Raw genomic sequence first — 243,793 nt, forward strand, 5'->3', positions numbered from 1 at the left:
ATTTTTACTTGTTGTTCTGTCGTTCTCCATCATTTATTGCACCTGTTAATATAATTATTCAGTTTCCAGATAAATAGGGCAGAGCCAGCTGCCTTGTTAGGGTCATGCTTTAGATGCAGCAACATGCTCCATTGCTTTTGCTGTGGCAGCTGAAGACCAATCCACAGGATAAGGTCAGTAAAAGCCCCACAGAAGGCTGGGAGTAAAATGGAAAGAATCTCTACATAGCTAGTTTCGAGACTAATGGTGCATTCAGACTTTCATAAATATAGAATTTGCCATTGCAGCATGATAGCGTTGTCATTGCAAAAGATTTCATTGCATGGTGAGTCATTCCTTTTCTCTCAGATGGAAAGGAAATGGGAAGAAAGCTTCGCAAGGTGAGATGGTTGCCTCACTGAACAAGTCTGTCCTACAGATGTATTTGAACATACGTAGTTTGAGAGGCAGGGCTCCTGGGAGTGCACATTCATTACATGTTCAAGACATGCAAACTCTTCTGCAGGCACAAGCACATGGAAAACCATTCTCTGTGTTTGCAGCAGAAGTTGGCTGTGCACAGCACTGATTGGCTGGAAGGGATGATGGCATGAGTTTTCCTCCTCACAGCTTTTCATCTGTTTTAAAATGGGTCCTGCTTTTAAAAAAGAAAAAGGAGACACAACTAGAGAGGAGCCAAGCAGTTGTGATCTCCACTCTGAGGGTCTGCCCATTTGCTTGTTCACACTGAGGCATATTTGCATTTAGGATTATGTGTGAACCAGGCCAGTGCTGTCCATTACTAGTAAAGTGGTTGCACCGAAGCATCTTATTTATCCTGTCTCATATTATAGACACTCTAAGCAGCAGACTTAAACATAACCATGTATGCCAAAACAAAACCTGCCAGTCCTTTATTCACTGAAAGCAGCTATAAATGGTGTGTACTACATACTGGAGTGCAGAAATAAATGTGGGCCTAATTCTGCCTTTCTCTTAAAGCTGCGATAGAAAGTTGTCTGAAATAGGAGTAACTTCACTGAAATAAATTAATAAACGTGGCCATGTATTTAGCAAGAATAAGTCAGAGTAACCAAAATTCAACTGAGCTGCGCATATAATTACATCTAGAAAAACATAGTCTCAGTCCATCTTTTCTTATGGTAGACGCTGGGCATGGTTTTAGTATTGTACCATATTTTAACAAGATGGAGACGTATAATTTCTTTCCAATGGGCATGAATGTATTCTTCACCTTATTGGATGTTTCTTGATAGCTTTCTAGTACAAAAGCTCTATTACTGATTTAAAATGCTAGGAATTCTCAATTTAATGGGATCTTGAAGGGTAGCATTTTGTCTCTAGCGCTTGAGCTAAAGAGATTCGGCACTTGCTAGAGGCCCGATACATACAGAATATGTATCCAATGTATACCATCTCTTTATTCAGTTTCCAGGCACTCTCCCCCATAAAGTGTTGTGGTCCTTTTCTCTCCATAGAGAAAGGGCTTTTTCAAGGGTAGCTTGAAGACAATAACATGAGTGCAACCTCTCTTCATTCCATGACATTGTGTTTTGTGCATCCTGTTTCAGTCTGTTTCTGTCTCTTCTGCCCTTGCTTTTCTGAAGCAACCATCCTGTGCACAATTACCTAAGAGTAAGTCCCCCCCTGAATTCTGTGGGACTTACTTTTGAGTTACATGGTTAGGGATTGTGGAGCAAAATACTTAACTGTCAATGTCTGCTTTATATCATGTTACCAGGCTCAGCATCCTCCTGTCTTTTACTGCCTTTGTTCCATTTTTATAGCATGTTGTGGTAAATCTCTCACTCCATTTAACATGTGTCTTTGGCTCTTATTCAGTAACTTATTCCATAACTCTTACTATGTGGTATATAACTTCCAGCTTTGTATACTGCTAGGGTACATTTTGATTTGGATTTTTGTATAGCTTACATATCACTCTCTCACCTGTTTAGTGATTTACACCCTCATTGTGGACCTTTTTCTTCTATGTGTTGATAATCTTAGCACTTTTTGCTTTTCGATTCTTAAAGGTACACAGTGGAAACCTGATTATGTGCTTTGGCAAGTTTACACCTCTGTACAAATTGTACGCAAAATTCTCCATTCTGTAGGAAAGACTGTAATTACTAGCTGCCATCATCAGTCCTAAAATATAAATAAGCTATCAGTGTGAAACATCACAGTTAAAGGCTGTGTACTCCAAATGCAATCAGGCCTTGCATTAAGTTTACTTTTCTGGTCTTTAACTTTTCTCCTTCAGTAGTCCTGGGTTGCAGATTGATTTGGGCTGTGGCCAAGGCTGACAAGGCCTTGAAGCATCCTGAAGTAGTACCCCATGTGACTGATTTCTAAAAGTGGCACTCTTTCCTTCTACTTGGATTGATCGATCTCTTTGTGCAATTACAAAAGGGGGAGGGGTGCTCCAATTAAGAAGTGTGGAGCCAGAGGTTGGGGGATGATTTTCATTTTTTTACTTCAAGTAAATAGATATCAGTGACCGGTGTTAGCTGGAGCTGCTTGTCTGTTATACTACTTTCAGTTCGCTTATAAAGGTCAGTTTAGGTCAGTTTTAAGTCAGTAATATTGTTTAGCAATTGCCCACCATTGCTCTTTGGTCCAAATTATTTTTAAATCCAAGTACACTGAGAGGAAATAGCACTTTCTATTCTGAGTGTTCTTCAGTTGATGATTATATCATAATTTTATAGAGAATATTACTGGAACAAACCTGACCAATTGTCCTCTCACTAGCAAATGCAACATCCAGCATCATTGAAAAACGTATTAAAGATATTTGGGGGCACTTCACATGATGGAACTGCCTCACATCAAGTATTTTAGTTATGCCTACAGCCAGTGTTTATAATTATGAACATATTTAAACAGTATACTTCTCCTGAATGTGAACATTTTGAGCCAGACTGCATTTGACAGCAAGAGAATTTTGTGCAGAATCAAGTCCAAATTTCTCTAGCTCATTGGGAAGGTGCAATTGAATAGCAGCATGAGTAGACAAGATGAGGTGTTAGAAATCTCCCCTATTCAACCATTCTTCTTCCTGGGTGCACTTTGTTGTTGTTAAGTAACCTTTGAGGTGACTCCAAGATCAGAAGTAAACCTCACTGGGATAAAACTGGTATTAAAAATGGGGTGGGTTGGAAATTCGCCTCCCTCCTCGCCCTCCAGCCTTGTATTATAGGAGACTGGCAGGACTCTGTTTGGGCCTCCTCTAGTTGCCACCTCAGTTATTTTCTTCCAAAATCCTAGTAAGTGAATGTTGGTCAGAGACATCAGTTCACTTAAACTGCTTGCCTCATCCTTTCATATTTTGCCTCATTGGTTACAGGCAAAAGTCAAGAATTTAAGAGCTGTCTACAAAAATGTGTTTTTTGCTGCTTTGGTTTCCTTGCCAAATTACATATGCTTAGATTTTGGATTTAGCTTTCTTTCATTGTGTGATATATAAATTGGTAATTTTGTTCCTCTCCATTTTTTCACAAAAAAGGAACTACCTTGTTCCGCACTTGCTCCATCCTTAGAATCCTGCTTCTCCCGACCAGAGAGACCAGCGAATCGACGCCCACCTTCCCGATGGGCCTCACATTCCCCTACTGCCTCACTATCTCAGTTAACTGGGGAGGAATATGGAAGCATGGAACTGCCGTTGGAGAACCCAAACCAGTGATGCAAGCCTGCATGAATTATCACAGAATAATTCACTGTCTTTTGCATAGTAGCACCATTACCATGGCCAGTCTCTGTCACTGAGGAGAGCTCAATTTGCAGAGGTTAAAGAATGTTCTAGAATGCAGCTGCTTTGTGCACCTGAGAAACAGATGTTTCTAGAATGAAACAGTTAATGTGCCTGTAATAACTTATTTTTTTCATAGCTCAGAAAACTATTTTTGCCTCCATCTTTTCTACACACAGTATATTAGGATCTAAAAGATATGCAGATAAAGATAAGGTTTTAAATAAAACATGAATTATGTTTCAAGGGAAACTGAATGTGTTCTCTCTTTCCCACTCTCTGACTACTGACTGCCTTCTGTTATATTTGCACCGTTAAGGTTTGGGTTTTGTTTTTTTGTTTTTTAAATTAGAATTTTAAGTTAATTATGTTGGTTATCATTTTGAAAAAGAAAATTCATAGAGGTGCTTTAGCATGTCTGAAGCAGTAACTTTTAAGTAGTGAAAAAGCCATTGAACTAGTTGACTAGAGTTGTCTTAAATAAACTAGAGGGGAATGCAGGGAATATGGAATGAAATGTTTAGAAAAGGGTGGGGGGGAGCCTCAGACAGTCTTAATGAAGTGAGCTGTACGATACATACACACACAAAAGATTTGCATGTCATTAGCTTCCTAGCACTTTAGTGCATGTACACACTGCTACTGTACTCTCACTCTCACATCCGTGTCTCAATTTCTTTCCCTGTTATATTGTTGTGAATTTATCTGTACTGTACTTTTAATGTTGGTATTCTTGCATTGATTGTACAAAAAAGATTTTTAAATAATTGTTCAAACAGTTCAACTGACTATGTACAGTGTTTATTGAAAACTTCCCTTGTTTGAGGGAAAGCACTGAGAACTCTGGGCATACTAAATTGTAACTGGCCTTGTTTTAAGAGTCTGTTTGAGACCATGTGGTGTGGAAATAAATTCCTCAGTATTTACAAAATGCTGGAGTTTGTTTGAAGCTTGATATTCCTAAACCTGTTTCCCATCTATTACATGAATGCTAGCAAACATCTTTAACAAGATAGAAGAATTTGAATATGAACAAATGGACATGTACAACCTCCCCCCCCAAAAAAAGCTGAACTTGTAGAGTATGAAGAACTATATTGGGAGCTGACTTAGTTGGTCTTTAAGAACTGACTTAGTTGGTCTTTAAGGTGCTACTGGAAGGAATTTGTTTTGTTTTGACTATGGCAGACCAACACGGCTACCTATCTATATTGGGAGTGTTCTTTGCTGTTTGCAAAAGAAAGAAAAAATCTAGTTCACTAGGGTGGCAGTTTCTTTTTTCATGTTTCCTTTGATATTTAGTGTTTGATCATGAGCATATGCTGATACCATCTATCAAAACAGATAAAATTTAAAAGCCAGACTTAAAAGCCAGATTTAACACATTCTTGTATCATACCAGGTAAGAATTGGCAGACGTTTGCTTTTCTTACAAGTATCTTTGCTCTGAAAGCATTTATGGGCAGTTAGGACAACGCAAGGATGACTAGTGCTGTGTGATCTTGAGCCATTTTTCAACTGTGCCTCCTATTGCATTCCCAGAGGCCACATCAGAACTTCTGAGCACTTAAAAGGGGCCTCCTGAGCATTTGCCCTTCAGTTCCTCTTGGCACCCTAGTCAAGTATTTCACATTTTTTAATTGTTAGGAACAACATAAAGAGGAAGACGATAGGGGCTGAAAGAGAAAGGAAAAATGTGTATAGAGGCTATGTTGCAAGGAAACACAATAAGACTGTAGATCATCTTTAGTGCTAAGTTGGTACAGAAGCTAAGAAAGGTGCCCTAACTTACAGTTTCTGTGTCTTTTTTTGTGTGAATAGGCACACATATAATTCTTTAATTGTGATACCAACATTTCTTTTAATTTTTTGAGCTCAAGGAATAATGCTGTACATTATCTTCCCAATCAGCAATACAGTAGTATCTCAATGTGTACTGGAAAACTTTGTTTATCTTACAGCCAGAGATGTCTCACATGGTTTGATAAGTGAGAAAGGATCAATTCTATTAGATATTTCCAGTCTTTTCAAACTCAAATCTCAAAAGAAATGGGTTGATTCAGCTGATGAATTTCAGTAGTAATTTGATAATTCTGCCTCAGATGAGAATTATGAAATAAGCACCTTGGATAGTGCAGTCCTTTTGATAGATACAGTATTGTTATCTGCTGGAGGTTTTGATACAATTGAGGTGTATACGTTTTGTTAAATAAATAGTCGATCGGATTAAAGAGAAAGAACTAGTTGCAGTGGTGTAATCACTCCTCTCCAATTAACTCTAATGCATTGGGCCAGGAGATGTAATTTCATTTCTTTATTTCCTCAGGTTAAAAAAAGATGAAGCTGATACCCCAGAAACATAAGCTTTCTTTTTCCTATATAGAAAGATACAAATGGGAAAACAGATTATAAGGAGTGCAGCCTAGGGCTTCTTTGAATATTCATAATCAGTCTTCCTAAAGAGAGAGAAAGAGAGAAAACGAGAGAAAGAGTCACACATAACTAGGCACACATAACTAGTTAATGACTCCCAGAAGCGATGTTTGCTCTCTGAAATCAGTGCACACAGCCAAGCCATCGGATTAGTCCTTAGCCATCCTGAAATAGTAAGGTGTGTCAGGATAAGCAGCTTGCCATGGTTTGTCAAGTAAACTGCTTACATAACTGCAGGAATAACTGATACAAGAGGCCGGCTGAACCCAAGGAGCCAGAAAAGAAAAGAAGAGAGGGAGCCAAATGCATAAGGAAAGCCCTTCAAAAGATCTGAAACCCACATTAATGTAACGTTATGTTCCCTGCGGTCAAATCCTTGAGCACAACAATATCAAATATGTCGCCCAAGATCTTTAAAAGCATGTGGGCTTTCACGTTTTAATTATGACAGCGTTATTTTTCTGTTTTAACAAATATATTTTCTTTGTTAATATGACTGATATGTTCTGCAACATGGATATGTTCTGCAAAAGATTTAAGGTAACTTCTGTCTCAGCTTTATAAAAGCTTTATGTCCACTGGGTGCAATTGTGCTGGCGAATTACAAACTGAAGGACTGAGCAGAAGCTTAGATAGAAATAAATAAACAGGCTGGTGTAGGTTTTCAGTATGATGCTTCCCTTTGCTTTTTTGTTATATCATTTCTCACCTCCAAAAAGATTTATTTTTATTTTTATTTTCTCTTTACAGACCTGATGTAGATAATAGTTAGATGTTGTTGGGTTGTTGTGGCTGTGTGTGATGTGTATGAAGATTGAGCATTTTCACATACAACTGAAGTTTTGCAGATGATGAAGAAGAAGAGTTTGGATTTGATATCCCGCTTTATCACTACCCTAAGGAGTCTCAAAGCGGCTAACATTCTCCTTTCCCTTCCTCCCCCACAACAAACACTCTGTGAGGTGAGTGGGGCTGAGAGACTTCAAGGAAGTGTGACTAGCCCAAGGTCACCCAGCAGCTGCATGTGGAGGAGCGGAGACGCGAACCCGGTTCCCCAGATTATGAGTCTACCGCTCTTAACCACTACACCACACTGGCTCCCAGTGTGATAATCATTTTGGGCTGCTGCTCCAACTGGAAATATCTTGTACAGGCTATGATCTCCCAACAAACCCTAAATAACTCTCCTTTTGATACTTCATTCAGAAGTCATTAATACTGATTTATGCCTGGTTACTACACTGCTAACAACAGTGAGACAAGTGTATTGCACAAAAATGGAGAAATAAAGATCCTACCATAACTGGCTGGTTAAGGAAAACTTGCCAAACTATCTTAATGAGAAAGTTTACCTATGAAAGCAATGCAATACATAATAAGAAAACAAATTCATTGAGAGGTGGGCCTTGTTTTTACAGTTCTGTAACGAGTGTGTAAATAACGTTATTTTTCATTTTAATTTATTCATGGTACTATAGAGTTTCTGTTACGTTCTCACTCCACCCTCTTCATATGTCAGTTTCTTGTCTTTTTTTGTTTTTGTTTCATTTGTTTACTTTTTCTGCATGAGAAGCAAGGTTGCCTGGATATAATGGCTTTTGTTTCATGTTGTTATAATATTATACTATTATTATTATTATTATTATTATTATTATTATTATTATTATTAAAAAAGTGGTATGATACTGTTTTAAATGTATAGTGCAGTGTGATTCAAAGTGCCAAGAGCTGGCAGGCCTCTCTTTGATCACAGCTGCTGAAGAAAATGCAGTTGTGACCTCAGATATCGATGCCAACTTGCCACATGTACAGCCTGATTTTCTGAATTCTTGGTGTGAAGAACTGACCCACCAGCTGTTGCCATCTCAAAGGTCAAAGTTATTAGCTTGTAATAGAAAAAAATAATGTGACATTATTCCTGAATTATTAAGCTTAAGGCCAAGGAAACAAAAACGCACATTATTTATTCACATAGACTGCAGCTTTCCACTATGGTATGTCAGCATTAATCACCCAGGCACTTATGTAGCTTATCTTTTAAGCAGCAAATAATTAGAGCTTCTTTCATAGGCTGAACTAAATAATTTAGTAGAATCATTTCTTCTAATCAGAAAAGTCTTGAGAAAAGGGCAGCAAGGAAAATGATGAGCAGGTTCCCTAAGCAGCATCCTAAGGAATTAAAAAGACTGTTCACTATAGCAGTGTGGTATGAAGAGACGTGTAACATAGCTCTGATTTTTAACACTTTACATTTCCCACAAAAGAGAGGAGATCCTGATATAAAAGTAGGTAGTGCCAAGGAAACTCCTTTAACTCCAAACCTTATGGGAGCTATTTTAAATGTTGCCTAAATTCATTTTGACCTAGCTGTGATAGTAAATTAAGTTGCTAAACATCTGCTGTCATTACAGTGAGATCCTTTTGCAAAAGCTTACAAAATGTCAACTGCGCACACATCTGACAATGTCCTGTGACATTTTTTTAACATTGATATTCATTACCTCAGACTTCCAATGAGTTTATTACTTCATAGAAGTGACAGAGAATTCTAGCAGAGAAGGTTATTAGACTTGGTGCATATAGAAATCCTGGTGGTGTGATTTCAACCTAGAAGCAGGTATTTTAATGGAGAGTAATGCATTATGCACAGAAATTTCTTTGGCAACTGCTGAGTGAGAAGTACCCCTTAGGCAGCTATGAAGAGGCCAACCTAATCTCATATTCTTCCATTCCAATATTACAATGGATCTTTAAGAAGATTTTCCAGTATGATATAAATTCTAACTACTAAAACAGGGATGGGGAAACCTGTGGTCTTCCGAATGTTGCCAGCAAGTCCAATGGTCAGGGATGTGGCACCACAGCAAGATCTCAGGTTTCCCATCCTTGGAAGACAGCAGAAGCTGAAATATATGCAGCAAAAAGAGGGAGAGGTATGTGTGTCACTTAAAATTGGGACTTGAACTTTACTGTTCAGCCTGTCTTTACTGTTTATGATTCCCATGTGTAGTTTCTGAGGTAAACAAAACAATTGTTCTGGAATGAGAAGAAAGGCAGTAAGTAGATCAAGGTCACCTAGTGAGTTTCATGACTGAATGGGGATTTGTGCTGTGGTCTTCCAGGCCCCAGTACAACACTATAATCATATACTACACTCTGTGCTTTTCTTCTAGAAAAAAGGTGCCAGTACTGTATACCCTTGAATACCTACAACAGAAGGTATTGAAATGGGGCAAAAAAATAGCTAAAAGATTAAATAAATCTTGAGATGTAATAGATCCTTTGAACACTTTAACAGTAAAAGAGGCCATACAACCAAATAAAGCTATCACTTTACAATTACAAGAGAATCAAACTAATAAAGATTGCATAACCTAATTTTGTGAGATGGAGAAATAAGAGAAACTGGAAGACAACATCTGGAAATATACTTTCAGCATAACATTACTTCAGAAGAGGAGTGGCCAACTATACGGGATGCAGCTAAAGCATATATGAGAGGGGCCTTCATACTGAATACAATCAAACAAAGAAAATCTAAACAGAGAAATAAAGCTCTTACTGTACAGTATATTGGATATCATAAGGAAAGAACATAAACTAACCCAAATATACAAATAGCATGAAACAAAATGGTATGGATATGACAATAAATGAACCTTCTAGATTGCTACTTGCTTTTTTGAAGGATAAACAAGTGAGAACTATGAAACTGGTAAAAGGTATTTGCAATAAAAGCAAATCCCAGCTCAGGAAAGCCCAAGAGTCCTGTCTTGTGCCCTGAGTTTTCCACCCTTTCCTGCCATTTTTATATATCTGTGATGTGCATTATAATGTTCCCATAATAGGTTTTTGAGAGCTGTCTGTTTTTTGTTTGTTTGGTTTTGGCTATAACCCGTATTTGGTTGACCAATGAAATCTGATGATGATGACGATGACGACGATAACAACAACAACAATGATACTGGTAATAAAGCATAAAGATAAAATAGCCACAAGTTCAAAGGATATTATACGTTACTTTCAACAATTCTACCAGGAGCTATACTACTCATGAACAGCTTTCCCCTCCCCACTTCACCAGAGAAGCATCATAGATTTCTGTTTACTTATGCCTCTGGTTTGAAAGAGTCATTGCCAATCATAATTCATCATGATTATTATTCCATTTTTTGTGTAAAAATCAGAATTGAACGTCTTCCACACCGTCCTTTGTATGCTGACATATGGTGATCACAGTGTGAAAGAAAGTGGAGCCGGGGGTGGGGGGCTGCTATTCCTCTTTCATGTCTGGTGTTGCAACAAGGAGGTCTTCAAAGCAATTCCTGGAAATTGGTTCCTTCAGTATCTCTGATGCCTTAGGAAAATATGTTAATATAGCAGCAGAACTGTAGATAGAATCTAAGCTTTGATGCCTTTTAACAAGCTATGCTCTGTGATTGCAGTCACTCTTTATGCAGTGTTTCTTCTGCTGACAAAGAATTCTTAAACAATAATAATACAGGGATGCAGTAATATAATTTGGAAAATTAGTAATCCATTCAGGCTAGAATGGATTAGTGAGACGGAGTCTACTACTATATATTGGTAACGTTACAGAAACCAGCAGGGATTGGGTGAATAGTGGAAGATGGAGGTGTTCATGGAAACTGTGTCATGGCTTTGAATGCTTCATTTTAATTATCTATCACAATGGGGTCATGTGACTAGCGAAGTGGACTTTGTCCCACTTGTTCAATAAATGGGTTCGTCTATTTATGTTCAAAGCAGATGCTCTCCTAGTCCTCCTATACTAGTTCAGATACCCAGGACTTAGGACAGGTTTCTTTACATTGCAAAACTTACTACAGTGGTACCTCGGGTTAAGTACTTAATTCGTTCCGGAGGTCCGTACTTAACCTGAAACTATTCTTAACCTGAAGCACCACTTTAGCTAATGGAGCCTCCTGCTGCTGCCGCACTGCCGGAGCACGGTTTCTGTTCTCATCCTGAAGCAAAGTTCTTAACCTGAGGTACTATTTCTGGGTTAGCGAAGTCTGTAACCTGAAGCATATGTAACCCGGGGTACCACTGTACAAGCATTGGCTTTATATGCAGTCTTGTTCAGTTGTTGCAGAGAACTGACATTCTGACATTCAAAGTAATTGTGCCTATATGGCAGTTTCATCCAGAGACCAGCAAAAAAAGATATTGAAGACTGACAAAAAAGACATAAACTTTCCTTTTCCCCCTTGAGTAACTTGCTCCTCTGCTCCTGTTATATGTAGAGGTCTGTCAGGGACTGGGCAGAGGAAGAATGGTGGAGACCTCCTCCCCACCCTGACCCTTCCAGGGAGGAGGAAGAGGAAGACAGTATAGACTTACAACAGGGGTTTGTGGGAGGTCACAGCTCAGAGGCAGATGAGGGGGAAAGCTGGGAAATAATGGGACAGGAGGAGGCAGCGGAGTGACAGCTGACTGACATGGTGCCATTGGAATGCATCCCAGACCCTCCATCTCCCAGAACCTGGTGAGCCTTGAAAGTAGGAGAGCAAAGAGCTCAAAGACAAAGGGTACCTAGCAGCACCCGTAGAAGTGACGAATGAGGATGTGGAGAGACGGAGGGTGGAGATTCCACTCCGAACTACTCCATTATCCAAGAGACTGAGTTCTATAGCCTCTCTTTGTAAATATTGAATAAAAAGGGACGGTAAGAAACCTTTCCTTGTCTTTCTACTTTCCTGGGCAACCAGCCAGGAGCCGCTGACAGCATCCTGACCAGGTCCAACATAACACTGATTTGAGAAGAGGGAGTTTGAAGGATGTGAATGCATGACCTTACTTATATCATGTGTAACATGCAAGCCATAAGAATCAAGTCTCATTGAACTCAGTGGGGCTGAATGCTGAGTAGACTTATGTAGGAGCACATTGTGAAGTTCGCAAAAGATGCTAACAAAAAGCACTTTCCCTATTGAGCATATGAGAAATAAGATTTTTAAATGACATTTAAGACCTTATCAATTAAATATATTCTAAGAAATAAAATAATGATTGGTTGCTCTCTCATCACCACTAGCATTGTCTCAAATAAACATATTTTTGAAACTACACACACACACACAACTGTATTGATAATTAATTACACTTTATCTTTCAACCCATTGAACATTCTGCTTGACTACCTGGAAGGTGCAGTACAGCTTGAACATTACAAATTGATTTGAAACCTTTTGGTAGGTACCAGAATACTAATAACAAATAAATGTGGTGATCTTAAACCTCCTGCATTGAAGGAGTTCAATGGAACTTTAGTGGGAGTTGGTTGGCATTACCAAATTGATTGAAAATATGCATTCAAAAGATGCTACACAATTAACAGAAATGTTTCAGAAATGATAGTTGCTAGTTATTGGCTCTCCCATGAATATTAGATATAATTTAGACAATAACTATTGTAATATTTTTTTCTTTGTTGTGAATTTTGGATGTAAAGTCTATGAATACATACTTGGGAGTAAGCCTCATTGAACAAAGTAGGATATACATAGGAATGCATAGGATTGTGCTATTTTTGTATCAGATACACACACACACACACACACCCTGAAAGAGGAAGAAGAGGAATGAACCATTATCAATATGTTAAAAAAACACCTCTTGGCCAGAGTTTCTTTTAGGAACCCAATATGGAATTGACAGATTGTCCATCTTTAGAGGAGGTAGGTTAATAGGATCCTGCATCTGTTGCACTGGCCAGACTCCAAACATTCTCCTTTTCCTGCTATCATATCATAGTCAAGGTTAAAGAGATAATAAATAAGTAAGAAAAGATGGTTTTTAGGATTACTTCAAAACAGAATAACCATCACCACTTACCATTTGAGTGATATTACTGTGTGGTTGCTATAAGCCAATGCTTTTCTTTCTGGTGAACGAAGAATTGTAAGAAAGCTTAAGGCCCTTGCCTTTGTTGTATTGTAAAGGAAATAGACCCATCAGGCAGAGAAGAGACACATAAGTGCTCTGAAGCTGCCTTAGGAAGAACATTTTTAGAGGGACTGATGTGTTTCAAAGATAATGTGAAAAAGGACTACTGAATTTTTGCTCAGTGCATTTACCCTAGTCAGTAAACTGTGTGGAGACAAACCTGGCAGAATTTTTGTCACTTTCTAAACCAGGTTTTAACACAACTGGTCCTATTTCAGAAACTCTACCTACATAATGAGCAAAGCAGACATGGACCTTTTTTGCACTGGCACCTAACATCTGGAGCACCCTCCCATTCAATCCTAGAAGTGTCAACTATGATGAGTTTTAGATATCATTTATTTATGTATTTATGTATTTATTTATTTAAACATTTATAATCTGCTCTTTCATAAAATATAACAAGGTGGCTTACAACATATGAAATACAATATAATCAATCTATAAATATGTATAAAAACATAATTAAAAACATCAGTAAATATTTGGTGGTTTGAAGAAAAAAACATATTATGATGGCCTGTCAAAGCCGGCCTTTTTAAAGATTGCACTGTTCAGTATTTTGATTCTGGATTTTTATTCATAATATGTGTTTCTTTACTTTCTAAACTGCTTAGATTGTTATTTTTATATTCAGTGGTCAACTCTAAATCGCCTGATGGACCTCACTCTGTAGATCCCTACAGATGTTGACTAGCATGGGCAGAGGAATGGAATCTTGAAATATGCTATGGATCATGGAGTCAAGCAGAAGTCCTCTAATGCCATCCTTCTGAACCAGCCTTGTAGGTAGGAGCAAAATCACTGCAATATTCTACCTCCCCCCACCCACCCATTCTCAACTGACAAAACTGGTAAAATACCGTGCTGGTGGTATCAAATGCTGCTGTCTCCCAGAGGAGTGCATAAAACAATGCGACCAAGTCTGTTTTGGTACCAACCTGGAGCCTGAAATGGGCCTCAGCCATGAATGCCTGAAGCTGACCAGGCATAACTCCCTTGAGCACCTTGCCCCAAATGGGAAGTTTTGCAGCTGGCCCATAGTTATCACGTAGCAGTGGGTCCAGAGAAGGCTTTTTAAAGAGGGGCTACCAATTAATCTCTTTCAAGATGGTGACACAATGACTCATGAACTACCTTAAGGATCCAACCAGCCAATCTTCCACTGCCTTTCATCTGCAAACATTTAAACTGATTCCATGACCAACACCATCTAACAAGAAGGACGAAATGTAAAATTTTAAAATAAAGAAATAAATACATATAATATTAGAAATAGTGTCTGGTTCATCCACCTGTCCACACCATATCTCCCTCAGACTCATGGCCCCTTCCCAGTTAATACCTCTTCAAAAGTAGGAATGGTTCTGCTATCACCCAAGTCTACTATTCAGTCAAAGTAGGGAAGTACATAACTAGTGATGGGGAAGAAAAGGTCTCTATTCTGATTTTTGATCAGTCAAGAGAGATACAAAATCTTGAAGAAAGGCTGGGTCCCTGAGCAAATGCTCATGCTTCCGTAGGGAGTCTTACCTCATATGCTCAGATGTCTAGATTTGCTTTCGGCAAATAATGTAATTTAATTATCTTAGGAGACAGCACTGTGCATTCCCATAGCCAGCAAGAATGGAAGATTTACCATCACACACACAAAAAAACCACTGTTGTTCCCTGGTAGCAAATATTGTTTGATGTAATTTAAATTTAGATTTCCTTTCTCCCTCTCTCTCTTCAAACTTACATGAAGAGGTTAGCAAGTGTGTATGATGTATGTATTAATAATCCATTTTAAACTGTACTCCAAAGGCATCGCTATAAATGCATCTCTGGCACATTAGGAAGTGTTCTAGCAAATTATCTATCAGTAATAAATAATGCAGAATGCATTTTGCTGGCAGGGTAAGCACATCCATTAAGTTTGAGCTCTCATATGCACACTTCTGTGGCAGCAGAAAGCAGTGTATTGATTCTTCTCCCCCTGCTCAGGTAGTAACATGGATGCGATGAGTCACGTTGCTCACTTACTGAGAAAGAGAATTTGCTGATGTGATCATTGCTCTCTATAGAGAGTGTAAGTAATGGAAAAATCACAGGGTATGTGGCATAGTTATCAGTGAAGAAAACTAAAGGATATTCTTCTCTTATTTGCACTGCCAATTCAGGAATGAAGCCTCCTTGCTTAAAATTCCAACTTGCTCATGTATCATTTATTTATCAAAGCCATCCATTTCAGTTCCTTGTTCTCTTCCCACCTCCAGCACGGAGTCAAGCTGGGTGGTGAGTTTAAATCTTTTGGTTCACATACACAGAGACGCCAAAGTTGTGAGGGAGGAATCCATTTGTTAGAGCTTTTAAAAATATGCTATAAAAGGATTTTCTTTGCTCTGTTTTTCAATCACCCAGCAGCCCTCTATTCCATTTATTATTTATTGGCACAAGATATTCCTGCCAATATTTCTCCTGTGCTGTGCTCAAGGTTACTATGGTTTGGGCAATGTAATCTGAACTGATTTACACAGTATATCCTGAAATGACAGCTGCTTCTGCTTTAAAACTTGCACATGATCTAACTGCTATATTTTATATTTCTTTACTTCTGACAAAGAAGGGACCAGATAGAGGTACTATAATAACTGAACTAATCTTCTTCAAAGAGACAAGCATGTATATCCTTCTGTGAAAATCTGTGCTATTTCTCAGTTGAAATGTGCCCAAAACACTGGTTTACAATTTCAGACAAGCCTTCTATTTCCTTTATCATAAATTTAGATAACTCTTCTTTCCACAGTAGAATTTGGAGCCCATGTCAAAATCAGTCACATTTAGTGTATAGCCTTTGCTGAATCCATTCCATTTTTGTATGCTTATTTAATGTACATTTTCTAGACAGTCATACACCATGCTCATAACTTTTTCCTTGGGTGGGGTAATGTTTGGGACATGTATAGAAACCTATAGCACTGGAGTGCACGATAATATCTCAATAAATGGTTATCACAATAAGCACTACATTGGAATGCCAATTTCATGCCAAAATCACAACATCAACTAACCCAGGCATGAAGATAAAGAATTATCCATTTCAAATTGTCAGTCCTGTTTAATCCATTTCTCTGCATTTCTCTTATTTCTAGCAGCTCAAGTCATGGAAGAGGTGTGATGCCTGAAGCTAATGCATTGAATGAATTAGATTCTCAGTCTCCTCCATTCTGTCAACTGACAATTTGTTGCCAATGAAGGAATAAGACATGAACCTGTGCTAAATGTTTTGAATCAGCATTGAAAGCTTCTCAATCCAGTGCTTCTTTTATCAGTAGCTGTGTGATGGCTGTCACTTCCTCTAGGTGACTGCTACACAGGTTCAAAGGCTTACAGTGAAATCCAAACCCTGCTTTCCCAACCATTCAGCAGGCAGAACAGGGATTCTCATGTCAGTGGAGTAACTCTCTCAGCAGTCTACAGGCAGAGGCTGGCAGTGCTAAGCAGAGAGACACCTCCACCCAGTTTAACCCCCTGCCAGCCCAGCACAAAGGGTAGGGGGTTGGGTTGTAATGCCCCTCAGCAATATGGGAAGTGCTGGCATTTGGTGCTTCTGGCTTCATATTCCAAAACAATTTTAACACTAATACATTGAACAATTACTACACTTTAGGTCTGTGACTTGACAGAGAGTCTTCTTATCAATATCATCTTAGTTATGGAACACCCACCCAGACCCAAGGTCCACCTGGCATCAGCTGTAACCCTGCCTTTTCCTTCTTGCTTTTGAATTTTAAGAGACTAGCTTGTGCAGCAATATTAACAGACAGTGGATGTTTAGTCTAAGGTATTGAATTTAACTGTTAAAACTATTGTTGTCTTTTAATGCTTATTGTTTCATGTGCTTTATTGCAGAAACCTGCAATAGGGTTCAATGGTGAAGGGCCAGAGGGCCATTTAAATAAATAAATAAATAAATGTTGAAGATGGAGCTTGAAAAACAAATAAATGTCTCCCAGGCTTGGTTGCCTTGTATGGCTGGGCATGGATTTGCAGAACTATGTTCTTGGGTGACATCCACTGGCTCTCAGGCAGTAAGATCCTCTTACATTTTAAGAAAAAGATGGCCAGTACATCTTGGTAAGATTAAAAAAGATCTGACTGCAATCCTCTGGTATGACAGTTATGATTAGGCTAGAGTTTAAGTAGAAGCCACCCCAGAGATGTGCACCACATCACTTGGCTATCACCTCATCTTAGGTTTCAGACAGACAAAGGAAATTATACTTGGCATGAGGTTCTCACTGAAAGAAAAGGCTTATAGCACAAAGTGGTGGTAGAGAAATGATGTATAAGTGTATATCACTTTTACAAGTAGACCAGACTGGTATGTTTGCTTGTTCTGTCACAGCCAATGTGACATTCTGTACCTGGCACAGAAGACTGAACCTATTGGTAGCCATTATTATCAGTGTGCAGTGTTTAGTTTTAAGCCACAGTGATGCTTCAGTATCTTTCAATGCCTGGGCCTGCATAATGTCAGATGAATCTATTTTACTAGCCCATGTAGAAAATGTTCAGACAGTGATGCCTGCAAAGGCATGGCAAAAACCATGAGCAAAAATTTAGTCCATGTTATATTAGACCTTAATACATTTTGATTAAAATCTGGGGGAAACAAATGGGACACTGTGGAATATTTTAGGAGAGCGGCTGCTGTCAGTCACCACCCTTGGATTTATGAGCAAGATAAGAAAATGAGGCTTCCTTCCAGAGCAACTTGCATCCTGCCACTTTCCCCTCAGAAATTACCTCAGAATTGCCTCAGAATCCATGGAATTTGTGGACACTTACCATTTTCAGCATTGGGTTAGATAAGCATGAGTTATTTAATGTTATGGTTTGTTGGTAAATGTGTTTCAACATAAGCATCACTGATTGATTGATTTTGAAGGCATTTGGGGGTCTTCCCCTTGTCTTATGACTATATTTCTGTTCAGTGTTCATTCATCACAACACTGACCTCACTCATCAGCTAAAAAAACTGAAAGGTCACAGTTCACAAAGCAATTGCTTCAAATGATGCCTGTACATTCTGCTTCATAACTTAGAATCACCGAGTCATAGAACTGTGGAGTTGGAAAGTGTTAAGTTGTGGGTTGACATAGCAGACGACACAGCGATTTCTCCAAAGCAGCTCTTTATTTTGTAAGCTGGAACAGAACTAAGCTGAGGAGCTCAGTCAGCCAGCTTATATAGAGCTCCAGAACAATGTAACTGTTGCCATTTTCTAAAACTATCCAATCACTGAACGTGACTTTTCGATCCTTCATTTGCATACAAAACTATCCAATCACTGAACGTCACTTTTCGATCCTTCATTTGCATAACTATCTACAGTATCCCCCTGCTGGCCCAGGGTGAGAACTTCAGTACATAACAGAAAGCAGCATGAGGGTTGTTTTACAAGGGATAGAGGAGACTTGATCTCCCTTATGTAAAGCAAAAGCTCATAGCCTGAGCCTCCAGCTGACTCTGAGGCCCATTATAGCTGCACCCCCTGCATCTCTCCCCTTTGATGGCCCTGAGCAATTACTTTAAGCTAGCCTTCCCCAGCTTGATACACTCCAGATGTTTTGGATCACAATTCTTATCAGCCCCAGCTGACATGGCCAAGTGGACAAAGTAGAGATCATCCCCAGCCTGGACCAATTGGGATCATCATCACTATGGAAGATGAAATTCCTGGTGTGGAAGCATAGAAGCTGGTGTGTCCACAAGAGACTGTAGGTTGCATTGCTGATAAGAAAGTTGTGTACAAATAAGTGTTTGTGTAAAGCTGAGCAACTCTGTGCTGCTGTAAGGACTAGGAATATGTCAGCAGGAAGAGAAGGACACTTAAGCTGTAGGAGGATCTGTAAGGCATAGGCCTTGGCAGCTCCTTAGTTGCTAAAGATGACCTTGAACCTACCAGACCACATTTCCCCTGCTAAAGATAAAGTACATTACCATGATTACATTACTGCTGTTTCATTGCACTCCTTTTCATTGTATGAGTGCTACCAGATCTTATTTGCCATGTCTTATCCAGTTAAACCTACTTTAGGCATTCTGATTTATTCAAATCCCTTTGGTATGCAGCACTTTATCAAAATCCCATATTGAGAAATGAAAATGTGTATGTCGTGCATGAAACACCCTCATATATGAATGCGTTGTTTTAAAATGCAGAAGTAAGCATGTGTGTTCCAGAGAAAGGAGCTGCACTTGGATTTGAAACATGAAAATTCAACTCCAGCCTGATATTTCATCCCATTATTATATTAACAATGGCAAATGTTGAAAGGGTTTTTTTTAAAGGGTTTTTCTGCATGGCCAGTCATGAATTGTGCCTTGATACAATACAACTGAACTGATATCCCCTCAGCGGGATATCCCTACTTGGAAGAGAAGAGAGTAGCTATGCTTTTAAATACAAGTAATGTTTGCAATGTCTGTTGGGCAGGGCCAGCCCAAGACATTTTGGCACCTGAGGCACCACAAAATTGTGCCTCCTTCATCAGCGAAGAAGGGGTGAGTGAAAATCTACATCAGGAACAAGGGGGGAATAAAGATATACACTGATAGCAAGGGGAGAAAAGGATTGACATTGGGAACAGGGGGTGTGTGTCAAATCAAACTTTCCCATGGTTGAACTGGAAATCAAAGGCCATCATGGGGGTGGGGAAGGGGCCTGCTCGGAATCACGCCAGGTGGGTGCAGAGACCAGGAGACTCCAGAGAGCAGCCCCTGCCATTTCCTCCCTAAGGGTGGAAAGAAACCAGCAGTGTCTCCTGTTTGCTCCTATGCCCTGTAGAGGCAGCATTGGGTGATGCATTTCTTGGAGGCCAGATCTGCTACCTATGTGGATCTTGCCGCCTGAGGCAGTCGCCTTACCTTGCCTCATAGGTGGGCCAGCCCTGCTGTTGGGGGACACTTTGAGGGGAGGTATTCAGTCACTGAGTACTTCAGGAACATCCACATGACAGTTTAATGTGCATCACATATAATCCGAAAAAAGTGGGGAAATCCAATAGAAAATTGCATGTTGCTTTACTATGGATGCCCTGAAGCACATTATGCCTTTACATTTCTATGGCCAGCTCTTTATGCATGTGGTGAGCTTTGGGAGGGTTGCATTATGTCACCACACACCGTTTCCCTTTGCCCCTTGCCTGAGCACAACCTCCTCATTTTGTTCCCATCAGTCCAAAGGATGCAGCATGCCTCTTTCCACCAGTTGTCCCAGAAGGAGCATTCGTGGTGCACATATATGCTTTTAAACAGAGTTGTTTGCAACGTTTCTGTTATGTACTGAAGTTCTCACCCTGGGCCAGCAGGAGGATACTGTAGATAGTTTTCACTCAGGTCCACATATGCAAATAAGGGATTGAAAGTGACGTTCAGTGATTGGATAGTTACAGAAAATGGTTACTGTTGCGTTCTAGTGGAGCTCTATATAAGCAGGCTGGCTGAACCCTTCAGTTCAGTTCTGTTCTGGCCTGTGAATAAACAAGAGCTGTTTGAAGAATCGCTGTGTTGTCTGATATGTTCACCCACAACTTAACAGTTTCCTTTGCACAAATCTGCTATATTAAAAATAAATAATGAATTTGGCCCTTCAGGATATAAACAGGAAGTGGCAGAGGCTGGGAAGGAAAGGCAGGAGTGGAGAGAGAGATGGCATTTTCTATCTCGCCTCATGCTGTCTTGGCCAGGAACCAGACAGTTTGCTTTATTCTTATTTTTAATACAGCTGTTCTGCAAAAACTGGATCCTTCACAATAAAATTAAAAATCCCCCCCCCCTTTGCCCATTTTATGTTGTTTTCACAGAAATGGAAGTGGGTGAGCAAAGCAGCAGCGATCCTTTAATCTGTGATGAGGTCCCTGGAAAGAGGGCAGCATCAGACCGTAACTTTAATAGCTGATCCTTGTCACTTTTGCTTGGAAGTAGCTCCCAATAAGTTGCATGGGGCTGACTCTGAGGTAGATAAGGTCAGCACTGGAATACAGCCTTGCAGTCCAATTGCATGAGGTTTACTCCAGACTAGGTGCAGGCGGCATTGTTGTACAGCCACCCAGCCCAGATGTAAATCCTACTGAATTATATGAGACTCCTCCCGATAAATAGCTAACCCAATATGAATAAAGGGTGCACAATGGATCTCACATATTATTATTATTTTGGTTAATGGATAAATCCATCTTAGCTATAAGCTGGAGAATTGGAAATATTCTCCACTTTCTGCTGGCAGAAACTTTTTTTTTTAAAGAAACGTAACAGTCTCTTGCAAAATAGTTTTACTGTTCATTTATTGATCATCTCAGATAATCATAAAGAATGATGGTTGTGTCACCACCAGTAAAACAATCACATATCCTACCTGTTCTCTAGAATAGTCTTTTTAGTATGGTGAAGGGTGCTGTCACCTAGTTTGGTCAGTAGCACTCAGAAGAGCAACCTGAGGTTTTCTTATAAACCAAGCAATGAGACCAATGGCATAAAGAATGATCTAAAAATTGGCAGGCATAAGGCAATCCCAGCAAAATCTTTATGAAGCTAGCCAACTAGGACTTTCCCTCTTAATGATGATTGATCATTGTCAACTTGTTAAACTGGTCTTATGCATATCTGTAATCTATTTGAATTGTCCTTAATATTTGAATCCTTTCTCATTAGATTCCCCCCCCCACACACACAGACACATGAAATCCTGGAAAATCTACTTTGCTTCTTGTTTTTTAAACTTAGAATCCTGGACCTTTCATCAAGTAAATGTTCTTTTTGGGATCAGCTGCTGTGACCTTAGCATTCAGCTGAACATTAATCAGTCTCAGGATAATGTTATATTACATAAGTAATTGCAAATAATGCAGTTGCTAAACACGGAAAATAAAATCCACCCTGCATCTGTTCTGTAACACTTTTTTTTACAACGCTTTACTCTTTAAAAAAAGGGAGGGAATGTCTGGTTTAAACTAATCTGTAGAAAGGATCTTGAGAACATAATGTACACAATAGTTCATCCAACTTGCCTCTTGCTTATATTGCTGTTTATAATTGATTCTGTGTGTTTTCCAGCAAGCAGATCATATGCCATAAATTTCAATTCTCTTTAAAAGGTGTCTCTTTATTAGGGAGATCCTGGAAATCAGATTCTCATCCCATTAAATCTGTGCTTCTCAGAATGTCAATTGGCTTTTAGTAGAACTGGCACTGAGCATCTTTAGAAAATCTAGATACAGCAGGATGTGTCAATAATATCATAGTCATAATACAAATATACAGCTCTGTAAGTGAAATAATGCCCTTTAATAGTATTTGTATTCTCTCTCACAACTCAAAGTTGGGCTCCTTCCATTTTAATGTAATGCCAAAATCTAAAACTGTATTCAAAGCAAATAAACTGCAAGAGCTGATAAGAAAGACTGTGCAATACACATGCATTGTATTCTGTATGCCTATCCCTGAAGGGAAAATATATAGTTTTCAGGAATATATACATTCTTTTCTAAATAATTGATTACTCTTTTTCTAATTAACTTGTTTTGAGTTTTGCAAAGAGGGTATTAAAAAGCTATGCAGCTCTTCAAGATACGGGCCTTTTTGCACAATATAATTGGCAAATCTAATTCATCATCTCCCAGACACTATTTTATCCCAGCAATCTGATGCCTATTTAATGCATCTGTCCATGTTTATTCTTAAGTACCATCTGCCTGCACTGCCCTGTCCGTCCCACACATGTTTTGAGCTACTGCACCTCAAAGTGACAAATGAGCAGTCAAGCTAATTTCAAAGACATAGGAGTATAATAGCCAGATGGACATCCTCGAAAGAATCAGGATCTTTGGTATAAAAGAAGGGAGTGTTTGCAGGAAGAATCACCATAACAACAGCAAGTCCCATTCCAATTTAGTTCCATTGTGGCACAAATGATTATGGTACCTTTTGCCTTTTCCATGTGCATATCCAGGACAATGGACAGTCTAGCAGATGCCACCTTATTGTTCCTTTCTAAAAGGGCAGTAGATGATAGGATTAATAACTTGTATTATATATTAAAAGGAGCATCAACCAATGTAACAAATGGACCTATTGATGCTGTTTGCATCTTAGTTTTATCATTTATTCTGTTTGTTTGTGGCCCACTTTTGTTATATTAAGATTGTGCTAAAGAAGCCTGTTAAAGGTTTGGTGAAAACAAAATGCAGGGGTGATTTTAAATTAAACTAGGATTTATTTAGAAAACATGCTTGTCTACTTTGGGACTACTGAGGTTTTCTGTTCCACCTCTAGATATGCACTGAAGACCTAGGGGTAACTGAGAACAACTGACCACAACAAATCAGGGATTTGTTTAATGTGGAAACGAGCTCAGCAAACTCTGTTTCTACTTTGCTGCTCCATCCTTTGTCAGTTGATTCATGTTCCAGTTTCAAAAAGGCCTCACTGCTCTCTTCTGTTTGTAGAGTAAATCTTGATTAGAGCATATGTTTATATATGCTTTCGCAGGCTATTAAAATATGCCCTGCAACTTGAGCTAATTTTGTTTACATTAAAATGAAGTGCTTCTGCTGAATTATACACAATTTGGATGTATGTTGGTAATGTTTGGTCTTGTCTCCTTCAACATTTGACGGGGGCATGGTGTTTCCTCCAACATACTCATCCAGTTGGCCTTTGTTAATTAAACAGCCATCAAAAGATTAACATTACAAACCATGCTGCCTTACTATAGTGAGTAATATTTGCTGGTGTCAATGATAACACCAGTGGGTTGGCAGTAAGCCATTTAAAGCCATATGTATACTTCCAGCTTTGTTGCATGAGGTTGATAAACTAAAAGGAGTAAGTGGGATAGTTACTCTGCTTCTCCGTTTTTAACAAAACAGTAGAAAGAACAAGTGGCATCTGAAGCAATATGCTGCATTGTGATGTGCTGCTTTTCATTGTTCTAGCCAGCCATAGGAGCCAAATCCTTGGGGCCGAGGTCCCTTCGACCCCCCCAATAAATATTTGAGGGGACCGTGTCCCCCCGAAGTTGATGGGCTTTGCCATTCAAATGGTGTATGTGTGCTGTATCATGTGATCAATTATGGGAGGCAGGGCTTACCTGCCCCCCCCCCATATTTTATTCAAGTTGGCACCCCTGCAGCCAGCTTCTCCCTGGGCTTTGGCTACTTAAACAATCTATGACTTTTTAATTGGGGGATGTATTGTTTTAGTTTATTACTATATTATGCATCTTAGTGTTTTTATATTGTAAGTTGCCCTGTGATCCTCGGATGAATGGCTGCATAGAAATTTAATTAATTTTTAGGGGTCCTTCTGTAAACATTGCGGGCTCCCCAAGCATGATAATACCTCCCTCTTGTGTGCGCTGGCGGAGGAAGAGGAGTGCAGGAGGAGCGCACTGCCCCCGGCAGCGTGATCCCAGTAGGGGGCCATCGCAGCTGCCACCCACCCGCACTGGCGTGTCACGCCCCCAGGACACACACCAGCCCCTCCTCACCTGCACTCCATCCACCCCACCCCACCGCATGAAGCTCCGCCACTGCTTGCGTGTGGGGTATGTGTGCACTTTGATGACATAAGCAACAGCACCCACAGCCCGAACACTAGAAACAGAGGGAATGGTACAGTAAACAGTATTAAGCCATGCCACTGACCTCTTGGGACTAATCAGTCCCCTTGGTGGGAGAGGCCCCTATGGTGGCTCTTATCACTTCAGCTTTTTCATGGAGCTTTTCTTAATCAAGTATTAGATATCTTCCAAAAATATCTATGTTGTTGGCATAGATATTTTCTGTGTAATCCAGAAGATTCACAGGGACACCACAATAAGGAGAAATGGCATGTAGAAACTGCCGATCACAATAATACAATAATATTAACTAACCCTCAATAAACAGAATCTTATTACAGATCTATATAAAAGAAATTTACAGTATGTGTTTCTGCGTGTGCTCTTTCTCTCTCAGGACCTGGATGTTCAGTGCTTTAAAACTAATATAATCTCACTAAAGTTCATTCTGTCCTCTTTGAGAAAGTTTCCATCCTGGAGATATTGCTACCCCATGTCCCACAAAAAGCATAGCAGTTATTGCCTTGCTGAAAGTGAAAAGGTTTTTTTAAAAGTTGGAAAGTCCATCCTTTCCACCTAAACTCCATCACTTTGAAAGGGCTTTGTAACTCCCATCTCTTGAATGTAATGAACAGAGCGGCAGTTAGTGCATGAGGTTTTTGTTTATTAACAGTTAACAGATCAGCGGGTGCAGTCTGGCCTGCAATCTGCAACTTAATTTTCCTGTGTGCTCTAGTTCATGGGTAGGCAAACTAAGGCCTGAGGGCTGGATTCAGCCCAATCGCCTTATAAATCTGGCCCGCGGATGGTCCAGGAATTAGTGTTTTTTTACATGAGTAGAATGTGTCCTTTTATTTAAAATGCATCTCTGGGTTATTTGTGGGGCATAGGAATTCGTTCATTTCCCCCCCAAAAAATATAGTCCGGCCCCCCACAAGGTCCCCACAAGGTCTGAGGGACAGTGGACTGGCTGCCTGCTGAAAAGGTTTGCTGACCCCTGCTAGTTTCTCTTTCATACAGTTGAATCCATTTCAGAATTGTTTCATTCTACGTTATCTGCTTTGTACTTTAAAAGAAACAATGTACCTATCCTTGTTCAGAGCTTAGATGTCTGTGTATTTGGTGCACCATTTCCTGCTTCATTTTAGTACAATTGAAATACATGACAAAACTATATATATATATATACTTGTGATCATTCTGCTGTATTTTGTTTCAGTCTGTAATTTTTACATTGTTTGCTTACATAGAGCACAGGTTATACCAAACCATAAATATCCCTCTTCTTCCCAACGTTCATGTGTTGAATATGAAGATCCTCAGGGAGATTCTTGAAATGGGGAGAATCTTTCCCACAATATGTAACTCTGCATAGTTAAGATTCCTGATCTAAGGAGGGATTCTAACTATGTTTAGATGAACATGGTTAGAGCCTCCCTGGAGACCTTTGTGCTCAAGCAAGTACTTTAGAAGCAGTTGGATAAACATTAAACTTGCATTAGTGATCTAATTGACTATGGCTACAACCCTATGTACGCTTATTTTAGAGTAAGCTCCACTGAACACAGTGGGACTTTCTTACAAGAAAACATGCACAGAGCTGTAGGATTAAAAGATCCCACCTTAGAACCTGTTCCAGCACCGATACAACCAGTGCCAGATTTACGTATAAGCTAAACAAGCTATAGCTTAGGGTCCCACTCTCTTGGGAGCCCCAAAAAAATTAAAGGAAAAAAACCTGGATGTACATTTCCAAAATATAAGATAAAAAACAAATAAAATAAAACCTACATACAGCAACAGTGTTTTGAGTTGTGTAGGCTCCTATGATGTAAGTAATGGGCCTTCTAGCCTGCTCCCTAAAATATCACTGGTTTCCTCATTTCTATATATAGTGTGCCTACATTCTGCATGTGCAAATGGCTTTAGATACCTATTAGGTCCATAAATTACCATATAGCATATATTCAACACAAAAAACAGCAACTATTTGTTGTCGACAAAGGACAGCTGGACATATAAAGGGCCCCATTACTTTCAGTAGCTTAGGACCTCATCAAATCTAAATATGCCCCTGAATATGATCCAATGAAGTAGGACTCTGGGAATCAACAGTTTTAATTCCCTTTTTATGGTTGGTCTAAGTGTCATAAATAGAAGGAAAGATGGGAAACTCAGTATCAATAGCAGTATGGTAGAAGAAATATTCAGTTCAAAAGTTTTCTCCTGCCAGAGGCCGGCTTCTTTCAAGTAAGTAATTAGATATATGCCTGTTTATGCTGGTAAGTTAAGGTCTTGAGAAAGTAAGATACTCCCTCCCAACTGATCTATCATTTTCTCAAATAAATTTCTAGAACTATTGTTTGAGCTTACTACATGAGGCATTTTGCTTCTGAATGCATCTAGGGGACTTATGCACTGAGCCAATATATTTCACTGCCTGCTGCTTAATTTCATTCTATTTTGAGACTGAGTCAGCATCATTAATCCAGTATCCTGGGAGGGTTTTCTTTAGTTCCTGTAGCATTTTCTTCACATTAATCTCTGCATTCATGTAAACACATTTGGCAAAGTACAGCCCTGGAATATTTCCAGTGAGTCAAACCTAGTGATCCCAGGGAGATATTCAGCTGTCTGAGTCACTGGCTTCCTATTAGCCAGTTACCACTGTTTACCCATATTTTATCCTATTATAACTGGTCTGTGCCTTGCCTCATTCATCACTGATATATTTTTGCAGGTCTCTTTTGTGAAGCACAGACTGGAGATGGGGAGTTGGGAACTGTGTCATTTTCAACCTGAAAATGCTGTTTAATTTGATGTGCTTCAGTGATTTAAAAATCTTTCCTTTTTTCTCATTTCATGAAATATCCATGTTTTTTACTGAAAAGATATGTTGTGGTTGCTGTCATCCCAGATCGGCAGTGAACCATGCTGGTGAGCCAAATAATTCATATTCTAGCAACAACATTACTTACTCGCTCTTTCTAAGAAAGCAGCACTTGTTTTCTTGTGGCCATCTCTCATTCTGGCTGTGTGGTGACTATGGCAATGTAACTGCTGTGACTGGTAAGAGAGTGTGTGTGTGTGTGCGTGCGTGTGTGTGTGTGCGTGTGTGTGTGTGTGCGCGCGCGCGCACACCTGCATGTACACCTGTGTTCAGAATGGGGTGAAATGCAATCTCACTTCTTTTCAACAGATGCCATAGAAGTCTGGTTTAATCTGAAATGAATCAATCCTACTTCCTTTTTATTCCCACTTGGGGTATTGGTATATACATAAGTGCTTACTCAGAAGTAGTGATGGATAAATCTGTCAATTTTGATTTATCTTCGCTTTTCATTTTTCTAGTCTAAAGTGCACTTTGCCCACTTTCCACATTAGTCTGTGGGGGGGGGGGGACACACACTGAAAGTCCACAAGGAAAGTCATGTGCATTTTTGCACACATTTTCCCTAATAAATGCATTTTAAAACAACATTCCCAAAGATATGCATTTTTGCAAATAATATCCCTAGTATAAGGCATTTTTGCACATTATTTTCATGAATATATGCATTTTTGTGTGCATTTTCCTGTAATATACATATTTTTGTATGCATTTTTAAATTGGAGAAATTCATTGCAAAATTCAGATAAGTACATCTTTTGAATGATGGCTGTATATTAAATCATGTATTGGTTCAAGAGATGCAAATTAGGGCAAACAAAAGAAAACCAAACAGACATCCCCACAGTTCCTGTTTAGAAACATTTTTTTATAAATAAATAAATAAATGCCTGCAGTTACAGAAGGATTTACACACTCCCCTTGTACCCAAGTTGTTTTATTTTTGTAATTATTTTCTACAAGCCTATTCAATTATTCAATTAAATAATTATTATTCCTGCACAGTATCCCACTCTTTCTTTAGGAAGCTCAGGGTAGCTTCCAAGGGGCTTCCAAAGAGGGTTTTATGTTGAGGGTTGCTTAACTTGAACAGTGTAGTGGGACGGGCGCAACGGCCCTTTTTCCCCTGGCACTGTTGGGCCCGTCCTCTCACTTAAAATATAGCGCACCCAACTCACAGAACACCAATCCCACGGATTCCCACAGACTACCTCAGACTGTCTCTTTACAGCTTTTACTTCTCCTTTCTCAGCCTCCCAGTTAATTCTGGCCAAATTACTCTTACAGGACACCACACACTGCCCTTCACACTAAGCTCAGAGACTCCTTTCTCTAGCTTGTGATATTTTCCTCAGAGTGGATGCTTCTACCCAGAGACAACTCTCATTCCCTCTCTTCCTACCTATCCTCCCAACCTACTCCAAAACCTCCTCCCAAAATCACCGTCTCTCCAAATCCTCTCCTTTTAAGCTCCCCCTCCTGGAACCCCAATCAGAGGCTGCTGTACATTAACCCTTTTCTGGCATGGGGAAAAGAAAAAGAAAATACTTGGCGACCCAACCTGCCCTAGCAAAAACAAACTTTTCTGTCATAGTAGCCACAGTGCCCTCCCTTAGACTACCCTAAAAACATGGAACCAGTTCTGAGATGTGGAGTGTGTGGATGAGGCCTACATTTATGTTCTGTCAAATATCACAAGCTTACCTCCATCCTCTTCTCCAGTGCTTCTGTTCCATCATGTCCCCACACATAACAAAACACATGACCTCCCTTCCCAAACCATAAGGGGCTTTCTGGCCTAAGCCAGAATGGGGGAGAAATTCTATTTGGATTGCTTTTAAAGACAAATTTACCTAATTCCCACTTTTCTAAACAGTATGTTAAGCAAAACACACCTATCCTTTGAAATTCATACTTCCCTGAATTTTGCAGTGCAGTTTTACAGTCTAGTAATGTGCGCAAAAATGTATGTGTTGAGGTGAAGTTTGCATATAAATGCTTCAAAATGCACATATTAGTGAAAATAACATACAAAAATGCATTGGTACTACCCTGTCTTTAAAGGCTGGTGAAGGAAGAGAAGTCTGCTCTGGCAAAGGTTTTGTATTGAAGCATTTCCTTCAGGCAAGGGGCATCTCTCATCAGCCTGAATTACATATCCATGATTAATACCTCCAGTGAGTTCGAAAGATCATTCTGAGCTGTCTGCCTCTGTTTATCCAGAATTCAGTTGATTGATTCCTGTCATCATTGCCTCTATGGAGATGACACAGATACTTTCCAAGCATTTTGAAAGACGGTCTGTAAGTTTCCGGGCAAGCAGAAATGTAGAAACAAGTTTAAATAGGAAAATATATCATTTCCATGATGTGTAGTTCAGCAGACTTAGTTGCCAGATGTGTCTTCAGGTATAAGATCAGCCAATACCTCTTGCTGTTGTTCCCACATTCTTATGTGAATCCTTTTAATAGGGTTTTTGTAAAACCAAACTAACATGGTAGTTTCTCATTAGGAAGAAATAGTGCCATCTGGTGGTAGTGAAACTTGCAATATTACAGAATGCAAAAGCAAATAAACAGTGTTACCAGGGGAGATCTGGTATTACCATTCCTTGTTCACACACATTTTCAAGGGTAAACATATGGTGTTGTTATCAAATCATTGACTCACTATATTTTCCCTACATTTATTCTGTGTCTTTTGTAGACTCCAGAAAGTCTGACTTAAAAAAAAGGAAAAATCTCCACAAGTGTAGGCAACTGTAGAACCACATTTCTGACTTTTCAAAGAATTATAGTTCAGTGTGTGATTTACCAGGAAGGTGACCCAATCACCACCTTGCATTTGGTTTTAAAGAAAACATTTAATATCAAGGTCTGGCACAACACAGACATTTAGCTATATCAACCTGTTGCTTCATTTGACCGGAGTGAGCATCATTGTTAACAGCATCCCCTACAAAACAGCAACACCACAGCAGCTATGAAATACTGAAATCATGACAAAAGTATTATTATTATTATTTTAAAAGACTTTTGTTTGAACTTCAACAATTTGTGAGGTAATTTCCCACAATTATCATGTGGAGATCTTGAGAGAACAGGTCCTCTGAACCAGGTTGTTGAAATCTGGATGTGCCTTCAGCATACAGCAATTTGTGGAAATAGGTGGTTTTAGTTTAGTCTTGTGGCACTGCCAGAAATAAAATGGATAGGTTGCACTCAGATGTGGAGCAAACTGAGATAGGTTGTGATAATAGAGGTCATCCACCAAAATGTCACCTCAGAAATGACAAACCACCCACAAAAAATTAAATAAATGCACTAAAGAGGCCCCACCCTAGTGGTGACTATGGGTATATAATGTGTTGTTTTTACTTATTTAGTATTCTGCTGTAAGGGGAAATCCAGATTAAACGTAAAAGAAGAAGAAGTATGGTCTGACATTTTGATGAAAACTACTGTATGTTACGTGGATGCTACAAAAAAATTGCTTGCATGAGCAGTCCACAATTCCACAATAAACTCCCATCTGGAAGCACCCAGAAATAACAAGCTAGAAAAGGAAAACTTTGGTTAGTCAAGGCTGCACCTGTGGATTTGTACCTACCTGCTCCTGGCCCAGGCAGGAATGGCTCCACAGCAGGAGAACAAAAAGAAGAAGCATGATGACTGGGAGAAAGAGGCATAGCCAGTGGCGTAGCGTGGGTTGTCAGCACCCGGGGCAAGGCAAGTAATTTGCGCCCCCTAACCCGTGGATTTGCGCCCCCTAACCCGTGGATTTGCCCTAACCCCAGATGTTGCGCCCGGTGCGGCCGGCCCCCCCTGCACCCCCCACGCTACGCCACTGGGCATAGCAGGCAAGGAAAACAGGAGGTGGGTCTTCTGTGTTCGGTTCCCAGAGCAGCTATTTACTAGGCTACTATAGCTCAAGCCATACATTCATCAATTGTCCTTTACCATGCCACAGTCTTGAAGCTCTTTGTCATCAACATCCACATCAAAGCAATATTTAAATAGTATTTTAAAAACACACACAAAAAATCAGTTACTGATGTGTACTCCAACATCTGTTTTCTCTTACTTAATTATATCTTTAAATGTCTGTCAGGAGAAAGAGCTCCAGTCCTACCCATTGGGGGATGGGACATTAATTGGAGCATTTGGCAGAAGAAAATTTGCTCTTAATGGTGAACAGATGAGCTCTTTCTCTGTCTCTCAAACCTTCAACTTCATATTTTCTAACCCCAAACTTCTTCATTCTAAAGACGAGAGTCCTTTACACAACTGCTTGTCATTGCAGGTAAATAACATCACTAATAACTACTAGTAGATGAGGGTTTTTGTAATTCTAAATAAGACAGATATTTTGTTTTCTGGCTTTCCTTCCCTCAAGTGGAATACTGTAGAGCAGGCATTGCCAATATGGTGCTCACAGACACACATGTACCCGAAGAGACTTTACCTGGCACCTGCAACTGTTCACCACCCCCCAAAAATAGGCTTCATTGTTATTGATATATATATATCCAAATTATATGTATGACAGACATATGTGAGTGAACCAAAGTACTGTATGAAGGTGACAACAGAACCAAACTGGTATTATGTTAAAAAGTAAATGGCATCACTGAGAACATATTTGCAAGTTTATGCACTAATTTTTGCACCTGTCTTAGAGTTGTAGCTGCTTTTATCTACTGCCTGCCTTTTACCTCACTACTACAGAGACAAAACAACATTATGGTCCAGAGGCGCCTATGACAACTGTCTTCACAGACCAATCACTGAGCAAAAACAGAAAATGGTAAGTATTTTCCAATGACACTGTGACCTCGATGAAAGCTATTCACCAGACAGACACACAAAGGAACTATTTTAGCCCAATGAAGTTCAAATGGCTCTTTGCCAGCTGGCAATAAATCACCTTTGTAGGAGTTAATCCGTCTGAATTAATACAGGATGTTAATAGCTGCTTCCTTGGCAGCAGAAGGTCAACATTTGATCTCCCTGATTATAGGTTAGTGCTGTTATGAGGTCAGGAGATTCACACCTTTTCTTACCAGCAGTGGTAAAGTCTACATGGAGCAGAATGCCTGACCAACTCCTCTTCATGTGAGGAGCTGTTTGTGTGCAGTAGTCCCAATGTTTAAATCAGTGAAAAACGGGATTTTCTCTTATTTTAAATCCTTCATTTCCCCCCCACAAATAAAAATAGGATAATTTTATTTAGCAATGAATGTACAGGTGTGGCATTGTTGTTGTGGAATAGCCAAATGTTGCAGGAATTCACATTTTACTAGCTACTGTGTTAACCTCCTTCTCCCAGTTAATATGTGTGTTGTTATTGGAATGTTGTGTCGTTGGAACATGTTGGCTAGTGCCCATGTCACCCCTTATTTGTGACATTTTGTTTTTGTTTTTTCCTTTAAAAAACACATTTTTTATCTTTGGGTTTAGCGGCTGTGCACTTCATACTGTAACATTCCGGTACACAAGTGCTCACATACACTCAGATAGACATATGATAGGCAGGCAGGCAGGCAGGCAGACAGACATGCACTGCCTAGGCTTTATCATCCTTTGCAGAAATCCCCCAGCATTTTGTAAATATTTTTGTTTCTTTTTGCAATTCACTCCTCGAGAGGGTACCCTTCCCCTATCTCCCCACTTTTAGCAAGACAGCCTGCCAATTGGTTACATGGGAAGAGTGGTGGATTGGAATAGTGCCAGAAGAGGTCTAGAAATAAGCAGGAGAGATATTTCATCTGAAGCTCACCCTCTTCCACCACTGCTATATATTGGGATGAAGTGAACTTGCACTTGACTCTTGTAGATCATTGCTTGGTCCACAGTCTGAAACTGGATTGTGGAATGGTGAATTTGGTAACTTGTAAAACAGAGGGCAGGGGTGGTTGGTGTGCCTGAAAGGTATGGTGTGTACACAGTCTGTATCTTTAATAGAGCTTTTCCATCTCCTGAAGGATAAGAGGAAGGATTCTTTTATGGTAGAATTTCCATGCAACATTTTCCAAAAACATGTCACATCAGCGGAAGAGTCACCCTGCTAGTATACTCCTTTAAGTCAGGCACAGAATCAACAAGGAGGTGTTTTCTTGAAGAGAGCAGCGTATTGTGGTGTGTGCTGTTAGGCATATCAAGAACGTCAGTGACAGGCGCTACATCATGCCAAGCAGGCAAAGAAAAAAAAATCAAAATATGCATTTGTTTAAATGTGCCTCTTTTTAGCTTTACAGCTGCCACAGAACATAAGGAGAAATTATATCTCTTTCACAGGCTATCACTTTAAACTGACGAAAAAGATGTAGTTATGATTTAAAGGCTCACGGCAAAGCAAAATATCAGAGCAGTGCCCCAAATCTGACAAGCTGCGAAAAACGGGAGGACTGACTGAAAATATGTACCACTATGCTATGTTCTTGTCTTCTTGTTATGATATCCTTGTGCACCTTAGTGCCCTGGATTAGCCTTGTGCAGAGAGTGAAAAGGAATTAAAAGGATGAAGATATTTACAAGCAAGATAGAATCACATATGAGGACAGCAGTACGAACTGTGCATCTGAATACAGGAGATTAGACTTTCTGTAGGACAGAAAAATATGGGGAGAATAATAGCTCTCTTTATTCTTCAAACTCTGGTCTCTGGAAAGCAGAGGCAATGTTTGTCCTCCCCAAAGCCCAGCCTACATTAAAGAGGAAGATGAGGGGCTGGGGGGGCCTGCTCCAGCCCATGGGTTCACCTTCTCTATATGATAGGCAGATCTGAAGTTATTGTTACCATTCACCATATTTACTTCTTGGCTCCCTCCTTTTCTAAGTCAGTACTGATGACAACTCAAGCCTGCCGAGTCCTTGAGCATTAAGAGGCTTCATGTCTAATGGTCCAGAGGAAACCATCCAAGTGCTGACAATCGAATTGGAAATGTCGCTACCTGCCATAATAGCCAGCTTTGAAGGGATCTGAACTGCTGTGCCAGCAGTTTAGACAAGATAATTGGCAGTCATCCTAATCTTGGAGATAACCTTTCAGCGGAGCAGAGGAAAGACCCATAAGTACTTTTTTTAAACAGTGTCTTTTAAACTCACAGGTCTCCTTGGTATACTGTGTCAGTTTATTCATTTAAAACCTGGAAAGAAAGTGATGCTTCCTAAAGAATCTGTTGGACATGGCTATCTCCTAGCAATCTAGAGAGCCAAAGGAAGTAGACAAGTGCAAGAGAACCTGGGAAATAATTAGAAAAGCATGCATTATGTATTAATTAATTAATTATATACCGCTTCATTGCCAAAATGGCTTCTTTCAGGTTTACAAGTATAGAACCAATTACAACAAATTTAAACACAATTAAAATACACAATAAAACAGTTTCCTCAAAACATTACAATAAGCACCCACAATTGAAATATGCAATAAAATAAGCCCATTAAAACAGCACAGCAATTAAGACAGTTTTAAAAACATGATTATAACAGGAGGTCCAGGTCAGGAGATCAGAGGAATGCTTGTCTGAACAGCTGTGCTTCAAGAGCCAGTGGAATGCCAATGCTGATGGAGCCTGTCCTATTTCAGCAAGGAGAGCATTCCACAACACTGGCTCCACTAGTGGAAAAAGCTGCCTCTATACACCACATGTTGGAAATCACCAGGCCATGGCAAAACTAGCCAGATTCCATTCATGTCCTTATTGCATAGTGGAGGGAAGTCTTTCAGATCAGCTGGTTCAGAGTTTATGGTTTGGATGTAAGTAGCAGGACCTTAAAACTGATTCAGTGGTTAGGAGGCAGCCAGTACAGATCCCTTCACACTGGCATAATATGTGCCCAATGACAAGCACCACTCACCATTGGGGCTGCAGCAATCTGCACCTGTTGCAGCTTCCCCTCCAAACTAGCCATGAGGGAAGCCTCACATAGAGCACATTACAATTTTCCAGACATGAGGTTACCAGTTCATGAATCAAAGTGGCCAAGTGATCCCTGCCCAGAAAAGGGGGCAGCTGATGCCCCAGCCAAATCTGGTAATAGGTGCTCTTCACCATGGAGGCCATTTTGGACAAAGATGATTCCTTTAACACCCTTAAACTGTGTACCTGTTTTTTTCAGTGGAAGTGTAACTAGGTCTACAACAGGCAAAGTTCACAATTTTAAGATTTCAGAGCCACTCACCCATATTCTCTTTGTCTAAGCAGGATTCAGTCCACCACTCTATCCAGACACTGATTCAGCTTGTGCACAGCTTTTCCTGACTCAAATTTAATGGAGAAATAGAACTGGGTGCCCCAGCCCTCCTGATGACTGAGCCAACGTCTTCTTGTGGGTGCTAAACAGCACTGGCAACAAAATAGTGCCTTGTAACACACTTCAACTAAGTTGCCAGATTGTAGACACATAGTCCCACAATGGTGTTCTCTGAGACTGGCCATGCAGGTAAGAACGGAAGCCTCATGAAATAGTACTTCAAATTCCCAACATATGGAAATAGTCCAGGAGGATACCATGGTGAATGGCACCAAAAACATTGAGAGCTGCAACAGGAGCAAGAGTGTTGCACTCCTCTTGTCTTTCCGCTTAAGGTCACCAATCAGGGCAACCAGAGCTGATTCTGTGCCAAACCAAGCCTGACCCCAGACTGAAATAGGTCCAGATAATCTGTTTCCTCCAAAAGTACCTGTAGCTGAATCATCACCACCCTCTTGAGAACCTTGCTTAAAAAGATGTATCAGCAACAGGGCAATAGCTGTCAAATTCCTGAGGGCCCAGGGAGTCTTTTTTCCCCAGGAGCAGGTATACTGTCTCCTTCAAGTTGGTGTGGACCACTCCTTCATGCAAGGATGCATTAGTTACCCAGTCAGCCCATTCCCTGTATGACTCGCATGAACAAGCCAGGATGAGCAGGGGCTGAAAGGACAAGTTGTGGAACACACAGCCAAAAAAAGAGTTGAACTTGCAGTCCAGAAGCTTTGATTAAAGGTGCAGGTCTCTTGAAGATCCTCAACCAATCTCTGCTATTGGTCCACAGTACACTACAGTCCACCAGACACAATGTGCTTTAAACCTTTGTTAAAATGGCCACATGAAAAACATGAGATGACAGCACAGGATGGCTATTCCAGACAAAAGAGCTAATATGGGAGCAGCTACCAGCACTAGGTCTCAAAAGAGTCAAGGTCCATATCTGTAAACTGGAAACTGTAGATGTTCTATATCAGACCTTCATTCTAAGCCTTTTCCCTTGACTTTTGCTACACCATTTGGTATTTTATACTTGGAACTTGCTCATGCCACAGCTTCTGATTTTAAAACCAGTCATTAAAAAAGGAAATTTAAAAATGTGTGCAATTATATATTTGACATTTTTAGATGAGGCAGTATTTCCAGTGTTCTCAAGTAGCTAAATTCATTTTCAGGAGCTGGAATTATCCCCTCATGAATGCCTAGTAGGAACTATTGCATTTTAAGTAGTGGGCCCTATTTCTAGAAATGTATTTCATACATACATTTCAAGAGGATGAAATGGCTTCATCCAGAGATGTATCTGGGGCTGTTGAAACCAGCCCCTGCCAGGGACACAAAAATCACCCGTCAGAATATGGAGTGTATGACGTCTATGTGTGTGGCAATGCACTACTGCTGTCGCGGTGAGATCAAACATGTGAGAAACTTCCTGTCCTTCTCAAACCATGGCACAAAGGCATAAAGTGATTTTTTCCTGGGTGAGTGCCAATACAGCTCCTTGCCAAGGACACAAGGGGCCCTAGGTATGTTTCTGGCCTCATCACAGTGGAACCATTTAAATAAAATCAAGAACTTGCAGGTTTGGTTATTTCCACTAAAAAACTAACAAACACTTGGATGGAAATTGGACTATTTGGCAACTTGGGAAGAAATGTATTCATTTATTATGTATGGAAACATTTATATGCTGTCTTTTGAACCCCATAAGTTTCATAGTTATGCTTACAAGGTATATAAGGCAGGATGTTAATAGGACAGCTTTACTGTTTGTTGGTCCTTATATTTCAGGCATATTCACTTTTCACACACTTCTAGAGCAAAGGGGAATTCTTCTATTGCTGTTTCATAAAAGGAAGGGAAGAGAAAAGATTTTTCACCATCACATTTGCTTTTCTCAATATTAACTTACGTCTTATTATCGGGGGCGGGTTTCAGACTGCAGTACCATAAACTCTTCACTGCAGCATATTAAGGCAGTGCTTGATTTAATTGGCTATTCAGCAGGCAAAATGCTTTTTCACTCCTGCGTCAAACTGCAGCAGGTGTGTTTCCCATCTCCTGGGCTACATGTAGAAAATACTGTAAATATGAATGCAGATTTGCTGGCAAAATTCAAAAGATTAATACACTCCATGAAAAGAGAATGCATACACCAGATAAACAAGTATTTCATAGGTGGGTTCTTGAAAATGTTTTAGAACATTTAATGGGCAATCTTATGCATATATATTCAGATGTATGTTCAGTGAGTAGTATTCAGTTATGTTTTGCCCAGAGCAGACCCAATGAAAATAACTGGCCTCACTTAGTTATGGCCATTCATTTCTATGGATCTACTCTGAGTAAAACATAGCTGAATACCATGCAAATGAGTCTTCTGCCAGGTAAGTCTTGCAAGCCTAATCATGTCTACTCAGAAGTAAAGCCTACTGAATTCAGTGTGGCTTAGTTGCAGCTCAGTGAGGTTACCTGAGAGTAAGTCTGGTTACATTGTGCTATTTCAGCAAATAAATGAACTGCCAAGTATTTGGGTCATTCCGCAATATGAGAAATATGAGAACATTGATGAAAAATGTAGCTGCTTTGAATATTGATGTTTCTTTTTAAAGTTCATTTTAATTATTTTCATTTCCGACAATAAAGGAACAAACAAACAAATATTTTGTTGGAAGCTGGCCAGAGTGGCTGGGGAAGCCCAGCCAGATGGGCGGGGTATAAATAATAAATTATTATTATTATTATAAATTATTATAAACAGAAAGACTACACATATAAATATTTAGAGGAAAATAAAACAGGCAAGTGGCCTGACAAGCAGTGGCTCTCCAGAGAGAGGCAACAGCAGGAGAGGGCTATTGCTTGTGGGTTTCCCATAGACAGCTGGTGCTTGTAGCTGATAATACTATAGAAAATCATCCTTCTGTGAAGGATGAATCAGCTCTTTAGTAACTAATTCAATGATAATTTGTGGTATTCAGCCTAGCTTTCACAGAATGCTTAAGCAGTATCATTTTCTGATATGATTTCAAAAGATTGTATAACTTGCTATTGGAAGATTTATAGCATCGTGCAGACATCTCTATGTAAATATTTAAAAGTCTCCCTCCAATTATACACATGCTATTCTCCCACAATGCAATAGATGTAAACAGGGACAGAATCTGGCTCAAAGGCATTGGCTATTGCAACAAAATATGTCATCATCTATGAATGATGGATCTGACAAAGAGAAATAATTTGGTTGTTGTTTTTTCAACATTCCTAGTGAAACAGATTAAAGTGCAACTGTAGATTGAAACCACTCATCACATTAAATGTCTACAGGGAAGAAAGGAAAATATACTTCCTCCAAGTGATTTTTCTTTGATCTTGAAAGCAGATCTATGAAGTGAAAGAGGAGGCTTCATTTGGGTGTTTGGTCAGCATTATTTTTCATCAAGCCTTATAGACTTTCTGCATTATTGTTGCAGTTAAGTCATTTCAGAGGTGCTATACCAATAACTTGCTCCTCAACTGCCACCATGTGATGACTTTGCTTCAGATAAAAAGTATCTCCTACCTCACCTGTGCAACATCCCAAACCATGCAATTGCACCAGCATTGCAGTGGCAATACACTGATGTTGTGGGCAGATGATAGCAAATGATGCAGCTACTTGGCTGAAACTATGCAGGTGCATGTCTGGTCAGTGCTAGTCTCTGTTGTTGTTTTTTAATATGCTGATGTCATCATGTTTCTTGAAAGGATAATGTCAGGGACTGGACAGAGAAGGAATGGTGGAGACAAAGTTGGGAAAATAATGGGAGAGGAGGAGGAAGAGGAGGAGGAGGAAGCAGATCCAGAACAGCTGGCTGACACGTTATCACTAGAAAGCATTCCAGAACCCACCCCCCTTCTCCCAGAACCCAGCAAGCATTGAAAGTAGGAGAGCAAAGGGCTTAGAGACAAATGGCTCTAAACAGCCACCGTAAGGTAGATGGTGCTGTTGACAAATGAGGAGAGAAGGGGGGTGGAGATTACTCGGAGCAACACCATTACTCTAAGAGACTGCATTTCCAAGCCTCTCTTTGTGAATATTGTTCTCAGAGCTGCCTGTTGTGTATCCTTAACACTGTTGGCAGCATGTTAATAATGAATAATAGTGAGTTTAAAGTGCCTCTGTTCCACTTCAAAAGCACTCATTTAGGGGGGTTTTCAGATTCCAACATATCAGCAAGCAAGACACAGATGATGTTGGAACATTTCCAAGCTCATCTAGTGCTTATTAATAAGGAATGAATTCAGAATTCATTCAGGCTATAAACAGGGTTTCTATCAATCTTCGCATGGTCAAAACAAAGGAAATGGAAAGTAAGAATTTCCTCACTTGAGATCAATGAAGTTGGTGCCACTAATGCACCTTCTAGGCAGAAATGGCTTATTTAAAATAGATGTACTTCATGGATAGAGAATAGCATAATGGTACACAGGGGATCCTTGCAATAACATAAGAATTATCTGTTTGCCATATTATAAATATATTAGATACGTACCTATACAAGTTCTTTTTATACCAGGTGGGAAACTCAATACTGTATAGCAGTGGTGGCCAAACTCAGCCCTCCAGATGTTTTGGAACTACAATTCCCACCATCCCTGACCACTGGTTCTGTTAGCTAGGGATGATGGGAGTTGTAGTCCCAAAACATCTGGAGGGCGAGTTTGGTCACCACTGCTGTAAAGGAACCGAGTTGATTTTTGGACTGCAAAAAGGTTCTGTGAGCCATGAAAGAATAACAAGGCAGCTGGTATATTCTTCCTTTTCCTTTTCCTTTTTTTTTTTTTTTTGGCAGAATAAGCTTTCCCTTATCTTATTATGCTGGTGTACTGAATGCTGTCCTTCATTTGAGATGTTCATTTGAATGTTTGCCACCGATGAGTGCAACATCAAGTTGTCACTTGCATGTGTGAAGCACAGTCACAGATAAGCCCCTGCCAGAGCCCTCCTATCACCTGACATAATTTCAAACACAACAGTTTTCCACAGAGCACATCCCAATACAACATGAGCAATACCATGGTATTTGATTTAAATATGTTTTGCTCCTTTATTTATTTATTTATTTATTTGTTTATTTATTAAATTTCTGTTCCATCTAATAGGGCTTTGCATAGCCCCCAAAGTGGCTCACAACAAAATTTAATAATGAATACAAAATAACACCGAACTCAAATTATAATCTAAATTTCAACTTGAAATCTTCTAATTGGAGGACAACATTAACATATTTTACATGCCAGGCTGACCTGCTATCGGGCAGCCGCCTCAGGCAGCAAATGCTAACAGAATGGGCTCATAAGGATCTGTCCTGATCTCACACAGACAGAAGGAATGATAAATTCATGCACAACATATGCCTGTATTGCCTGAAACTAGTGGCTGGAGTGGATTGGACAAGCTGTTTCCCCCATGGCCCTTTCCCCTAACTTGCAGAACTGAAAGGCCTGTTTTTGCTTACAGAAAGGTGTTACCTGGTTGGTGCAAGTATACTTGAAGCCTGAGTGAACCTCTTATTCAGAAACCCTTTCAAAGGCTCACAAGCACTTTTACAGGTATGTGTGAAATTGCATTTCTGTGCAATTTTTTTGTTTTGTTTATTTAACTTGGAGGCAATTGCAGCTCACATGATACATGTTCTAAGCATACATTTTCCCTCCTTGTTGTCCTGGTGCTTGGGGAAAGTAATAGAAGCTACAACTTGGGTAACATGAGGCAGTGTGAAAACTCCAGGTTTGGAAAGCATTTTTAGTGAGAATGGAGGGAAGAGGACAAGGAGATGGGGTCCTGCCTGAGACATCCTGAAGATGAAGACCAACTCTGTATACTTAGAATGTTGTGAATCACGGGCCTTTTCCTCAGTCTAATCCTTTTGATTGTGTGTGTTCCTTCTTTAAAAAGTGATTACCTATAACCTTGCAAGATAGTATACTTTGGTCACATATTAGCTTGGGAAACAGAAGGAAAATAAATAGAACATTTACCCCTTTTAATGCTGCCATAGCAACAAGATTTGGATAGTCTGAATTTGAAAAGCCACTGCAGTAAAACAAAAACAAAACACTACTGAGGAAGAAAGCAATTGCATTGTTAACTTAAGAACCTAAACAGAGTATTTCTGAAATGTGAGTGCAGCTGAGATTTTTCTGTGAATGCTCTCTCTCTAGCTACAGCACTATTCACAGCAGTGTGATTTGAAAACTGACCTTGGTGCAACCGACTTTTTCCTTTATGTTAATACAGTTCAGATTGGTAAACATATTGTTTTTAACATGCAACCTGCCAATTTATTCCTTACAAGTAGTTTTTGATGGGTGCAAAGTTGGAGAACTATTTAATGCTTACAAACTTCGTTACATACTAGGCAAAAACATTTCTCTTGCACCAGGCATTCAGCTGATTAACTTTCTATGTATTTTTACGTGTGTTTGTAGGATAGAGGGTTATTGAGGAGTTGTTGTTGTTGTTTAGCATGTATGTTGTTGTTGTTTAGCATGTATTCTCATTTGAATTTTTCTGTTGTGAACTGCTCTGGGATCCTCAGATGAAGGGTGGTATACAAACAACAACAACAACAATTGTGTAGGTAGTACAAGACTTTAGTCTCCACGTTTGTTTTGCAGTGTGACCAAGCCCCAATCTAATCTAAGCATGTACTGTATCTTGGAATCTGCATGAATAGCGAAGTACGTCCCTCTATCACACTGTCCCTGATTTTTTAGATGTGAAGTTCATTAGCAGGAGTTCTTCCTTCGCTTCTCTTTACTACACTGGAGTCAGCAGATGAAGTTCAGGTGCAGTCTTGTCACATTTCATTTCACTTTGGTCCACCTCACATTCTTTCCCCTTCTCCTCTTACTTTCTCTTCTAGAACTGCAGCATTCTTAGGATTTGGGGATTTCTTAATTCTGAGTTGGCATGAGGCAGACACCGGCATTTGAATTTAACCTCCATCTCAAAGACTTGGCAAAAAGCGGGAGAAACATCAACACTAAAAAAAAACCTAGAGAACATTGGAAGCTGTCTTATACCATTGTATATGGGCAGCGCCTTTTGTCTCACCATGAAGTACAATTCTTGGTTGACTGGCACACTGAGGGCTGGGCTCAGTGTGGGATGGGTGCCCATTGAGTGCCTGGTGCTGCGCTAACTGCTGCTGCGAAATGTGGCCTTCCACCTGTGTGCCAACCATGAAGTCTTTGAGGAACCCAGAGTCTTCTTGATGCTGCCCACCGAGCATCTTCCGCCAGCCTCGGAGCTGACCGAGTGGCGGGAGGTGCAGCAGCAGCCCGGCAGCTTCCTGCAGCTGTGTCGCCACAGGACAAGGAGAAGGAGGAAGCGCTGCTACTGGGACTGGCAGTGCTGAGGGACACACCACCATGGACGTGGGAGAAAAGGCACACCCCACCCCCACATGCTCTCTTTAGAAGCCAAGATTTGGGGGTGAGTGCTGGTACTGTGATCCAGTGAGTACCACCAGGAAAAAAAGCACTGGATATGGGTACACTAAACAATTAGGGAACGTAGGATGCTGACTTATACCAGGTTGAATTTCTCCATCTAGACCAGTACTCTCTAATTTGACAGTGGCAGCCTCTCTCTGGGGTCACAGGCAGAAGTTTTCCACATCACCTGCTACTTGAACCATTTAACTGGAAATGCCAGGGGGTTCATCCTGTGGTGTCTGTGGCATGTGCTCTCCCCCTGAGCCAGCATCCGTACCCAACAATCTGTAAGTCACGCACATGAAACCTCAACAAAATCAAATGGGAGGAGGATTTCTTGACAATTACAAAGAATATGAACGCCTTTGAACCATTCAGGAAAAAAATAAGATGTGTATTTATGCAAATGTAACAGACAGGCTCTTCATTTGTACTGCTCAGCTTTGCATATGCTCCAGTGGCTAATGAATCTCCCTAGCCATGTGTGCAAGTGAACTTACCAATTAAATTAAAAATTATCATGTCTCAGCTGAATGGTTAACCCCTGATCTAATTAATTTTGCTAGTGGACCGGTGTTTCAGCAGAATGTGCACCTGGAATCCGTCTGCAATCCCTTGGCGTTGCTAATCATCCCTGTTTCTATTGTTTCCCTGCCTCGTGCCACATAAAAAAGCAGCGATATGAAACGCAGGCTTTCTGTAGGTCACCAATCCAGATTCGGAACATTATGAATAAAGGCTCACCATTCTACTGCTCTCCATGATAGTTTAACACCGAATTAATACCACACATTCAACCCTGAGCAGAGAATTGTTTCTTCCTTTGTTGCAAAAAGAAGGCACTGCTCTAAAGATGGAGAGACAGTAGCGCTGGTCTTTACCCAGAGCTAAAGGGTGAGGAAGGGGGCAAAAGATGGATCTTGAGGCATGGCTGCACATAGCTAGCCACTGCAGTTGCTGAGACAGTTATTTCCATGTGGTGCCTTGGAATGAGGCAAATGAATGAACCTATGAACTACCTTGAAAAAATGAAAATCGTGCAAATCCGTGTGGTGCATCTAGAGTTGCTCTGGAAGACTTGAGGAATGCACACCCTAGATGGATGCCACATATGTATGTAGCATCTGTGTAGAAAAAAGAACCGCTAACTACACTTAGCAAATGGAAGTAGGTAGTTTAGTGCATTAGGTAAAAGTAAAGGGACCCCATTAGGTCCAGTCGTGACTGACTCTGGGGTTGCAGCGCTCATCTTGCTTTATTGGCCGGGTCATGTGGCCAGCATGACTGAGCTGCTTCTGGCGAACCAGAGCAGCGCACAGAAACGCTGTTTACCTTCCTGCCGGAGCGGTACCTATTTATCTACTTGCGCTTTGATGTGCTTTCGAACTGCTAGGTTGGCAGGAGCAGGGACTGAGCAACGGGAGCTCACCCCATTGCGGGGATTCAAACCGCCGACGTTCTGATCGGCAAGTCTTAGGCTCTGTGGTTTAACCCACAGCGCCACCTGCGTGCATTACTGTCCTATAAAAGGAGATCCAGGCTGCGATCCTCATACACACTTAGGAGTAAGTTCTGACTGAACTCAGCAGGATGTGTTCCTGAGAACATGTATATAGGACTGCTCCGCCAGTCACTTAAAAAAGTTTTGAAGTAAACCAACACAAATTTACAAGCACAGACCAACTAATTTAGGGCACAGCCCACAAGCCTGCACATTCATATTTATTGATGCACTTAACAGCATTTGTGATTTCCCATCACCAAGGGATGTGTTTGCCTAGTACATGTTTCAAGAAAATATTGCTTTCATATTAGGCAACTTTCATAAACCCTCTTCTGACTGCAGGGAAGGTTGAAGGGTAAAGATTATACAGTGGTACCTCAGGTTACATATGCTTCAGGTTACATATGCTTCAGGTTACAGACTCTGCTAACCCAGAAACAGTGCTTCAGATTAAGAACTTTGCTTCAGGATGAGAACAGAAATCGTGCTCTGGTGGCGCGGCAGCAGCAGGAGACCCCATTAGCTAAAGTGGCGCTTCAGGTTAAGAACAGCTTCAGGTTAAGTACGGACCTCTGGAACGAATTAAGTACTTAACCAGAGGTACCACTGTTCTTAGGTTTATTTAGCAAGTGGCTACAACACTGCCACCTACTGGTACTGACTAGAATGCAGTGAAACATGAACAGAGTTCTGAAGAATGGTGATGTAATGTGTGAGATGCCTGCCTTTTTCACTGTGTGTATACACTGCACACAGCCATGTGTGCCCCTGGTATAGATGATTTATATCACAATCCTATGCACCCAGGTGCTGTTATATGAGCCTAATCCTTTACTGAAAAACAGTTTGTAAGCCAAGTGTTCATATAACAATCTGAACAATTATTGTGGGGAAAACTTCCGGTGTATTCCTGAATCAGAACATGCTCACCCCAACTGTTGTTGTTGTTTAAAAAAACCCTAAACATTATCTTAATGCTACTTTGCAATATATTTACCCGGAAAAAAACATTTCCCGAAGTTAAATATATATATAGAAAAGATAACAAATAATATTAAAATTATGTTGTGTTGTGTGAAAGACAGTGAGTGTGTGTGTGTGTGTATTTGTAACACAATTTCCATCTCTACTGGGAAAATTCCACTGCATTAGCTTGAAATAATAAAATGATCGACATCATTACACTACATAATAAACAAACCAACCAAAGAAGCATGAAGAACAAGTCAAGCCAGGTTGTGCAGCACAAAGAATTGATGAAGTAGTAGGAGGGGGATTTGGAAGTCAATTTTGTGGTGAAGGCAATAAGCAGTGAAGGGCAAGATAAACTCAAGTCAAAAGAAGACGGTGAATCAGCAGAGTCTGCAGGTTGAGTTTTCATTTCTTCAACATTATCCATGATGATTGCAGTCTCTTTCCCAACAGCAACTGCCTTTCTAGGAAGAACATAACCAGATGGGAAGGCAAGGGTTCCAGTTCAGAAGTGCTGGGGGAAATCATGGCTCATTGACTGTTTTGCTTTCCTCCACTTTTTTCATAGAGAAATTTACAGGGCTCTATTAGTTTATTGAGCATCATTTAGTATTTATTGAGCCTTTAGTGGCATATTCCTCAATCATAGACAATAAACCATCTTGCGGTTCAAACATTTAATTTAGAATTGTCATGTCTAGAATTTTCCTTTCCATTTTCTTACTCCCATCTTGAAAATGGTTCAGAAGCTTCAGTTTCAGGTGAAACTGGCAAGTTTCAGGTGAACAGATTAGGACACCAATTCTGTTACAACTACATTGGCTGTCTGCATGCTTCTGGACGCAATTCAAAGTGCTGGTTTTGACCTATAAAGATCTCAGGGCAGTTCACAACACAAAAATACAAAATGAGAATACAAAATACACAATAAACAAAACAAAAAAACCCACAAAACAATACCCACCCTTCACAAACACATTTAGAAAGCCATAGAATGTTAATCAATCAAAGGCCTGATTATAGAAAAACGTTTTTGCCTAGCACTTAAAGATACATAATGAAGGCACCAGGCAAACTTCCTAGGGGAGAGCATTCCACAACTGGGAAGTCACTGCAAAAAGGCCCATTCTTGCGCTACCCCCCTCCAGGGGAAGGCACACAAAGAAGGGTCTTATCATGATCACCTTGTCCTGGTTGGTTCATATTATTTTCAAGCAATATATGAAGTTAACAGAAATAAAGTGTATACCTCCTTTTTGTACTCAGAGATGCCAGTGTTATGCCTTAGTGGAAGATTCAAAAGAAATAACCTAGTATCACATGGGTTTTAAACCTGATGATAAAACCTGTTCACTTGGGATGACGCATACTGGTCATCTACTTTCAAAAATATTTAGTTGCATGGCTATTTTAACTTGGGAGAGATGTTGGAACAAAATGTTTAAAAACGGAATATGATTGCTTCTTAATAATAACAAATATAAAATAGACATACAGTAGTTGGGTGTTAATGTTCAGCTTAACAGGATTCTTCTTCCCAACTTAAGCTAAATTCTAAAATGGTTTAAAACATATTTTTTGCAACATACAACATATACCAGTAGGTAAAGGGCTTAATAATACACAGCTAGAATGAACTTTAACTGATAATGAAAGGGTGCACACATCAAAAATAAGCTTGCTAAATCCCTCCTGCTAGGCTGTCATGTCCGCCTTGTAAGCATTTAAAGGTCAATGAACATTGGGAAGATCCATACAATCATTTGAAATGTCTTCACTCTGCTTCTTATAGCTATTCCAGATGAACAATGTTGGCCTTTACAAGTGCAACCTGTGTTTTCTTCCAGTACATCTTAAAGGACTTGACACTCCTTTGTGATATACAGGCTTTGCTTGTAGCCCTGGTGATGACTTGTGCAGGGCGATGGAAAAGAAAATTGCACCCATTTGATACTATTATTAGAAATTTGAGCAGTGTTTAATACTGTTGGTCACAGGCATAGGTAAAAGCAACTGCGGGTCTATTTTGCTCATACCTGGCAAGATAGTGAAAAGATATTTCGCATGTCTTTAAGAAGTCACTCAAAATGTCCTCCACTATCTTGCCAGGTATTGGATCTTCCCTATGGATGTCAATGAGTTCATTGGCATATTAGTAGAGAAAAGAATGCTTTGCATTTAGCATGTTAAAAATAGGCGAAAGCCTCTTAAAGAGCACCTTCTCTAAGTTCTTAATAATGGCGTCTCTATAGTCTTTTTGAATGTAGAGAGGCATTCCCTGTGCCTGCCCCTAAAATATAATCCTTTTCCCCTTAGACAGTACCAAAATATTTGCACTGAGACTCTTCTATAATGGGACATCACTTAGCAGCTAGGTGTTACACTATTAGGGGACGGTTTTTATTAAAGATTTGTGCATTTTATCTCTCCCTAATTTGTGATTGCCATCTAGTTTTTAGGATACTACCCTCCATGGTCTGTGCACACAAATTTTAAACAAATATCTGAATATGTGATCAAAATCGTGCTCACTTCAGCAGCACATATACTAAAATATGTGATCAAAATCTATACAAATATATGAGTGAATATTTGAATCTCTGATGCTCAAGGGTTTATTGTCAGAACTCTATGCACAGGACTGTATGGAGAATTAATCATGTATGCTGTAAGAGAGTAAGAGAAATCTTTTATATATCCAGGAGGTGGCAGCAAGTAACAGCACTATTTTGAATGGTTTCCGGACCTAGAACAAAGCACTCCTCCTCCATCAGAAAATAGAAAACCATTTTAATCTTCTATTAGAGGATACATGCTGCTGCTGGAATTTTTCTTATCTATTCATGAAGGGACAGTGGGAAACTCAGTTTTAGTTAATTCCCACAAAAAAGCTGATGTACTTGATCAGTTACTTGGGTCACAGAGGAGCTTTGTTTGTTATTCTTGTAAGTGGATTTACAACCTGTGTTTCACACCTCTTAATGCCTTTGCCTCTGTCACTCCAATGTCACTGTCTCTTTCGGCAAAGGGGAAATCATGTGATCTATATGGTTTGGGCTGGGTGTTCATCAGTATGCGGATGATACCCAGCTCTACCTCTCTTTCAAATCAGAACCAGTGAAGGCGGTGAACGTCCTGTGTGAGTGTCTGGAGGCAGTTGGAGGATAGATGGCAGCTAACAGATTGAGGTTGAATCCTGACAAGACAGAAAGAAGTACAGTGATACCTCAGGTTACATACACTTCAGGTTACATATGCTTCAGGTTACAAACTCCGCTAACCCAGAAATAGTACCTTGGGTTAAGAACTTTGCTTCAGGATGAGAACAGAAATAGTGCTCCGGTGGCACGGCGGCCGCAGGAGGCCCCATTAGCTGAAGTGGTGCTTCAGGTTAAGAACAGTTTCAGGTTAAGAACGGACCTCTGGAACGAATTAAGTTCTTAACCCGAGGTACCACTGTACTGTTTTTGGGGGACAGGAGGCGGGCGGGTGTGGAGGACTCCCTGGTGCTGAATGGGGTAACTGTGCCCCTGAAGGACCAGGTGCGCAGCCTGGGAGTCATTTTGGACTCACAGCTGTCCATGGAGGCGCAGGTCAATTCTGTGTCCAGGGCAGCTGTTTATCAGCTCCATCTGGTATGCAGGCTGAGACCCTAACTGCCCGCGGACTGTCTCGCCAGAGTGGTGCATGCTCTAGTTATCTCTCGCTTGGACTACTGCAATGCGCTCTATGTGAGGCTACCTTTGAAGGTGATCCGGAAACTACAACTAATCCAGAATGTGGCAGCTAGACTGGTGACTGGGAGCGGCCACCGAGACCATATAACACCAGTCTTGAAAGACCTACACTGGCTCCTAGTACGTTTCCGAGCACAATTCAAAGTGTTGGTGCTGACCTTTAAAGCCCTAAACGGCCTTGGTCCAGTATACCTGAAGGAGCGTCTCCACCCCCATCGTTCTGCCCGGACACTGAGGTCCAGTGCCGAGGGCCTTCTGGCGGTTCCCTTGCTGCGAGAAGCCAAGTTACAGGGAAGCAGGCAGGGGCCTTTTCTGTAGTGGTACCTGCCCTGTGGAATGCCCTCCCACCAGATGTCAAAGAGAAAAACAACTACCAGACTTTTAGAAGACATCTGAAGGCAGCCTTGTTTAGGAAAGCTTTTAATGTTTAATAGGTTATTGTATTTTAATATTCTGTTGGAAGCTGCCCAGAGTGGCTGGGGAAACCCAGCCAGATGGGCGGGGTATAAATAATAAATTATTATTATTATTATTATTAGCTAAATTCTGGTCTTGATAGTCTACACTTTTTCTAAATTAAAAAGTAGAAGCATATATCCATGCCAGTAACTGTCAAAGTACACCCTGCTGGTGCCAGCTGAGTGACAAGGCCCCTCTAACTGCTGTAAAGTTTTTTTTTGAATTCATGTGGTTTTCAGAGGAAACAGAGAAAAAACAGGATGAATAGCAATGGATTTAAATTCCAGAAACGGGATATGTATACAAGCAGCTTTTAACAGTAACAACTGATAATGGTGGTAAGCACCACATTTTATACATGGCATATGATGAGATTATTCTTCACTGCAAGTAACAGCCACCCACAGCCAGATGCTGCATAGTAGCACCCATTAAAGAATGGTGGTGCCAGAGCATGGTGTGGAAATTATGGAATAGGGACAGGAGATAAACTGCATGTTGCATGACCAGATGAAAAGAAAGACAGAACTCCTGTTCATTACCACAGCCTAAGTATGTGACAAAACTCACAACAGCTCTAGGCGAGACCTAGAACTGAGTCAACCTTATCTTGGAGAGGGCAGAGATACAATGACTTTTTCAGCAATATAGTAGAGTACATATTCTTTTTAATGGGCACTACTTTGAAGGCAAGCCATTATTAATTTTAGGGCTGGCCCACCCATGAAGCAAGGTGAGGCGACGGTGGCAGGATCAGATCCACAGGAGCAGCAGATCTGTCCTCCAAGGAATGCATCACCTGCTTTCTGCTGCTGCTACAGTGACACCAACAGCTGTGATGCGCTCCTTGGAGGCACAGCATACAATATACTGTATACAGTAACATAAAATAAAACAGAATAAAATCTGACATGATGACATCTATCATGAAAACTAAGAACCATCGGGTTCGAAAGACCTGGACAAATAAATACATTTACACCTGTGGTCTAAATATAGCTAGTTTTGAAGTTTGGCACATTCTGGCTTAAAAAACACGTTTTTCCATTAGCATTCCATAACGCGATCGGGCTGCCTTTCGAAACCCATCGCCTCTCTATTTTCCTCCTCTTCCTCCTCCTCGTCTGGAAGCGCGTACACAATCTCCGGCAGGCGGCGGGGTCGCGCGCGCATGCGCAGTTCAGCCTGCGGCTCGCACTTCGACTGCGTGCGCGGCGCCGAGCGCGTAGCAGCAGCAGCGTCTCCTCAAGAAGGAGAAGTTTTCCATTTGTCTGCCGGCGGCGGCGGCGAGGAGCCGCGGCTGAGCGCCGCCATGTTGCTGTCCGCTCCTTTTCGTGCCGCCTTCGCGCGTTCGGTAAGGAGGGCGGTGGGGCTGAGGGAAACGCCGCTTCCTGCAGCGCGCTGGTCGGGCGTCCCCGGCAGTGTCGGTGGAGGGCAGTAGCGGCCAAGGGCATGGAGGCGGCCCTCGCCTTCCTCGGGTGGAAGGGGAAAGGGAGGAGCTTGATTCGGTTTCTGCCCCGCTCCCGACGAGCCTAGCAGCCTCTGCGGCGGAGAAGCGGAGATGGCGGGAGGGGTGGACAAGGGCTGGGCGAAGGGTTTGGTGGGGAGCGGAGTTGCTTTACGGTTACCGCTTTGGGGTCCATGCTTTCCTGGGAATTAGCCTTATAAAAGAAAAAGAAAAACCCTACGAGGAGAGGGAATGGGCTGCGGACCGCGGGGAGGCAGGTAGATGGGAAAGGACGAACGCCGCCGCCGCCGTCGTCTTCTTCACCTCCTGAATGCCACCCTCTTTTTTTGGAATGGCTGTTCTGCAAGCAGGAGCGACCGTAAGGGTTGCGTTACACGTTTGTCGCGTGTAACGTGAAGTCAGGTCTTGGGAACGTTCAAACTACTGCATGTGACAGCGTTAGACCAAACTCCTAATCCTGTCAAATCTTGATAAAGTTGTGGATAGAGAATTGGAAGCGCAGGTTGGGTGAGCATATGAGCTCTTTTTTCTGCTGGGCCTTTGCACTTGGTTTTGGAGCCTCACAAGTGGTGGGGTCCTAGGAAGCACTTTAAATCGATTCCGGCTTTAGATAGATTCCCTGGCAGGCCCCTTTTAAACATGTAGGTCTGTATCTGTCCTGCCTGTTTCCTCATCGGCACTACCCTCCTTGTTGTCTGTTTACTTGCCCATACCTTGTGCTGCGCTGCTTTATCGTTGCTGCTTTCCCCCTCTGACCACAGACAAAGGCTGCCCAACAGGCCAGCAACACAAGCCCTGGGTGAGCCCAATGATGGCAGGAGTCCTGTGTTATACCTAAGAGATAGCTAGTGAATAGGAAGCACAGTGACTGGAATTGGTATTCCATAGCAGGGGCTACTGCTGAGATGAACAGCATAAAATCTAAGATAACTTGGACTGTTGTGTCACTTTGGTTTTTAAGTACCGTAAATACATGTTTTTGACAGGTGGGTGACGAAAGAAGAGGACAATGTGTATTTCTTAGCATGGAAAAGGAGTTCCCTAATTGCAGGCAAAAAGGGATCGGAAACAGTTATAGAAATTACCACAAGACAGTTGCAAGATTGATGAATTTCTAGTGCATTTTGAATATATTTTTTATTAAAGGAACAGTCTCATTCCTTTTTAAAGAGTTACTTTAAATAGTAGAGTTTGCATACAACTTTATTGAGCTGTTTTCATGAAGCATATTAATAGTTGTATGTGCATACAAATTTCTGTATATAAATGAATATAGGTCAGTCAGTAGAGCAGGAAACTCTTAATCCCAGGGTTGTGAGTTTGAGCCCCCCATTCGGCGAAAGATTCCTGCATTGCAGGTTGGACACTAGATGATCCCTATGGCCCCTTCCAACACTACAATTCTAGGATTCTACTTTAATAAGAAAACATTCCATTTAATTGAAAATTAAAATTTGTTTTTGGCACCAGTCACATAAGAATCCTGATGTATCAGATCAAAGGCTTGTCTAGTTCAGCATCCTTTTCCCCACAATGGACAGCCAAAGGGCAATGGAAAGCAGGACACCAAGGCAATAGTCCTCGCTAACAAGTGGTATTCAGACGCATATTGTCTCTGAACTTGGCATATAGCCATCATAACTAGTAGCCATTGATAGTCTTATCTCAATCATTTGTCTAATTCCCTTTTAAAGTAATTAAATTGGAGTTAACATGTCACTACATCATGTGGTAGTGAATACCATAGTTTGAACTATGTGCTGTTTGAATAATTAATTTCTAAAAACAGTAGTTTTTAGATGAGCAACAGATTCTGGTGCCCCTGCAGAAAAAAAATTGATTGCCTAACTATTTGTTTCTAAACACTTGTGGTTTTTTACCTCCTACAACTAAAGTTTGTGGGAGGCAGGGTTGGAATACGGATGTGGCTATTTTTAGTCCATGTTTATCATCCCTTCTCTAAAGTTAGGCAGCAGTTTAGGAAAGTATTCTGATGTTCTCTCACAGTGATGCACCATGCTGTTCAAATGCATACAACTGCTGTTCCTTCTCTTTTGTAAACTTGAAAAGGTATATCAACACACACCTGTATTCTTACAGCAGTGTGCTACCAGACTATTTCTCAAGACAACCACTAGGAGAGAGTATATAGTGGCAAATAGGTATTCCAAGATAAATTCAGGTTCATTTTTGTTGCTTAGCCAGAAGCCTGTAGATAGCTTCTCGTTAAGTTCTATGTTTTGGCAATAGCTATACAGTAATGGGCATTGATAATCTGTTTGTTCATATTAGTTATTGTACGCTTGCTTCATGGTAAAATTGCCTCTTGCCCAAGACCTGCGCAAGCATATACTGTACTTCTTTTCCCGTTTCCTTCTCTATGACCTCTTAGCACATTGATTTGCAATGTTTTCCTACTACTGCACTTTATTTGGGTACTATTTATAGCAATTTCAGTGATTCAAGTAATGTGCCTTCTTTAGTGCTGCAGCACACTTTGGTAGTCTTCTATGATGCAGACCACTTAGTTGTTAGATAAGCATGCTGTTAGATCAAAATTACTGGAGGATTCCAATCAAGCATATTGGTGTGAGACAGTGGATTGATATAATGGCTGAGGGTGATAAAAGCTTTGAAAACTGATGCACAAGCAAACTTTACTGTGGTTTTGTAGTTCCTGTGGAAAAGAAGTATTTGAGGCGGTTCTCCTAGGAGGGTCACAGGCAGGCTAAAATCATACCCATCATCATCTTCTGCTCTGAGCTTGCAGTTGGTAGCGCCATCATGAATTATATAAGTTGTTTAGGAGCAGAAGGGATGGGCAGACACAAAACTTTTTTCAGGTGGGTTAAATATTGGTTTCTCTGGTATTCCCTGCTTTTTTTTTAAATGTGGTACTCTATATGTAAGATGTAACTTTAAAACATGCTTACCTTCTATAAAATGTGCTTTGTAGGTGGCACAGATTCGCTCTCTTCATGCAACAGCTGTACGCAATGGTGGTGGTGGAGCTTTGTTTGTGGTAAGCAATTTGTATGTACAACTAAAGCAGATGTAACTGAAAATTGAGAAATGTGGTTTTTATTGTCTTTTTTATCACTTGTCCTCCACAGTAATATCACAATCCATTTTTCTCAGCAGATGTAAGACTACATTGATAATATCTCTCCTTTTTATATTAATGAAGATGAGATTTTATGGAGAGAGAATGTATTTGAGTAACTCCATATGAGTTCAAAAGCTTTAATTATTTCTGTTTATTTGGGTGTTGGAATAATGCATCTGTTCTGCAGTAATGGTGGTACTGTTAACCTGGAAGTTAACCTGTTTCAGCAGGAAGTTTTCGTGGGTCATAATTGTAACTTTGATACCGTTGTTACTTTATAGATTGTACAAACGGTGCTTCTATTTGGCTTTATTTCAAAGACTTGTATCTACATTTTCACTTAACTGTACAGTAGAACTTCTACTTAAAACCGCCTCCACTCGCAGACATTCTGAGTTGCGACTGCGGGAAACCTGGAAATAACCAGTGGGTTTGCTGCCGTTTCTGCATGCGCAGGGGCTATTGCCATTCGCAGACGCGAAGGAGCGGCAATCGCCATTTGCACATGCGCAGAAGCGGGTGATCGCTGCCCGTGCCTGCGCACAACGGCACCTCTCCCAATGACCCGTTTCACCATAAGGATGGGCCTCCGGAATGGATTGTGGTCGTGAGTAGAAGTTCTACTGTAACTGGAACCTGTAAATAGACAGGCAGCAAAAGAGTTATCACAACATTAACCCTACTCGGTAGGGTATGATGAAATGTCAGTAAGGCTTGATAAATTTTGCCCATGTTGTATGACTTTACAACACTTCTGATTTTAAGTCCTGCTGTCTAGCTTAATGATGGAGCACATGCTTTGTATGCAAAAATGTCCCAGGTTCAACCCCCTTGACATTTACAGGTAGGATCAGGAAAGACTCCTTGCTGAAACCTTTGAGAGCTACTGCCACTCAGCATAGACAATACTGAGACAGTTTGACTGAATAAAAGGCATCTTCCCCTAATATAGATGACCTGCTGATATAAAGACAAAATGTGCAGTGGGGAAAACGACACAATAGGGAGCCATGGGTCTAAATGTGCCTATATATATATATATATATATATATATGCTTTCGTAGATTTTCACGGGTACAGGAATGCAGGTTTTGGTGTCCTCGGGTGTCTTCCCGTGTAAAAGTTGGGGTGTCTAGGCGACGTTTCGACGAGGTCTCACTCGTCATCTTCAGGCTGGTGCTTTCGGCTTCTTGTTACTGGAACAGAGCAGGATCTCAGTGTTTGAGTTCCTATAAATACTGTAGAGGGGGTGTGGTGTATAGCCTCCAATGTTCTGGGCAGAGAGGAAGTTCCCAGGCTAGTGTGCCTTTTCTTCTTTTGTTCCTTAATTACTTGAGAGATATCTTGAGTGATTTCTTGAGTGGTACTCAGGATATCACTCAAGAAATCACTCAAGATATCTCTCAAGTAATTAAGGAACAAAAGAAGAAAAGGCACACTAGCCTGGGAACTTCCTCTCTGCCCAGAACATTGGAGGCTATACACCACACCCCCTCTACAGTATTTATAGGAACTCAAACACTGAGATCCTGCTCTGTTCCAGTAACAAGAAGCCGAAAGCACCAGCCTGAAGATGACGAGTGAGACCTCGTCGAAACGTCGCCTAGACACCCCAACTTTTACACGGGAAGACACCCGAGGACACCAAAACCTGCATATATATATATATATATATATATATATATGCTCAGAAAAATAACATGAACCATTCTTTATGATACATGACTCCTCTATGTGTACCTATATTGCAATACATAATTATACCCTCTGTAGCTCTTTTGTATTCTCAAGCAGAAATTATTGCTTTTAATTTTTATCAGGCACTTAGCTACTTGAACGTATTTAGTGCTTTTTTTCTTTACTTGAGATGTAATTATTATTTATGCCATCAATAATGCCATCAATATGCACAACACTTTACAGAGCACAAAAGTACTGGTCCCTGTCTCTGAGGAGCTTAACTAAACTTCTGTACAGGGAAAACAAAGACGATGGGGAGGGAAAAGAAGGCAGCAGTAAACACACAGAATGGTGAAGCTGGAGGGGCAAACGTCATGGGCAGGGATATATTGGATCTAGTGGAGAGATGAGAAGGGGAAAGACATTTGAAGGTAAGAGCAAGGTGTATGTTCTGAATGTGGGAACTAAGTAAAAACCAGTGAGGGGATTTAGGGAGGAGTGTCTCACAATCAGAGCAGCAACAGAAGTGAACAACTTTGGCATGGAGAGTGCTGGAAAAGAAATAAGAAGGCAAAATTGAGAAGACCAGCAAGGAGAAGATTGCGCTATTCTATATGAGAGATGATTAGGGTATAAACCAGAGTCTTTGCCAAGGGGGCAAAGAAGAAGGGCTGTGGAGGGAGTTGAGTAGGAAAGAAAAAGGCAACATTACAGGAATAAACAGCATGCTCTAGGAGTTCAAAGATGGAAGGTGGTAGGTAATTGGAGAGTGGATCAAGGGATGTTTTTTCAAGAAAAGGTGCACTGTAGCAGTTTCAACCTGCCTGTACTTCATACTATGTTTCATGCTAGGAGATATTCTGGCTGTCCCGTTTAGTATTAACTTGGCTTGGGGACTATGAAATAGTAAAGTGATAGTTAAATTTTGACTAATCAGCTGACTGTTGTACAACCCCTACAGTTTGCATTGCGTTTTTATTTTTGCAATTCTTAAAGCAAATACACCAATGTTGATACTGGTGGAATTTACCTATAATACTTATACAGGGTTGAAGCTCTAATTCCCTAAAGTGCTAGTCTTTTAAAAAAGCTTTTTTCATATGATTAAACTGCAGGGAACAATATTTTATTTCAGTCTGTTTGAAATAGGCTGACCAGATGTATAGGAGAAAGCAGCTCCTGTATCTGTTGAATAGAAGAATTTTTTTTTGCAGATGCATCTTTTCATACTTGCACGAGAAGCTGTGTTTGTACAAAATACCATCTTCTACATAACTATTAAGGTAGAATAGTCTTGTTTTTGCTGCATCTGACATATGTGTTCTAAATATGTGTAATTGTTTCATTATTTTGTTTGTACAGCACAGAGATACTCCTGAAAACAACCCAAATACTCAATTTGATTTCACACCTGAAAACTATAAGGTATGTCATGATACTTGATAGGCTGTATCTTTACAGAAAACTGATTTTTTTTGCTATTGTAATGCTTATTATCTTTAACAGCGAATAGAGGCAATAGTAAGCAACTATCCAGAGGGACACAAATCTGGAGCAGTGATGTCAGTCCTGGATCTAGCCCAAAGACAGCATGGATGGCTACCTATATCAGCGATGAATAAGGTACTTCATTATTTCAGGAGGCAAACCCTCCATGGTTAAGATATTTTCAAACACATTCTTAGATATAATGATCAACAAAAAGATATGGCAGAGTTTGAGAAGCTTATATTGAAGTTCATCAATTATTGTTAAATTATGATGCAGAGGAATAGGTCAAGGAATACATTCTCAAGTGGGCTCAGAATATTGGTGAAAATGTTCTGATGAAAGTATAGGAAAAGCTTCGGCTATTGGTTTGTAAGTTTTTGTTAAATATGGGAACAAGCAAGAACCGTTTTACAGTCATACCTCAGGATAAATACGCTTCAGGTTGAGCGCCTTCGGGTTGCGCTCCACGGCAACCCGGAAGTAACAGGAGCGTGTTACTTCCAGGTTTCACTGCTCACGCATGCGCAGACGGTCAAAATGACGTCATGTGCGGAAGTGGCAAAACGCGACCTGCGCACGTGCAGACACGCTGTCACGTCTTACGTTCTGTTCGGGACGCAAACAGGGCTCTGGAACGGATCCCGTTCGCATCCTGAGGTACCACTGTATATGCATGGCCCCAGTGGTATATTACTCTTGCGAAACGACATAAAATAGTAATTACCCAGACACCTTCTGCAAATACCCAAAAGAGGGTGGTTTTATCATCTTAGGTGGAAATGCGACTGGGCAAAAAAATGTTTGAGAATGATTAAAGACCAAAAGAATAGGTTTCTGGTATACAGAGTTCTGCTACACGTTGTTGTTGTTGTTGTTGTTGTTGTTGTTGAATTACTTGGATGTGTCAGTAAAACATGACATTTGGAAATGGGTGCTTATTAGCTGCATCCAGAATCCTATACGAAGGGAACTGGAGCTCCATCAACATCCAGTCCATCACAGAGTGGTATAACAGATGTTGGGGAATATATCCTGGTAGCTAAGCTATCGTATTTACAGTGAGGGGGGAAGTATTTGATCCCCTGCTAAATTTGCCCGTTTGCCCTCTGACGAAGAAAGGACCAGTCCATAATTTTAGTGGTAGGTTTAGTGTAGCTGTGAAAGACGGAATAACAACAGGAAAACCCCAGAAACCCAGAAGACAAAAGTCAGAGATTGATGTGTAGATTAAGAGAACAGAATATCAGACAGGCCAACTTTTGGCTTATATAGCTTGCCTATATTCAATATTTCACTAAGGCAGGTTTTAAGGGTTTAAAAATGTTTTGAGTGTGAGACCTGAGTTTGAGTTTACAGTTGTTTGAGCATGAGAATTGATCTGTTTAATCATTTGCTTATGTGATTATTGGTCTTGAGTTAAGGAATATTGTACATGATTTCTTAAGGCCCTTTGGAATGTCCCTGTTGTTTATTTGATCAGTTGTATGTATGTATGTATGTATGTGTGTATGTATGTATGTATGTATATTTGTTTGTATGTAATCATTATTGTGTATTTTTGCATATGAATCATGTTTATAATAGTTGGTTAGTCTTGTACAAAATGTAAAGCACATTATGTGAAAGAAGCTATACCAGTGTAAGTAGTAGTAGTTATTAAAAGCTTTACTGTCTATACTATGGATTTTTAATAAAGTTGTGTCATGAAGAAATCTTCTAAAAGACTTCTGTATCTGAATAAAAGTGCACTGACTGTTCCTATCCGACTACGTTGCTGATGTGCTATATGCAGGTCAAGGGTAGTGCACTCATAGGTATACTAAAAGACAGAATAGGACAACAGGGATGTGGTTTTTTTGGTGCTGCTTTGAATTATGTGGTAGAACATTTTCTAGTCTGTAAATAGTTTTGATAGTCTGTAAAATGGTTTTGAATAGTCTCAAATCTAGCACTTTAAAATATTTATTGATAATTTCTACCAGTGAGTTCATGGGATTAAATCATGGCCTGTGGATCTACTATTGTTGTTGGATTCAAATTCCATCATTCGTACCCCAAAGGCTCTCCTAGCTGGGGCTGATGGTAACAGTAGTCATGGACTATATTAACAATAACACCTTGTTAATAATTATTAACAATAAACCTTGTTAATAATCAATCTTGGAAGAACAAACACTTGAAAAAAATGCACATTTACTATCACATTTTGTGAAAAAAAATTTGTTGGTTAAGAAATACAAGGATTCATATCATCGCTGGCATTATAATTGCTTTTCAAAATGTTGGTGTTAGTTGAAACTGCTCATTTTATGTCCTGAAAAAATAAAACAGTCTTTTATTGTTACAGGTTGCTGAGATTCTAGACATACCTCCCATGAGAGTTTATGAAGTAGCAACCTTTTATACAATGTATAATCGTAAACCCGTTGGGAAATACCATATTCAGATCTGCACCACTACGCCTTGCATGCTGTGTGACTCGGATAGCATATTAGAGGCCATTCAGAAGAAGCTTGGTAGGATATGTAGCTTACTTCTCTTATGTGGGGTTCTTCATTTACATTGTACTACCTTTTACAGAGGATTTGGTAAGGCTCCAGAACATTTTTAATGTATAGTCATTTTCTCTGCTACTACACCTTTTTCTTCCTGGAAATGAAAGAAAGTGTTTGGAATCAAACTAAAATGTGAAAACCTCATCACTTCGAATAATAGTGTTTTAAACTGATACTGAAAACACTTTAAATGAGAGCATAGGAGCAGGCCTGCTTAACAGCAGTGATAATTATCTGCATAACCGTAAGCCCACATTACAACTAGAAATTGTATGCCCTTCTCTTCTGGGGACATCAATCTGTTCTGAATAACAGGTTATACAGTATATACGACTTGAAGTTTCAGGAAATGCTGAAAAAAGGAGGTAAATGTCAGGACCTGACAGTAAACATAAAATTTAAGGGAGCCTAATGTTTTCAACATCCCCTCTCCTAATTTGCTTAAAAATGGCTGTGGCTGTTTTAAAGATATAGTTTCTATAGCTTGGATCTTTGTCCAGGTCTGACCAGACATCACCTCTCACTCTACCACACCTTGGTCAGTAACCTTTTGAATGTTATGAGACAAGTACAACCTTTATGGATCTGTTCAACAACAGAGAGAAACATTAAGTTTTCACATCCTGACACTTTGCTAAATATATTACAGTGGTGGGGGTGTAGCTGTCATCCTGGCAGGATGCCACTGCCACACAGGCAATCATATAATGCAGCCAACTGCTTTCAGTTTTATAAGGTCTAAAACAGCTATAATTTTAAATATCAGTCCTTATTCAACAGTGCATGCACTATAAAACTAGATTCTCCAGCCTGCTCTAACAGCCAGATCTTTATAGTCCTGTAAGTTTGAATGCAACCCCTGCTGTTAGATCAGGCTGGGGATCACACACAGAGCACCTGTTTGCACACGATTCCCAACTTAACTAAACAGACACAATCTATGCATTTTGTCCTTGTTTATATTTAAGGAAATCACTATGAAAATAGTGTTTGAGATTACAGACACACATACATCATTTTATTTGTATTCCTCCTTTCCATAGTTCAAACCATGCTCAAGGCGGCTTACAACATGAAAAAATACATAATTACAAACAACAAAAGTGGTCATAAACAATAAACATACAACAAAATTAAACAATTTCCACATAAATCCTAATAAGATCTAAAACAAAGATATTTTTTAAAAAATATAAATAACAGCAACAACCTCCCGCTAAACAATACCCCAGCCCAAGAGTGTTCAGCAGCCTCAGCTTGTGTAGCTGGAGTCAGTCAGGGCCCCGGTCTCCCAGGGCAAGTGGGAAAAGGCCTGCAAGGTTCTAATGCTTTGTTTTTGCTTATGTCCCTAGGTATAAAAGTTGGAGAAACAACACCTGATAAACTCTTCACTCTGATTGAAGTGGAATGTTTGGGGGCTTGCGTAAATGCACCAATGGTACAAATAAATGATAACTATTATGTAAGTACAAGTGGGTCCCTCCATCAAAATGTTGCAGTGTATCCATGGGGTGCATTTGTTGTCTGATCCTGTGGCTTTAGGGGAGATGAATACACAAACACTAGCATCAAAAAAGTAGTCTCTTCCTTGACTTGACTCCAACCTTAATATAAAGTGCAGCTGGTCTGCATGCAAGTTAATAGAACACAAACCTTCCTCTCTGCAAGGTGGTCTGAAGTAGCAGTTCATGCAGAGTGGCCTTTTCTTCCTCCTGAGAAGTATGGAGAATTTTTGACTGGTAATATTAATCAAGGGACGCGGGTGGCACTGTGGGTAAAACCTCAGTGCTTAGGACTTGCCGATCGTATGGTCGGCGGTTCGAATCCACGCGGCGGGGTGAGCTCCCGTCGTTCGGTCCCAGCTCCTGCCCACCTAGCAGTTCGAAAGCACCCCTAAGTGCAAGTAGATAAATAGGTACCGCTTTATAGCGGGAAGGTAAACGACGTTACCGTGTGCTGCGCTGGTGCTGGCTCGCCAGAGCAGCTTCGTCACGCTGGCCACGTGACCCGGAAGTGTCTGCGGACAGCGCTGGCTCCCGGCCTCTTAAGCGAGATGAGCACGCAACCCCAGAGTCGGTCACAACTGGCCTGTACGGGCAGGGGTTCCTTTACCTTTACCTTTTTAATATGAATCAACTTCAGCCCCACCTCTGACCTGCAATATTAATAGTTGTATATGGCAGAGCTGTCATAAGCTTCTCTATCTCTCTCAGCACAGCCCCCAACCTGCAACAACCCTGCAGGGTTGTTGTAAAATCTTTTATCAGCTCAATCTGCAATGAGAGAAATGGGTATCACTGCAGATTTGCACACGCTATTTGCTTCCTCCCAATCCTCAAACCTGCACTAGGGTGTAATATCTCTGAACAACGCTGAAGTGTAATAACCACTTGAGCTTGATTTGCGGCATACAGTATGACTTTATTGCAGGGTTGTCATAAGCCCCTCTCTCTTAGCCACAACTTATTCTGTTCTGTACTACTGGGACACTTAACTAGGTTTGCTTTGGAATTTGCACCGCAAAATAGCCCCCAAAATTGTAACAAAATATTTGCATTAAAATAACTAGGGAGCTCCTGTTCTGATACCCTGGAAGAGGACAATGCTAGCAGGTTAACTCATTTCATTCCCCCTCCCTCCCCCAAACACACACTTTTGTTTCCCCACCACATACTGAGTGTGCTCAGTCCTCATTGAGCTGCTAGAAGAGGGCTTGTCCTGTACCCCTCCTTTAAAGTGTACTTCTGCAATACCTCTTGGTGCTTACCATCTGAGTTTACTATTCAGAGTAACCAAATATAACCCAATGTAATCAAACTATGTTTATCCAGTTTAACTTATCCTGTTTTTTCTTTATTTTAAGAGTACTAAATGTTGTTTCCTCACATAAATAATTAAGTGGGTTGTTATTTTTTTTTATTGGAAATGAGCTAGATTTGAACCAGTTTGTATTCCGTGTTTGCTGTGTGACAGTAGCGTATTGCTGTGAGCATTTGTTCCCATAACCATATTGACAAATTGTAGGATCTACTAGACAGCAGGAAACCTGCCCCACTTAAAAGCTATAATTATGCCTACATTCTTTCAAGGGTTAATAGAATTACCACAGAGTGATACTTTTAGTCCCCAAAAAATGCTATCATACTTTTTTAAATGTCAGGAAATGTTTACATTTTCCTTATTTCACATTTCAGGAAGATCTGACAACAAAAGACATAGAAGACATAATTGATGAACTAAAAGCTGGAAAAGTTCCAAAACCTGGACCAAGGTATTTTATTCATTTGTACCATATAATAAATACTAAGGAAAATTGGGAACAGTAACATCGTATGTAATTAGCATTACATATTCTTTCCACAGCAAGTTGCAAACATATCTATAGATATGGGAAACCAAATATAAACCTTTATTCCAATGATGCTTCAAGTTTATAAACTTTGAGGGTCTGTGTCCTAGTTGGCAAAATATTTCATTGAAATAGCTGAATTCACAGCAGTATTGAGTCTTGACCAAACTTCAGAGAGATGGGATTGCTTCTAAATTTAATTGTGTGTTTATTCAAGTGTTTATTTGACAGGCTTACATCTTCACTTCTTTACAGTCAGGAGGCTCAAGCTAGTTTTACACTGCATAGATTTCAGATCAAGTGCCTTCAGTGGCTATACAGCACTCTAAATAAATCAGATTCACTGATTTGTGGCAATCATTTTGCAAGTTATAGTCAAATTGTGATGCTCTCAGACACGAAATTATTAATTTTTATTTTTGAGAAACAGTATTTGCCGCATCACTTTCTTTTGTAATTTGATTGTATGCTTGCTACAGAGGAAGAATGTCATGCCAGTGAGGTACAGTGCTAGACTAAGACCAGAGAGAACCAGATTCAAATCTCTGCTCAGTCATGTCGCTCACAGGAAGACTGGGCTGGTTCCATATATGCTTAACCTATTTCAGTGGGTTGCTGTGAGAATAATATGGGGGTCCTCAGAAAAAGGGCAGGATAAAAATGTAATAAACACACAGTAATTTAACAACTGAGGGTTTTTTCCCTAACATTCAGCTTGTAAAATTCAACCTACGTCTTTGGTTTACAAGACACAGCCTGATCCTATACTCAGATGTAAGCCCAAGTTACTTCAGTGGAGCTATAAAGTTGAACATGCAAGAACTACAACTGTGCTTAGAAAGTAGCATGCATACATTGGCTTTTGAACTTGTTTTTAAACTTGCGACTAGGTTCATGTTTTCACAAATATCCAGAACTAAAGAGGTGTGAAGAAAATGAGTGACTTCTGTTTACCCTTGAAGATGAGTAGTGCAATGGAAGTAATGCATAAATTAATTGCTCTCTCTTTTTGCAGGAGTGGGCGCTTCTCTTGTGAGCCAGCTGGTGGTCTCACTTCTCTGACAGAACCACCCAAGGGACCTGGTTTTGGAGTTCGGCCAGACCTTTAAGACTATTGTTCTAGCTGTAAGGAACTACTTCAGAAAATAAAACCTGAACTGCATACAGATGAAAACATGAGTTCAGTTGCTTACAGTCTGGTATAATAATTTTACTTTAATATAGTTACCTGAGATTAAAATTCAAGTTTTATTATTGTTTATATTTATTAATTTTGTTATAGGCAATGGAAAATGCAAGTCATCCCCAAACCAGGGCTATTCTAACCCAAGTAACACAACACTATATCAATTTTACATAAATTTGAAATTAAAATAAGAACAAAATGAAGTCTCTTTAAAAAGCTTTTATTTAACATATATATATATATATATATATATATATGCAGGTTTTGGTGAAAATCTACGAAAGCATATATATATATATATATATATATATATATATATATATGGTACATAAATTACATAAATCTAACAAGCAGTCAAAAAAAATTGAGTAGAAAGGGGGGGGTGGGAAAAATATTATATTAACAGAGGCCAAACTGCTGTGCAAGTGGAATGTATACATAGCTAACTTGTGGCCCTCCAGGTATTGTTGAACTTCTACTCTCATCAGCCACAGCCAGCAAAAGCCAGTTTCAGGGATAATACAAGTTGTAACCCAGCAGCATCCAGAAGGCCACAATTACCCATCCCTGGCCTTAATAGTCAAAGATAGTTGCACCAGATAGAAGTTTCAGGTACCCACACAGTGTAGGTGATTTTGAAGATATGATTTGTCCACTGGGTACACTGAGGGGACAAATGTTTTCAATGCCATATAATTAATCTCAGGGCTACTAATGCAAAGACCTGTGAATTTAACACAGAATACTGTGTTTAAGGTGTGTGCTTTACAATGTCCTAAAATAATCTGAATGCAAATTGTAATGAAACAAGGGCATGATTAAACCTAGTTTCTATTTATTGCAAACTGTAATTTTGGGATATTCTCGTAACTAATGTGTTTGACAGCACTAGCATTCATATAATTCAGCATGTCCAATTTAGCAAGATACCAATGTAAATGCAGTTTATTCTATTGAATAAGCATTGAATATTGGTTTTGTGTTGCTGATCTAACAAAAAACTTAAGTTTGATAAAAGTACTTACAAATTCTTAAACTCCATAAAGACAGAACTAAGCCCTGAGCCAGAGTTTGCATATTTTCACTTTTATAGTATACAAATTGGGAATCTTTCTAATTCCTGTAGATTAGACTCCTTAGATTCCTTGCCAATCTTCACTTTAAGTTACTTGAATCAGTTCAGGGTCTATTGTTTAGGTATTCATAATATCTCTCTACTTGTGGTACACTAATTAGATGGCTTAACATGATGTGCAGACCACTCCATCTCAGCATAGAAGATAGATTTTATTGTTACATCCTGGTCTTTGATTATATTAAAAGTGTTTTGCTAAGAACTAAGGGACACGGGTGGCACTGTGGTCTAAACCAGAGCCTAGGGCTCGCCAATCGGAAGGTTGGCGGTTCGAATCCCCGCGATGGGGTGAGCTCCCGTTGTTCAGTCCCAGCTCCTGCCCACCTAGCAGTTCGAAAGGACGTCATGTGCAAGTAGATAAATAGGTACTGCTCCGGCGGGAAAGTAAACAGCGTTTCTGTGCGCTGCTCTGGTTCACGAGAAGCGGCTTAGTCATACTAACCACATGACCCGGAAGCTGTCTACAGACAAATGCCGGCTCCATCGGCCTATAGAGCGAGGTGAGCGTGCAACCCAAGTCATCCGCAACTGGACCTTACAGTCAGGGGTACCTTTACCTTTACCTTTACCTATACTTCAGAACAGTGAGCTGTGAGTTATCAGGCTGTCAACAGGGGATGTTTAATGTAAGAAACCAGAACTCAGATAGGGTAATACACTGTGTAATCTGAAGCAGATTTTAATGTATGCTCCTCAAAGTAAAATATTTTGAAATGACTACATTACCATTCCGCCGTTCCTCTCCAAACTTCATTCATGAAGTTCACTTACATGTGGCGAAAAAAACAAAAAAGTAAGTTTTAACTTTAAATGTGTATGTTATGCAGCTAAACCTACTTAAATTACTAGATACACAGTGTACTCTTGAACTAGAATTGCAATCTACAGAGAGAAGTTAGGAGATTATCTTTAGATTCATGATTGCTTCTGCACAATCCTCCCAAAATTTATTTTTAAAGCATCTAAAAGCTGGTCTTGTGAGGTTAGACAGATGTTTCTATTCCTTACAGCAACTGTATTTAATCATGTTTTAGCAGTGGCTGTCACTAACTTGATGGGGGGAAAGTCCAGGACTTAAAACTGATACGTATTTGGCATGCGTGGATGAAAAAGCTATAACCAGTTAATTGCCTTTCCAACAAAGTATCACCTTTAATAAACTTTTAATTTAGAATATGTTTTAATTTCTGATTTTCACAAATCAAATGGAAATTGTAGATTGCACCTACTATGAACTGCAGAATGTCGATCCCAGAATTTTATGCTTCTGGACATGTGCCTTATTGTTGGTGCCTTTTATGGGTTTATGCAGTATCAAAGGTCTGTGAAACCGGGCCTGTGCTTATGACAACATCTCTATGTTTGTGAACAGTAGCCTTCTAGTATCCTGACGACAATACACAGTATCCAGTTTGTTTTATAAAACTTCTTATGGGAAATCTCTTAGCCTGGTTCAAAATGAACTTGAATATATGAATGTTAAACCAAAGCATAGAGTCTCAAAAAACTAAATCCAATTCTTATAGTCAATTAACCACACCCACTCTGCTTTGTAAATATTGCAAAATTTATTTTCTAAAATAATAAGAATATAAGACTGTTGCATCAGGCTAAAGTCCCATGTAGTTCAGCTCTGTGTTCACATATTGTTGAGCAGATGTTCACGAAGCCCACAAGCATAACCTGAGTGCTACAGCTTTCTCCTCACCTGCAAGTCCCAGCAAATGCCTATTAAAAGGCATGCTGCCTTTTGACAGTGGAGGTAGTACATAGCCATTGAACCTAGTCCTTGATAGCTTCATCACCCATGAATTTATCTGTTAACTCCCATCAGGGTGCTGAGCTAAAGCTAACCAACCCCAGTGAGTCTACTACATAGAACACAAAGTCTAGTACTATGCGTGACAGCTTTTGATAGTTAATGATATAACCTTACATCATTATAACAAGCCTTGAGCTACAAACTCTTATGAAAAGCCACTTTCTAAAGAAATAAAACTCATTCGTCCAGCTGCTTGGCAGTAGTTCTGAGGAGAAGACATCTTGACGAGATCAGGCTCTTGTCACAGGAGTTTCTAGGTGTCTGTCTGCATATAGGACGTGAAGGGGACTACTCCAGAACGCTATATATCATATTTAAAGTATTTTATCAAGTTTGTGACTCAAATGGGTATAATTGTACCACTAGTTCACGTTCCCAGCTATTTTTCCTAGTCAGAACCAGTGACGTGAATAGTACTACCAGTACTACGCGCTACCCTGCTATACTAGGCTAATGCCAACTATCTACTCTCAACCGGTTTTCGTTTCGAACGCGGAGCTACCTCGTCATATCGCTTACTGAGACCACACACCACAAAAAACGGTCACAGCGGCTGCACGCTCTGCAGTGGTGGGGAGGCTAATTCAGTCCTCGCGCAACGTGAACCGGTGCTCGGTTGTCTTTGCAGAAGCCCTTGTTCCCCACGCGTTAGCCCCGTGAGACTGTAGTCCTCACAGGGGAGCAAAGCCCTGCGTACTGCTGCCCCCCCCCCGCAACCTCCGCGCTTTTATTAGGATGCGGCGGAGCCACACACACCAGCCGCGCATGCGCGTTCGGTGTTTATGAAAACTCACTGCGCCACCGCCGCCGGAAAGCCCTTCCCTGGGGAAGGGAGTGACCTGTAGGAGTGGCTCCGGGGCGAAGATGCCTCCGTTCGCATTCGGTCCAAGCGAGGAAGCCTAGCCCGCGCGTTCCTTTTCTTACCCGTAGCCTGCCTCTTCGGACCGCCGCCGCTAGTATTTCCAGAAAGTTCCAGCAGCGCCACACCGAGAAGGAAAAACTAGACGACGGGCGCGCATGCGCACCAGGCACTCGCTTTCTGTCTCCGCCCTCTAACCGTGTCAGGGCCCGTTATCCCTTTTATTTTCTCCCTTACATCTGCGTGGTACAGTAGGGAGAAAGTAGCATTTCTTATGTGGAACGCTGAGGAATTCTGACAAGAGGGTGATTATGACGTTGGCTCTTACTCTCGTGCCCTCTAAAATCCTCCCCCCCTTCCTCTTTAACGCTCACGGCGGCGGCGCGTGCCTACCCGTTTCTGTTGCCCTTCTGCAGGTCACGTGATGGGCGCTTCAGCCAATCCGCGTGGAAAGTCACAAACCGACATTCTGACGGGCTTGAAAAGCGGAGGGGGTGGGGGGAGAGCGAGCGAGAGGGGCAAGGGAAAGGGGAGCGACTGAGCTGAGGGGAGGGGGCGAGAGGAGAGAAGGGGTGTCGTCAAAACCTGACTCTTGCCGTGGCTTTCGGAGCGGGGTTGAGACTCCAGGCGCCGCTGACCGGCAGGGGGTGGCTGCGGAATTCGGATCTTCTTTAAAGGACGGCGCTTCTTGTAAAGAGCCACCTCCCTTCCGCTGAGAGAAGGTAAGGAGAGGAAACCACCAGTATCTCCACCGCAGACTCCGCGGGGGGGGGGAGGCGGGGAGGGAAGGAGCAACGGCAGTTACGCGAGTGACACCCCCTTTGTAGGACACCCCCCCTTGTAGGTCACCCCTTTACAGGTGAGGGTGGCAAGGAGACACTAAAGAAGAAAACAACTGCTCTAGAAACGGCTTGGCGCCGCTCTGAAATCCCCCCTCTTCCTTTCCTGGTGTCATATGTACGTGCGTGTCTGTCAAAACTCCCTCCTTTCTGCAAATGGGGCTCCCTTTATGCAGCCTATTCTGTGGCGGAGGTGAGTGTATAGAATAGATATGTGCCCCTTTCAGTGGGTGTGGGTGGGTGGGTGTGCGCGCGCGCGGGGCCGCGCACGAGCGCGAGGCAGCCCACCCTAGTCTCTAGCACCCCCTGAACCTCCCGTGAGGCGGGAGGGAGCCGCGGTTCGTATAGAAGTGGGCTCCTTTTTGCTGCTGCCTGTTCCTGCCCTGCTTGCTTTGGGTGTACATTTAAAAAGCAGAGAGAGAGAGAGAGAGAGAGAGAGAGAGAACACTCCCCCTTTCTTGCGCTGCCTTTCCTCGTAATGGAGGTACTGCAACCTCTTTGCCTACATGGAACACGCACGAGCCCTTTCTGAGGAGATCTCCTGACACACCTTCCTTCGGTGCGTCGTCGTGCCTTCCTCCCTCGCCGCTCCCCCCCCCCCCGACCCGCTTCTAATACTGTGCACGAGGACTGTCAGCCCGAAGAAGGGGCTCTTTCCACCCGGCAGCCCTTTGGCTCCCTCGATCCCAGCCTGTCACTGTTGTTGCTGCAGCTGGAGCCATGGCTGCCGCTGCTGTCACTGCTTCTCCCTTCTTGTGGGGCTGTTTCTCTGATACGTGGTTTCTCTCGTATTCTCCGCCCCGCGCTGAGGCTTATATTTTTGTGAGTGAGGACAGGATAATCGCGTTCAGGAATAATAATAATAATGCTGATAGGACTGAGTTCTTTTGGTCTGCAGCATTGTCAGCCCTTTCTAAAAGGAAGAGGCAGTGTTGAGCATGTGTGTGTGTGTGTGTTAGCGCGCGCCAGCGTTTGCATGTGTTTCGACAGGCTGCTAGGGGGAGAAAAAGCAACAACGAACGTGCAGTAAGTAATTTCTTTTTCAAAAAAATGGTGCTTCTGGAGCGTAAAGGAAATGCTATTGCCAGTATCATTCTGATGGCTCATGTTTAAAATTCGTAGAGCAGATGACAGATCTTTTTTTTAAAAAAGGTTATGCTAGTGCAACACGTGTGTAATTCGCTGGGATCATTGAACTTTATGCTTGAAGTCTAAGATACAGCCTCCTGTGCTGAAGATTTTTAGTGCTGTGTCTTTGTTAACTTTTGACACTGCTCTTCCTGCTTCAGTGTTTGAAAGTGAAGAGCATAAAAGCCACAGTAGTATTAGTAAGTGTATATTGTATTGAGAGCTTGAAGAGTTTGACTTGGGTGCTGTGTCGCCTTGGACAATCTCTTACCCTAATAGGTACAGTACTAGGGATGAGTGTCTGGTCCAGCTTCTTCCTGTCCACATGCTACTTTATACCACGCATACAATTATTACTGGATGCCACATGCAGAAAATAGGTGTAGGTGTGTGCAGCAAATGTTTCATAATTTAAACAGCAATTTAGTATTTTTTTTAAAAGCATAGACCTCATGCAAGTGAACCAGGACAAATGCTACAAGGGGAGAGCTACCCTCGGTAGCCTCCCATGTTTCCTAGCTTTCCAAGCTTGGACAATATTTTTTCTGTAGTCAAATGCAGCAAGCAGGTAGTTCCTGAGCATGAAGCAAAATACACTCACTTCTCTGGGGGACAGAGAAGGGGGGTTCCTTGTATGTAGATCTATGTCACTTAGAACCACCAATTATGGTAACCTCTGGTGATCATAAAGGAGGCAGAGCTGCCCAGATATAAAGTGTTGGCTCAAAGTCTATTTAAAAATATACAGACCATTACTTTCTTCACCTTCTGGTCACCATTCTGAACTCATCATTGAAAACATTATAAATGTTAGTTGTCTCTATAGTTAGAATTTACTTAAATTTCCCCGCGTGTTTTACTAGCTTTATTGAATCTAGCTACAGAAAATATTCAAATTCCTTCTCAAGACACCTTGTTTTATCTGACCCAGCTCTCTTAACCTTTCTAACATGTTTGCCTGTCCTGTCCTGTCCTGTCCTGTGATGTGCTGTGCTCTTGCTCTTATTTGAACCTGTTCAAATAAGCCTTCCCCTGAATGATTGACCAAAGTTGAATATAGTTCAAAATTATGGCTCCCTGACACCATATAATGTGGCATTAATACTCTGCAGTTCTTCCTAAAAACAAAGACCTACACGTGTAATATGTCCAGTCATTTAATGTCCTTTGTTTATGGATGCACTGTATCTGTTGCTCATCTGAAGCCTTGTTCACTTATTGACTTTTTTCTTTGAACCTTTTGAGAATTTCATATTCTGGATTATTGAAGAAACCTATAGAGGCTAGCATGTGAAAAGTAGAAATTTAAGTTCTAGAATTGGCTTCCAATTAAAATTAGACAAGTGTTTCATTTTCTTGCTTTTAGCCAGCTACTGAAAATGTCTATATTTAATAGGGCATCCCCCCCCCCCAAAGTGTGACTCAGCCATTTTATAATGTATACTGAATTTGTGCAATTTGATGTTTTTAAGATTTGTTTTTACATTGCTGTGTGTACTATATGTTCTTTTTTATACCTTTATTGTAGAGTGCTTAAGAAACATTTGTTGGGAAGTGGTTTATAAATTCTTAAAGTAAGCAAATAAAAAAATAAGTCTGAGGAGAATTATACTGCGACACAAACTTTTTTTGTATTTTTTAAAAATAACTTGGCCATTTAAAAAAATCATTATCTTGAATAGTCATAACATTTAAATATTATTTGTGTAATTTTATATTCAGTTAAAGGCGTGTGTTTGTGTGTGTGAGAGAGAAAGAGAGAGAGAAAGATGGAAATGATTCCACGCCCACTTTTTCCAGTTCCATTGTTTTGGTGCCTAATGATTTTCTGGATCAGTCAAAAGACTGGACGAGTTTTTGGAATGAACTTCTATATCTGGATCTAGAAATTCCATTATCTTGGAATTCTGTATAGCTACACCAGCTTCCTAATGATTACCTCATCCCCAGTGTGATATAAATCATCAAGAAAAAGTATTATTCAATCTTTCATTTAAATAAAATCCCCCCTTCGGAAATTTAGATATTTTCTCCATGCCTGTAACTCGTTGCTATGATAATCAGATCTCTGACATTCTAGGGGTATACGGTAATCTGGAACTTCTGATCAAGCAATTCATGTGCACTGTGTAAAGAAAATATTTAGATTCCTGTATGGTTCTCTCTTTATGCCTACAAGGATATTAAGCAAGATTGTTCACTTTTTCAGGATGGACAAAAAACTTATTGTGAAAAATGATACTGCTCAATTTATTGATTTATTTAAGTTATTTATATACTGCTTAATCATTAATATTTCTAAGTGGTGTACATAAAAACAAATTATGTATACATTTAACATATTTTGGTTGGTGTTAGATACCATCTGTAAAACATCTTTATCAAATTTTCTTTTATTGCCTCATAAATAAAAGCTTCCATACCAGGCGCAAGTCTAGCCCCACATTGAACACGTTGCAGTAGTCTAGTCTTAAGCTTGCCAATGCATGAATCACTACAGCCAGGCTATCCTTGTCCAATAAGGACATAGTTGGTGTACCAGCTGCAGCTGGTGAAAGGCACTCATAACAGCCAGTGCTGCCTGAGCCCTGAGTGACAAAGATGGATCTAGGAGAACTCCCAGACTGTGCACCCATTTTTCCAGACAGAGTTACTCCATCCAGGGCAGGCAATGACCATTCTCCCAGACAATGAAACCATCCACCCACTGTGCTTCCTATAATTTTCTTTAACCTGAATATATGACTCTTTTAAAAAATGGAGTTAATTTTATTTGTTTTATTTCACAGCCTTTTTATATTGCTAAACCTTTAAGTGGTTTACAGAAATAAACAAAACTATCAACAAATGACAGTTTTAAAACGGTTATTTAGAAACATTATTATTATTATTATTATTATTATTATTATTATTATTATTATTTGTACCCTGCCCTCCCCAGCCAAGACCGGGCTCAGGGTGGCTAACAGCCGATATAAAAACAAATTGATTGAAATACAACTTTAAAAACGAGTAAAATACAGCATTAAAACATTAAAATGCAGCCTCATTTCAATGGAAACAAAAATCAAAAACTTTTTTTGGGGGGATGAAAACGTCAAGTCTTCACCAAGGCTAACTATCCAAACTGGTCCTACGTGGGCCAGAAAAAAGCCAGGGAAGTCCCTAAATAGGAGTTCCATCACAGGAGGAGAAAGGAAAAAAGAAAGAGGGGAAGGGAATCAAATTGATTCCAAGCCAAAGGCCAGGCAGAAGAAAAATAATTGAACAAAACTATTAAAACACATATCAGCTTTCTATATGTCTGGATAGGTTTGCCTAAACTAAGCAGGCGCCAAAAAGAAGTACAAGTAAACAGGGAGTTCCAGAATGTATGGTATATTCCGCCACCCTAAAATATTGATTTCTTACAAGTGTAGAATGAGTGTTATGTAACTGTCAGTTCCACAGATCAAAGTGGTTGAGTGGCTATACAGTGGTACCTCAGGTTAAGTACTTAATTCGTTCTGGAGGTCCGTTCTTAACCTGAAACTGTTCTTAACCTGAAGCACCACTTTAGCTAATGGGGCCTCCTGCTGCTGCCACGCCGCCGGAGCACAATTTCTGTTCTCAACCTGAAGCAAAATTCTTAATCTGAAACACTATTTCTGGGTTAGCGGAGTCTGTAACCTGAAGCATATGTAATCTGAAGCATATGTAACCCGAGGTACCACTGTATATGGGGTAAGGCACTTTCACAAGTAAACTGGTCTTAAGCTGTTAACAGCTTTAATTACTAATAGTAACACTTTGAACTTGACCAGCTGACAAATCAGCAGACTTCAGACTAGAGCTGTTGTAAGTTTTCAAGTCCTCATTCCCGTCAACAACCTTGCTGCAGCATTCTGAACACTAATTGCAGTTTCCAAATCATGCACAAGGGGAACTTTATGTAGAGTGTGTTACAGTACAGTAATCCAGTCTTAAAGTCGCTAGCGCCCGAACTACCGTGGTCAAGCTCTCCCTGCTCAGAAATAGATGTTACTAGCCACAAGCAGCTGGAGTAGGAGAGGACAGTGGGTGAAGAAAGAGCTGCGAGTGGAGGAGGGCCCTTTTCCTATTTGGGAAACTCAGCAAACCTGCGGCACCTGGGTGTGGAGAGTGCAGTTGAATGGGACACAGCTGTGGGTACCTTGAGGAAGTACAATCCACCTTGGGCCTGCCCTTAAAATGCAAGTCTAGAGATGATGTCTAGAGTGATGTCCACTGTTTCCAGGATCTTGTCTCACTGTGAGACTTTTGTGGGTGAGCTGAGAGTTGTTGGACCCTGGGTGAGAACCCAGAGGCTGGGAGGGAGGTTGTGCCAGAAGGAAAATGAATATATTTGTATTAATGTAACTTTTTATATGTAACTGTATTTCTGTAATATTTTGTTAAAGTTATCTGTAGTTGCTTCATTTTTTTTGTACACTGTTTAGAGCAGTGTTTCCCAACCGGTGTTCTGCGGCACACTAGTGTGCCGCGAGACGTTGCCTGGTGTGCCGTGGGAGGGAGGCGGGCGAGTCGGGCGGCGAGAGGCGGGGCGGCGGCGGCGAGCACACGCGGGGCGGGGAGCGAGCTCCCTCCCACATCCCATCGCCCCGTGCTCCGCGCTGTTGTAGGCCAGCCCTGCGCACCCGGGGGACCTCCCCCCGAGAGCGCAAGGCTTGCGGGCTTGCTCCCCCCTTCGGAGGACGCCCCGTGCTCCGCGCTGGTGTCGGCCAGCCTTGCACACCCGGGGGATCTCCCCCCGGGAGCGCAAGGCTTGCGGGCAGCAGCCTGCAGCGCGGAGCACGGGGCGCCCTCCAGAGGACGCCCCGTGCTCCACGCAGGTGTCCGCAAGCCTTGCGCACCCGGGGGATCTCCCCCCGGGAGCGCAAGGCTTGCGGGCGTCAGCTGGCAGCGCGGAGCACGGGGCGCCCTTCGGAGGCCACCCCGTGCTCCGTGCTGGTGTTGGCAAGTCTTGCGCACCGGGGGATCTCCCCCCGGGAGCGCAAGGCTTGCGGGCAGCAGCCTGCAGCGCGGAGCACGGGGCGCCCTCCAGAGGACGCCCCGTGCTCCGCGCTGGTGTTGGCAAGTCTTGCGCACCGGGGGATCTCCCCCCGGGAGCGCAAGGCTTGCGGGCAGCAGCCTGCAGCGCGGAGCACGGGGCGCCCTCCAGAGGACGCCCCGTGCTCCGCGCTGGTGTTGGCCAGCCTTGCGCACCCGGGGGATCTCCCCCCGGGAGCGCAAGGCTTGCGGGCGGCAGCTGGCAGCGCGGAGCACGGGGCACCCTTCGGAGGACGCCCCGTGCTCCGCGCTGGTGTTGGCCAGCCTTGCGCACCCGGGGGATCTCCCCCCAGGAGCGCAAGGCTTGCGGGCGGCAGCTGGCAGCGCGGAGCACGGGGCGCCCTTCGGAGGACGCCCCGTGCTCCGCGCTCGTGTTGGCAAGCCTTGCGCACCCGGGGGGCGCATGGGGCGCCCTGAAACAGAGGGTTCCCCATGCTGCGGACTGTAGCCTGCCGCCGGACGCGCGGGGCGCCCTGAAGCAGAGCGCCCCTCGCACCAGGCAGACATGGGCCAGCCCCACAAGCTCGGGGGACAGCGGGGAGGCGCAGCACCGCCATCCCACTGTTCCCCGACCTGGTTTTTTTGGGGGGAAATAAAGGAAAAAATTTTTTCCTTTATTTCCCCCCTCAAAAAAGTAGGTGCGTCCTATGGGACGGAGCGTCCTATGGGACGAAAAATACGGTACTTACTATTTCATAATAAAGTAATTATAAAATACTTTCTTTGTGTTTATTTGATTCCTATTAAAGAGAGTTACTTTATATATAGTCAATATAGGCACAGAGTTAATTTTTTAAACATTTTCTAATGGTGGTGTGCCTCGAGATTTTTTTCATGAAACAAGTGTGCCTTTGCCCAAAAAAGGTTGGGAAACACTGGTTTAGAGATATTTTTAATATATTAAGCGGTATAGAAATCAGTCAGTCAAGTGGTAAAAGGCATTTCTTGCCACTAAGGCTACCTGATCCTTTGTTTACAAAACTGGATCCAGTAGCATCCACAGACTGTATTCCCGCTCCTTCAGGAGAAGCAGAACTCCATCTAGCAAAGGCAATTTACCAAATTCTTAGACACAGGAACAACTCATCCATGGTGCCTTCATCTTACTAGGATTCAAGTTCAGCTCATTTTTCTTCATCCCACTACTGTGTCCAGGCACTGGACCACATGGCCTCCTGATTCAGATTGTATGGAGAAAGAGAGGCAAGTGTTATCGGTGTACTAATGATACCATGCCCCCCAAATCCTAATGACTTTCATCAGGGTGACCTGATGGTAATCTGTCAGGTTGAAGGTTGCATTCACATACAGTGGTGCCCCGCAAGACGAATGCCTCGCAAGACGGAAAACTCGCTAGACAAAAGAGTTTTCCGTTTTGGAGGTGCTTCGCAAAACGAATTTCCTATGGGCTTGCTTCGCAAGACGAAAATGTCTTGCGAGTTCCTGCAGGTTTTTTTTCCTTTCCCCCCCTTTTTCTAAGCCGATAAGCCGCTAAAAGCCGCTAAACCGCTAATAGCGCTAATCCGCTAAGCCGCCGCTAGACGAAGAGACTCACGGAACGGATTCTTTTCGTCTTGCAAGGCACCACTGTATAAGTAAAGAAGCATATCTTTTTCTAAGTCAAAAATTATGTCAACTTGCCAGGGTCTGACAAGTTGACATAGGCACTAGAATTCAGCTTCTGGAGGTAGAGAATTATCCACAAGTAGCATACAGAATGACAGTCACTGTGTCAGTACAGTAGAAGTCCCATTTCTTTGTTCATAATATACTGTACTTCAGCTCTACATGTATAATAAGCAAAGGCAGTTATTAAATAAGCAAAATACCATTTCATCCTCTAAAATGAGAAAAATATTTAAAATTATATGTACTTTCTATTTTGGTTTAAATTAACATGTTGCTAAGACTTAAAAACAGAGACAATGAATGGAAAATATTTCAATTAAAAAAACCCAATAGTAAATAAAGAGCAGCATAAAGAGCAGCAATTAAAACTGTTCCAGCACAGGTTAAAATGTAAAGGCACTACAGTGTGAATGCTTTTACAGTCTGGATAATGGTGACAGATGCAGATTATGAAGGTAGTATAAAAAGTTGGTACTCTGTTCCAGAGTAAGCTTTATAATGCTGTAAAGATTGCCCTAACTTCAGTGGGGTGAGGGAAGAAGTGGCACAAAACAATTTAATGCACTGGAATGAAAAACATACTGAGAATCAGGTGTATGAAGTATTTGGCCTGATTTTGGGATTGGTGGTGGGAACTATGTAACTAGGCTTTTGCAAGTGTTTAATAAACAGCGACCAAAATCAGGTAATTTTGCACTAAACTGTTTTCCCTTGTTTAGTATTCAGAGAGACAACACTTATGTTACCACCCATATTTGCTGCATGAACAATCTGTTGTAAAACATTCTGGCATTTTCCAGTGTGGCAGTATTGATATGCATCTGCCAAAAATATTATTAAAAATAACTAAGATCCTAAATTAATAGTATATAGAAAAAGTGTTATAATAAAATCAAGCTTTTTTATTTCCAAATAATTTAAAATCATGTTTTAAAAACATTTTATAATCTAAAATGCATGAACAAATTTTAAAGCATTTGTTTTAAACCCAAGAAGCATAAGCACAAGTATATAATTTTGCGACCATGTTTAGGGTAAAATAAAAATGTCAATCAAATAATGGTTAATAATAATATAATTTATTATTTATACCCCACCCATCTGGCTGGGTTTCGCTAATCACTCTGGGTGGCTCCCAACTGAATAGTTCCCATTTAGGAAGGCAAGAATGAATATAAAGAAAATCTGAATGCTGACTTACAATTTTAAAAAAATCTGCACCTTTCCTCATCAGTGTTTCATACTAATGTGAACTCTCAGGCTATTAGCTGACCAGTTAGCTGCTGTATGTTGTACAGTTCAATCTTTAAGCATGTTAACTTTTTAAAAAGGAGCACTTTGTTCAATAGGGACAAAGGACCAAGGAAGTATGTGTAAGATTGCAACTCAAAATTCACGTTACTGTTTTCTGACTCAGTTGACCATAAGGACATCAACTGTCTCAGGCCATAAAGTTGGAAGGGGAGGATGTGTTGATACAATATAGCTGCTGGATGCTCCCTGACCGGTGTTGATCTATGAATAGGGCCTTTCGGTTAGTGGGCTCCCATTTACAGACTGTTCTTCCTGATTAGGTGTATCTTTCCCCTTATTATTAATGTTTAGGTGGAATTTGAGGCCATTACTCAGGCATTTGGTGGTTGACAGATTGTTTCTGGCAACTTTGAAATTATTATGAGGGTATTAGAGTTGTTTTTAACATTTTTGTATTGTTTTATTGGTTGTTTCCCATGCCTCCTTTTTCTCCAATGTGAAACATGACAAGTAAAGCAAGTAATGTTTGCTTTTATGCATAGGAAATGTACTGTAACAGGAGAGCTTGGGAGGAATGATTAGGGGAAGGAGCAAAGAAGCACTACTTCATCAAGTTCTGTCCACTGGTGTGGACAGCAAGCAGCAGAATAGTAATGAATATAATGACTTAAAAATGAGGGTGTGCAGGTACTTATGTGCCAATCACACACAGAGAAGAATGCAGCTTGGAAATGCTATTGTTGCTCAAATGCAGTCTGTGGTATGACTGATAACCACTTTGTTTGATTACACTATTTGTGGCCTTTAATGGACAACCAGAAGCTTGCCATGGTTGCCCATTAGTCCATGTTAGTTAATGCAGTGTGCTACGAGTGAAAAATGTTCAGAAAATAGAACTGGTACAGAATATGGAGACTGAATTATTAATCAGGACTTGTCATGTGGAACGTCATAACAATATTGATAAACCTTCACTTTCAAATTTGTTTCATGTTTCTGGATGCAATTCATTATGTTATTTTTGACCCATAAAGCCCTTACCAACATATGCAAGGGTATCTGAAGGAATAAAAGTTGCTCTCTGTTGTATAAATCTGCTCATGCATGGATATGATCATCTGATGTCCTGCTCTGGAGGTCCTTTGAAGTTAGGCTGCTTCTCTGTTCATCAGTTGCTGGCAATCCCAGGGACAGTGGAGTATGGTGAAATTTTTCATAGGGGAACAGTTGGGGCCAGAGGTGCCAGTTTGCGAGGTTGATGAAGTGCACATGACATCAAGACATCCAAACATTTCACATGTGAGCGTTGCACTTCTCTCTCTAAGCTGGGCAGAAGTCTCTTGCACTTTGGGATGGAGGCCAGGCCTCCCGACAGGATGCTGGAGCCCTCCTGCCTCCTTCCCAAAGCCCAAAATTGTGGGCGGGCTCTAGGACCCATTGGAGCATCATTCCTCCTCCCCTAAGCCAGGCATAAGCTTCCTGGGCTTTGGGAAGGAGGCGCCAGGAGAACATTTAGCCTAGACCCCCTAGTCCACTGACTGCACACCACTACCCAGAAGGGGAGGGTTCTCTTGTGCTTGGTACCTGCTTTCGGGTTTCCCACAGGCATCTGATTGACCACTGTGAGAACATGATGCCGGACTAGAGATGGACCCATGGACCTGACCCTCTTATGTTTGTTATGGAGCCCTGATTAGACATAGATTCTGGACACCAGTTGAAAATGTTTCTATTACTAAACTTTTAGCAGTATTTAATTTCAGTCTTCTGGTTTTATTGCTGTTGCTGTTGGTTTTCGATTTAATTTTCGATGTAATTTTTAAAATCTGTTAATTGTTTTATTCTGTTTGTATTTTTTATTTTGTTTGTAAGTTGCCTTAGAAACTAAGTGGAGAAAGGTGACAGATAAAATTCTTAACTTTTCACATTGTACTCTTTAGTATATTAAAATTTAAAAGTATAACTAGTATTAGAGATGGAGCTACAAACTGCTGCATCCTAACTTATTTAAATTAGAGCTTTCACCTTGTTTAAGAAATCTTAGCTAATCATCAGATGTGTTAATCAATTAATACACATAAACTTACATGCAAAAGTTCATTTTCAAGGGAATAGTATAATTTGTTTCTTTTAGATAGCGTGCCTATATATTGCTAAATGCACCAGTTTATAAGAAAAGCTTTTTGAGAGTAAAGGGACTATATCTCTGCTAAAATGGTGGCTGCCATCTGCAGATTTTATACATATTTAACATAGATCAAAATGTGTTGAATAGTTAATCAGGCATATCATTTAGTTGATTAGAAAGATATTTAACTGATTAAAAGTTTCACTGTGCATTTGGAAAACTTTCTATCAGCTGGTGTTTAAAATACTGGGACTCCACTTCATGGATGTAGCTATGGTGTATAACTTGTAGGACTGACAGGGTACAGATCTCAACTATACATGACAAATGTATCAAATTGATGAGGAACTCTGGTCTCCCATAAATTCCTGAAAGTGGTTCTACTACAGGAGTCTTGGGGGTATGCAGTGGGATTCCTCTTTAACCCTTCCCCCTGCAGCCTCCATTCTGCTCCTGAGTGTTTCCCACTCCAGTATAAAAGATAGTTGGGGAAAGAGGAGAGAAGAAGTCCCATTTTCACAAGTGGAAGCCAGTTGTGCAAATTGAACACCACAATTAAATATTACCCTTGAAGTGGATATGTAATACAAACAGACCCCTCAATGTAAAACTAACTCTTACAAAGGGATTTTCAATAGTGCTTAGTATCTTGCCATTTTATGTGGTTTTAAAGAAGAAAATTGAACTGAGTGATCATAGAATCATAGAATCATAGAGTTGGAAGAGACCACAAGGGCCATCGAGTCCAACCCCCTGCCAAGCAGGAAACACCATCAGAGCACTCCTGACATATGGTTGTCAAGCCTCTGCTTAAAGACCTCCAAAGAAGGAGACTCCACCACACTCCTTGGCAGCAAATTCCACCGTCGAACAGCTCTTACTGTCAGGAAGTTCTTCCTAATGTTTAGGTAGAATCTTCTTTCTTGTAGTTTGGAACCATTGCTCCGTGTCCGCTTCTCTGGAGCAGCAGAAAACAACCTTTCTCCCTCCTCTATGTGACATCCTTTTATATATTTGAACATGGCTATCATATCACCCCTTAACCTCCTCTTCTCCAGGCTAAACTTGCCCAGCTCCCTTAGCCGTTCTTCACAAGGCATCGTTTCCAGGCCTTTGACCATTTTGGTTGCCCTCCTCTGGACACGTTCCAGTTTGTCCGTGTCCTTCTTGAACTGTGGTGCCCAGAACTGGACACAGTACTCCAGGTGAGGTCTGACCAGAGCAGAATACAGTGGCACTATTACTTCCCTTGATCTAGATGCTGTACTCCTATTGATGCAGCCCAGAATTGCATTGGCTTTTTTAGCTGCCGCGTCACACTGTTGGCTCATGTCAAGTTTGTGGTCAACCAAGACTCCTAGATCCTTTTCACATGTACTGCTCTCAAGCCAGGTGTCACCCATCTTGTATTTGTGCCTCTCATTTTTTTTGCCCAAGTGCAATACTTTACATTTTTCCCTATTAAAATTCATCTTGTTTGTTTTGGCCCAGTTCTCTAATCTGTCAAGGTCGTTTTGAAGTGTGATCCTGTCCTCTGGGGTGTTAGCCACCCCTCCCAGTTTGGTGTCATCTGCAAATTTGATCAGAATGCCCTTGAGTCCATCACCCAAGTCGTTGATAAAGATGTTGAATAAGACCGGGCCCAAGACAGAACCCTGTGGCACCCCACTAGTCACTCTTCTCCAGGATGAAGAGGAACCATTGATGAGCACCCTTAAATCCATTATAAATCTTAAATCCATTATAAATTTGCTATCAGTTTGCTACAGCATGGTTCTCTCTCATGTTCCCCTGCTTCGAGGTTGTGATGAGGGCTAGATCAAACACATTGAGTTCATGTGCAAGGTACCTTCAGTGCTGGAACAAACCATGATTCCCCACCTAGGAAACTTAAATATGTGTATAATATAATAGATACTTTGAAAGGCAATTCTTTCCCAATTTCTGTAAACCAGACTAGATGCCATGGGTATTTATTACCAGTTTCTGGTAACCAGAGGAGAATAGTGCTTGGTTTCTGCTTGCAGACTTCCTAGAGATGTCTGGTTAGGCACTGTAAGAACAGGATATTAGACTAGAAGGGCCATTGGCCTGATCCAGCAAGCTCTTCTTATGTTCTTAATGTGCCTCTTTAGATATTTTTAAGGAATGCATTCATTGTTCAGTCCCCCTACCCTGGCCTGATAAAATGATCTTGTACTAAGATAATATTTGTGCCTATATCTGTATGAAAGCCCTTGTTGCCAAGTGATGCAAAATTTTGTATCATCATGTAGTCATCATGGGTTGTCTAGTTCTGAGCCCCAGAGCAGTGTCTGAGAAGGAGTGGCCTGCAAGGATTCAGAAGTTGGTCATCCCTGTCTTAAACAGGGCAGCAGGAAGAGTATATTGAAGCACCCGTGCTGTTGTTTTTACCCAAGCACCAGAATAGCATTGGAGCACTAAGCCCAAAGTGGCAAGAATGATTGCAATAGCATAGGCAAGGTGTATAGACAGAAACCTCACACTTTTAGGCAAATTAGTGTGTTTCGCTCTTTTTCTTCTGGTTCTTAGAACCATACTGCCACAGACGGTGAATTCTTACCATATGTGCTAAATGATTCTGAACATGGTTTTTGGAAAAGTCTGTAAATCAAAAGTTGGAGAATGGGTAGCAGACTTACAGCAATCATACTGCTTTGTGTGTAATCACAATTTTAACAATAGCACCCTTCATTTTTGTCATAATTTCCGTATGAGAAATCCTAAAAAATACTTTATTATTAATTTCATTTTTATACTGCTTTATATTTTTAATTTAAAAATATCACAGTGGTTTACAACCTATATTAAAACGTCAAATAAAAAAATCCAGAATAGAACATTACTGAAGAAAGTCAAGTATGCATTCAAAGCAACATAATTAACAATCGCATGATAGCAAATTCAGATCACCTACTTTAAATTAATTTGGAGCTCTTGTGCAGCAAACTCACTCCCTCAAAATACTGTATTGGACTTTTTTATATAAGGAAAATGATGGGATTCAATCGCTGGAATAGCCAGGCCACCCTGGTAATTGTGAATTTTTGTCAAAAGGTGACCAGGTGTGCAGCGTTGACTACATTAAAAAACAAACCACTTATCTATAGACAGGATAAAACATGCCTTTAATCCTTACTAAGTATAATAAGAACTAAGGAATTCCCAGTTACTGCCTGAACTCTTGATCTCTTCAAAATGCGGGTGTATGCTGTTCAACATTGTCCTGCTCATCAAACATGAATTGTTGTTGTTTAGTCGTTTAGTCGTGTCCGACTCTTCATGACCCCATGGACCAGAGCACGCCATTTTATTGGTGTCTAATTCAAACATGAATTAGACACCAATAAAATGATCTATGAATGCTTTAATATACTTGTTCTTAGCATCCCAATCAGTATCTCTTACCAGCACATATTAACAGCAATTATAGCAATTTCAGAAGCCTACATTTCAGGCTTTATTTTGTTTCACTTTTCTTGTCCTGCATCATCTGATCTGATGTGCTCATCTGAAAATTAATCATTAGAATAACCATCCAATTCTTCCTCAGCTATATGTTCACCATTCTCTGGACTTAATACCCAGTTTCAACACTGTTGGAGTTTGAACATGTTTGTGCATGTGAGCCAATTTGCCAAGCAAGGATGTCTGGGCAGTTCAGATGACTTGGTGCAATTGTACACTTGTAGGTAAAGCATGGCTTTGGGTGTTGGCAGACCATTCAGTATATGGTATATGGATGTATGATTTCAGGTGGCCCAAAGCTTATTTTGGGGTGCACACTCCCAGTTCCTTGTTCATTTCCATGTACATTGAATATTACTAGCCAAGTGTGGCACCCAAATGAAGCATTGGACCAGTGTTTCATACAGGATGCTCTTCCTTGAGGTAAGGGTGTATGTTTTGAGGTTGCTGGAAGCTTAGTTTGGGTACATAAACACACAATTTCTTTTTCATATGTGCGTACATTGGGTATAACCACTAAGGGGGCCCTGGGTTAGATTTATATAAGGCGTTGTTGCACACAAAACTACATGATTGCTGCAGCACTACCACCTAGATTCCATCTCTTGGGTGGCATAGCTGTTCGGGGGGACTGGCCAGGGTTTTTGTCCCAGGTGAAGCCTCCAGAGGGGCGCCATTGAGGCTCCCAGGCTGTGTGTATGTGTACGCAAATGCGTGTGCGGGGGGGGGGGGCAAACTGGGTAAAATAAAGCCTAGTTTCCCCGCTGCATCATGTATGGTAAGAATTTCAGTCCTGGTTCATGGACTATATAGAAAACTTGGCAAATAACTGCAACTGCAGTTTAATCACTGTCTCTCCTTCCTCCTGTAGATGGCAGCAAGGAATCAGTTTCTTTTGATAGCAGTAACTAAACCTTTCCAATTGTGACCCCTTCAGAATGTCAGTTTCTTTCCTCTAGTATCTCCCTCCCCCAGTCCCTGGGTCTGGATGGCCCAGCTGTCCAATCATGTAGTGACCGTTCATCTTCCTCTGTTTTGGTGGAGCCATTTTAGTTACCTATATCTCATCACTTTTCCACTTTTGATGTGCTGGGTTCCCCTATGTGGCGCTTGCATTCAGCTGTAATTCTTCTGCAATTGTAAGCAGCATAATGGGCCATTAATTAAATGAGAAATAGTATCCAAAGGTGCTTCAAATCTTCACAGTCTTGTCCAGATGAGGCAGAGCCATGGGTGATACCCACTGGGGCAAATTAAGAATCTCAGGACCCAAGAAGCTAAAATTTGTTTGGAAATACTTATTTTAAATGCATCAGCAGACCACCAGTGAATACATTTTAGCTCATGAAACTTAGCATGGAAAGTCTAGGGCTTGCTGGACCAAGGTAGCTGCTTAATTTGAGAGTTCCTTATTCTAGTAGCTCAAATTACCCAATATGAAGCATAAAAAGTGATAAAACAGCTAAAAATAGAAGGAAGCTTTGAAAGATGTCTCAAGGTTCTGACTGCTAAAGAAAAATATGGTTTAAAATGCTTCAAAGCGATACCTCTCGGTGAGGCTTCAGGATGCTCAGCAAATCTGCATGTAAGTGAAACTGACATGGCAGAAGGAAGGAAAGTGACAGCTCATGAAGGCGATAGATTTGAAGCCGAGCTACAGCAAATATTAGATAAGCATACACAGTGTATGAAGAGTGCATTGATAGAGGGTCAGAAAGCAGTGATGCAACCCTGGGGAGAAAAGGTAGAATTTATTTCAGCACAAGTGGAGTCAGTGACAGGAAAGAGACAAAGCACTGAATTTGAGCTTTAAGAAGAAAGAGAAAATAAAAGACATGAAAAAAGCAGAAAGAGACTGAGTGGGCCTTACTCCCAGGCAAGGGTGTGTGGGCCTATAGTGTTTTATCTAGGCAGCCAGGGCTCCTCCACATGACAAGATCTTTTTGCCCCAGGTCAGTGAGGACCAATTGCTTTTTAAAATTCTCCCATATATACAGAACACCCTATGTGCCTCTTGCACTGTATCTGTAGTTCCCCCTTGTGTCCAATAATTGGGGTCAAATAAGTATTGTTTACTTTTTAAAATACATAGAAGAAGGTTCTCCTTTGCAAGGTTCTCAGTGCTGCTTTCTTCTTGCCATTGACCAGCAACTGATGACTCATGGACTGGCTCCAGTCTGTGGTAGTCCAGTCTGTGGACTACCACTTTGAGTAGCAATGTTGTGCGTCCTGTCCTGGCTCTTTGTTGTGAAGTATGAGTTATGTTCGATTACAGAACATTCAGCATGTATGGACAGGTGTTGGAAAAGGTGTATTACGGCAATTGTCATTGCACTTAAGCAAATCATACCTGAGTGTTTGATGTGCTAGAATGATGCGGTTATTAATTGCTACATCGCATTAAAGAATGCTATGTGAATTATAGGTATATGCTAGAATGGTAAGTGTAAGATAATACAAGTGCTTTTAGAAAAATTGAACCTGAGAAAGTGTTCTAGTTCTCTAGCATGCCTACTTTAAAAAATTGTAGTTTTATCCCAAGCCAAATCTCCCTGTCTCAATAGAGTTCTGACTAGAACCACATCACAGACATAAAGTTTTCAGTTATTGCAAAATTGTAATTGGGTTCACAGAATCATTGCAATTATCTAATCCTGCCTGCTCTCCAGCTTTCACTGTAGGCAGCTTGAAATTATTATTGACTCTCTTCTGCTGAAGCTGCAGTGGTGTGCATCTGTAGAGAGTGAATATTAGAACTCAGGGTTATATCCAGTGATGTTGCTTTGTCCACACAAGGACTTTCATGTGTGCAGCGGACATTCCCCTCCCTCTCCCCACCCGCTAAATCTGTTTTGGGATTTTGCCAATCCAGTCCTTTCTAAATATTTAGAATACAACCTCCATAAACCCCATCTAATATAGCCAAAAGTCAGAGATGGTAGGAGTTGTCCAAACACTTGGAGGATACCAAGCTGGAGTTGACTGGATTAGTAGATGATACCTGTGGTGACTTGTTAGTCCCTGAGCTCAGTATCAAGCCATAAAATAAGACAATACACATTGTGTTATATGATGACCACTGAACATGTTATTTGCATAATTATTTCCCTAAACAAGCTGCTTTTCATAAAGCAATCATAAGTTCATTTTCAATACATGTTTCCTTTAAAGTTAAAATTGAATTATAAAGCACATTATTTTAAGCTTTTTCCTGTTTGTGTCTTGCTGCAGATAAAATAATGGGTTTGTTCTTTCATTGCCATGTGTTGAGTATGTTGGCATCCTGTGCATTAATAATTTGGGCTCATTCTCTATGTACCGTTGATGAGGCGGGTGGGTGCAAGAATGCAGTGAGAATGTTGGTATTGCTGTTATTTCTTGTTTGTACTGCTGTTACTTTGCTTTTTTCTCTTCTGTTGTGAGTTCATAGGATTCCAGCCAAGTTATGCTGATGTAATCCTACTGTAACTGGTATCAAGGACCGTAGCATAATGGAACCAGGCTGCATGATATGCATACTCAGAGATTCTGCTTGGTTTATTGGCTGGTTCACAAATGCATATTCCTCATCTAATTACTGCAGCAAGCAGTGGTGACTATATGTATGAATGAGCCATCACAAATCAAAGAGTATGAATAGAAGTTTCATATTATCTCACATCATTGCTCCACAGTTTTTTTCAATGCTGTATTTTATACATTCATATGCAAGTCATCAGGCATTGAATATGTAACATATGAAAAATGTTAATTGAAAAATAACATGGCACTAACATTATCATTGCTGCTTTCTGAGTAGAACCACACTGAGAGTGTGTGTTAAGCAATATTTTATTTTCAATTACACAGTAATATAGCTAGAAGCATTTAGGAAATAAAGTTAAGATTTATTAAAGCATTTGTTTACCATATTTGTATTTTGAGAAAATGGTTGGCTACAATTCTTAATTATCTTATTTACTTTAGTAATTGTAATAATTTCTATTTAGATCTGCTTTGGATATTTCATACTAGCTACAATAAGCTGACCTCAAGTTTGAATAGTACTGGCAGTCTGGAACTAACAACTGTGATTCCACTTTAGGTAATCTCCTTTTGTTTGTTACCTCACTTGTCACAGCTTGGTTTTTTTGTTGAAAATGGAAATCCATGACTTCTTATTGTGAACCTTTTACTTTCTGAAATTAAAAAAGGAATGTTTGTGCAGATTGAAGCAACATTTCAGGATTTGGAGGTACAATCCATCAGATCAGATACAATATTTCATTTCTAATCCCACAATTAAGTAAAAGCCTCTTAGAATTTGGTGCCATTTAAAAAACTAGTGGTAAAAGCTAAGGATGTCTACAGAAGCTTAGTCTCCAAAATTTACATTTTAATTTAAAGTTCTACAGGTGCTAATTTGGGGCTCAAAAATTGTGGGAGCAAACCTTAAAAGGAGAAATGGAAGGTCACTGCTGGAATGCAACTTGGCAGGGAACCCTTTTAGATCAATTTCAGTGTATATGACAGAATACTCTATAAAACTGTTGCTTGGATGTATGGTCCTAAACTTTGGTTAAACTGGTGTATATAATGCACAGTCTGTTACTGGAGGTTTGTAAACAAAGGGAAAACCCCAAAGTGGATTTCATTACCGTTTCATCCCCCTTTCATATTGTTGTATTTTTCTAACAAAACATTTAGTTTTTCACAATTATGTAATATTTTGTCAACAATAATAGTAATGACAAGAGTAAATATGCTATAAAAGATAGGGTTTGGGGAAGATGAGTTTACAACCATGAGGACAAGACAACTTTTCTTGGCCTATATACAGAATTGTTAACCATGCACTGTGTAGTGGCTGTAGCAAGCCCAATATTATCATTTGCTTCATCCAGTAGATTGCAGAAATGCTAGGTTTACTGCATACATAGGCCTTTCTATGTGGTTGTAGTTATCTATGCATTTGGTTCTCCAGAAGCTGTAGCAATCTGGGGATAATGGCTAAGATCCTAACTTACCTCCTTTGAACTGGGCAGAGTTCGTGGAGCAGGCCTTTCCTGCCTCCTCCTTTGTTCTGCAGCTCCCTGAAAATCTACTTCTGGGTTTTCTGGGACCATACAGAATGGATTGGGATATGGTGTGGAGGCTGTAGAATGGAGAGGTGGTAGAAATGCCCCCTCCCAATTTGAATGGAGGAGCCACTTTAGATTCAAGCCAATGTGAATAGAAATACTTATCTTGATGAAAGTATATATGAGTTTTCTAAATTTGTTGTCAGTCACTGATTTTCTTCCTATCAGTGAATACTTCTTCATGACAGTATCTAATCAAATGAACTGGAACATCACAATTCTAAGTGTGCTATGGTATCCTTCTGGAGTGGCTGTCTGAGTTAGGGTTGGGTGGCACCGCTTTGCGGTGGTTCCGGTCCTGCTTAGATGGATGTTTCCAAAGGCCGATGCTTCCAGAGTTCTTCAGCCCTGTGGAGCCCTCAGTGTGGGTTTCCTCAGGCTTTGATTTTATCCCCTATGCTGTTTAACATCTACATGAAATTGCTGACTGGGGTAATCTGGAGTTTTGGAGTACGTTGTCAGCAATATGCTGATGACACACAGCTCTACTTCTCCTTTACATCTGCAGGTGTGGCAGTGGATGTGCTGGACCCTTGTCTTGCCTCGGTAATGGACTGGATGAGAGCCAACAAACTGAAGCTCAATCCAGATAAGACTGAGGCACTGTTAGTGGGCGGTTCTCTAGACCAGATGGATGGGAGGTTGCCTGCTCTTGATGGGGTTACACTCCCTCTGAAGGAGCAGGTACGTAGCTTGGGGGTACTTCTGGATCTTTTGCTGTCGCTTGAGGCTCAGGTGTCCTCAGTGGCATGGAGTGCCTTCCATCAGCTTTGGCTGGTGGCCCAGCTGCACCTTTATCTGGATAGGGATAGCCTAACTACTTTTGTCTATGCTCTGGTAACCTCTAGGTTAGATTACTGCAACACATTATACATAGGACTGCCCCTGAAGACAGTTCAGAAACATCAGCTGGTGCAGAATTCGGCAGCCAAGTTGCTCACCAGTGCAAGATGATTTGAAAATATTACATTGATTCTGTCCTGGCTGCCAATTAGTTTCCGGGCCCAACTCAAAGTACTGGCTTTGACCTGCAAAGCCTTAACAGCTCAATACCTCAAGGACTGCCTCTCTCCATATAAACCAACCCAGACTCTGTGATCATCATGTGAGGCCTTTCTTTGTGTGCCTCCTCCACAAGAGGTCTGGAGGGTGGCAATATTTTGCATTGTCTCCCCGTTTGTGAAATGCTCTCCACAGGGAGGTTTGCCCGGCACCTTCATTATACACCTTTAGGCGCCAGGTCAACCAGGCCTTTGGCTGAGTATCATCATATATTCTTTTTAATGTGTTTGTGGGAGGGGGTGGTTGCTGGTTTGTTTGTTTTGTTCTTGTTTTTATCTTGTATTTTTATGCTGTAAATCGCCCTGAGATCTGTAGATGAACGGCGGTATACAAATTTAATAAATAAATATATTTGTGAAACCCTGAAACTGATTACTCTAGATACACTGAAATGTTACCCAATACTTGTAGATTACTTCAAGTATGCTGATATTTATTTTTTCTTTCTTTCCCCATCTTTCTTGTCTTTTCCCTGGCAGATGCATAATGAGCACTCTGATGCAAGATAAAGTCAGTGAACAACTATAAAATGCCCAGATTTGGGTCAGCAAAGGCAGTTCAGATTCAAAATTCTGACAGCGATAGCACCATGGTGGAGAAACCAACTGGAAGAAAGGTATAAAAATAAACTTGATTAAGAAGATTACATTGCAGCTAGGCAAATCCATGAAAGCAAAGAACATGTATGAGTCAGAAGAGATAGCATTATGTGCAACTAAACAAAGTTGTAGGAGGTACTTGCTAAAATAACTCTGCCTGTGGTGTAATGAGCTAAAACCCACCATAATCTCCTCTTTCACTGTGTGCCCTGAAACTTTTTCATGCATTCTTTCATAGCTGATTACATTACTTACATTTAAGGTGTTTTAAAGTTGATAAAACACAAACTTGAAGTATCCCTCTGATTTTTAAAGAAACATTCACAACATTCATTTTAAAGTATTTGTGAGGTGTTATGTTGTGAACTTTTGATATTTTCTTTTGAGTAGAATTCAGTATGTATCATATTAAGATTACTATGAAAAGACTGTTCCCTACCTAATAGTATTCCAAAATTAATTCCTTCTTTCAATAGGGCTTAAAGTAGGCCTGTTAGCTGATCTGACCATTTTATCTGACTTAATCCAACCTTTTCCAACCTGGTGACATCCAGGTATTGGAGAACTCCAGCTGTGCTCCATTTCATCTAGCGTGGTGAATGGTCAGGTATGATGAGAGTTGTAGTCAGTCACTATCTGGAGGGCACCAAGTTTGGAAAGCCTGGTTTAATCATTGCATTTAATCAATAAATTTTATTTTAAGTTTAAATAAATATGTATGTTACCAAAATACCAATATGAGAAGTGTTAAAAAAGCTGAAGGAAGTGCGGTAACTTAGAATTTTAGAATCTATGGCTCAGCTAATTATAGTTGTCATTAAGGTTGCTTCCACACTGGTGGGAAGAGGGAATTGCTGGTGTTTTCTCTCTCAATTTTTTAGAGTCCATACAACTTCATTACCAAATTAATGCATTCTATGTTGTCATCCCATGTTATTTCAAACCTGATTTCTGGTAAACATTTGATAATAATTGGACATTGTGAACATGTGCCATTTAGGTTTTTAGGGCTATTGTGCAATTACTTGAAAGCTTCCCGTTCACAAATTTAGCCTATTTTGTTGCTTCCGGCTTAGATTAGCAGTGGGGATGGGGGTGGGGAACAGATTATTGTCTCGCATCTGTTCCCTGTTCTCTCTCCAGGGAGAATGAAATTAATTGCTTCCTTCAATTATTTGTTCCTCCTCTTATTGCAAAGCACATTCACAATAACAAATAATGGGAATTCAAGCACAGCCCACCCATAGTGCAGAGCTTTGTCTTGCCAGGGGTCAATTTATTGGTCCTTAATTGGCACAGCACTGAGCCCAGGCTCTGGTCCTGGGTTTGCAAGGCCTCTCCCAATTCAAATGTTACAGAAAAACAGAGATGGGTATAATCAGTGTCCTGATGGCACCTCATCCAAGTACCCCTAATGACTGCTCCCAACAGATTCATATAGATGTTAAGTAATGGTGCACTGCAGCACCAGGCAGCACAAAATGCTGCTCTCTGAAACCAACCAAAAACAGTGCCCCCAGTTTCCATCCCACAGAGCTAGTTCAGGAGGATACAATGATCAAGGCCATATACTTAGGGATTTTTCATATCCTTAAAAATCAAAAAGATGGCAGCGCCCATTATTGAAAAATGTTTCTCTAGCAAGGGAAAAAAATGTGTTTATACTTTCTAGTAACAACTGCTGAGAAAAATATTTATGCTTTAACACACCAAAGCTGTTGGAAACATGTCAGGAGTGCTGTGAATCTGTGTAGCTGTCTTTTTGTGTCTTTGACTTGTGTTTGAATAAGCTGGTTTTGATCCCTTTTTGAGAAAACAGTGATGCCACCTTGTACATTCCACTCCTTTGATAGATATTCTTGAGAATAGGATGGAAATGACCTTGAGAGGTCATCAAATCAACTTGTAAAAATATAGAGCAGCACTATATCAACTGCATATTTGAGTTCTTTTAGCAGTGCCAACCCAGAATGATGGCAATATTAGTTACATCAAGCTTCTTGGGGGAATTTTTTATTTGACACAGGCAACTTGTTGCCTTGCTAAGCCAAAATGTGGGCAGTAACTAGCAAGGATGGTATAACGGCCCTTTAATTTCCAGTTCACAATCCTAACAGCTAGGGCACAAAATGGTTCCTCCATCATCCATGTACTTTTAAAGTTAGTTTTATATATCCAGAGCTACTACAGTCCGTATATCCTTGGGGCTCTGGTCTTTGATTGTAGCATCCTTTACAGCTATAATCTTAGCTGTCTTGTGAAATGAGATCAACAGCAGTCACATAGCATGGCCTAATGATGTTGCAACTCCTGCTGTGACCTCCAGGCCTATGTCTCCAATGAGTTGCAGAGAAATATTGATAATTAACAGTTTAAGTATCAGCTTTGTAATTTGCCTTTAACTGAATGAAATGGATAGTTTCATAATTGGTGGTATTCAAGATATTTAAAAGAAAATAAGTTATGAATTATTACAGTGGATTGTTGTATTGCTCTGAAAATATGGTGGAAATTTAAGATAGCAAGATTGTGGCAAGTAAAATATATTCCATGTATTGCTGCCTGGCTATTAGTGACGATTCATGAAAAAGCAGTATGTCTAACAGACATAATCATAGCTACATTGAGCGTAATTTAGTGTAATCTGCTTGCCTACATTTGTTCAGTATTATTAGATGAGCAAACAACTTTAGTTTGAAAAAGATAACTTAAATTCTGAATGAACAAGCCATGGGAAATGATTGGTTTGTTTGCTCTTTTGAAAATCCATTAAAAATATTAACTGCTCTGTTTAAGATGCTAAGTCGGATTGAAATTTAGAATTGTACTTACTACATATATTTTATGTGAGCATTTTAAAGGATTTTGATTTCATTAATTAATATTGTCTGCTTCATAGCAGTAATTTTCATGACATAAGAAAGCTAAGTTTTTTTAAAAAAAACTTACAGTAAATGCTGTTTCACATATGCTCTGTTTTCTACCTACTAGTTCCTCAATATTCAGCATAGTAAACATTTTAATAGATGGGGGCTGGCCAACTTTTTTCAACATGGAGAAATCGGATTATCCCCTAGAGTTGGACTCCGTGGATGGGGAAGAAATTGGATGTCATTCACATTTTAATGTTAATCTACCTAATTTGCATTTCTGGAAACAATCTGTGAACCAAAACAATAGCTATGCTTTGATATTCACATAGCTCCAAATTTTATGATACAGTTCTTCAACCAAAAAAGGAGTACAGAAATTGCTTGTTTATATTATGAGAACTGCATACTAAAATGTTGGATTTTCACTAAAAAAAAATAAAATCAAACTGATGTAGAAATGTGGCAAACGGAACATAATAATGGAAAATATGGGAAACCAATGGCAACAGATTTGACTATCCCTAGTAGATCCAGTCCATTCATAATGGATGTGCATCCCCAGGGTAATGAAGATTATATTCTATTACTAAAGGGAACACCTGCCAAATTGGAAGCACTTCTGTTTCTGATAGGTGCTGCACATGAAGTGACATGTGAAGCCTGCTAGGTGGGCAGCAACACCTGGCATGCTGTTAAACAGAACTTAACTCCAGCAAAAAGTGAGGCTTGGGTGCCCCAGAGTTCTGTGATAATGCAGAAACTTCTCAAGCTGTCTCACTTTTCACAGGAGCTCCCTCAGTTGGAAGTGATGCCACTAGCACTGTTAAGCACCATGCCAGGTGCCAACTTTTTAGGTCAGTTATTTCCACCCTAAAACAGAGTGCAGTGGGAAATACAGAAAAAGAGGCAGGGGTGGAGTCAGAAAAGCTAGTGGCAGCCAGATTACGTAACTTAAACCATCACTGAAATAGATTATTGTGTCAAGTATGTTTGTCTACTGTTTGCCCAATCCACCCTTTATTGAGAAAAGGACTGTGTCTGAGAAAAGAATAAGAGCTAAGCATTTATCCAACCTGCTGTTGTATTTTTTTCAGTGTATATTTAGAAAACTAATGTTGTCTTCTTAGGTAGATACACTTGTAATTTATATTGTTAAGAAAGCAAACTTTATACAGTCAACTGGCTGCAATTATAGTTGTAGGAACTGAATCACAAACGTCTATCAAATTGTACTTCTGAGTTCAGTGAAATATTTTTACACATGTGTTGACTGCATTAGCTGTTTTGTTCCTAGTGTTTTTCTGTGACATAACAAGGCATTTAGCTTTCAGCTTCACTAGTCTTTATTCTGTCTCAATTTTTCACAATAACAGTTTTACTCTCCTTTTTAAACTTTATTTTGTTTTTTGTTTATACTTTTTATTTATTTTTAACATGCTTTATTTTCTTTATTACTTATGACAGAAAGCATAAGATGATGCAAGATTCTTTAGCATTCCATTACTATTCTGTTCTGTATTTGCTGTAGTAAATCTGTAGTAAAGTCTAATAATCCTAGATTGTTGTAATCTGAGGAACAGATTAGAGGTGTAATTCTTCTATTGGTTATCTGGTTTTTCATAGAATGTGTTTATTTTTATTTTTTTAAAAATACGCTGTTAATAATTTTATGTAAACATTGTACTTGTAACTCTGTTTATATCAGAGCAAGGACAAGATTGCCTCCTACACCAAAACTGCCAAAGTGGATAGGAGTGATGTGGGAAAGGAGATGAAAGAAAAGTCTTCCATGAAACGTAAACTTCAGTTTAATGTTAGTCCATCCAGAAATGAAGATCGAAATTCAGACACAGGTAGTGCCAGTTTTATTTTTTCCTCTTGAAAAAATTTGCTATAATAAACCTTCACAAAAGATTAAAAAGTAATAGTAAAGTGCTTGCTTATATCCCACTTGTCAATCATTAATCTAGCTGCACAGTTTTTATTACCTTTTTTCCTAGTGCACCTATTAAATGAGCAGTCTGCCCGTTAATATATGTTGATGTTCCTGGAAAAACCAGGCCTGGCCTGATTATTCAAATCTTACTGCTTTCAGCTTCCCTTACCATAATGTGTTCTACTTGGGATGGTGCATAAGACAGTTTAGAAGCTTCAGTTCATTCAGAATAGATAAGAACATAAAATGAGTCCTGCTGAATCAGACGAAAGGCCCATCTAGTCCAGCATTTTGTTCTCACAGTGGCCAATCAGATGTCTGTGAAAATCGCACAAGCAGGGCCAGAGTGCAACAGCACTCTTCCCCATTTGTGCTTCCCAGAAACATACTCAAAGGCATACTGTGGAAATAGAATGTAGCTATCATGGCACATAGCCATTGATAGCTTCTTTCTTCTATTAATTTAACTACAGTAATCCTTTTTTTAAGTCATCCAACATTGGTGGCCATCACTGCATCTTATGGGAATGAATTCCATAATTTAATCATACATTGTGTGAAGAAGAGTGTTTTTTGTGTGTGTTGTTAATCTTTTGACATTCAGCCTCACTGGATGGCCCCAGATTCTAGTATTATGAGAGAGGATGGAAAACGGTTTCCTATCAACTTTCTCCACACCATGCATAATATTATTCATCTCAATTACGCCCCCCTTACTCCCCTTTTGGCTTGCCCTTTTGTAAACCTTTTGCACCTCTACAATATCTATTTTGATGTGAGGTGACCAGAACTGTCTCCTTAACCATCTTAACCAAACCTGAATCTAAACTAAAACTTCCCAAAGAAACTGATATCAGCTTGCTCTTGGAATGAGATCTGCAAAATGTTTGGGACTTCCCCGTTTTAGTTATAGCAATGTATTTCACTAATGATTTTAGACATTAATACAGATAACTTAATGCTCTGTTAGCTGGTATAAACTTTATCATAGAATGGTAGAGTTGGATGAGACCCCAAGGGTCATCTAGTCCAACCCCCTACAATGCAGGAATCTCAGATACAGCATCCATGACAGATGGCCATCCAACCTCTGCTTAAAAACCTCCAATGGAGAGTCCACCACATTTTGAGGGAGTCCGTTCCACTGTCGAACGGCTCTTACTGTCAGAAAGTTCTTCCTAATGTTTAAACCTGGTGTTTATTAGATTTGGTTCTTTTATACTTCCAAAAGTAGTAATTAAGTCTTAGGTTTGGTATGATTTGCTATTTGTTAAACACATGCTTTTGAAGTGCCTTATGAATTGTTGGAAGCTTTGGATTGTTTCCAGTGTAGGACCGCATGAATGCTCTGTCAATGCAAGGATTTCTGCATGTGCAACAGAACTCCCACCCTTCCCCTGTGTGCCCTCTAAACCTGTTCTAAGGGTTTTCTCAATATCTGGAGCAGATTTGGGAAGAGTGAGGGAGGAGAGAGGGGGAGGTCTCATTACAGAAATGGAAACCTTTGAACTGACAGGATAATGCCCTCTGTTTGCATTGCAATGCCAGCAGAGCTTTATACCACAGCCAATTAAAGTTTTCTACCTCATAAGATATGCCCTGGAATATTTTGGAGAAGAGTTGCTCTTCCTCAGCATGCTGCTTTCAATCTAGATTGATTTCTTTATAAAATTTTTGGAAAACCCTCTCCTTGGTTACCTTATCCACACCTTTTCCTCCCTAAACATGCCCCATATAAATGAAAAAAAGGAAGTGGTTATTGTGATATTTGTATGTGCCCACCCACAATGTGCAGATGTAGAAACACTTCCAGTTGCCAGAACTGTCTACATTTGTTTTCATCTGTTTTATTATTTATACACTAGTGGCAGGGTAATGCAGAATCAATTCACAATGAGCTTTTATTTTCTGAATGAAACCAGTTTCTCAAGAAGCACTTTTCAGGGGCCAAAAATATGCAATAGATCTAGATTCTGTATGGACTACACAGAAAAAAACAAATACTCAGACTCCATTGCTTTTAGAATAAAATGTTGTGCATACACAGCCTGAGGTCTGCCTCCTCTGAGACCTGGGATGGGCAAACTTTAATAGTTCCATCCATCTCTGGATTATATTCCACAATAACAAAAAATATTCTGTTGAAACATGCTGTAAAGCATATGCTCTGGAATTCTTAAAATGTTGTGACTCTCAGACTCCTCTTACATAGTTGTTTCATTCTGATGTTTGTCCATCATTTACTGAAGAACTTCTATGGTGAAGTACAGTATGTTCTCTACAAGTGTTCTGCAATATTTCCCTGTAAAATCACAATTTGTTACTGCTTTAGACGGTTTAGCAATGGTGTGAATTCTTAATTTTCTAGGCATTTATTTAACAGCACTGTAAAGCTAGCATAAGGATTCTGTAGGAATAACAAAAAGGTGGCATGTCCATATATCTATATTGTATGCCACACTTCCTTGCTCTCCTCCACCCCTTTTCTCCCATGTCTTCTTCACTCTGTAGATTCAGATCCAGGACATACAAATGAAAACTGGGGGGAGAGATTAATATCTACTTACAGGACATATTCAGGTAAATGCATTATCAGGTATACTTAAAATAGCTGCACTTTTCCCTATTCACATATTTACAGTAGTTTTCATTAGTTGTTTTTTGTGCCTATAAATCTCCTTGCAAATACTTTATGTGTTAATATAGGATTAGCTTGTGTTACTTTTCAGTGGAGAATATAAAATGACCATCAAACTTAAGAATGTACAGGAATATTATTTCCTGTTAATAAAATCCCTTCACATCTGTGTTGGAAGATGGCAGCTACCATGTGGTAACCACAGTAACTTCTTTAGGAAGAAAATGTTTTATGCTGAATAATTATTATATTAAAAGACAAATGGAAAAAGTAATGCACAACAAGTAAGTGTGTGTGTGTGTGTGTGTGTGTGTGAATGTGTGTGTGTGAATGTGAATGAATGATATCCAGCCAAGTCATATCCAGAGTAGACCCTTAAGTAAATTGATTTTATTATGCCTACTCTAAGTATGACTTAGTTGATTGTCACCCTAAGATAATTTTCAAAATATTTGCAATTATTGTATTAGATATATTTTTAGTTGTTATAACAGATGATATAGGTATTTAGAATCCATTGTAAACTGAGAGTTAAATCTGTGTGGCAAATGTTTTTCCTATAAAATAATCAACAAATCATGCCAAACAAGTATGAACACTTCCTTTTTCTAAAATTACAAAATCAGTGCATACAAGGCATTCAGTAATTTTAAACAAAGTAAATCCATTTTTTTCTGCACAGTGAATCTCAAATTACATATAATTTTTACATATAAAAGTAGAGGCTTATAAAGGTATGATGTGGATATTCATTTTGGTTTCTTAATAAAGAAGGATAAGTGAAGACAGTAGCTTGGGTGGTACTTGAATGGGGTTGCCCTGCTCACCTGACCTCCATCCAGCTGCTGCTATTGTTGCTGTATACTGGCAGCGGAAGATGCAAAGCAGAAGGAAGTTCAGCGTGCTGGCAGAGGCAATCCAACATTTCTGCAGGCATGTTTGCACCTCACCTTTGACTAGTCCCTTCACTCCATCCCAGTAAACAGCGATGCAGCTGGCGGAGGTCAGGTAAGCAACACAGCCCCAATGTGCCATTTGCTACTGAGTAAAAAAACAAAAAGAGAGGTTGAGAAAATTAATGCTAAGATAGTTAACAATTTTAATTAACTTGCAGTATAAACTCTTTAGAAAAAATACAATTACTTGTATAGTCTGAGACATATTCTAGCCCATTTCCTATTACATTATACAGGGTTTCAGCAATAGTTTTTATTACATGTGTGACCTATAGCTGCAGCTGTTACTGTAGACACATCAATTTGAAAAAAAAAACCACTGACCTCTGAGTGAAAATGTTTAGAAAGGAGAATGCTGTGGTCAGAGCCTAAATTTCTCAAATATATGGGCATTAAAATTTTTTAAACTTTTTATAGTGTTTCTTTAAATATAATCAAATACTTTGTCTGAAATATGTAGACATTTTGAAATGGGAGAGTATGTTAATATGCAGCATTTATACTTCTGTCATTCTAACAAATCTTACCTCAGAAGTAAAAATAAAGTAGGGGTTCCATTTTTTGATCATTGAATTCTAAATTCTATTCATATATCAAGACACCCCCACAGTAAGAGTACAGGGATGTCTGCTAGTATGAGATTTTTTTATCTGAATATCCTATGGCCCAATCCACATGTCTTTGCTAGTACCCAGAGGAAACAAACCCATGATCCCTTTCTTAAACCCCAATCGTTAATCCAGTAAGAAAACTTTGCTACAGATTATAGTTTGGAAGTGAAACAAACCATGGTCCCTGGTTCACATATGACACCAAGCCAAGGATTGTGGTTTGTTTTCCCTATGTGTTAGCAGAGAGAAGATATGGTTTACTGTGGTTGTGAATTGAGGTTACTGTAAGTATATGCTTATTCAGTATTAGGAACCTAAAGGTGAGTTTTAGACTGCATGTGTTTTCTAAAGTATTCTGTTTGATTTTAGGTTTATATCACTTCCTTTAAGGAGCTTAGGGTTAAACTATATGTAACAATGGCTGACTCGACACAAGTAATGTAAAATACTTATAAAGTGCTATTTTATTGCATGGGGAATGGAGGAGATAGCCATTTACTGCTGTCTTTTCTGAAAACAATTCTCCCCAGCTGTTTCTTTCCTGATCAAATTACTTCTAGTTTTGGAGGCTTACCTAAAGAAAAAGCTAGGGGGGAACGATTTTAAGAAAGAAGCACATACTTGAAAGCAGTTCTGCAACTTCCATGCACCATGTGCACTTTAGATTGCCTTATCCCAACTATGGTTGCCTTAAGATAAGATTGCCTTACCTGTGGACAAACGCCGCCTGAAAGCAAGATGGACGCGGCATCCCCATAGTCTCCTTTAAACTGGACTTTACCATTCAAGGGATCTTCCCCCTTTTATTTTACCTATCCCAACTTGTACGAGTTGAGTGTTGACTTAAGTCTGACATAGAGGTCATGCCAAAATCATATCTAGTTTGTTTGTTAGAGTGGCCTCACAACAGTTCTGTGAAGTATTGGCTCAGTTCTCATGTAACACTAAGCCAAACACAGTGTGTAGATACTCATAGTAAAAGTCATGGCTCCCTCCTCTCCCAGTCCTACTGCTGACATGCTATCTGAAGCTAAACAAAGGCTTGGCTTAGTATCATGTCCAAACTTAGTGTTGTGGTTTATCCTACTCTAGACAAATCACAAATTGTAGCCAAGATTTGTTCAATGTGTGCTGTTAGCTGTGATATTTTTTTTCCTACCGTGAGTACCTATACACCTACATGATCACATTTAGCCAGTTTGGTTTAGCATTAACATGCATATTGGGTCATTGACTTGTCCAGTGCCACACAGAGAACTTAATTGCTCAACCCAACTCCTCCACAAAGCCAACCTTAGCCACTACCTCACACTGACTCAACTTAGGTAACCTAAATATTTTCAAGAGAAGATTTGCTAATATATTCTTTCCATTTGCAGAGGAAAGCAATTTAGTAACTTCAGAGGGAGTGTGTAAAATGATATACTTCTCCAGTCTGTATATCTGTGCTTTCTCTTGAATGTGCTATAATTGGCAGTATTTTGTTCTTACTGAGATCTACTGATATTTCCAGAGAAAGAAGTCCCAGAGAAGAAGAAAATGAAAAAGGAAACTGGAAATAAGAAAGCAGCACCTGTTAGTATTCTGTTTGGTTACCCACTATCAGAACGCAAGCAGATGGCTCTTCTTATGCAGATGACTGCCAGAGACAACAGTCCAGGTACTACCAAGCAGTCACTTCCTCTGTGTGTATAGATACAGATGCAGGGGCCCTGTATCAGGACCATGGGGAAAGGGGGTCTAACCTTTTTCTCCTCTGCCACAGGCTCTGTGAAAACTCCACCCCCAAGTTGCCATTGGCCCCAGGGGGGAAACCAATAAGAGCTTTTCTCCCAGGACTTAATAGCAGCTTGGTGTGGGAGGAGGAGTTTATTGGCTCAGTGGCATAGGGGAAAGTAGACATACATTACATAATTCCCTGGATACAGTATACATGTATAGCCCGATTGACATGGCTTCAGGTCCTGTTACGGCTGCAAGATAATAAGGAGATGGTGGGAACGACCTTTTTGTGATGCAAGTGTTGTATCAAAGACCAAAACCTCCAGGTTTCATGAAGCTATTGCAACATATCATGGCCTGTGGGAAAATGGTTGTTTGTACATAAGAGCATGGGCGAAAGTTTATTATTGCAAGGTAATTTCATAGCAAAAGGCATTGCTTGGAGCATGATCAATGCGTGGACAGCTCATGCTGTCCTGATGATTGGTCCACGTAGCATAGCCTGATCGACTACGTGGGCCTGGTGTGATGGCATGGCATTGTCCTTATCTGCTGGCTGAGGGAAAAGTTGCTTCTTGGTATTTGTATCTTTTTGGCTACACACAATAAATGTTTGGCTGCAGCAGCTCCTGAGGCAGTCAGATTTCTTCAACCCATCTTTGTGTGAGACTGATTATTACGGATGGCGAGCAGGTTCTCGTCATTTGGTGCCCCGTGTGAGTGATTTCGGACTTCGCGACGCAACCCATCTTGGTGTGAGACTGATTATTTACGGATGGCGAGCAGGTTCTCGTCAATGGCCTAGGGAACCACCAAGTCCAGAGTTTTTGTTAACTGGGAAATTAATCAGTTTGCTAGCTGTCTTTTGGAGCTGATGCTGGGATCCAGTTAGTCCTTTCTTCAATGGATTTTCCCTCACCATTTGAATAGATTATTAACAGATGACATGACACACAGCCTGCCACCCACAAGAAAAAAAATGAGATTGTAAGAGGACTTCAGTCAAGCAAATTTTATTCACTATGGCAGAAATTTTTAAAGTATTTTTTGTCTTGAATTTTAATTTGTAGATCCCAGTCTAAATCATCCTCTGCAGACAACACCAACACAAAAGAAAACACCAAGCTCTTCATCACGACAAAAAGACAAAGTTAACAAAAGAAATGAACGAGGGGAAACCCCCTTACATACTGCAGCCATTAGAGGCGACATTAAACAAGTTAAAGAGTTAATCAGTCAAGGTGCAAATGTGAATGTAAAAGATTTTGCAGGTAAGTTTGATGAGTAATCAGTTTATATAAGACTCTCTGGTCTCTCTTACAATTAGGATATATGAAATAATGACTCTTGAATAACTTGCTGTTTGTTATTGGTCTATAGAACAAACAGCCTGTACTGAGGAGTTGAAGGTTTTGGCATTACTGTTTTATGTTCAGTGACAGGCACATGCTTCTTTACATGGTAATCGGTGTGGCATGCAAATTTTAATATTCCCTTTGAAGAGCAGCATGTATAATTTCAAAGTGTGAAATGTTTACTCTAGTGTGAGATTTGAGGATTTTTTTCTATAGCTTCTGGACACCTTCTTTACAAATTTGCTTGTGAGTTTTCCTGATTCATGATGGTAAACTATATTATTTTTTAGTGTGCCGGTACTTCAGAAGAAAGGTTTGTCAATGTCAGTTTGCCACAATAGCTAAAAATGGCACTTCCACTTTCAAAGGAAGTGGCTAAGTTAACATGTAAAAAGACAGACTTTCTGGCTTATTATGGTTTACTGTAAATGAGCAGTGTGTTAGCAGACAATTCCTGATCACTCAGCTTTGCTTTTACCCTGGTGCAAGCAGGATAACTGAACCTGGAATCCTTGGCTTCCCCTTATGTCCAAACAAGGAATTGTGGTTTGTTGCACCTTCACAAAAAAGATCAGCAAACGAATAACAAGGCACAACTGAAGATTGGCTTCTTAGAAGGTGACAAAGCCAAATCCCTGATTGGGATTTCAAGGGAAACCAAGACTTTCCTGGTTTATTCTGCTCACTTGAGGAGAAGAAAAAAGCCAGTGACTGGGCAGTGACTGGAGCTAGTACATGTCAACTCCAATATTTCACAAAACTGAAAACATTGCTGTTTGAATTTTAATTAACCTAACAAACCACATAGCAAAACACTACATTTTAAATGGTTGTACCTGCAGGAATAAAAGAATGATTTCCTATTAAAATGTTAAAAGTGTGTATCAGTCTTTGCAAAACAAATCAAACTGCATTATCTTTGAATTATACACACATACATCCTTCATATTTGGACTTCTTTTGTAATAGGTTGGACACCTCTCCATGAAGCTTGCAATGCTGGCTATTATGATGTTGCTAAGGTCTTAATAGCAGCAGGGGCAGATGTGAATACTCAAGGACTAGATGATGATACTCCACTTCATGATTCTGCAAGTAGCGGACATAGAAAAGTATGTACCATTCATGCAGTAAATAAGCAATCCCCATATAGATACAGTGGTCCAAACTAACTAAACAAAATCTACAGAGGATTTCTAGACACTAACTTGGGGGACTTCCAGCACACCAGTGGAACTGCCACTGCATCCTATACTGGTTCAGCCTAGGAGCAAAAGGAAAAAGGGAGACCTCAAAACATTCAAAAACAGCAGGGAAAACACGTAGTGCCCCAGTGACCCTAGAAAGACCCTCAAACAAGTTATGCTGGCAACAACACCAGTATGCCAGAAATGTGCTGAGGGAGCCAGTGAACTCACAATAATGTGGGCACACCCTGAGCACATATCTTTGCATCACAGCACAATGCATACAGCACCAGACAGAAATCAGACACGTCATGGTGCATTTGTCTCTTCGCTGTCCCCAAATTTAGCACCAGTTTATAGATTCCAGTAGCACCAGTGCTACAGGGGGAGTCCTAACTGGCTGAAATGGGTTATGTTCAAGGGAAGGAGAGTAGAGCATCTGTTTTGCATGCAGAATGTCCCAGGTTCAGTGTCCAGCGTCTCCAGATGGAACTGGGAATGCTCCCTGTCTGAAGCCTTTGATAGTCACTGCTAGGCTAGTGTAGATAATACTCATCCTGACCATAAGAAAGGTAGGGAACACCCAGTCCAATTGGGAAGAGTGCTGCATGGACCCAGAGCCTGGCTCCTGCATGGGTGAGCCAACCAGCTCACCACACCCCCTGCAACTCATATGATCAATCTACCCTCTTCCTTATTTAGCATCCCAGCAGCCCTCATTACCCCACTCTCCATTTCTCCAACTGAGTGCTTCATTCATCCTGGTGTCAGCAGTTACCCCTGTGCCTGACAAACAAGGGAACCTGAGTGAGCAGAGAGAAAGGGGGCCTCTGCTTGACAGCAACTGCTTGACAACATGGTAGCAGTTGAAGTGTTTCCTGTGGCATTAACTTTTTGTTAGGAGCACCTGTAGCATCACTGTCTATCATGAAGCTTGCCCAGGTGCAGACGCCTGCCTGAAACTGGTAGATTATCAACCCCTGTAGAGGAATAGCAGGGAGCATTCTTAGGTGGTGGGCCTCCTTCATGGTTTCCATAGAACAGAGTGTGGGGTGGATCCTGTACCTGTAGAGGAGCAAGCAGCAGAAAATTGGGGAGTGGGGACATAGAGGCAGTGGGTAGCTGCTGGAAAGCATAGACCCTGAACCTGGTTGCATAATAGGTGTTTGTAAGTGACAGAGAAGAGTAAATGATGCCACTTGAGTGTTCTGCCAGCGTAAATGCCTCAGCAGGAGTGGGGGAGACTGCATATACTTGCCCTATGGGGGGGTTTCACTAGAACTCTGTTTGCAATGGACGTTACACTTATGAATGTTTGGCCAGTAATGGCAATGTTTGGGGCAGAGTGCCTGGCCTTCATCAACAGAGAGCTCATCTGTAGTGTGGTGGGTAAGAGCAGTGGACTCATAATCTGGTGAACCAGGTTCGATTCCCTGCTCCTCCACATGCAGCTGCTGGGTGACCTTGGGCTAGTCACACTTCTTTGAAGTCTCTCCGCCTCACTCACCTCACAGAGTGTTTGTTGTGGGGGAGGAAGGGAAAGGAGATTGTTAGCTGCTTTGAGACTCCTTAGGGTAGTGATGAAGCAGGATATCAAATCCAAATTCTTCTTCATCATCATCATCTGCATGTGGGAGGGACGAGTGCTTTCTCTGTGTGTGGAAGACACTGCTTCCTGCTGTTGAGGAGGGAGGTGTAAGAGGTACTAAAGCAAAACAATTCAGACAAGAAATGCTATTCACATATAACAAAGTGGGAGGAAGACATGGGTGACAGTTATAACAGTTACACTTCATAGCATGGCTGCCACCTTCTCTTGCATTTCTGGATGGGCTGCTTTGTCCTGGCAGACCCAGTTGTTGGAGTAGAGGGGTGTTTTGTATCTGGAATCTGAAGCACTTGTAATGTGCAGTGTGCATAGTTTGCATAGTGGTAACACATCTCTAAAGTTCATATTGGTGTTCTGGAGACAAGCAGTTTGGTATTATGTTCTCTCTTTCTTCCAGTAGTGGTAATCTATGGCATAGTGGATTATGCTGCCCTCTTGTGCCCCAAACCAAGAAACACAGGCTGTTGACAGTTACTCTCCTCCTCCTCTTGACCAGCCAATCTCCTGTCTATGCTATGATGCTCTGCTTTCATATCTGGAGGCAGTAATACTGAATACCAGTTGCTGGGAACCACAGAAGGGGAGAGTTCTTTTGTGCTCAGATCCTGCATGAGGGTTTCCCACAGGCAGCTGGCCAGCCACTGTGAGAACAGGATGCTAGACTAGATGGGCCATTGGCCTAATCCAGCAGGATCTACTTACATTTTATATAGAGAGACTTAAAGAAGACTTATGTGTGAGCTCTGAGATACTGCCCCATATCATGCACTCTGTTTCAGTTGTAGCCACTCTCTGTGGGTGTTATATATTGGCAGTGGTGTACAGTTATTGGGTTCTGAAGTACAATGTTCTGCCATAGTGAGATTGGCAGGGGCAGTCATTGATAAAAGGGTGGCTTAAACAACACACACAACTCCTCAGTGAGACAACAATTTTTTGCACCAGGTCTAGGGCTGGTATAAAGTTCCAGTATCAACATGAACATGGCAGCAGTCTGGAGGACTACAGAGGACTATGGAGGACTATGTGTAAATATGCCCAAGTTATTTAGCCTGCCATTTTTTACCAGCCTGTGACAACAGTTGTAGTCTGCATTTCCATGCTGGTCACAAGAGATGGGAAAATTCCCATCTCTATGGCCATCATGAAAATTCAGGATACCAGCTTCTCAGCAGGCCAGTTTTTATTTTTTAAGTATCTAACAAAGAAGAGATATTGCTGAGGGATGGGTTTCCCTGCACTGAAAAGCAGAAACAAAGCAGACTGGCAGAGGAAGAATGTTGAAATCCATCCCTTCTCCACCAGCCCATTAACTTTTCTCCATAGAATTCCTGGTGACCTATGGCTACCAAGCAGATAGTTAGGTACAGGGATGGTAAGGAACATGGTGTAAATGTCCTCTACCCTTGATCCACCTCTGTCCTGTTCATGACTCCATCCTGTTCTGGCCATTCCATCAGCATCTTTGTTGGCAGAGCTGTTCATTCAGCATATTTGGGTATTCTGCCAGCAGCACTGGCATGCCAGTGTCATATCTTGATTTCTGCCAAATGCTATAGCCTCTCAGTCAACAGAACTTAAGGAAAAGATTGCTTTGTAAAATATGTTACAAGAGTTTAATCTCCTGTGTTGCTTAATTTTTTTATCTTTGGCACCAATCCACAGATTTAGAGCAGTCAAAATAAATCAGTGTACTGTTCTGGAGTGTGTTATGTGTGGATATCAGCACTGTTGTCCTACCCTGATTTACTTACTGGTATATAATGTCATCCATGTATATAGCATTTTACAGAGTGAGATGCTTTAAAAAAACAGGTGTCTGTTTACAGTCTAATCACCTCCCAAGGCCTGTTTTTAATGTTAATTAATGTCTAATAAACTTAAATACCTAATGTTTCAGATTGTGAAATTGCTGCTCCGACATGGCGGAAATCCATTTCAGGCTAATAAACAAGGAGAAAGGCCTGTTGATGTAGCAGATACAGAAGAACTAGGGCGGTTACTGAAAAGAGAAGTTCCTATTTCTGATGATGACGATGGTTGTTCAGGTCAGAAAAAACCCTTTTAATTGTACTTTTATAGTTATACATAAGTGTGTATATATAATACACAGACTTTCATATTGGTGTGCATATACAGAAAACAGGATCCTTGCAGATAAGTACAGTTATACCTCTCAGTGACCTCCCACTGAGTTTTACGGGACAAAGTAATTTGCAGAGACATGGTTCTGTGAAATTATCTCCTACAACTTTGTCCTCAGCTTAGTTTTGATGAATCATTTTGCTGATTGATCCTCACATTGGACTAAATGGGGCTTACATCTGATTAGATATGCACAGGATTACACTGTTCATCTCTTATGGGCCCCCCATAACAATAGCTGTGCGTGTTTTCGAATAAAGCATATTTATTCCTTCCCTGCACACTTCCAATTAACATTTGGATGTCCTTCACATGGGCCAGGTAGACACAAACTAAAAACTTGCCAAGCCCTTTGGGATTTAACCAGCAAGTTTTTTGTAGTTTTCCAGGTTTTAAAAATAGAGTTTCATAGAAGACTAAATATATATATATATTTAACAAGCCTAATTATATATATATTTTTAATAAGCATGTTTCAATCGCTGCTCTTTGGAAAATTTATTTTACATATCAAATAAAATGAGCTATTGTAGAGGTGATCTGTCCACTCTGTAAAAGTGTGTGATTTGCTATATATATTTCAACTGCTATCTACACAGCTTGACAAGAAACCCCAAGAGACAACAGCAACACCTAAACACCCACCCCAAAGCCTTTACTTGTAATGAACTTTTTTGCACTTCTTCACACAGTATGTAGTTAAACTGTGGGATCTAGTGCCAGAAAACATTTAAAAGATGGTTAAAAAGAGATAAAACACATGTAACATACATGTCATTTTAAAAGTAATATTCACTGTCATGAATAGTAAGTAAATGAATATATTTGTTGACTCTTTTCATTTTCGTTTCTAGATCTTGAAGAGACACCGTCTGTAAATCCTTCCAGTATAGATGGGACTATGGATTCTGAGACAGAGAAAGAATCTCTAGACAGCAAGCACATTCCCAATAAGGCATCATTTTCATCTGCTCTTGATGAATATGAGTTTAAAGATGATGATGAAGATGAAGTTAAGAAAATGATTGATGACAGACATATACCTAGGAAAGATCTGAGAAAAGAGGATGAATCTGAAATAGAACAGAGTAACCTATTTCTTAAACAGGAAAAGGTAACATTTCCAAAATCATTTAAAAATAAGAAACAGAAGCCTTCCAGAGTCTTATATTCAAGTTCTGAAAGTTCAGATGAAGACATTCTTCAGGACAAAAAGATAATCTCTTCTCCGTGTTCTGTCACAGAAACTTCAAATTCTGATGCAAAGATTAAAAAAGAATATGCTTTTAGTGAATATAAACAGAAAGGAAAAGTTAAAAGAAAACTAAAAAATCAAAGCAAAAATAAAGAGAACCAATTAAAACTTGAAAAAGAGAATTCCAGAGTGCTAAACCTGGGTGCTTCTGTATTAGAATCTTTAGACAAAAGCAGAGAAGAAGAGAATTTTCGAAAATCTTTTAACTCAAAAGAGGATTCTTCTTTGCCCTTACTCCATATTACTGCAGGCAGATCCCCCAAGCACCCATGTGGATTAATTGAAAAGCAGTCAACTCCACTTAAACAAGAAAATGTTAAAACATGTTTATCTCCAGGAGGGTCTGACGTAACATCACAATCTGAATTAGTACAGTATGATCATAATACAGACTCTGAATTTGTACTGGAAAGCTCCAGTGGCAAATCCTACAAGCACAAAGACAAAAGTAAACATCAGAAAGAATTTATTTCTGAATTTGGTGAAAAATCCAGTCCTAAACTTAAGGAGGAACAACACAATAGCTCATCCTTTGAAATTTCTGAATGTACCTTGAAAAAAGTAGATAAGGAGGGGAAAGCACTTAAGAAGCATAAACTGAAACATAAAGAAAAGGATAAGCACAAAAAGGAGCAGGATGGAGAAAAGGAAAAGATCAAGCATCGAGAGAGTTCTAAGGAGGCCCAAAGGAATATTGAATTTGATAGAGAGTTTTGGAAAGAGAACTTTTTTAAAAGTGATGAAGCAGAGGATATATCAAGTTTGGACCATGAATCTCAAACCTCTGAGAGAAAATCTAAGCTGGAAAAAGTTCTGATGAAAGAAGACAAATATGTGAAAGAGAAAAACTTTCAAAAAGATAGAAATTTTAGAGAGGAAAAGGAGAGAGAGAAAAATAAAAAAGAAAATGACAAGGAGGAAAAAGCAAAAGATACAAAGGAAGAAAAAGACATGTTCATTGATAAAGAAACAGAATTGTTTTGTTTAGGTGGTAGGGATTTAGCTACTAATGTATCTTTGGTAGAGAAAGAAACAGACTTTGAGAAACAGGAAAAACCCACAAAGGAACATAGAGAAAAGCTGGAGAAGCGGAATTCTGCTACTGAAAAAGTAGAAAGAAAACATTTAGACAGAGAGAAAAAAATAAAATGTGAACATAAGTCAGAAAAAGAAAGATCAGACCCCATTGAAAATGTAGAAAAGACAAAAGAAAAAGAAAAATCATATTTTCAGCAAACAGAAAAATCTCATAAAGAAAATGACAAATTAAAAAGCATAAATACTATTAAAAAGCTTGATGACAGAGAAAAAATCAAAGAAAAACTTGATAAAAAGCATGACAAAGAAAAAAGTGATAGATACTTGTCAGAATGCAAAGAAAAGCCTGGAATTGAGAGAAAATCCAAGGTTTCTGAAAAGGAAGCTGACTATTCAAAAATTGAAAAGGGTAAAAAAGAAAAGGAAGCTGAGAAAAAAGAAAAACCGAGAGATCGGGATAGTTCAACAGTTGCAACTATAAAGCATGTTCCAGAAGAGAAGAAATGTAGCATTGAAAAAACCTTGTCCTTGAAAGAGAAACCAAAAGATGAATTACTGAAAACTCCAGATGGAAGAGAGAAAGATAAAAAAGATAAAGATATAGATAGATATAAAGAGCGTGACAAACATAAAGATAAAATACTGCCAAACAGCGTACTTAAGCTAAAACCTGAAACTGAAAAGCTTAAGTCAAAACCAGCATCAGCACCTAAAGACAGTCGGCCTAAAGAAAAGAGATTATTGAATGATGATTTGATGCAGACAAGCTTTGAAAGAATGCTTAGTCTTAAAGATCTGGAAATTGAACAATGGCATAGAAAACACAAAGAAAAAATAAAACAGAAAGAAAAAGAAAGATTGAAGAATCGATCCTGTTCAGAACTTAACAAAATAAAAGATAAGGACAAAACAAAACATCCGCTTACTGAATCAAAAACTAAAGAGCTGATTCGTTCAAAAAGCTCTGAGTTGTCAGATATTTGTGTGAAGGATAAGCAGCCGAAAGATGCTACAAGTAGTAGATCGCAGTCTGTTGACATAAAGAATTTAGCAGCTGGTGGGAAACTGTCACTGCTACAGGACAACAGCTTAAGTAGATCTCCCAGATCAGAAAGTGAAAAGACAGGGCTAACATCCAGATCAGTGTCCATGCTTTCAGTGGCTAGTTCGGAGGATTCTTGCCATACAACAGTGACTCCTCCAAGACCAATAACTGAATATGATTCAGACTTCATGCTTGAAGGATCTGATTCTCAAATGTCTTTTTCACATTCACCATTTTTACCTAGTGCCAAATCACCTGCTCATCATGAGACTGATAGTTTATCAGAGTTGCCGGAGCGCAATAAAGCACCTTTTCCAAACAGGTTTCCACCAGCTTATGTGAGATCAGCATCTGTTGAGGATGTTAAACTTATTATAAACGAGTGCAGACCGGTTGTAGAAGTTCGAAGGTGTAGTATGCCATCTGTTGTTTGTGAAAATGCAAAGCCGCCCCGAGTGTCAGAAGAAAATAATCACAGTGCGTTGCTTTCAGTTCAGAGTCATAGTTGCCCTTCTCCTAAACATGAATCACTATGCTGTAATTTGCTGGAGAAGGATTCCCAAAATGGTATGTCAAGCATGCATTCCAGTTCTGCATCATCTCCAACTAGATCTGCTAGCAACAAGCATATTACATCAGATGCAGTTAAAAATGCTACTCTGACAAACCCATCAGGAGAAAGTCATACACCTTTGGAGCAGTGCAGCCAGAATACGACTCCATCAAGTAAACCATGGGATGTACCTTTGGATAGATTTAACTCATTGAGCAGTGAGTGCATCTGTTCAAATTTTCCTGGCTTTGAGCAAGATGCAGCAACTGTCCCAGCCATACACAATTCTGAAAATAAAATCTTGAAAGAACAGAAAAATTCTGAACCTTTTCTTCATCATGCTGAAAACATAGCAAATTTTACATCACCAGAATCGGCAGCTGTTTTCTCTCTCCAGTCTTCTTGTTCGTCACGGATTCAGCCAATCACAGATGCAGTCTATATGTCAAAGCGTTCTATACCAGATATTAGCAGCCAAGAGTCTCTGGTTGTTAAACACCAACAAAGTGCCATTCAAGCTACCAATTCAATCTTAGATGTAGATACAAACAGTAAAAAGAAGATAGAAAAAACTTTCTTTCCATCAAACAATAAAAAGTCAGATGTGCTAATCACTGTGTATCCTGAAAGCTTCACTAAAGATATTTCACAACATTTTGAAAAGGATTTTATTGCAAATGATCCTCGTTTACACCCTAATGCAAGTTCTGTAGTCAGTAAGCTCATTTATAAGACATCACAAGTGGATGAGCTAGATAGCAGCATGATTGATATTCAGATTGCAGGTGAAAAAGACCATTCTGATTACCTGTATTCATCCCATATGACAAGTAATAAAAATGAAATAGATCTACAGGATCTAAATGGCAGAGCGCTGAAAGGAATTGCTAATGAATATAACAGAAAACTTTTTAATATAGACAGCATGGAAAACAGTTCAATGGAAGAAAACTTGCAACAGTGCCTTTCACCTTGTTTGGAAAGCCATTCACAATTAACTGGACATGAAGTGCATAAGTACAGTGCGAGTGTTAAGTCAGAATTGGAAGAAGCAATAGAAGACCATAAAGGAGAACAGTATGAAGTTCCTCAAAGAATCACAAGGAACAGAGCAAATATGCTTGCTAATCAAAGTAAGCAAAATCTTACTGGTTGTCCTCAGATATCAGAAAGAGATTCCGAATCATCTTCCTCTATAAAAGGAAGGATAAGACTGACTGAGGAAGATGATGCTCAGGTGCATCATCCTCGTAAAAGAAAGCTGTCACGTGTTCCTCAGCCTGTGCAAGTGAATCCCTCATTAATGCAAGCTAAAGAAAAAATTCACCAGTCTCTGGCAGCTATTGTAGACTCTCTCAAACTAGAAGAGATCCAGCCATACAGTTCGGAGAGAGCAAATCCATACTTTGAATATTTGCACATAAGAAAGAAAATAGAAGAAAAGCGTAAATTACTGTGTAGTGTTATTCCTCAAGCGCCTCAGTATTACGATGAATATGTGACCTTCAATGGATCATACCTCTTAGATGGCAACCCTTTGAGCAAGATATGCATTCCAACTGTAAGTAACTGGGTATTTAAGTTTTAATAGAGTGAATTATATACTCTCAGCAATCTCTTAAACTGTTCAGTTCATTCCAGTGTAAGCTAATGGAAACAGATTCCTATTCTTCATAGTAGGAGCATGCTGCAACCATGTTACTTTTTGCTTGATAGTTCTGCATGCTCCTTGCCACCCCCTGTCCCCATCCCATAACAATAGTATATTTTACTTTCTGCATAAACTAAATGAGAAAGGGGATGTTTTTGCGTAAGGAGAATAGCTATGCTGCTGTTTTCTACTTCCTTATTAAATGTAAAACAAATATGTATTTTTGATGCAACCAGCTGATGCCAAAAGGGCCAAGAAAATACTCATGAGTAGCAGAGTTTGCTTTCCACATTTTTTACAAGATAACTTTACATTGCCCTTTTGGCTCCAGTGATTATGCAACTGGAAAGTTGCTAGGAGGACTTGTTAGCCAGATTTTTGGAGAAGACAGATAATGCTGTCAAAAGGTGAAGGAGTTTGGAAGCTTCCACTTCTGTTTAAACATTACATCTGAACCTTAAACTGCAGATTAACTGTTATTATGAACTACGGTTTACTCAAGTAAGCCAGCTTCTTAAACTACAATTTGAAATTGGCTTTGTTTTTGTAAACAGTTGTTAAAACTAACTGCAGTCTGTCTGGTTCAGAAGTCAATCTGAAACAGAAACAAACTTTCAAATTCCTTGCAAGCTGTGCCAGGGAAAAATAGACAAGGCTCACACGGACTTGTCCTATGCCATGGTTTAGCGTTACATATGAATGCAGTCCATTGACTTGCATCTGCTTGATGTGCTGCTTTCATATATATAAAGATTCTTCAAACAATGTTTCATGTTAACACAGTAAACTTCATATATTTAATTCCGTATTTGTGATACAAATATGTGCATTCGGTGACATTTTAAGCACCATAATTTTTTCCTCCAGTTGACTATGTTATGGCTCTTGCTTATGTATACAGTATTGTATATAAATGATATTGCATGAACAATTTTTTCACAGATCACACCACCTCCTTCACTGTCAGATCCACTTAAAGAACTGTTTAGACAACAAGAAGTTGTAAGGATGAAACTTCGTTTGCAGCACAGTATTGAGAGGGTAAGTGCCATAAAATCTTGGCTGATAGTGTTTATTTATTTATTCATTTATTTTCACCAAATAGACTGATGACTGTATAAAGATGGGCAAGTCTTTTAAAAGTTTTATCGTTTTAAAGAGAAAGGATTAGAATGAAGAAAAACTGTTACATGTTAAGATTTAAGCACAATATGTACCGTACTTTTTGCTCCATTGGACGCAGTTTTTCCCCTCCAAATGTGTGTGCGTCCTATGGAGCGAATGCAGGCTTGTGCCATAGCCGCGCGCAACCCCTCCGGCATGGAGAGGCTGCACGGGGCTATGGCTTCTTTAGCCCCGCACAGCCTCTCCCGGTAGGGAGGGATTGCGCGGGGCTAAAGAGGAAGCCAAAACAGCCAGCGCAATCCATCCTGCTCGCTGCCTTGGCTTGTGCCATAGCCGCGCACAACCCCTCCGGCAGGGAGAGGTTGTGCGCAGCCTGTACGCTGCTCTTTGGGGCTGGGGGGGGGAGATTTTTTTTATTGATTTCCCCATCTAAAAACTAGGTGCGCCCTATGGTCCGGTGCGCCCTATGGTGTGAAAAATACGGTAGGTTAAGAAGTTGTTAAAAACTTGCATCTCTAATCAGAACCTATATATATCTGGGAATTCCTTTAAAGAAAAGGAGAGTTTACACTGTGCTAAGAAATTCATATAAGAAGCCATTCTTACCAGGAAGTTTTGAAAGTTCTACTTAGATTTCTAAGCCAAGTCTCATAGTATTTTCTGTATGAAATCTCTGTAAATGTGCATGTTTATTGGTATGAATTAATAGAAAGAATTAATAGAAATATTACATTTCAAAAATCTTGAAAGTGTACTTCAGAAAAGGAAAAACAATGATCAAATAGTATTTTAATGAAATTTTGTGTTTTAAAACTCTGATTATTTTTTTGTTTAATTAGGAAAAGCTTATTGTTTCCAATGAGCAAGAAGTATTGCGTGTCCATTATCGAGCAGCAAGAACTTTAGCTAATCAGACTTTACCATTCAGTGCATGCACAGTACTGCTGGATGCTGAAGTGTATAATGTGCCTATGGACAGCCAGGTAAATTTTTAAAAAGACTGCTTTTAAGGTTTGGTTTGGAAATAAACCCATAGCTGAAGTTACTTTTTCAAACTAAGTCTAATAAAGTTAACATGAAAACAAGTTTTACCATATTGGCCCGAATATAAGCTGCACTTTCCCCCAAATTTCAGACCCTGAAAGGTTAAAGTGCGGCTTATATTCGTGACTTTTTACCATATGCTGCTGAAAGTGGCTGGGAAGCACACGCACTCCCTAGCTGCTTGATGGCAGGAGTGGGGGGAGCAGCATCCGCCTCCCAGCTGCTGGCAGTGTTCGCTCCCTAGCTGCTTGGCGGTGGGGGGAAGCAGCGCGACCGCCTCCCAGCTGCTTGGTGGGGGGGGAGTGACACACCTGCCTCCCAGCTGGTTGGTGGGGCGGGGGGGAGCATGCACAGGTCATCCAGCTAGGGAGCACATGCACCGCCAAAAAGCTGGGAGGCAAGCGCACCACCCCCCCAGCTAGGAAGTGCACGCACCACCAACCAGCTGGTAGGTGGGCACCCAGCTCCCCAAGCTGGTGCCGGCACTCGGCTCTTGAGTGCGCTGTGTGCCCGCCTCCTGGCATTACCGCCCTGAACAGGGGAGGCCAGCACCGGCTTGGGGAGCGGGGCGCCGAGTGTCAGCACCGGCTTGGTGGCCACACCTGCAAATAAGCCTTGAATTTTAAGGGTGTGGCTTATATGTGGGTGCAGCATATATTCGGGCCAATATGGTATTTAAATTTAATTCTAATTTTAAAAGTTGCTGATTCAGACAGCATACTGCTAGAGTTCTTTAAGAATTCACATGTGAAATTGTTCGTTGAATTGTCTAAACTTCTAGCAACTTGTTCCTAAAATTATCTTCCTTGCTGGACATTTGGAAGGTACCCATTGTAAAACCAATTTGTTAAAAAGGAATCTGTTGAGGAGAAATTACTCTATTTGGCTAATCTCTCTCTCTCTTTTTAATAATATTTATTACTTTTAAAACTTACAAAAAGGAAAGAGAAGAAAAAAGACAAAAAGAAAAACAACAACAAGAAAAGGAAAAAACAATACAATACAATATATAAACAATACAAAACACAACATTAACCTAAACAAAACAAAACAAACCAAAAACAATTTAAAAACATACATTATACCATTTCAGTAGTCTATCTTTCATACCCTTGTTTCATCGACCTCCTCTCACCTCCCTTTTTGTATTCCACTTCTATTAATTGTTTCAGCAATTCCTTTCCATCTTTCTCTATTTTCTGTCATATAAATATCTTAACTTATTTTTACCCTTATTTTCCATTAATACTATAATGCTTATTTATGCTTAACTCCTTATTACATTTCAACTAAAGCCATAAGATTTCATTCTAACATTTTTCTAACACTCAGTAATTTTACAATATTTCTATTTCTGAAAATAAACTTTAAAACTTTTTCCAATCTTCTTCCACCATCTCTTCTCCCCGGTCTCGGATACTGCCAGTCATTCGTCAATTCCAAATAGTCCATCAACCTGGTGATCTTCTGTCTGAGGCTCTTAACTCTTTTCCAAGTCCCTTCTGCAGGTCTTCTTCATATTTATACATGCACTTTACTTTGTCTTCTACTGATCTTGTTCTTATTTTCCTTCCTTTGATACTGAAGAGCAGATCTCGGGGAAGCTCCAACCTAGCAATGCTTTTATTCCTTCTCGACAGGTCAACCAAATCTCCATGGTTAAATCTAAAATCCATAAGGTATTTCAGGACATGTTTCAAAATTCCTCCAAATCCAAAGGCCCCCACAGCTCCAATCTCCTCACGACCCAAGTCCAAATCTGAAAAGTCAGTAAACCCCTGCATGAAGGGATCTATCCAACTTTCCTTCTCCAGTCCAGGCAGGGCTCTGATCCTCAAAATCTGACTTTTTCTAAATTCAGTCATAAAAGGCCTCAACTTATAGTTCTCAATTTGCCTCTGTAAGGCTGGGGCTCCCACTTGTATTACTTTAGGTTCAACAACAGCAACTTTCTCCTTCGCCTTCTCGACGATTTGCCCTGTCAAAGTAGATTCCTATATCAGATCCTGAATAATTTCTGTATTGATGTTCACTTTTTGTCTCAAATTAGTGGCTTTTTGTCCCAAGTTAGTCACTTTTTGTCCCAAGTTATCAATTTTAGTAGTCATGACATCTGTCTTCTTGTGGAGTTGTTCCAATGAGTGACTTATCTTGCATAATGCAATCACTAAAGCTTCTTCTGTCGATATTCTCAAATAGTCCAAGGTCAATCCCTGATTCTCACAGTCTCTTATCTTGCAGCTGGTTCCCCCAGCTCAGCTCTTATAACAGTTTCAAAGGCTCCCTCTAGAGGGAAACAGTTTCTATTTGTGTCAATCCTTTTAAGCACAGTTCAAACAGTAAATATAGTTTCAATTTTCAGTTACTTTTCCTCCTTTTTAAACGCAGAAGAGGACAATGGAAACAATATATTTCTCTTATTTAGCTAACTGTCAAGATTCGTTCTATTCACAGCCAGTGAACTTCAAAACGTCAATCTTACTGGCAGAACCCTTTCCAGGTTCAGAGCAGTGGTGATTTAATTTTCAACACTCTCTCCTGCAGGCTTGCGTGATCCAAAATTTCCCCCCTCTTCTCCTGCTTCCAAGGGGGGTTTAATAGTTTTAATCGATGGAAGTTTAATCCTTTGCGGAAGACTTTCCAAGACCTTAGCTTGCAGCGTCTTTGCTTCAATCTATTTACAAAAGGGGAAGGCGGACTTCCTGTTTAAAACCTTCCCGTTTCGGTGCCAAATAAAGACATTTATAGATCCAATTTTCCGTTCTACTCACGGGTAGTTGTTTAAAATCGAATTATCCACAGGAAAAAGTCAGCGCTCTCCGGCAACAGCAATGCGGCTTCACTCCATGAAAGAAGCAATCAATTCGAAGCACCGCACCGCTCACCCCACGTCGCTCCGGATCCCCGAAACCGGGTCTCCCCGCGAGTAGGGGAGGCGCAAAAGGTGCCAGCCGAATCCCAGGTTCACAGGCTTCTCCCACCTGTGATTTTTAGTGGGTCTCCGCCCTCGCCGTGGTGGCCAGACCCTGTTTCCACGGAGTAAATTCCTCCCGATCAGAGGAATTCCGCCATTGCCAGAGACGCTAACCCGGAAGTCCACTCTATTTGGCTAATCTCAGTCCTAGTTAAATTAGTGGGAAACATTAGGCTAGAATTCTTACATAGAAGAACTGGATGCTGAAGACAAATTTGCATGGTCTGCAGAGAAGAAATTTTTCACTTTTAACTTTTAATATTGAAAGAGTTTGTGTAAAGTCTTGTGTAAACAGATTTAATCTGGCTCATGGGAGAATCACTTTTTTCACACTCCACACTAGGTCAGAAACAGCCTGACTGGAAGAGGCCTTCTGCTAGTGCAGAAACTGCAAACCTGTGGACCTCCAGGTGTAGCTAACTCCCATCAACCTCAGCCAGTATGTCCAATGGTCAGAGATGGTGGGAGTTGTAGTTCCAACATCTGGTGGGCCACAGGTTCCCCATTCTGCACCTAATGGAGACAAGGTCACATTTGGATCCAAACTACTATTTTTCATCACTCTTAACATTTTAAAAATATGGGTCTACCATTTTTAGCATTGGAATAAATTACTATATAATTAACATTGTCTATAATTTCTAATACATTTGATTTCCAGACCGATGACAGCAAAACATCAGTTAGAGATCGATTTAATGCACGGCAGTTTATGTCATGGTTACAGGACGTGGATGATAAATTTGACAAATTAAAGGTATGTGCTTTTATTGGACCTTTTCCAAAAAAGATCTTTCAGTAGAAAGCTGCAATAAACAATCTAGCACGTGGTCTCCTTCACATTCTTTGTGTCATAGCAAATTCAGGAGAAAATAGATAATACATGTCTTAATTCATTAAGTTGCTCACATGTATGGAATAGAACAACACCTGAGTTCCTGCCTCCATGGGTTTCTCAGTTCAGGGAATTTGCAGGGATCACAAACGTGTCAATTTTATTTGTGGAACTGCCTTAATATTGCACTGAATGAGGAAGCCAGTACTCAGTGAGTAGACTTCATGTATATCAAGGTGTCAGGAGGATATTCTTAGTGTATCCCGTGTATCCATCCAAAAGGGTGGGGTGGGGAACAAAATATGGAGAAGCCCCGAAGTGCACATGGAAGCATTTCCATTCACCTTAAGAATTCTTTTGAAATCATGCCATTGGCATCTATGGAATATATGGTGTATGTCTTAAGTGCATGTAACAAGGTTGGCAGTAGCTGACTTCCCCACCCGACCTCCTCTCCACAGCAGTTCTCCCAAAATACCTAGAAATCTTTCAGGGGACTCTGCTAAATGGGATGGGCTGTGACACAGAGAGATGAGGGTAAAGGGAGGATACCTGAAAATTAGGTGGGGATACTTTTCATGAGCAGATGTCCTGTTCATGGAAGTTGCCTTTTTAATTACACATGCTTAGTACTGGATCTAATTCAGAGTGAACTGCATATGTACAGAGTTGAGAAAAGAAAATGGTGCAGAATGAATTTCTTTTTCTAAAGACCCCCTTAAAGCAGGAATAGCCAGCATTTTAAAGCTTTAGGTAAAAGGAGCTGAGGTTTAGCATCTAATTGCTCTAGGGTTGATTTATTAAAAGTGCTAGCATTGTTTTATGGAATATTTAATTGCCTCTAGAATTACAAAAAATAAAAACCCTATTCAAAACATGAATAGGCTCACAAGTATAAGATCAAATCGTCTCAGGGGTTTGATAGGCCTGTGGACTGTCAAATTGGCCGTCCCTGTCTTGGAGAATTCAGTATGCGGTTCACATTAAGGTGTACTTGGAATAATTGACTATTCATCTGTTTATTTTGAAATAGACATGTCTCTTGATGAGGCAACAACATGAAGCAGCAGCTTTAAACGCTGTTCAGAGACTGGAATGGCAGCTTAAACTACAAGAACTTGATCCTGCAACTTATAAATCCATCAGCATTTATGAAATTCAGGAATTCTATGTTCCTCTTGTGGATGTTAATGATGACTTTGAATTGACGCCTATATGACTGCTAGCATCTCTTTGCTGTCTGTTACAGCTTAACGTTGTGAAATATATATGTAATTCGTTTAAAAATATAGCACTAATGTGGAATACAGCCTTTTTCAATCTTCCATATATAACATCAAAATGCTTCACAAAATCTCATTCAATGTTGTAAATGTGCATACCATTTATTACAAATGGTATTTATTTTAGATCCTAGGTCCAAAAAGCATCTTCCCAACAGAGCTATTTATGTACAAAAAAAAAAAAAAAATCTTTCACTGAAGTTTTAACAGCGCTGGCAGCTGTTACAAAAAAATCTGCTGAAAAGCACTTGCTATTTTATGTTCACTTTAATGATTTTTATTAAACTTAAACTCCTACAAAAAACAAAACATCAAGCTGTGGGAAATATTACACGCTTGTGGGAATGTGGGGAGTGAGGGTCTATTCATCTTATATAATTTATAGGTTAACTGTACAGTTTTCTTTTTGGAAAAGATGTAATATTGTTTTCATTTTTTAAAATAACTTATTTTATACATATTGCGCAATTGTAAATAATCTTGTATTTAACGTTCAACCCTGTATAAAAATAGATATTTTAATTGTAAAACTGTTTTGTCTAATGTTTTATTGGACCAAAGTTGTTGTTTCTTATGTGTAGTGTATAGGCAATTTTATTTTAAAAGGCATGTATTTGATTTAGCTACTTGTTCCATCACCATAACTGTTCAAGATTTGAGACTGAGTGGTATTGCATGCTAGCTCAGTTCAGGTTTTTTCCTACTGTGTGGTACCTAAATGATTGCAACATACAGTGCCAATCCACCAAGCACTGCTTCTGTACAGCATCCATTCATTCAGAGGAATTTGCATGAGTGTCCCTTTCAGTGTGGTTGCAGCAGTGCTTAATGGATTACACTTTGACTTCCTAGAGCCATTTGTCTTTTGCTAGGCTGCTGTAATGCCATGCCTATGACTTACTATGAAGAGTATTATGTTTAAAATCTTAAAAGATTATAAATCTGCTCTTACATTGTGGTCTCAAAACAAGCCTTTTAGTGTCCCGCTTCTCCCTTACAAATGTCTCTCAATGAAAAATTGTACATTGTCTATTTTAATATTTACCTATTAAAGCATATGTAAATAGTTGTAAATACAATGTTTAATAAATTCTATTGGTCATGCTAACAGATGGTTGAATCCTTGTGATGGTGAAATTTTCATTCTTGAAGTTTTATACACTTTGACAAAAATAAATCTTTGAAAGTTCCATGATAAGATTGTAGTTTTATATTCTGACCAATTCTCCATTTTTTGTGAAGAACTGACTAATAATATAATGTTCTTATTGTACTATTAGAATGACTGCCATTATGATTGGGTATATGTTATGTGGAGGGAGGGATTCTGGATGTGCCTAGGGAGACGTGGATCCAAATCCTCAGTCACTATGTCTCAGCTTAAGCCTATCTGAGCTCCTGGGGGGAACTCTGTTAAGTTGTCCCAGAAGAGTATTATTATTATTTTTTGTTAAATCATTTAAATTAATTTTCCAATAAAAAAACATCCAATTATCATATCAAATTATAATCCAATTAAAATAAAAAACTAAAATAAAAAGACCAAATTATCATCCAAATTATAATTATTAATTTTTCGGGACTTCCCATAGCCTGGACCTTGAAGCATATCTCCAAATCTCAATCCTGCTTCTCCTCGTTGTTTCCATATTTTCCACATCTCGATTTTAACGCTTTTACCCAGAAGAGTATTAAAATACATTGGCCTCTGTGTCCTATCCCTGTTGGTGATGGTCAGACCACTCCACTATAAGGGAGTTTGCTCGTGCTAAATTTGTCAAAAAGTTTAGTGTTTTATTTTCCCTAGTGTGAATGAATAACAAACACAAAATTAACCTTCCTTTGTAAGGTTAACAAGAACATTGAGAAACCCTAGTGCCTTTGGGTGGGAGGAGGTGAAGAGGGGCAATTTTTGCTGCCTCTGATCTGTCTCCCAAATTGGAGGCTCTTTGCCATCTACTCAAGGGAAGCTCATGAGAACTGAGTCCATCCCTGTCTGCATAGACTCTTTCATCTACAGAAATGTGTCCCTTAGTCATGCCAAAAGTGTGACTAATGTTTCAAGAGTGTGACACAGAGAATGTTGGAAATCGTTAGATAGATGGATTAAGAACATAAAAAGAGCCTTGTTGAAGTAGATTGAGATCCATCTCACACAGCGTCCTGTTTTCAAGTATGGCCAACCAGATCCCTCTGTGAAGCCTTCCTTATTCTTTGTCTCTGGCACTGTCTATTCCAAAGATAGAATAACTCCAAACAAGGACTTCAATTTGGCTGCTATGCTGATTGCTGTTGATAGCTATGTGATGAACTACTATTTCTTGCTATTTTTGTTTTAAACTATTTAATCAAAGTACTTTCTAAGCAGTGTAGAAATTGTAGATGGAGCATAACTAAACTAATGTGGTCATTGTGCATTTTTGCTGCATGTAGAGGGGATCTGGTTGTAGCATCCAAGTGTATAAACATGTCAAAATTCATGTATGTGGAATATTCACACAGGAAGTGTGTGATGCTTGTATTAATTCAGACACAGGATGCTTGTATTAATTCAGAAGCTAACCCAGCAGAATAGGCACACAGATTCTTCATTTTCCTATTGCGATTAAAATGGGATAAGCACAGAAGCAGCAAAGTGGCACAAAGTTTCCCAGCGGGTTTTTGTGTTTTGGCACATTGTTTGCTCCCAGAGAAATGGTGTTTGGAGTATACACCCCACAGGCAGAACACTAAGCTGGAATTTCGCTAGGAACTTCTGTTTCCCATGGACAGTATTCAACTATCATGTCCTATCAGCACAAGAATTCCTGCTTCCACAACAGGACTTTCCACCTTCTCCCCACACTTTCCCTGAACCTTCCCTATATCTGCTCCATAGAGTTGGGGGAACTCCTAGAACAAATTGGGAGTGAAATGAAGGTAGGAGAGGGAGAAAACATTCTGTGGCACAAGCAGAAATCCTTGCACTTAAAGGATGTTCACATAGTACTACATTGGACACAACTCTACATGTTTATTCACCATGCGGATGTTCTTGACGTTCAGGTTTGAAAAGGATGTTGTTGCTGTTTAGAGAGTATGATGGGCCAATAATTGCACACTGCTAGCTCTCTGGTTAAGCACCACATAATATTCTATATAGTTCCTTGGGACGTCGCTCTAAAGTAAGGAATGTAAACAGTTCCCTGGGGCATCCAACATCAAATTTCAAGAGGCACCATCATGCACATTCTTGTATGTATGTGTGTGTGTGTGTATGTGTGTGTGTATATATATATATATATATATACGAAAGCAAATATATATATATATATATATATATATATATATATATATGTATTTGCTTTCGTAGATTTTCACGGGTACAGTGAAAATGTATGTATATATATATGCGCCCCTGTATGCAGGAAATGGATGCCTTTTCCCTCCCTTTCCCTCATAGCTTGGGAGGGAAGGAGTTTAGTGCAGTTGTGCCACCATGCTTAAAATGCACATGTGGAGCTTGGAATCCACAAGAAAATAATAGACACTGCCCCGCCTCTCCTCTTCAGTCACACAAGCAAGTAAAGCAGCATTTGATAAGAAGAGGTTGGGTGGACAAGGCTTTAGTAGCAGCTGGTGAAAGCTATAGTAGAAGCTGCCCAGTCTCAATAATGGAGAAAACCTAGCCAGCAGACGATAAGGATACTGCTACAAAGGACTGTGTGGCAAACTTGTTCAAAGCTAGCAAACCAGGTATTCTTTTTCTTTTTATCTCTCCCCATAGACACCTGTGTCTTTAATACCTTTACAGCAGGCAGAATTCAGCAGCTTCACTTGCTGAATTTTTGCCTCCCATGTTAAAAGAAAGGCCTAGCGCCCACTTATTTATCATTGTACAAATTAGTCACTGGTGTTAGATGCACTGAGCTCTAATAGAGACAATTATTTTACATCTAGGGAGCAAATATTGTCGGCCTGTTCCCATTTCTTTTTATTTTGTCTTTAGGATATGGTTTTATTTACACATATATGCAACCTGAGCATTGGATGGGAGGGGGTTGGTCTGTTCCCATTTACGTATATGAAACTTCTCTGTACATACGCTGCATTGTGTATGTGTAAATATTAATAGGAATGTGAATTGGATTATGACCATTTCTTGTCATGATTCAACAAATGAAGCTTTCACTTATTTTCATGTTGGAAGAAACATCTACAGAATTTTACAGCTGCTTTAAACATAGGAAATATACTGTGGTGGGGGAAAATGGTGGTAACCTCATCTTCATTTCAAGTTGTGTTCTAGGGTTCCTTTTCCTTCATACTTCTGACACTTTCTTACCTGTCCCAGATGGGATTAAATAATCTACCCACCTCCCAGGGCACATTTATTTTCATGCACCCTCAGTATGACTCATGGGATGCTCTTCCTCTCATTTGCAGAGGGAAGAATTTCCCCCCTCTTATTTTCCTTTTTCTTAAATAGAAAGCCAAAATGTTTTTTCACAGTGAATCTGTCTGACCCACTAGGACTTCAATCCTGTGAACATTTGGGAGTAAGCCCCACTGAAAATGAGGAAATACTACAAAGGTTGATTGCCTCTTAACATGCTTTAACCAGCCACAAATGAAGTAAGATAATGTGTGAGAAAGCATTGGTTTTGCTCCCTCTTTAAAAGTATGGTTATGGATAAAATGGGACTTCTTGGAGTTTAATGGTGTTGCAGGGGCTAATCACCTGGGTCTTAGTCTTGCAGCTGGCACTTCATGCTGTGCCGTATTATCTCTAAAAATCCACACACTTGATGTCGCTTAATGTTACAGGCTACTTATTGACCATGTTTTAACCACTCTCTTGTAGAAGACCCATGAGAAGGCGGCAAATTTCTGTTCCACTCATCCATTATATGCTTATGAGTGAAGTGGGAATTTTAGTCCATGCTAACACTGATGGATAATCCCCATTAATAGCTTTTATGTTAGATAAAAGTTATGGTGGTAAACAATTTCTACATGTAATTTGTAAATTTAATTTGTAATTAATTAATTAATTGTAAATATTGAGGCAGAAATTAAATGACTTTCATATAATTGGATTAACAAAGGTGAGTCCTGAATAAGGATTGCATCTCAATGGTAATTTTGAAACCACTGTCCTATACAGAAAGGATTGAAATACTTATGACTATGAATGAATCATGACCAAATCCATTAAATGGCAGGTCTCTTCAACTTCTATACCCTTTCTTTCAACCTTTATTCTCTTCATTAATTTATAAAACTGGCTGGGAGCTGTACTGTACAACAGGAGACTGGTTGAATGTTGTATGAGCTTACTAATTATAAGAAACAGGGAGGGAGGCTGTTCCTGAAATAACTAGATCCAGATTACAGTGTAGCTGAAAGGGACAGAGATCTCACCATACTGAATTACATAAGAAACCTATGTAGCTTAACATGTTCTTGCCCGTTTGCTAAGATCGGAAATGAGAGGTGTGTTATTGTGTACCTGTTGGCCAAAGAGACTACTGTCTTTTCTCTGCACAATTACTTAGGAATAAGGCACATTGACAGAACTGGAAATTACTTTTGAGCAAGCATGAATAGGACTGCACTGCACATAAACTTCTTATTGTGGACCAGCCTATTATTTACATTCATGCCCAGATGGATCCTGAGAAGTTGTTTCTCCTTGAAATGCTAGTAAATGCCCAAATGGGTTGTGAGCTATAGTCTTTCTTAGACATATTACATTTTTTTACTTACTTTGTTCATCTCTACCCTGTTTGTCCTTGTTCTTCTGTTTAAGGTGAATTCTGGAATGACCTCACATTTGGAATCTCTAGTTACTGGTGCCCATTGAAATTTGAAGGGTGGAAGGGAGACCAACAATAGGTAGAGCCAAAGCCAGTGATAGGCAGAGCAAATTCTAATTTTGTTAAAGCGAATTATACCACAGAGGAAGGGACACCGCTTGGGCGTAAATTTAACGTTAATTCGAACGCCTATGCAATGCGCATGCGTGCTCCTGGCTCAAACCATCCCTTCGCTTCCACACACACCCCTTATTAAGACTACATCTCCCAAAATGCATCAAACAAAAAAAAAGGGCAGGCGGGACTTTCTACCCGTTATATAAAAATAGGGAGAACAAGTGCGCAGGCGCAGGCTCCCTTCTCCGCTCCTCTTGGGTAGCTCGCTCCCTTGGGTAGCTACTACGACAGCCCCTCCCTGTGCGTCATGCGCGTGCGCTGCCTAATTCCGGCCTCTGCCCTCGATAGCCAAAGGGCTGCAAGAAACAGGCCGGAGAAGCGGGGGGGAGGAGGAGAGAAGGGCGTTCGCGCATGCGCCTCCAAACTGCCTCCTTCTGTTCCCTATACCCGACCTTGTAAGCAGGCGGCGAGGGGATGGGGCGCGGAGCGGGGCCCGGATGAGGCCGAAGAGGAGCCAGGCTCAGCACAGCCGTCCTGCCAGCGACGGGCTCCCCACCCACCCGCTCAGGTCAGTGCTGGGGCCATGCTCATGCGCGTGAGGACTCCCCACCCGACCCGGGTTCTCCCTCACATCAGCTCCGTTGCCTCCGAGAAGGGGGTGAGGGAGGGAAATGTGGCCGAGCCTGTGGGAGAAGGGTATTAACTGAAGCGCTTTCTGCGGCGCGCATGCGCTAGTATCCCTGTGCAGCGCCCCCTAGCGCCTGGGGGCGCCTTGTGACTGAGGCCCGGTTGGGTCTCAGGCTGCCACTCCCTTTTTCTCCTCAGGATTGCTGAATGGGGTGTTGGCATATTGGCACACCCTGCGGGTGGGATGAAAACGATGCAAGCAACGTCGACATTATCAACCGCTTTGAGGTGTTTTTTTTTGGGGGGGGGGTTGCACTCAAGCGGTGTATAAATTTTATGAAATAAATAAATACTCTGCAACCAGTGGTTCAGGTTGCAATCCTATGCACGCTTAACATGTTAAAAAGGCCCTTTGCATGTAGTGGGGTTAACCTCTGAGTAAATGTGTGTTGTCCGAGTATCTTCCACTCACCATCATTCCCCCCACCCACTTTTGCCTGCTTAATGCTCCCGGTAACTACTTATGCGGACTCTCTTAATGCATAAACATGCCCCTTTGAGACTATGGCAGGATGGTTAAAAGATAACTAATTAATGATGGTAAACTGCAACCAGCCAGCCCCCATTCACAAGCATCCTGTTTGTAGGATCAAATAAACTTATGAAATGGGAACACAGTGGTAACTATTGTGACTCAGGATGCATTTATGTAATGGTTTTTCTTTTGGGGGGAGTAACTGCTGCAGTCTTCCATGTACCCTTTCTTAGTTACTTAGATGTGCAAAAATAAACAGGGATTTAATTTTTTTTTAAAAAAAGGATTACAGAAGCTCATATACCGTATTTTTCGCCCCATAGGACGCACTTTTCCCCCTCCAAAAATGAAGGGGAAATCTGGGTGCGTCCTAGGGAGCGAATGCAGGTTTTCGCTGAAGCTTGGAGAGCGAGAGGGTCGGTGCGCACCGACCCCTCTCGCTCTCCAGGCTTTGGGAACACACCCGCAGCATAGGCAGCCCTGCGGGAGTTCCCGCAGGGCTCCCCACGCTGCGGATAACAGCCTGCCGCCCGGCGTGCAGGGCGCCCTGAAGCAGAGCGCCCCTCACGCCAGGCAGACATCCGCAGCGTGGGGAGCAGCCTGCCGCCCGGCGCGCGTCACGCCCTGAAGCAGAGCGCCCCTCGTGCCGGGCAGACATCGGCCAGCCCCACAAGCTCGGGGGACAGCAGGGAGGAGCAGCGCCGCCATCCCACTGTTCCCCAACTTGGTTTTGGGGGAGAAATAAAGGAAAACATTTTTTCCTTTATTTCCCCCCCAAAAAACTAGGTGCGTCCTATGGGACGGAGCGTCCTATGGGACGAAAAATACGGTATGTGTCAGCAGCCAAACAGAAATCAAACAGAATTGGGGATAAAAAGCACCCCGTGGCACCCCACGGTGCAACTGCCAAAGGGGAAAACCTAATCCCCCTAATGCTATTTACTAAATCCAGCCCCTTAGGTATGAGCAGAATCGCTTCAACACAGTGCCACCAACTCACAACACAGAAGTGGCCATAGTCAAAGGTATCAAAAGCTGCTGAGGGACCAAGCAAGAGCAACAAGGTCTGTCCTGCTTCTGAAGGACATCATGTATCAGGACACCCAAATATGATTTTGTTCCCAAACAAGGCTCAAACCCAGACTGAAATGGGTCAATATCATCAGCTTCCTCTAAGAGTGTCTGCCAGCCCCCTCTCAAGTACCTTACCCCCAAAAGGGGATATTTGTGATAGGGTGGTAGTTGTCAAACACCTCAAGATCCAAGGAAGGCTTCTTTAGGAGCACTACTGCCTCCTTTGTGTACGTTTATAATATACTTTAGTTTCTGTATTTAATGAAAACCATAACATACCAGGATTAGTTGAAGAAACAAATACTGTGATATATTTTAAAAGATTTCTAGATTTGTGTCTATGCTCGTAATTGTATTGGTCACACAGAATGCTTGTTATTAGCAACAGAGCAAATACTAAAGATACCAGTGCACCTTGTAAAAGAAAAAAAGTTTAAAAATACCTCTCTCTGAAATCCTGGAGAGCTACTGTCAGACAGGACTGTCCTCATTCAGGCACAATTGGTCTGGCTTGGGAAAAGGCAGCTGCTTATATCCTTCAGCACCACAAAGAACTCTCTCTAAGAAAGGTTTCTTTTTGTATGTGTCCTGTTGGGTGCATTTGTTAACACAAGGAATTGTTTTAGCCACACAGAATGATCTCTGTATAGGTGGCTACAGTTTCCCTAAAGGTTTTGGAAGTGCTTCAAACTGTAGCTGGTTATATACTTACCCGAGCTACATGGTTGCAGCTGCTCCATGGCTGGATCTTCCACAGCTCTGGTAATATTTGAGTAACAGAGGAAGATCAGTGCAGCAGCAGGAGTGTTTAAATCAAGCTGTGTATATGTAAATACAGCTTGCATAGTGCAAGTAACCCCATCCTGAAGATTGTTAAAGCACACTAAAGCAATTTCAAGTTTGCCTTCCTGCTTCACAGTGAAAGCTTTTCTTCCTCCAATTGGTGACTGATTTGGAAGTCCCATGTTCTGTTTTGTATCCCATATCTACATTGCTTGCGCTGTGCTAGTATACTGACCACTGAGATCAAAACAGATTTCATGCCCTGACTTTCAAGGAAAAGAGATGGGGAAGTATCATTTTTAAATTTTTCTTGTGATCAGAGAACCTTTGCTAAGCATCAGGCAAAAACTACCATTCTTCCCACCTCCTCTCTTTCCTTTAGGAAAGGTTGGCAGGAAGCTTCTCTGGCTGCTTCTCCATAATAGGGCTCATCTGATGAGCTTTTGTGACCATAATTTTTGGCTTTGCAGGCAAGGCCAGCCAAAAAATATGGACCTCTGCACGATGTCACAAAGTAAAATGCTTCCTCAAAGCTGTGGAAAGCAGTGTTCTCCCCATTCATATTTTTTGGTGTAACCCAGCCCATTTTAGCCACAATTCAGTTTTAGATCCCACTGACTTCAGTTGGAGATACATATGTGCTTAGTTCTCTCTCTGAATTTAATTGAATTGTTCATCCAGATAAGATTTTTTTCTTTTTTATTGAGGCAAACATTCTGCCAGATTTGAGCATGTGTGGACACATGATATTAGCTGTGGCTCAGCAAATGAGGAATCTGGAATAAGAAAATGTTTCCCAGAACATTTCAACACCAGAGAGAGTGGAACTGTTCAGTGTTTGTTATTTGTTGTACCATGACTTTGAAATGAACTTATGATAAAGGTTATACTGTGTCTGAATGTTTGGTAATAAACTGCTTAAAAAGCAAACTGTGTATGGACTTAAAGAGTTGCAGCTGTGCTGTTAACAAAATAGGAACCTGACATGGGTCAAATCAGGTTTGTTTATGATACATAGATTCTTTGTATTCCTTCCCTTTGACCCACTTACAGTTAAAGGCACCTTATGGACACTTTTCTAGCTTTTAGTCATTCAAGGTCAGTGGGGCTACTCAGGGCAAAGTGGTTTAAGTTTTGACTCATGAAGCTCAATTCAGTGCATATTTAGTGAGGGCTAAGTCTGTTCAGTTATGCTAGGATTGCAGGCTCAGCTGAGAAAACTTCAATTCTGAAATGCAAGGCTATGTTTTCAGAATGAGTTATCTTCTGATTAGGTAGCAGTAGCTGTTTGATTCAGGGCCAAAACTTCATGAGAGACATGGCATCTATGGTAGGAGCTCCCATTTTTATTTTTTATTTTGAAGTAATTTTAAGGGGATTCAATTTTTGTTGGAACAGTTGTGTGGAAGGAGAGAGAGATAAACTCCATGGCTTCATACTCCTTATCTAAATCTCCAAGGTGTTGCTTCACTGGTGGTTTGGCACTTGCTCTTGGCTGTGCAACTTAATTGGAGGACCTTCGTAAGACTTTCATAAGCAATAGTAGGCAAGAGAGTGATTCACATGGGAGTTACGAGTTGTCCTGATAATTTTTATTCTATGATTCTGGTTTTGAAATAACAACATGTTCTACCAGTGTATAGTCTACACATGATAAACTTTAGCGCTGAGAGAGAACAGAGTGTTCTTTACATAAATGCAAGTCAGTCTGACAGCAAGGATAGCTAAGGCAAGAGATTCAAACAAGGCTTATAGTTTTGCCCTAAGACAATCCCCAGGTTCTGTGATGGAAATAAACAATGTGCATGCAGGAAATTGGCACAGACATACTTTAAACTAGTGTACTCTTATACTTCTTGTTTTAGGTTTACCTCCTGTTCCAAGATATAGAATTCTTCTCTCAGAATTGACATAAAAGGGGAGAGATTATGAGCTAATAGGAGTGTAGGGCAAGAACTAGGGTCCAGGGAGAAAAGGAAGTATGAAGAGTAGGTGGGGTGGGGGATCTTCAAATTGCTAAGATTTATTGAGATTAGCAGACCTCTTTGAAAGGTACCTCTGAATATTGAAGGGTTCCCTCTTCTGCATTGAATTTTGAACTTCAGGTCCCTTTGTTTAAAGTCCTGACTTTAGAAATCCTATAATACTTCACCGCTTGCAAAAAAAAGTGCACTTGCAAGGCTGAGACGACTGATGAATTTTCTGTCTGATGTACATCATTCCAACATCACATTAACCATGCTGTGCTGGGATAACATTGTATTGCATTGTTTGTATTGCTTTCTTTAAAGTACTTGTACTCTGCCCTTCCAGGCTTGCAGAAGGCAGCACACAATTAAAAAAAATAAATACATAACAGAGCTAACAGGATAGAGTAGTCAAACTTAAAAATAGCACAGTTTGCTTCAGGTCGAAAGTGGATGTCAGATTTCTCCATCTGATCCATAGTCCCTTTGCTGTAATAGACTTCTACAGGAAAGTCCATTACTGATTGAAGTTTCTACTTGGATGACATAGAAGATATAATTTGGAATGGAAAAACCCTAGGTTGCAGACGTTTTCCAAAATAGCCATTGTCATTCTCCTCCTGTCTCATGAACCATGACATCTACATCCATAAAATTATGCCAAACTGTAAGCTTTAAAATGTTTCCACAATAGCTTCTGCTCTGTCATTTAACATATACAATGCCAGTAATAACCAAAATATGTAGAAGAGAATCAGAAACTTTGGGGGTGTACACTTCAAAATAAGCCTTGGGCCACCACAGATTATATGCCTACTCTTCTAGTAGAAAGTTCCCAGTGAGGTAGCATTGCATTGCATCTCTCTCTGTATCTGTTTGGGGACAAGTTATAACCAACATAGTGCCACATACCAATCATATCCAAAATAAACAAAATACTGGACTGAACTTGATACAGTCTCGTAGAAGACACTGTCCTGGATGTATGAGTATATGATTTGTGATGAGCCAGAATGTGGGGTGTAAAGGAAGCTACTCTTAACAAATTCTGAAAATTGAAATTGTACTTCATGGTTGCAGTTGAATTTCAGATTTTTAAACTTGAATCTGAATGTATGTGATATCATGAGTAGTCCTGTTTATATCATGTGATGAATTCTTGAGTGAAATTGAGTGTAATACATATTGAGTGTAATACATATAGAGCTGTATTGAAAGCAGTTTCTCTCACTATAATAGTATTTTGCAGCGACAAAAATACTTTGTGTTCTTTTTATTGCAGGCATAATGGATAGGTAACAGGATATTGTTCTGCTGTGGTGCCAGAGAGTAAGAATGACGGAGTGCTTCCTGCCTCCCACCAGCAGCCCCAGTGAGCACCGCAGAGTAGAGCATGGCGGGAGTCTTGCTCGGACCCCGAGCTCTGAAGAAATCAGCCCAACAAAATTCCCTGGCTTATATCGAACTGGCGAGCCATCACCGCCTCATGACAGCCTGCATGAGCCTCCAGATATTGTGTCTGATGATGAGAAAGAACATGGGAAGAAGAAAGGAAAATTTAAAAAGAAGGAGAAAAGAAGTAGGTAGTCCTTCTCCTCTTCCAATCTGTGTGCTACTAGTGTGCTTTTTAGTATTTACGGTTTGCTTTTCATGACTCAATACTTGTGTGCATGTGTTTTAATGTACAGCACGATCACATATTGTGCACAGTTAACGAGTGTGATTTCAGTCTTGCACAGTTGAAAGCAGGCCAGTTGAAATTGCGTGAATTAATTGCACACTTAAAGGCTCCTTTTGCACTGGGTTTTCCCAGTGTGGGAAGAGCTTTTAAGCTCTCCATCTTGCTTACCAGGCAAGTCCTGCTCAGTGTGCGAGTTCTGGGATGCTCTTGCAAGATCTTGTGGGAATGTGGATGCCCCCATGAGATCTCACGAAAGCATCCCAGAGACCACAAGCTGAGCATGACTTGCCCGCTAAGCAAGGCAAAGAGCTCAAAAGCTCTTCCTTCCTTGGGTATAAGGTCCACTTGGCACATTGGCTCGAGAAGGTAAGTATGGTCGCACAGTGACAGTTTCAAGGGGGTGGGCTGAGTATATGTGCCATCTCCAGAGTCTAACCCTGTGCAAGATGTGATTATACTGTAGCCCTTTATATAATTTATTAATTTAGTTATCAGTGTGTGTGGCACCACAAGTGTAAATGTATTTCATAAGTGTTACAGGTTTTTTTTTGGTATGTAAATGTGTTCTAAGGCATAAGGTGCTATAAAATCTGTGCTAATTCTAATCAAATGTTTTGGTATGTGATGCCTTCGTATCCATCAGAGTCTTAAGATTATTTGTAAATCTGCTAAGGCTTTCATGACATCTAAATGAGGACTATAAAAAGATTTCCAAATTGCAGCAGTGACATCATGGCTGTGTATCGACTATCATACCTCATAATTAACTGAGATGAACAAGCCTCATGGAGCCACCTCAGTCCTTCCCTATGATCCAGGAAGTAAACCTGGAATTCTCAGTTAACCTATAGTTTCCTTATAGGTTTGTACTGGGAAACTATGGTTAACAAATTCCAAACAAACCAGGATATTAAACCAACTTTAAACAGTGCCTTAGTATTCCATGCATGTTTGTAAGCATTAAATGTAGTTTCCTGGTTTGGAAACAATGGGAAACCCTTGTTAATAGAAACTTGTTGACTTACTTGCCTGCTCATGCAAAGGGAGGAGCAAAACAGCTCTCTGCAAGTGTACGATACTCATTCATATCTTGGCTTCTTAAGCTAAAGAAAATTACAGTCTGAAGCTAATGCCATCACTTTAAAACAGGTGGGGAACCATTTTCAGCCCAAGGGCTGAATCAGAAATTGGGCCACCCCTCCATGGGCCTCTTTTTAAGGTGGTTGGGGCAGATCAGCTTATTGGTTCTAAAAGCCCCCTTGAAGTTGTTCATTTACAGGTGCAGTTTGGTATGAAACCTCGCTTGCAAATGGACATTTTTCTTTGGCATTTGCAGGTGCAAATGATTAAACGATCAAATATTGCAAGGGGGAGATAGCAGCAATGCCTTTTCCCAGCCCTGTGCATGCTGTGGCCACTACTGCCATCCAACCTGTGTTTAATGTGTAGATAACTAAAGACTGATGAATTGATCTTCTGTTCATTTAAAATTGTTGACATTAATTTCTCCCTTTGGTTTCCGTTGTGACAGATTCATGTATTGTCTAGCTATCGGAAAATAAATTTATTGCAAAAAATGGCATTAGCAGTAAAATCTCCAAAGACAACTGTTTTCTAAGCCTTGTCAAAAAGTTCTGAAATTGCTTCTCTAATTGTATTGGGAGTTATGGCTTTTGGCATTTTTATCCACATCCACTGTTTCAGCGCTAATTCTACTACATCTGTTCTCCTTCTACAAGTACCATAGCTGTCAGAATGGCTGCTTGATAATACATTTTTTTAGGGATTGCTAGTTCTCCATTTTTTGTATTTTGCAAGACACATTGGTTAATCAAAGTTTGAATTCTTTGAAAAGTTACATTTTATCTTGGTGCCTTGATCTGTGGTGAACATTCTGTACTGTGATGCTGTTATATTTTTGTGTATACAGAAGTATCACTAGGCATTCAGAAAAACTCAAGATGCTTAGCTTCAAATTATGGATCTAATATTTCAGTAGCTGTTTATTTATTAAATATTTTAAACAAATATGAGAGCCCAGAATTTCGGACTTCAACTGTGTGTTTTTCCTTCTTTTAAAAGTGGCAGCATTGTTTGCCTGCTGGTTTTTGAAGTAATGTGAAGAATTAGAGTTTCTTAGAGCTGAAGGCTATGAATGTTTGATTGGAAATAAATCCCACCATGTTCAGTGGCGCTTACTCCAAAGTAAGTGTGCATCCCTAGGTCATTTTGGATTTGATTTTTAGTGCAGGGCTGCAGCTGTTGGGTCAAGGCTTGGTTACTCTCAGTCCTAGGGCGTAGCAGAAGGCAAGAGATAAAGAAAACTGATTTGTAGAAAGGGTTTGGGACATACAGTTGAGCTAAAGCAATGGGTTAAATAAAGATGTGATATAGTGGAATACTTGCTGGAAACCAGGGCCATTGGTCCAATCAGGGATCTTTTAATCTGGGGATGTTGGGTCAGGTCTTTACTGTACTGAGGCAGTTCCCAAATCTCATCTATAGTGAGACAATGGTAGGGTCTTCTCATAACAGAGAAGTTAAAAGTCAGAATTTGGGGTTTGTTAAATCATTTTTTTAAAAAACCAAAGGCCGGAAAAACATGATTTTCTTCTTCATTGAGCATGTTTTTAAAAGGCTGTACCATGGCAATCTATTTATGGACCATATATTCTAGTTCCAAGTTGGTCCACTTCTGTGGATACAGAGCTCTTACCCCCACTTTGGTGGCCTGACATTCATGCTGGAATATCACTTCAGCGCTCTAGCCCAGTGGGTCTGCATAACTCACCCAGGGCACCATTCACATAAAAACTACCATAAATATATCAAAATTTTCAAAAGTAGGGTCCACGGCTTGGCTTTTGAAAAACAGGGGGTCCACAGTACTTAGCTAATTGGGAACCAATGCCCTAGCAGGTTCTCCATCAAATTTAGTTCAGGGGTTTTTTTTTATCCATTTCCTCCTCTGTCTTAGCATATGTGCTGCAATAAGTGATGGGTGTGTTTTAGATATTTATTTTCTTGTTCTTCCCTACAGGGTAGGCAGGGCTAGTTGCAGAAGAGGTGTAGCTTATTGGACTCCTGTGCATTTATTTCAGAGGCAGCAAAGTAAAGCACCTGATAATTTGCAGCAAAAGCTTTGTTTGTCTTATGGCTGTGGAATTGAACTCTCTTGTGCAGTTTACATAATCCAAATGGGCACATGTAGTTAGAGATTTGTCAGGATGATTGGGACAACTTTGCCCATGGAACTGAAAAGTAAGTTATTTCTTTTTAGAGGTTGTACATTAATTTTTTACATTGTAGAATATCTGGTTTGCCTAGAATATCTGGTCTAGCCTTTTTATTCCAAGCAGTTAACTTAGTGGTTTGTGCAATGCAATCCACTTCTCATTGAAGTCAGTAGCAAAGCTCTCACTCATTTTAATGCAGCAGGATTGTATTATTTGTATTTTTTGCAGGTTGATTTTCAGATGTGCTTGTAAAGATGTTGAACTGATGCCATGACAGTGTGTTATATTCACTGCAAAAATACATATATTTTTGACATTCTAATTTTAACAATAATGATTCTTATAATTAATATTTATGATGAAAATAACAAATGTACAAGTTCAAGAAGTTCTGACTAATTTTCTATACTTTTTGCAAGTATGAACAACTGTGTTATAATGCTTCTTTAATAACAAATGAAAGTTCAAACCATTTATTAGTGGCAAATGTGTGTTGTTTGAATATTGTTTCTGATTGCAATGGTTATTAAATAATTTTATTCACTTTCATACAACTCTTCTTCCAAGGAACCCAAGGCAGGACACATGCCCCACCTACACACAGACACACACTAATCCTTATAATAACTTTGTTGAGGTAGGTTAGGCTAAGATAGGCTTACCAGCCAAATGGCATCCATTAAATTTCAAAAGCTTAGCATGGATTTGAATCTGAGTCTTACTGCTCATATTCTGCTTCTTATCCATGAGACCCTCCTGGTGGTAATAGAGACTAGCAATAGCTCTTCTACTCATCTTGTTTAACAAACTCTTTTGCCACCGTAATGAGCTTTATTTATGTACTCATTCTTAAATTATCACATATCCCTGTTTGCCTGTTGGCCATCTTAGAAAATGGTAACCAAACTGGAAAATTCATACAACAGGATGCAAGTGTCTACCCAAGTAAAATCACATAGGCCTGAATCATATACAAACTTCAAGATTCTCTGCACATTCTGTTTTTTGACAAGAGTCTACAGCAGATCCTGGAATATTGCTAAAGGTTTAAGATAAGCAGATATGTGCCATTCATATCACTTTACAGTATCAGTTCTGTATTGATTTTGTTGTTACATTTTACTTTAGGAGGAAACGATGAAAAACATTAAAGGTGCCAGTACTAAGTTTACTTACCAGGGAATAACTCCACTGAACACAATGGGATATTCAAGCCTTGGCTTAGGCTTGCATTGCAAGTTGGACTTAAACTTCAAACTGTACATTTTTGCATATTGATGTCAGCAGGTAATCAAGTGATTCTGCTTGTGTATGAAGCTTTCATACCAGAGTAATATTTTTAAAAATTCATGTACATTATTCAGGGGAAGAAAATACATCAGAATTGTCTCCAGGTCCTGCATAATTCTGCAAATCTGTGTATGTAGCACATTATTTCTGAGCATTTTTCTGCCTTTTGGCTTTTCTAGGTAGATTATGCGTTTGATATTTTCCCTCCTTCATGTCTTCCTTTTTCTCTTAACAGCGGAAGGCTATGCAGCCTTCCAGGAAGACAGCTCTGGGGATGAAGCTGAAAGCCCCTCCAAGTTAAAGCGCTCCAAAGGGATCCACGTTTTCAAGAAGCCAAGTTTCTCCAAAAAGAAGGAAAAAGATTTTAAGATAAAAGAAAAACCCAAAGATGAAAAACATAAAGAGGACAAGCACAAGGAGGAAAAACATAAAGAGAAAAAATCTAAAGACTTGACAGCAGCGGATGTTGTGAAACAATGGAAAGAGAAGAAGAAGAAGAAGAAACCAGCTCAAGAGGCAGAGATACCACAGGTGGATATTCCCAGGCCTCGCCCTGTGTTTGGTATCCCTTTGGCAGATGCAGCAGAAAGGACCATGTTGTATGATGGCATCCGCCTGCCAGCAGTTTTCCGGGAATGTATAGATTACGTAGAGAAATATGGCATGAAATGCGAAGGCATCTACAGAGTTTCAGGTATAGTGGCCCAACTGAAGGTAGTTTTCCTCTGCTTTGCCTCCTGTCTTTTGACCCAAAGGGCATGGTGGGGCTCTCCGCCTTCACATTGCCCAAAACTTCATGTGACTTTGTAAATGCCTGCAGCTTCCTAAAACCAAATATGTTTAGCTGCTGTTGAATTTAGGCTAGCTCTAAATTTAAGGCTGGAAGGATTGCTGATAAGCAGGTATAATTGAAAAATGATTTAGCCTGCTTATATATATTAAAGTTCAAGAGGTTAAAGACACAATTCTACATACATCCGCCATTTGTGTTCAGTGTTGCTTGCTGCTGGGTAAATGTTCATTTTTTTAATCTAGTTCATAAAATTTATAAATTGCTTGATTGTGGGTGTTTTTTTTTTAACAAGTTACATATAATACCACTGCAATTAAGACTGCAAATTTTATGCCCAGTTTCCTATAAGTAAGCCCTTTGAATTTGACTGGATTTCCTTTTCAATGAACACATAAGATTATGCCGTAAGTTAGCAAATCTAGTCTTTTGCGTTTGGGGGCACAGTGTCTTATCAGATCCGTTAAAGTCATGCTTCCCTAGAGTGGCACTGATTTCCAAGCGGTTTCCTCAGCCATCTGCCACAACCTGCTTGCTGAGTAGAGCAATTGAAAAACAACAACAACATGGTTCAGTCTTTCTGATAGAAAGAGAAAATTGGCACATGGCACTTCCCAACTGCATTCCTCACAACGCTTCCTCTGGAGTAGTGACTTCAGTATGTATAATGGTATAGAGTGGTGTAAGTAGTTTGAGGACTGTGAGAATATAATCTAATCAGAGATGTTAAGAACCTTACAGTTGTTTGCTATATATTTTTAATTATTTTGTATAAAAGATTCAGTGCTAGCAAGTAAAATAGTGATTTGTCAAGTGGCATATGGTGGGGAGAGAACATATTCTTCAGCTGTTTTTCCCTCCTACACTTTCATTTTGACTTTCTTCCAAATGGAATTTATACACAAAGTCCTCATTAGCTGGTATCTTGGAAAAAAAAACAGGGGAAATGTTGCAATAGCAGTTGAGGATTTAGCTTGGATTTGAAGAAAACACCCCGGTGGTAATGCCAAGATAATTAGCAGCCACAGTAGTTGTGTAACCCTTGATCCACATAAAAGTAACAATGATTGAGTCATTTATTTAATTATACAGCTGTATTTTGAATTGTGAATGCCACCTGTGAGAGGCATCATGCCCGTGATCGAAATGCAATGCACAAGCTGTTTTGACAGGAACTGAAATGCAAATTCCAAGGTGGAATTTAAAGACAAAACTGCACAGGAAGTAAATATTTTGAAGAGATGTTTAGTGCAAACATTGCACATTAGTGAAACATAAATATGAAAGCATAGCCACACTTTTATTGACACTATGTCACTATTTCTTGCAGAAATATAATTTTCTGATCTTTGAGGTTCATAGGTTTATATCCTTTACTATGCCAGGCTGTGCTGCAGTATGATCATGACAGTGTAAAGTGTCCTTCTCTGGGTAGTAGATATGGATACTGCTTGGAATTTAAGCTTGAAAGGGAATTTGTGCAAGCATTGGAAAGTGTTCGGGCAAGTCTGAACAATGCAGAGAAGTAAAGTACTCTGATTATAACTGACTTGTAAGTAAGTCCATAAAAGTTGGTATCCTGCAACCTTGCTTTATTTTATTTTTACTAACCTGCCTCCTAGCAGACTAGTGGTGTAGATGGGTGTTTAAGCCTTCTGCATTTCTGTGCCTGTCCTTCCTCTGTGGCTAGCATGGAAACTGAACACGCTGGCAGAGGACAGCAGAGCAGTTTGTCTCTCCTCCACCAGTGTGCTCATTCATCAGCATAGAATTCCATGCACTTGCCTGCATGGAATTTTAGTGGCCTTTGATGACCAGGTGTGTTCTTAGAAATAAGGATTGAAAGTGGATAGTGTACAACACATCAGACACATCAGAACATGGGTGTGGTTTATTATTATTAAACAAATTAAAGAGATGGTCGAAATTCCAAATCAAAAAGTCACCATCCAACCACTGTCTCTGCTGTTTCTCCTCTACCTGCTTTTGCTGTAAATTGGAGACCCTGGATGCACCCACAAAATACACAAAACTATGGTTTAACACCCAAGGATGAGCCTGAGTGACTTGTCAGGCTTGGATGCATCATTCTCTTCCGTCATGGTCTTGAGGTGCATTTTGGCAGAGTTTAGTTTCACAGAATCCTGGATCGTTACTACATTTGAAACATGGATTCTAATTTAAAACAAACTGGCAAGTTTCATAACAAGCTGGTGTCAGACTGTGGGTTTGTTCTGCTTGGGCTTGTTCTGGCTCATCCACGCAGTGCTAAACCATGCAGACACAGCCTACTGCACCTTCCTTCCTTCTTCCATTGTACACCACACCCTTATCTACAGTCAGCATGTTGTAGTGTTATTTCTTGAGTTAAGAGCCCAGGGTGGTATTCAACAAAGTTTTCCTGAGAGCAGACCTATTGAAATTAATGAACGCAACTAAGGTAGATCCATTCATTTCAATGGGTCTGCTCTGAATAAAACTTACTTGAGTACTTTCCCCGGTGTTTTGTGACTTTGCAAAATGAAGAGAGTGCTTTACATGTGTGATTGCTCTAGTTTTTTTTTGTTTTTGGAATTACTTTGTGAAATCATTCTTTTTTTTAAGGAATTAAATCAAAGGTGGATGAGCTAAAAGCAGCATACGACCGAGAAGAATCCCCCAACCTGGAGGAGTATGAGCCTAACACGGTAGCCAGCTTGTTGAAACAGTATCTGCGTGAACTTCCTGAGAACTTGCTTACCAAAGAGCTCATGCCTCGCTTTGAAGATGCTTGTGGGAAGAGCCTGGAGGTTGAGAAATTGCAGGAGTGCCAGCGTCTCCTGAAAGAACTACCAGAGTGTAACTATCTCCTAATTTCTTGGCTGATTGTGCACATGGACCATGTAATTGCAAAGGAACTAGAAACAAAAATGAATATACAGAACATTTCCATAGTACTCAGCCCAACTGTTCAGGTATGCATAATAGGCTCTCTCTTTCCCTACTTCTCTCTCTCTCTCTATATATATATTAGTGGTTTTCAGACTTACTTCTCTGGGCCTATTTCAGAATAACAATTTGCTCTTGCCACACTGAATTTTTAATTGATAAGAAATACATTGGGACACAAAAAGAAGCAACAACTAGCAGTGCTTCATTTTGAAAAGATCTATCCATATTCTGCAAATAAATATATATATTCTGATGCTATACTATACTACACTGGAATGTTTAGGTGTTTATTTGATTGTCCTTGAAATTTCCCGCCACACTTGCTATCCTTTCCTGCCACACCAACGCACCAACGTAGCAGGCCACACTCTTTGAGAACCACTGCGCTCTCTATATCCCTGCCTACATCCATATGTTGCTGAAGGTAAGCAGAGTTGGGATCTGCGTAGGATGCATATAGAAGCTGCTTTGACTCTTCAGAGGAAGAGGGGATGTAAATGTAATTAATTATGCACCAAGCTATCATTTATAGTTAGTTGGGACCAACAAATCAAACTTAATGACCTTCTGGTAGTACCCAGTCACCCTCTTACATAATCCAGACCAGTGTGCAACTATCAGAGAGCAGGTGTACAGTAAAATGGTACCTGCAGAGCCCATTGTTCCAGATGGTGTTCAGGCAAGGGAGCCACGTTAGACACTCCTAAACTGGGACTGTGTTAGTTCTCTTTGTGTCCTCCTCCCCAGCCTCCCAAGGTCTAGAACAGAATGGATATTTGTTTTGGCTGAGGGTTTATTTGACATACCCTCTCATTCATTACTTCTGTTCTCTCAATTAGCATTGCAGGGAAAGAAAGTTATGCAAACGAAACCCAGCTTTACCAAGCAGCAGCAACTTTTGAGATTTTGAAGCTTAAAACAGCCATCCTTTCTTTGATATATTTAGTAATGTCTTTACAATCTTGGATAATTTTGAAATCAGAAGCCACTGTCTTTGGCATCCCAAATGGTTGACATTTTTAAGCCTTTGGCCATGCAGGCATGAGAAAGGGTTGCAGAAAATATACTTTCTAGGTATTAAGTCCTATTGAACACAGTGAACTAACTTTTGAGTACACAAGGACTACACTGTTAGTCATATGATAAGTTACATATATCAGTATAAAAGCACTAGAACCTGGACTTGGCTAGGTACTGAGAGCTTAACCACCTGCTACCTTCACAGCTCCAAATTTAGATCACATACATTGATCTCCTTCCAGAATGACTAATCACAGTAATCTCATTTTAATTTTATTATTGAATAATGATGCTGTCAAACCAGTTGTTCAAGTGCTAAACAAGATATTCTGGTTGAAACTCCTTTTGTGCAATGTATCAACTAAAGTCAAGACAAAAATCAAATCATTTGATAGTGTTATACTTTTTGTTGTTTAAATTTATTCCATTATATCTTTGAATTTCAATTATTCCCAGTTGAGAATTGAAGTCAAGGTAATATTTGTTTTTTTCATATCACTGTCATTTTTATGTAATCCAATGAGAGAGTGAAGACTTTTGGGCATGTGGATTAGGCAATGTTCTTTGATGTCTTTGCTTTGCTCCATCTCCCTTCTTAGCAGCCAACGTAAAATGAATGCAACATGGTATTACCTTGTCATATCTTGTTATATATATGTAGGATTAAGTTCAATTAAAGTCATATATTTCTAGACTCCAGATTTTTTCTGGAAACTAATGTGACAGCTAGATTCCAAAACAAATCAGTTTTCAAGGCCATGAACAGTAGTATCTCTTCTCAGTGTATACTTCCTTGTGTTTTTTAAAATGACTGACAAGTGATAAAAAGTACTTTATGCTTTGAATATTCTTATTATAGGTAGGGAGTTAAAAAGGCACTTTTTAAAATGTTGCAGGCATACAAAGTACTACGTAAAGACTTCATAGAGAGGATCTCATTATATCAATGCTTTAACTCAGCTGGAGATTCTGGAATTGACAGTATAAAATTTTAGCAAATATTTTGCTTTCTAAGAGTTCTGACATTTTGGGATTGCAAGATATACAGTTAACACTTCATCTGGGATCCATTTCCCAGTGCTTAGACTAACAAAGAAGGCTAACAGCACAGAGTCTTTATTTAAAAAACCTGCTCTTGCCTAGTCAATTTTAGGAAGTTTGTAGAAACAGACTGGATGGATGTCTCTGGTTTTCTGTTATGTAAGAGAATCAAACTGGGGCATTAGGATTAGGCAGTCAGAAGTGCACGTTTGAAACGTCACCTTCATAATCCATTTATATTAAAATGTTGAATAATAGTATTGCTGTTATTTTACACTTCCAAAGCTCCTAAGATTTTCTAAGCCTATATGTGTATTAAATATAAGGCAGTCTCTGCCTGCGGACACAACATCTCATATACATCTCATAAAAGGAATGGGAAAGGGAGAAGTAAGCAAGCATTGGAGCAGCTGTTCCTTCTCTGATCCATAAATTAATCTTCTGTTTGCCATAGTGTTCTTCCTGGGAGGCAGGGGGTGCAGCCTCCCATTGGTAGAGGCCAGAAACTTCTTCCCTTTTGTTTTGTAGTACTAGAGCAACTGGTGTTACAATGCAGTTGTTATTGCCTAAATAAGAGAAGTCCAATGGTGCCGTTTTATTGTAAAGCCAAATCATGGTGAAAAGAACAAAGGAAAGATTGTCAGAAAGGTTTTTGCAGCTTCCCTTTGTGGATTCTTCTACCGTTCTAGAACTACCTGTCATTTAGTCCATCCTTGGCCTCTTCTCAGAACCCCTCCCATATCAGGCTAGTGGATATGAACTCAAATATTGATTTCGGATCATGTTGCACTGGAAGAAAATGTACTGCTATTGCAGAGCAGAACACTCCACATTACTCTTAAAGGCAGGTCAAGGAAAAAGTTTAAAGGAAAAAGTAAAACAAAATAAAACTGTAAGATCCTTTACTCAGCCTTTCCTGGATAAAAATTTCTCCTTGCCTGAAGGTGGCAAGTGGTCAGACCCCAACATTTAAACAAAAAACACATTTACCAGATTCCTTTGGAGCCTTTACAGTTTTGGAGTTAACAAACAGTAGCAGCAGCCTGGAGTTGTTATTAAAGCCAATTTGGAACTTAATTCTTATTTGCTGATGGTTACAATTGACATAAATGAGTAACTTGTTTAGGATCAAAGCGTCGACCATTACATTTCCGCCCAGATAATTATGTGATTTTTAGGGGAAACTACGCAATTTTAACATGATTACATTAGATTTTAACATGATTACATTTCAACAGCTAATTATTTTTAAACATGATCTCTGCGTCTTTAGCCTGTTCAGGAAGTTACAGGAAGGAATATCTTAGGTCTGTTAGAATTATTTAGCATCTATGCTGTGGATGTTTGCAGACCAAGTGATTAGAGAGGAAGGTCAAAAGTAGTAATTTGACTGTTACGTCTTTTCAGATCAGCAACCGTGTCTTGTATGTGTTTTTCACACATGTTCAAGAGTTCTTTGGAAATGTGATTCTGAAACGGGTGACAAAGCCTCTACGCTGGTCTAACATGGCAACCATGCCAGCATTGCCTGAAACACAGGAAAGCATCAAAGAAGAAATTAGAAGACAGGTTGGTGCACTTGTACTTTTCTTGGCTCTTTTAGTTGAATTATGATATTGAAACAGGGCAAATTTCATACTGACCAGACAAATAATCATACAGGAGAAATTATCATCATTTTATAAGAAATAAGTTTGGGTTTTAACATAGGATGTGATACATCTCAACTACAGAGTTGCTTCTCCTACTTCTTTAATAAAAGAGGTGGTGAAGAAGGCTCCAGAATTTTTTGACTGGAAAGTAAGAACTAAAAATGAAGGAGCCTCAAGCTTCCCCTCCCATTGTAGACAATTGTGTGTTGGGGGGCAGGGGAATAACAGGGCAGGTTTACACCAGCTATCAACAGCTACTACTCACAATGGCTATGTTCTGCCTCCACCATGCTTCTGAATGCTATTCTGGGACTCGCAAGTGGGTAGACTACTATTGCATTCAGATCCCGGTTTTGGGCTTCCCATAGACATCTGGTTCGCCATTGTGATATCAGGATGCTGGATGGGCTGCTGGCCTGATCCAGCAGGCTCTTCTTATGTTCTTAAAAGTTTTTTTAAGCTTAGAAATTGAATAATATTGCTGAATATGGTGTGTGTTTTACTAGGAATTCCTGTTGAATTGTTTACACCGAGACCTACAGGCGGGGATCAAAGATTTATCCAAAGAGGAGAGATTATGGGAGGTGCAAAGAATTTTGACTGCTCTCAAAAGGAAGCTAAGAGAAGCTAAAAGACAAGTGAGTTTCTTTGCATGTAATGCACTCGAATTGGACAGGAAGAGTACTCTCATAATTTCTAAGCTGCCTCATTTGGTTTTTTGCTTTGGTGATAGAAATAGTAGCTAACATTGTCTTAATCAAAATACCATGCTATCCCTGACAGGGGAGACAGAGCTGTTCTTCCTTTCTGCTATGGAGGCTTTTAACTAGTCTAGTGCGGGATTGTTCATAGTTCTGATGGATCAAAATGTATCACAGCATATTACTTCTTTTCCCCATCCTTAAATCAGAGATTCCCTTTGACCATTGCTGTCCAGCGTAGTTGTCCTTACTTAACACAGCATCAGAGGCAGGGATTCAAGTTCCTTAAACACTGGGCACTGCTGCACATCAACAGTGGTTGAATTCCAGGATCTCATTATTGGGATCCTTGGTACCCTATCCTGTAATAATAAATGGCCTGGTGTACCAGCATGGCATCTGATAATGATAAAATTGTGTGTATTCCTGATATTTCACTTCTAAAGCGTGCTGAGTTTCTGTTGCAAAGGCATGGGATAGAAATGTTGCATTAGATGACTGCTCTTCTCTTGGGACGCTTACAGTTTCTGGCTCTCAGTTTCACAGTTTGGTGTTTGAGCTTCTGACAAGGTTACCTTTCAGACTTTTGTTGTAATTGCCTTGGGCTTTATTGGCCAATGCCTTTTGTGTGGTTAATCACGATATCTTCAGGTATGTGAAAATGTCTGCTTGCCACAGTGCATAAATCAACTGATCTGTCTGCTGGGGGAACCCACAGTCTGCTTCTTCACAGAGAATCAAAAGCAGCTGCACAGATTTAACCGCCATCTGTCCTAGAAGGGAAAGCAAGTGATTAACCTGACCCACTAATGCTACCTTAGGAAGTTTGAAAAACTTCAGATATTTTCTCAGTATAATAACAGCACAAAAACCTCTGTGAGCTCCTGTTTAGATACAATTTCATTTAACCATATGGCTATGTTTGGCAGTGGCCATTAATCAAGATTTTTTCAATGCAGGAGTGTGAAACAAAGATTGCACGAGAGATTGCCAGCCTTTCAAAGGAGGATGTTTCCAAAGAGGAAATGAATGAGAATGAAGAAGTTATTAATATTCTGCTCGCTCAGGTAGTTTCTGATGTTGAATGCACTATTTTTTATTTTTCTTCCTCTTCTTCTTCTTCTTCCCTTTTCACTATTCATTAAGGTAACATTTAACTGTTGCCAAACTGACTTGGAGAGAAACGGACATTCATATTTGAAAGAATTCTTTGATACTTTAAGAATTCTTTGTTACTTTAACAAAACTTTTAATTTATACAGTAGGTGCATTCTAATTAATCTTATTGAGCATCTGAAAGGGGGGGCAGGGATGGCTAGAAAGATGTCATGCTTAGTTCCAAATGGTCATTTTGTTTCTGGTGATCTTGGTGAGCACTTGATGAGGCTGGTAGAACTGCTTGTTCATCCCAAAATGGACCCTTCTGAGCTCAGACCCCTGGCATCCTCACTATTTGGGAGTGGAGGGGGAAGACAGTGATTTCAACCACTGGCTTCTGAGTTAACAATGTTGTTACAGAAATGTTGTTAATTCAAGATAACAGGATGCCCTTTCAGTAGTTGCTGTATTGGTTAATTTAATGAATTGCTGCCTTCCAGCAGTCCCTGCAATTTCTGGCAGTACACTGGTCATCCCTACTAATGCTACTTGTTCCTCAGCTACCTGTAGGAATCCCATGCCCGTTCTTTACCATCCTTGGTTCTTTTTTAATTTCTGGTCATGCACCCCAAAACAGTCCCTTAGGTGCCCAAGTAACACCCACCTCCCCATTTATTCTTCCTATGCCCCAATCTTCCCTTCATAAAGAGAGAAAAATGTGGTCCAGGGCAAGGTTATCAAAATACAGTGGTGCCTCGCAAGACGAAATTAATTTGTTCCGCAAGTTTTTTCTTCTTGCGAGTTTTTCGTCTTGCGAAGCACGGTTTCCCATAGGAATGCATTGAAAATCAATTAATGCGTTCCTATGGAGACCGCTTGCCAGGCTGGCGGTGCGGAGAAGGGCTTTTCTCCCCACCGCAAGCCTTCAGGACAGGTACGGGAACAGAGGGGAAGGCGCGCAGCGCTTCTCCTCTGTTCCCGGGGCTTGCGGTGGGAGGAGGGTTTTTCCTCCCCATGCCAACATTCAGAACAGCATTCTGAAAGTTGGCGGTGGGAAGGAAAACCCTCCTCCCACCGCAAGTCTTCAGGACAGCCATCCGAAGGCTGGCGCGGGGAGAAGGTCTCTCCGCCCCACCGCCAGCCTTCGGAGCAGCCATCCCAAGGCTGGCGGCGGGAGGAGGGCTCTCCGCCCCACTGCCAGCCTTCGGAGCAGCCTTCCGAAGGCTGCCGGTGGGGCGGAGAGACCTCCTCCCGCCGACAGCCTTCGGAGCAGCCTTCCCAAGGCTGCCGGTGGGGCGGAGAGACCTCCTCCCGCCGCCAGCCTTCGGAGCAGCCTTCCCAAGGCTGCCGGTGGGGCGGAGAGACCTCCTCCCGCCGCCAGCCTTCGGAGCAGCCTTCCCAAGGCTGGCGGTGGGGCGGAGAGACCTCCTCCCGCCGCCAGCCTTCGGAGCAGCCTTCCCAAGGCTGCCGGTGGGGCGGAGAGACCTCCTCCCGCCGCCAGCCTTCGGAGCAGCCTTCCCAAGGCTGCCGGTGGGGCGGAGAGACCTCCTCCCGCCGCCAGCCTTCGGAGCAGCCTTCCGAAGGCTGGCGGCGGGAGGAGGTCTCTCCGCCCCACCGCCAGCCTTCGGAGCAGCCATCCCAAGGCTGGCGGCGGGAGGAGGGCTCTCCGCCCCACCGCCAGCCTTCGGAGCAGCCATCCCAAGGCTGGCGGCGGGAGGAGAGCTCTCCGCCCCACCGCCAGCCTTCGGAGCAGCCATCCCAAGGCTGGCGGCGGGAGGAGGGCTCTCCGCCCCACCGCCAGCCTTCGGAGCAGCCTTCCCAAGGCTGCCGGTGGGGCGGAGAGACCTCCTCCCGCCGCCAGCCTTCGGAGCAGCCTTCCCAAGGCTGCCGGTGGGGCGGAGAGACCTCCTCCCGCCGCCAGCCTTCGGAGCAGCCTTCCCAAGGCTGCCGGTGGGGCGGAGAGACCTCCTCCCGCCGCCAGCCTTCGGAGCAGCCTTCCCAAGGCTGCCGGTGGGGCGGAGAGACCTCCTCCCGCCTCCAGCCTTCGGAGCAGCCTTCCGAAGGCTGGCGGCGGGAGGAGGTCTCTCCGCCCCACCGCCAGCCTTCGGAGGAGGTCCGAGGACAGTGGGGAAGACGCGCTGCGCTTCCCCGCTGTCCCGGAGATTTCCCTATGGGCTTTCGTCTTGCGACGGAAGCCCATAGGGAAATTCGTTTTGCGAAGCGCCTCCAAAACGGAAGACCCTTTCATCTAGCGGGTTTTCCGTCTTGCGAGGCGTTCGTCTTGCGGGGCACCACTGTACTGTAACTGATAAGTCAAGCTTAAATCATGCAGTACAGCCCAAACTCCACCAGGCCGTCCCAAATTTGCTTATTCAGGATTTCTGTGGGATGTATTGCTTCAGTTTTCCACTGGATCTGAGAGCATTCAAGTGGTTAGGTATCAGGAGAGGAAGCAGAGCTGCCTAAATGGTGGTTTTGTACACTAAAGAACAAACAGTATATTGAACTTCCTCCCATAAAGTTGTGCAGTTGGTGAGATAAATGCCTTGGTCTGGAAAATTATATGGGGAGATGTCTTGGCACGGCGAGTTTTGTGCTTTCTTTCCTAGTCAGCATCCTAACCATCTCTTCCCTTCTCCACCCCCTGCCCAGCAGCCTTAGAAGCTATAGTTCATGTGTTTAGTCAAGAAAGGAAGGATAGCAATTGCAGTGTAATACCCCTGATCCATAAACCAAAGGCTTAAGTAATCTAATCTTTTGCAGGAGAACGAGATTTTGACAGAACAAGAAGAGCTGCTGGCAATGGAGCAGTTTTTGCGCAGACAAATTGCCACCGAAAAAGAGGAAATAGATCGCCTCCAAGCAGAAATAGCGGAAATTCAAAGGTAACAACCTCTCTGGAATCAAGCTTTCTGAATTTTAAAATAACATTTTTAAAGCAATATGCTCATACTGTGATGGAAGGATAATTACATTGCACCATTTGGCTATTTTCGACTACATCATCCTAACACTACATTTTGGCTTGAATCTTAGTAAAATCCAGTAAACTTAATAGGCTGTTGAATTTTACCCTATTAACAGAGTGGTTCTATGTTTTGGTGGTTCTGTAAGTAGCTTCTTGAAAAGTGTTCTAAGTGTAAGATTTGAAAGTATATGTTTAGTGACACTTCTCCATATACAGTATACCATACAGTAAACATGTATTTGTGCTCCAGATCATGTCCATTATGTGGCAATTGATTAATGCTGTATAGCAATCTAGGCAAATAGTGAAGTAAGCTTTAAAAAAATCAAACGTGCTCATCTGTTTTAGTCGGCAGCATGGTCGAAGCGAAACCGAAGAATATTCTTCTGAAAGTGAGAGTGAGAGTGAAGATGAGGAAGAGCTACAAATAATCTTGGAAGACTTGCAGAGGCAGAATGAAGAACTGGAGGTGAGACTGCACTACTGCAAAATATTTATTCATTAAACTTTTTGTAGAGCTGAGAGGTTTAATCAGGAGAAGGATCAGAATATTTATGGCAGGTCTGTCTGTGTATGTCATCTGAAAACACTGATACGCCTCATTCTGTCACCTAATGAATCACAACCTGTTTTTGGCAGGCATGAGGTTGTTTTCATTGAAAATGTCTTGAATATATGTAGTTCTGCTAGTGCTGGCAATTTTCAGGGGGGTGGGCAGATATAGCGGTTAACTACTTTTTACTAGTTTCCATTGCTTTAGCTTGGGAAATAGAAAAACAATATTGGAGCTACATATACAGTATGTTCTTAGGACTAGTGATACATTTCAACTGAATTGCTGCCTTACTGGTTTGACGAATATAGAATAGACATTTTCAAATACTGGGTGTGTCTTCAGATCTAAAAACATTCTTAATTGCTTTATTATATTTTACAATAACTTGACTATCTTATGTAACTTAATAAATATTAAAATTATAATTAAAAATGTGGAAGGGTGGACACTTAAAAGATTAAATTATATTGTACTATTGCCACATTTATATTGCAAATTATGACTCTTGCCCTTCCTAGTGTTGCTTTTGTAATCTTTAATACACCTTCCCTGCTGGTCTTCCCAGCACTGGCAAGGAAATTGCACAAGTTACATAATCTCCATTACTAATGGAAACGATTGTATTATATGCATTTATTTTAATTACTTTATATAGTAACAATAATACATAGATATGTGAAATCACAAAAACTACATAAAAACACGTGAGAGAGACTGTTGCCAAAGAATCACTGAATGAACTGGAAATACAAAATTCTTCTCTGAAGCTAAATCTTAGATGGGAATTTTTTCGAGTTGTTGATGAGGTCTCTGGATTATATCTTGCTTTGTTACTACCTCAAAACCAATGCAGAAATTAGGATTTTTTCAAGCTTGGGAGCTGCAAATAATCCTCTGGCTTCCTATGCATTTCTTCCAAAGCATGCTTCCTTGTGGAAAATTTGAATGCTAACAAATTAATTAAACAATTAACTTAGTTGAACAATACAAAATTACAAATATGAATCAACTACCTGATGTAAAGCATCCAAAATAACTTAACCTGCAGAATTTCCTAAATAGGGTTTTTGCTCCCTACATGTTACAATATAAAAGGTCTTAATGTTATTAACTACTGGCGTTTTAAAATAAAAACGATGTAGAGTACTCCGAGTGCTTCATACCTTGCTACATACAGTCATACCTTGGTTTTCAAATGGCTTGGCTCCTAAACAAATCGGCTCCCAAATTGTGAGTGTTCCGGTTTGTGAACGTTTTTCAGAAGCCAAACGTCTGACACAGCTTCTGCTTGGTTTTCGAACAGTTTCAGGAGTCGAATGGACTCCTGGAACGGATTAAGTTCGAGAACCAAGGTTCCACCGTATTATCTCTGTAATCCATTCAGCAACCTCTAAGGTAGGTCACTGTTGCCTCCATATTGCAGGTGGAAGAGTGAGGCTAAGAGACAGTGACTCAACTAAGTCAACCCTGCACTAACTATCCTGAGAGTAAGTCCCACTGAACCTGGGATTTCACTTCTAGTACAATCTGAACTAGGGATTTGCACCTCACATTCAAAGCAACCATGTTACCTTCATTTTTGTAATACTTGTGGGCACACAGAAGTTCAGAGTAAAGTGAAAATGCAAACTGTATAAACAAATGTAATTTCCCAGTGAATGCTAGGGAGGAAAGACCCACAATTTTAAACTTGTGATTACTGCAAGAACCTTCTCTAGTGGAGAGGGAGTTAGCAGCATCTTGTGTCGCTGTTTAATCTCCTGTGGTTATAAATACCCAGTTCCTCCTGGGCTGGATTTTCCACACGCGTCATTTCTAACCCTTCTCCCATGAACATACTTGTGCCCCTTCCAAGGAAAAGTTACATTGTGTGATGCTCTATTAACGATTCATTAGCCGCATAAGTAGCTGTTTGTAGCTGAAGTGACCCTCCCCCCTCCCTCCCTCTTGTGCTGGATAAAGATTAAGAACAACCATCTGAACCAAGCGATTCATGAAGAGCGAGAGGCCATCATTGAATTGCGAGTGCAGCTCCGGCTCTTGCAGATGCAGCGAGCAAAATCGGAGCAGCAGGTGCAGGAAGAAGAAGAGCTTGAGAAACGGGCAGGCACATCCCAGCAGCAGCAGCAGCAGCAGCAGCCCCAGCCGCCAAGAGAGACTGTCCCAGAGACAAAAGCAGCGAAAGAGCAGCCAAAGGCAATCAAGGAGCCAGTGAAGCCATCGCCAAGCAAGGAGCGAAAGGAAACACCAATTTAATTGGATTCCTAAGGTATTCAGGAGAGCACCTGGGGCAAAGCCAGGACTGTGCAACTTACTGTAAATCTGAGGCATGTATATTCTGTAAATAGGTTGTCTTTTACACCCTGGAGACATTTTGTCTCCTCCCTACCTGTGGCTTCTGCCTATCAGGCTCAGGTTATTTGGAAGGACAAAGCAATTTGAGATGGGGAAGAGGGTGCAGCACAGCTGTTACTTTGCGACGTCAGATACTGGCATCAGGTGACAATAAATGACTCGCTGGGAAGTTTTATTTTCAAACAGTTGGGTCTGAAGAAGTCTTGGAAATTCTCTCATGTGTTTTCTTCCTAAGGGCTACTTCATGCATATCATTTCACTACACTTAGTGTAGGGGGAAAGCCTACATACCCAGCCTTGTAATTGGCCACTCTTCCTGGTAGCCATAGGCAGTAGAATTTCCCGCCAGTTGTATAGGCTGGTGGGAGAGGGATGGATTGCTCTGTTCCTTTTTCACCATACCACTTGACAGAAGGCCTTTTTTTTAGTATTGACTCTAGAGGAGGGATCTTCCTTTCCTCTGCAGCCAACTTGGAAATCTAAGCAACTAGCTTCGTAGCCTGGATTTTTTTAAAAAACTAGCCTGTTAATAAGTTGTATGGGCTTATTTAAAAGGCTGCATATGTCTATGTATGTGTCATGTGCAGATCATGCTTGTTTCTATTTTGCTGTACACACACACACACACACACACACACACACACACACACACACACGTTGGGAAGCCACAGTTGGCAGCAACAAAATAGATAAATGCAACTATCATCCATAATAGTGTTCACATTTTTTCCACTGTGCTGGTGAAAGATAATGTGTGAAGTGGCTCTTGGGTCAGAATCAGTTCCAACCCATAACCATACATTTACTTGCTTTGTGAATTTCTTTGCTCTCCATTGTAATTTCTATCTTTTTACTCACTCTTGCTTGTGCTTTTGGTACAGATTATGAGCAGTGGAGCATTACAAAGTAGACTTGTCCTGAGTGGATGGAAGGTCTCCAAGGGCAAAACATTAGTGTTATTCAGCATGTTCTCATTCTCATTTGACATTTTTAAAGCTGTATGGACCTATACGTAAAGCTGAGATGCAAAGACTGATGAGCACAGCCCCATAAATGAAAGTTACCCACAAAGATCTGTTAAACCTTGGCAATGCACTTAAGTATAGGACTTATTAACTAGGAAATGTATGTTCCTTACAGGTGAGAATACAAGCACCGTATAAGTAAATAGCCAGCACCTCATAATGCAGACTCTGTTCATTTCTTTTTAAAGTTTATTCCTATATTTGTGGATAATGCTTTGATAATTTAACAGGGACCCACACATTTTCACTTAATAAGCAGCCCCCAATTTGTGGTTGCCAAGCTTGGAAAGGGGCTGGAGTTTATTTTTGATGTACTGTTCTTCTGAGATGCAGAGTACTTTCAAGTACAGTGCAACACAAAGAACTCTGACCTCCTCCTGGAGCTAGAAAGGTGGTGGGAAATCACCTGTGCCATTGTACTGTGCCCCTGAGAAGCATGCAAATGTCTCCAGGATTGTCACAGAAGTTGCACTGTGCTTCTGGTGCATGTGGAATGCCTAGGAGACAGCATGACACAGAGAAGCAACTGCCCCCTTCTAAGGATTGAGGCTAGGAAGGGAATGGTTGATCATCCTTGAGAGTCATGCAGTGATTTTGGGGCACCCTAAGCTACTCTGAAGTATAGTGTGACTACTGAGACAAATCCTTAACTCCAAGCTCAGGAGGCGGACTGTGGCTCATCGTTCTTTCCAAAGGACAATGGGACACTAGCCATGGTGAGCATATTTGTGAACTTCTGAGTAATTAAAGCTGTTGGACAATGTGGCTTAATCAGGTAATATACACCTCTCTTTGTACACAAGTTCAAGCTATTCAGATGTCCTCCAACAATTCCTGATGGAGAGCTGCTTCCTTTTGCTTGATCATTTTCTGTTGCCAGCAACAAATTGTTTTGGTAACGTTTGTATTTCAGCAGCACCCATTTTTAAAAGCGCAGTTTAATTGAATTGGTCATCTCAGTAATGTAGAACAGATTCCACAGGGTGCTTTATAGCTTATTTACCATAGTTTCTAGTCTGCATTATTTATTTTGTTTGGTGTGGTTTTCTTTGCCTATTGCACTGCTTATGAATCATTGGCCATGATTTTATTTTGTACAAATAACGCCTTGATATATGTTACAGAGAACAGCTTATTTTTTTAAACCTTGAAGAAAAGAATTTATGGGGACTGGTCAGATGACGGTTGTGTGTGCATAAAGCATTTTCCTTTGCCTGTTACATACATTTTATATTTTCTGGCAGTATTTAAACTTTTTTTTTTGTTTAAATTCTCACTAATTTCTATTAAATTGTCAAACCTTTATATAATCAATGTTCATCAAGCAAATATCTTGCTGCTGGTTAACTTCTATTTTGTCAATACCATGTTAATCAAGTAAATAAATTCTACCGCCATCTGCAAGTGGTTTTATTTAACTACAGGAAACAACAAACAACTTGGACAGGTTCAATACCTACCAGCTCCAGAAAGAGCTAGGAATATCCCATCTGAAAGCCTGGAGTGGTGTTACCAAGTAGCGCAGACAGTACTGAGCTCAACAGTTCAGTGATCTGATTCCATGCAAGGCAGCTTCTAGGTTGATATCCACTGCAAGCTGTAACTATCTCAAGCACTTGTTGCTGTCCAAATGTGACTTGTACAGGCACATGTAAGGCTTTTGGGGAAATGGGGAAGTGTTGTGTAATAGAGACTCTGCAACTGGGAACACCGACAGACAGCATTTGCAGTCTCTTGAGATGGGAGCAAATTCAATAAGGCTTGCTTTTGAATAGATGTGCATACATTTGCACCGTTAATTTGCAGTCAGAATTGTTGCTGCTTCATGATAGCTAAAGTAAATATTAAGCAGCTGTCTGTGTGGTAACACAGTACAAAAAAAATCTGGCAAGTTTGACATGTTATGATCAAAACGAGTATGTTTTTCCACTAGACGGCAGGTGATGGGAAAGAACAAGCTGAAAGAAAAAGATTAGTGAACCACATGAATATGAAGAACTGGTTGAATTAATCACTGTACATTTATTCTAACACTTTTATGAAAGCAAGTGCAGGTTTAAATATTTTTTTAAAAGGCTGCATGAACTCAGAAATGGGTATGCTTTTTTCCAGATTGTGGTGCTTTCTAATAGACAATATGGGGTGCACCAAGTAGTCAGATGCTGCTATAGACCCTTGGATGAGAAACCACTGAAACTGTAAAAAGCAGGGCATGAATACAACCATTAAAAAAAAGCCCAAAATGTAGCTCAAGGAATAAAGGAGCCTATAGTTCTAAAAAAGATAAAAAGAGCACTTCAATACAGAAACATACCAGCATTAGACACACTGAAAAAAACAATACAAAAACAAGTCAAAGGAAGGTGGTAGGGGCAGCATCATGGCTCACTGTGAACATTCTCCAGGAGACTGCATGAGATTTAGGACGCTGTCTGAACTGAAACACCCCATGCCACATGGTTACAACCCAGCCTTCCTACTCCATCAGAGCATTAGTGTGCCATACTACTTTCAGGCAGCCTAGTTTTCTAATACTGATTATCAGGCCAGGATCTGGCCATGAATACTTGGTCTCTACGGATTTACAAAGTATGTTTTAGTTCAAACAAGTTCAACACATTTCTTTGAAAGCGCAGCTTCTCAGAGCTTCCAAATAACTAACACCATGGTTTTATCTGAACATCACAAGTTGAGGTAGTAGCGTATGCATATAAATTCATGTATACATAGACAGACATATATATATGTGAAAGAACCGATATCACTAAACATAGTATATCATAGTAGGGAGCTGCTACTACTACTCTATGAAAAGAAATAAGGCAGAACCAGCATTCGTTATGCATTTCTAACCCCATGATTTTAACAGCCACTTTGCCCATCGATAACTAGCCACCATGAACATGTGCAGCATTTGTCAGTCCCCTGTCCCCTCCATTATGACTCTTGAACCAAGCTTTCAGCCTGGGGACATACATACACAATACCAGTTACACACATTTCTTCAGAGTAGGACAACCACCTGTCCTTGGGTAACACACACACACACACTATCGCCATGAGAAGTTAAACACACAATTTTAGACCCACATACCACCATCAGAACAGGAAAAGGAGAGACTTGATAAAAGCATTCCCTATTTGCAAGCTTTTATACGGTATTAAGAGAAGGAGATTTCATTCACTCTTATTAATAAATTTTCTTTTTATTTGGACAAGGAGAGAACATTTTATCACAACAGTTTGAAATAGCATGATTAAAGACTGCAGCCCTCCCAAGAGTGGTCACAGATATGTACAGTATATGAAGAGCCGATCATGATCTAGTTAAAAATACCTGATGTGAAGTACATGTGCTAACAGGTTTCCTTCAGGTCATGACCAGCATGAAAAACACATTAGGACACAGGTACTCAGTGGAGTTTTCTGCTAATGAGTACAGCAATATGCTGTGTTTAAAGGTTTACAATCAAATTCTTGTTAGTGTTAGCACTGAGCCCTTAAGGGGAGAAAACAAACACCAAATCTCTACTTTTCCCTCTTTTACACACATCAAAACTATTCACACTTAAGGAGGTGCCCAGCTGCATACAAATTAAGTCTTTTAAAGGATAAAAACTTTTAATAGCTAATACTGGAGGTGTCTCTTGCTTCTTGGTACAAATCTGCCTTTATAGGGTATGAGAATTTCAGCTATCAGTTCCTAAGAGGGGGAAAGCTTGTTACATTAACTCCTCAGGAGAAAACAAATGCCGGTCTCTGGAAATCACATCCCTTCTACACTGAAAATGCTCAGCCAATTCAAGTTTCACATATTCAGGAAGACAGAAGATTTAAGGCTCTGGTGGCAAATTCAATCCTCTGAGCAAAGTTGTTCTAAAGTCAAGATTCAACAGGTAATGTTTATTTTTATTTTTCCTTGACTCTTAAAATCCTTGGTTTCAGGTTTAGATAACATCCAACTGAAGTTAAAAGTCTGGCAAGAAATTCCTTCCTCCATGGGAAAAAAAGAGGTTTCAGTCATCCATTTTAGGAGCACTTGAGGATTGCCCTGCGATTTTGTAATGTTTTTGGTTTGTTTTTTAATTAAAATTATAGCAACATTCAGGGGCTACTTTTAGTAAGTTGAAGAGGCTGTGCTCATGGCATCATCTGCAATTTTGGTACTGGCAGGGTGGATGCTTGCAAAGTATTTTACGTCATTATCATTATCCATTTGGAGGGCCACAATTGTCTGCTCCACTGCTTCTTGGTGAGCACTGACACATGTTAAAAAATATTCTGTATGGAGAAAAAGCAAGAGAATCTTTTTTTATAAAGGAAAAGGTAGCATCATAAAAGATATGCTTCTTATAAAACCCCAAATTAGGATGCAAAGTCAATGCTATTTTTTTTTGCTGCCAGTACAGAACATTTATACAAAATGCATACAAAGACTAACATTTTAAATCATTTATATATATTATAATTTGGCATAAACAAACAAACAACAGACCATGCTTATCATGACTAGGTTGCAGAAAGTATACAGCACAGGCTCCCACATTCTTCTGGCTCAATTTTAAGGTGTTAGTTATAATCAACATTCACTGAGAAATCATCTGTGCTGCATAAGGTTGAGCAGGGAAAAGTCACTGATCCTTAAAGCACTGTACTGGATGCCTGTGACCTACTGTGTACAGCTTAGGACCCAAGTACTTAAAGGAATGCCTGTCCCTTACCTACTGACCTTTGTTTTGAGATCAGGAGGGGAGACCCTGCTCTTGATCCCACCAATGGGCATGGTCCTTGATAATGTGGCACAACACAGGGCAATGCCCCAATGGTGGAATTCTTTCCCTGGGGAATGGCAGTTGTCCCCTGTGCTGCTAACGGCATACTTCTTCACCCAAGCTTCAATACCCTGGACCTAGCAGTGTTACCAATGTGTTTGTTGTCTCGTGCTGTTGTTTTGGTTTTGTAGTTTTTATACGTTTTAACTATGGTGCATAAATGGCTGCAAAGGTGTAGAATGCAAGCAGAATAAATAATACTACCAGCACCTCTTTACGTTTTTCAGCCATGTCTCAAGTGAAAACTCCTGCCAATTGGATATGATTCCTCTATGGGTAGCTGACCTGGCCTGTCCCAGCAACTTTTCCGGTCCTCTAGGATTGCATCAGTTTTGGTGTCAGTGGCAAAAAGGAAGGGGAGAATAGAGACTGTGCTGAAGTGAACAAAGCCCAGCACCCTGATAGGAATGCAAATCATGCAGAGAGGCAGCCATAACCCCCGTTCTCAGCTAATGTAGACCCTGAAGTACTGGCCAAGGCTGAATGCAACTCTTAGGCCAAAAAAATTAGCCACTCCTGCTCTAGAAGATGCACAGAATCTTAAAGAGTTTTTCCATGTGAGGAGGAACCTTTCTTGGGGGCTTCCTGTGTTAGAATTTCCATTTCTGCTTCCAGTCTGGTACCTAGGAAATTCCCACAACCTCCTAGATGTTAACTTTTTTTCATCCCTTGTTACAAGTATTTCAAACATCAGGAACCAGTCCAGAACAAAAGATGTGCTTGAGGAAAAAACAATGGCATGAGAGTACATTTACTAGCTAATAGTACACTGTAAGGATGCACACAGGAAATGTGTGATTTCTACAGAGCAGGAAATGCAGCAAGAGTACTTGAGTCCACAAACCTTTCTCTAGAAGCGTTTGCCTTAATGTTTTTGCAAGTAGGACTCGAACGTTTGGAACTCTATCTGAGGCCAAGAGCAGTAAATGGGGCAATAGATGCTCAGCAAACTGATCCATTGGTAGGCAGTCATCTTCTATGATAGTCTGAAAAGAAGATAAAGTAACTGTTTTAGACTTCCCCAAAAAGCATGAACAAAGCCTCTAAAATAGCAATAAAATATATTCTATAGGGTCATTTTGAAGCTCTCTTCTTTTTGCTTTCTTGGATTTGGGGCTGCTCCCCACCCATCCCCCTTCTCCACTGATACACACAGCTAGCCATCCACATGGAAAGCTTCAAGGAGACATATTTTTGGATAACACACATTAAATTAGGACAAGAGAATGATAACCATCATTAGGCTCAACCTCCAAAAGCTCTTTATCTTTTTGTAAGGAGCAGAGTTCACAAATACTATCCAGTTAGCTACTCTTACTAACTTCCTATTGTACCCATGATCAAACTCTGGAATCCAGAAATAATTCAGTGTTGAAAATGGAAAAACTTGTAACTTTGTAGCAGTGGCTTACATGTCAAGAAAATAAGAAAAAATCATGAATCTCTTACCTGGCAAATAAAGGCGAACGTTTGCCTGCCAGACCACTTTTGGCACCTGCAGAACGTTTCAACCAGTTCATTCATGAGATCGACCACAAATGTTGGCGGTGGAGCACTATACAGCTTCTTTACCATTTCACTAACCTAGAAAATACGCAAAGAACCCAATACATGGATTACCTGCTAAAATGGTTACTAAGTCAAATTCCATTTTTAACGTTTACATTATAGTTCATACCAGTTTGAAGGAAATCCAACGAACAGAGGAAACCTTGTCTGCACAAAGACTGAGAGCAATAGGTCGTAGGTAATCGTATATGTCTCTGGCACTATACAGATCTAGAAGCAAGATCAGCTGCCTACAAAAATAAAATAAACAAAGGACTTAAAATTGCTAACCAATCATGAAAATGAAGCTATGTGCTGCAAGCAAAGGTGAATATTCCAAGAAGAAGAAGAAGAAGAAGAAGAAGAAGAAGAAGAAGAAGAAGAAGAAGAAGAAGAAGACGACCCCGCTTTATCACTACCCTAAGGAGTCTGAAAGCGGCTAATCTCCCTTCCCCTCCTCCCCTACAACACCACACTCTGTGAGGGGAGTGAGGCTGAGACACTTCAGAGAGAAGTCTGACTAGCCCAAGGTCACCCAGTAGCTGCACGTGGAGGAGTGAGGAATCGAACCCAGTTCACCAGATTACGAGTCCACTGCTCTTAACCACTACACCACACTGGCTCTACACACCACACTGGCATAGAAAAGCAGAGATGTGGGTTCCAGCCTGATTGAGTAGTCTCTCTGAAGAAAAACTACAGTGCAGGAGGAACTCTTACCACCTGCTCTAATGGCCACCAATTGCTGCTGGAGTGTTCATTCATTATAAGGCACCTCAGCAGCCTCTTTCTGGAGCTGAAATGGAGCATGCCCTTGTGCTGCTGATGGGGTGGAGAGGTTTGGTTCTGCTCTTTCTCAGATCTAAAAGATCCACACACTACAATTCCAAGCATGCTTACTCAGCAATAAATTCCAATGAGTTGAATTTTCTTGGGACTAAGTCCCACTGAACACAAAAAAAATACTTTTTACTTAACTATACATAGACCCTAAGTTTCAGCCTCTCATCTGGCAAGTGTAATAAAAAACAAGCAGCTAGTGTGTCTTTCCACTAGTGGGTCTTCTCAGAACCTAAACTGTGCCCAAACAGAAGTGGTATTATAATTCTATATTAATAATAATCAGGTCTAGCATTTAGACAGCATAGTTTACTACTAAAACTTACTCAGCAAGTTCTGCTCGGAAACGCCAGTTCCTGCTGTTATCGGTGACTAAGAATTCCTGAAGCTGGTACAGATATTCCCGCCTTTTATCAGGGTGAAGAAGCTGGAAAAATAAAGATGAATGTTTTCAGAACCATACAGATTATAGTTGATTGTAGTTTATCAAATTATAGTTGAATATAGTCTAACAAAAAATGAGGCTATTCCAGAATTTCTATGAATTATCCTGGAACAAGACAGTAATGCAATATACAATGTGAATGATGGCAGAAATTAAACACATCTTCGGTTTCATCACATGATATCCATCAAGTTTTACTAAATACTAAAAGTTTATAAATTTAATTATCTGTCACCACATAAGTATGCATACAGGGAGGAGGAAAAGGGATGATTATTTTGTATGCATAAAAGGAGTATGTACCTTCAGAAAATCATGCAGATGCTTAAGCACACCAATTCTGACTTCATCAAGGTCCTTTAAGAAGCCATTGAAGACTGGAACCAGATCACCAGCTGTAAGCTGGTCTCCAAGAATGACTGCAAGTTCATGTATAGAAAATGCCAACGTTCTTCGAACTTTCCACTAAGAGGAAACAATGCACAAGGCCAACTTGTTAGCAAATCATACAACTTATTCAATGTTAGGGTTAGATTTGTTGCACAGCCAAGAGTACAGCTTGATTTGAAGGCTGGAACAAGACAAAAAGGAGACGTGGTTGCTTCCATGCATCTCTTCTTTCCTCTGGTGAAGTCTAGTAACATAAAACCCATGTTGGACATCATGGTGCACTGGCAAGTCTACCCTCGCCTAACAAAATTTTCAATGCAATTAAATCACATTATGCATTTTTATTTATTGGATATTACTGGAAACAGAGGAGATGTGGGGCTGTTTTCAGCAAAAAGCCAAGCATCTCTTATATCTGGTTCTGCTACCATGTTACAATTAATCAGTTAACTTACAATCAGTTAACATATTAATGCAGTTACTATTTACTGATGAGAAAGGGGCTGGAGACGAACTTTTTATTTGAGTGATAATATATAGAGATTTATATACCACTTAATCAAAAAAACCACAGCTCTAAGCAGTTTATACAAAATAGAAATTATTTGGATCAGCTTTCCTAAACAAAAAATATGTTAAGCATGTTCTCATTCCATTCAATCCCTTATTATAACTTTTGGGGGAGGGGTAACAGGAGAAAACAAAAGATGTCCTAACTTCCTCTACCAGTTCCCCAGAAGACCTTTTGTGTTCCTGCAAACCCAGCAGAGGAGGAACCTTTTCAAAATTCTAACACCACAGCCAAAGGATCAGGCATCCCTTGCATAGGTGTCTGAAGTACAATCCTAGGCTCTCTTCACCACTGTGAAACAACACACAATTGTGCTCATAATTCTATTTTACTGATTTGCCTGGAATTTTAGACATAATAAGATTACTCCCATACAGCTGGTAAACTCTGGCCTTGTATGAATGCTATCGCAAACTCTTGGGATAAATGTTGGCACAGAGCAAAGTTCTTTTCTAATCCTTCCTTTGAATTATTTTATGAGTTTAGCAGATTCATTGCACTGAATTCAAAAAGGAAAAATGCTGGGGGGTTTCAGAAATTATATTAGAGCAAGCTGTTCCTACAGCAAATCTATTAGTTGATCAGTGTAAATGGAGAAAAGAAATCCAACAGGTTACTTATGGTTTACAGAGCAATCTTACAGCAAGATCTGTCAGAATGAGTAGGTTAGGATTCAGCAGATCTCTGGCTGAACTGGGAGGTTCCCAGTACAGCCTGGCTACACTGCTTAACTCCTTCCTCTTCACCTCAGCCAGAGATCTGCCAGATTGTATTCCCCATTCTAGCCCAGATGGAGCCCAGTTGGCTGAGCCAAGCCTAGTAGATCTTAAACCAGCATAAGCCCTGGAAAAGGGGTGTGACAGGGGCTGGATCCTAAACCTGATCATCTTGGTCATGTAATCTAGCAAGCCAGTAAACAGGATGGTGTAACTCAAATACTATTTTAAAGGCTTACTTTCCCTTTGTCAGCCTTAAGCTGACTTAGCCAGCAACAGCCTTGCTGCTGAATGGAGTTTGGATCTGGAGTAATTTTATGCTAGCTTAATTTACACTGGTTTGCTTTACACTAGCCTACTATGTATAGGATTCCTCCCCTGGAAAGAAAAATATGATAAAGACATGTGCAAATTCTCCTTCCAGGGCACAAGTAGTTACCACCCCTTCCCCTCAGATATCCCTATTCTCAGGAAAAACATCAAGAATGCTATAGTAATGAGAAACATTTCTGCTTTCCCATTACATTAAGAACCTCAGACTCGTTCTGGAAGACTAGAGAAGCCAAAGCATACAATTTCAAATTGCACATTGTATCTAAGTACTTTCAGGTCTTATAAAGAGCTATAACATTACCTGCATGTCAGAGGCCAACGTCTCATAAGTATCTTTCAGACAGTGCCAGTTCTGTCTACCTAAGGTAAGTGCCACACCTGGAAGGCTGTAGGCACAGTGCTTTGCAATCTCTGTATCAACAGTCTGAGCTCGAGAGGGATCAGTCATGGATAAATACTGGTCCAGCAAGGCCTGAGGTACAATGTCCTAAAACACAAAGCATATGAATTTAAGCGTATGTTCTGAAAAAACTACATCGCCATAAAAAATAATTAATTAAAAATGTTAAGACTGCAGGGAAAGAGAATGAAAAAGAAAATTCAAGTACTATTTCTTAGGTTACATTATTCTTCTAATAACCAACTTGTTACAAGTATAAATGGGAACTTTTTAAGGAGAGCAGGAGCGAAGTTGCTCACCTTTCAACAGAGCTGATGGAGGGGCCCTGCAGTCCCATCTCCCTCCCTCTCCTGCAGTCCAATAGGACGCCTGCTGATGACAGTTGAGGAAGAAGCCACAAAATGAGGATGGGAGTCATGTGCAGCCCCCATGGGTCAAGGCTGCCACATGTGCCCTAGTACATGTACAGAGTACAAGGGAAACGGTGACTCAGGGCAGCGGGATTAGCTACCACCTTGCTGACTATATGGGCTATGAAGTTTCCGTTTTGCTTACAGGTGCCTGAAGCCATTAAGGCAAAAGGGAAACAGAAAAGCTTGTACATAGTACAAGCCATCTCTCTCACACACTCACTGGACCGGTGTGCAGTTACTGTAATAGAAATTCTTGCCGACTGCATGTACAGGTCAGATTTGCAACTGATGATGCTCTCAAGGGGACAACAGTAGTCTGAGTGAGGAGGCTCAGGTTTCAATTTTAAATTTCGAAGTTCAGAATTCTTTAAAAAAGAGAGAGAAACTTACAGTGCACAATTTAAGCAAAGTAAAAATTATACTTACAGGTGTCGGATCATATATTACATGTAAAATTACTTTTAAGTTGTACAAGGAGAAAACTTTTAAAATACCTGAATTTTAGATTTTTTTTCTTCTTCAGGGCTGAAACTACTATTAGTGCTAAAGTCGGAATCATTATGAATATAACGCAGAGCAGATTCTACAATGTCCTGTGGTGGAAAGTTAAAAACAACAACTTACAATGTAGGCATACTCTGCAGCACTATCCAATGCATATTTACTCAAAAGTAAATCCAAAGCATATGAAAATGAAGTTACTTGTTTTCTGACATTAACTGGCAGGTGCTCAAGTGATAAAATTCATAGCAGCCAAATATTTACCTCAGCAGTATCATTGATTAAAGGCACTGGGTCATCCTGAATGGATGTAAAGCTCAGGTGATCTTTGATGCTCAGCTCATTCTGAGAATCCACTGACTTGCCAATGCCTGCTGTTGTTTCCTCCTGAGGGTCCAGGCTTGAGGCTCGAAGGGCAGCAGAGAGCACCTCCACTTGTGCTGTACATGTAAGGAAGGGGGCAAGCAGGTCAAAAACTTTTTCTACACCCATTACACAAACATTTCAGTGTGTAGTAGCACTTTCCCTACACCCTGCTTCATATTCCATTAACACAGCAGTTGAGAACCTCCACTGATGGAAGCAGAGCCTTTACAGAAATGCCCTGTGGCCATGGAATGATCTTGCTGCTAAGGTGTAAAGTCTTTAAATGGTTTCAGAAAGAATTACAACACACTTCTGGTTAAGGATGGAATAAATCTGTTAGGTAAACTTTGGGAATACGCAGACTCTGGTTTTATGCTGCATTTTTATTGCTTTTAGTATTTTACCCTGATGATGGCATGTAATCTGCTTTGTAAGCTGTTCCGAGCTTATGAAAAAACATCCTAACAATGCTCTAAATCAGGGGTCAGCAAGGTTTATCTTGCCTGCACCGGATCGGTCCCGTGGAGATCCCTCCGTGGGCCAGAGTGCATGCCCCCGTAATTTCTGGCGTCTGCGCATGCGCGATTTCTGGAGCCGTGGAAGTGAGTCCCCGCGCTGCGCCGGTTTAGCGCAAAACGCGAGTGGGCAGCTCGGTTTGGGGGCAGCCCGTGGGCCGGTCAAACGACCTTCACGGGCCGCTTCTGGCCCATGGGCCTTAGGCTGCTGACCCCTGTTCTAAATGAAAGCTGTACGACAGTGCGAGATGCAGTTCCATTAGGGTTTCCAAGCATGCATACTCAAAGATAAGAGTAAATAGGTGAACAGGCAGTACACATTTGGAGGCTACCAAGGAAGCCCTTTACTTCTTTCTGCAACCATGTGGACTCTCGCAGCATTATTTGGCCCCTAAAAAAATCAGGGAGTACTATCTGGCTTCTTACATTGCTAGATATTTCTCTTCCTTCCTAACACTCCCCACATCTTGGTAACCTTCTCTTTTTTCCTGCACTTTGGAAACAATTCAAGGCATTATTCCTTGTTTTAAGTTCATAATTTCAGAAATCCATCATCTTATGGAGCCACCTAATGCCTTTAAATATGAAAGGTTATTTCTTCAAAATGTGCTGAGAACTGATGTTTCTCAGTTCTATTTAATTTAGTTATAACATAAATGTAAGTAAAACTGAGAAGCTACAATTCTCTTACATGGTGGCCCTAATTCTTTGGTGTGGATCTGAAAACAAACTTTCGGCCGTCATAAATAGTTTTGAAAATGTGAAACAAAAGTAACTAAAAAAAGAAACTAAGAATTTATTTGACTTTTAATTTTCATGATTATGCCTTTGGCTGGTATTCAACTAAATTTTACTCAGAGCAGAGCCAATGAAATTAATGAACCTGACTAAGTTAGGTCCTTTAAATAGGCTCACTCTGACCCCTTGCATCAGCATTTTTCATTTGCTTTCTAAAATCTTGCATATTTTGATAGTAACAATGTAGGGGTATATATATTATTGTCTACTCACAGCTGATTCAAAGACCTGCATGTTCATGATATGCAAATTCTGCTAATTTATACATCCAGAGTATTTAAAGTAGTTATGGAGCTTTACCTCATTACATATTTTCTTCTGTTCTTGTAACTGCACAAATTGACCACCATAGACTATAGGCATCAGTAGTGGCCAACAGACAAAGTTAACTGTATGGTTCTCCTCCTGCTACACAGTCAGCTGTATTAGTGGTTGTTATATTCAGCAAAGAGCTGAAAGAAGCAATTCATCCTGGGGAAGCCATTGTTTCTGGCCATTTGCCATTTGAGACAGGGGTCACTGTGTTAGTTATGTTCTGCCTAGGTTTTTAGGCTTTTCAAAAGACTCCGGGGGGGGGAGCAGAATCTTCTTTTGAAGAAACCAAACAAAGCTTCAGTGTTAAATATGCAACTATAAGAACCGAGACACTGGGAACTAACTGGTGACTGAATTAGGATTTGCTAGGCACAACTAAGCAAGGTTTGGTGACATGAAATGCATGTAGCCATATAATGAATAAAAGCATCCATATAATAGTAATGATAACATACTCTGAATGCTTAACTATTTCTCTATTCACTACTTTATTCATTCTTGTGACATCCTTAAAGAGATGCCAATTTTATTATCTCCAATTTGAGGGGAATGGGGAAGGAAAGGAGAGATAGAGAAACTTCCCAAAGGCTGTCTAGTGTCACAGTGGGCAGAAGTTAGATCTAGATCTACTTGTACATGCTTAGCAGTAGATTGGCATGGGCTTCTGATTCCCAATTGCGTGTGAATAAAAGCAACAAACTGATACCTCTCCCTGCCACCCTAAATTATACTGCTGAAATGTAGAAAGCTTGGGGTAACCCAAATTAGAGTTTTGTGTGAAACATTGTGAGCTCCATTCAGGATTCCTAGGCCCCAAATTATTTTATGTGCCTGCCTCTTGCACTAGGCAGCTTTGAGTAGATCTTGGGGTTTAGAAAAAAATACAGTATATTTTGCAAGCCTTAAGTCTGTCTACCCTGGTGTAGTGAACTCACAGTTGAGGTGATATTTGATTTTAAGACAGTTTGGAAAGCAGCCTCTCAGGTATGATTCTGATTAAGGGACTAAGCTTTTGCAAAGATTTTAAAAGATGACTGGTAATATTGTGTGATGTGAAGGTGAGAGAGTTGTGAGGTAGGGTTCAATTATTCAAAGGAACTAGATACTGCAATTTCAGGACCATTTTTTTAGGTCCTGAAAGTGAAAGAATTTATTGTGAAACTTTAAAGAAATAAATGTCATTCAGGTATAGAATAATTTGGGGGCATCACCACTAATTGTTACTGGCTTTTATCCTTGTCTGACTCTGCAACTTCATGTGAATCATACCTCGGTTAGCATCAATACCAAAACACATTGCTTTTGGCTCCTTTCCCATTCAGTTGAAACTCCCCCAACTCCTCCGGTTCAAATCAAAATGTATCTCTCTCACACTACCTAAAACCTGGCGCCTACCAAACCATTACACGAGATATGTCATGCTGTTCTCTCTAATGCAACATGTGCATTATATGACATTGGCTGTGACAACCCATGTGATTTTTATGAACATTTATTATGTAATCACATCCAATGTAGTACTGTGGCATTAAAAAACCAACATGTTAGCCTGTACAGGGAATAAGATTAAAGATTAAATAAGATTTGAAGCACAGGGAACACAGCAGATGACTGTAAAGGCAAAGGAAGAAAAGCAGCAGAGACAATTATGGCTTTAAAGTAATATAAATGTGTACAAGTAACTAAGAATGCGATGAAAAGCACTTTCATCTACTTATTAAAACAAGCATAAAATGAGGTAGGTAGTAGAGCTCAGACCTAGTTCAAACTGACCTTAATAGATTGGAGAACTGGGTCCAAATGAACAAAATGAATTTGGGACAAATGTAAGGTTTTAGGCAGGAAGAGCCAGCTGCATAAATAGGGGAAACCTGGCTTACCAGTAGTACCTTGTGAAAAGGATTTAGGGGTCTTAGTAGACCCTAACTTAACATGAGTAAACAGGGGGGGGGGGCGGGAAATGATGCATCAACAGAAGTCTAGTGTCCTAATCAAGGGAAGTCATAGTACCGCTCTATTTTGCCTTGGTCAGATCACATTAGGTTATCTGGGGAAATTTCAGGGCAATGATCTGTTTAGTCAAATTCAGGGTTTCCTAAATGTGGGTCTCTAACTGTTTTTGGACAACAATTCCCATCATCCCTGACAACTGTTCCTATCCTACCAGCTAGGGAAGATGGGAGTTGCAGACCAAAGCAGTTGGAGACTCAAGTTTGGGAAGCCCTGATTTAATTTATACTACCTCTTATTTCCTTCATTTAGAAAATTCTATTTATTATTTTAGTTGTGTGTGTAGTTGCTAAAATACAATGCTTGCACAGCAATACAACATCCTCCTGTTTTTTTATCATCTGCAGCTTGTTTCCTGAAGTGCTCTTTCTTACTTCCTTTCTACTTCACAACACAGTAAGTTGCTATGTGATTACTTCACGGAGGAGCATAATTTTAAAACACTTCCTGTGGTGCATTCGCATAGGGAACATTTCTAGTACTGAATCCCATCTTTCAGAAAGTCCTCTAATAGATACAATACTTAAGAAGCTACTCATTAGTACTCATGTTGGCAAGCTGCATGCAAGTGAAAATTCATTTAAGCAAATCTGCTGTAAAACACAAGGGTGGGAAGCTTCCTAATAAAGTGTATTTTGAGATTCTGTATTCAAACCCAAGCCAACTGAGTTGAGACTATAATAAGCTGTCCAGAGTCACTATTTGGTATCTGACATCATTAATGGATCAAGTAGTTCATTTTCTAGCCCATTTTCTGCAATTAACCATTTATGGATTAAATTAGTAAATTAGCACAATGACCAACGGGAGTAATCAAAGATTCAAGAGACATACTTGGAAGGGCTAAGTAGTAGTAATGAAATGGACAAACTGGTTTTTGTTTTGGATGTAAGAGGCAGCTGACCTGTTTCTTCCATAGTTCATAAAGAGGTGTACTGCAACCAACACCCCTAATATGGTGATGGATCCTGCTACCAGAACTTTTATCTTTCATATGAACATAAGAAGAGCCCTGCTGGAAAAGGCCTACCTAATCCTGCATTCTGTTCTCACAGTGGCCAATCAGATGCCTATGCAATGTCAACAAACTGGACACATGAGCACCATTCCACTCATGATTCTCAGCTAGTATAGAGGTTTCTGGAACTGATGCTGAATTACATTACACTAGCTGTCTCAGACCCAGCACTGCTTGGGAATTCTAAGAAACAAAACAGTGAGTACCATCTTGAAATTGGTGATGAAAATTTGCACAGTTTTGAAAGGTTCAGTACGCCATTTTGATTAAAAATGGTGTCCAATTATATCAATAGACAAAAACCTGCTCCTTGATCTCAGGAACCATCATGCAAGCTTTCTTAAGAGGTGTCCAAATTCAGAGAGATGAGCTAAAGAGACCATCTTCCAAAATACATGGTAGATTCAGCAGCACCTAGGAACATTCAGCAACTTTACAGAAAAAAACTGCCAAGAAGAGGGTTTGTAAACCAGTCCTGAGGGCAACTGTATTCAGGTGGAGACACAGATTTCTGCAAATTATTATGAAATACAACCACATAAAGACCTTCACATGCCACACCATATTTAAAAGTGAAGTGGAACAGGGATCAAGAGGCATGTTCCATGACATTTCTGATAGCAAAATATTCAATGAAATGCAAAATGTTTGCAGGCCCTGAAGGTTCCTGGAAATTAATCTATATAGCGATGGTAGAGACTTTGGGCTTGCAGCTTCACTTCTAATGTACTGCAATATGTTGATATCGTTGGGATTTGATACCCAAATCACTTTTTAACAGGCAGCTTAACATTTAAACCAGGGAGTAAAATGGCCAGGGAAAACTGGCCCAACTAACTTGTAACAATTTATCCACTCTGTAATTTAGATCTTTGTTTGAAATCAAGAAAAGGAAATGGAAGGACAGAAGTGTGTGGGGGGGAGTAGTGGTGCAAAACAGAGACCTGATTTTCTTGATAAGTAAGCATAGTGTATTTGCATAAATCAAGGCTATTTACCTACAGGATTCTAAGATTCATTTCAGTTTCAATCAATTGGCCTTAATCTTTCTTTTCTAGGCATCTAATTCACACCTCACCTGGAACTAGGAATGTATTAACATGTATTAATACCTTTAACATCTGGATCATCTATATGAGGCTCCAAATTTTCTATCATTTCTTCCAACTCCTTCCTTGTAGCCATGGTAACGTTTGAAGAAGCTGATGCAACAACTTCCTGCTCTCCTTCCTGAGTTTCTGAATCAAGTGTTTCTGCAGTTTCCTGAAGTTCTAAATCAATATCTATCTTGGGAAGTGGAGTCCTCCAGAAATTGAATGAGTTATATAGCTCTTGATCAGAAAGGGGTTTTTCCTGGGAACTCGGTGCAGGTGCTGGCAATACTGCTATACTACAGCAATCAAAACTTTGTTCGTCCTTATTTGCTGCTTCTTGACATGATTCTGAAGACGAAGTGCAATGAAACATTGTCTCAGGCAGGGAATGAACCAACATGGAGTTACTCTCTTCCTTGTCATTTTCAAGGGTCTCTGCAAAATCACTCTCATCAGCATCTAAAGGCAACTCTGTCTGGCTTTGTACATCATGTGTTGGGATATCTTCTGTATCTACAATTCTTTCATTGCTGGACAAAGAAAATAAATGTGTGTGTTATCTACCATAGTGGTTATAAAGACATATTTGGCTACAACATGGGTGGTCAATCTGCAATATGGAGGTCACAAAGGGGAAAATGGAGGGTGGAAGGATGCTGGGACAAACAAGCAAACACAAAATTAAAGACACGTGTTACACCAAAGCACAAGGAGCTGTATGTGCATTGTAGTGCAAAATAAACTGGCCTCGACTTCTGGCATAGTTAGTCACTGCTGGTCTACATAAGGACACTTGTGCCTTTCTTACTTGCTCACAAACAGGCAGCATCAAAATTAAGGTACTTCAAAAAGAATGAACATTTGGCACATATATTCTGTATCCACAATTTTTTCATTGCTAGACCCAGAAAATGTGTATGTCTAATAATCAGAATGTTTGGGTTGTTTAAAAGAAAGATTTTTCTTAAACCCATCCTACCTCAGAACTTGGGACATGAAATTTCCTTCATAATGGTAGAACATACAATCAAATTATGAGTAAAAAAAATGCTAAGAGCCAATGAATTTAAATGAAATTAATAACCAGTCCATACCTATGTTCCTCTGCAAGGTTCCGATCCTCAGTGTTTTTACATTCTTCTTCTTTAAAAAACTGACCACTGCTGGATGGATTAGCGAACGTTGATATAAAAGGCCCCAGGGATTGAAAGGCAGCTTGGCGGACCTAGAGTAATGGATTCCAGAGAGTTCCTTTAAATATAGCTGCTTGTAATGAGTGTTCCAGCTGTCAGAAGTGGAAACATCACAAGTTCCCCAAGGTATGCTACAAGGAAATCTTGCATCTTGAAACAAGGCCAACAAGTGGGACATGGGAATGCATTATGCTAGCTGCCTCAAGAATATTACATTACAACCAGGTACATACTTGAGTGTCACACCAGTGTCTGAATATGCATATTAAAGTACGGATCTGTCTGCAGGAGAATATTTAAAAACTCTAGAGCAAGGGTGGGAAACCTGCAAACCCTGCAAATGTTTTCAGACTCCAGCTTCCAAAAAACCTCAGTCAATATGACCAATGGTCAGGGATGATGTTCTTGGACTACAGCTCCTGTCTGGAGGACCACAGGTTAGCTACCCCTTATTCTAATCCAGAGAAATCTTGCATTATTCACATATATTTCACCACAATTTTACTATAAATTCCTACATTACATTTCCATCTATATTCAGAACTTACAGAAGTACACATCTCTTTAACAGAAGAAATCACAATTTGTCAAAGCAGATATTAGAATGGGTGAGCAGGAAATCCAAAAATATTTTCAAATACATATTTTAAAAGCTAGAGAAGGAACCAAGTAACAAATACAAACCAGATTGTAAAGTGTTTAATAGATATATATGCATTTTCACATCCTGTTTCCTGCCCAATTATTTATCCCTTTGTCAAACCATCTTAAGAACCTCTGTACACTTTCACTGTACGTGGTTATATTTACTTTCATAATAGAGGATTTCATTTTGGGGCATATACTTTTACTTTTGGTTCTGGCAAATAACAGCACTGTTCCTTAGTATCTGGACATAGAGTTGCCTTAAAATGCTAGCCCTAATAGTTATTGAAAACATAATCAACGTCTACAAAACACTACAGAGATGGAGCTTCTATACCTTGCATAATACATCACCCCTCTTCCACATGTCAATGGTATTATCAATACTTTAAACATTAATTAAACTCTCCCAAAATAATTGTCAAGTATCTTGCAAGAGGAGAAGGGGAACTTAACAACTGACATCTTACCCATCGTGAAGGGTCACTGATAAGGTTAATAAAAAGTGTTGATAATTTTGTTCGCCGGACCTCCTGTGATGTAGCACATGAAACAGCCATAAAACATTCAGCACAAGCCTTCCGCACACCCCAAACATTATCAGAACAAAGCTGAAAAAATCTAGGAAGCTGAAAAAATACAAAGCATAACACAAATTTTGTATGAATAATTTAAATGAGGTTTTGACTTTTTATCTTGAAATAATTCCTCATAAACTTGTAAAATGTTATAGTGGAAAATTATTAAGTGTGCTATGGACAAGATTAAGACAAGGGTGCATTCATTTTTTTGCTTCCTATGTTTGGAATTGCTTTATTTTATTGCTTCCTTTTGGCATTATAAAACCATTCCATCTTCTCACAGAGCTTAAGCTACTCCAGTAAGCTACTCCACTCAGCAGCATTCTGTACAACTTGTAGCCTTTGGAACAGCCCCACATAGAATTCATGTGTAACTGTGGCTAGGATATTTAGGTCCAGGAATGGCCGTAGCTGATGCACTAAAGTTGGTGAAAGGCATTAATGAAATCTAGCATAAATCAGTGTACTTTGGTTCTAGTGATTTTAATAGGAAGAATTATAACTAACTGCAGCTTATCAAAACCTATTCCAGAATTTGGATTTACCAGCATTTCTTCAGTGGCTTGCTGTCCAACTACACTACAGATGTCACCAAAATTGGCTGCACAAACCTGAAAAAAATAATACATTTATTATAATATGGCACCAAGCAGACAAAAACTATTCAAAAAAGCAAGACTGCAGTTCTCAAACTACTCCACGTAATGCTTTGCAATCAACTGTAAATCTATTGCCCTGGGCCACAGGTTTACTACTCACTGCAGTTCTAATCTTGAAAGTTAGCTAATTTAAAAATAGGAGATACAACTTGATATGAACAAGAAGTCTTGTTTCCCTAAAAGTTGCAGGAACAAACTGGTAAAGAGCACAATTGGTTTAAGTATTAAGCAGGATAAAATACACATTTTTTAAAATGTTCTGGAAACTTAAGTTATGAGCCAATGTGGGTGATCAGAAAAGTCTTCTTTCCTAAGTTGTTGAGTTTACCCAACTCCCTCTGCTTCATCCCCTTACTACAGAACCGATGCTGAATGAGGTGAACATTCAATGCAATTATGTTTTCCTTTGGGGAGAATGAGGGTGGATCTCATTTCACATTTAGCTGTTAACGAATCACCAGATTTTGAGTCAAGAAAGAATTTCCCCCTAAAGTTCAGACTTTACTTGCATGCACACCATACATTTAAAGGACCCTTCTTCCACCTTAAGAGTAATGGCTTCTCCTAAAGTATCCTGGGAACTGTTGTTTGTTAAGGGTCTCTGCACCTTTCACAAAATATGGTTTCCATTACTCTCTGGGAAAAGCCATGACTCTTAAAGTGGTGGAAGAGTGCTTTAAATGTTTGGTGTGGGTATGATGCCAATAACAAATGTGGAGAAATTTGCCCTTCCCATAGTGCAGCAATGGCTCATTTGTTTGTTATCTGCTCTTGTCTTGCACTGATGTACCTCAGTACTATGGACTTTGTTCTGCTTTGGCCAACAAACTGTGTTGTATTGGTCATCTGTCATGGATGCTTTAGTTGAGATTCCTGCATTGCAAGGAGTTGGACTAGATGACCCTTGGGTTCCCTTCCAACTCTACAATTTTATGATTTGAAGAGGAAATATTGATGTATGTAAGATCTTGCCTTAGAGTAGCTGGGCTGATCTTTATGTTCTTCCTAATCCTTCCCAGCTTTATGATACTAGCATTTTAATTACGGGATTCCATAATTTTTGCAGAATAAAGTGAGGATAGGATAGCAGTCAAATATTATCATTCTAATGCTTTAATTTTTACAACTGTTTGACTGGACAATATTCAAAGTATGTGCTCTGGCGAGTCAAATGCCAAACCCTAGAGAATATCAGCAACAGCTGACGTTTACTTGCTTCTTCATTTGCAGTGATGTCCTGAAAATCCTTCATTTCTGCCCTGCCTTACGGTGAATGGAGTCAGTGAATCCCGTCCTTCCTCCAAGAAATACAAGATGGCATACAAGGAGTTATCACATTTATAGCCTCTTAGCTACCATCAGTGATGGTTAGCTACTGAGTTAATGACTCACTCAAAATTACCCACTGAGCTACCTGGCAGAGGAGGGACTTAAAAGTCATGTTTCCAGAGTCCCAAGTCATATTTTCTAGATGCCACACTGACATCTTAAGACAATGGTTGTTTATGGCCATAATCATTACCTATAGTTTCCTCATTCATTCCAATAAACAGGAAAGACCTGCATATACAAAGCTGCCAAGAGATCAGTGCATTCACAAAGGTTTTGATTCCTACTTAGAATAAACGCTTTCTATTTCCAAAAAAAGCATGGCTAAAATTCTGGCAAGGTAAAGAAGGGAAATAAGAGATTTACAAAGGAAAAAGGTCATACCTTACGAACATGAAACATTCTGCAGTCACAGCACATCTCACAAAACCTGGGAAGAATGAGCCTCTCTGTAATGTCCTTTCCTACCATAGAGGCCATTTTGCACATTATCTAATTACAAGAAAAACATTGATTATGCATCTGGTATCACTGCATTACTAGATATGCAAAAATTCCTGCTTGTAATCCAATAGCATTTTTATGAAAATGTGTATTACAAAATGCTTAATTAGTATTTTCTCTTGCATCCTCTCTGTACATTGAAACAAAATGCTCTTGCCAATTAAAATTAACAGAAGGCAGATACAATGAAAAAATGTTTCTCTTGGTCTCAGCTAGGGTTTGCCTACCTTTATGGACTAGTAGTAGTATTTTGAATTTTAGGAAAGCACCATGGGCACCAGTCAAAAAATGGCTGGTGGTGGCATGACACAACATAAGAGCACACTCATTGCTGCTTCATGCTCCACCCCTTATGAGTAATGTGAGAAGTTAGCTATGACCTTTTAATCCTGATTGTGGAGATTATACAATGTTGATCTCCCCCCCCCCCCCATTCCTACCAGGGAAAAATCTAGAAAATGGTTACACCACACACCACACTATGTCTTGCATAACACATGCACATGTTCACCACACACAGACAGACCACAGACACATATGCATCTGCCTGCCCAAGTGCATCTCTCTCTCACAGACCTACCTGCAACTCCCCTCCCTACTCACACACACCAACCATACATACATACATACATACATACATACACTGGTACCTGAGACTCCTTTGGGAGGAAGGATGTGACAGAATTTTAATAAATGCAACTCTCTCACACAGATCACACATACCTCCGCCCACTCTTTCTCAGACACAGACCACATTTGTCACTGACCAAGTATGTGTCAAAGAAAGTGCCTGCTGATAGCTTTCAATGGCTGTTGAGCTACAGCCAGCTGAATGAATGAGGTGAACCCTTTCACTCCTTTTCCCCCTCCACCAGACATTGACAAAGCAAGAAATCATGGGTGAAATAATTTTCCTTGTTTGCAAGGCCCAATAAGACAGAACAAAGGCAATTAATTTTTTTTCTAATTATTTTCTAATTTGAGTTCTTGGTCCACATTAAGTTCAGTGGATGCAATCCTGTATAGTTTGGATGCTTTATTCCATGGAAGTTAACCAGGAGTTTAACAACTTGTGAGCAGGATTGAAGCATCACCATTCTTCCATTTCCTCTGTTCTTGGTCCAAAAAATGTTTTATGAGCTCTGAAACATGCTTATCGCTATAACTACACCATTATCTTAGTCTGCAAAGCACTAGTTTACATCTCATTCATGACAAAGGATACTCTATGGGAAAGCAAGCATGTTTGCTGTTTAGTAAATCCAGATAATTAATTCATATAGACAATGCAAAGTCATCCTCCAACTTACTGCCACAGCCTCTGTCTTCACATCATCATTGCTGTCTGGAGCCGTCAGCTCTACAAGAACTGGGCATACTTTGGCCTCCACATCATATCGTTCAATAAGTTCTTGCTCTAAAAGAACAAGTAATGCTGCCTGGCTTGTTTTTCTCACCTATGTTTAAAAAGAAGAGAGGAAGGGACTTGAATTATGTTTCCACCTGTGCCACAAAGCTTTAGAACAAACATTTTATAAGACAGCAAGAACTAACTCCTGTGAATCGCTTTCAGGCTCCACTCTATATTTACCTAGGAATGTCCCACTGAACGCAATGGGCCTTATTTCTGAATAGGATCTACACAGGATTATGTTGTCTGGGATACTGCCATACACTGTTAGTATTTATTTCCATGAATTCTTTAGCATATGGAATGATACCATTGTAAATCTTTAATTTGATAATATTTATACTACTGCTACTATGTAACACTGGTCAAGTACCACTGCAAAAGGCACTAAAGAGAACACAGCAGTAAACAAGTTATTCATACAGACTAGCCTTTCCCAGCATGATGCCCTCCAGATGTTTTGAACTATAAGGACATCGGTTTGTGGAAGACTAATATAAATTGTTTAATTTAATTATGGAGTCTGTGACACAAATTTATTTCAAACTCTTTAATCTAATTTTAGTTGTTGGGACATTAACTGATCCAAATAATTGTGAAATTTCAAAACCACTAAACTGCATTGTTTTTCCCTCCCCTGTAGTGAATGTTCAGGTGTCAGCCCCTATGGGAAGAGACCTGTCATGTTGCTACTTCAAAGTCCCATACACACTGATGCTGTTATGTAAACAATTTATTTGGATGAGTATTAACATGGTACTATTAAACGCAGGTCCCGCTTACCAAACACAATGCATTCTCAGGAAACTGTTTATTAGAAGAGCATTTGCATAACAAGCTGGCAATTTCCATTATTTCCTGCAGGAACATTTCTAATCCATTACCCTCCCCCCCTCCCCCAAATGGCAGCCGCCAACCAGCAAAACATAAACAAGTAGGGAAGTGGACAAATTGTGGCTATTCGGATATCTGAATCAGCTGTGTGTGTAGTAAGGTTTGGGAATAATTGTTTATGTTCAGGTAAGTGGATTTTTGGATAACAAGTGGGAGGATTGCAAGATCTGCATGCAGTTTATTTCAAACATGTAAAATCTGTACACAACTGTGTAATTATTCAATAACTTTAATGAATTCTCACCTGGTTGTTCTGGTCTGCAAGGTATCTCACCACAATAGGCAATAAATATTTTGAAAAAGCGTAAGGGATTGAAGGCCTGTTTTCTTGACAAAACATAGCTATATGAGGCACCTGTTCCATCAATTCAGCTCGTACTGTTGGCTCTATTGATAAAAATGTCAAGATGAACCAGTAAATCATATGTTATCGATCTCCTGATCGAAAGTCAAATACCTACTATAATGCAGTACTAATAAACTATCTCTAATTGGTCATAAAGGAATCGTTTTGGATTCAAATTTATTGCTTCATGAATTAAAAGTTCAAGAGAGTCACTAATCCTTCTTGTTTTGCAAGTAGTATTAATTGTGGAATTCAACTGATGTCCCTGTGCTCACCAAAGTCCTTTTAATCCAGAGGATGCATCTGCTAAGTGGAATAGGAAGGGTGCAATTTTTGCCAATATCCCCATCCCACTGCACTTCCCTACCACTTTCTGCCTTTAATCTGCCTTTAATACCTTATGCCAGTCTCCATTTTTCTCTCATTTTATGGTCTCCTTGTTTTCCTGTAAAGCCTCCTTGCTATTAGGAGCCATTTTGAAATAGGTATTATTTTGATCCTTTTCTAAATATTCTTTACAGTGCTGCCAGCAATAACATGAATTTGGTTTTATAATCATGATCCTTCAGCAGCTGCAAAGCAACAATTGCTTTTTTGAATGAACTACTGAGGATACTAATAGCATGGAATAAAGAAAGAAATATAATCTAGTTTATCCACTATTCACATTAACCACCCCAACATTTAATCTACTTCATTACCTCATTAAGATAGCTCATACTACACACCTGAATCATCAGCTAGCCTGCTGACTCTTTCCAGTACAGCAATACAATCTCTCTCATCATCACTCACTTCTTTCAAAGTGTCCAACAAACTTCGAGCCACCATTTGCCTAGAACATGAGAGAATAAAATTGCAATCTTGTGGAACTAAGTTTATAGCTTTTACATGTCAAGAAATAATTTATCTATCCCACCTTAATGTAACACATTTGCATCCAAGCCTTCTTTCTGAGAACTCAAGGTAGTATATATGGGTTACCCTATTTTGCCCACAACAACCCTTAGTGTGTGTCTTGCCCAAAGTTTCATGGCTGTGTGGCAATGTGAACCCAGCTTTCCTGGTCCAAGTTTTTGTCTCCTACACCAAATACGGCCTGCTGCCCACAGGATAAAAAACTGTTCAGAACAGAATACTTAACATTAAAAAATCAAAACAAACCATTTTGAACTATTACCCAGAAAAGAATACTAAAATTAAACCACTGTATAAGAATACCGAATACAAAAAGAGGAAAATCTTTCCTTAGAACTCAACAAAAACTAAGGTGAATTTTACAACATTGTATATTCTGATATCAGATGGCAGACAGATCCTTGTAAACGAAGACATGTTACATTAAATGTAACATACGAGGAGGCCACCATCTTTAATCATGTGTACAGCTGGTATTCTTACATTTGGAAATGAATTGTTATCTCTTCAAACATTACTGTGTTATAGTGTGAATACAATACAAATCTTAAATACATATCTTCTTACAAAGTAATGTACCAAATAGCCCTTGATAAGGACAGATAATCCATTAAATGAAAAAGGTGGACAAGTGTGTGAATTTAATTCATAGAATTTCCTTGTAAAAAAGAGATTAAGTTTTGTCCTGCACACAAAACATTTTAAGATAGCTCCTTATAAAACAGATTATTTAGGCTAAAATACCATACCTGTTAAAAATATTCTCGCTTGCAGCGTACTTGTCCAATCTTCCCAGAGGAGTCAACATTTCATCTTGTGAGACAAAGTCCAAGGCTGAAGGTATAATAATCACATCAGACTCTGAGCTGTAGTCATCCACACCAACTATCAGAGACATCAGAAACATTCCTTATAATCACAAATCTATATTTTAAAACAGATGCCTAATGCTGAGAAGAAGCTAGGCTATGCAGCAGTCTGCTTTCAACACAGATTAGTCTTAAAACTTTGTGTGCCTTTACCATTCTTCTCTTTCAAAGCATGCTTTTTGTACAATTCAGCCATTCTTCTTGAACTGTATCCACTTTTTGCACAAAATTGTTCTCCAATTTCCTTCAGTCTCAAATATTTTGTAAACCACACACCATCTGCAGCTGACTGCTTTTTCCACTAGTCCTTCAGTAAAATAACTGTTTTTGAAAACCTCTCCTATCATACCAGATAAAGATCTCTAGTAGCCAAATTTATATACCTAAATGAATATGAAGCTCAAAATTGATGAAGACCCAAGAAAGTAGTTAGGAAGTGCAATTTCATTAAAACCAAAATCAGGACTTAAAACCACTGTTAAGGTTAAGTATAGTTTAAATATAAGCATTCAGCATGCTGGTGCACAGGGCTAACAATTTTGCTTCTCCTCTGCTCCTACTGTGCTGCCCTAGTTTTGTTTAGCATTACATAGGAACCATGGGCAATAAAGCCAAAAACAAACTTAGGTTATAATTAATTGCTTGGAGGGAAGCAAACCACAAGTCTAGGTTCAGGCATAATGCTGAAGCAAATCCAAGGCTTCGCTCCTGGAAGCAGCAGAGCGAAGTTCCTGTGACTGTGGCATCTAGCGCAATTATCTAGATGCTGCTGGGCTGTACTTTGTATTTCTTCAAATCTGTTAGTTAGTTTTAAGTTCAGGATGGAGTGGGGGAAGAAGTCAGCCTATATCCATGATGTTATCTTCCAACTTATTGCAACACTATTCATGTCAGCAGCAATCTGATCAAGTTTAATTACCAACACTTACATATTGTCAAAGCAACAGACATAAAAATCTTGTGAGTACCAGCTATCTCCAAAAAAACGTGGATGATCCCCACTTGTTCAAGGATCGGTCATCTATGGAATCCACTGCTGTCATTCTAACTACTCTCTCAATTTACCATTTTGCTTTCACTGGGTGACTGGCTTATTAACAGTCTTTTTACAAGAGCAATACTTTTAATCTCAGATAGAGCACTTTCCATTGTTCTACCCTTTTGGAGTACAGTGGGAAGAGGAACTGGCCATTCCCCATCTATTTTCATACAGATGAATATTCCAGTTGTCTCATGCTTTCTTATTTTACACTTATTCTACAGCGTAGAGGATAACGGTCTCTTGTTACCTATGGTATACACATAACAACAGGACCCTTGATGCATGATTAGGGCTCTCTGGCACTATCACAAATTGCTAACAGTCTCCCAAGTCCCTGCCCACGAATCAACTGCTCCAAGTACAGTCATACCTCGGGATAAATATGCTTCAGGTTAAGTATTTTCAGGTTGCACTCTGCGGCAACCCGGAAGTAATGGAGAGCGTTACTTCCAGGTTTCGCCACTTGCGCATGCGCAGACGGCCAAAATGACATCACACACATGCGCAGAAGAGGCGAAACATGACCCGCGCGTGCACCTCTTACGTTCTATTCAGGATGCGAATGGGGCTCCGGAATGGATCCCGTTCGCATCCTGAGGTACCACTGTATTCACAATATCCTTGACAAATCCTCGTTGTGGCAAACAGGAGCACACATATTAAAACAATTTATGTAGGATAAGAAATTTTCAGCTGCTATATTTTTCCTACAGAAAATTAAGACACTACCATCATTATACATGGATATATCAGTCTAACAGAAACTGTCCAGCATTGCAATTAGCTTCTCACATGACTACTCTTTGAAAGTGCTTGCACATGTGCACCATAATACCACATTTCCCCAAATTAAACATGCTATTTAGGCATATTAAAATTGGTACAGTATACAGTGGTACCTCAGGTTATATACGCTTCAGGTTACATACACTTCAGGTTACAGACTCCGCTAACCCAGAAATAGTGCTTCAGGTTAAGAACTTTGCTTCAGGAGAAGAACAGAAATCGAGCTCCAGAGGCAAAGTGGCAGCAGGAGGCCCCATTAGCTAAAATGGTGCTTCAGGTTAAGAACAGTTTCAGGTTAAGAACGGACCTCCGGAACGAATTAAGTACTTAACCTGAGGTACCACTGTATTAGCAGTTTTGAGTGTCTTTACATGATTTTCTAAACATTTAAGCAATGTAGGGATTGTTTGCTATTGTTGTCAGGTTTTAAAATATTTACATATATCCCAATAAAAATATTTTTCAAGTAAAGTTGTGAAATTGTTTGACTATCACATTTAAACTAGAAAGTCTGTTTCATTTATTTATTTTTTCCTGTAGGAATATTTCAGATAAATGGCTTTGGCTAAAAGAAAAACTTCCAATATATTTATTTATATAAAACAAAATTATGAAATCAAAAGATGTCTGAGCTGTACCTCCGTATATAACATAAGAAGAATCCTACTGGATCAGGCCAAAGGTATATCTAGTCTAGTATTCTATTATCATAGTGGTCAACCAGATGCCATGGGGAAGTCTGCAAGCAGGACCAGAGTAGGACCAACTGTGCTCTTCCCCACTCTCACTTCTCAAGAACTGGTATTCAGAGACATGATGTAGCACAGCTGTATACTGTACCATTGCTATTCACTTAAAACTGAATTGAAACCATCTCATTTGACCCAAGTTTTCAGCAATGAAAGGCAGAACCAAACGTGGACACAAAGTCTCATATCATGTGTGAAATGGCAGATACAGTGGTACCTCAGGTTAAGTACTTAATTCGTTCCGGAGGTCCGTTCTTAACCTGAAACTGTTCTTAACCTGAAGCACCACTTTAGCTAATGGGGCCTCCTGCTGTTGCCGCGCCGCCGGAGCACGATTTCTGTTCTCATCCTGAAGCAAAGTTCTTAACCCGAGGTAATATTTCTGGGTTAGCGGAGTCTGTAACCTGAAGCGTATGTAACCCAAGGTACCACTGTATGTTGTTTCACTTATTTGCCAATATTCAGATGTGAAAAACTCAAGGTAGCCCATGCAGAACTTATATTTAGTAGTAGTAATAATAATGTAGAGTGGTGTGTCCATTAACATTAAGAAGCTGACTTAAAAACACATACCAAAGTACTGATTGCTTGCTTTAGCATTATATTTTCAGCTACTCCTGCAACAATGAAACTTATTGGAAACTAGGTTGTCAGTATTCTCCTTGAAGTACAGTGGTACCTCAGGTTACATACGCTTCAGGTTACATACGCTTCAGGTTACAGACTCTGCTAACCCAGAAATAGTGCTTCAGATTAAGAACTTTGCTTCAGGATATGAACAGAAATCGTGCTCTGGCGGCGCAGCGGCAGCAGGAGGCCCCATTAGCTAAAGTGGTGCTTCAGGTTAAGAACAGTTTCAGGTTAAGTACGGACCTCCGGAATGAATTAAGTACTTAACCCGAGGTACCACTGTATGTCCATTCCTCCAAAACATCACTGTTTATTAGTTTAATAATAATAATAAGATGATGCATAAATATTTCCCTTTTTAAGCAACACCTGCAGGAGATGAACATTTCTACTACTTCATATAACTTTTAATAGATGCCAATATTCGGGGGGGGGGATGTTTATGGAACATCACCATGATCTCAGTGTAAACACAAGATCTGGTTGTATCATGGAGATGGGAAGCATGTGACCCTCCAGATGTTGTTTGACTTCAGTGTTCATCAGCTTCAGCCAGCATGGCCAACTATCAAGGACGAATGGAGGTGTAGTCCAGCATCATTTGGAGAGCTACAGGTTCCTATCCCCTCTGCTCTAACATGATGGAAACATAGGAAAGTGTTCAAAGTTGTACAATATTGTAAACATAAAAAATAACCCCCAAAAAGAATTAACTTAAATAGGAAGCAAAAAGCCTACATAAATGCACTGAATTCAAATAAATCTTAAAGCTCAAAAACCTACTGCCTAACAATGTACAACAGTTTTGGGATTTTTTTAAAGGATACAGCAATCAATTTTTGCCCACAAAAGGTAGGAAAATTTGCACACTGTTACCAAATACCATTCCATTTTGTAAGCATAATTTTGAACTCTTTTATTTAAACATATTTCAACAGTGTAGTCATCCCTTATGGAATCTCCTATGCTACTAACCACATAACATTGCTTTTCTAATGTCTATTGAAAGTACCTCCTTTTCTGATCTTTGGCACCTGGCTACTATAGGCAATTCAGTTACATGTCTATAATCAGAAATGACATTTATTATACAAACAAAACTCATGTTCACTGTGGAATGTGGACAACCATCAATTTTCTCCTCCTATGTAAATGAAATTCACAAACGTATGCAAGACGAAAATACTGTTTTTCCATCTATACTCAGATGGTTTCAAAAGAACAATAAATCTTTCTACTATTCTACTAGTTACTACTTGTCAAAGTGACCATGCTAAACAGCAATGGGTTGTATTCATCTAAGTCACCCTGTTAGTGCAAGGGCTTCTGCTAAACAGAACTTTCCTCCCTTGCATCTCCAGAGGCCCCCCCCCAATCTGTTCCAGAGGGTATGGAGAACTCTCAGAATAGATTTAGAGGCACACAGGGGGAGGGGAAGTTTCTCTGCACAAGTGGTAGTCCTTGCACCAACAGATTTTACTGTGTATGTATGCTCTTCTACCTCTCATCACACAATGAAGTCACAACTTTTCTTTTGCTTCTGCCTGTTCCTGGTTTATGCTCTACACACAAAAGCTTAAAATTAGCAATTGAAGCTGTCCACCTAGAAGCACAGACACCGTTTTTAAAAAAGAAAGATGTCTTCAAGCTAAGAAGGTACACCAGAGGCAACCCTGAAACACTACCATCAGTTAGGCACAAATGTCACTGGGGACATTTCAGCAGCTTATGGCCTTTGTTTTTGTCAAGGATTTGTGGATTACCATAATTGACTGTATATGTAGTTTGTCACTAAAATAACAGAACAAAAATAAAATATGCAGTCACCAGTCTCGCCTTAGAAATCAGCTTATTAAAAGGAATCAGATTTGCTGGCATCAGTGTCTCAGTTCTGGGCAGCTTAAGGTCCCATCTCAATCCTAAAAGGCATGAGTACAAATCAGGTCTTTTGATGACCCATTTCCCTCTATGAAGAGCCAAGACAGCTGCAATACTACAAGAACATACAGGGTACAAAGTTGAGGATGAAGCATGTGAGAAGAAGAAATAAAGTGTTCTCAGTTGAAGAACTTTGGCACCAAGCAGACCTCTACAGGAAATGATGCTAATACAGAAAAGGAGGCTAATGCAGAATTCAAACACTGCACTCATTGATAGGTGCTCCACTGAGATAAAACCTTCACACTAAGACCCTAATAATCAAGAACTCAAAAGCATGACAACTCATATGGCAAGCATCACTTACTATGGACAATAAAAAGGAGACAACGTAATGAATATTAATTTGTATACAGCTGCACTGTGGTGAATACTACAACACTACTTACAGCAGCAATTGACTTCGCTTTCATCTAATGTCACCCTCTAATATCGCCTTGGAAGAGAAATTATGTTTTACTAAGTGCTCCTATCCAAGAGTTAACCACCAAAATTTATACCAAAGAATCTGCCTCCAAGAAAGAGATGGTAAGTAAAAGTAGCAGAAATTAGAAAGAACACTCTATTATTCAATCTTCTTACATTCTTATTCTGGAGCATGTATTTTTAATATGGACACATCTTCTAAACTCTCTTCTATACTTATATTTTATTTAATTCAGGTACTTCATTATTATTTTCCATAGTACCTTCTCCATTATTTAGTTCACACAATATTATATACCAGCCTTCTCCAGCCTGGTGCCCTCCACATATTTTGGCTACAACATCCATGGGAGTTGTAGTCCAAAACATCTGGAAAGCACCAAGGTGGAGAAGGCTGTTCTACACAATCACTGATTCCTGCAGTGGTCACCAATCATTAATTTACTGCTGTAAAAAAAGTAAGTTTTTACTGCTGTAAAAAAATTAAGTGTATATTCATATACATTACTAAAATATTTTGAGTTACCCAGGTTTATCTTCTGTTCAGAACATAAATGCACATTACTCTGTGCGTGTGTATGCTATTGATTCAAAAAGGTGGTAGCATCAGTTCTCTAAAGTCTGATATGTACACAATACATTTTAAAAGATTAATAACTAAAGAAAGCAGGTCAAAATCTAATTGGAAGACATTTGTGGCTGCAAACCAGCCACAAATTAATTCAGAAGAATATGCATCATTCTATTTATCTAACATACAAAGTCAAGGTCACTGTCGTATCAAACTTTACCAATCTTGGGTTTTGCTTTCTTGACCCTTTATGGATCACAATGCATTTTTAAATCTCATTATCTGTCCAAAATTCAACATAAATGCTAACTTTTAAATATCAATGTATTAAATTTTAGTATTATAAAAATTTTGACATTTAAAATGTAAATTTAATTTTTACAATTTAAATATTCAATGGATATATCAAACCTGAACACACCTTGATTTTAAAAAACACACAAGCATAATTCCTATATGAGAACATTCAATGAGTTATGATGGCAATTAATAAAGTGTTATTAAGGGAAGACGAATTCTATTAGTACTGTATCTCAATATTAAGACACTGTTAAGCTTCAAGTACAACGTGACCTAAATCTCATTCATCAGAATAGCAGCAGTAATGCTATAATCACAACCAACCCATCCAACTCACAACTTTCCCCATTTTCCCTTCGTGGTCTCCAGAAAAGTAAAACAACACTAACAACAACAACAAAATCAAGACAGGCACAAACACGAGCAAGTTTGCAAGCCATACACATAAATGCCTGTATGGGGGAAAACGGGCAAGGACAGCTGAGCATGGCTGCTTCCTCCCACAATGCAACTTGGGCCTCCTCCACGCTTTCAAAACCATTTATTCGCGGAAGCAAAAGCAAACGAGAGCTTGACACACACGCGCAATCCATCCCTCTCCCTCCCCGTTCCCGGTTGTATTTTATGAATATATACACATATATATAGATAAGGAACAAACCCTCGTTAGATGGGAACAGGCTCCCTCTCCCCATTTCATTCCAGACCCAGGATCCCCTGAGTTTCCGGGTGCGAGTGAGTGGGACCGCCCCGACCCAGCCCCCACACCCAAGACGGACTTGGGAAGAAGGGGCGGCCCGGGCAGCGCCGCCGAGTGCGCTGGGGAAGAGGGAAAGAGAAGGAAAAGCTGTTGCAGCTGGGGCTACTCACATCCGTCTATCTCCTCCTGCAGGTCCTCCTGGAGCAGCGACAGATCTAGACGGGGGAGTGGGGGGGGGGAGGCGGAGAGAGACAAGACAAAGTGAACTCCAGCCGAGGGGGTTCCTCCCCACCCCAGACCAACTCCCCTATGTAAAACACCCGTAATACACACCCCACCAGAGCGCCTCGCGCTTCTTTACCACGCTATAAAACACACACACACACACACACACACACACACACCCCTGCCCCAAGCGCCCCCTCCTCACACTCACGGGGCCGAGAGAAAGAAGGGGGACGCCTACATCTGGCAACAAATCCCACAAGCCCTTCTCGCCACACAAGGTCGTTAATTTCTCAGATAAATCCCCTCGCAAGCTCCTGCCATAGTTTCCCCAACACACACAGAGAAGTAGGTAGGCAGGCAGGCAGGAGGCAACCCCCCAAATCGATGAGTGGAGGTGAAGGAGGACTCGCTAAAGGGCGCTTTCCCTTTGCTTTTTCCCTGAAGCGGGGGAGGGGGGGTCCGGACTGAGGTGTTTCTTTCGCGCCCGGACGGAGTTTCTGGGAGTGGGAGGGGGGGTTGGGGAGGGAGGGAGGTGCTACCTACCCGCCATGTTTCTGCAAACCTCCCCGCCCGATTTGCAGGGGCTACATTTAGCCCGCCGTGGCAGCCGCAGGGGGCGAGGGCTGAGGGAAGGGGGCTCGGTTGGGGTGGCGGTTGCGGCCTTTGGGCCCAGGCGGCGTTTCCGGGCGTCCCCGGGAGAGTCTCACACAGAGCGATCAGTCCGGAGAGGGAGGGGTCTGAGCCGGACACACACACAGAGCGAGAAACGGCTGCCCCCGCCTCCGCCAGGGAGGGAAAAAGAGAGAGAGCTGCCTGACATGCGAGGCAAGAGCTGCCGCGCTTTTGCCCTCTTTTTCCACCCGCTGACTCACTCCAGCCTCAAAAGCCGCCTCCGTCGGGCGCAGCCAGGTGGGGCCGCTAGGCAGGTCTGGCCCAGCCAGAACCGGTGAGGCAGAGTGAACTACTCGGGACACTTGGAAAAAACGCCCCGGTGTCTGTGAGCGCCCTCTCTCTCTCGCTCCACTCGCCTAGCAGTGCTTTCCCTTGACCCTGACCCTGCACTGCCTTCCCCACATGGCATGGCCGCTCCCAAAGTTGGGTTAAGAGGGTACGGCAGTTTCCGTTCTCCGCGCCCTGCTAGGCACTGGCACGGCTGCAGGGCACGGCGACAACTCGGGAGCTGCACGCTGGGCTTTTCTCAGACCGACGTAACTTGGCTGTGACGCTGTTATCTCCCCCCCCCCCCCCACATCTAGGTTTGGCTCTGGTTTTCTACTACTGCACTTGTTTCCGTGCCACTTGGCTCCGGTTTTCGTTTCCCCTTTCTGGGCTCGGCCATTGCATTCTTCCCGCCCCTCCTTCAGCGCTGCTGCCCCAGGACACTTCGCTGCCCGAGGCGAAGAAGATTACGCTCCATCTCCCTTCCTGTTCTGTGTACACAAGCCACCTAGACCTGCTGCTGACTCTGCTTTCAACAGCAGTGATGGGACAAGGGGGCGATACCCACACCTGAGGGCAGCTAGGCAGGTTTAGGGAGCACAGGGGCAGCCAGTGTGGGATAAACAGCTCTGTCGTCTAGCACCACGTTGCACATCACCTGCTACCTGAAACGGCGGCCTAGCTCTGCCTCTCATTCTTTTTTCTTTGTGGATATCACTGCCACCCATCCATGGCTGTATTTTTCTGTTATTTAACCTCGCTCCTCTTAAACTTACTTAGGAATACTGCTGCTGCTTTTCATCCCTTTTTATTGCCTTCCTATAGAGAATGGAGCTGAACACACTATTTTAATTGTGGCCGAACACTGGTTTAGAGGATGCCAAATGGAGCTCTGAGATATGACACATGACAATAAGTAGATTGAATCATTGTGATGTCATTCTATAAAGAACCACCTTCCTCAGGTGATAATTCCAGGGTTGGTGTCACAATGTAATCTATACTGTATTTGTAGGCACACATGCTTTGTTTTGTGGCCATTTGTATATATGGATTCAAAAATTAAAATGTTCTCTGCAAAAGCATTTGGGACAGCTATCCGAAACTGGGTTTTTGGGTCATTGCCTACTTTCATTAAAATAAGTCTTGGACTGATTTAATAAGAGCCAGGCAACCCTAATAAGAAATCAGCATTTAGCTGCTTATATAACTGTACTGAGGTTTAATGAAAATCTAATATTTTGACAAAAATGTAGTTGGCATAGCACAGTAGATAAGGCTGCTGTTCTAGACACACTTGCCTTAATGTCTCATTTAATTCTATAGGACCTCTGGGTAGGTATGCACAGGATTGCCTTGTAAGGGTATAAACCATGTTTATATCCAAATCAGTTAAAATTTCTGCTTGTTTAATATACTAAATATAGTATAATGTTTCCCTTGAGGCTAGGTAATAGTGTCCCCTTGCCACTAGACTCCCTTTCATTTGTCAGTAAAACACAAAATAAAAAATATGTTTAATTGCAGAACCACAAGGTTCGATAGGTGCTCAGCCTTTCCTGCAGTCGTTATGAAGATCATAATTCTACAATATCAGCTGTACTAGTTAAGGTTCTCTAGTACAAGAAATAGGAACACAACTGTCACAGTGATTTCAGTAGCTGATACCTATGCTTATCATACCATCGTGTTTTCTACATTATAAGCTTACCATGGGCCATTTGCAGTGTTGATTGAGGTGACTGGTGATCTGCAATTCCTTTCCTGGAGAAAAGGGAGAAACCGGAAATTGGATTAAGCATCACTAGATAGTGTACTTGCACTATCCTTATTGCACCATTTTGTAGTCTGAATAGTGCAAACACCAACTTTACAAAACCATATGGTAATCAACAGAACTCCTAAGAGACCTCTGTAACAGACAAACGTGTACACTGACAAGCCTCATCTGTCTTTTTGCCTGTTGTTAAGATACTGCCCCAAGATCAGTTCTCATCATTTTCAGTTAAAGGATCTCTTGATGGCAAGGATGGCAAAATATAGATGCCTGAAACTTCAGGGAACTGCTTCCTGTCAGAGTAGACAGCACGGGATGCCTCCTATATTACTTATTGTTTTTCTGTTGCGTTAGCTTTGGCCATTCGGCTTTTTATTTGACATAAAAGGTAAGAATCTTGCAAAAACCAAAAATTAATTTTGTGCCTCCTATGGGTTGTGTTTTTTTTCCCTGCTTAATAAGTTCTGTATGAGATTTCCTGGTAAACTTCACACAGTTTTCCTTAATATTAAATAAGTAAACCTAAGATCTGCTTACACTTCTGAGCGATTAAGTGTCAAACATTGATATATAATGATGGCATAGCCCTTGCACTTCCTCAATACCATGCAAGTACGAACTGTAGTGATGTAGCATAATTTATGAAAAATATTTATATCATAAAAAGTCAAATAAGTTTTTAATAATAAATAAGGAAAAAACATTTAAAATTTCAATATTAGAGACAATCTACTAGCTATTATGGAAATATATTATCTGAATAGCCTGCATAGTACTGGCACATAATATTGTGACTTGTTGGCCTTTGTAGCTGCAGTAATTTCTGATCTCAGGCATTTGTGATTGAACTAGAAGGAATGTCATGTATAGGAGGCTGAGCCCATATAAAATACTGATAATAAGCAGCATTTTTCTATCTGGATGCTATATTGTTGTTGATGGAGAATGCTGGAGAAAAATGGGTGATTACCTAGCTGCCAAAGATTCAGTAGTTATGAGTTTAGTAGAGTTCATGTGTCTGTTCATATGCAATATAGTGTACAAGCTTGATGTGTTAAGGAATGGAGCACTGTGGCATATTAAATTTTCTGTCAAATGTGATTAGCAGCTGTATGGATTAACTTTAACCATTACATGTATAGTCAAGCATACAGTGCAGTAGCAAAGGCTGTTAATAAAGATTTCAAAGATAGCACCAACTTTATGACATTCAAATCATTCTCTTGTGACCAATGACAGTGTTTTCTATAAACATTTTACTGGACAAATTTCTGCTGTCCTAAATCAATGGAGATATGATTTAGCACACATATATGAGGTTTTTTTAGTTTTCTTTACTAAATGTACCTCATATTAGCTTCTTCACATGTTGTATAAATGCTATATCTCTTTTTCCAAATGTAATTGAACGGACATATGTTAGAAAAATAAAAATAAAAAAATGCACTCAGGCTGCACGGTTCTGTGCATGCTTACCTGGGAGAAAGTCCCATCAAATTCAGTAGAGTTTACTTCTGAGTAGACACATGCAGCGTTGCAGTAACTGTGTGGTTTTATTTTATATTCATACAAAATCAAAGTTACTTTGATTGGAATGTTTATAAAGGTTCTAAACAAATAACTACTTGGCAGCATACATTTCCCTTACATTACATTTTAAGGGGAGGGACTGAGGTATTGAAAACATGCTTGCAGGACAATCCAAACACTAGCTGGGCAGCAGTGCAATGTGAGAGATCAATAGAGCAACAGTTGCATCTCTAGCCTTATTGCTCACACAGGGTGGAAGGCAGAGGGCAGGGAAATAACAATCAGCCCCAGTGCCATCAAGTGGGCTGGCTCAGCAGATCCAGAACACCTGGTTTTCAGACTGGGTGGGTGTGTGCTGTTGCCAGAGGCAGGTAGGGTGCAGACCATTAGGAGCATCACAACTATTACGTAAAATGGAAGGCAAGAGTCAGGGGGGTGCTGAATTTTGATGTTGCACAGGGCACCACGGACATCTTGAGACCCCAAGGTCTGCCACTGCTGTTACAGAACAGGGACCTTTGTATTTTAGCCAAGTAATGCTAGTGTCACTCCATGGGCAGAAAGCCAGCAGGGCTGGATGGAGAGATACCTCTGCTCAATCTGTCCCCCCAACCCTGCACCCATTGTTGGGGGTATGGATTACAGCTTGATTTTAGCATGACTGAAGAACTCTTCAAATAAAGAGATATGTGCTTCCTAGGGAAAGTAACTTGAAAGTTTTATTGTGCTACTAATAGTAAAAAAATTCTATGAGACAGGAGATGAAAATTTAATTGAAAAGTATCAATCCTACATCAGTGTTTGAGATTATTTTTTTTAAACTTTCAACTATATGTCTAATGGCAACACCTATCTCTTTTTTCATAGATAGTACTATTTATAATTTTTAAAAAGCCTTTTCATAAATTATAACATCTTCAATGGGACAGAAATAATTTTGGGAATTGCATTGTGGAATCTGATTTTCCCCCAAAAAGGGGAAATAGATTTTTATTGTACAATTTTCAGTCAACGTACTATGCAATTGGTTGGACGGTATGTGTGTGTATCAAGCAATTTTTAAAAATGAAACATCTGAAATGAGTTTGAAAATATGCTGCTCACAACCCAACACAGTTAAGCATGCTTAAGCCCATTTATTGCAATATATTTTATTCAGCTTAACTTTGTGTTGAACTTTAACCATTATTTTTGAAGGCATAAGCATGATCAGAACTCAGATGAAAGACTTGCATTTTAGGATATTTATTTCAAGCATGTTAAGGCATGTCGGCCATTTGAGGGCTCTATACACTTGGAATGGAAAAAAAGGGGGAAAGGAAGGGAAAGAATGACTGTTGAAAATAAAAAGAAGTCCTACCTTTCATAGCTCTGTTTACTTGAAGGTTAAGGAAAGTAGCATGGAGTAGAGTAGGAGGACAAAGATAAATGATTGGCTGCTATATATCTCTTGTTAGCCTCTGTACAAGGAGATGTCACAATCTCACCATGACAATGAGCTGTTCCTTGGGTACCAATAAGAAAAGCAGAATGAATTACTAAAAACAAAGGCTCTAGTCACTCACAATAGATATACCTAGGTTCCCTATCTCGCTTAACACACATTATATATTACCCTGAGGCAAATACTGATTTCCCACACACTAATAGTTGCAGTAGTGCCCCCTGATGAGTATACCTGTAAGAGGTACTGTTACAACATTAGGTACACTGTACACCTGAACCTAAAGCACTAATTTTTTGGGATGGCCCTGACCCTGGCTAAATAGGCTTTAGTGGTATGTCCAAGCAATATAAATGTAACAGTTCATGCTAGCCATCAATTGCTGAATTATTTTACAGGGATTACCAGCTATCTTCAGCAGAATTTCCGGTTGAGCTACTGCACCAAATCCTAAATGGCTATTGCTGTCCATTTGACTTCATTCTCTTTTTGTAGACCAACTAATTATTCAGCTATATTGATTGATTTTTAAAGTGGTTGGTTGATTTAAAAAGGCCCTCCTGCATATGTAGCAGCAGTGTTTCTTAAATGCAGCCTTTTAAAATACATTTACTAAAAATTTGGATCGGAAATGGAATGGAATGCCTTTTTTAAAGCTAGATTATGCATGCATGTCATAGCAAGTACTAAGAACAGTTTTTAATGATTTTATTATACCGTATTGCTTATTTTTTAATTTTTATACTGCTTTTTAAAATTAGTGAACAAAATGTAAATGTGTGCAGATTTACTTGATTGATCGCAATCACAACTCATATGATTAGTTTCCTTAATCAGGTGAAAAGCTTAATTTCAGCTCTTTCCAAACTCTGGCTGTAAATTACACTTAGATGATCTTATTTTCCAAAATATTCTCAATTTTTTAATTCACTATGTAGCCAGCTGTTTTAGATATCTCTAATACTGTGTGTCTCAGTAAGCGAGAAAAGAATGTGCCCCTATTTATGGGAGGCTTTTGATACAAAACATGTACAATGACTAATCAGTAAACATGCAGTGTATAGTTGCTAAATGTATGCATTCATGCAGTTGAATTGTTTGCCCAAGTTCTATGTAGAGAGAAAAAACTAGTTTGACAGTTTTGTTTTACCTTCTTCACCATTTTACCAAGTGGTAGGAAGCTGCAGTGAAGCTTTTGTGGGTTGGCTGTGTTGTGAGGAAAATAACCACCCAGTGTCCGCTGTCAGCCGAGTCTCATTTTACTCAACAGCACCAACAAGGGAGGCCAAACAGACACTGGGATTGAGCAATCAAAGCATAATTTTATTTCCCACTCAAGTGCAGAAAGGTGCAGCATCTAGCAACCTGGAAAGCTATTAAAACTAAAAAGGCTGGACCCTAATGTTAGTCAGGGGAGACCTTTATACCTATTCAATAGTGCAATGGGGCAATTAGCCTTGCAAGCAGGGAGGCAGATGTGTGGAATTCCTCATCAATCCCCAATGCCAAATGCTCTTATTCAAGGGCAGACAAATAGATAAAAGACCACTCATCTAAATACAAGCAGTTATACTCCCTTCTTGAGCTCATATATTTCCCATTGGTCTGATAGGCAGAGCATGTGCCAATTGCTCCTTGTTCTTGTCATAAGCTTGAGTTCCGTGCATGATTACCTCAAAATGGAGTCTCTTTTTTTCCTTACAACAGGTGTCTTGTGAGGACAGATGATAAAGATTTGCCAAGTTTCAGGTCTGTCAAAATGTCCCATACAAAGCTGGAATTGGTGAAATGCTGCAACAAAACTATTCAAGGTCAGAGGGTATCAGAACTTTTCAGGCTCAGTATAAAGCTAAAAATTAGAGTAAGTGCATTAATAGATGGAATAAAATAATTGTTACAGTCAAACAGCTGGGGGGAAAGGGGTAACTCTGAATACAGGTAATAACAGAACAGTACTGAAACTGCCACAGTCTTTCGTTTAGGTATAACAGTTGAAAATTGTCAACCAAAACAGTTATCTCATTATATACATTATAAAAATACAACGTTTAGGGTAATAAAATTAATATACCTAGCACTCAGTCAAGAAATACCCAAAAATGTGAAGCCTGTAGACTCACTGAAGGGCTGAAGAACCTTGAAAAGTCAGGCAGAAGATCAATTCCTTTTTTAAAAAAAAGGTTCACAGACAATCTACATACACTGCAGGTAGTGAATTCTCTAATTATATATGTGTGTGTGTGTGTGTGTGTGTGTGTGTGTTGATTTTCCTAGCATTTGCCACTCCCCGCTGTTCTGCAAATGTGGTTATATAATCAGTGGGCCTTGCATATTTATATACTGAGAATCATCATTACGATCAAGGAGGAGTTGCTCAGGCTCCAAAACACTGGAGAGGATGCTCAGGAGCGACTGTTTCATCTTGCAATTCCATATTGAGATCAGGGCTTCATCAGGATCACCAGTTTTCTCCACTGGAAAACACGCAGAGCATTGAGGAACACATTTTCTATTAGTCTCCAAGACTGGGCTATATAAACGGGCCCACTGCTGTTAGATGAGGGAAGTGTCATCGTCGTCACACAAAAGTTAGATAAAGCTTTCTGACTGCTTGCCTGGAGAATATTCTTACCATGGGCAACCTATAAAGAAATTGTTTATAATGCTGCTTTATCCAGCCACTGTGGGAGTTATGACAGTTTTATCCATAATAGTCTGGTTCCCAACTGATGTTGCAGTGAAACAAATCCATGCACAAGAACATGTATAAATCAAGAAACTTGAGTAATTCAGCCCTTCTCTATCACCTGTACAAAATGTATCCAGCCTGAATTGGTCTGACATTACATTCCGACATTACATCCAAAATTATTTTTACCAAGATTTTAGTGGGTATTTAATAGTCCGATATTTTGCTACTGAACTTCATTAAAAAGTATATTTGAGGGAGGAAATGTGTGTGTCTCTTTGAATTAAACTCCTTGTTTGAAACGAGGGAAAAATTCACTCCATTTCCATGACTGATGAAGCTGCACAAAATTAATTGCAAGACAGTGATCCAGGAAAGACCAAAGTATTTTGCTTCATCTAATGTTAGTGACATTCAGTACATAAAAAGTGTGTTGATAAATTATTTAGCAATCACTAGCCTTTTAATTCCTCTGAGAAATTTTAATGACAGCAGATGGTAATGCCAGGAGGTACTGCATAGAATACTTAGGCTGAAATAGCAAAATAAGAGCCCATTTCACATGTTGCACTGGGGCAATATTTTGCAAACATGGAGATTTCTCTATCTCTGCATCAGTGAGACTGAAATATTATCATTACTTGTGGATATTTCTGTGGTCATTTTGCAGTGTTTATTTTGCTCATGAAACTGCTGCTGATACCAGCTTGAATGCTTACAGTCTGTGATAATACTCTGCTATAATATAATCTGGAAATAAAATGTATTTTAGAATAGAAGTTGTATATTAGACACACAATAAAAGGCATATACTGAAGCACATAGTCTGTTAAATTCTGTAACATAATGCGTAGTACTGGATTATGTTGTGAGTCTGCAGTATTAAACCTCTGGTGTTCTTCCTGAACTCTGATCTATATGCTATACTTCTGATTTATACTCAGAACTACATTTCATAGAATTGCACTGTGAATATGGAACTTTGATGGATAACCTCTGGTTATTGTATTTTTTTGTTGTTGTGGGGGACAACATATGGCAGACAACAATGATCAAATGTAATTAATAGTATGATTTTATTGACCAAGGAAGAAGTTTGGTTTACTTAAGTACATTAAAAATTGTTTGAAATATTGCTCTTAGATAATGATTATTGAAATATTTATCATCCATTTGCTTCTGCAGAATGCACTTATGAAACACTTCTACAAACTGAGCATTTTAAAGCCAGTTTGAATCTGAATTTCTAGTTGGCAGGCGGTACTCATCATGCTCATGCCGATTTGGCAGTATATGAACTGGCTGTCTATAAAAGAAACTTGTTATCTCTCTTTGGCATTGGGCACAATACAAGTCTGTTTACATGACAATAAGTCTTTGGAGTTAATTTAATTCCCTTTTCATACTTTGCAATGTAAAGTAAAGGGACTGAAAGGAAGACTTGTGGCTGCTTTTTCCCCCAGCTGTCTCCTGTGCAAGAAATAAGACTGTTGATGCACAACTGTTGAAGCCACATTAAAATACTCTCCTGACAAAATGATTTTAAGAGATTTCTGGTGCTGTTGAGTTAAATCATCAGTATTTCAATAAAACACACCCAAAAAAACACTGGTATTAGTATACCGGTAATCTACATAGCATAACACTTGCTGTTAAATTTTGATACAAACACATAAAGGTATTCTTTCATTCCTCTTCGTAGCTGTCAACGTTTCCCTTTTTTTAAGGGAAATTCCCTTATTCTGAATAGGATTCCTCACAAGAAAAGGGAAAAATTGACAGCTAACAGCTATGTCATCTTTCACTGTAAAGAAAGTCTACTTCATACCCCAAATATTATTTTTATTTATTTATTTTACAAATCTCTACTCGATTTGATCTTCAAAAGAAAACAAAGTGGCTAATGAGTAAAATCAGCAATTAAGGCAAATTAAACTACAGATGTATTGGAAATCTACAGTGCCCAAACCAATCATCCCATCCAATTTACACAGTTATTTCGTTACAATACTATTCTGACCCTTCAGCAACTTACTGTTACAAATCTGGGGTAACAGAGTATGGGGCTACAAGGGCATCCATAACTGCTAGAATTAGTGTATATTATAAATTAATAAATGATAGACCTCAGATAATATTTGGAATATTGAAGGACAGATGTTAGACTAGGGGAAATACAGGTGAAGCTTCTTTTCCAGGCCAGGGGCTCACCTGGAATAGAAGTCATTAAGAATGGCAAAAGCTCCTAGAAGCAAGTCATTAACCCATCAGTTGAAACCATCAACTAGGCGGAAGGTTCTGACGAGGTGCCTTGAAGGCCAGAACCATCCTGGCAGGCTGGGACAGAGGCATGGAGATGGTATGCAGGATGCCTTGAACTCCAATGCTGCACTGCTGTAGAGAAAAATATCCTCTTTAGATGTAATGCCCTGAACTCTCTCCAAAGTAGACCCAGGTGTAAATATGTGTGCAATGAACCATATTTCTTGAAGAGCGCCTGGAACCCCTGGGATCTCGTGCAGCCAATCTCCAACTGGTAGAAATTGGGGTGTTGTTTAACACAACAGTAAGATTAGACTTAAGTCAGAAGCCAAGCTGAAACATGCTTGCACTTGAACTGTATGTAGAGCCAACTGATGGATGGAGATTTTTATGTGCAGGGGCATTGCTAGGTACTTAAAAGATTTGAGGGAAAGGAACATCAAGGAAATTTGTCTTTGGGCAGATTAAGATGATGGGTGGCTGGGGTCTCATTTACGCTGCAACCAGCCACCCTGTTAGCATAGTTTTGGGGTTTTTTAAGGCAACGGGGAGAAGACAGGACAGGAGATTGGGGCCCCAATGCAAATTACTGAGTGCTTAGGTCCCATGGTCCACAGCCTAACCAACAACCCTGTTTATATGTAATGCTTTTAAATATGCCATCCCTTGTATGCATTCTGAGGTGGTACAGTCATTTAGTAATTATACTTAGCAACAGTTGCACAGCTAATGGGATTAGTTAAAAGAAGCAGATCAGATGAAAGAGCAGAGTAATTTTAATGGAAGTCAGCACAAGAATAGACATGGGTCATTCTGCACAACTGGTTTTTGTTAAATGAATTAATTGGCTGGATTAAGCCAATGTCCCATCTAGTCCAAAATCTTGTTATCACAGTGGCCAACCAGAGGCCTCTGGGAAGTCCAGAAGCAGGACCTGAACGCACAAAATTAATTTGTTACCTTTCTTCATACCACTCATAACTTTGGTTTGTTTAGTCCAGTATTGTGCACTGTAACTGGAGTGTCTCAGACTCCTGCTTTCAGACCACTGCTACCACAGGTCTTTTGGGCTGAAGGTGCAATGGATTGAATTGGGACCTTCTACACACATGCAAGGCATGCACTCTACCACTAAGCAGTGCTTTCTCCATTCTTATTCTTTTTTAGTTTCTCTTAATTTATTTATAGAAGGGGAAAAAATCACAACATCACAAAAGGAAAACAACAACACAAAAGTTGCTGATCAACCAAGCTGCTACAAAAGGGGGAGGGAGAGAAGGCAAGTATCATCAGAGTTGTTTTTCTGCAGTTTTAAACATACTAAAATATGACAAATTCCCCAGAAATGTTTCCCTGACCACAGCTCTTTGAATGCAGACAAACAATTATGGTGGTTCCTGGAATAGAATGGGTCAGAGGCAGCTTGAAGGACACGTCTGTAACTTTTTCTTTGTGTGAGTTAGATAAACAGAGAAGATTGTCCTTATATTTCCTCCTTACCTTGTTTGACCTTGACTTTCGTGATAATCACATTTGTTTAACAGATTGAATCTTGCACAAAATATTTGTAGTGTGCTTTATGAGTGCTTTAGTTCTTAAAACATTTCAGCCTATTTAAAACTGGTTAGTAAACTTAATTACTTTTACGTGAATGAGACTACAGTTCACAAACTAGCTATTTTAGGGTAATAATTAAATAAGTTGAAAAGTACTCAGGAACAAGTTCTGGGTCATGACTGTATAGGAAGATTTATTGTTTTGTGTCAGGTATTTATAAGAAAGTACAATGAGATCTGGTGCAGTGTTGTGCTGGCATATATATTTGCTTTTTCTATACCTTACTGCAACCCATGCTGGCTTACTATAGGCTACTTTTATGTGTACTGTATCTGTTGGGGCTTGATAGGAGTGGAGGTGTGTGAGTTGTGAGGATGAGATGTGCAACTTAATTGAGCCTGAATCCCTGCCTAATATAATCGTAAACATTTTGCCGAGTCGAGAATACATCTTGTGACAATACTTTCTTGACACAGGCCCTAGAAGTTCAAGTTAGAAACTCTACTCCTGACTGGCACAGCTCATGGAGATGGCCTTGGACAAAAACAAAGTGCCAACCATTTTATATTTCTACTATAGTGAGATGTAAGTAGTGTTAGAGGCCACCCCTATCCCTGCTGAGCCATGCATGGGATTCCAGGAGTCTTGGCCCTCAACTGGGGTCTATGCCCCTTTGGAGAATTGAAGGCATGTTGGAGGCTGTCATAGTTTTAAGATTTATGATTCATATATTTATACCTGCATGTAGATGGAGGGTGTACAGATCTTACAGAACAGGCATCTCAAGAGGAACCTATTCCCCACAGCAGTGCAGCAGTGGAGCCTGAGGCATTTCTCCTAGCCTGCCTTCAGCCAGCCTGCCCAAGATGGATCTGGCCTTTTTCTCAGCTATCCCAAAGCTTATTGTCAGTTATGCCAACGGCCCCAAACTCTTCCTGTGACATCACGTCCAGTTACCCTGACAACTTTCCAAATCACACCTCATGGTAGGGGAAAAGGACAGTTCTCTTGCATTGCCAATGGCTCTCAATGGTACTGTATTGTTTGGTGTAGCAGTTCAGATCAGTAGTCTCGTAATCTGGTGAACAGGGTTCACGTCTCTGCTCTTCCATATGCAGCTGCTGGGTGACCTTGGGCTAGTCACACTTCTTTGAAGTCTGTCAGCCTCACTCACCTCACAGAGTGTTTGTTGTGGGGGAGGAAGGGAAAGGAGAATGTTAGCCGCTTTGAGACTCCTTAGGGTAGTGATAAAGTGGGATATCAAATCCAAACTCTTCTTCTTAAAGGCCCTAGCTTGGCCAGGTCTGTTTGCACGGGCTAGCCCAGAAATTCCTCTGCAGCGGATATTACTCCTTTCATATCCCAATTAGTTAAAATATTACCATTTATTAATTTCTAGGGTTTGGGTCCTCCCCCACAAATCTATAACAACTTTCACTGATTATCTGCCTTAGGTCCATGGACACTGAGGGAGTGTGTAAGACGTTGATCTACAGATTTACCCATCTCCATATCTTTTTCTTTCCTGTCCAATTCCTTAATACATGCAGACAAATGTTAGTTTCTGCCTTTCAACAAGAAACCCTTTTAGACTAACTAAACTAATTTATTATTATTATATTTACCTTGGCAGGAAAAGGAACCACATCACTGGAGAAATTTATGTCTCCACTGAAATTTATTGTTGTGGCCTTTTAGGTCATTGCATGCATATTATGGGGTGTTTATTTGATCTGTTCGTCCCATTTGCAGCCTGTTTGCTTTATCCCACAGAACTCAGCGGATCCCATTGAAATGCATGATATAAAGGACTGGCTTTACTATTTTGGCTTTACTTTAAGCCAATTCACTTCTGTGACAGAAAGTTACAGGCTATGTCAATCACTGCATTTTATTGCAAGGAGTCCTCACTTGGGCTGGCAAGTTTTTTTCTGGTATGAAATTCTGAACATGACCATAATTTTACAGTGGTAAAATACTTGGGCTGACTCTTTGCCCATCTAAAGCCTTCCTCACCCTCCAGACTACTACACTCTAAAATTACTATGTGATATATACAGTACTAATTGATATCTACCTGAATATGGACTGAAAAACAACAACTGTATTTAGTCTGAATTTCTATGTCTGTAGACACTTCCTGACCTTTTTATTGTGCATTCATCTTGATTTGTTTGCACACAGTGTGTGTATGGATTATAGGATGCATGTTGTTTACTAATCTGTTTGTGTAGAGGTTATATTATGACACATCACGATGCATTTTTCTGTCACTTTTCTTACTGCAAAGTCTTTTTTTTTTCTTAAGTGAGTTTGTTGTGTAAGAGCCAAATCCATTTTAATTGCACAACCTGGATTTGCTATATGTGATTAAATCCCACAAGCAAAATAGCAAGTCTGAAAGCGCTCTGTGATTCTGGAAAGATCTGGTATGCATAGAATTTTTTCCCATAATCATTGCTCATTCCTTTGAGGCAGGGCTAGGTTTCTAATGACATCTCTAGGGGTGGTAGACTATATTATGCAAATAAGTACTTGTACACATCAAAGAATCCAGTTTCCCTTTTTAGTTTACCAGTGCAGAATTTGATTATTATTATTATCATTCCTGGCTATGGCACAGATTATATTATATGTCAGTTAATCAGTAGGGCTTGACAGGTCTTGCTCAGTTTGAGTGTCCTGACTAACTAAGATATTATTTTCAGTTTCTTCTGTGAATAAATCCTGTTATATCATGAGTGATATATCAATGGCATTTCTGGTTACACTTTTTTGGGGGGAGCGAAGCTTTTAAAAACAAATTTTTACTTTTCAAGTTTGTTTGTTAACCCGCACACGACTGAGTGGAATTCTGATAAATGAGCATTTATTGAATGTGTCAAGCCCTTTTAGTTGTACTTTTTTGGAATTAAGATTTTATTTTTTTACTTGAAACGTTCCCCCAAAAAGATTATGTTCTCCTCCTCCCCCTCCCCTTCCTTTGCCTTCCTTTGGAGCATTGCCTCTTGCTGTTCCCTTTGGAATATCGAACAATTTCCCCAGAAGAATGTGCGAGGAGAAAAATGGGCGGGAACTCCAGATTGCTATTGTGAGCCGCAGAAGAGTTTGTCTCTTTAACTTGCCTGTCTGGAAATGCAGCAGCAGCAACAGCAGCGCAGACCCAAGAATGGAAACCGCGTCTCCTGAAATATGCTGAAGCGCAGATATTTTGTACGTGTTGGGTTTGGGTGAGGAAAGCACCAAAAAGACGCGAGGAGGAGCTGGAGCCTCCGGGGCTCATGTGACCGGTGGCGGCTGAGGGCTGGGGCTGCCCAGAAATAGCCGCAGCTGCTTTCCTTGCTCGGTGCAAGTGAGATCGGCGCGAGGGAGATTGGCTCCTCCGAAGGATGCGAAGCCGCCAAGCCCCAAGCAGATGATGGCGATACGAGAGCTGAAAGTGTGTCTGCTTGGAGTGAGTAGCGACCAAGAGGCGGAGTGGGCTGGGGTGTGGGCTGAAGGAGAGATGGCGGGGAGGAGGCGCTGGGTTCTCAAGCCGTGTGGTGGGGATAAAACAACAACGCGCAAACTGAGGAACGAGAGCGAGGATGCCCGCCCCGAGGCACCTTGGAAAGTTCCGTGGTCTTTCCAGAAGAGCTTCCTTTGTCTTCCCTTCGGCCCCCACTTGGCCAGATGTGCGTTTGCTCTGCAAAGGCTTGTTTGGCTCTCGCTTCCTCGAGTTGCTTTCTGGGAAGTTTGGCAGTTGTGCTAGATAGGGATGTTAGGCAGACATCCCCTCAAGCTCCGCCATCGCGCCTGGGATCTTTCCTCACTTACTCCATTCCTGTTCCACCAGGTGGAAATGGAGTCTTATATCTTCCAGGAGATATAATTCACACTGAGATGGCAAGCCTGTGTGTGTAGATATATGCAGATAGAAAATGACCGTCCTAGAATCCTTTCCCCTGACGTCCAGTTTTCTAACTGGAGAGCTTTACTCTCATTCTCATACCAGCCCCCACCTGCAGTGGTCCAGGCCCAGGCCCAGATTCACCATCTCCATACAAATTAGTCCATTGGGGGGGGGGGGGGGACGTGGCTTAAAAAAAATACTGGTGCTTCTCATATGCTGAACTACAGAAGGATTTTGCCCATCCCTCCTCCCTCTCTTAAACTTTCTTCCACAAGCTAAAATATGTTTTATCCAAACATGGTCTTTTGTGGTTTATCTTTAGCAAGTAACGTTTCGTGCTGGAGAGAGGAAAGAGATTGCTACATACTTCAACTGATTTTGGCAGTAGTTGGACAGTAAACTGCCTGCATGCAAAGCAGTTAAACATCAGACACAGCTCAGCTAAAAATTTGTCTTTCTGTGCCTGACTGTGTCTTTAGAAGAGTTTGCATCAGTTGTGCTAAGTTCCTCTCAGCTGAAACTTGGCGGGCAAACACAGACCAGTTTCCAGGGAGTTGTTCTCTTTTTGCTTTCAGTGTTCTTGACAAACCTTTTGTTGGAATGACACACTGTTTTGCACAGCCATGTTTGGTTTGTACTAACTACATAGATTTGCCTCCCTTTTATTTGGGCAAAACAAATAAACCTAGTATTAGTTTTAAGAGAATGGCATTGTGTGTACAACAAATAAGGAAGAAGAAAGTTTAAAAATCAGCAATATTTGCCAAAAAAATAAAGAGCCACTTAGAATGGATTAAATAAAAAACTACTCCAGTGTGTGGAGATCTGATCTGCAGGCACATAGGACTATTACTGTATTTTTCGCTTTATAAGACGCACCAGACCATAAGATGCACCTAGTTTTTGGAGGAGGAAAACAAGAAAAAAAATATTCTGAATCTCAGAAGCCAGAACAACAAGAGGGATCACTGCGCAGCGAAAGCAGCAATCCCTCTTGCTGTTCTGGCTTCTGGGATAGCTGCGCAGGCTGCATTCACTCCATAAGACGCACACACATTTCCCCTTACTTTTTAGGAGGGAAAAAGTGAGTCTTATAGAGCAAAAAATACGGTACTTTGCTGAAGCTAACCTGGGCTGGGTCTGGTCAGTTCTGGGCTGAAAGAACACCTGGGAGCCACCTTACTTATGCCACATTGTGTTCCATGATGGAAGAAAAGTGGGATATAAATGTAAATAAATTAATACGTGCCAAACAATGCCAGCTACATAGCCCATTGCATAGATTATTTAGGTCAAAACTCTTGGAGATAAACTGTTGACATTACCAGCACGAAGGCTTGTTCTCTTGCAGACGTACATGAGAGTAAGTGTCACTGAACTTATTTTACAGAAAGCTGGCCTATGATTGTCCTATGGATCCACAGTAGGTTGTGCAAATCACTCGGGGGAGTCTTTATTTTGCTGTGCTGTACATTATGCCTAGGTTTTGGCCTAGAATCCTCCTCCTGCTTTAAACTTTGAGTACAATGGTCACCCACGCAGGATATAATCACCCATGCTGCAGCAGAATGGGTGGCAGCTATAGTGCAGAGGTGCTTTTCTACTAGGACGTTATTTAGTTCAATCAACATGTTCTTTTCCTTCTTTCTAAAACCTTTAAACAAGTATTTTCTGTGTACTACCCTATTTCACTGATTTCACTGGAATGATGGAAAAGATGTATGTGACCTAATGAACCAATTGCAGAAGTTTCATTCTGCTTTACTTATTTCCATTTGCTATCCAAACCAGCTTTGTTACAGCATCTAAAGAAAAAGAGAAGTACTTATATTTTCAGCTTCTTTGCCTTTCCTTTTGTCATAAGTAACATAAATTAAACTGCAATATACAGACTTTTTATAAATGTTAAACAAAACTATTAAAAACTACATATACCTCAGTTTTAGTAATAAAAACTTTTAAAAGTTTGTTGTGAGCATTTTCCGCTGTGTATTCCTAGGGAAGTTAAAGTGCAACATACCTTTATGATCTGTACTTGCTTCTGTACATTTAGTAGCTCAACATATAAAGTTTTGCATGGTTTATCTTATGGTATATGACCCTACATTTTTTTAAGTTAGCTCTCTCCAGTATGATTACTGTACTTTTATTCTAGAAAATGCGTGGTTTTTTTTCTTGAGCAAGCAAAACACATAGCCAGTTCTATGAAGATTTCCTTAAATTGCAGTCCTATACCCACCTATTTGGGAATAAATAACGTTGAATTCAGTTGAACCTTTCAGTAGAGTAGACCTGTATAGGATTGTGCTGTTAGCCTCTCTTAATTCAATAGGTCCTAACTCACATGAGTGCATGGGATTGTACCTTTAGAGTCAGTATTTTGAAAAGTTCATTGTCTTGTGAAATCTGTGAATGCTAAAGTTAGATTTACAAGAGGCTTTTTAAATAAGACTCTGTGGATGTACTGCATGTACTAGGCTTGCACAACTCTCCAGCTTGTAAACAAATGTCAGAGAGAAACACAGGGGAAAAAGAGGACATGAAGAGTTTCTGTTACACCAGCCAAGACTACTAGTCATTGGGAGGAGGCTTTTGTGAACTTAAATGCAATATCTTACAAAAGCATCAGCTTTGATCGTGATTTACTTACATCACCTTTCATAAAGGCTTGATGGTCAGTTTTTCCAAGAGTGCAATATCCTTCCTGTAGCAGAGCAAGCTGCCCTGTGTCAGATACAGATTATTAGAACAAGGCAGGTCAGTGCTTATAACAGTAAAGTTTCATTTATAATTTTATAAGTGTTGCTGTATATAATAACAATATCTTCACTGTTCAGACCTTCTTCCCCTTTGACTGCAAAATGTGATCAAAGATGCATATAAGGCTTTATAAAATCTGGGCAACCATACTTACTATGCTGAAGTCTGTGGCTTGGACTGTGTTCATGGAATTTCCCGGACATATCCGGACATATCCGAAATGCTGCAGTCAGTAATCAGCGGAAATAGGCAAAATGTCCAGGAAAATCCAGATGTATGGCAGCCCATATTGACTGTCATTTTTTCTGAATTCCCACAAAAATAGCACAAAAATTGGTTTTTTTGGGGGGGGGAGGGTTGCCCCCAAACGCTCAACAGCTTTGGGCAAAACTAAAAAAGCTCATAAACTTTGACCAAAAAAGGCTTCTGTCTCGCATTTTCACTGCTTCAAATATGGGAACCCTATTAGAGGACCTGTTTCCATTAACATGTTTATTTAGTAGCATGTTACTGAAAAGGTGTAGTTTATGTATGCACTTAAATGTGTTGTGTGGAAATGCATATACTGTAACCAAAAAACATGGACCTTGAGAGGGAATTGAAGGAATCCAATCTGACTGTATTCTGTTTTGGGCGGAGTACAGTACATATGGATTTAGATGAGGAGAGGAGCAAATGCAAGTGATGATATAATTTGAGATAAAGTCTAATTAGTGGCCCTCTAACCCACTTGCAAAAGAGGACACAGATTTGAATAAAATTTGCATATGCTTTGTGTCATGCAAATCGTGTCCTTCCTAAAAGAGGGTACGTGTTGCGGTGAGATCTGGAGACTGTGGGTGGGTCCATTGGATAGCCACAACACCCGATTGGTAGGTCACTCGGTGCTGGGTTTCAATCTGGCCAATTGGGCTGCAGTCTAAACGGATCGAGGGACCTATATAAATCCATGCACATGACCCAGAGCTTCCTCTTTTGGCTTGTGCATCGGAACACCCGCCCACCTCTCCCTAATTTTAGGGCCTTTTGCGATTGACCTTGCTATGCCATCATGTGTTGTCTGTCTTTGGGACGGGTACGACAGGAATTTTCCCACTTGGCTGATTGGCTGTTGTCATTTGGGTTTCGCCTGCCGCGTAGCAATTCGTCACAACTTTTAAGGTTGTGAATAGGCACTGGTTTATGTGATAGGGATGGGAGAACGGTCTCGCCATCCCTATGTGAAGGGTATTCTGTTAAAGGAATCCAGGGACTCAACTTGGTTTGGCCAGCCCCCGAAAAGGGGTTGTGCCTGTGCCTGAGTCCAGGGGAGCATCTGGGGAGTGAATAGAGTCTGCTCCCAGGCTTTTCACCTTCCTCAGGTGTTCACCCTTGGCTGACCTATGATAGAGCTCTGGGTCAGCGCTACCTACAAGGGTGTAGTGAGCTTGTCAAACCAGAGCCTTTGCAACCACTCACTTTTCTGTAATCAATAAAGTTGTGGCCTAAATTCTGCCAAAAACCAAAACTAAAATTTGAGTCAAATGTGTCTTTATTTAGGAGGGAGGTCTCTGGATCTGAACACGCAAATTTGTGTCCTCTTCTGAAGGTGTAGTAGAGGGTCTAAAAATAATTTAATGGCCATACACACAAAGTATTTGACAGAAACTATGTGAGCAGGTGAAGCTTTCCCCATAATTATATTTCTGCATTAGAAAAAACCTTAACTTTTAGTTCTACCTTCCACAGCTGTTAAAGGCACAAGAAGTGTGCTTTCTCCTAAGGCCAACCGTATACCAAGGTCTGGGATGTAGTCCTGTACCCACTTTCCTGCGAGTAACCACTATGAAGCACAAAGTCACAAACTTCTGAGTAGACATGTGTACCATTGTACTGCATAATAATGTAACAGTGAATTCTTAATGAGTGTTTAGCCTTTGACTCTTCTTCAGCAGCGGACATGACTCTTTGCAAAGTTTTCATAATTTGCCTTGGCCGTTGCAGGGGGGATGCTTTAACATACAGTGGTACCTCAGGTTAAGAACTTAATTCGTTCCGGAGGTCCGTTCTTAACCTGAAACTGTTCTTAACCTGAAGCACCACTTTAGCTAATGGGGCCTCCTGCTGCTGCCACACCGCAGCCACACAATTTTCTGTTCTCATCCTGAAGCAATGTTCTTAACCCAAGGTACTATTTCTGGGTTAGTGGAGTCTGTAACCTGAAGCGTCTGTAACCTGAAGCATCTGTAACCCGAGGTACCACTGTACTTACTGTGTAATCATATTTGCAAAAAACAACTTCCAGAAAGTACCTAACCACAGCTGTTGGGGGGGGGGGGAGAAGGGCAAACTGCAGAGATTCCAAGGACTAGAAAATGAGAAAGAAGCAGGAAAAGTACACTAAAGGGAAGAGGAAGGCAGCAGCTCTTCTGGGATCCCATGAATCCCTTTTGCTTGGTGTCCGCACAACTCACTTGTCAACCACAGCTCCCAATTCACTCAGTGGCTAAAATCACTGAAAGGTGGGAGCATCCTGGTTGCCTCATTTCACCGAAATCACTTAGAAGGGTACTTGCGCAAAAAGAACATAGCCACAAGTAGAATGTGTGGTTTTGTTTTGTTTTTTTAAAGGTATAAATTGTAGGTATGATAGAAATTTGTTACAAGGCTTTTTTTTTAACTCTTCAGCAAAAGAACAGGATGTTGTTGATGTCATTGGGAGTCCGTGGCTGACCTTAGTTTTTAATTTGTACTAACTACCAAAGTTAGATTTTTTTTTCATTTGCAGAATATACAACTATGCTTGTGTAATATATTTGAAACCTTGGGCATTCTTTCTTACAAGAACATTTGCAACACAAGTAGAACCTTTAAAATATATATCATGTAAACACATTTTATAGGCATATAATAGACAATTCCTGCCTCTTATCTTTGTGGGATTAAACAGGCAAGAGAAAATGTAAAGAATTTGATAACACCTAGGTTATAATTAAAATATGTATTAAACAGCCTGTACTGTCTCATCTCCTAAGTTCATGAGAATGTTGTCATATGCAAGTGTAACCCATATTACAACTTCCTGATAATAGGCTTATTTAGGTTGGAATTTTTTTTAATGGGTTGGTTCAGTCACTCTGCACTGGCAAGTGATGGTGGGGGAGGGCTGTATGCCAGGCCAAAAGTGTGTGAAATAGTGAGTTACTCAGCACTAACAAGAAGAACCACTACAAGAGAGGGGGAATTAGTGGTCCATGAACATACTTTGGATGTCTTTTCAGTTCAATAGGTACCACCTTTGTAAAAATGCCTGTGTACAGGATAACCTCTGGGTGGTAATGAATTTGTAATAAATCTGCTGTATTTGTAGTAAAGTGCTTTAGTCATGTTACAATGGCAAGTTTTTAAAATTATAGCATATTTTCTGATATAAAGTTTGGGACTTTGGAGCAACTTCATGGTCTTTTGTCATCCATTGCAAAGGGTCTTCAGATTCATGAGATAAATCCACTGAACTCTTTGTATGTCACAGGATTGCCATCTTTCCCTCAGGGTTGTGAGTTTCTCCCCACAGACATGCGACGTCACACAAACATGCCTGCATGTAGTGAATGTGATGTCACACACTGCAAGCATCTGCATGTGACGTCGCACATCCGCATTGCATTAGCCAACGGCCGCCACTCCTCTTCCTCCTCCTTTCCACAGCCAAGCAAGGCACGCTTTTCCGCAGCGAGGGACTGAGAATCGGAGGCAGAGAGACTCTTCAGAGTTGATTGTTTTAAAATAGAAAATAAAATTAATGGGTGGAATTAAACATTGCACTATTAGAATAGTTCTGTCAGCACAAACGTCTGCTTGCCCGACAGAGTACTATAACCTGCCCCCTCCCCACTCACCGTGTGCTTTTCTTAGGGTTCTCCTGACTCCCAGAGCTGATTTAGTGGGGAGCAGGGGGGAGGATGGAAGCCCCAGTTGCAATAGTGGGATTTGTTCTGGCTTCTGCTAGCACAAATGTTTCATTGAATCTGGTTAAATTAGTTAGTTGAATCTGGCTCAGTGAAGTGTGTTAATGAATAGCTTCAACCAGATGCAGTTATGGAGGTACATATATTGCCTTCAGCTCCAAATGTAGGGATTTGGGGAAGGGGGCAGTGTCATGGGTGCCAGAGAGAGGTGGTGTCTTTAGTCAAGTAATATCGTTGTTGTGGGGAGGATTACTTAGAAACACTTTCACTTGCATCGTTGTGGAAGCAAAGAACTGGAAATCATGCTGGAACTCCTGATATACACTTGCTGCCCCTAAAGACATAGGCTGTTCTTATTTTCCAGATGAGACATTAAGACTAGTCTATAGTTTTGCACTTTTATCTATGGGCAACAGTTTAAAAACCAAGGCTTGCTTTTCACTATGTATATTTTGCCAACTGTTTGTATTTTCATTATCTGCACTTGGTTGATTATGGACTACACAGGCTGTGGGTTGACCACATCGCCCTCAAGTCATATGTGGAGTCCTGTGGGAAGCGTGAAAAAGATTCAACGTTTAGCACAAGAAAATAAAACCAAGTTGTTTTGAACGGAACTGGACTGGGTTTTCTTTTCAATATGAGCCACCTTGGAATAGCCCTTGAATTAAAAAAAAAAAATTCCAAAAAGTGTAGCCAGAATCTTCAGAACACTCCCAAAAGTATTATACAACTTGTATTCATTGACAGCCAGGTTCAAATACTCTCCAAGCAGCAGAGCAGATCTTTGAAATGTGGTTTTAGAAACATGACTGCACTAGTAAGACATGGAAAAAGTTGCAAAGCTGTCACTGTCTGATCAGCTGGGGAAACAGCAGTAAGGGAGGAAAACTTCCTCTTGTACTGAATTTCAGGAAATGGTTTCTCCCAGGCATTTTCCTCTACCTCAGAAGTTGCTCCCTAAAATTTACAAAGAATTGATCATATTTATCCACATTTACCCTTCTGCACACAGATATTAACTATGTTCGCCACATCCCACAGCCATCTCTTTCTCTGACCTCTTTTAGGGCTGATTGGTAACATTCTGTGTGGTTGGTGTAGGTGTTACGGTTGCCATATTTTGAAGAGCAAAAAAGAGGGTGCTATGACAGCTATTCAGAGCAAATAAATGCAATTTGTCTCAGATTTTACCCCTTAAAAAGAGGATGTGTCCTGGAAAAATAGGACACATGGCAACCCTAGCAAGCAGGATAGGATAAAGGGGGGTAATCCTCCATAGGCTATGTTTAAAATCAAGATCTTATGTTCAGCCAACTTTGTGTATGGAAAATTATTTTTTCCACATTTAAACAAATAATAAAAATAACAGGCAAAAATATGATTTAAGTATTTCATTTATAAATTGCTTCCTATAAAGCATCTTGAAACAATTTTACATCTCAAAGTGCTGAATAAAGGATATCCCCAATAAAAATTACTACAATAATATCATAGTAGTTATAGTTTGTGCAAATGGAAATTTAACATATAAGATAATATGCCAAGTTGTAACACAGCTTTGTTCTTTAGTAGCATCTGGTTGAAGTTATGGAATTGGAAATCTGACAGTGTATTTAATAAACACCCCTGAAACTTAAAATACCATGCTTGCTTACTACTGTTTTGTCTGTCTATGTTGCCAATCTTTATGTAAATAAGAAACAGAATGCTTACAAAATCTTTAAATCACACAAGCAATTTTAATATTGCATAACAGTAAGAAAATGTCATTTTTTTCCATGCAGTCGTTTAAAACTGACTTTTGTGTTTGCTTTACTATAAATAGATATATTTTTATAGCTTCCTTTCCATCAGGCTAGTCAGAGAGTTGCAGTGGTTGAATATAGTCCTTTAGACCAGCAGTTCTCAAACCATTTCCCCCACAGACCACTTGAAAACCGCTGGGGATCTTGACAGACCATGGTAAACTTGCATTGGTTTTACTTCTCCATCATTATCAAAACCAGTGTCATATTATGAAAATATAGATCCCATAGTAGGGTCTTTTAAGCTTGTTTGATAATCTGGCCTGATCGACACAGCCTCAGTCTCCACTGTTGTCAGAAGAAAAACATGCAAAGTGCAAGGCTGAGTGTACAGTGGTACCTCAGGTTACATATGCTTCAGGTTACATATGCTTCAGGTTACAGACTCCGCTAACCCAGAAATAGTGCTTCAGGTTAAGAACTTTGCTTCAGGATGAGAACAGAAATCGTGCTCCGGCGGCATGGCAGCAGCGGGAGGCCCCATTAGCTAAAATGGTGCTTCAGGTTAAGAACAGTTTCAGGTTAAGTACGGACCTCCGGAATGAATTAAGTACTTAACCTGAGGTACCACTGTACAGATATTCTTGCAATTTTACCACAGATCACTTGAATGGATTTCATGGGACATTAGTCCATAGACCACAGCTTAAGAACTTCTACTTTAAACTTTATAGTGTAAAGGGACACATTATTATATGTTTTATTTTGTACTGAAATAGAGATAGATGTTGGATGGTGTGAGCACTTTAATAGTAGGGTTACAAGCTTTATGCTGCAGTCTTAGGTAGGGTGTATGTATGTGTGAAATTATGGCAGTTCAATACTTTACTGAAGGCTACTTAATATGCATATTAACGTGATGTTGCTCTTAAATGAAAAGGATTTAGGCACTTATTAGCGTTGTTTAATAACTCACGTGTGTTATCTGAACATATGGTATAACAAATGCTGGCTAGGTCTTCCTCTTGTGGCAAGATGAGAGACTGCACCGAGGGAGCACGGTTCATTCATGAGCATGGAAACCGTGGCAGTGTCAAAAAAGCATACACAAATTATGTTTTCAACAGCTTTACAGCTCAGATTACTCTTACATTTTCTACCCTTTGCTTACTTGGATATATATGTGTGTGTTTTTATTAGACCTACTTCTTAGTAATGTTTTTTAGGATTAGGATATTAAAATTTTTACCTCCTTGCAGAAAGAAAATGCTTACACAAACCAAGCCACATGCAAGTGAAACAAACCTATTTTGATAAGAGGACTATTAGAGGAAAGATTAACCTATATTATGACTTCTAATGAGCACATCCAAATTGTGCTTTTCCTCTAGCAATTTCTCTGTTTTAAATTTATTTTATTTATCTGGCCACCCAGTAATGTAAGTTCTTGTTTAAAATGTATTGTCCTCCTTCCCTCGTCCCCCTAAGTGAGGAGTGCTGTCCCCATTCAAGCATGTAATTAGCAGGGAACGAGTAAAAGTCACCTTCTCCAGTCCAGTGAGACCCACAAATCAGTCTGTGCAGTTCACAATGTGCTACTGTAGCAAGACAGTAAGTACAAAAGGACTGAAAATCATACTGAAAGCAGGACATCTTTTATTTTAAGAAACGGGGGCCAGGATTTTGAATAAATAAAAACACCAGGAGCAAGCAAGTCAGACATATGCATATGGGGTGGGGGCTGCGGCTGCTGCAGTGGGAGGGGGAGAAGCCGGGAAGCCACTTGGCTTTAGGCAATATTGTTTCCAGACTTCTGATATGATGATTAGTGGTAGGTCCCCCCCCCCTTGCTCACACTATTCTCAAGGGAACTTCAGAGGCTGAGGAGGACAAGGAGACATAGATGAATTCAGAAAGAGTTAACTATCAGGCATGTTTCTTCCTTGGCTGAGGAGGGCCAGGACACCAGCCACACCCTCCCCCCCCCCCAGGCTTCACACCCTCCTTGAATGTTTTTATCTTACTTGAGGTGGGTGAGGAAAAGGAAGTTAAAATGAATCATTAAGCTTCCCCAACTCAAAAAAAGCATGCATTAGAACATAGATGCAGAAGTCTTATCACAGAAACAGTGGGTCAAATTAGTTAAAGGCAAATTCCATACACTTTATCGCAATTAATTCCAATAGGATCAATGAACAATAGACTATGAGAACATTAAATCAGCTTATACATGGTAGGTATTTGCAAAACCAGGGTCTTTTAATTTGTGAGCTGCTAAACTACCATGATATTTACCAAGATGTGTATGAACCCGAGGTGGTTTGGGGTTGTTTGGAACAAATTAGATTTTAAAAGCTGAACAGGAAACCATTTAACCACAGAAGGGGAAATGCAGTTTATGTTCTCAAACATTTACTTCAAATCAGGAATAACAATGGTATTGCCTGAAGTTGCCTACAAATAATTTCTAATCTTAAAAAAAAACAATTCGCAATCCTGGAATTGCAACATCTCTAATGAAATCAGTAGGCGAGGTAAATTTTTCGTAATAGGAATATCGCCATTCTGCCACAGTTACTGACTAGAATCTGCCTGAATGGTTTTAAATCACAGCTGCCTCAGGACTGTATTGATTTCTACACTGCAGTATAAGTGGCATGTACTGAGGAAAAACTTATTATGGACCATTAAGTGGTTAAGTAAACATTCCTCAGATTAGACAATTGTTCTTTTTAACCCACACCTTATTTCAATGTAATGTTGAATTGATTCTTCCTTTCTTAATTTTCAGGATACTGGAGTTGGCAAATCTAGTATAGTTTGTCGATTTGTTCAGGATCATTTTGACCACAATATTAGCCCCACTATTGGGTAAGTACTATACATACATACATACATACATACATACTTTACATACATATATAATATGTTACTACAGTTTCAGTTTAGTAAATAAACAGAATTGATATAATCCATTTATATTTCAAGTTTATGGGAAAGCTCAATACTCAACACAATAGTGGTATTGTTCATTCTTTCGAAGTGTTGTATAACGTAGAGAGCTATTAATTGAGTAAGCCTATTAACTTTCTCTTTAGGTAATGCCAGTTCCACACTATTATCCATTATGTACCTTGAATGGTTATTATTTGTTATGCAACTAGGTGGGGTTTTTTTTAGTCTAGCTTCTGGAGGATGGAATTATGGGGTTTTTAGTTATTTTATATTGAGTTTTGATGTATAAACATTAATTAGCAGTCAATTAGATCTCAGTATTAATATATTGTTTCTAGCTTCTTTCAAACCTCTATTTTATTACAATTACTTTACTGAATAGATGTATATTTTTGTCTCTTTATTTTGTTATTTACTGCTCATTTGTGTTGGAACATAGCCATTGTCAGTAAATGCTTTGGCAGGACTTAGTATAAGTCAAGTTACAGTTCTGGGAACATGTGAAATAACCAGTGCATCTTTGTTCATAAACACTGCATTTCCTTATATCCTCAGGGGGGATATATGGTACTCTTCCTCCCTATTTTATCCTCACAACAGTCCTGTGAGATACAGTAGATTAGGCTGAAAGTGAGTGACTGGCCGGAGGGCACCTTGTGAGCTTCATGGCTGAGTGGGAATTTGAACCCTGGTCTTCCAGGTCTTATTCTGGCACTCTTAACAACTGTGACACATTGGCTCTCTTTTATATAGCTATGGTTTTCAGGCAGGCTTTGGCCCAGCAACTATTTTATTAAATAAAGTAATAAGAGCTCTTGGAATATAACTGATTTGTGGAAAGCCTATGGCTCTGAGCTATTTGGGTAGATGTAAAAACCCCAAAAAAACTTTTTGAAAAAATTACTGCTTAAGGCCCATATAAGTGATTGATGTTTTTGACCTCTCTCACAACGTGGTATTAAATAGCTCTTTTATTTAGGTTTGTATATTAAGCTTTGGTTTTAATAGCATCTACATGAGGAACATCTGAACCCAAATTATGATATTTAAAATTTACTTGCTGACAGTTCCTAGGCGTGTATCTGCTTCCAAAGATTTTATAATTCATCACATCGCCTTGGCTTTTAACAAGACAGGATAGCACAGTGTAAGTGCATGGCATGTAATTCATCTTCATTAATTTTTCCAGAACTTCAAAGCTTACCAACTATGCAATATATGATTTGAATTTAATGCATGCATGTTTATGTCTAGAGACAAATCTGCCAAACTGTGCTAAAAAGAAAACTTTGGAGGCTTAAAGAACGATTTTATCCTTGTGTCATGCCTGCCAGGAATTATTCTATCATTGCCCAAGTCCCTCTGTGCCAACATAGCATAGTGCTATGCTGGCAGAAAAAAATCACATTGGCATAGTAGTATCCCTTGCACTACTCAAATGAGCAGCAGTATAAGAGATGTTGTTGTTGTTTCGTCATGTCCAACTCTTCGTGACCCCATGGACCAGAGCATGCCAGGCACTCCTGTCTTCCACTGCTTCCCGCAGTTTGGTCAAACTCATGTTAGTAGCTTCGAAAACACTGTCAAACCAACTCGTCCTCTGTCGTCCCCTTCTCCTTGTGCCCTCAATCTTTCCCATCATCAGGGTCTTTTCCAGGAAGTCTTCTCTTCTTATGAGGTGGCCAAAGTATTGGAGCCTCAGCTTCAGGATTTGTCCTTCCAGTGAGCACAATAATTCAAAGAGAGATGAGATAAAAGGTAAAGGTACCCCTGCCCATACGGGCCAGTCGTGTCCGACTCTAGGGTTGTGCACCCATCTCACTTAAGAGGCCAGCGCTGTCTGAAGACACTTCCGGGTCACGTGGCCAGCGTGACAAGCTGCATCTGGCGAGCCAGCACAGCACACGGAAACACCGTTTACCTTCCCGCTAGTAAGCGGTCCCTATTTATCTACTTGCACCCGGGGGTGCTTTCGAACTGCTAGGTTGGCAGGCGCTGGGACCGCCACGGGGATTCGAACCGCCGACCTGACGATCGGCAAGTCCTAGGCGCTGAGGTTTTACCCACAGCGCCACCCGCGTCCCTTAACTGTAAATAATTTGCCAACTTTTACTGGAACAATTTAATTTTTCTCATTGAACTGGAAGGTCATATGTTCATAATTTCATTTATTCAGAGAAAAAGCTACATGGATATAGTTCGAACTAGCAACATTCATATAGCAACTTCTGTAAATCTTTGATTGAACATCACTGGTACTTTTATTATCTAGTGGCAGTGTTTTTCATCTGTAGTATATGTACATACCTGCCCAGGTATTAACAGTGGCCAGGTATTAAGAAATGATTTGTTGATAATATAAGAAGCTTATATTTTAAGTATTGTACTGCTTTTTCTTACAACCTTTTAGTGCTTCTTTCATGACTAAAACTGTGCCTTGTGGGAATGAACTTCATAAATTTCTGATCTGGGATACAGCAGGGCAAGAACGGGTGAGTATGATTCCAGTATCTTTTAACTGAAGGCATTTACATGCTGTGCCTCTTTATTTTCACTAAAATATTGGGAAGTAGATATAATTGAGAATTACAATGTCAGTGAGGTATGGAGCACACACAAAAGAGTTAAGGTGCTATGGAGGCAGGGTTAATCATTTTTTTAAAATGGGGGGTAACCTCCTTGCAACTTCCAGTTGTTAGCAAGAAAGACCTGTAACGGCCAGGCCACAATAACTGCAATGAACAAGAGACCAAAAAAGCAGCAGTTTCACGTGCCATTTAGCTGTTTGTGCTTGTTGTTTTTCTATCCAATTAGTCAGGACCCTTATGAGAAGCACAAGGCAGTATTATCTGAAAAGAAAATTTTTCTTTTTAAATAATTTCACTGGGAGGGTTATGAGGAACCCAGGGTGGTGAATTGACTTAGCTCAAGGGTGGCCTACAAAGGTTAGCCTACCTTCAGCCACCTGAATTATTTTTCTGGTTGTTTACTGACAACTCACACGTTGCTGTCAACGACATCTGGGTAGACTAGCCATCAGAGAATTTGTGCTTAGTTTTTGCAAGATGTCCTGGACCCAGGGGCTACCGTACCCCTGCAAGTCATGGTGAAACTCAGGAGACAGCTTATCTTTACTCAGGTCTAATAATTATTAGCGTCTCACTATTACTTCCTACTTTCATCATCCTCATTTCCCCAAATCTCTCTTTCTCTAAATAGCTTTTCCTCCTGGTGTGTTTAGGCCTCACTGCATTTTTCCTGGTTTTCCTAGTTCTACCTTGAATCCATAAAAGGCAATCAGCTTGCCTAATAGTTTAGGTTTATGGTCCAGATAATATATGTTTTTCTATGTTGTTACACCTGACTGTCTTCTTACTTTTATTTGTGTACTAACACTTAAAGTTGCAAAGCCGTTTCACTCTGTCTGCCATTTTGTGTTAATAAGACTTTAATCACAGTAAATTGTGTTGGTTCTTGCTCATTCTCATAAGAGGACATTACTGCATTTCTAAAGTAATTGTGTCCCTTGCAATATTCTGTGGCATGTGGTTGTCTCCAATAAAGATTACTGAAGTGATTATTTCTTGAACATGCATGTAAGATACATTTCCATGTGTATAGACCAGGGGTCAGCAAACTTTTTCAGCAGGTGGCCGGTCCACTGTCCCTCAGACGTTCTGGGGGGCCGGACTATATTTTGGAGGAAAAAAATTATGTAAGAGCACCACGAGCCCCGGTGTGTCTTGCGAGCAGCAGGGGCTAGCGGTGGTGTTGGTGGCGGAGAGACGATGAGCGGTGCGCGAAAGGGCTCCGGAGAGGGACTGCTTAAATTGACAGCTGCTTGAGTGCTGCTGCTGCTGGAAAACACTATTTAGCCCCATCCTCTGACTTCATCAAGCGTTGATCTTATATTATCATCATTATTATAATTTTATTGCTTACTCCATAAAATGTGGTGACTTACAATTGTAAATATCACTGCACCCTAAGGGTTAGGGTCTGCATAGCTCATTTTCTTTTTTAAAAAATGAGACCTGATATTCACTGGATCCTGATGGAGGACATTCCTTTGATAGGGATGACACCTCCTACGGGTGGTGATAGGCAGGGTCCTGTCTTTTCCCTCCTTTCCAGGGGGAGGAACCAATCTTCTCTTCCCAGACTGACCCTGTTTGGTTGGTATAGATTGGGTCCACCAGCGCTCTGTAGAGACTTGTCTTCCTTTCTTTTCTTCACAGATTTCTTCAGGGGTGTTTTTGTCATTCCCCAAATTAAATCACAGATAAAGAATGAAAAATGATTTTTATAAGAGCTGAACACCATTCAGCTTTTGTATATTTTGCTGTATAGCAGGGGTAGCCAAGGTGGTGCTGGCCACATAATCTGTTGCAGTTCACAACATCTGGATGGCAACATGTTGGCTACTCCTGACGCAGGGCTTCACCTAAAAATTGTATTACGGTACTCCTTGATACTGATAACTAAATGTTCCTGTTGGGAGCAACAGGTAAATACAGAACTTACTTAGGCCAATATATTACTATTATTGTGATTAAGCTACTCAGTTGAACTAAATCAGTAAATACACTGAGGATCACGCTAACATTACTTTAGTCTTTACTTTAGTCTTTATGTTTTATAAACTTTTTTCCTTTGGAGATGCGAAGGAAGTTGAATGGATAAATCAAATGGTATTGAAGAGACTGGTGTATATTGTCAAGTATTCCTTCTGTCTCTCTCTCTCTTACTTATTTTAACAAAACCTATTTCCAAGTAAGTGTTTCATAAGTCTAACCATTTGCTTCTTTACTCAGAAGTAACTCCCACTGAATTCAATGGAACTTCTAGGAATACAAAGTTGTAGTTCCTAAGTTTCTCTAGAACTAAAGTTCCTATCTGTTACTGTTGTATAGAAAGAATGTATTTAATATGTGTTTTTTTTTTAGTGTGGATTAATATTTTCCACACAGTTTTCACCAGCTGGGAATGTTAGCTATTTCCTACCCCCCCCCCCCCGCACTTCTCTTATGAACCAAGCAGCTTTTCTTTCATGATAATGTGCTTGACATTTTTAGTTTTTTGAAAACAGACTTTAAATGCACACACCAATTCTTCTCCATGCTGCTGCTACGTTGCTAACCTCTAGCTTTCCAACATAGAGATGTGGATTCAAGTGTGCCTTTCTGTACATGGAAGGTGTTTATTGCTGACATTAGGAGTGCTTTATATCTCCTGCTAGGGCGTTGTGAGATAAAATGGAACTAAGTCTTCAATCCTAGGTGCAACTCCCACTGAATCTCTGTGGATTTACTTCTGAGTAGACATGTGTGGAATTGTGCTGCAGATTCCAAATATGTTCTTCAATTTGCACAAGTAAAAGCGTAAAAATTGCTAAAAGGTGGTTTGTGAAATACTGCTTGCAGCTATTTTCCTTTTGCTCATGGCTTTTTGGATCTACATAGTCCATGCCTTATAAAAAAAAATTCTAGTATTGCCCACAGGAGGGGTCTCTAGACAAAAAGTTACACAAGTAATTCTTTGATGTCTCTTTAGAGTAGAATAATTGTAGTTCATATTTCGAAGTTCATCCACACAAACCCGAGCACTACAAATGTATTATATACCCAGACTATTATAACCCTTTGTTTACTTGTAATTTTGTCCCTTTCTATCTTATAATAAATCTTTGTGCACTTTTCCTACTACATGTCTCTTTGTTTTTCTTTGAAGCTTGATAAACACTGAATCTACATGATTACATCCATAGACCTTTGTTAATTCTTAAGAGGGTCTCTTCTCCAGAGAGTAGCTGGAAGTGGGGAGGCAGCAAAAGGTCCACCTTTCCTTCCACTCTGCAGTTTTAATCTGAAATCTTAGGCACAGTACTGCACCCAGAGCTCAGAAACTGCTCGCACTAATGAAATTCCCTGTTGCAAAATTCACCTGGAACAATGGGAGTTTCAAACATTGACAGAAATACTTTCAAGGCTTATTCATAGAGGTCTGTTCTTGAAATGTGACTGGTAAGTAATGGAAAGTAAAGTGCTTTTAAATAATTCACTGTTCCTTTAAGAGCAATCATCCTCTTGAAAGCTGTGGTAAAACTTGTATTGATTTGTTCTTCCCTCTGATGCAGCCTGGCTTGGTTGGTTGGTTAGAGCACAAATCCAGTAGTAGAGTCTTTGTGAGAAAAAAATCATAGACAACCAATGACCATCCCTGCTGCATAGGCAAGTTCTGCTTTGTGCAATATGTAGGTTGATGGAAGTGTATGAAATGGTCGCTGTGCCTGCGCCCATCTACAGCTATGGGCTTGTTGGTTCCTAACAACTGAAGCTTGTTCATTTTGGTATATTAATTCATTACTGCTTTCAGGATCCATTTCTTTTTAATCACACTTCGTAAAACAGATTCTCTTACTTCCCTGGGACCCACATAAATCCAACATCTTTTCTATCCATTTTATGCATCTTTGCAGGTTCTTACCTAAGAAAACTCAACCTACACGACTCAGTAGTGTTTAAGGTACCCCAGGACTATTTATGGAGCAAGTTTGTTTATTTCATATATAATACTTGATTGTAAAAAAACCCCAAAGCTGTTTACAAAAGGGATAAAACAATAATATCAGTAGAAGAAACATTGAAAACATTCAAAAAATCAAAACCAATAATAAACTAAAAGCATATCAGTTGAGTAGTATGAGAGTTAACTGCGATAACAAAAGTAGGCACATCTCCTTCTTTCAGCATTGAAGACATTGCTACATCCTTCATTTACCTGATACTCTCTGCTTTGTGGGAGGGCACAATAAGATGAAGGGAAAGTTGGCATTCAAGCCAAGCCAGCCTTCCATGCCTGTTTGAATAGTTGTGTGATAGAGACAACTGGATTCTAAGTATATGAAGTATGGTTGGTCTCTTCCCTTGCTATCTTTTTGTCAGTTGCTAAATACTGTTTTATTTTGTTGTATGTGGCAGATCTTGTTTTTATGCTTGGCTTTAGCTACTGATCCTGTCTCCTTGGCTAATTGTTTGTTTAATTTCTTTTTATATTTATCCAGACATTTATATTCTGCTATTCTGTTGTAAAAGCACCAATCAGCTTACAACATGTAAAATTATAATTTAATAAAAACAACACTATAAAACAATCAAAGCTAGCTGCTTTTCACCTGAGCAGCTATAGGGATGTAAGGCTTATGGAATGGTAAGAGATTTGGACAAGTAATCTCTGGTTTTCTACTTCTCAAATAAAAAGGGATGGCAAAGCAATCAAAGTTGATCAAAATGCATAATAGGGAACAAAGAAAACTTTGGGGTGACTTGGAGGAGGCAACCTTTACTATGCCAGCAGCAGCTGCAGCCATTTTAAAAAATGCTTTCCAAAAGTGTACAAAAGAAACAAGCAGTCAAGACATTTGAAAAGCATTCTGCAGCAAAAAGCCCTACCAGTTCAGACTACAGACTGTGGAAAAGTTTACAACATTAGAGGATTTCATCCAGCTATAGGAGCACAGTGCAGGAAGTGTACATTTTTGCTATCATATTTTATACCCAGATGGAACAAGAAGCAGACCAAGTTTTCTTAGGCTGCCCATTTTGTAAAGACGATGATCTTCCCTGGAGAATAAACTTAACTATTTGTGAAACAACATTAATTTTAATGTAGCTTGAGGAGCCGATGTCACACTTCTTTCAGAGGAGACCTGTAAAGGATTCAATAACAGTCCCCTATCTAAACCTGCATAAGGCAGAAACCATTTCACATAGACCAGAGGCTCTCCTCCACTCCATTGAATGTTGTACCACACAAACAAGCTACAAAGAGAAGCAGTTTGTGTTCACTGTGCTTTTCAGGATTGGCTAACCTGTTTCACCTCGAATGCTCAGCTCCTATTAGACCCAGCCAGTATTGCCAATACAATGGACATTGTAGTCCAACAACAGCTGGAAAGCCACAGGTTAATCACCCTGGTGAATGCCTTGCTACGTTATACCTGGATTATCGCCTCAGTCATGGAGTAGTAGCCAGAATGGTACTACTGACAACATGGGAGAAACTGAAGGAAAGTTTCAAGACTGGTCTAGTAAAAAGAGATCCTATGCACACTTCACCACTGGCATCCAGAAATGCCTTATTTAATTCCAAATGGCTAATCATGGAGATCAAGAACTTTGAGAAACCTTATACTATATTGGATCAGCATTCCATTGCTTCAGAGATGACTAGAAAGAACTTTGCTGACCATGAACAAATGGGTGAATTGGAAGACTTATTCCAGACCTAATGGTCTAACCAGATGGTTTGAGCAAATCTTACCCTGAAACTACCGCAGAAGAAATAGATCAGCACAACAGAAGGAACTTTAATCACTGCCCAGTAGACCTTGTGAAAGGCTAGCAGCTGACCTTTGTCAACTGGGAGACTGATATTATTTGGATGTCGTGGGCCATTTCAGTGGCCTGTACTTGATATTACCTGCTGCATCATCATTGTTGCGCAACTGAAGAATTAATATTTTTGGCTGCTTTGGAATATACCTGAGTGAAGCCAATGCTATTCTATTCTTGTTTGAGAAAAACAGAATTCTTGACTTGGTTTCAACTAGTGTATCCTCAGAGTTTGTAATAGGCCTGTAATAAGACTTGTCCTGGGCACAGGGAAGTATTATGGATTTCCAGTACCTATATGCTACTGGACTAAGGGTTTCGGAGAAAAGTAATACACAGTTTTCATGGATTTAAAAAAGAAGAGGAACGTTTTTATTCAATCTTCCATATTCTTTTATAATTGTAAAGCCAACAGAGCAAAAATCTGAATTCTTTTTTCATAGGGTGTATAGTTCTTCAAAGGCATGCTGTGAAAACAGCCATGCTTTTGAAAAGCACATGCCTTAATACATGTTTTTCATTATCCACAGGGTGCCAGATATTACTGTGTTAATAAAACAGCCATTGTGAGGAAATACAGTATTTTTTTTTCTTTCAAAGGAGAGTTTCTAATGAGAAGTCACATGAAATCATATGCATTCCCGCTGGATTAAATCTCAGATGCCTAGCATTCCAGAAAATTAGCTACATTTCTTTTGCAAACTTGAAACTAATCACCCAAAGCTGGAAGACTTAATTTTAATGTTTGCTCAGACATCATAGAAAGAAAAAAAAAAAAAAAACTCCAAATATTCTTCCTGCCCTGTTCCAGTTCCTTGCCTACCTGAGCCCATGATGTTGGAATGGAATTCTTTAGCTTGCTCCAAACAGCTTGAAAATTAATTCTGTGTCTGCTAGAGCTTCAGGGCAAGAATCCAGTTGCCCCTTCTAGTGCTGTTGTTCTAGGTGTCTGCTAATGGGAGAGGAAGGAAGACAATCTGGAGGGGACAAAATGTTTTATGAAGAGAAGGCCACACAGACAGGATGTAAAACAACTCCTTCAATATAAAACAGCTCACTCTGCAAGCCAGAGAGTCAATACACTTCACCCTTCCCATCCCAGTCTCATAGTCATGAAGATACCAGGAGCAGGCTCTGCTGCAGGTTGATGGATAGCAGTTATGGACTGGAGAAGATGGTGTGCCACCTGGCCACTCATTTGACTGATTTATGCTGGTTCTTGTCAGGATCCAGACATGAATGCTCTTCCCTAGCTTCTGGAACAAGTCACTGGCTTATTGTTTCTTGCCACTTGAGCAAACTGGAGTTGACCTGGTACAGAAAGTTCCTGTAGTTTTTTAACTTTAGTTGGCCTGTACCAGAGTATGTGCATTCATTATTCTAGCTTAGTAGATTTAAAACACTGTATTTTAACGTGATTTTAATAACAACACATTAATGCAACAGTGAGTCACAAGGCATACTGATTAAAGAAGCTAGAACAATCATAGTGTCTTTTGTTGACTTACAAAAATGCAAGAACTTTAACTATTTTTTTCTTCTGTTTCTGTGTTCGTTTTTTAATAGTTCCATTCATTGGCACCAATGTATTACCGTGGGTCAGCAGCAGCTGTTATAGTATATGATATCACCAAGCAGGTAAGCTTTCAAATCTCAGTTGTTCCATCAGGGACGGACATTGGTCCTTCAGATTTCAGTGGTGTGAGGCCAAAATTTGGCAAACCCACCCCCCACCCACATTACATTCTGCTCAATTCACTACCTCATAGTTGTGATACCCTGTGGCACCTCCTGGGCTCAGCGCCCAGTGTAGCGGAACTGGTTGCGCTGCCCTAAACCCGCCTCTGGTTCCATCACTGGTATGTAGGTTACTCATCAATTCACTTTCAAGTGGTCATAGTGTGAGTGTTCCCTGTGCCTTCTGCTAATATTATACTGTGTTCACTTAGTCTTGCAAGTTGGTAGTATTTCCCTTAGTTCAGTGATGGCCAAACTTGGCCCTCCAGCTGTCTTGGGACTACAACTCCCATCATGCCTAGCTAACAGAACCAGGAATGATGGGAATTGTAGTCCAAAAACAGCTAGAGGGCCAAGTTTGGCCATCACTGCCTTAGTTAGTCAATGTATTCCTGCATTCTGGATGTGACTTCCAGATGTTTTGAACTACAGTTTCCATCAGCCTCAGCCAGCATTGCCAGTGGTCGGGAATGGTACTTGTGTGCCCAGGCTCTACAGCCCTCCAACACCCCAAATTTATAATTAAGAACCGAACAAGACAAAATACTTCTGGGTGAAATAAGGCCACAACTTTATAGATTACAGATGTAAGAGGTTTGACATAGGTATTGGGTATAACTACCAGCCCATGTGCTGGCAGTATTACCAAAGGGGTCAGCCCTGAGGCAGAGAGGACCTATGACTTACATCAAATAGGATTGCCATCTTAAGGGGTGCTGTCGCCCTTGCCCCTGCCTGAGCATCTAGACAGAACCAGATCTCTTTACCAGGATACCCGCTTTTCTTGGAGGGGCCACCCCAATGTCAAACCACCAAAGTTGTGACAATGGCTATGAGGTAGGCATACCCTTCAGACTGAGCCAATTTGTTTCAAGGAAAATCCCCACCCAACCTTGAAAACGGCAACCAACGATGTCCATAGCAAGGTAAAGTAGATAAACAACAGTAGACTAAAACAAGGGAAGGTTGGGCGTGGGATCCAACAAGAAACTGTGTGTGGATCTCTTTAAATATTCAGGAGCAGACCCAAATGAAGCCTGCTGGCTCAGTTGAGCCTGCCCTCTGGAGAAAGCCTGTCTCTTGGCCTGCTAGCCATTGGCCAATTTGGCTGGCAAGCCTCCCAGCTGGTGAGGAAGACCATTTTGGCTCCCCAACCCCACCACGGTCAGGAAACCTCCATTAAGAGCACTGCCACATTGTATTGCGTAGGGGGAAGTGGTGGCCGGCCCGCAACACCTCCACATCCACAAGTAAAGTAAGCAGACATGTAGCTCTAAACAGCTGGAGTGCATCAGGCTAGAGAAGGCTGGTGTATTCAGTGGGGCTTACTCCTCACACTAAGCAACCATGACATTCCCATACCTGCATTGGTATAGGAAAATTAGTACCTAAAAATATGGCATATTTTCTAAAAATACAGAAATATATACATTTTATTATGTGCAATTTGTATTTGCTCGGATATTTTTAAACTGTTCAAAAACAGTTCAGCTAAGTAAATGAAGTAATAACAAAATTGGCTCCATATTTATAGCTGAAATTAAAATTACATAACAACAAGTCTTTGGTTTTTGACAGATTACTGAAATTGGGAAGTCAGTGTGGTCAGGACGTTCTCTGCTACAACATCCAAATGGAAAGCTGCACATTTTCAAGGCCAAATTATGTATTTGTATTTTAGTAAGAAACCCATCTGCTAGTTCTGTGTGACAGGAAAGGCATTAATGAGTGGATATAATAGCTTGCCTGCAGTTTGCATATTTAGCAAATTGAATTACATATTTGATTTTAGCTCAGAAGTGTTGGCACAATTAATTGGTATATTAGCAAAATTATTTATCAAGGGCTAACACCTTCCTGTGTAGTGGTAGTGAACTTGAATGAAGTGTTGGGGAACTATGGAGGAAAGATAACACACTCAATGCAAATAAAAAATCCCATTAATTTCATACTAAATGGATATTTACCTTTAAACTAAACAACGGTGATTACAAAGGCCATAATCTAATATGGTGCCTTAGGGGTGTATAAATTGACTTGTTAGACATTTATTACCAGAAATGACAAATCCCAAGCTCTCTTGTTTTGCTGTTCTCCTACTTTCTTACTCTGAGGAGTAAGTAACATCTAATGCAGGTGGTACCATGATTTTCAATAACAGAGTCTCTCTCTCTCTCTCTATATATATTATTTTATTAAAGTTTTATTGGTTTACAAAGGTATGCTCAATGTCCCTTTTTTCAAGTTACATTTTCCATAGGTCAGTTTCATTTGTTGAGACATTAGGGTTACATTAGGAAGGAAAAAGGGGGAAAGAGGTGGAGAGGGCCATGGTGGGTGGGGGTGGGGTCTGGAAGTGATATTTCTATTTTGCTTAATGTATGTGTGGGTTTTTGTGTCAGCATCGTTTGTGCAGGTTCTCTTTGCTATGCGCTTATGTTCCTTTGGGGGTGAGAGAAATTGTGGTTGGCCTAGGGTGCAGATACTTGTTTGTGATTGGCTGTGTTGAACTTTGTTTTCATATGTGAGTGGGGTGGGTGGGTGTTTTTGAATCAGGTTAGCCATATTGATTCATATGCTGTTGGTGGGTTCTTGTCTTTTTCTTGTTGGGCTGTGTATGTGATGAAGGGGAACTATACCGGGGTGAAGGTATCGTCTTCTATTTGTCCCCGTGTCAGTTTCAGTTTATTGGTTAATTTTTCTAGTAGGGCTGTTTCCCATACTATTTGGTACCATTGGTCCATGCTTACTCTTGACAGGTCTCTCCAGTGTCTGGTTATGATGTTTCTGGTTGCTAAGAGTAGGTGGGTTATGAGTTCTTTGTGATATGAGTGGGCATAATTGTCTTGGAATATGTTTAGGTGTCTTCATATATTGCTCTGCTTTTTCATCCTTGGAAAGGGTAGAACATGACACCAGAGATATTGCATTCAAATAAATTGTATGGTAGATAATTTATTTCTCTCCATGGAGGAAGAGTCATGCATACCCAGAACCTTTATCAGGTTGTTTAAAAGGCCAAGAACTTTATGCGTCCACTAAAATACGTAACCCCCAATTCCACATGGTTTTGAGCCATTTTGACGCAGACTGGTTTTGCATCTTCGCAAGCTTCCAGAGGCCTCCTGGGCAAACAGAATTAGTCATAGAGCTGTAGACTATGATCAAAATATGTTTGAAAATTAAAATGAATCGTTTTATAAAGAAGGATTAAATGGTACTAATAGCAAGGAATTCTCAGGAGAAAAAAATGAAAACAATGATATTGCCAAAGAAGCAAGTATTTGTGTGCAGCACAGAAATATAAGAGCACCCATTTTTTTTTTAAAAAAATTAATTAAAGTTTAAATTATTGGATATTTAATTTTAAATTAAATTTCCTGCTTGGCAGGGGGTTGGACTCGATGGCCCTTGTGGTCTCTTCCAACTCTATGATTCTATGAAATATCCTATATTTGCTTGTTATTGTATTCATATTTGGCCTGATGTGGGTTATATTTTGCACGTGGAATTAGGAGGTGGAAACTCTGTACAGTGGTACCTCGGGTTAAGAACTTAATTCATTCTGGAGGTCCATTCTTAACCTGAAACTGTTCTTAACCTGAGGTACCACTTTAGCTAATGGGACCTTCCGCTGCTGCCGCGCTGCCACCGTACGATTTCTGTTCTCATCCTGAAGCAAAGTTCTTAACCCGAGGTACTATTTCTGGGTTAGCAGAGTCTGTAACCTGAAGCGTCTGTAACCCAAGGGACCACTGTATTCCATAAATAGTTCCCCCTCAGACAACACTTGGTACTTAAGTATCAAATACAGTGGTACCTTGGGTTACATATGCTTCAGGTTACATACGCTTCAGGTTACAGACTCCACTAACCGAAAAATAGTGCTTCAGGTTAAGAACTTTGCTTCAGGAAGAGAGCAGAAATCGTGCTCCGGCGGCGCAGTGGCAGCAGGAGGCCCCATTAGCTAAAGTGGTGCTTCAGGTTAAGAACGGTTTCAGGTTAAGAACGGACCTCCGGAACGAATTAAGTACTTAACCTGAGGTACCACTGTATACCAATGCCACAACAGTTCTGAATGATGCGATACCAGTCCTTTAAAATTCACCAAAGCAGGGACTTAATTTCCCCCCTATATGCAGTTTCCATGTGTCTTTAAAGGGAGATTACTGAATTAACCATGCTTGTGTCCTTTATAACTGCTGCCACAAATAGGTACTTCTGTAATTAGGTGTGAGCAGTTTGTGTGAGAAGCCACAATTGGACATACTGTTCTCTCAAAAGCTGGTTTAGTTAGTTATAGGTTAACATCAGATGCAAGTTAAAGTTTATATTTGTTAAGGGCACCGATGATATCTTATCTAGTACTTTGGTATCCTTATGTCATTACAGGGTTCAGTATATTGATGCATTTGGCAACTTCCTGTTGATAGGCTCTTGTATTTAATTTAGGATTCATTTCATACACTGAAAAAATGGGTAAAAGAACTAAAGGAACATGGTCCTGAAAACATTGTAATGGCCATCGCTGGAAACAAATGTGATCTTTCTGATATTAGGTAAAGTATTGACCTTTTGTCTTCAAATTGCTTGTTCTTGCCTCTCCCCCCCCCCCCCTACAATATCCCTGTGATATTGAGTGGCATATATGCTTGATTGCACTGGCACAAAGTCATATCAAGCCAATAAACAACATATCTGGATTTCTGTTTTCCTTTTATCAGCCTTTTGGTGATAGATACTAAGTGTTTGATATCAGACGCTTTTTCTCAGTATCATAGAGAAATTCTATTGAATTCCACTTCACAGTTTATTCACTTGATGAAAATACCATTTTGTTAAGGCTGATATAAATAGTGCAAGTTTAGTGCAAGTTTATTGTAATGGTTTATTGAAAATAAACATCATTGTCCTCTTAAATAGAGTGGTACCTCGGGTTAAGAACTTAATTAGTTCTGGAGGTCTGTTCCTAACCTGAAACTGTTCTTAACCTGAGGTACCACTTTAGTTAATGGGGCCTCGTGCTACCGCCGCATGATTTCTGGTCTCATCCAGAAGCAAAGTTCTTAATCCGAGGTACTATTTCTGGGTTAGCAGAGTCTGTAACCTGAAGCATATGTAACCCGAAGTACTGTATGATGGGACAGGTAGGGCCCATCCCCCGTGCCGCTGCCCTGCTTGGCCTTGCGGACAAGGCCTGCCCCAAATGGTGGGTCTGGCAATGCCAGAGGAGGCTGGGCCTGAGTGACCATCCCTTCCCCTGGCCCACAGGGAGATGGTGGATGCCACCCCCAGAACCAGCCATGGCTGTGCTTTCCAGACATGAGTGTAAGCACTTTTGTCTTTGCCCCACCATTCCCTTGGAAAACTTGCTCTAAATGGGAGGGAATGAATCAATTCAGAGAAAAAACCCAATTGTTGTTTGCTCCAATTCAGCTGTAAAGATGTGGTTTGCCAAGAGGAGGGGGAGTGGTAGGGCAAGCAGAAGCGTGGATGAACCCGAGTGTCCTGTGGAAGCTATGCCCGTCCCTGTAAGTTAGGGGTGGGGAACCTTCTTAGCACCATGGACCAGATGTGACAGGTAGGTGAGACTGCCCATCTGTCATTATGTTATCACATGATTGCCAGGTGGGTTACCCCACCCATCTGTCAAAATCCCTTAAGCAGCTGACTTGGACAAGTGCAAGGGAGCTCTCTTTGCTGGAGCCTCATGCTGCTCCTTTAAACTCCTGAAGTCAGAGGCTTAAAGGAGGAATGTGGGGAAGCTTGCAACGAGCAGCACAAGGAGGGGAGAAGTGTTTTCCACTGAGTAGAAACTGTTTTCCTTTCTTAGAGTAATGCAGGTTATGAAAAGGAACACTTTAACTCGAGCAGCTACTTTCTATGTTTTTGGATGCACAGCAGTTTAATTTCAATTTTTAATTTTAGGGAGGTACCTATGAAAGATGCCAAAGAATATGGAGAGTCTATAGGTGCAATTGTTGTTGAAACGAGTGCCAAGCATGCAATTAACATTGAAGAACTCTTTCAAGGAATCAGTAAGTAAAGTCAGAATATTTGTGTGTGTAAAAAAAACAAGTTCAAGTTGCTTAGTATTTATTTTTACGTATAGAATATTTTATTGATTTGTAGTAAAATAACCAATCATTTTCAACAAAACCTGTAGAATGTTACATACTTATATCATTAACATATAAAAATAAAAGTTGAGTGGGGACACTTTCAAATAACTGAATCATTCAATGCATTGTCAAGACTTCAGCTATCCATGACATAGGCTATCCATAAGTAAGCATGAGTAGCTGGAGGCCTTGTGAAAAACATTGCATTTCTCATTTCTGTTTTTATGGAATAACAATAAAGGTGTTAGCAGCTGTTTAGAAGTAAAAATCATTTCAGAGAATATAAGTTTAGATAACTTTTGGAAAATATGAGTTCATGTCTTCTTCTTTGGCAATCACTTGTAGCCGAGTAAGATTGTCTTCCATGAACACGGTTTTAACAGTGAGTCCGTAAGTGTCTGTGGAGGCCAATTCTGGATCCACAGTGGGGACATAGGTTTCTGGGCAGGAGTTGTTTCTCTCTTTCGTCCTGAGTTCTTCAAAGCCCATGACACCTTTGGTAAAGGCTGTTCTCCAGTTGGGGTGCTCACAGGTCAGTGTTTCCCAGTTGTCAGTGTTTATACTACCTTTTTTTTTTTTACATTCGCCATGAGAGAGTCTTTTAACCTCTTTTGTTGACCACCAGCATTACACTTTCCATTTTTAAGTTCAGAACTTATGAGTGAACTTTTAACTTTGAACTTATGAGTGCATGTACTATACTCATAACAGGAGCATCATATACATTTACCATCGACATTAGTAACATATGAAATATTTTTGAAAGTATTTGCTTGATTAAAACTACACCTGCATAGTCAAGAGAATATATATTATAGCCCTATATTTCCTTAGTATTACAGAACTGACGTTCCAGATAAAGACCTAAGGGACTTGTGAAGGATTTGCAGCTGCTGCTGTTTTATGTCTAACTGTGCCACCACTAACTAAATAAATCCACCAATATTACATTATTTTTAGTCTGCTGCTGAGAAGAGATAATTCAATATGTGTGAGGAGCCTTATGGCTGTAATCCTTAATGACACTGATATAGCAACCAAAAATAGCTGCCTACATTTTTCTTTGGCTGAAGTATATGCTACTTATTTATTATTATATTTGATACATTTATATCTCCTATTTCCTTCAAGGACCTTCACAGTAATCCTAGGAGATAGGACAGGCTGAGAAAGAGTTGCTTGGCCAAGGCCACCCAGTGAGTTTAATGCTGAGCAGGGATTTGAAGCTGGATTCCCCATCTACTCTTAATCCATTGCAACATGCTAGCTGTTTCTTAGGACGTTATCTTTATTTAAATTTATCATAAACATTTGTATAGTTGCTGTGGTGATTGCTCCATTTTTGCATAGACTAGCTTGGCCTGTCTTAACACAGCAGGCTCTGACAGGTAGAATTTGATAGCCAGTTAGCATGATTTCCCAGGCATAAGCAACCCCTCACACAAGCGGGTATGACATTGATTTTTCTAATTCTCGTTCTCCTTTATCTCCTTTTTCCTATTCATTTATACTTTGGAAGGAGGACAAAAAGGAGCTTATTCTTCTGGAAGCTTCGGCCAGTTTAGGACATAAGCTCTAGCAGGTTAGATACAAGCAGTGGTGTGACTGAGCAACTCAGGGCTAGCTCTTGTTAATTGAATTTATATTGTGCCCTTCCACCAAAGGAACCCGGGATGGTCATATTAAGGGGACAAAGACTTCCTCTCCACTTCCATAACACATAGTTTCACCTCTTTACCTGTAGCTGTTTGCTGTCCTTGTACTCTCATGTGGTGCACCACTACTCTCACTATGGCACATTGTTTCCTGGTACATGGGTGATTCCTTCTCAAAGGAGAGCAGTTGTAAGGCTAGCCTTTTTTGAGCTTTCTACTCAGGTTTTAGAAAGGTAAATCTGCTCAAAACTTTGAGTAGGGTTTTTGAGGGCTGAGTCACACGAATACTCTGCCACTAACATAAATGTTAGAAGCCTGATCTTTGCTATTGAAAACACCTCTGACATCCAGGAGACTTATACTGACTGGCAAAGAATGTGAAAAGGGATATGGCTAGTCTCCTAGGGGGCACTAGAATCAGTGGCAGATGCCGATGTCTGAAATTGGACAAGTCTGACAAGAAGACACTAGCAATCAGTATATGTCAGTGGGTATAGCTCATTCAGAAGCTGACTTAGAACAGAGCCATCTTATCATCTCTAAAGAGTGCCTGCTGACTTGCATAGTAAAATATAATTTCATCTGCTTATCTATTACAACTCTCTGTGATTCATTAAATTTGGCCTGATTATGGGAATTGCAGTCTTAAGACTGCAGCATCGCTGTACAGTATTCCCCTCCCTGCAACAGCTACCCATTGGAAAAGCTTCCCATAAAAGACATTTCAATATAGTTTTAAATAGAATTCCTTAAGGGGAAAGTGGTTTTTGTTTGGATTTTATCCTAAAGTAATTCTGGCACCGATTAGAGCAGCTGCTTCGCATACCTTCCATTATGTGCCCACCTCCTCTGCCCAGATTATGAAGAATTCCTTTAGAAGTTTGTGACAATATGCTGCATGTTTATGCTTCCATAGCAAACAAAGGGTGATATATAAAAAGTGGACTTCACAAACAATAGAAGTTTAAACAAAGAGAAGCAAAACTGAGAAGATGTGATAATTTATCACTATATGACTATCAAAGCTCTCAGATTTGTAAGGGCAATAATATATGAAAAGAACATATTAGCCCGCTCTTCTCCCCCCCGCCCCCCCGGAACAAGAGGCTACCACCTAATTTCATCTATGATTTCAGTGCAATATAGTACATTTGATCTGTCAGCTTGAAGTGTACTTTATTATGGAAAGATTAGACCTGAACTTCACTTATGATAAACTCAGCCCCAAATCTCCTTGATAGTGCAGACCATGACCTTTTTGAGTGGTTTTTGAAGATGAGTGGTTCGGAGCAAGCAGCCTGTGTAACTTGTGTTTGGGTAGTAAATAAGCCTCTCCAAATCTTTAATCATTAAGCAGCCTAAATACTTAAGTAAAGCAGCGTAAATCTAATAAATCATAAGAATGCAGTCCCATATTTGTCAATAACTACATTTATTTCATTTCATGGGTTCATAGTATGCTGATGCATCAACAAAAAGGGAGTAAATACAAATTAGCTAATTTAGTTAGAATACTTATATCTACTTTACAGCATAAATAAGTGCTGCAGTTCTATATACTTTTGCCTAGTATATAGCCCTATCAAACTCAATAAATCTTACTACTAAGTAGATATGTATAGGATTGCTAAATTACACAGTATGCCTAAAACTATTGTCTATGTTAACAGCATGCTTCTTTGAAACCAACCAAATGTACCACAAAATAGGAACCAAAGTTGAACAAATCCTTGCTGTACAATAAATGGTACATTAGAATAATTTATGCAATTCAGCTACTGCCAAAGGAACTTATTTCTAAGTGGGAAAGAGCCTCCCAATTATCAAAATCTCTGTTAGTGACTTACAGTGCAATCCTAACCATGCCAACTCAGAAGTAAGTCTAATTGAATTTGATGAACATTGAACAGTGCAACTGACAAAATCCCAGATTATGGGATGTGACCTTTGGAAAGCTGCCCAGCAGGGAATGCTGCCCTCTGGTTGAAAAAGGCTCCCCACCCTGTGCTACAAATTGCAGCTGGGATCCTGTACATGGAAAACATGCACATTGATATTGAGCTGTGGCCCTTCTTAATTTAGGCCACTTAAATTATCAGTGCCTAGGAGAGGTGCTGATTTAAAAGCCTTGGCTGGCATAGGCAGTTAATGCATGCAGTTCTCTTTAATTTAATTGGAGCTCAGAATGTATAACAAGGACTATAATGCAGATCTACTGCTAGAGCTAAGCAGGTCTAGTATTGTAAGGTGCTTGGATGAAAGAACACCTATGAACCATATGCTAACCTGCTCAGAGCAATTCAGAAGAAGTGTGGCATGTACGTAAAATAAAATTGCCTGGCCGTCAAAGATTATGGTTCAAGTCTAAATATACGAGCATTCAGAGATAATTGCTCCAGGGTTGCATTGTTAATTATGACCATGACATTCTGTATAACATACCACAGTGTTGCCTCCCACTGAAAGACCGAGAAAAAGTGGGGGTGCAAGGAGACATCTGAAGGCAGCCCTGTTTAGGGAAGTTTTTAATGAGTAATGTTTAAAAATACACTAAAATCTTTGTTGGAAGCCGCCCAGAGTGGCTGGGGAAACCCAGCCAGAGAGGTGAGGTATAAATTTATTATTATTATTATTATTATTATTATTAAGCACAATATTAGAGATTGTTTAATATCTTTACTTCTTACGTAGAACCATAGAATTGTAGAGTTGGAAGAGACCCCAAGGACCATCCATTCCAACCTCCTGCAGTGCAGAATCTGAACTAAAGTATACATGACAGATGGCTGTCCAACCTCTGCTTAAAAACCTCCAAAGAAGGAGAGTCCATCACCTCCTGAGGGAGACAGTTCCACGCTTACTGTCAGAAAGTTCTTCCTGATTAGTCAGATTCTACTTTCTTGTAACTTCCATTATTTTGGGTCCTAGCCTCCAGAGAAGGAGAAAACAAGATTCCATCTTCCACATGACAGCCCTTTAGATATTTGAAGATGGCTATCATATCTCCTCTCAGAGTCTCATCTTTTCCAGGCTAAATATACCAAACTTCCTCAACCATTCCTTATAAAGCTTGGCTTCTAGACCCATGATAATTTTGGTCCCCCTCCTCTGCACATGGAGCTGGTCCTTCCTGTGCAAGGGTGGAATCTTACATTTGTCCATAGTGATGTTTATTTTGTTAGTTTTGACCCACTTCTCCAACTGTTAATGTCATATTGAATCCTGATTTTGCCTTCTGCAGCATGGGCTACCCCTCCCAGTTTGGTGTCATCTGCAAATGTGATGGGCATCTTACATGATACAGACGTTCCAAAGGGTGCCTTAACTTGAAATTGCCATATGTTTCAGAGAATGAGTGAATTGGCAACTGCCTTAGTTTTTCTATTAAACCATTAAAAAAATCCTAGAACATGAAGCAAAAAATCTGGCAATATATTGTTACTTAGATTATTGATCCTGAGTTCTTTAAAAATCCACAAGTAATATTAAATCATATTTTTGTGTAAAAACATTCTGTCCATGATGGAGAACCTCTCATCCTTGGTCCTAATTAGGCCCACCAGGCCTCCCTGTTTTCTCTAAGCCACACCTACAGTACCTGCCCTAAATGTGATATTGTATGCTGTCAGCAGGTAAAGACTAAGTTGCCCCGGAAAAAGGGGTTGCTATGCACCACCAGTCATCTGATTGGCAGTATTGCAAAACACTTTGCATAGCACCTTGAGTGGCTCTTTGCAAGCACTGATAATCAGCTGTTTGTTGTTGCTTACATAGGGCCATGTGCAGGGCTTTGAAGCCCTGATGAACAACTAATTGTTGGGACTTCAAAGCAGCAATTCTGTTTGTGCCCTTACGATTAGCTGATTATCTCGGCTTCAAAGCACCGTGGAATTTCCTGTTCACAGATCCCTTGTGTTGAATCCAATTTGGTCCTAAAAGAACATGCCAGGCTTTGAACACTTGCATGTGTTTTGTTTTTCAACATGTCTAGGTCGACAGATTCCACCGTTAGAAACTCATGAAAATGGCAACAGTGGGACAATAAAACTTGGAAAGCAGACTGCACAAACAACTAAGCGGTGTTGTTAAACCAACTCAACCTGGTTTGCATTACTTGAAAAAAGAAAAGAAATCATTTGCTTATTTATTGAGCTACAGACTTCAGAAACTCAATGACAGAACATCTTGTCCAAAAGCAATAATATCAGTGCTTTCATTGGAATTGTAGGAGAAAGGTCTTGGATCTGCACAATTAAAATGGACAATTCATTTTAGCAATAAACTGTTTAAAATATTGACTCAGATTATTGAAATAATCTGTTTAAACCAATGGGTATTTTAAATAAGCCTTTTGTTGATAAGAGCAAATGTTACATTTTCAGTACAATATTCTGATTTGACCTTTATGAAAATACATACTATGGTATTTTAACTAAGTGAAGGATATGTACTTCTTAATCTTTTTTCCTAACCAGATTTGGCTTCTGTGACTTTGTTTCTAAAGCAATAACTTAAAAGGGTGCCAATTAGGTAGTTATCTTTGAACAATAAATAGATAAAAATAATAGTAATTTTTTAAAAATAATAAAATTCTGGTAATTTTTAGCTTAAAGCTGTATTTTCTTCTATACTTGAAAGGTAAAAGCAGTAATTGCAAACTCGACACTTTTAAGTACATTAGGAAGTCTTAAAGGAGTCGAGAGAGGGTGTAGCACTGTAAACTCAAAATATTTGCATTTAACATCCAATTACCATAGTAAAAAATGATTAGCAGACGCTGCTCTAAAAGCCAAAAATGAATAGAATAACATACCTTCCACTCCAGATACTTGAATTCATTTAAAGCCCATCTGGCAGCGATGCAGTGCTATGAAGATCTGTCAGTAGTTGTGTCTTTCCCTGCTCAATAGTTTGATACAATGAACTAAATTCTTCTTCTGTCTCCTTCAGTTTCAATTACTAGACTGAAGGTAACAAGATAGCAGCAAACCCAGCTCTGTTCACATCTGCCCTTTTTCACAAAGAAAGTCTAAATCAGCTTTTAAAGGACTTCACCTTACAAATACTGAACTGGCATTTGATGCCAGTGATATGTCTGAAAATAAGCAGATGGAAGTGGCCAAATTATGTAGCATCAATAACAACCACTGGACTCTAGTCCATAAAAACAGTGGTAAGAACAGTAGCACATATTTTATGTGTGTGTTGCCATATTCATTTCAGTCTTTGTTTCAAGTTGTTGAAAGTAGTGGAGTAAGTAGCACTGACATAAATAATGTTAATCTGTGAGAAGAAAGCAACCTAAATACATTAGTAAAATCCATGCATGGTCTTATTCATCACAATCCTGGAAAATGTGGCATGGCTACATCACAACCTAAGCCTCAAAACCCAGTGTTTGAAAAAAGAAGTGTGCAGCTGATTGTCTTAAATATCTATAGGTTTTGCAACATGCACCCTTCGTGGTTGATTGAGAAAGGGTAGTTGCATTATTCTAGCATTTACCTTGAAGCTGTTGAAGGCTGAAGAATAACTTTCTGTGCAGTGAATTGATATAGATTGTACCACAACAGCTTATAAATGCAGTTTGGTTGCAAATACAGCATTAGGAGAGGTTATTTTCATGCCCTCAGACACTGTATGAAGAGATAACGCACAATACTGATTCAATGTTTGGGCAAGTTTATTGAATTGATACATTGCTATTAAGTTGCTTGTTCATATTTTATGTACTGAAGTCACAAAGAAAATGCTTCCATGTGGGCATGGGAGGAGCCAGTCAATTTTGCAATCCATGAGAAGCCCATTGAGCTACATGATATGCTACTCCAGAGTACTTCTTGCTTTTTGGTGATGTTTTGGGGCTTCTACAGAAATGGGGGAACTGAAAATCCCCAGCTTATAAGTAGAAGTAATATTTTTCTTCTCTGCTCACATACATAGGTATTCTTACCTGAATAGGTTGTGGACCACATGACCAGTGGCTAAAGAAAGCCCCCTTTGGGAGCTAAAATTGTCAAATTACAAAATCATAAAGTTCTGGGTAATGTGCCTTTTCCTATGATAAACCAGAATGACCTTTTGCGTGTGCAAAATTAGCTATATAATCCCTATCCTCCCCACCCCTGCAATTGGAATAGTTTCTGCCACCTCAGTTCTGCTTCTGCTTGCAAGTTGACGGAAGAGATCAGTTGTGAGAACAGTAGCATTTTCCATAGGGGAATAGAATAGTATTTCAAAAACAAAAAATGAACATGAAATTGCTTAGATCTCATACTGTAAAAATGTTAAATCAATTCTACAAACAATAGAATGGGTCCATACATGATACTGCAAATGGAGACAAAGCAAAACCCATCACTAATACAGTGCAGACCGTTAATGACTTCACATTTAATTACTTTAAAAATTAAATATGGTATACAATGGTGACAGTTTAAATGAAATTATGTCTTCCAGTTTTGCATGAAATATTATAAAAGATGGAGTAGGGGGAAAAATGCTACAAAGCATTCCAGATATGATTCCAAATTATTACAAGCTGCTTTACCTGTCTTCTATTAATGTATATGGCTATTCAGTTTGAAAGCATCCCAGTGCAAGCAGATAAATAGGTACCGCTGTGGTGGGAAGGTAAATGGCATTTCTGTGCGCTCTGGCTTCCATCACAGTGTTCCATTGAGCCAGAAGTCATTTAGTCATGCTGGCCACATGACAAGGAAAGCTGTCAGTGGACAAACGCCAGCTCCCTAGGCCTGAATGCAAGAAGAGTGCCACACCCCATAATCGCCTTTGACTGGACTTTAACTGTCCAGGGGTCCTTTACCTTAACCTTTAAGTCGCTTTACGTGTCTTCTATTAATGTATATGGCATATGCATGGCATAATGTATGTATTTATAATAAGAGAGCAGAATATTGTTGATTGGGAGAAGCAAGTATAACCCATCATAAGTTATAGAGTAGCTGCATTTATGTGTTTTATGGATAAACTGTTTTATTGCAAAACTGTTTTGTCATGCCAACTGAACTGAAACTCCATTACTTTACAGAACTATAGAAATGTGTGTTTGTCAGTGCATAGTTCACCATTATTTGTTTCATAGTAGTCTAACTTTCAGAGCCCAGCAAAAATGATATACTCAGAAGCGATATACTCCAGAATAGCTATATAGTAGCCCAAACCAGAGGCACAGCTTAAATAAGAGAAATTAGGTAGTTTTGCATGAGCATTCTCTACTTAGGCCCTGGAAGCTGATACACAAAACCCTCATGTCTCATGACCTGGTCTCAAGTATATCATTTCTGTGGAATGAAATTGCTTTATTATCTCCTGTAGACCTATTTGATAAAATGTGAGCTTCAGAGTATAGTAACAGTGTGTAGAGCAGAGAAAAGAGGTTATCTTCATGTATTTAACAAATTCAGTGGGGTAGGGAAGTGTGAAGAACTGGAGACACTGACAAGGTCTTCCAAGATTAAGAAGGTATATGGAAGCATAATACCAGTCTCAACAGGCTTTTGTTAGGTTTGATCATTTGGACAAAATGTAAAATGTCATTTGTTTCAGAATGAAAGGTCAGAATCACAAATGAGAGAAAAGTAGGGCATCACTTGTACTGCTATACAGGATGTGGCTTTAGATGTGCACAGTTACCTTTTCACAACTAATATCTGTTCCTATTCTGAAAAGTAGTTCTATGCTCAAGTCCATTAAAATAAAAGGGATTTATATACCAAGCAGAATGCAGAACTGCAGCCACATTTTCAGTTTTCTGTAGTGTTTATTCTGTGGCAATTACATTCAAGTATATTCAACACGGCAACTATTGATAAGCTGCTGCTTAAAATGGTTTCCCTCTCCCATTTTCCCCTCATAAGATAGCATGCAGCTTGCACAATTCTCCCCTTAGATTCTCCCCTTCCTCCTTTGGATTTGAAATAGACCATTGTAATCAATATTATGCTAGGTCCCAATTTAACAGGAGCTGCCACTCTTAGTTGGCATGGTGATTATACCAGGTATAGGAGTAGAGCTGGTGTTACATTGGAAGTGACATGGTTTCCCCCACCCCCACATTTTGAACTTTGGGCTTTGCAGTCCTGATGTTTCTATGGTTACTGGTGATTAGAAGGCATTTCCAAATATATCTGGCCTACAGCAAGGCCATAGAGTCGCAGAACATCTGACAAAAAGTGACTTGATCCCATGACTAATGTGATGGTGATTTTGGTGTCATGATGATATTGTCACTGATGTTGGGAAGGAATATGCCGCTGAACTGCACGTAAGAACCTAGGATGTAGGATGGTGGTGAAATATGACTGCTAATGTTGACACAATGCAGGCTGCAGTAGGGCACATTACATGACTGCTGGTTAAAGGAGATAATTGCTTGGTGGACTATTGGTTATTGCTTCCTACTCTTGCTCAACAGCAGTGCAAAATCTCCAGCACATGCCACACTGTTAATGTTATACAGATGTGGACCAGAGCTTTGGCTAAGTGCTTGGCTGGGTCAGAGAGCAATGCTGGAAAATATGTGTATCTGTAGGTAACATCATCTGATTACAGTACCAAATGCCCGTCTTGACCAGCTAGCCCGACATGTGTACTGTATCTGGACTACTTTAACTGGAACAAGTGCTAACATAGCTATAGCATAATCTGCAAATCCAGTATATCATGAGTTTTCAGCTCAAGAGAGTCATTCTTTAGTTGGAATGAATACAAGTTTCTGGAATCACATGAATGAACTGCTTTTTGAAGGAAAAGAAAACCATGAATTGTCTATTTATATGTTGCCTTTGTGTTTGTTTGCTTCATAATCCCTCAGATATTAAGATTTGGACTTAATGGTTTGAACTCATACATATGACTTCTTAAAGCAATTGCCAACACCTCCAGACAGATATGGGGGCAGCAGCATATTGTTAATGTAGCTATGATTTATATCTGGTCCTTATTAGCAGATGTAAGCCAAGAACAGTTGTATAGATAACATATTCCATATAACATTTGTTGATCGCTTTTTAAAAGTCTCCTTATGACAAGAGCATTGTGCAGAAAATGCCAATATGTATATTAACATATGTATCATTCTATATATATTGGTAGCTATTTCTACTGGATAATTTTGGTTTGCATTTCTAGTGTATACAATCAGAAACATACTTATTTTTTTAAAAGGTCCCATTAAACTCAGTAGGACTTACTTCATTCCTGCATCCCTCATGCCACCTGGAGCAAGTGAGCTATATTAGCTGACCAAGAAGTTGGCATATTTTATTTACCTCTTAGTGAAAACAGTTGCTTGGCTTGGTGGAACAACTTTGGCTGATCCTGGTTGATGGTGTTCTGGAAAAGATCATCTCAATGGCACAGGGGCTTATATTCCACTGCCTCAGAAAGACATCATGAACGGAGAATGAATTGGGCACTGAAGATATGGCATGCATCCCAAAAGGCCAAATCGCTCCACTAGGACTCTTTTAGAGATGACAGGGGCTGCCCCATTTCTAGCAAAAGGAATGTGAGGGGAGGTGAATTGGGGTCTTATGATGCACTTCCCTGAGTCCAGTCTCCATGTTTTCCCAGGATTTTTGATTGATATCTGCCAGTCTAAAGTGTTAAAATAGCATAATAGTGCACATGTATCTGTTGACCAATGGCAGCAAGCTGCAGAACAAGAAACAAATCTTCAAATGGCAACAGATTTATCTAGTGTGCTTGAATATAATACAAGTGAATAATATTTAATATAGTTGATTCCATCCACACAATTGTGATTGTGCTTCTGTGCTCATGGCACTATTTCTGTGTAGACATATGCTTTTTCTTATTCCATCTTATTTGTTTAAAGCCAGAAAAGCAATCAATTCCAGTGTAATGCTTTGTACTCAGTACTATCACTCTGTGTTGTTTATGCAAGGGCTTTCAATGGGCTGGACCCATTGGTGGTTATGTATGAGATGTTATAATCTTTTAATATTGTTGTGTCTATATTGTAATTGTATGATCAGAAACAAGATTTGTGTCTAAAACAATTATTTTTTATTTAATCAATAATGAATGATACTAATAAATATTCTTAATTTTTGCACCTTTTTGCCTTTATTAGATGACAAAAATAAAAGAGAACGATGATCAGAACAGAAAGCACTTGTATTTCCTGATGGACATTCTTTTCTCTATAGAAAATCATTGACAAACCTATGCAAAAGTTTGGTTCTTCCACCATTTTGCATAAAATCAATTGAAAACTTTTGTAAGCAGTCTGTAAGTAATCTAACAATATAACTTTAAGAATTAACTATGCAAATCATTTTTGTGACCATTCCTTCTACACCTTTTAAATAAAACAGCTGCACATCCAATGCAATTTGTGAGATATGAAGCTGCAGTCTTATGTAGACTTATTTGGGAATAAGTCTCATTGTACTCAGTGGGA

The 243,793-nt window shown here is 40.2% G+C and overlaps 6 protein-coding genes and 2 long non-coding RNA genes across 34 annotated transcripts in view; 6 read left to right on the plus strand and 2 right to left on the minus strand.

Annotated features, from left to right (window-relative positions):
* Positions 1–657, minus strand: part of LOC309348555 — a 3,889-nt gene extending 3,232 nt beyond the window's left edge. Inside the window, exon 1 of the long non-coding RNA XR_014159476.1 lies at positions 225–657. This is a non-coding gene — a long non-coding RNA (uncharacterized lncRNA). The remainder of the gene's footprint in view (positions 1–224) is intronic.
* Positions 1–4,688, plus strand: part of MTCL1 (microtubule crosslinking factor 1) — a 99,816-nt gene extending 95,128 nt beyond the window's left edge. For 8 of the 9 annotated variants that reach the window (XM_081873790.1, XM_081873791.1, XM_081873792.1 and 5 more), the window contains one exon: positions 3,512–4,688. In XM_081873790.1, coding sequence (XP_081729916.1) covers positions 3,512–3,691 — 180 coding nt within the window. In that variant the 3' untranslated portion in view covers positions 3,692–4,688. The remainder of the gene's footprint in view (positions 1–3,511) is intronic. The other variant, XM_081873797.1, reaches the window with a different exon arrangement.
* A 46,534-nt stretch (positions 4,689–51,222) lies between these two features.
* Positions 51,223–64,889, plus strand: NDUFV2 (NADH:ubiquinone oxidoreductase core subunit V2). Its single transcript, XM_081873874.1, has 8 exons — positions 51,223–51,420; positions 54,491–54,556; positions 57,683–57,745; positions 57,827–57,943; positions 60,159–60,327; positions 61,719–61,828; positions 63,561–63,637; positions 64,731–64,889. Exons 1-8 carry the CDS (start codon positions 51,238–51,240, stop codon positions 64,822–64,824), a joined length of 879 nt encoding a protein of 292 aa, XP_081730000.1. The 5' UTR covers positions 51,223–51,237; the 3' UTR covers positions 64,825–64,889.
* Positions 64,890–69,287: 4,398 nt separating this feature from the next.
* On the plus strand, positions 69,288–122,065 carry ANKRD12 (ankyrin repeat domain 12). Of its 5 annotated transcripts, XM_081873786.1 has the most exons (15): positions 69,288–69,439; positions 88,241–88,335; positions 89,880–90,055; positions 90,913–91,049; positions 95,611–95,758; positions 98,353–98,421; positions 101,560–101,706; positions 102,839–103,039; positions 104,093–104,235; positions 107,820–107,967; positions 108,919–113,516; positions 114,549–114,647; positions 115,571–115,714; positions 119,411–119,506; positions 120,618–122,065. In XM_081873786.1, exons 4-15 carry the CDS (start codon positions 90,963–90,965, stop codon positions 120,801–120,803), a joined length of 6,066 nt encoding a protein of 2,021 aa, XP_081729912.1. In that variant the 5' UTR covers positions 69,288–69,439; positions 88,241–88,335; positions 89,880–90,055; positions 90,913–90,962; the 3' UTR covers positions 120,804–122,065. The 5 variants fall into 5 exon arrangements, with proteins under 5 accessions (XP_081729912.1, XP_081729911.1, XP_081729915.1 ...); XM_081873785.1 differs by lacking the exon at positions 89,880–90,055; XM_081873787.1 differs by lacking the exons at positions 69,288–69,439; positions 89,880–90,055 and adding an exon at positions 69,531–69,749.
* Positions 122,066–127,070: 5,005 nt separating this feature from the next.
* RALBP1 (ralA binding protein 1) lies at positions 127,071–155,511 on the plus strand. Of its 2 annotated transcripts, XM_081873866.1 has the most exons (10): positions 127,071–127,350; positions 133,051–133,347; positions 138,211–138,669; positions 141,370–141,719; positions 145,165–145,326; positions 145,916–146,047; positions 147,070–147,177; positions 149,972–150,093; positions 150,525–150,645; positions 152,695–155,511. In XM_081873866.1, the coding sequence occupies exons 2-10, from the start codon at positions 133,104–133,106 to the stop codon at positions 152,986–152,988; spliced, it is 1,992 nt and encodes a 663-aa protein (XP_081729992.1). In that variant the 5' UTR covers positions 127,071–127,350; positions 133,051–133,103; the 3' UTR covers positions 152,989–155,511. The 2 variants fall into 2 exon arrangements, with proteins under 2 accessions (XP_081729992.1, XP_081729993.1); XM_081873867.1 differs by lacking the exons at positions 127,071–127,350; positions 133,051–133,347 and adding an exon at positions 136,543–136,710.
* A 1,788-nt stretch (positions 155,512–157,299) lies between these two features.
* On the minus strand, positions 157,300–193,648 carry PPP4R1 (protein phosphatase 4 regulatory subunit 1). Of its 12 annotated transcripts, none has more exons than XM_081873856.1 (21): positions 193,543–193,648; positions 190,587–190,639; positions 187,879–187,923; positions 180,447–180,582; positions 179,508–179,614; positions 178,678–178,820; positions 177,439–177,585; positions 176,009–176,116; positions 174,182–174,247; positions 173,526–173,684; positions 172,312–172,442; positions 171,236–171,747; positions 165,366–165,541; positions 165,095–165,193; positions 164,089–164,274; positions 162,081–162,242; positions 161,659–161,759; positions 160,623–160,743; positions 160,394–160,528; positions 159,789–159,930; positions 157,300–158,393 (listed from the first exon to the last, which is right to left on the minus strand). In XM_081873856.1, the coding sequence occupies exons 2-21, from the start codon at positions 190,594–190,596 to the stop codon at positions 158,230–158,232; spliced, it is 2,850 nt and encodes a 949-aa protein (XP_081729982.1). In that variant the 5' UTR covers positions 190,597–190,639; positions 193,543–193,648; the 3' UTR covers positions 157,300–158,229. The 12 variants fall into 12 exon arrangements, with proteins under 12 accessions (XP_081729982.1, XP_081729985.1, XP_081729981.1 ...); XM_081873859.1 differs by having other exon boundaries at positions 180,447–180,531; positions 193,543–193,632; XM_081873855.1 differs by lacking the exon at positions 193,543–193,648 and adding an exon at positions 192,129–192,160 and having other exon boundaries at positions 180,447–180,531.
* On the plus strand, positions 188,808–195,772 carry LOC309348551. 2 transcript variants are annotated; one of them, XR_014159471.1, is made up of 4 exons: positions 188,855–188,933; positions 189,701–189,840; positions 190,847–191,040; positions 195,334–195,772. It is a non-coding gene; the product is annotated as an uncharacterized lncRNA (long non-coding RNA). The 2 variants fall into 2 exon arrangements; XR_014159470.1 differs by lacking the exon at positions 190,847–191,040 and having other exon boundaries at positions 188,808–188,933.
* Positions 195,773–203,201: 7,429 nt separating this feature from the next.
* On the plus strand, positions 203,202–243,445 carry RAB31 (RAB31, member RAS oncogene family). Of its 2 annotated transcripts, none has more exons than XM_081873878.1 (7): positions 203,202–203,347; positions 215,273–215,352; positions 217,847–217,928; positions 225,396–225,467; positions 230,019–230,125; positions 231,495–231,604; positions 237,335–243,445. In XM_081873878.1, the coding sequence occupies exons 1-7, from the start codon at positions 203,327–203,329 to the stop codon at positions 237,430–237,432; spliced, it is 570 nt and encodes a 189-aa protein (XP_081730004.1). In that variant the 5' UTR covers positions 203,202–203,326; the 3' UTR covers positions 237,433–243,445. The 2 variants fall into 2 exon arrangements, with proteins under 2 accessions (XP_081730004.1, XP_081730003.1); XM_081873877.1 differs by lacking the exon at positions 203,202–203,347 and adding an exon at positions 203,356–203,588.
* Positions 243,446–243,793: the final 348 nt, after the last annotated feature.

The sequence above is a fragment of the Podarcis erhardii genome (genome assembly GCF_964252035.2).
Source record: "Podarcis erhardii genome assembly, chromosome: 8".
In the NCBI taxonomy this organism is placed as follows: Eukaryota; Metazoa; Chordata; class Lepidosauria; order Squamata; family Lacertidae; genus Podarcis; species Podarcis erhardii.

Excerpts from the sequence above, each read along its gene's own strand:
- NDUFV2 (XM_081873874.1), top strand. The coding sequence starts at position 51,238 with ATGCGCAGTTCAGCCTGCGGCTCGCACTTCGACTGCGTGCGCGGCGCC. Across the intron at positions 57,746-57,826 it reads TCACACCTGAAAACTATAAG|CGAATAGAGGCAATAGTAAG; the intron begins GTATGTCATGAT and ends TATCTTTAACAG. Across the intron at positions 63,638-64,730 it reads GTTCCAAAACCTGGACCAAG|GAGTGGGCGCTTCTCTTGTG; the intron begins GTATTTTATTCA and ends CTCTTTTTGCAG.
- ANKRD12 (XM_081873786.1), top strand. The coding sequence starts at position 90,963 with ATGCCCAGATTTGGGTCAGCAAAGGCAGTTCAGATTCAAAATTCTGAC. Across the intron at positions 104,236-107,819 it reads CAAGTAGCGGACATAGAAAA|ATTGTGAAATTGCTGCTCCG; the intron begins GTATGTACCATT and ends CTAATGTTTCAG. Across the intron at positions 107,968-108,918 it reads TGATGACGATGGTTGTTCAG|ATCTTGAAGAGACACCGTCT; the intron begins GTCAGAAAAAAC and ends TTTCGTTTCTAG.
- RALBP1 (XM_081873866.1), top strand. The coding sequence starts at position 133,104 with ATGACGGAGTGCTTCCTGCCTCCCACCAGCAGCCCCAGTGAGCACCGC. Across the intron at positions 138,670-141,369 it reads AGGCATCTACAGAGTTTCAG|GAATTAAATCAAAGGTGGAT; the intron begins GTATAGTGGCCC and ends CTTTTTTTTAAG. Across the intron at positions 150,094-150,524 it reads GAAATAGCGGAAATTCAAAG|TCGGCAGCATGGTCGAAGCG; the intron begins GTAACAACCTCT and ends CATCTGTTTTAG.
- PPP4R1 (XM_081873851.1), bottom strand. Across the intron at positions 172,443-173,525 it reads TCAGTGACCCTTCACGATGG|GTCCGCCAAGCTGCCTTTCA; the intron begins GTAAGATGTCAG and ends CCATTACTCTAG. Across the intron at positions 164,275-165,094 it reads AAAAAAAATCTAAAATTCAG|GACATTGTACCTCAGGCCTT; the intron begins GTATTTTAAAAG and ends TTTGTGTTTTAG.
- RAB31 (XM_081873877.1), top strand. The coding sequence starts at position 203,550 with ATGATGGCGATACGAGAGCTGAAAGTGTGTCTGCTTGGA. Across the intron at positions 215,353-217,846 it reads AATATTAGCCCCACTATTGG|TGCTTCTTTCATGACTAAAA; the intron begins GTAAGTACTATA and ends ACAACCTTTTAG. Across the intron at positions 217,929-225,395 it reads ATACAGCAGGGCAAGAACGG|TTCCATTCATTGGCACCAAT; the intron begins GTGAGTATGATT and ends GTTTTTTAATAG.